We start from the raw sequence: 265,000 nt of genomic DNA, 5'->3' as shown, positions 1-265,000 counted from the left end.
AGCTGGCCAAACCCTAACTCAGAGACAGATGGGCAATATTGTGTGGTAGCTCCTTATTTTCCCTATCGTCCAATTTCTCTTCTCCCCTTTTCCTCCTCACCATTATTCCATCCTCTCCCCTACCTCTATATCATCTTCACCCTCTTTAGCACTCGCCTCTTCTCAACGCGTCCTCCTCTCCTTACCTCTTTTCTCCTCTCCTCTTCTTCTCTCCTTACATATGTTTTCCTCTTCTCCTTCTCCTCATCTGTTCCTGTCCTCTCCTCAAACATCTCCCGTACCCTGTTTTCCTCTCTACTTGCTCTCCCTTCCTCCCTCTCTCTCTCCTCTCACTTTACCCCCTTGCCACCTGCTCTGCTTCTACTTTCTCTTCGGTCATGTGTTGTGTGTAGGCCTCTGAGCACAGTTCGGTATAAGACAGGCTAGGATCATTTCTCTGAGTGACTGCTGACTGCCATTGCCCTGTCACTCACTGCAGCTAAATCCAGGGAGTCAGTCCTTGAACTAGGCAATAAGCTTCCTCTTAAATTCAATATTTATATCATGACATTTATTCAGGCAATGTTATGATGTAAAAATGTATATGTTTTGTGTGAATCTTGATGGTTTCATAGTTTTTTGACTATACAAATTATTTTTAAACTTCTTTTGACCCATACGTGTAAATGTATTATGCACACAAAGCGTAAAAAAATTATTGAACGGTTTACTGAAAAAACATCTGAAACCCTCAGCACGTCACACGTTTCACAAGTTTGCAAATCATTTTAGATAAGGCAGAAGCTGGCCATAACTTTCTAAAGTACACGATCTCATTAAAACGTGTATACTGAACGGAATCTTGAACAGAGAGGGCCGACCCCCGCTTACGCGAGCCCGCTAACATGGATCGAACCTTTCGATTGAAACTGAAACAATTTGCATACTGATTCCCTTTCCGTCCAAGCAAGATCCATAACAACACGGGCAGCTATTCAAATGCAAGAGCATATCGAAAAGGACGGAGAGACCGGGGACTGAGAGCTGCAGGAGCACACGGAACGGAAAGAATCGGGAGGTTTTTCCCTAAAGAGAGATTTGGTGGCTGAAATGGACGTAGCCTACACGGTTATCTTTACCTTGGATTGAAGAGCGCGTTGAAAGCTTGGTCTACCGGAGAACAGGGCGGGACATGGGATCGGGACATGCAGGCTTTTCGTTCGTCTTGAAACTCGAATGGAACTAAATAGTTGTATGTTGATTGAGGCTCTGTTGTTTTATTTAACTGTGGTGTTTTGTAATGTGTTTGACAAGGGCTTGTCTGGGCAGCCGTACAGGCTAAAAGATGCATAAGAAAGTCTCGGATTCTGCGGTAAAGCGCGCGCGCGTGTAGGCTATGTGTGTGTGTTGGCTTCCTTGCTCACGCACGTGCATGTGAACGGAACTCGACTGACTTTTTAACCGGGCTACAGTTATTGCACTCTTACACCTTGTTGAGGTTGGTCATATCAAACACGTTTTGTCACACAAATGTGACAGATTAGGTGGTGGCTCTTACTACATAGGTTAGTTTATTTAGCCTATCTGTTCTCAACATGATGTTATTATGCACCAGCTAATTGAAGTAGGCTATGCTTACATTACATAGTCTGGACAGACCATCAATTTAGTCACCACAATAATCTTTAGGCCTAAGTCATCATCTAAAATGTAAGGTTTGACGTAGAACTAAAGCAATGTAGGCCAATGTAAACAAACATTGCTTCTCCCTAATGTAATTTGTTTTCTAGGAATCATCCTGATTCTATTGTGCTGCTGCATATGTTGTTATTTCATGTGTTGATCAAATTAAATCTATGTAGATAACTGCTAATTGACACCAATACGTATCCACCAAAAAGACAGAGGATTTCGTATTTCTACGAGTCAGTAGGCATATTACTACTCGTTTTTTGCATATCAAGGTTTACATTTTACATATACATTGTATTCATATAGCAGACGCTTTTTATTCAAAGCGGTATACACATGCTCGTATAGTAAGGTCTACCGTAGATAATCAAGGACTAGAAAGGCAGTTCTAATAGTGGCTTATTTCAGTGGTTAGTGCCATGGAACAGTCTGTATTGGGGGTTTTTACCAAACACAGTGCAACAATGACAGCATCTCAACTATAATATTACATAATTATGGTGATTTGACAGTGTAACAATAACAACAACATCATATCTCAAGTGCAACATATGGCCGATTTGGCATGCATCTGAGAAATGCCCCTGTGAATACGCCACATACACTCAAACACCTTCATACAAGCTAACCTGCAGACGTAACCTCTATCTGTACTCTTAATAGGTCTATATAAGGAAGAATTATATCTTCCGTTTAAAAATTAAAAGGCCTGTACACGGAGATTATACAACTATTTTAAAAAGACTCTTGAAATATAACCTGAAAACTTTCAAATGAATGTAAAAAGGCTGTAACTGTGTGACTGTAATTTCTCAATTGTGCTACACAGCATGTGAGCATACAATAAATAGGTAGGCTTATTTTATAGACTGTTGCATAGCCAAGACATAATAGCTGTTATGAATAATGAATGCATCTTCAACTGTTAAATCATGCAATTTAACTAAGCCTATCAGCAGACACATTTTCAATTAAATTGTTAACTTAATCTAAACCAACTAATCGATGTCATCTAAAAATGATTATTGCTCTGAAACAAAGATGTTTGCTTTTGATATAAGAGGATGAACATCATATAAGAGCATTATGTGCCCATATCTCAGTTAAATACTTCTTTGAAACGAGCTGCAGCAAGCTGATAGGCTGTTGTCACCTATAAGCCTATGTCTTCTTTGTGTTGTGTGTAGCCTATAGGCTAGTTAAACAAAGCAAAGAATAAGTCAGCATTAAAATGTAAAAGTAGGCTATTTAATATTATGTAAAACGGACACTAGATATCTGTCTATGTGTACAAGTTCATGCATTATTACGTCAGTTTTGGCTTTTCAAGTGGTAGGCTACATTTAGCGAATCTAAAATACAGGTTTGTCAGTATACATACAATTATTTTATTTGTAGCTATTTACAATTATATGAATGTATTTCTTATTACCATGGTATGATGGTGAAGGTAATAATATCAGATCTAATGCTCCTTTGCCCACGAACTGTGGTCACTGGGCCTAAACATATAGCCTACTTGTTGGTGAGTTTTGTATAAGTCATATTCCATGTCATTTTAACTTAGGTAGTAGGGTATGCAATAATGCAGCGATCTTGGAAAGTGTATCTGCAACTTTTAAATATTATTGTATCCTAACATGAATCTGCAGTTACTGTGAAGTACAATAGACCAAGTGTGGCCCCACCATAGTTGCCGAGTAATTACATGACATATGGACATGTGGACATATAATGTAACGCGATGCCAAATTATTTTCACATGAATGCACGATTTACAACAAGTGACGCGGAAAACAACTCGTGAAGAGGCAGTTACTTGATTTCATCCAAAGTTGTGCAATAAGCAGATGTTTATTAAAGCCTCATGATGGCATTTTGGTTTCGTGGTTCGGTGGTCTTAAATTCCTCACTGGGTTAAATTAAATATTCATTTTCAAGTTGTCAACGGCCAATAGTTTATATCGTAAATGTATTCTGCTAAATGACTATATCTATTCATTAAGTTCGTTATATTTCACGAGCTTGGGTAGGCTACCACAGGCGCCTTTGAGTCTAAAACCTGTAGAAACGAAAAAAGATTATCGCCCTTTGGAGACATAAAAGATACTCTGAAATCTTATTATTTACATGGTCATTTAAATGTTTCGATAAAGAGACGAATGAACTGTGGATTAAACTTTAAATAAAGTGAATAATATGCAACTACGGAAAATGAAGCTGGAACACATGACAACACGTTTGCCTATCAAATTCAATCAAATAAAGTCATGGCTTATTGAAACACTGTCCTCGATATAGTTAGGCTATGTTCTTATTAAATATAGTGTGATATATGCCACAATTTGTAAGATAATGTTCAAACTAAATGAAAAGGACTATTTTAACAATTTAAAAGACCTTCATATTATATTCATATTAAACGACTGCACGTTTACACTTTGGACAGTAAAGTAACAGTGTGAGGTCATATGCGCACTCATGCAGTTTATTCAAATGTCGTTCAAAACTGATCCAAGGAAACTTAAAACATTTGGCCTAACGTTTGGATTTAGATCATAATATAAAGGGTACTTTTAAGATTTTCGTCTCAGCTTCCTCAGCATAGGTTTTACAGTGAGTGATTGGTTGAATTTTATTTGGGGCCTAAATGTAAGCCTATATTGTTAAATGTGCATTATTTAGCCTGTGGTTATGTCACTGGGTGCAGAGTATTGATCCATTCCTCCTCCACAACAGGCATTGCATCATTGCCCATTCCACACCGGATCTTCCAAAAATATTTGTCTTAACAGGACTGAGATCCGTATAGTCCATAAACCAGAGGCGTCTGATTAATAATCAGTGTGAAAAGTCGAACTGCAGCATGTTAATAATTAATAGGCCTACTGCGACTCTCTTTGGGAGCCGCCCCATTGGCCCAAGGACGGAGGGCATTTCCTTAATGACATATTGTGTCAGTTAACTTTGCTTTCTTCATATCTGCATTTACAGTAGTTATGATGGTCATTTATCGGTATCATTTGCTTCAAAGGTTCCCTAGAGTAACTATTTTGAAATGTGGAAAAATAGTCCTGTTGCAGCCAGAAACCCTGCATTTCAAGGAGCATATTGTCTGCGTACGAGCTCATTTAGCCAGCCCAATCCAGGTCCAAATACTATTTTTTTTATGAATTGCAGCCTGTCTGGCGTTATACGGTCGACACATCTTCTTATCTTTCAACGCAGTTTGAAAGGATGATTGTCTGGTGCCTATTATCTTCTCACATTTCCGACGTGTCCTGAACTGTGTTGAAGGAATATAAAATAGGTGTTATAGCCTATACAACGCGGTTTTCATGTTGATGTATGTGGCCTAAATTAATGTAGGTATAACAGAGACAACAATGTAAGCAGGCACGCACAAGAATAGTCTACTCAACGCCCTTCAAAGTGAGGCGGCAGTGCGAATGAAAATTATCGATCTGTATGAGAATGTGTGCAGATGAGGATAGATGGCACATTTCCTCCATCCGCCTTTAAAATCTCTCTTTGGAGCATATTGCCTACTTGAGTTCACCTGTATCATTATTTTCCTCACAGAAACCTATACCTTTTTTATTACTTGAGTTATTTATGATTGAATATTCAATGTGTCTAATAATTGTCGATGCATATTGACACATTCATTGTTTAGCATATATTAATCTTTAATTAAGGATACACCTTAAGTCGTGTAAATTGACGTGCTTTAGCTATACTCCATCCTTTATACCGTTGGAAAGCCACACGTTTTTAATTAGTTTGCTTTGTCATGGACACACGTCAAGTCACCACGCGCCATTGGCATTGACTTCACATCAGAGACAGTTTAACTTTTTCAGGCTTTTTTCCTTTAACTCGTTCAACCGAACAGCATTGTTGGTGACCCTGACAGATGCGGACCCGTGTCGTGGCGCTAGCAGGTCCGAACAGGGAAAAGTCTGAAAGGTTAATCTGTCCCCCGCAGCTGTTAGCTTTGGGAGTCTTGAAGCGTCACCTTTGACATGTCCCCTATTCAGCAGGGGAGTCCGGAGCAGGCCACTGACCGCTGCAAGCTGTCACCACGGCAGGGTGAAAAGGACGCCTGGCCCGGGCCCTAACTGTCCCCAAGATGTCATCTGAAGTTTGTCAGTCGTGCATGCATGCATTTCACAATTTTTGCAATTATGTATTTTGAGTGAAATAACAAAATATTTGATTGTAGCTTGTTGAATCTTTTACCATCGCTGCTGACTCACATAATCCAAAATTGTTTTTTAAATGTTATATGTGCTTCGGTACAGTAAATAATGAATACTATCAAAATGATATCAAAAGAATAAATCTGATTCTAACATTTAAAAACAGTTGGTTCGTTTTTTTGACATATTCAAATTTTAATCTGATAAATGTAACTGTTACTGTTACTGTTATTATTTCTTTTAAACACACACACACACTCTCAAACACACACACACACACAGGGACACAATTGTGCCACCCCAGCGTGTGGACGTACACTCGAATACACACGTACACACACACACGCGCACTGGCATACACACTCTGTTGAGCCTGGTTCGTTAAGCATAATGACTGAACAATAGTCACATCTGTCCATCCTTTATCAAAAGAGAAGGTGGCCTACAGTCTAAAGTCTCTTGTATGCTAAACTAACGCATTCTGCTGAGGTTGGTATTTCATAATTATTAATACTGCATTGTGCAAACTCATGCTGCAAAGACATGTTATGGCATATTCAATGTTAACGGCAAGTGTATGATTTTGAGGTTTAATGCCAATCCCCCCTGCAGATCAAAGTATTCCTCCCGGAAGTTCACTTCATTTGGACTTCACGATTTAAGGAGGCTCAGAAACATGCTTTTCAAGATGAATATACAGGCTACATTGCAAATGCACCTCGCTGTTCAAATCTTCTATTCGCACCTGTTTAATACCAAAATGTCTGTACCTTATCAAACTTGTGAGTAGGCTGCTGGACACACAATTACAGTCTAGTTTACAGCGGTAACTTCCTTAATATTTGACGTCAGAATCAAGAGCGTTGAGCGTTTGTGTGTGTTTGTGTGTATGTTTGGTGGGAGGGGACGGATGACTGCTATTGCGCATGTGTGGTTCGTGGGAGCTGCAGCGGTTGAGCACTGGTCTGGGGAAACCGAGTTGCTAGAGCCACGGCTAGAGAGATGGCGCGGGACCCGACCGGAGAGCGAGGACTGTTTATAGGCGGCGGGGGGGCTTGACTTGAAATCGAAAAAATAGAAAAATAGAAAACAAAAGAAAAGAAGAAAGGAAAATATAAATAAAAAACGTACTAAACGACATCGAGGTTATGAAAGAAGACCAAGCGGAGGGACAGAAAACGACGAATTTTAAGACATTTTGCAACCAAATAACACAACAAAAGGAAATTGAACTTTTCTTGACGTGCGGACTTCTCAACTCCAGTCAACCGCGCTAGGTAAGATAGATGGTTTGGTCACAGCAGTGCCCGGATCATGAACGCCCAGCTGTCGATGGAGCATATTGGGGACCTGCACGGAGTGAGTCATGAGTCAGTGACCGGTAATGGAGAGCTGCTGAGCGGCCACAGCCCGCATACCCGCCCGGGCCCCCGAGGCCTGTCCCATCGCCCTATGGGCATGGCGACACTGCTGGATGGCGGAGACTATCACCCCGGCCATCCCGGTCATCCCGGTCATCCCGGCCATCCCGGCCATCCCGGCCATCCCGGCCACCTGCACCCTGCCATTAGCATGTGCGAAGCCCCTCCTGGCATGAGCGCCAGCAGCACCTATACCACCCTAACCCCACTGCAGCCCTTGCCACCCATCTCCACCGTCTCTGACAAGTTCCCTCACCATCATCACCACCACCACCATCATCATCCACACCCGCATCCCCATCAACGAATTCCGGGCAACGTCAGCGGCAGCTTCACGTTGATGAGGGAGGACAGGGGTCTGGCACCCATGAACAGTCTGTATCCATCTTACCATCACAAGGATCCTTGCATGGGGCAGAGCCTCTCCCCACTGTCCGGCTCCGGCCTAGCCAGCATACACACTTCCCAGGCTGGTCTACCCCCCTACGCTCATCCCGGTGCTGCCATGCCCGGAGAGAAGATGCTCACACCCAGTGGGTTCGAGGCTCACCACCCAGCCATGCTCGGTAGACACACCGAGCAGCACATGAACTCCTCGGTGGGTATGGTCCAGCTCAATGGCCTCCACCACCACCCGCATGCCCACATTAGCGTACAAGTTAATGGCCAAGGCCTAGGCAACAATCGAGAGCAGAGTCAGGCCCCAGGGCAGCAAGGTGTCAACGGGGATAGTTCGGGGAACCAGATGGAGGAGGTGAATACCAAAGAGGTGGCGCAAAGGATCACCACTGAGCTAAAGCGCTACAGCATTCCCCAGGCCATCTTTGCGCAGCGCGTTTTGTGTCGTTCTCAAGGCACCCTCTCCGACCTCTTGAGAAACCCGAAGCCATGGTCCAAACTCAAGTCCGGCCGCGAGACTTTCCGAAGGATGTGGAAGTGGCTGCAGGAGCCTGAGTTCCAACGCATGAGCGCGCTCAGGCTCGCAGGTGAGCGAACCCTCGGTAATACCGTTTCCCTTTATTTATCTTTCGAGTCATTTTCTTGCTATTTGTCTAAAATTTGATATTTGCAAATGTAGATTAACTGTAACTGTGGAAACAGTGATGAGATAATCGAAAGAAAATGTGCCCCCCAAAACAGCAGAAGGCCACTTCATCTTCCTGGTGTTCCTTTTTACAGACTTGTAGGGTTATGTCAAACCAGAGCCTATGTTATTTTACCTCAAAATATCGACCGAGAGAATGTGTGCGTAAACTGATCCCTCGCCCAAAAATCGTTATGAATTTGTTTATTTTGGTGTAGATGCATCTGATCAGCTTTTGGTGTCGTTTTGGCTACAAACAGAGCGCGCGCGCGTGTGTATGAGTTTGACATGATGGCTGCATATGTTTATGTTATGCAGGGATTTCGACTTTTAGGCTTTTAGGTTTTGAAAAAAGACTCCACACAGTTATTAAAGGAAGAGTCACTCCTACCGGCCCGCGTGCCTATCGTGGCTTTAACTAACTTACAAATATTTAGTAAGACAAAGGTAACTGCGTTGTCTTGCTGACTGTGCCATGAGGTAATTTGTTTTTTTGGCGCTGAGCTCGTTTGGAGCTGTGACGTATGTGGGTATGGTCTGGGTTTGCCTAATTAACTGATAGGTCTCTATTAATTTGTCCCTGGAGAACCCGAGTCTATCCGCGCGCGAATGAGGGGCACAGACAAGGAGCCACGTTCCCGCGAGCGTACAAAGGATTTGTTGGTTTTTTCTTCTAATCAATGACGCGCACATGGGCTTTTTGGCTTTTGAAAAGTGAGGCCAGGCCGTATACTGTGTGGAAAGTGTGCTTAATCTCAATTGATCATTTTCAGTTGTTTCCAATTTCCCATCTGTTATACAGTGTGTAAGGGTGCGCTGTCCAATATGTGTGTGTGTGTGTGTGTGTGTGTGTGTGTGTGTGTGTGTGTGTGTGTGCGCGCGCGTGTGTATATGGACCTTTATCTTATTATTAGACAACTACGTTCACCTTATTATTTCTCATTTCATAGGCTTTATTTTCAAAATCAAGAAAACGATTGCCACTCGTTGCCGTTACCCCTAAAGCTTTTTGGTTCATAAAGCCTTATACATTTCTTGACCAACCAAATGAAACAGCCTACTTTTGCAAGGACTGAATAGTAATATGTCCCTGTCAGATAAAATCACATATTTTCTAACTAAGCGGTAAAGAATTAATTTAAATTTGTAGAGGCCAATTTGCAAGCAATTCAACAAAGAGAATGCAGAAAATTAAAATGTGACTGAAGCTTGGGATATTATTGATCCGTTTTTGGGTGAAGTGGATGTGTAATGACCAATATAGGCAGAAATGTAAATTTGATATTGATTATTGAAATGAATCCTGCTCAGATCCTAACCCTTTTATTAAAGGCCTACTGTCAGAAATTCGCTGAATAATGCATTTCACGTAACTAATATTGCTTGGCCAATAGTTAGGCACATAATTTAATTTTTGAAAAAACTCTAAGTAATATGACATTTTTGGGGGGGATTCAACCATTTGACCACTGGTTTTAGCTATTTAAAGGGATGGTTTGCAGATTTAGCTCAGCTACTTTTGTTCACGGGATTTATTTTCCGTTTTTATTCATTTGATCGTCTGGGACCTGCTCACTGCCTTCAAATAATATAGGAAGGCTAATACAAAGGACATACAAGTATAGGTGAGACTAGCCACTCTGTTTCAATGTTTATAGATTTACATATTTTCCATCTGGCCCGTATGTGTGTCTCTCTGTGTGTTTGTATGTTAGTGGTGTAATGGAAGTTCTGTAAAGATAAGTTGTGAAAATTAGTAGCCTATAGTTGCGCTATCAGTTGTTAGGATAACACAGTGTATAGTTATCTGTGTGAAATTATTAGCCGGGAGCAGAGTCGAGTGATCGGCCGCAACAAGGCCGTTGTTGTTTTACCTTATCCTGGGAAACCTCCCTACCTGGCTGGAGGTGCGGTGGTTCCTGCTGTCGGGTGGCCTTCAACTCGATGATTTATAACCTGAGATACATGTGGAACCGCAGTGGTCTGTTAATATTTACCAGCACTGGAGACATCCGTGCTTGCTCTCTCTACAACTGCTCTCATAGAGAATGTCTAGGACGCTGACGCAAGCCTGGCGGGCCTTGCTATATGCCGCCTGGATAATTTGGGGAAGCAAAGGCTATCCTACTCATGCGGAGATTCAGTTATTGTTATTAACTGATTCAGCTAACCATTCAGTTCATTCAGAGCATTCAGAGCCATATATTCAAGTATCGTATACAACGTTCTGATTTGTCTTTGCAATAGCTTAATTATCATTTCTTTGTGCCAATATAGTGTTTGAATGTTGGCTTTATACCTTGTATAGACAGTAGATAAGTAGACAACGTTTTCTTTTACTATATGTTTGGTCTATACGTATACGTGTTATTGTAAGAAGCAAATGGAGTGTTCTAGGTTTATTAGGAACAGATCAAAGCCAAATAAGTTAAATCATTTGAATGGCTCACTTTGTAGGCAATGTAAGAGTTCAACAACCCTCTGCTGCCGCCTCGCGGTTGTCGCTTGTCATGGCGGACGAAGTGATGTTTTCAGAACCATGGACAGCGGTTTCTTTAAACGGTTTGTTTTGTGGTAGCACTCACTTTTAATTCCGTTCATGCTTGTGGTGTGATGTTGATAATCTATCTAATGCTGATATTCTCCCTTTTTCTTTCCTTCTTTGTCTTTCTGTCTCTGTCTCTCTTTCTCTCCCCGTCTTTTCGTCCCTCCCAGCATGCAAGCGTAAGGAGCAGGATCATGGCAGGGCCGAGCACGGCAGTGGGTCTAAGAAGCCGCGGCTTGTGTTTACTGATGTGCAAAGACGGACGCTACATGCCATCTTCAAGGAGAACAAGCGTCCGTCCAAAGAGCTTCAGATCACCATTTCTCAGCAGCTGGGTCTCGAGCTGACCACAGTCAGCAACTTCTTCATGAATGCACGCCGCCGGAGCCTCGACAAGTGGCTGGACGACGGCTCAGGTCACTCTGCCAACTCTGGCCCTAATTCCTGCACCAAAGCCTGAAGACGGACGGAATGACTCGGTGGAAAAGCTTTACTACTAGGAAACAAGGACAACTAGACCTTGAAACAACGTTTTGCCCTTAAACCTGTACTATACTGATATTTATAGTATCCAAAGATGAAAAAAAACCAAAGACTTCGTTAACCTGCTTTAAAGTTTGTTCTGCAACACATTTTAGTCTAGCATTCTGCAAAAAAAAAAACAATTACTCCCTTATCACCGGTCTTACAGCTTTATACCCCCAATTCCAACCTGCCATCCACCGTCCTTATCTTTGATCTTATTGGTAGGTTTGGTCATCGGTGTCTGAATGGAGGTTTAATCAGCCTATCAGCAGTCTTTATTCTGCGGATGTCACAGGGGGCACTCCAGGTGCAAATACCAAAAAAGAGGACCTTCAGTGGGACTAGCCAATCAGCTTTGAGCAGGAACCCCACAGGAGTAACTGGAATGTTTGTGCAGTGGTATGGATTTATGGAAGTCTCTGTGTGTCAGGAACTGTAGGTGGATGTCTTGACCAACAAAAAGACAGAGACTGTCCACAAAACCTGCCCCAAACCCTAACTGTGGCCCTCTCTGTGGTGCTTTCTCCCTACATGCTGAAACATCGAACATGCAAACCAAAGCTTTCTACACTTTACAGCCACCCATGTGCGATTCAAGCATAGAATCTTAGGCTATCAAATGCCATGATATAACCAAAGAGAATATATATTTTGTTGTTAATCATCCAAAGAGTATTTTTACTGTACCCCTGGACTGTTAAACACATAGGTATATAAACATAGATTCAGACTAAAGACCAATATTATCTATGATAATATCTATGATGTCATCCTACAAAAACAACAATCTGATGGGTCAATGTAATGGGAATTCAGATTGAGGGACATATGTTATTCAATGGAGACAGTTGCCTTATGGAGGCTGGCCTGGACTGAACAGTCAACTGATGTGGTTTGCAATCATCTTTAACAATATAGATGGAAGATTGTGCATTATATTTCAAGCATCTTCTGTTGAAATGCATTCATGTTGCTGATAGGTATTTGATCATGTTTTCAGGGATAGCTTGTGGCTCTATAGTTCTAGCAAATACTTTGAAATGCCAGCAGCTACTAACCAAAGATAAATCCTTCAGTAGAAGCATTTCTCTGTGACTGCGCTCTATAGTCGAGCTGTGAACATTTTCTTTACCACCCATGCCCGTTTCAGATTCCAATGTCAGTTTTGTCAACGTATTGCCATTACTTTTCTGGGAGCCCTTACGGACACTCTGTTAAGAACAAGGACTGCGACCTTGAGCCATCTCTTAGAGGACAAAGCGCAGCTCCATTCTGTATAAGCCCTAAATCAGTCCCGGTCTCACTTACCAGCCAAGGTGTTTATCTTCAAGTGCTTTGCTTAAAAACAGTTCTGTATAGCTCAAACAGCGACTCAGATATTCATCTTCAAACAAATCTCCCCTCCGGTCTGTTTTTGTAACCCTCCGCTAGCCTCTAAACGTATAGAGAAATGGGTGAATTCAATGCATTTCAGTGCTTGGGAGAAAGCACTACACTGGGCTGGCCAAGGGCGTAGGAGCACTCAATCTATCAGCTGGCCTCCCACCCCCATCCGCCTCTGGGCGGGGTTAACGTCTTGATACATGGACAGCAGAGACAACAAGGTAGTTTGAGACAGAAGAACCAAAAGAAAAAGAATGGAGGAAAAAATCATATGTGTTAAGACCTACTGATGTTTTATAGTGTGAACCAAAGATGCTACCTCACTCAATTTCCATTTGTGATCTCTATCACTTTGTTGATACCAAAGATAACCAAAGATTTTCTTAATGCACGGCCTCGACGAGTGATGCGTATTGTTTATGATGTACACCCCCCCCTCCCTCCCCGCCCCCACCCCCTCCTCTCCTGACCCCACCTCCACTCTTCATTCCTGCTATGTGTGCTCTCACTTCATCTGTGCTCTGATACAACTCTGTTTGGCAGACATGCTGACTCAATTCTAGGTGGATATGCTGTTGTAACTAGAGAATAGGCAGACATCATAGCTGTAGGTAAACATGATACGGCCTTGGTCTTGACCAGTTGTATGTATCTATAGGCAGACATGACCCTGAAAACTAAAGGTAGATATGTTGCAATCTTTCTAAAACTCCCAGGACGAGTGCCTTGCTTGAACCAAAGTGTTAAACCACTGTTGACCTCTCACCTTTGACTCTGTGAATACCTCAGCCCGTAGAAGGGCCACTACTGAAGAAACAACGATGAATTCTCTCTCTCCTTCTCACCGTGGTGCTTTTGCCAGTGCAACCATGCAATGAAAACATACCAAAGGAATTTCTGTTGTCCACTTCTGCTGATAAACCAAAGCTCTTTTCTCTCCTCTCTTGCCTGCCCCCACCTTCACTCGCCCACACCTTCCCTTCCTCTCCCCTCCCCTCTCTCTCTGTGTCGTGTAGGGAGGCCCAGCACTCTGGCCGTGCATGTCTTTACCAGTGTCTCTGAATACCTCATAGTAATAATTCCTTTGGGTTCTGCATTTAAGAGTCTACTGTATGCGAGTAAGGCAGAACTGAACTAGTTTGCTAATCGTTATTGTTACTTCACACTGCTGAATGATTATTTATTTAGAAGTTTGTTTGTTTTGTGGAAGTGCTTTGTTTCAGTCATGGAAGTTTCAGGGTTGTAGTAGGAAACTTGCAGAAGGAACAGATAAACTTTTTTTATCAGACATTGACTTATGCCAATATTATAATGAAGGTAGACTATTGTTTTTACAGGGTAAAACCAATTGCTGTGATAATGTGTTTATATTTTCTCTTTTATCTACTTCTGTGTTGTGATTTGTTTTAATTTAATTGCATTTTGTATTGTTTAACCACTGCTTTAATTTATGCATTTGTAGTAAATCTAGATTTGTATATAGTAGAAAAAACTAAAAGACAGTCAGTTTTATGTTATAGCCTTATTTCCCATGCTTAGATAATGAAGGAGCTGTTTTTATTCTTCTTCACGTAAATCTTAGCCGGCACTTCAAAATGTGTTCTGAACACTGCCAGAAACCAAGACAGTTGATTTGCCAACAAAGACAAAGTTATACAGGAGTTACATTGTTTATTAGTTGGCAAAAAGCAGTGTGCGTGTTTTCTATTCTTTAAAAAAATTATTTTATGGGTATCACTGCACATCCAAAGATTTTTAAAACAAACCAAAAAGAGAAAAAAATGAGAAAATACGTATAATGTTAAAAAAGCACTGGCATTCGTGAGATAGACCTGTTGAGTTTTGATTTGCCATTCGCACGGGTATAGAATGTAGAAGGCGTAGGATTCTGTAGGCGAACTTACTCTACCATGTGGGGAATCTCCTGTTTTAATGTACAATCTGAAGCATTTGAAACGAGGGCTGCAAGTCCTGCTCACTTTGCCGTCTCATGCACAGAGTGGGGTGGAGTGTAGGCAGGGCAGCCGGTCTGCCAGGGGTGGTGCCACGGAGCTGAGTCTGTTTTTATTCCCGTGGCAACGCAGCCTAGCTCCATCAAGTATCTGTTCTTTTGGTACGTACTCGTGTAATGACAATGAGCAAAGTCTAATAAATCTGCAAAGAACCTTACTAAGGAATCAGCGTTCGAGTGTGTGCGAAGTCTCATCACCTGAACAGCTCTTCTCTGTTATGGTTTCTGTGTCTGTGTGTGTGAGTGTGTGTGAGTGTGAGTGTGTGTGTCGAGGTTTATTTTAATTTTTAAATAACTAATTAATGCAGGGTTGTCACAGGCATGAGGTTAAGAAAAGTAGTTCTGATTCTCAGTGGAACAGAGGATTGAAGAAGTGTTAGCGAAAAACACGAAGACTCAGTCATATGCCTCCCTTCTGGTTTGAGATGGTTTCGTTTGTGTATCTTCTTGTGTTTTTTCTGATGAGCGAATGTGATCAGTGAATGATTGCGGTCTTATCATTTTCCTATTATGTGACTGGTTGTTTATTGTATAGAAGGAGTTCCCATATGATTAGTAGCTTGGCTACAGGTCTCAGTACAATATGGCGGCGCCAAAGACAATCATCACACCTCTAATATGAAGGGGCACTTAGTTTCTCACCAGGGGGTATCTTCCAGTGATATTCATACAAAGAGGTTTGGAGGGTTTTGATAAACTGAATACATTTTAGAATCAGAGTACACTAGTTGATTGTGCATTTGTAACAGGATCACATGGTTGTAGTTCATCCTATTTATTCTCGTTTCTTTCTTCTTCTTTCTTTCTATTCCACTGTCCTACCATTCTTACGGCTTCTTCAGTTGTGTGTGTGAGTGTGTGTGTGTGTGTGTGCGTGTGTGTGTGTGCCTGTGTGTGTGGGTGTATTGGTGCTGGAGAGGTGATACATTAGGTGTTCCTCTCAGGTCAGTAATTCTATGTCTCAAAGGTTGATTTGTGGTGATTTATTTCTTCCTGGTTTCTGCGGCTTTGCTAACGCTCTCTCAGTGCTGTGCAATATCATCTGTTGTGTTTGCTAAGCAAAAAAAGAAAAAAAAAAAAGAAAGAAAAAACGAGAAGCAAGTGATGTTATCATCCAGCTTTTTCAGTGTTCAAATATTTCAGCATTTCTGTAGTCACTCAAAAAAGTAGATAATAAAATCTTGGTATTTCCATCACCTGAATCTTGTCTCTTGTTTTTTGGTGCTGTTTTTTGTATCAGATATATATTTAGAAGCAACCTAACACAATGGAATAATATCACAAAGACACCTGTAGATATGGTATTAAGAAAAAAGCACTTATATTGAATAAATACAAATATCTCTGATGGCATATTCAATTATATTTTTTTCCTTTACATCCTTTCCTAGTTTTATTTTATTATTTTTATCAAATGTTGGCAAAAGAAAAAAGCTAAAATAAACTTGTATCATAGTACATTTGGTCACAACAATGTGGATTTCGACTTTTACGCCAAAAGGTGGCACTGTGTTTCTTCTCTAAAATTTGCAGGAGACAAAAGTGCTGAAAGTGTTGTTGCTTTTGCTTCATCGACCATCTCGCCCTTTTATCTCCCATATGATCTCCAATATGATTAGATGAAAACACAGGCATGTTCTAGAAAATATCAATTAATCTTTCATCCCGTAAACGTGAACATTAATTATGTCTGAATAACGTATAATGACAAGAATACAAAAAATTGAATGGCTTTGCTGTTTACAATGTAAATGTAATAATGCCAACATCTGTAATACACCAATAACCAATGCTTGGAGCTACGAACAATAAACAACATATCGACGATAGTATTAGCGACGTACTGTCAGTAAGCTAAAGGTAGCAGCTGTATCACAGCCTTTAACACCACGCCATGCATAGCCACACTGACGAGAACAAAATGTTCACGTAAACTAAATCTCACGTGCCACGTGCACACTAGAGAACGCCGTCAACCCCACCATCCAATCCTGGCTCAGGCCGTTTTCCCTACGGATGTCCGACTGTATCCTCACCAACTTGCTGTGGGTGCATGTGCCAAGTCAGTAATGGGATGTGTCAGTAATGTTTTGAGGGTTTATCATTGACAAACATGTTGCCAAAAAGTTTAGATATGTTGATAATGTATGGTTGTCATGGCAGCACGTTCACTTGAGGGCTGTTGAGATAGGAAGTGACCAAGAGCTGTTGTTGGGACACGTGACTTGGAGGCTGCACACTGATCTGTTTTGACAAGCAGCGGGGAGGTGAGAGGGGGACAGACTTGAGAGTAGGCTGTAAGAGTTGGTGGCAAAAGCTTTGTGAGCAGTGATGACGAGAATACTCAGCATTACTTTATCGCCGAATTTACATTGGATTGAGTTGGCAAGCTAGTTAACAGTGACTTTGTAGAGTAAACAAGACATCTTTTAGCAAGCTAGCGAGCACTACTAGCTATGCAGGCTGCTGCGGCCAAGTATCGAAGATAGCCAGCTAACTAGTTAGCTAGCATGTTTCTGTAAAAGTTGTGATGGTATGAAGCGGACCAAAAGTGGGGGAGAGGTGGCAACCCAACCTAGCTAGCCTACAGTCATTACTGAATGAAAACCCGGACGATATGTTTTTCATCAACGTCATGCGTTGACATTGTCATTCCAACAGAATGATTCGTTGAACAAGACTCGTCCGTCGTCGTGCAGCGGAGAGTAGGACATTCTGTACCTGCGTGGGGGTTGGGGGGTTTTGACACAAGGTCGTCGTCAACAGATGCCTAGCAAGCTAACTTGGTAGTTATGTTAGCTAGCTAATCATTGTTGAGGAGGCTTGCCACACAGGACGAAGTAGCTAGTTTACAGTCGCTAACATTGCGAGCAATACAATACTGAGAGAGTGATGCTTCGCGAGGTGACTGCCGTGTTTCTTGTGCTAATGCTCGATTTTGAAGTGTATAGTCAGGGTAGCTAGTTTGCTAGTCAGTTTAACTCGTTTTGGCATATTGATTAACAACCCAATTGCGATAGTTAACTGTTCGGTGCAAGCTAGTCTTCGTCCACCAGTTTACAGTACAACCCGATGGACGTGTACAGTGGCGTGCAAACAAAGCAATGCTTTGTTGGATAGGGAGCAATTGGCAGCATAACGGCTTTTCAGCTGGCATTGTTGCTTAATATATTAAGTCAGCAAAATATTTTCTAGGCTTGGGGTCCATACAGAATTGCTGTCAAGGTTGTGTTTGTCGTGTGTCAGCCTTCAAGAAGAAATAACAGACGAAAGACAGAAGTCCCAGCGAGAGACGAGGAAGGCATCCCGATGACACTGGAAAACATGAAACCTGAACGAGGTAAAAGTTTAATTCAACATTAGCTTGCGACATCCTATGTTGTGGTCAGTCTCAATATTTCTGCGTGGAATTGCATTATTGACACCATCACCCTTGGCTCATACTGGTTCAACCATTGGAATCTGATCATTCCCCTGGGAGAGGAATCGGGGACAGCAATGGAGTGATGTAACAGCTGGTTAACTTCATCGCAGCTTTGTCAATAACAAAGCCTAACCCTGAGAGTACAAATTGCCCTGTCAAACATATGAGAAACTTACTATCTTTACAAGTACTTTATATATCATGCTCCAGTATGTCTATGGCATAATATGATTTGAAACAAATCCCCTCAGCTCCAGGAAAGCACAACAGCAGCGACAAACCTGAACAGCTGACTTGCATGCTATGGTCTGAGACAGTGTTCCATTGTGCAATTCTGCTCAGTGTTGTTTAGTGCATCTCTGGCAGGAACTGTCACCAAAACCTGTGAAGCTAAAATTGTAAACACGCAAATAACAGTTTGGGCTGAATATAGGCCTGGACAATTCGCATAAAGGTTTTCCTACACACTATTTCTATTGTCAGCCATTGTACACAATGTACTGGTTTGTTATTGATAGTTAAAAGCTTCCAAACTATGTAAACACTACCTTAGAGCAACAATCATGTACCTTATTGACTTCTGCAATGTCATCAAATCAATCATTTTCAGATGGATTTCTCATGTTTATCAGTCAGTGATTGAACAATAACCCATAGGCACCAGTCTACATGGCAGACCTTTATCCTGTCGATCATACTTAGGGGTCAGGTTTTTTGTGATGAGATTATTTTAATCACCTAGAGGGGGTGGATTAAGGTCATAGCTGTGTTAAAATATGTCTTAAAGTTTGTTCTCAAAGTGTGTCCTGTACAAATTGCACTCGTGCTGTGATCCTGGTAACACGACTCCCTAGCACTGAGAGTAAACATGTACACAGGCTGGGATTTAACCCCTGCCTTGCCTGTGTTTGCACGCACTGCCTTTATATGGAAAGCCATGCTCAGACATCTGGGCTATGTGGCTGGCTGTGCTAAAGGGCACACTGACACTGAACACAGTAATTAAAGCTAGGTAGCATTCTGGGGCCAGTAGTAAACAGTACTGCTTTTTGTTTTAGTATTAGATTGGTGTTGCTTAGTGGCATTTCCCAGCCTTTCCTTCAGCCGATAGAAGCACTTGCGACCGTGGCACCTTGACAAGATCCTGCGAATAAAAGATCATCTGGAGCAGATCCCATTATGACAGCTTGGTGCTCTGTGCTATTGTTATTTGAAAATTTGAACACACTGTTCCTCTCGTGGAAATAGCAGACCGCTCTGTCCAAGACACTCACGCCTTGCCCAGGACTCAAAGAGGGACTTCTACTGGAGCTGCAGCATTGAGGGGATATATTTATGTCGATACGCCAGCCCTGGTGCACAGAGCAGCAGCCGTCTGAGGGCCACATGCTGGACAGTGGAATGAAGACTTGGAAGTGGTGGTGCAGACAAGCCCAGGCATGCGCTGTGTTATGATGCTGCTGTGGCATACTTCAAAGGGAAGATTTGGGTAAGGTAGGTGTCCTATCTGTAATGTTAAATAAAATTGGACATCTTGCCAGAGTTTAGCAGAGGACAGACAGTGGGGTCAGCTAAAGTTGGACCCGTATATGCAAGGCCTCTTTTGTAACCATCATTGCTTAGAACTAACTGAAGTCATCTGACCGGTTTGTTTTTCTGTAGGTTGAAGTGATCAGTGTCTCTTGCAAGTGGAACAAAATGCTCAATCTAGATTAGGACTGTTTTCCTTTTAACCATAAAGCTTAACCAACAGCTTTCACAGTTCTCATAAAGGGTATGGAACTCTCACAGGGTGACGTAAAGGAGTCAAAACCCCAACAGATGAGCTCAGAGTTAGTCAGTCGTACTGGAGTGGAGCCTGTTGGGGAGGCAGGGCTGCCTTGGTTTGCAACAGCAGCCTTGGTGCGCTGGCTTCCGCAGCCTGCTGTTAGTCTGTTTGTTTGGAGGTGGAGGTTTCCTGCCGCAGTCCTATGTGGGAGTATGAGGGGAGATCCACCCCCCCGCATGGTCAAAGTAGACTGTTTAGCTGCCTGCTCAGCCAACAGGGCGAGTAGTAGATCACAGAGTGGACTTTCACTGATCCAACAGGCCAGATTAAATGAACAGACTCTTGCCCTGGCCCCATATGGCACCTGTCCCCACTCTGTCTAAAGAAGTGATTCATACTAAGAGGCACAACAGGTGTTCTCTGTCACACCCCGTTTGTTGTAGCTACGACAACCATGTGTCATCGTCTGCTACGGTCATGTAAGGGTATTTAGTATCGGCCTGATTATTCATGGACTTTTCTGTTGTTCTTTTTAAGCTGTAGCAGACAGTGAAATTATTTAAATTAAATCACATTCTGCTGTAGTTTGAACTTTGCCTTCACCTAGCAAAGATGGCAAAAACATCCCACTCTCCATTGTATGGGTGTTCAGTGAGACCTCAGAGAGCTATTCTAAGGGCGGTATTCCCTGAAATATTTAACACGTTGGTGAAATCCATTATGGGAACTCAGTACAGTCTACACTGGGCCTTGGGAGGTCAATCAACCCTCATCAAATGCTGTGGTAACAGCTTTCACTGTAAATAAACCTAGTGGTTGCACGTGACTCTGCTCCAGTTCACCCCTCTTACCTAACAATGGGGTCTTGGGCAACACACACACATACACAGAGGATGGCTGTCTGATACGTGTTTTGGCTATGGAGGGACATCAACCTGTCCCTGTTTGTCGTCATCTCCTTGACCCCTGTGGTTCCTCACAGCCAATCAGCATCCAGCACCACAGGAACAGGATGAACCATCTGGACCTGTTGGGTTTTTGCTGGTAGGAGGAAGAATTGTCAGGGAGTTCTCCTCTAATTCTGCCCTACATGCAGCTACAGGACTGGCTTGAACTAGAAAAGTGTCCTGCGAACCTTGAATGAATGGGCCCTGAAAGTGACAGGCTAGATTTGTGTGAGCCGTAATGGAGTAGGAGATGAGAACGTCCGCTAAACATTTCAAAAACCGTCACGTTGGTCTCCTAGCTTCGTCTCCCTCCCTTCTCTTACCTTCTTTTCCTCCTCTCCTCCTTCCTTCTCTTCGTGTCAGCTCGGCTGCCAGTGCTCCGTCGGCACGGGGACCGCTCGATCTGTCCTTGGGACTGCGGTCACGGAGTTCAGAGTTCCTAAGAGTCACATCTCATTTGCCTCGCGTTACTGTACTACCTCAGCAGTAACGCCATAGCTACCCCTCTTAGCTGATGCTATCAGGGATAAAGGGAGGAAACGCTTCACATGTAATAGCCTCACCACGCCAGACAGATGTATAGAGAGACGGTGAGCGACTGATTTCTTTTCAAACAAAGGAATCTACGCAACCAGTAGCAGTGTGCGGCCGCCAGTCTGGAATGGCTTGAGGTTGTTTTCACCAGACTCCATGTATCTCTGTCTGCTTAGTTATATAAGCTGAGGACTGGGATCTGGTTTACAAACACACACACCCCTTAGCTTGATTTGTACCTCAAGCCACTACTGCTCTGTCAACTGATACCATCTGAGTAGCAACTCATTAGAAGATGGGTTTTTCACTGTACGAGTATGTCACGGTTGTTTTCATGTTTCCATGATCCCTTTTGAACACGCTGTCCGGTGGTGACCAGCCGTGTTCTCCTCTTGCAGATGAAGCCGCTCAGCGTGGCTGGGAGAACGGCCACCAGACATGGGCCCTGGGCTGTTTGTGTCTGTCTTTTTTTAGCCAAGAGCCAAACTGGTCTGTGGCAAACAGCAAGACGACTGACACACTTGTCAATGCCCTTTTGAGCCATGTTGAGGTTGCTCTGTGTGTGTGTGCGCAGATTTTCAGGGGGAAAAGCTTTGTTTGACTCCATTGTACAACTCACCCCTTGTCCTTCTCCCTCGCTGTGTGTGTATGTACTCAGCGGAGTGGTTATGCATGCACTAAGGAACTAGCCTGTGCTGTTCTCCCAAGCACCCGGTTACGCAATCAGCATTAGTGGGACAATGAGTGTACTTCAGCTCTGACGGCATCCCCATGCCCCATGCCTCAGGCACAACCAGGACCAGTGAAACGCACTGGGGCTCAGAGCTGACAGGACCTGGTCAGGGCCAAGAGGCCTGGTCACGCTAACCCAGGGAGAGGTGGGGGACTGGAGTAGACGGCAAGGCCATATCGTTACGGTACACCATCCCCTTTCCACCGTTCCCTTTCCCTTCAATCGGCTCGTTGCAGCTGATGTGGACTGACTGCATTAGCACCCAATGGCAGCCAACCATGGGTGCTACACTTGAGTTGTGGCTGAGGTATGCATTTATGCAGTGTTGAGCCAATATGTATTTGGCCCTGTGCTAAGAGAAGGGTAAATTGTTGCCTTATTTATAGAACTGTCATATAGCTATAGTAAACATTATGGCGTCTCTCTCAGACTCATAACAAAACATGCTGTTCCTAAACATCCAACAGAATGCATCATAGCTGAGTTGAGAACTTGACCTTGAGCACCACGACTGCCTAAGCCCAAACTTCTGGCCCCAGCGATGAGAACCTATAGTGTAAGAACAATGAAGCGCTGCTTCCCAGAGGAACAGTGTGAACGTTGGGAGCCTAGCTGCTGTGTGTATTATTATTATACAAAAGGGTATTACAGATAAGCTTTTGCACCCTCTGAGACGGCTGTACTTTTTGTCAGCAGTTTGTGTGTGTGTGTGTGTGTGTGTGTGTGTGTGCGATGACTCTAATGTACAGGCTAGGCTACAGGCTGTGAAGGTTCAGTTGCTAATGAGTTTACGATGCCAGGTTTTTGCGTCCGTTGGTCGGTTGTGTGCGTGTTTGTGTCTGATCAAGACAATACAAAGTTCACAGGAGCAGAAGGAGAGTTATTTTCTGCTGGAACAGTACCCATCCTCTCAGCCAATCAGCTACCAGTTCCTGTTGCTATGTGTGCTGTGAATCTGCCCCTTTGTGTGAAGAGAGCAGAGAGGGAAAGAGAGAGAGAGAGAGAGAGAGAGAGAGAGGGGTGGTGCAGTGTGGAAGTTAGGCTCACTCAAACAGGCCTGTGGAGTCTGGATAAATGCTAACAAGTGGGATTGAGAGGAAATGGGAAACGTTGAACATGGGTTGACTTCATATTCCCTCAGTGGCATTTGCTCCAGGCAGCCGAACATAACATCGGAAATTGTTCCTCCCTTTTTGTGTCAACAATATTCTCGCTCTAAAGAGAGGACTTCATATTTAAAAAAAAAGCCATTTTGTTTAAGTTCTTTGGTTCGTAAAAGCAGGGTGATTTACATTCTGTTGCGAGCTTAGAGATGGCTCGTTTGTCTGCCTGTCCATCCATTGTGTCTCGTGTGTTGACTGAGATGCTGGCCGAGCAGGACAGGTGAGCAAATGAACACTGGAGTGATTCACAGGCTGGAAACCAATCCTATCCTATCATTACACTGAAAGGGTTACACTGCTGTTGTGGACAACAAAGCCTCTGCATGATGCACACACACACACAAACACGTCACAGGACATTGACTAATACAGTGGATCATGCAATCCATCAGAGCCTCTTTGCGTTTGAGAAACATTAGCCTCAATTTACTCCACACACACACACACACACATCCCTAGCTCATTCCCACACACACACACACACACACACACACACACACACACACACACACACACACACACACACACACACACACACTGAATGTCCGTGACGGGGACATTAACGTGATATCTGTGTTGCCTTGGCAACCCTTTGTCCCCATGCAAAATGAATGTACTCCTATGTCCAGACACTTAGGTCTGCTTCTCAGAGCTGAAGTGTCTTTGCTGATGTGTTGTATGTCTTTGATTGAGTCCTTGTCTGTTAGGGGATCATCTCAGGAGGCAGCCCATGAGAAAGGTTTGCTGATTCGATAGAGGACATTTGTTTCATAGAACTCACCTTAAACTCTCTCTCTGTTTTCTCTCTCACGCTCTTTCTGCCTCTCTTATTTTCTCTTGCTCAATCTCTCTCTCCCCCCCCCCCCCTCTCTGCAGCAGCTGGGTCGTTGTTTTTGCATCTCATCTCGGTTTTCTGTAGTTGACAGTACTAAGACTATGACCACAGGGCCAGAGTGATGGCTCCAACCAGTGAGTTCTATTCACAAAGGATTTTCACTCAGAGAGAGAAAGAGGGAGGGATTAAAAAGGGAGCCTGTGAAGATGGACAGAGCTGAGAGGCACGGTATACCCTCACCATTGTTGTTCCCCCTTCCTGTGTTCTCTGGGGGCTCTGCTCTGGGCATCACACGGCCTTACAGGCTGCACCATGGGCCTTACAGGCTGCACCACAGGGCCTTACAGGCTGCATCACACAGCCTTACAGGCTGCACCACAGGGCCTTACAGGCTGCATCACAGGGCCTTACAGGCTGCACCACAGGGCCTTACAGGCTGCATCACAGGGCCTTACAGGCTGCATCACAGGGCCTTACAGGCTGCACCACAGGGCCTTACAGGCTGCATCACAGGGCCTTACAGGCTGCACCACAGGGCCTTACAGGCTGCACCACAGGGCCTTACAGGCTGCACCACAGGGCCTTACAGGCTGCATCACAGGGCCTTACAGGCTGCACCACAGGGCCTTACAGGCTGCATCACAGGGCCTTACAGGCTGCACCACAGGGCCTTACAGGCTGCACCACAGGGCCTTACAGGCTGCACCACAGGGCCTTACAGGCTGCATCACAGGGCCTTACAGGCTGCACCACAGGGCCTTACAGGCTGCATCACAGGGCCTTACAGGCTGCACCACAGGGCCTTACAGGCTGCATCACAGGGCCTTACAGGCTGCATCACAGGGCCTTACAGGCTGCACCACAGGGCCTTACAGGCTGCATCACAGGGCCTTACAGGCTGCACCACAGGGCCTTACAGGCTGCACCACAGGGCCTTACAGGCTGCATCACAGGGCCTTACGAGCACCACAGGGCCTTACAGGCTGCATCACAGGGCCTTACGAGCACCACAGGGCCTTACAGGCTGCATCACAGGGCCTTACAGGCTGCATCACAGGGCCTTACAGGCTGCATCACAGGGCCTTACAGGCTGCATCACAGGGCCTTACAGACAGGATCCCAGGGCCTCCTAGCCAGCCATGGTCCTCCTGTGTCCATGTATGATGGTCTGTTGTGGCCTTGTATAAGAGGGGAGTAGGGAGGAGTCAGACAGACATGGTTACCATGCTGTGGCTGGGCTATATTTATCTCGCTGGGGGCTGTAGTAAGGAGATTTAGCATAGAGGAGCTGCTTATTTAATCTTCCTTTCTGCAACTGTGTGTTCATGATTGTGCTAAACCAACATTTCTATGTGACTCTGTTTCACTGTCCCCAGCATGGTGCTGCGCTTAACCTTTCAGTGAGCAGACTGAACAAGATGTACTCTGCCTCTAAACACAGCACGACTGGGTGGGATTTCAATGTTTTGGGTTCCTTGGAAGAGTTAGTGAAATTGAAATGTGTTGTAGACGAGAGAGGGCACCCGTCAGCTGGTTAAGCGTGTCAGACTGGATCCAGGTTGTGTCGTGGGCCTGGCTGATACAGGCGCAGGTCGGACCTGCTTGGCTCCTGTGACCAGTCCCATCTCTGTCTCTCTGGTATCTGGGGAGGAAAACGCACGCATCGCTGTCGTCACCGACCTGGAAGAACGGTGTTGTCAGTAGGGTACATTTTAAGTGCTTTTGTGTAGGTCGCATAAACAAGTCTCCCTCATGACCTGTGTGGTGTTTTGTAACAACCCAAGCTGCCCGGTGGACTCTACTCTGTGTGGAAACCTGATTGTGTTGGAGAAACACTCCAGAGTGCGATCGCGGGGCCAAAGAGGCCAGATTACTGTGCCAGCTTATCTTGTCGCCGTGGGACGCGAAACCACCAGCACAGCGGCTGCGTTTCCTGTCGCAAATCTGATGAGAACATCTATCACTGATTTACATGCAACGCTCTCAAACATGTTGAACGAGTTGTCCTCATTGAATGTCAGGGCCTGGGGGAGAAACCTTGCTTGACTTGTCGTTTGAGCTGCTGTGGATCTGGTTCTACCACAGGTCAGGTAGAGAGCAGCGTGTTTACGCTCGTCTTTGTGATGAAACACCTCTCTCTGCTCTCTCTCTGCGTTTTCCAAAGCACATAACACGACACCAGGTTGGCATGCAAAACCTTGAGGTTACAAGGAGGAGACAGCTGATGAGAGAAGTGTGTCTTTGTGTTTGTCTGTGTGTGTGTGTGTGTGTGTGTGTGTGTGTGTCTGTGTCTGTGTGTGTGTGAGAGAGAACACCAGCTGATATGTGGGCTCATCGCCAGCGCTACTCAATTGCTGCAGCACTATTAATACTTTAGAAGTGCTTGCCCATCTCTACTCTAAATCTGACCTGTTACATAACAACACACAGACGCTGAACAGAGGGCTTGGCAAGAGGGATAGCAGAACACGGACAGTAACATGAGGCAGGGGGTCAGCAGAGGGAGAAGGTGAAGAGAGTCTCTGGGAGGACTCGAGGCACGTCAAGTCTGGTCCTAATGTCCGGGTCACCCCAAAGGTTACTGCCGTCTTTTCAAATGATCGGAGGATAACGAGGTCAGAGGGGAAGGGAGGTCACATTAAACACGGTGCATGGAGACTGAGGCTCCACGTGAAGGAATGTTCCGTTGAGACCCACCGCCCTAGAGAACAGCAGATACCATCAACGTAAACACGGGGCCTCTCAGCCAATCCCATGCAGGGACCCTGACTGGCTCTTTTGTTCTTCCTGCGTGCACGTGTGTCACTTTCCCTTATGGAAAACGGGCCAATCCGACCCCCTGAAACGTATTGCTGCTGTACCCTCTGTCTAAGAAACTCCTTTCTTCTTCTCAGCTCCCTCCGTCATCTTCATGCGGGGCTCCTTTGTGTGTCTTCCTCCACCTCAAACCCTCCCTCTCTCCGCTCAGTCTCTCTCTCAGTCTCTCTCTCTCAGTCTCTCTCTCTCTCTCTCTGTCTCTCTTTGTCTCCCTCCTTACTCCCTCTCCTCCTCCGGAATCTGTTCCCTCCCTCGGGCTGCTCTTCTTCGCCCATCCTCCCGTCCGTCCAGAGTGTTACCTTTAGCCCACATCCCTGGGAGCTTGTAGTCCACAACCAACTAACAGTAAACCCTAATCCTAGCCAGGGCTGTGCTAGGCCAGTGAGCTAGCCAGTCAGAACAGGCAGGGTTTGCACCCCTCCCTCCCCCTCTCCCTTAGCTACAGCTGGCAGCTCCCCCCCGCCCTCCCCTCTCTCTCCCAGCTCTATGTTGTGCTGTTCTCTTTCCACGTGCAGCACACAGCTCAAAGCATGTGGGAGGAGTTCCCTGGAAGAATGTGTGCGTGACTGCCTCAGACACACACACACACAGTCACACACACACACACTGCCTGAAACTGACACAAAGCACTCCCAGTGCACTCACACCCTCAGAGCCAGCTGAGAAAGGCTCTGTTCGGTCTGGGCTAACTGTAACAAGACTGTTTCTATAGTGTGTGTGTGTGTGTGTGTGTGAACAGGCAGCTGGGGGGACTGGGAGTCGTCGTGCATCAGCTGACCTCCTCAGGGTATTCTAAAGCTGTGTCTTAAGGAGGAGCTGTAGTGCAGCCAGGCTTTTTAGCTCCGACACATTTGGTCCTGCTTATACAGCACACTCCATACCATAGGCAAGACATGAATACCCCTCAAAGAAATCAACCTAATTGGCAGTGAATGTGGTTTATAAAACATATGTTGTGCTATTTTTGGCACGTAAGGTTATCGCAAACACTTGGGCATCCGTGTTTGCAGTGACTGGGTCACCCTGTCTCTCCTGCATTGTGCTAACAGACTGACAGATTCCGTGCGCCAAGCTAATTACTCCTCTCTCTGATCCAGTCTGAGGTATTCCTGGGAGGATAGCTCGGCATGTAGAAGAGAATAAGGCTCTATTCTCTCTTGCTGGTGCTGGGTTGCCAGGTTTGCCCCACCCTAACCCCAAAGGCAAACCCTGCCTCAGCTGACCGGATGGTGAAGAACCAGAGCAGTGTTATTTCTGTCCTAAACTGCGGTGGAGGGGGGGCTGGGGCTGTGTGTGAGTGAGTGAGAAAGAGAGAAGTTAGTCTTGCAGTGTGTTACACCACGCCTGAGCTCAGCTGACGTATCAGCGCTAAATTTATCTCCTAACGAGCACAACTGGAAAGGTTTTTCCTCCTCACCCACAAACACAGGCCCATTTTAAAAACCAAACGCACGCGCACACACACACACGCAGGCCTGAAACCCTATATCCAGGCGATGGTCGTGTTTCGTCAGACCATAGCAGAGATGCTGGAAATCTGAGCTTTGCCAGATGGGTAACTTATTTGTGTCCACTGTAGCTTCTCCACTGTAAACGTGTCGGGCCCGAGTGTCCGGTTCTTCGCTCTTCTGTGCTGGCTCCGGTCTGAAAGGTTCCCCTGTGGTTCTAAGCGGTTCTCGTGGGTTCTCCTTTATGCAGACGCGGCCGAGGAGTTCTTCGAGTATGACGCCGAGGAGTTCCTCGTGTTCCTGACTCTGCTCATCACAGAGGGGCGGACTCCAGAATGTTCCGTGAAGGGTAGGACCGAGGGCCTCCACTGCCCCCCCGCCCAGTCCACCCTGCCCCCCCTCCACAAGCATGAGTGCAGCGACAAACTGCCCCAGGTAATACACACACACATCTCATTTACACACGGTCTCCATGCAAACCAGCACCTAGTGGTTTCCAAGCTTACATAAATACACAGACACACACACATACAGACACACAGACAGACACACGTTGATCGTCCTTGTGTGTGTGTGTGTGTGTGTGTGTGTGTGTTTGCCTTGCCCAGTGTCGACAGGCCAGGCGGACCCGCTCAGAGTTGATGTTGCTGTGGAGGAACAGTATTCCCATCATGATTGAGGTCATGCTACTGCCAGACTGCTGCTATGGAGATGAGTGCCCCCCCAGCGACCCCATCAGTGACCCGGCCATCAAACAGGACGCTCTGCTGCTCGAGAGATGGACCCTGCAGCCAGTACCCCGACAGTACGTTCTCTCTCTCTCTCTCTCTCTCTCTCTCTCTCTCTCTCTCTCTCTCTCTCTCTCTCTCTCTCTCTCTCTCTCTCTCTCTCTCTCTTTCTCTCTCTCTCTCTCTCTCTCTCTCTCTCTCTCTCTCTCTCTCTCTCTCTCTCTGTCTCTCTCTGTCTCTCTGTCTATGTCTCTCTGTCTATGTCTCTCTCTCTATGTCTCTCTCTCTTTCTTCTGTATCGCAAACGCTTTTCTTATTAGTTTTTTTTAAGAAGCCAGAATAGCTAAAAGATTTGAGCCAGGATCACTCACGTCGCCGCCTCTTCTTTCTCTCATTTTGTCTCTGATAAATCTCTCTCTCTTTTTGTCCTTGATCTCTCTCTCTCTCTGTGTCTCTCTATCTCTGTAGGAGTGGTGAACGTTTCATCGAGGAGAAGACGTTGCTGCTGGCCGTGCGCTCCTACGTGTTCTTCTCCCAGCTCAGCGCCTGGCTCAGCGCCTCCCACGGTGTCGTCCCCAGGAATGTCCTCTACAGGTAAAACCCACCCTCTCAACACTTCCCTCTTCACTGTCACCCTCTCCACCCTCATGTCCGTCAGTAGCTGGGGTTCCCCCCTGACCCGTCCCCTGTCCCTGTGTCATCTGCAGGGTCAGCGCAGCGGACGAGGAGCTGGTCTGGAAGTTCTCCCAGCCGCCCTCGGAGCATCTCTTCCCCGTCCCTAACGTCTCCCAGAGCGTCGCCCTGCGAGTCCGCGTCCAGTCCCTCCCCCGCCAGACCACCTACCCCACCCTGGCCTGCAGCATCCACACTGCCCTGCCCCCCCTTTACAGCAAGACCCCCACCCTCCACCCCAGCCAGGGCCTGCCCTCACACTTCAGGAGGGGCCAGGACTCCAAAGAGAGTCTGCTTCACAATGCTCATTTCCCCCTTTATAGCAAGAGCTCCAACGCCCTAGGTCTCCCCATCGCTGGGCTCCCCATCGCAAGTTTCCCCATCACCAGTCTCCCCCTCTCTGGTCTCCCTCTCTCTGGTCTCCCCCTCCACAACAAGAGGAGCCAGGAGTCTTCAGACAGCCATGGTCACATGTTTCAGAATGGAGAACTCCCCCAGGTCAACGCCCCGCATCGTCAGGGCTCCCCCCTGTTCTCCCGGCCCTCCCGCTCGCACTCCCCCCTCCCCCCAGGGGGGAAGGCCGTCAGGTGGCTGTACTCTGCCCTCAATGGCCCCTCCGACCCCCCCCACACCGAGGACTACGGTCTGTCGAACGGGGCGGAGACCTCTCGGGGCGGGGGCTCGGAACCGCTGCGGGCCTTCAAGACCCTGTCCTTGACCGACCCACCACGCTGCCCCTCCCCCAGGCCCATCACCACAGAGACCAACCCCCTGATTGGCTCTCTGCTGCAGGAGAGACAGGAAGTGATCGCCCGCATTGCACAGCGCCTCAACTTCTGCGACCCGACTGCGCCGCCCCTGCCGTCTGCCCTCTTTACGCCGGACGCCCCTCCCAAAGCCTTCTGGGGCAGTAGCCATGACGACGCCACTCTCCGAAAGACCAAAGAGGCGGAGGCCCCGCCCCCTGAGCCCGCCGGCCCCGCTCGCCCCTCCCCGCACGACACGCCCGTTCACGACACGCCCCCGGGGAAGCGAGAGACGTCGTCCCCTCGGCCCGCGGCCTGCAGGAGACTGAGGCTGAGTGAGCCCGGGGAGGGGGAGAAGGAGAGAGAGCGCGAGAGAGACCGGGAGAGAGAGAACTCCCTCATCTCCCAGGCCGTGCACGACATCGCCAGGCTCATCCAGGACAGGCTGGGCGTTCCCTCTCTGTCCCCGACGCACAGAGACGGGCGCGGCGGCAGCAGCCCTCTGCGCCACACACACACCCAGACCCTCACGGTCCGCACGTACACACACACCACGCGCACCACTCACAGGACGCCAGACGTCAGCTGTCATCAGAGCAATGGCTTTGCCAATGGCCACGCCCCCGGCCACGCCCCCGGCCACGCCCCCGGCCACGCCCCTGGCCACAGGGACCCAGACGCCACAACCCATGCACCTGTTTGCACAGATAAAGCCAGAACTAACCCGGAGGTAGACCTCTCTGTCCGATCTCAGAACGGCACCTCTGTTACACTTGAAGACCCTCCGATTAGACCCCAGCCCCACTGTTTACAGACCTTCCCCCCAGAGGTGCCCAGAGCCCAGGGCCTCGACCCCTCCGACGCCCCCCGCACCCTCAGAGAGAACGGCCTGAGGACCAGACAGACTTGCACAGACGCCTCCCCGGCCCACACCCAGAACCCCATCAAGCTCCAGGCCCAGAGCCAGTCCACCCCCCTACAGGATGAGAACCAGGCCCCCCCAGGCTCTGGAGCCTCCGGCCCCACCACCCCCACGACCAAAGGCCCCAGCACACCCACTGTCCTGGTGAGTGACACGACACACAGCCCCTCTGTGGCACCCGACTACTGCAGGCAGTGAAGAAATCTAATATCCTAGAGACAGGGTTTTTTTTCCCCCCACACATTGCAAAAGATCAGTCCTTATCATAAAGCAAAGGGTGGACTAGGAGAGGTTAAGTCTAACGATAATCTGTTGAAAACAAATGGGTATCACATGTCGCAGCTTCATCTTTCCTTGACTCTTATCTTTGAATCTGTCTTCCTCTTTGTCAGCGGGCCCACAGCCCCCCCCCCCTGCGGCCGTGCAACAGCTGGAGGAAGCAAAACCGCCACTCACTAGACGCCACGGCAACCAAGGCCTTCCACCCTTGCACTGGCCTACCTCTCCTCTCCAGCCCAGTAAGATACACACCAACACCTCATCTCTTTCTTTGTCCTGTTTCTTTCCATCTACTGTATCTTAATATCCCCCTCTAGCATCCCACTAAGAACCATGACTCACAGTATGTTACTGCGCCATACAGTATGTGCGAGCAGGCTTTATGACTCGTGTCTGTTTACACACACACACACACACACACACACACACACACACACACACACACACACACACACACGCTCTTCAGACAGACCGTCAGGTTTAAAAGCCATGTGACTCATCTGAACCACAACAGCCACAGATCTCTGACTAACTTCCTGTTTCCTGCCTGATGAACCGGCACTGTTAGAGAGCCCTTGGCTCCCAGGCCAAGCCTGTTTTCTGCTTCCCCCCCCTCGCCCCCCTCCACACACACACACACACACACACACACACACACACACACAGACAGAATGTAAACACATGCATTATGACATTATCCATAATATGTCATACAGCAAATACATTGACATTTAGAAATATGACTTTGCATGAAGCAATCAGTTTCCCCTGAATTCCTCCAGTTGTGGTGTGGCTTACGACATGACATGTTTTGTAATGAAGTCGAGTTTGTCTCCGTCAGGTTCCCCAAAGGAGAACCCAGACTGGCTTCTTTGACCTGGATTCTTCTGTGTTCGGCTGTAAAGGTCTGCCCTGGACACATGGAAAAAGGTACGCATGTCAACATATTGGAACATGACCCCCTCTTAGACCCATCACCACCTGAATAGAAACACCCTTAATTAAATATATTCAAATAATGTTCCATGTACCCGACAACGTTTTGGATTAGTCATGGGATTAGATGTTAAGCCTAAAAACAGTAAACACAAATAGGTCAGAGATCACAATGATGTTTACTCATGGATGAGAGGTCAGATATAAGTCCTATAGCAGTCGAGAGAAATGGGCCAGTCCTGTGGTGCTCTGCAGTGGGTTCCCTTCACACTGCCCCCTGCTGGGCTAAAGGTGGTACTGCTATCACCCAAAGACACTGCTCAAAATGGCAGCCTGGACCTGCATCATAAAGAATCAGGGCCAGCCCTTCTATAACAACAAGGTCAAGTTTTCGTTGTGTACAAACGAATTATACGATTACGTATTTGCATTAAACAAAAGCAGTTATGTTAAATGAGGTATGGTGAATGAAGATGACCTTTTGTAGGGGTCGTATGTTATCCCTGATCCAGATGCACTTGTGTTGCCCCCTCAGGGTGTCTCTGAAGAGGGAGGAGGACTCAGAGCAGCATCAGCAGGTCCTCAGTGCCAGCGCTCCACCTGCCAGCCTCAGCCTCCTGGGCAACTTTGAGGTACATGGGACGCACGCCATACGTCTCTAATGCCTCCAGTTGTGGAGCGAAATCAAGTCAATCAAGTGTGTGTGTGTGTGCGTCTCCAGGAGTGTGTGTTGAACCACCGCCTGGAGCCTCTGGGGATGATCGAGGGCTTCACGGCGGAAGTTGGCGCCAGTGGGACCTTCTGCCCCAGTCACATGACCTTTCCTGTGGACGTGTCGTTCTACAGCGTGTCGGAAGACAACGCCCCCTCGCCGTACATGGTGAGACCTTGTCGACCTTTTGTCGGTTTTCCCTTCGATCGGGTCAGAGGGTGCATTTGTGAAGGCGAGCGCGCTTCTGCTCGCTCCGACGACTGGACGTCGTTTCCTGTTTGTGTGACGTTGTTTGCTGTTTGTGTTGTGTTTCTCCCAGGGCGAAATCACCCTGGAGTCCCTGGGTAAAAGGGGCTACCGTGTACCTCCATCAGGAACCATTCAAGTGGTGAGGAAACACCTTATTTGGTTGCTGTACATACGCTTTTGTGCAGGATGCTTTTATGTTCTGAGGAAGACAACAAAGGGCCGGCCGGGCCGTGGGGTCATGCGGTGCATCAGAGTCACCAGCGGGTTGGAGAACAAAGGGACGTGGCTGGGGACGAACACAGGGCAGGGAGACACCTAGTGGGAGAAGGGAGAGATGCAGAGAGACGAGGAATTGAGTGATGTGGAGTTCCAACGGAACCGTTTTGTGTCCTAGTGAAGATTATTAATGTAAATGATAACATTACATTTACATTTAGTCATTTAGCAGACACTCTTATCCAGAGCGACTTACAGTAAGTACAGGGACATTCTCCTCGAGACAAGTAGGCTGAAGTGCCTTGCCCAAGGACACAACGTTATATGCATGACCGGGAATCGAACCGGCAACCTTCTGATTAATAGCCCGATTCCCTAACCGCTCAGCCATCTGACCCCCCATAATCTTTGCTTTCTTTCCCCCCCATTAGACCTTATTTAACCCCAACAAAACCGTGGTGAAGATGTTTGTGGTGGTGTATGACTTGAGGGCCATGCCAGCTGGACACCAGACCTTCCTACGCCAGAGGACTTTCTCCGTTCCCGTCCGCCGTGACGGCTCGCACGCACACGCCAGCAGGAAGCCCCTCCCTCTGGGCCAGGGACGCACGCTGCGCTACCTCGTTCACCTGAGGTGAGACGCTCCACGTAGCTGTCAGCCAAACAGGGCAGCTGTCGGTCGAGACCAAACAGGCTAGAGCAGTTGGGGAGTCGTCGCAACTCAACAAACTTTAAAATCTCCCTATCTCTCTCTCTCCGTCTCTGTCTCTCCTTCTCTCTCTCCTTCTCTGTCTCTCCTTCTCTGTCTCTCCTTCTCTGTCTGTCTCTCTCTCTCCTTCTCTTTCTCTGTCTCTTTCTCTGTCTCTCTCTCTCTCTCTCTGTCTCTCTCTCTGTCTCTCTGTCTCTGTCTTTCTTCCTTTTTTCTGTCTCTCTCTCAGGTTCCAGAGCTCAAAGTCTGGGAAGATCTACCTCCACAGAGACATCCGTCTGCTGTTCTCCAGGAAGTCCATGGAGGTGGACAGTGGTGCTGCCTACGAGCTCCAGTCTTTCACCGAGTCCCCAGCCAACCCGCCCTTCTCCCCCCGCTGCTGAGCCGGGTCCTCCCCTACCAGCACAGGACTACTGAGGCCTAACAACCCACAGGGCCCTGGAGCTAGTGGGAGGTGGCACTGGTACCCACTGAAATGACAACCTGTTCTATAGTGTGCTGCTGTGGGTCAAAGTTGTGAACCCCAGCCCACACATGTTCCCAGTTAGAAGGGGTGAACAGGGTGACATTTTGAGAGCCATCATTAGTTTACTTGCTCTACTATAGGTATACTGGGATATGTGGTTGTATGACTTGTTACAGTTGTTCTTCCCAGGGTCTGTCAAGAGAGGACTGGGAAAGTCTCTGGAGGTGGGACCCCCTTATCCTGTCCAGTCAGACAGCTGTGATAAGAGCAAGGGGGGGGGGGGGGTGGGGGGGGGGGATGCAACAGGAAATGGGGGGAGATTTGGTGCACCTCTGTCCCAGAGAAGTGCTGCTGTTTAACAAGCCCCAAATACAAACATCCTTGGACCACTGAAGAAGACTAGCAAGCAATCAAGCCAGAGAAAATACCAAGTTGACATCAGAAGCGCACTGTGTATTTCCACGATAACTGGAAATGAAAAAATAGTAATATTCTAATACTTTGTTTTTGTACTGTTAAAGAACCACTTTATCGGAAGTGTTGCAATAGAAAGAGAGTAACCTTAGCTTAGTGTTTGTTTATTTACTTTCAACATACCATCAGTTATTTAATATTTAAATTAATATTTCAGTTCTGGCTCATGTGACGTTTGTCATGCTAAGCATTATGATGTAGTGCAAACTCTGTAAATCATAGTATGTATTTTTGACATTAATAATAAGATCTGGAAATATAAATATATCTATATATCTTATAAAGCAATCTTAAAATCTACGTTGTGTTTTTGTGTTTTTATTATAAGCCAGACCCACCATAGTACTCTAATGACACAAAACACCCAACAAGTCCTTGTGCAAGTGACAGACCAGTTTTGAAACATGTAGATATGTCTAAAAAAATTAATAAGCTAAAACTAAAAAGCTAAAACGATTTATGGCATTATAAATATTTATGTTAACCTTCTGATTCGTCAACTATTGATATAGCATGCCATACCCAAAGCGTTAGAGCTCAAATAATGGTGCCTCGTCTTGACGAAATATCAGGAGTAGCAATAAACGATATCAAATAAAGTATGCTTCACATTTATCATTTTGCTTTGGATAGATTTCTTGGAAGTTTCATTTTTTTGCAACAGTAGTGACGTAATATCTCATGACAGCCATATTTGTGCGGGAGTCAGTGTGGTCGGTGAGGATTTGTACTGTATGGGGACAGAACACCGAGGCAGAGATTTTTGATTGCCTTCAGAATTTGCGCATTTTTTGCGTTTTCTTGGGGGTTAAGGTTAACCAAAGATGTCTGAAGAAATTGAAGGAACACGGACGGGTGAGGAGGGACTGGTTGAAGATAACAAAGTAAGTTTTAAACGCTTGTGCTACTTAGCTAGCCCATGTAAGCGAGCTAGCTAGGCTACCTAGCTAATAGCTTGCTATAGCGGAGCTACTCCGATTGGTTTGCTAGAATAGCCATAAGCTATTCAGTACGCTAGCATAGGTTAGCAAGGTAGCTAACTACCTAGAACGCTATGTCCAGAATGTCACAGCAACATTCAAACCTGGCATTGGCATTGTAGGGTGTTGGCTCGTAATTTAGCTTGCTATGAATTTACTAGAAGAGGCAGATTGGGACATGAATAAAAATGCTCGTAATATTTTTAGTCGTTGTCTTTGTATCTGGAAACGGAATCCAGCTATGCTAGCTAGATAGCTCTAGCTAGCTGACAGAATTCGCCCCAGCAAAAAGAAGCAAGGCTGGTTTGAACTAGTAATTGTTCTCAATTATTGTTAGCAAAGTGGTTACTTGATCAACAACAACCTAGCTGCTACAACATATGAACACAGTTTATACTTGTCAGTTTACGCGTTAGCCAGTCAACAAACGTCCTGTTGATCTACTAGCAAGCGTCCGTTATAAATACCTACAAGTTGTAGCTAGTTTGGCATGTAGCTAGCTATTATGAGACCGCTAGATACCTATCTAAACAAGAGGTAAGTGACGTTTACTATCGTGTTTCTTGTTTGTTTTGGTGTGGTAGGAAGCTGCTGCTTTTTGATAAACATATGGCGGTATATTTCAATATTCAAGATTGATCTGATTAACCCTTCGGGCGTTGGATACTTGGATAGTAACATTGTGTCATCTCATGCTAACAAATAGGCTTGGTCATTACTACCAGATTACTGCCGTTGTAGCTGTCAAATCCTCCAGTATTGCCACATTTTCAGCCTGTACTCTAAGCCCATTAACTTATGTTGTTGTGTAAAGTCTCTACGGATCACATGAGAACTGTTACTCCCTAGGCAGTCGCAGTGCTAAGACATCGGTAGGACGGAATGCGACTGCTCGCTATGCCTTGGAAATAGCGCAGAAGTGTGAATCTAGGCCTCATCATAGACCACTGTGACGAGGCTGTTCAAGCTACCTAGTTCACAAAGGTCTTATTTATAGTTAAACATTTACATTGTATTGCCGTGCTCCTTTTCACCTGTAATTATGAGGCATGTGATATGTTATGTATGTGTTTTTTCAGGACATGGAGGATATGGTGATCCACCCTGAAAAGGCAGAGGAGGCCAAACTGAAGGCTCGCTACCCTAATCTGGGGCACAAACCTGGGGGCTCTGACCTGCTTCGTAAACGCTTACAGAAGGGGGTTAGTCAACTCACTACCGCGTTATTGCAATCTTAGTATTTCAATCCTGTTTTATAGAACGCACACCGATTTCCCATGAATGACACTACATCCGCACATCAACCTCTTTCTCTTTGCAGCAAAAGTATTTTGACTCCGGTGACTACAACATGGCCAAAGCCAAGATAAAGAATAAGCAGCTGCCTGCCGCCACGACAGAGAAGGCCGAGATCACAGGGGACCACATTCCCACCCCCCAGGACCTGCCCCAGAGGAAACCCTCCCTGGTGGCCAGTAAACTCGCTGGCTGATACAAACACACAGCCACTGTCCCAGATCCCCTAAGTCTATATACATACTACCCTTCTCAGCCCCACCCCTACACTACTCCCTAGCACCAAGCCTTCCCTCCACTTTTAGCCCTGACCTTGCCCAAGAGGGAGCTCCCCATAATGGCTACTGAACTGGCTGCCATTTTACCCCTAGCCCTGTCCCTGGCACTGTACCTGACCCCCCCCTCTCCTTTTCCTGTATTGCTCTCACAGACTATTCTTCATCATAGCCCCCACTCTTCATCCATCCATTTCTCTGTTCCTTCTTTTGTTTGTTTTTACTCCCGTGTATAAATACACTGAAAGAAAGAACAAGTGTGTGTTGGAAGTGAACCGACTATCATGACCTTGCTCTTCTGTCGCAGAGCGCCGTGTTGTAACGCTGTTGTCAGTGGCTTTGGTGCGTTGATTGGCACAAGCTGCACCATCTCAGAAAGGTTTTCAGTGTCATCTACGGTCCTGTTGTTGGAAGTGTACATATTTACTAGTGTTTTGAGTGGAGGCAGATATCAGAGTTTTAGAATGTTTTACATTAGAATCATTGTATTATTCACTGTATGTCCTCATCGAAATTATGCTGGAATGTGCTTGAGTGATTGAGTTTAACCCTTGATTATGACAATGACCAGACTGTTGGTTCTGTTGGTGTGTTCACATGAAAGTGTTGAGAGACACTGGTGGACCACATGGTGAGGGCAAGAGTGGTGTATGAAAGCGCATGTGTGACTTAGGGCCCCTAAAGGCATTTATTGCCCCAAGCTAACCTGGGACGTCATTCATTTTATCTGCCCACTCATTCATCCATCCATTTATCCATTCATTCACACACACACACTCAGGTGAGATATGAGTCCACCAGGTGGCAGGTGATGACTGGCTGAGGGAGAGGTCGTAGTGCAGGTGTGGTTGATGGTCTGAAGCACTACATCGTCTGTCGAAGCTGTGCATGTACATGACTGCTCTGCTGTCACTTTGTGCCGTTTTGTTTTGTAAATAAAATAGTTTTGCACAAACGTCTTCTTTGTTGTGTTCCTGTGTATTGACTATGGTATCTAGTTATCAGAATATGTATACATTTTACACCTTTAAGTGTATGTTATTCCCCGTTTAATGTATAACGTATATGTAAATTCGACATCCCTTCAATTCAGTTTGATATTATTGTCAACACTTTCTTGCACGCAGAAACAACAATGTCAAATGCAGACAGATTCTCACTGGCATGTAGAAATGCAGGAGTACAAATAACTCAAACCATCAGAAAACCTATTTGGCATCCTATTGATTCAATCCAACATTGGGGACTCAAACTGCAATGACCTGCAAGTGAAAACTGGAATAATACAGATGAGCGCACCAATGCCCTGATTATAATCTAGCTGTGCCACAGTAGTGGCGTTCCGCGGCCACTGAGTGGCGCAATTTTCTATGTTTTCCAGACCAATAAAACTGCCGTGTTTTACTGAGTAATTTTACCCATCTCATACCCAGAATGCACAGAGGGATTCCAAAATATTGAGCTTCTCAGGTATGATGCCGATAGGGGCTTCGCACTAAGAACTAACGTTGTCTGAAACGATTTTATATCCTGCATGTAAGCACAACTTTCATGCTTTGTGGTGTCCTGATATTCTAGTCGAGATTTCAGAGGACACAGCGACCATCATGGCAGCGTCGGAGCTGTACACAAAGGTAAAATCGAGTTGATTAAATCTATAGGCTACGTGGTAACAGATTCTGTAATATCGCTTCATTGCAGCACAGTTGAATGTCAATACTTGCAATTTCGTTCTGTCGAAACAAGAATTTATTTTTTTTACCAAGCAAGGAAATTGTCAGTCAAATCCTCGCCCACGGCAGTCTGTAGTTTGCTGGTGAATGGTAAAGGATCTTTGAATGAATGAAATGCATTTAAAACAGCAATCCTGCAGAAGATATGTTGGTTGCCAAGTATGTGTGTGTGCAATGTCTAAATATAGCCTTCGGTTTAATGTTAAAATGGGTGCAGCTGACAAAGCGGCGAAGGCGCGGCGGTCGCCAAGGGGCCTTTCTTTCATATTCAGTATCATAAAAGATTACTTTTATCTAACATGGACCTTATAAGAAACTACCAGTAATCGTTACCATTTCAGTGTATATAAATGAGTGGTTGTAGATATAGACTCGAGAAATATCTTTCTGTAGCCTATAGGAAAAATCTAAGATGATGCAAAATGAATGCTGCGTGGTGTGGGTAGGATTTGAATATTTATTGTTACGATGAATAAAACATTTTGAGACATCGATGGCTGATATGAAAGCAATTAGGCCCATATCTTGTTTCCCTGATGATGCCAGTACATATTAGACTTTAATCCGAGCTCGGTTCGTTCGTATGTTAGCTAGTCGTTTGGGTACCGCTGATGCAGAGTGAGATGCTGCGACCAATGGTGACGTCAGAGCTTCGCTGACGACACTGCTGGTTGTTTTGAGTTTGCGGTTTGATTCTGAAGCTCTTAACCGATGGAATGGTGTGAGCGAAGGAATATCGGTTGGTTGCGCAAATCATTCAGCCCTAAATGGGGTATGGCATTAATTTTCAGAGTTCCATAGACCTATTAAACTGTCAACAATGAATAATATGGGTACATATCGTTCCACAAAGAAGAATGCATCGTTGTTGGATTTTTTTCTTCTTCTTATCTTCAGCGGCATTTTTAAATGGAAGGAGAAATTTGAAAGGTTGTGTGTGAGAGAGTGAGAGAGTGTGAGATAGAGAGACGTAACACCCATCCCCCACGTTGCCAGCTGGTGTATTCAGCATGAATAGAGTTCATATAGAGATGCAGTGTGTGTGGACGAGGGAGAATATGTGTGTGTACATGCATAGGTCTCCTATATATAAGCTACATACAGTATATTGTATGGCTTTGACTGAGCTGCTCTGATATAAGAGCCTTCATCTGCAAGCTTTCATCTCTCAGTCTATCTCACTGGACTTATGATGTCTTTGGAAGAGTGACGGGGTCATTGTGGCCTCGGTCACCTCTCTGATGTCGTGTCACATGTTGGGAACGTGGAAGCAGGTTATTCGTTAAGGTCATGTTCTGATGTCAGTCCACTATTTGTGATTTTGCCTTCCGTGCATAAGGCCTCGGAGAACACTCTGTTCTTTGTGTGTCTGGCTCTGCCTAATAAAACTCTTCAGAGGGTCTCTCAGTCTGAATACTCAATACACAGCAAACATACACATGCTAACATCAACATGAATGCACTCAGTTACCACACACATATGGCTTGGTATCTTTTACGAGCTAGGTTTGACTCCTGTCTGCCTTCAACCCCCGGGAGAAAAAGCACTATCGTGAGGGAGATAGAGAGGAAGACTAAGATTGTTGCTGCTCACAATAGTGCACCTATATAGGCCATACATTATGCTTTAGAAAATGACAATACATAGTAGGAAACTAAGTATTTTCCTTTTCGAAAAAAGGAACGTTCTTTAAATGTCCCCCAATCTGACTGGATAGATGAGAAAGCCTATTAGTTGTCTACAAATCTGTCATTCCAGCAGGTGTTCAGTTGTTTTGTTGTCAGTTGGAAACACTCCATGCTTGACATGGGTTTACTATCCACTAGCTGTAACTGGCCCTGGTTGTCCTCTAAGGAAGTCATGTTTGGGCCCAACATAGCCTGTCAGCTGTGTCATTCAGTGAATCAACAATTGGCCCTAAACAGCACTGGCTCCACACACAACTACGCAATCCCCTTTACTAAGTGTGGGTCTGTGTGAACATGCGTTATCACGTAACTGTGTATGTGTGTGTGTGTGTGTGTGTGTGTTGTTTTTTTCCCCTCTGGCACTGATGGAGAGCATGTGCATTCGATTACCACGGTAACCTGGTTATGGTAATTGTGCCGCCATACTGCGTTTGTGTCCACCCTGGTATCTGTCTGTCACCCTCGCCTGCCCTCCCCTGTTGCAGGACCGCCACTGGCGTGTGTTTGTGCAACTAACTTGAGCATCTGAGGTGAAGAGCTGCATCTGTTTGTGGGAAGCCACGACAATTTAAAGTCTGTGTTGCCTCAGGACTCATGTGACTGAGTGCTGTAGCAGGCTTAGGAGAACTGAGTTTTGATTGACTTCAGGATTGTCCAATGCCAGCGAAAGGCCATTCCAGAGGGGTTGGACTGATGAGAGCAGCAGGGAATGCTAGGCGCTCAGCAGACACAATGGGAATGCCTCATCGGTCTGGAACTGAAGAACTTAGGCTGCTCAACAAGACCACCGGTTCTGTGGGGTGTGGTAGGAGGTGTTGAGGTGGGCAGGGAGTATGAGATAGAGGCTGACCGCCAGCAAAGATGAACCAGGAGCTGGATTTTATGTTTGTCAAGGTAAGCCTTTGGTTTGCGTCTTTTTAAAACTCTTTAAACTTCACAAACAACTTTTGAGGGTGATGAAGAAAGTTAGTGTTGAAGTAGCCAACCGGAAAGAGAGAATACGTTTGTGTGCTAGAGGGGCCTTTATGTTGGTGTCGAAATGGGTCTCTCTGTCAGAGAGAACATGGATCTCCAGATGCGACACACCCTACAGCTCGACGGGGGATGTGGAGGCACACGCTGGGATGACACGGCTCATTAGACTCCCCTACAGGGAGAGGAGCTGTTTTGTGAGCAAGAATAAATGTAATAATGTCTTTCTTTAAACTCCCAACTGGTGGCAGAGACGAGGGGGAAGACATTAGCTGAGTGGAGAACAGTTTGCGAGGAACTCCTGTAGGTAGATTAGGTAGTTAGAGGAAAGAGAGGTTGTATGCAGCTGCCAATACATTTGTGACCATGGAACCCTGATTGAAGTCTAAATAGAAGGGGTCTGTGGCAGCAATTAGCAAGACTTTCGGTCTTTGTGTGGGAGAACTGTTTCTGACATTCAGGTTGGATCTGGAAGACCTCCATTGAGAACTGTCTTTCAAGACTCAGATATGCTGTACTGGACTGGGCTGAACTTGACTTGCTGAGTCGTGGTGCCAGCTGCCAACTGGCTATTTGCTAATGTAATTAGTGCCACTGTAGCATCCAAGGTCTTAGTAAGAGACTCTGCTCTGGTTTGGCACCTGGGCCACTGGGATGGTTTAGTCATGTAGTAGGAAACTGAACGACTCTCAAACCTTGATATCAAACCTTCTCATCCTCCCACAGATCCCTAAGCCTCTGTGTTCAGCAGCAGAAGTGAACGAGCGCTTGGGAGACAAACAGCCGATTCTCACGAGTCCCGAGTCATGTGATGACCTCTGGTCATGTGATGAGGGGCCTGGCTTCGATGGGAAAGCTGACCAACATGCTGTCTGGGTTCCTCACCGTTCAATCAGACCAGGACACATCCAAGGTCTTCAGCCATAAGCGGAGATCTGACAAGGATGGATGATTTGCAAAAGGAATGACTCCTTGCCTTCTGACAGCCTATAGATGAACTAGGATCTAGATGACTACCTGGAGTCCCATGTTCTCACCTGTTTGCAGGCATGTTGAGTGTTAGGGTTGAGGTAAAGACAATAGTCAGTGTGAGTAGGAGAGTCTTTAAACACCATACAGAGGATAGCAGAGGTCTTGCCTCTGCCACAAGTGAAAGCCCCCCGCTTGGTGTCAGAAGGTTAAGTCTCTCTAATCTCCAGTGGGCTGTGAGCACTTCTGATTGCTGCCGCCTCGCTCCTTTCCCCCCTCCTCGTCCTGTCATTGGTTCTTCTGTTCTGTTCTGTTGAACACTCTCCTTACCTCACATTCTCTCCTACATCATCAATCTGTTGCTGTGGCCCTGTTCTAAACTAACTCAACACCCCCCCCCCCCCCCCCCCCCCCCCAACTAACAATAGTAGCTCCACCTAGCCTTTGATCCCCCTGATCCTTTCAGATCTGCCCAAGAGCCTGGAAGGGCCACAGCTACGATTTGGAATTGGGTATATCGACATGCACTTCTGAGGTGTACAGGGGTGTGGCTTTTGCGGCGGTTTATTCATGGTAGCTATGCTGACAGGAGCATGTCACAGTGACAAGATCATTCCCCTGCTGGAGGGTTAGTGTCGTAGTGTTTACCATGCTGGTGTGGTGTGTAACAAAGTAGAGCTGTAGATCACTGCAACAGGATTAGCCAGAGCCACTAGTAATCCTGTCTCTGATCCTTAGTCTCTTTAGTTTGGATTGCTTGTCACAACCTGAATGAATGCCCAGATTTGCAGTTTAGGCTCTTAGGAAGTTTGGAATTGCAGTTGGTAAGACATGAATATTGTCAGAAATATATAGCTAGTCTGCATAAATCTCACTGTCATCGGTCCTCTTGGGTACTCCGGCAGATGGAGGTCACAGAAGTGGTGTGTGTGTGTGTGTGTGTGTGTGAGAGAGATGATTGAGATACTGAGGCCTGATGGCCTGAGGCCATGAGGCTTGATGTCACAAGGAGGATAATCCCCCCTTTTCTCTCCTTCCTCCATCTCTCCTCCTCCTCCCGTCTTATGTGAACCACTCGGCCATGTGGCAGACAGGGCGGGTCCCTCTGACTCATCACAATTTCTCTCTCTCCTCTGAGTGTCTTTCACTGGTGCTTGCTTTTGACCGTGTGTGTGTGTGTGATGGCAGCTTGAATGTTACCCTTCAAGTCTCCTCTGTTCTCTGACCCAGGAGATACACTGGTCTATAAATATGACTCAATCCCACCGCGGCTCTACCCAATCTCTCTCTCACACACTACACAGTCACACACACACACTCACACACTACACACACACACTACACACTCACACACTACACACACACACACTTACGTTCCACTCTTCATTTCTAGTTCTTTCCCTTTCCCCCTCAGCACGGTAAGGGAGGAAGGAAAGGGAGAAGGTTGTGACTACTTGAGGGGCAGCATATGTAGCTCAGCCAACAAACACATTCTTATCCTCTCCTCCTCTCTGGTGTCTCTTCTCCTCTTCACACACTCCAGTGTGTGAAGTGGATCGTGTGTGTGTGTGTGTGTGTGTGTGTGTGTGTGTGTGTGTGTGTGGAGGATCAGGAAGTGTGCTCAGCAGTGTTGTGATGCCTCAGTGGGTGTGATGTTACTCAGTGCAAGCTGTGCTATTTTTACAGCACCTCTCTCTCTCTCTCTCTCTCTCTGTGGCTAGGAGCCTGTGCTCAGGCCTCTCTCCGTGAGGAACAGGTGATGCGTGTCTGTGTAGGGGCGTAGGAAAGAGAAGGATAGGCTGCATGACCAGATGGAGGAAAGCAGGATGGGTATCATTCTGAGAGCACACCCAGGCTGGGCATCGTGCTCCTGTACCCAGCTGAGCACGTCTGGTCCTGACCTGCACATGGAGCCAGTCAGCTGGGCGGCAGGTGCTCGGCCTCCTATAACCTCTGGTTCGAGTCTCCACCTGTTCCCCCGACCCCCTCCCTGAGCGCACCCTCCCTCCCTCGCTTTAGCGCTCCTCCTCTGGGAAACGGGTAAATAAAGGGGGAGAAGGAGATGCTGCAGTGCTGCAGCTGGCTCAGCTAGGAGAGACCAGACCAGTGTTCAGGCTCCTGGAACCGAGTAAGAGTTTGGCCAGTTGCTGCTCTCTCTTTTCACCTCAGTGTTAGTGTCCAGCCTACACACACACACACACCACTAACAAGCCTTTTTCTTGAACCTCCCCTACACACACACACACACACACACACACACACACAAATGGTTGATTATGTTTGTGAGAACTAAGAACTTGTATCTGAAATGTGGCTCCTGGGCTGATATAATATGACGCAACCCGTCAAACTCTGCTGTACATTTTACAATGAAGTCTTTCTGTGCTCCGTCTGAACTCTGTAGCATTTACGCAACAGGATCACCGCCAGACTTTTCCACAGAGTATTGCTGTAAATGTTCATGGAGGGCAATCTGGATGTTCTTGGAAGGTCAGCTGTGCTTTGCTATTGACCTGTGTTTGTCTCGAGTCATGGGTGAGTTTAGCGCTCTGAGAACTCTGGCTAACAAACACAATCTGACATAATTCCAAACAAGCTCTCCATGTCAAACCCAGTTGTTAACGGTCAGATTATAACACTTCAGGAATGGCTTTCCTACTTTAGGAACTTGTTTAGCGTAAATCCAGACTAACACTTTAACCGTCTGTGTGAATTTCCCAGGGCAGCTTCTATAAACCGGGCCCCTGGCAGCCATCTTAACACATCCTACCAATCAGGAGACAGCTTGTTTTCCTTAGCCAATGCTGTCCCAGCGTTTACACTATGCTTGTGTGATGACAACCATGGCTACATTTCATTCTACAGTCATTCATAAGTAGCACACGTAGCATCATTACACTGTGGCAAGACGTTGTAAAAGGAATAACTACCACAACACAGGATTAGCGATGCTTGCGATGAACATTTGCACCGTAAAATATTAGTAGTCTGTCTCTTCACATGATTTTGCTTTCAGATTTCCCATTAATACATAGATCAGTTATCAATTTTAAATAAGGAAGTAATCAGAAATTAAACATTGATTTTGAATGCTGCGGCATTCAGTGCCTTGTTTTGTGTTCTGTTGGGATTGATCACAGACTAGCCCCTATGGCTGGCTCCATTCATAGGGGCCTACATTTGATCCTGGGCTCAGTCCCAGATCGGTGTGTCGCTTTGGAAAAAAGCTAAATAAATACATGAAGGGGTTCTTAATGACACACAACTCCCCAGCACTTTGGCACCCAGAGACTAGCCCAGGCTGATTGTGTGTCTGACTCCAGCCCCAGACCCATACTGTATGGGTGACTCCAGCCCCACACTGTATGGGTGACTCCAGCCCCAGCCCCACACTGTATGGGTGACTCCAGCCCCAGCCCCACACTGTATGGGTGACTCCAGCCCCAGCCCCACACTGTATGGGTGACTCCAGCCCCATACCCACACTGTATGGCTGAAGCTGTTTGTGGGTATGGCCAGTGCTGGAGGTTAATGGAGCAGTTTGTAATGCAGATCATCAAACTGTAAACAGAATAGGGTGATGCTGATTGGTTATTCAGCTGGGTGAGACGATCTTCTGGTTGCTTAAATCCAGTAGTATTGTGTGTGTGTGTGTGTGTGTGTGGAGGTTCAGACGGCTCACACTCACAGACACTCTTCTACACCATGTTGAGTGGAGCTGCTGTGTGTGTGTGTGTGTGTGTGTATGGTTGAAAGTTCAAACTGCTTCCACATACACCATGTTGAGTGAGGCTGCCATGTGTGTGTGTGTGTGTCTGGGCTGTTAGCTGGATTCCTCAACCATGTGACTGAGTCTGTTCTCATCAGTGTGTTTCACAAGTCTCCGGTCAGCTGACTGGGTCTGGCCACGGGGCCTGCTGACCCAGAACCAGGAGGCGGCAGGGGCGTGGCCTATCGCTCCACATGGGAGTGCTGGGCCTATGTTTGGGATTGTCCACCTAAAGTCTGGGGTTGATTTCTTTTAATGTTTTAACAATGTTGCCTGTAATTTAACGAGCAAAGTTGGCCAGTACTTAAAATTTCCAGTACTTGAAATTCCTTAGGTTTGTTAATTTGTCACATTAGCAATGATGTTTGTATGTTGTTGGATCTCTGTGTTGTTTTCATGAATGATAGGTTCAGACCACCACCTGAGATAATTAACTAAGGCCCAGTTTCCCAGACATGGATTAAGCCTAGTCCTAAAGTAAGAGAACATTTCAATTAAGATCTCCATTGAAAGTTTTTAATCTAGGACTAGGCTTAATCCATGTCTGGGAAACTGGGCCTGAAGGTTCTCCTAATGCAGGCGTAAGCTTTAAGACATGTTTACTAAAGATTCCCAAGTATTACCATTTATTGCGATGGTAATAGGTTTGTCTGCTGTTTGCTGATCCAGTGACCGGTCCGCTGTTCTATCCAATTACACGTTCGTATCTTTTAATGCCGATTTTACATTAGTTAATATTAGCTGTCACTCAGACACTCGTCTCAGGGAAAGTCAGAAGGTTTCCCAGAACATTAAACTGGTAGAAGTTAAGACTGTATCAAGGAGCTGGGGGTGGTGGAGGGTGGCAGCAAATGCACAATAATATGCAGTTACTTTCCAATGCATGTGTGTCTGGGTCTGTGATCGCATGCAGAATTTAAGTCCCTTGTGGGGAAGGCCAAGGCCAACACCAGCAGTGATGGTGTGTCGTTAGCTGCCTGAACTAGCCAATATATCAGAGAAAAGTTGGCTTGCTTTCTCGAAGTTGTGGAATTGGGTTTGGCAAGCAAGTCTCTTGTAATGTTGTGTAAGTGGAGTCGCTGTCGCCATGTTTAATGTGGGTTTTGAGTATTAACGTTGACTGGACAGGAATGTTTTGCAATGTGAATGTGTTTTTCCTGCTAAGTGGAATTGCTCTGGCCGTTCTAACGTCACTCTCTCTATATTCTTTGTAGTTTGCTCGGGTGTGGGTACCTGACGCAGAGGAGGTGTGGAAGTCCGCTGAACTGACGAAGAACTACAACAATGGCGACAGCTCCCTGCAGCTCATGCTGGAGGATGGAACGGTGAGAGGGAGGGGGGGGGGCTCTGGGTCTGGGGCTGGACAGCGGGAGGGAGGGAGGGAAGGAGGGAAAGAGGGCCTTCCTCTTCTGATACAGGCAAAGGTTGAGATGCACACCCATACTCAAGCCAATCTCATTACTGCTTATTGGTTTCACCATTAGCACGCTCCACAGATTAAACAGGCCCTTTGTGAGGGGATACCCCAGAGAGTAGTAAACAATAAACATGGTCGGGGGGGGGGGTGTCGAAACCCCCCTCCATGGAGACATCTTCTGTTCCCCTACTAAACTGTTCAATGCTCACGTTCTCCTCCAGAATATTGAGCACAAGTTGGACCCCAAGACTAAGAACCTCCCCCACCTGCGGAACCCGGACATCCTGGTGGGAGAGAATGACCTGACGGCGCTCAGCTACCTCCACGAGCCGGCTGTGCTGCATAACCTCAAAGTCCGCTTTATAGACTCTAAACTCATCTACACCTACTGTGGTACGCCTCAATGCAACAGCCTCCACACACACACACACACACACACAACATAATACACCCAAGTTTGCTGTGGTACGCCAGCATGCACACAATGACACATGATCATGCAAAATGTTGCTTAGAAAAGTGTGCGGACAGCAGACTCAAACACATTTTGTGTCTCAAACCCTAGTTGGTTGGATCAGTCTGGCTGTGTATGGTGCGTCTCTCTCATCCCTGCTGTGTTGACCCGCAGGGATCGTGCTGGTGGCTATCAACCCTTATGAGAGCCTGCCCATCTACGGCTCTGACATCATCAACGCTTACAGCGGACAGAACATGGGAGATATGGACCCACACATCTTCGCTGTGGCAGAGGAGGCCTACAAACAGATGGCCAGGTGTGTGTGTGTGTGTGTTGTGTTATACAAGTACAAGCTGTCGTGTCTCTCTTCCTGTTGCAGGACTCTCCTCCATCTCTCAGGTTTGTAGGTCAGAGCTGAGCTAGGATGGATCTAGAAATACACTTGTGGTCTCTCTCTCTCCGCCCATCTCTTTCTCTGTCTCTCTCTGTCTCTCTTTCTCTCTCTCCTCCTTGTAACAACTCTCCTTGGAGTCCTTTAAGCACACAAGCATTCACACATCACTCGCTTGAGGTCTGTGGGGTCTTTCGTTTTGACCTCTCACTGACTTCTCTCCCCAGCTGGGCTCTACGATATGCATTACATCTGCTACACTGGAGAGATAACCTGATAACACACACACACACACAGTCCTCTCACTCTGTGTGTGTTCCTCTGCGCCCCGTCAGGGATGAGAGGAATCAGTCCATCATCGTGAGCGGCGAGTCGGGGGCGGGGAAGACGGTGTCGGCCAAGTATGCCATGAGGTACTTTGCCACCGTCAGCGGTTCAGCCAGCGAGACCAACGTGGAGGAGAAGGTGCTGGCCTCCAACCCCATCATGGAGGTAAAGACCGTGTGTGTGTGTTGGTGTGTATGTGTGTTGGTGTGTGTGTGTTGGTGTGTATGTGTGTTTTAGGTGCTTGTGTGTTTACACATGGCGTGCCAAGCGCCAATGCAGGCCTTGAAGCTCAAGAGAGCCCCTCGCACAGGCCCAGCGAGCAAATTGCTGTGATGAGGAGGAACCCGGGGAACAGGACAAAAGACATCGCTCCTCCTGCTCCTTGTCTCCTCCTCTCCTCCCCCCCGTCCCTCCTTTTGCTGTTCCCCTGCCGCAGGCTGCCCTCTGCTGTGTCAGTTGAGAGCATTCCCTGCAGTGTGTGTGTGTGTCTGTGTGTGTCTGTGTGTGTCTGTGTGTGTCTGTGTGTGTCTGTGTGTGCGCTCATACAGTCATTTGGGACGGGAAAAGATCTCCCCTGTGCCCATATGCCACCCCCTCCTATTTGTGTCAATGACGTCACTTTTTCTCCCAGCACTTCCAGCAGGATCAGCCAATCAGAGCACAGCTCACATGATGAATAGGCATCATTCTTCCTCGTGTTGCAAAGACGGGATGTCAAATCAGAATAGAAAATGAATTAGTATGTGTGCCTGTATGTGATTCAGGATTGCATCAGCTGGTCGTGACACAGTGGTGCACACTGTGCTCCTCTATAGGAGTGTGAGAGAGAGACTGTGTTGCCTGTGTAAGGAGAGACTGGAATACCTGCCGGCTATGCTGAAAGCCTCCTTGTCTGCAGTGAACAGTGAAAGTGTGTTTGCCCTTAGCTCAGCAAGCGCACTGTGTCCTTACACACTCTCTAACCCTCTTGCCAGAACGTGTGTGTGTGTGTTTGGTAAGAATCCCCCTGCAGTAAGGCAGTGTTTCTTGCGTTTCAATTTCTAGCCAGACGTGTGTGTGTGTGTGTGCGTGTGTTGAACCCTGGAAGCTGACAACGTTCCTGCTGTCTCTGCCAACCTAGCAGGACTCCATCCCCCACAATGCTTAGCCTTGCATCAAAGCCCACTTACCCACCACCCCCTTGGAAAACATTTGATAAAACCTCAGATTGCTAAATGCTTGATATTTAGTTTAAAAAGACCCCTGATTCTCTGTGTCCTCACAGGCGATAGGGAATGCCAAGACTACCCGGAACGACAACAGCAGTCGTTTTGGGAAGTACATCGAGATTGGCTTTGACAAACGCTATCGCATCATCGGAGCCAACATGAGGACATACCTGTTGGAGAAATCTCGAGTGGTGTTTCAGGTGAGCAACAACACACAAACACAGAGATATAACCCACCATCTGGGGAGTCAGGTGGCTGAGCGGTTAGGGAATTGGGCTTGTAATGGGCAAGGCACTTCACCCTACTTGCCTCGGGGGAATGTCCCTGTACTTACTGTAAGTCGCTCTGGATAAGAGCGTCTGCTATATGACTTCATGTAAACCACTGTGTCCAGGTTTGCATGTGGCCATGCAGAGAGAGAAGCAGGCTTTTTTGGAGGACAAAAGGTCAAAAAGGTTAACCTTTTCCGGAGGGAGACCAAAGGAGACTTTCACACGTCACACTCTGATGTTCTATCTGGTCCTTCTCTAGTCTGGTGTTTCTCTGGCTATAGAGAGACTTAATCAGGGCTCGCAACTAACTTTTTCCTCAAATTAACCGTCCCAAACTGAACTTAACCTGTCCCAAAATGTAAATTCCTGTGTGTTTGCATTTTGACATGGGTGTAGGTTATTTGCAACACTATTTAAGTAATCCATACAGTCGTGGGGTTCAAATCAATGTCTGAATTTCAATGTGAATACATACACAATAGAATACACACTTTTCTTGGTTGTGTCATGGAAGGGCTAACACAATTCTTGGTTAAAAAAAAAAGAGTTTGGGGAAACGTTTTCAAAAAAAGTTTCTGAATGTTTGAAAAATATTTTCTACAAAAAGTTATGAAAGGTTGAAAATATTATATTTTTCAAAAATATTTTTGCTTTTCTTTACTCTGTTTTAGGCTTCTCTGGTCTCCTCTCCCCTCTCCTCCTCTCTCCTCTCCTTTCACTGTGTGTGGAAAAAAAGTTTTAAAAAAAAGTTTAGAAAGGGTGAAAAAATGATTAAAAAAAAAGTTTCTAAAGGTTTGAAAAATATTTTCAACAAAAAAATATACGCTGTTAATTTCGAGCCCTTGACTCAGAAATGCTGCTTTTACTGGCAAATTGCTTTTCAAATATCTTCATCTAGAGCAGAGACAATAGCTGTTCAAACAATCTGACCCAAACAAACACTCCTTGTCTTTCTCTTAACGCGACAACTACCAAAGAGGATTTGTAGTGAAGGTGTCACATTCTAGATTAGAATGGTATTGAGTGTTAACTCAGGGCTGGTAGACCTACAGTACAATTTGCTTACTCACTTACACTCAAAGCTATGTGGTCTGACCGGGTACATTCTGAGGTATCTTTTACGGTACACCAGACAAGTGAGCTGCACTAACTTCCTTCTTCCAGACACCCAGGTTTCTCTCTTTCCTATGTTGGCCCTGTCTCTGTGTTGGCCCTGTGACAATCCTTCAATGGCTTGATTCTCCCCTGGCCCCCCCAGCCTGCTATGTTATCTCCCTGTCTCTTTACTCAGTGTCCTGCTAGTGCGGTTTCTATTGAGGTGGAACAGGAGCTGGGAAACTCCTCTAGATCAGTCGAGTTAAATGTGACACCTGCACACACACACACACACACCTTGAAAATCCACAGATGAGGAATGTGAAGAGGGTTTGCCTCTGTCACATTCCTCCCCGTGTTTGTGTGTGTGTGTGTGTGTGTGTGTGTGTGCATGTGTTCCTGCATGCTGCCAGGGTAGTGTGGGGATTTGTCATAGCTGAACTGTACAAACAAATAACTCACTGATATGACAGTGAGTTATTTGATAAATGGATATGACAGGTATTGTTCTGTAATCATTACTGATTGTTCACTGTGTGTGTCCTTCCAGGCGGACGAGGAGAGGAACTATCACATCTTCTACCAGCTGTGTGCGTCTGCCCACCTGCCCGAGCTAAAGGCGTTAAAACTCAGTAAGTCGTCTTGACAAAGCCTGGCATTTGGTAACATGAGCCTGGGATTAAAACGCGCTTAGTGTCTGGGTTTTTTGTGTCTGTTTTGTGTGATTGTTCAGTGGTTTCCTGGTTCTGGTGGCTGGATGTTGCATTCCTGGCCTGTCTCTGTGTCTCTTTGTCATCGAGCTGATCTGGCTTTTCCTTATCAGAAAACTCCCACTGAGAAGACACACCTGCTCATCCTGCTCCTCAAGAGACACACACACACACACACACACACAGACTGCCAGTCTGTGTCTTCTTTCAGCTGGCTGCACTGATTAAGTGAGGCTTGGTAAATGGAAGGGTTGTCACGGTAATATTAGGCCCCCTGTTGCCAGGCAACAGGCTATGGTTGCTTAAATTTGGGCTAAGGCTGTGTGTGTGTGTGTGTGTGTGTGTGTGAATGTTTTCAAGTGAGTGTTTTGAATAAGTGTGTTTCGTGTCTCCATTAATCAAACATGTCATTATCTGAGCCGGTCACCACTGTGACAGGTGTGTCGGCCAGTCAGCAGACTGTGTGACTGTCCCCGTCTCCTAGACATGGTGACCCGTTTCTGTCCTCAAGCTCTGTCTCTTTGCAATCCCCCCTCCGCCCTCCCCCTCCCCCCTCCAGGCAGTGCGGATGACTTCCTGTTCACCAAGCAAGGACGCAACCCTGTCATCGATGGAGTGGACGACGCCAAGGAGTTGAGCAACACCCGCAATGCCTTTACTCTGCTAGGTATGGCACACACACACACACAGACCACGAACACACACACGCACACCAAGATGGTCACTACTGAAGATCCTTCACCTCAACTGCAAGGAAATGTCCCCTGCCTCCCAGACAGATACACACAGACAGTCTGCTCTTTACGCCCGTGTGGAGCAGAAAGGTCACCAAAGAGAACCCAGCAGTGATATGTCACTTGATTGCCTCATGCTCAGCCAACAACAATCTGAGATCTGTTTGCCTGTTGCTGCGTGTGTCTAGGAGACAGGATGTGTTTTCGTCATTCAATTTCCCACAGTTCCAGACAATTATCCAGGGACTGAGAAGTGTGTGTGTGTGCGTGTGGCTCACCTCCCTCCCTCCCTGCAGGCATTAATGAGTCCTACCAGATGGGGCTGTTCCAGGTGCTGGCAGCCATCTTGCATCTGGGCAACGTGGAGGTGAAGGACCGAGACTCGGACAGCAGCGTCATACCTGTGAGGAGACATGCGTTACCCCTGTACACCCCCCTGTACACCCCCCTGCACCCCACACATCGTTTCATTCAGCGGACGCTTTTTTATTTTTTTACCGAGCTTCAAACTGTCTGTTACCCTCCGTCCTTCCCACAGCCCAGTAACCAACACCTGATGGCTTTCTGCGATCTGGTGGGCGTGACCTACCAGGACATGTCCCATTGGCTGTGCCACAAGAAGCTGAAGACGGCCACGGAGACCTACATCAAGACCATCCCCCGGCTGCAGGCCACCAACGCCCGCGACGCCCTGGCCAAGCACATCTATGCCAAGCTCTTCAACTGGATAGTAGAGCATGTCAATAAGTCCCTGCATGCCACCCAGAAGCAACACTCCTTCATAGGGGTTCTGGACATCTACGGGTAGGCGTCTGGGTTCCTGGGTGGACGGGGACAGCTTCTTCTGAGGGGTGTTTTATCAGAGTGTTTTTAACTGCCTGTTCTCTTGTCTCGCACTCAGTTTCGAGACGTTTGAGATCAACAGCTTCGAGCAGTTCTGTATCAACTATGCCAATGAGAAGCTCCAGCAGCAGTTCAACATGGTGAGCTGTGGGGGGATAGATTTTGTGTTGTGGTTTTGGAGGAGCAGTCCAAATGCAACTGATCCCTGTGCGTGCGTGTCTGTGTGTGCGTGTGTGAACAGCATGTGTTTAAGCTGGAGCAGGAGGAGTACATGAGGGAGCAGATCCCCTGGACTCTGATCGACTTCTATGATAACCAGCCGTGCATCAACCTCATCGAGTCCAAGATGGGGATCCTGGACCTGCTGGATGAGGAGTGCAAGGTAACACACTCAGACACAAGCACACAGGAAGCGCTCTTATTTTTTGACCATCTGCTCACCTGACTCTGTGTCTTGCCCGGTCCAGATGCCCAAGGGTTCTGACGACTCGTGGGCCCAGAAGCTGTACAACACTCACCTGAAGACCTGCAGCCTGTTTGAGAAGCCCCGCATGTCCAACAAGGCCTTCATCATCCAGCACTTTGCTGACAAGGTACCTTTACGATACCTTTTGGGTACAGCCCTGCCTCCTGTAGCCTCCTGGGCCTGTAGACACAGTTCCTCTGTGGTTGTTGGGGAAGGGTTTGTCTGGGGTGAGAGACACAACTTGACTTCAGAGGACAGGGTTCATCATGCACTAGAGAAGGGGTGAGACTTCTCTGTCAGAATGTCACCTCTCGTAACCAAATATACTGAGGGTGTACGAAACGTGTGTGTGTGTGTGTGTGTAATGCTGTATGATTTGTGTGAGTGTGATGTATGTTGATTGCAAACCTGCTGACCCAGGATTGCTCTGGCTGGTTTTAGACTAGATCAAGTTCCTAAAGGGGGACTGGGCGTCCTTCTCCAAGCTCTCTCCTAACCTCCCTCTTGTTTTCAAGAGGCCTTGAAGCCTTTTCTGATTATTGGCTCAAACACATGTTTTCATTTCATTTTGATTAGATCATTTCATTTTGATTTGATTTGATTTGATTTGATTCATCATATCTTAATTTAAAAGTATTAACGACAGGGAGATGACAAATATGTATGTATGTAGAATACTCAGTGTGTGTGTGTGTGTGTGTGTGTGTCAGGTGGAGTACCAGTGTGATGGCTTCCTGGCGAAGAACAAAGACACAGTGAACGAGGAGCAGATCAACGTTTTAAAGGCCAGCAAGGTGGGTCACACACACACACGACTCCGCCAACCTGTCATCGTCTCATCCACCCAGTCCAGCAGTGATGTCATCTGACAGGAAGCAAGGTGGAACACATTCTCTTGGGGGGGGGGAAGAGGTGGAGGAGAAACAGCGCCCTCTGCAGTTCAGGAGGAATATGGTGGTGCTCTCTCCTGTCCCCGTTGAGAGGGCAGATAAGAGAGAGAAAGGGGTTGTGTTAGGGTGTCTTAGGCAGGACTGTGTATGGTGACTCAGCAGGGTGAGCACCGCATGCCCACGCTGTGTAAATTAGGGGATTTGTGGTCATGTCATTCAATTAAGTTATTGGCTTAAACTGCAGCATTAAATCCTTTTGTGGCATCGTGAGCACATCCAGTCATGTGTCTCCCCCCCCCCCCCCCAACACACACATACTGATGCTGCTCGTACATATTTTGGACATCTGATTCTGCAACAAAAAAACATGCTGTGTGCGTTTTGTTCCTGGGGATGATAAACGTTGTACAACCACTTGAGAAATGGCCTGAGCCTTTAAATCCTGATCCTCTGATAAGCATGTACACATACAGTACACTTACCTACACACACACTCACTCACTCACACACACATACACGTTATAGTGACACACAGGTCATCATCAGTGCTGCATGCGGGTCCAGATGTTCACTATGCCCTCTGACTGTTCTGTTATAGACTCCTGCAGGAGCAGAGTGGGGTAAGGGTTCAAACATGGTCTAATCTAACCACTAACAGTCTGCTAAACACACACTTACACACACACACTACCTTTCACTCACACATACACATTCAAGCGAGCACACACAAACACACACACACACATCCACTGAAACACATGTAAACATGTGTCCAACTCTACTGTAAGAATCTCCCATGGCAGCATTAGCCTGTCGTCATGGACACCGGTCTGACTAACCATTAATGGTCTAGAAGTGATGATGACTCCTGGGCATCTAATGAAGCTCTAGAAACATAGCTAGCCAAGCTCAACACATCATCTCTCATGTGGTGTGTGTGTTATTTATTTTCCCATCATACACCCCTCGTCCATCAGATCTTCCTAATTAAGCACGGGTAGCGTGTTTGCCTTTTGATATGGGTTGAATCCCTTTTTTCGTATTTCAGTTTGGGAATGTAATTAAAACTTTTGGTTGTGGTTAATCTTTGCTTTTCTCATTGTGCTGTCTGTCCCACCTGTTGTCCATGTATGTTTTGGTTTTTGTTCCATCATGACAACCCCTCTCCCCTGAGCAGAAGGTAAATGCAGGCATTCTTACAATGCTGACCAACATCTCCCTCAATCCTCTCTCCTCTTCCGTCTCTCTTTCTCTACTTCCTGCTCACACTTCCTGTCACAAGGGCTCATGGTAGTTTAACCACCTAGGGTGAGGGTGAAAGGGCCGTCAGCAGTCTAACCACCCAGGGTGAGGGTGAAAGGGCCGTCAGCAGTCTAACCACCTAGGGTGAGGGTGAAAGGGCCGTCAGCAGTCTAACCACCCAGGGTGAGGGTGAAAGGGCCGTCAGCAGTCTAACCACCCAGGGTGAGGGTGGGACGGAGTCGGATGAAGGGATGCATGCGGGGCACTAAACAACCACAAAAAGGAGAAAGAAATTTGGGTTAAGAGGATCACAGATTGATTAAACCTGTATAAGGGAGGATAAAAAAGGAGGCAGAGTTTTCCCATTTTCCAGCATGAGGCGGTGTGGCTGTGCTAGGGGCGCCATCGAGACGACCAGCATGGTGGCGGTTTGATCTGGAGGACAGAGGCCCTGCAGGACTGCACCATAATATAACCCCCTGGTTATATTCACATATACTGCTGTCTGTGCTGCAGGAATATGAGCTATGATGGGATATATACATGATGTATGCCATTAGAGGAGAAGCACTTAATTACACTGGATGAAATCATTGGATAAATGATATATGGAAGAGTGGCATACATTATTATATATGTGAAGCTGTGTAACCATTTTAACCTCCTCAGATTAACCTTGCAGTCGGTTGTGAAAGATGTTAACCATTCTACCATGTACATATCGCTCTAAACCTTTTTAACTCCTGTTCTTGTCCAACCGTATCATCAACACTGTGTATTTGTCATCTTTAACATTTTATTCCAATTCTGCAAGAGTTGAAAACAAATTATTTCACTTCTGTAAGTACTTGACAAATTGCCTATTGTTTTAGATTTTGAAATCTTAGTTATTGCTCCATTGCCAGAACTGCTGTAACCTTTTCACACTTGTCATGTTGACCTGGCCTGTATTGTGCTGAAACAAACCATGTCAACGTCACTTCAAGTCTGGTTTCACATCCAGTATCTTGATCAGTTCAGTACAACTCAGTTCAGCTTGTTTCAGTCCGCAGTTAATCCCCAAACCCCACACATTTCCTCACTGCCTTATTCTGCTCATAGTCTGACTTGCGGCTTCAGCCTTGGCTAGCAAATACATATTTACAGCACATCATATAGACCACAATTCTAAGAAATAGTCCAAAAGAAAAGTATATATTTTCCCCCAAGACGGTCTCAAGTTGGCAGTGTAGTCTACAATCCCCAGGTTCTCTTTCTAGCTAGCTGGCTTCATTGACCAGGCCTTGGGCCTCAGCCCCATGCCAGGTCCCTGAGTGACTGTGTTGTGGCTACCGCCCCCAGTTTGACCTCCTGATCGAGCTGTTCCAGGGCGAGGAGAAGGCCACCAGTCCCTCGGGGGCTGTCCCCGGTGGTCGCACGCGCCTCAGCATCAAACCCGAAAAGACCCGGGCTGCACATTCCAGCAAGGAGCACAAGAAGACTGTGGGCTGCCAGGTATGACACTGAAGCCCCTGGAATCTCTGCAAGACGCCCTGCTTCCTTGTTCCGGATGGAACAGCTGTGCTGTCACTGTGCACTGGCAGATAAAAGCTATTCTAACCCACTCCCCCCCCCATATGTGTCCTGTTCTTTCGACAGTTCCGGAACTCTCTACAGCTTTTGATGGAGACTCTGAACGCCACCACTCCTCACTATGTTCGCTGCATCAAACCCAACGACCTCAAGTTCCCTTTCACGTGAGTCTGCATGGCTTCTTCTCTAGGAAAACCCGTTGTATTGACAGTGGAGGGTTGTGGTTAGCTGTTGTATGGGTGCATTGATGATGGAGGGATGGTGTGTGCAGATTTGACCCCAAGCGAGCGGTGCAGCAACTCCGAGCCTGCGGAGTATTGGAGACCATCCGCATTTCCGCCGCAGGATTCCCCTCCAGGTACACACACACACACACTGTGCATTAAATAGCACACACACACAATATGCTGTCTGTATAAATGAGACGCACCTAACCCTAACCCTCCTCTGGGGGTGTGTCTGGGGGTGTGTCTCAGATGGACCTATCAGGAGTTCTTCAGTCGTTACCGGGTGCTGATGAAGCAGAAAGACGTTCTCGCAGACAGGAAGATGACCTGCAGGAACGTCCTGGAGAAGCTGGTAGAGGTAAGGAGCAGGTGTCCGAGGTTGGGATGTAGGGGGAGTACGAGGGTGAACATGGGATGTAGGAGGGTGAGGTTGGGATGTAGGGGGGAGTACGAGGGTGAACATGGGATGTACGAGGGTGAGGTTGGGATGTAGGGGGGAGTACGAGGGTGAGGATGGGATGTAGGAGGGTGAGGTTGGGATGTAGGGGGGAGTACGAGGGTGAACATGGGATGTAGGAGGGTGAGGTTGGGATGTAGGGGGGAGTACGAGGGTGAACATGGGATGTAGGAGGGTGAGGTTGGGATGTAGGGGGGAGTACGAGGGTGAACATGGGATGTAGGAGGGTGAGGTTGGGATGTAGGGGGGAGTACGAGGGTGAGGATGGGATGTAGGAGGGTGAGGTTGGGATGTAGGGGGGAGTACGAGGGTGAACATGGGATGTAGGAGGGTGAGGTTGGGATGTAGGGGGGAGTATGAGGGTGAACATGGGATGTAGGAGGGTGAGGTTGGGATGTAGGGGGGAGTACGAGGGTGAACATGGGATGTAGGAGGGTGAGGTTGGGATGTAGGGGGGAGTACGAGGGTGAACATGGGATGTAGGAGGGTGAGGTTGGGATGTAGGGGGGAGTACGAGGGTGAGGATGGGATGTAGGGGAGTGAGAGGGTGAGGAAACAATAGCCCCAGGCCAATGAGGCTTCTCAGTTGAAATGAAAAGAGCCATCTCGCAGACCTCCACATTCTTCTCCTTCAGGACCAGGACAAGTATCAGTTTGGTAAGACCAAGATCTTCTTCCGAGCTGGCCAGGTGGCCTATCTAGAGAAGCTGAGAGCGGACAAGCTCCGTGTGGCCTGTATACGCATCCAGAAGACCATCCGCTGCTGGCTGGCTCGCAAGAAGTACCTCCGCAAGAAGAACGCCGCCATCACCCTCCAGAGATTCACCCGCGGATACCAGGCCCGCTGGTGAGTGGACCGCGCACCTGTCAGTCATTTCCCCCTTAGCCAATCACATCGAGTAAGAAGAGAATAGGTTGAATCTATCATGTCTGTTAGTGAGCTGAAAGATGATGTAGTCCTAAATTGGATGAATCTGAACGGTGGGATATCAATATCGGCCTTAAAAATCCTTATGGGTCGGACTCTACTTTTAAAGTATTCTACTGTTTCCTCTCTTCCACCCTCCTCTCCTCCCCCAGCCTGGCCAAGTTCATGCGCCGGACCCAGGCTGCCACAACCATCCAGAAGTTCCAGAGGATGTACATGGAGAGGAAACGCTACAGACAGAAGCAGGCAGCTGCCCTGGCCATGCAGACCATCCTCAGAGCATACATGGCCCGCCAAAAGTACCGCAGGGTAGGAGGAGCCCCTCCACACACACACACACACACACACACTCTTTAACAGACAGACGTAAACACACACTTGCTAGACTTGGCCAGCTCTGCTCAGTGAGCCTGTCAGTCAGTCGTTGAGTCTTAAAATAAACCCTGGCATAATGCAGAGTCATCCCAGATATGAAGGAGAGCCGGGGTGAGTGTCTCACACACACACACACGTGACTGGGTGAGGGTTAGAGTAACCTGTGGATGTCCAGCGTGAGGACTGCGGATGTGGTGTTGTCAGAAGTAGGACCCCTCTGATGTGGACAGCTGACCTTTAAACACTGCTAGTGCTGTGTCTCTCTCTCTTTCCCCTCGTCTCTCTCTCTATCTAGATCTATCTGTCTCTCTCACTGCTTTGATTGAGTCCTTGTCTGTTAGAGGATAGTCTCAGGATGCAGCCCAAGAGAAAGGTTTGCTGATTCGATAGAGGACATTTGTCCTCATAGAACTCACCTTAAAATCTCGATTTTCTCTCTCTCTTTCTGCCTCTCTCTTATTTTCTATTGCTCCATCTGTCTCTCTCTCTTTCTCTCTGTCTGTGTCTGTCTCTGCAGTTACTGCGGGAGCACAAGGCGCTGTTGATCCAGAAGCATGTGCGAGGCTGGCTGGCCAGACAGTGGTACAAGCGCTCGCTGCATGCCATCGTGTACCTGCAGTGCTGCACCAGGAGGATGGGGGCCAGGCGACAGCTCAAGAAGCTCAAGATCGAGGCGCGCTCCGTGGAGCACTTCAAGAAGCTCAACATCGGCATGGAGAACAAGATCATGCAGCTTCAGAGGAAGATCGACGAGCAGGTGAAGTCCCTCACTGTCATCCGTGTGTGTGTGTGTCCCTTCTTTGGAACCGGAGTCTCTTTTGTATCGTTTGGGCTTTATACCTTCTCAACTCCTGTCTTTCGGGGTTTAGAACAAAGATAGCCGTGTGGTCAGCGAGAGGCTGAACAGTCTGGAGAGTTCCCACGCGGTGGAGAGCGAGCGCATGCGTACCGAGTTGACCCGTCTGCGCGGCGCCGAGGAGGAGGCCAAGAACAACGCCAACCGCGTGAACACCCTGCTGGAGGAGCTGGAGAGGCTGAAGAAGGAGCTGCACACCACCCAGAAGGAGAAGAAGACCATCGAGGACTGGGCCCAGAAATACAGGGACGAGATGGAGAAGGTGGGTCCTCTGCTCCTTCTCTCCCTCCTCGCCTCCTACCCGTGTCTCTCCTTACTGCTCTTCTCCTCGTTTCCTCCCCTCTTTTTCTCTCTCTCTTCTTCTCCCGTGGCCTGTCATCTTTTCTGCTTTTCTCTCCAATGCTCCTCCTTGCCGCTCCTCTCTCCTCTCCTCTGCCTCCCATTCCATCTAGATATTAAAATACAGGCGAGGGATTTCTAGTAAGTCTGATAAGACACCTTTTCCGCTCCCGAATGAAAAAGTTTCCCATAGTGTCCCTCAGAGAGAGAATTTCATTGGAGGTTTGCTCCTGTGGAAACGCTGTATGTCATGATTTAGGGCTCTGGGGAGTCTGCTGAAGGAGGGGTGCATGACGGGCTGAGTGGTCATGGCCCTGGCCCAGGTGAGCGCAGGTAGACTAGAGCTGTGTGTCTGTCTGAGAAAAACCTAGATGTCAGGTAGAATAGAGGCAGTAGTGTGCAGGACAGTCATTTAGTAGTTCTGTTAAATAAATGATGACTTCTTGATGGTAAGCAAAACGTGTGGGTGTGTGTGTGTGTGTGTGTGTAGATGGTAGCAGAGCTGAAGGAGCAGAACGGACTCCTGAAGAACGAGAAGAACGATTTGAACCGAATGTTAAAGGAGCAGAGCCAGCAGTTGACAGGTACAATGTCCTAAAGACCAATCGCATTGACTGTTTCTTTCATAACGTCCAATCACATCAACCTTAAGTGTCTTTGCAGGTGCACATCTGTTATAATGTGCCAGCTAGCTTAAGGATATTAAATGTATACAATATATGATATTTCTAAACGTACCTGCTCCCTTTTCCACCCCCACTCTCACTTTCTGTCGCTTTCTCTCTCTTTCTCTCGCTTCCCTCTATTTCTCTCTCTTTCGCTCTCTTTTAGAGAAAATGACTCGCGCTCTAGCAGAGGAGACTCAGCAATTGGAGAGCGATCTGAACGAGGAACGCTCGCGCTACCAGAACCTTCTGACAGAACACTTACGCCTGGAAGAGAAATACGACGACCTGAAGGAGGAGATCACACTCTCCGTGGTAAGACACACACACACAGCTGCTCAGGTACGGAGGGAGCAGGGCCTGTTCAGTTTGTTTACAGCCTGTTTTCCTTCTAGAATGTCTTATTTACAGCCTGTTTTTCTTCTAGAATGTCTTATTTACAGCCTGTTCTCCTTCTAGAATGTCTTATTTACAGCCTGTTTTCCTTCTAGAATGTCCCCAAGCCTGGCCACAGGAGAACAGACTCCACTCACAGCAGCAACGAATCAGAGTGCACATACAACTCAGAGTTCGCCGAATCAGAAGAAAGCTCCCGCGCTACAGAGGTAAGAGGCAGGCCGGCTAAAGTTTGACATGAAACGTCTTTGTGATATCCAAATTCTTATGACTGGTATCTTTTTTTTTTCTTTTTCTTTATCACTTCCTGTTCTGGCAGGATGTGACCCGTGGCATGGACACGTCTCTGACTCTGAAGCTGCAGAAGCGCGTGACGGAGTTGGAGCAGGAGAAACAGTCGCTTCGCAACGAGCTGGAAAACAAGGAGGACCAGTTCCAGCGGGCTAGAGCCAGGGTACTGCTAAACTACGACTGTACCACTGCAATACTACCACAGTACTAATACACCACTGCGTTACTATACATGTCCTCTACTATAACAGCTCACCTGTCTTTATGGCAGGATGACGTGGAGCATAAGAAGGCTCGTGGAGCAGAGCTGGAGTACGAGTCTCTTAAGGTAAAGCCATTTGAATTAAGGATCACACGTGCTAATAGTGTGGGTGAGATCTGGTCTACCTGGTGTGTGAGAGGTAGGATGCATAGTGTGGGTAAGAGGAATGAAGTACCTCTTTCATGAGGGTACCAATGTTCCCATTTCTCTTCCCCCCCTCAGCGCCAGGAGCTTGAGTCTGAGAACAAGAAGCTGAAGCACAACCTGGCAGAGATGAGGCAGAGCCTTCTTGGTAATGCAGGCGCAGGGACGGGGGCCCCGGGTTCCCCGGCCTACAAAGTGCTCCTGGACCAGTTGAACTCCTCCTGCGAGGAGCTGGACGTGCGCAAGGAGGAGGTGCTGATTCTCCGCTCCCAGCTGGTCAGCCAGAAGGAGGCCATGCAGCACAAGGTAGGGGCCTGTCTCGGTCCTCCCTCCCCTGGGTCATCCCTCCCTGGGTCCTCCCTCCCTGGGTCCTCCCTCCCTGGGTCCTCCCTCCCTGGGTCATCCCTCCCTGGGTCATCCCTCCCTGGGTCCTCCCTCCCTGGGTCCTCCCTCCCCTGGGTCATCCCTCCCTGGGTCATCCCTCCCTGGGTCCTCCCTCCCTGGGTCCTCCCTCCCTGGGTCCTCCCTCCCCTGGGTCCTCCCTCCCTGGGTCATCCCTCCCTGGGTCATCCCTCCCCTGGGTCCTCCCTCCCTGGGTCCTCCCTCCCTGGGTCCTCCCTCCCTGGGTCATCCCTCCCTGGGTCCTCCCTCCCCTGGGTCCTCCCTCCCTGGGTCATCCCTCCCTGGGTCATCCCTCCCCTGGGTCCTCCCTCCCTGGGTCCTCCCTCCCTGGGTCCTCCCTCCCTGGGTCATCCCTCCCTGGGTCCTCCCTCCCTGGGTCATCCCTCCCTGGGTCATCCCTCCCTGGGTCCTCCCTCCCTGGGTCATCCCTCCCTGGGTCCTCCCTCCCTGGGTCATCCCTCCCTGGGTCATCCCTCCCTGGGTCCTCCCTCCCTGGGTCCTCCCTCCCTGGGTCCTCCCTCCCTGGGTCATCCCTCCCTGGGTCATCCCTCCCTGGGTCCTCCCTCCCTGGGTCCTCCCTCCCCTGGGTCATCCCTCCCTGGGTCATCCCTCCCTGGGTCCTCCCTCCCTGGGTCCTCCCTCCCTGGGTCCTCCCTCCCCTGGGTCCTCCCTCCCTGGGTCATCCCTCCCTGGGTCATCCCTCCCCTGGGTCCTCCCTCCCTGGGTCCTCCCTCCCTGGGTCCTCCCTCCCTGGGTCATCCCTCCCTGGGTCCTCCCTCCCCTGGGTCCTCCCTCCCTGGGTCATCCCTCCCTGGGTCATTCCTCCCTCCCTGGGTCCTCCCTCCCTGGGTCATCCCTCCCTGGGTCATCCCTCCCTGGGTCCTCCCTCCCTGGGTCCTCCCTCCCTGGGTCATCCCTCCCTGGGTCCTCCCTCCCCTGGGTCGACCCTCCTTGGGTCCTCCCTCCCTGGGTCCTCCCTCCCTGGGTCATCCCTCCATGGGTCCTCCCTCCCTGGGGCACAGGAGGGTCTCATATGGGGGTCACTTCTGTCCAGTTCTTGTGTGTATATTAACATAAAGTACCGTTCTTGGATCTGTCTACTGTGCTAACTGTGTTTCTAACTCTCCTGCCCTCTCCCACCTCACACATGCCCTCCCCCTCAGGATGAGAAGGTACTGAGAATGACTATCTGAAAGCTTTGGAAATGATAGTTTATTCATTTTAGATCTCTCTTCATTTGTATATCTATGCCTCGCCATCTTACCAGTAAAATGAAAGACCCCACTAACCAGTCTAGTGTTGCATGTAGTACAACCAGTGTGGCCGTAAGCCTGTTCTAACACATGATCTGTACCAATTGGTGCTGATGAGGTGCATTGAACAGTAGAGGGCAGTGTCACGGTAATAATCACTGGCCACATCATTACCAGTGGCGAGGGGCAACCTGCAATAGCCGTGATGTTGTTGACCTTTACGGCTGTGTGTGTAACTGCCCGTGGTTGTGGTGATGGGGCACTGTTATGTAACATTAGCCTTCATGCCAGAGTGTGACATTCTGACATGAGATTAGATTCAACTTTATTGTCATTGTGCACATTAGTGCCAATAAAAAGCAGTTAGCCAAACCAGAAGTGCAAATCGTAATGGCTTATAAACAGAAGTGCAAACAATGGCAATAGGATGTCCTGAAGTACAGAGTAAATACTTAAAGTACTCTGCCCTTATCATTGCTCATTACAAACGTATACATGTATTTACGTGTGTGTGTGTGCGCCTCAGGAGACCATGACAGACCCTGTACACCATGTCGAGGATGTTTCCAAGTTGAAGGACTCTGGTGAAATCAAACAGGCTTACATAGGCCTCAAGGACACCAACAGGTACTCCCCACTGTTTCTTCACATCTTCCTCTGTCTAAACCTCTCTCCTCCTCTCTCCTCTCTATCCACAACTCCACTGGTACTTGTGTGTGTGTGTGTGGGGGGGGGGGGTGTCTGGGAGGTGTGTGTGTAGTTGTGAACCCCTCTGTTTGTTCTGTGCAGATCACCCAGGTTCTTGCGTATGCCGCTGGAAGCCAATGAGCTCCTGAGTAAGCTCAGGTAACCAATCAGGTGTGGCCTATGCATCGTGGGGCAGAGCATGCATGGCCACACTGACCTATTGTAAGAGGGATACCAGAGGCACATTTGTCTTCCATAGAGAAGGCTGATATAGGTGTTTAAGCTAAGCTAGGCCAGCCTATGTAGTGACATTCATCTAACTAGCATGGTAAAGAAGCTAAGCTGTAACCCAAGCTAGTTTGCTCTAACAGCATGAGGAATGATCTGCCAAGTATTATGTGCATTTGTAGGGACTCAGTAGGTTACCTAGAGTCCAGTGAGTGATGCTAAAATGAATAGTTTACCTCAAGAACACGATGTCTTTAGATGTGTGTCATGAATTAAATAATGTAATTTCAAAGAAATGGGAGCCAGTCTAGCAGGTGGTTGTGACTGCTGTTTGGGTTATTTGGGTGGGCATGCTTGTGTTTAAGAGCTGAGTCAAGTGCTGGTCTCTGAGCTGTGGAAGGGTTAAACAGCCTCGCTGCATGGCAGCAGCATGGAACCACAATGTCAGCGGTACAGGAAGTGATGTCACGATACGGGAAGGGTGCAGCCAATCAGCCTTATGGAATGACTTGGCATGAATCCTGCATGCATCATTTGTGCTCCTTCTTGTGTTCCTTTCCTCCTAGTGACTTGGATGTTCCCCGCTATTATGTCAACTTTTGCTTTGAATATCTGTGTTGTCCAATCATCCACGTGTCGTCCATCCACACCTTGACACTAAGCTGTGCACATTAGAATCAATACGGAATCCATACAGGTGCTTCATACAGGTACACAGTGGCCTGCATAGCAGCTGCACAGGCTCAAACACACAGCAGCACATCGAAGCAGCACTGGGCTGCTCTTTACCCAGTGAGCTCAGTCTGAACAGCACTCACATTGTCAGCACCTGTTCTTCACACACACACACACACACACCTCTGTACACACGCCATCTTGTGTGTGTGTCCCCCATCCCCCTCTTTATGTTGCCTGTTTTTCTTTTTCTTTTGTTCTTTGTTTTGTTCCTGTGTGTGGCTCAGATCCCCCACTCCAGACTTCCATAGGCTGAATGAGGACGGAGAGCTGTGGCTGGTTTATGAAGGGTTAAAGGAGACCAACAGGTTATCCGTGTTTTCCGAAAGGCCTCTGTGCGAGCATGTGTATGCCAGGTCGCAGGGGTGACTTAGGTCTCTGTGACTACCTCTCCCTCTTTCTCCCCAGAGTCCTTCCCCCTCCCTCTCCCACTAACCTCCTCCTCCTTCTTCTCTCCCTCTGTCCAGACAGTGCAACCGTTATACACATAGTCTTAGTAGTAGACACTTGTCTACTAACGTGCTCCAGGTAGTTGGTGTGTGTGTGTGTAGGAATATATGGACGTCCTAGGCGGTGATCTGCTTGACTCCCATACTGTATGTGAAGTCTACAGGTCACTGTATCTCTGCTTGCTCTCCTCTCTGCCTCCGTCACCCACTAAAACAGCTGAAAGTGTGTCAACAACATGCAGCATGTATACGCACATGTCCTGGTGGGGGAGGCCTGGAGCCCCTGTGGACCTGAGGAGGCACAGAGGAGAGAGGGAGGCCGGTGACTCGCAGCCCAGGGGGAGGCAGTGCTGGGGAGGCAGTGCTGGGGAGGCAGTGCTGGGGAGGCAGTGCTGGGGAGGCAGTGCTGGGGAGGCAGTGCTGGGGAGGCAGTGCTGGGGAGGCAGTGCTGGGGAGGCAGTGCTGTTGTCTGCTGGAACTGGGCTGTGTGTCACCGGCTGACAGCATGCCGCTGAGAACAGACGACCTGCGGTCGTGAGAGTCCTTGCCTGCTGTGCCCCTGGGACCACCTCACCCCCGGTGCTGATTTGTCTCCTTCTGTCTCTCTCTCTCTCTCTCCTTTTTCATCTCGCGTTCCCTCAACAACCCTTTTCACCATCATTTATTCACACACATCTGTCCCCTTGCACACTCGCAACCTCACCCTCACCCCCTCCCCCAGGTTGCTGGAGTCCCAGCTGCAGTCGCAGCGGCGTAGCTATGACAACGAGGTGGAGGTGTTGCGCGGTGAGCTGCAGAGCGTGAAGGAGGAGAACAACCGGCAGCAGCAGCTCCTGGCCCAGAACCTCCAGCTGCCCCCGGAGGCCCGCATCGAGGCCAGCCTCCAGCACGAGATCACGCGCCTCACCAACGAGAACCTGGTACGTCTCTATCTCACCCGAGCCTACAGAGGGTCGCTCTCCCCACAGGAAGGCTCACACTTGAACAGCCAGTTGAACAGCACATGATCGCGGGGCCTCCCCCCCCCCTCACACTTGGAATCACACGCTCACAAACACTCGCACACTCGCAGCGTGAGATCACTCTGATACACCAATGACAATTTGGCTCGCCTGGAAGACATCCTGCCAAAGAAATGATAGGCACACCATTTGAGTGTGTTTTGGTTCTCTACAGTGTGTGTATGTACGAGTGTGTGTGTGTGTGTATCCATCCTGTGTCACACACTCACCCGTGTGGCTGTCACCTGTCAGGACGTGCTGAAGACAGACGACCCCACAGAGTACCGCGAGGCCCGGGTCATCATTTTACGGCGGATGGTTGTATGTAGACAAGGCACTGCCTGTGTGTGTGTGTCAAAGATAGATATGTTATGTCCTTGCACACGTGTGTGACCACTAACACAGGCTGGTGTGTGTGTGTGTCTGTGCGCTTCACAGAGCAGTGTTTAATGTGATCTCTTAACTCCCCACAGCAGTGTGTCCTGTTCTAACCCACAGTGGATGAACACCCTTTCCCTAAGCCCCAGCTGACCAACTGCACCCCTCACTTCCGTCTAATAAACAAGCAGCCAATCAGCACCCTTCTTCTTTCAATCAGACTCCTTCTTTCTGAAGGCACCGAATGATGGAGACACAGTTTATAGAAGAATCCACATTTACTCAGAAAAATATAAATAAATACATCAATTAATAGCTAAGAATTAAGAAAGTGCTTAGCTGACTACTTATAATGACTTCTAAAAAATATTAAACAATATTTACAGTACTCTATAGACCCAAGCAGGCCACATGCCCAAAATGGATTCTCCTGAGGATGTGAGGGTAGCGTTGGGACCTCCCCCAGAGCAGGAGAGGCTGCCTGGACCATTGAGGCAGTACTGGGACCAGAAGCAGGGAAAATACTTTGTCTCCATCACCAAATCTTTTCTGGCTTTCACAAGCTGTATCAGATGATGTAGTTGTGTTGTTCTCTGCCACTGGGGGGTGTCAGTCCTCTATGATCTGAGCTTTCTGTCTGCTTCCAAAAGCACAGTGTTTGGAAAACCAGGATCCACTGCTTCCCTCACCTCTTTCTACTTCCTGTCTGTCTCTCATCCTCTATCCCCATCAGGATCTGATGGAACAGCTGGAGAAGCAGGATAAAACCATCCGCAAACTCAAGAAACAGCTCAAGGTCTTCTCCAAGAAGATTGGGGAGATGGGCGGTAAGACTTTAAGTGTGTGATGCTGGTGTGTTCGTGCGGGCTGATGTGATTGAGAGTGGAGCCCAGGGAAGTGTGTGTGTGTGTGTGCGCGCTGGCGGGCATTGTGTCTTGGCACCGTCTTGGAGTGCAACCTGTTACAGCAGGGGTGACCCAAATGTCCCCATCAGGGGATGAATCAAATCTTAATCACAAATGTGTGTGTGTGTGTGTGTGTGTGTGTGTCCACAGCGGGTCAGATAGAGGGCCAGGTGTCCCCAGGTCAGATGGTGGACGAGCCGATCCACCCGGTGAACATCCCTCGCAGGGAGAAGGACTTCCAGGGCATGCTGGAGTACAAGAAGGAGGACGAGCTCAAACTGGTCAAGAACCTCATACTGGGTCAGTAACCCATCCTGCTTCCCCCCAGCCCAGACCCCCTCCTCCCCCAGCCCAGGGCTGTTCCCAGGCTGACTCCCCCTCTCTCTCCCTCCTCTCTCCGCTGAGCAGAGCTCAAGCCCCGTGGCGTGGCCGTGAACCTGATCCCGGGCCTGCCGGCCTACATCCTGTTCATGTGTCTGAGGCACGCCGACTACGTCAACGACGACCAGAAGGTCCGAACACTGCTCACCTCCACCATCAACAGCATCAAGAAGATCCTCAAGGTGCGGCCCCTACACCAAGGGGAGTGTGTGTGGGTGTGTGTGTGTGTGTGGGTGGGTGTGTGAGTGTGAGGGAGACAAAGTGTGGTTAAGGTCAGTGACGCTCCATTGATATAATGAAGAGTCACTCGTAGGTCTTTTATTGAAATAGGTATTGTTTGGAAACTCAACCCATTTCTCTTTCCTTCCAGAAACGGGGGGATGACTTTGAGACCGTCTCTTTCTGGTTGTCCAACACCTGCCGCTTCCTCCACTGTCTCAAACAGTACAGCGGGGACGATGTGAGACACACTACAAACGCACGGAGAATTTCCCTCTCACCTCGCCTCTGTTGTAACCTGCCTCTGTTGTAACCTGCCTCTGCTGTAACCTGCCTCTGCTGTAACCTGCCTCTGTTGTAACCTGCCTCTGCTGTAACCTGCCTCGTGTCTCTGTCTTGTGTGTTTCTCCAGTCATTTATGAAGCACAACTCCCCGAAGCAGAACGAGCACTGTCTGTCCAACTTTGACCTGGCAGAGTACCGGCAGGTCCTCAGTGACCTGGCCATCCAGATCTACCAGCAGCTCATCAAGTGCATGGAGAACATCCTCCAGCCCATGATCGGTGTGTGTGTGTGTGTTGTAGCTTTATTACACAACCTAGTGTGTGTATGTTGATTTCTCTGTACTTCCTAGTTAGTAGAGAGAAGTGAAATCATTTCTCTATACTTCCGAGTGTGTGTGTGTGGTTTTTTTAGCACTTGTTCTGATGTTGTGCGTGCGTTTGACCCCCCCCCCCCCCCCCACCGACCCAACAGTCTCTGGCATGCTGGAACACGAGACCATCCAGGGCGTGTCGGGGGTTAAGCCCACAGGCCTCCGCAAGCGCACGTCCAGCATCGCGGACGAGGGCACCTACACCCTGGACTCCATCCTGCGGCAGCTCAGCGCCTTCCACTCCATCATGTGTCAGCACGGCACTGACCCGGAGCTCATCAAGCAGGTGGTCAAGCAGCAGTTCTACATCATAGGAGCCGTCACCCTCAACAACCTGCTGCTGCGCAAGGACATGTGTTCCTGGAGCAAGGGCATGCAGATCAGGTGGGTGTGGATGGGGATGGGTGGGTGTGGATGGGTTAGGTAGGTGTGGATGGGTTAGGTAGGTGTGGATGGGTTAGGTAGGTGTGGATGGGTTAGGTAGGTGTGGATGGGTTAGGTAGGTGTGGATGGGATAGGTAGGTGTGGATGGGTTAGGTAGGTGTGGATGGGTTAGGTAGGTATGGATGGGATAGGTAGGGGTTAATGGGATAGGTAGGTGTGGATGGGTTAGGTGGGTGTGGATGGGATGGGTGGACGTAGGTGGGTGGGTGTGGATATGGATGGATGGGGTGGTTGTGGAAGGGTTAGGTAGGTGTGGGTGCGTGTAGTTGGGTTGGCTGGGCGTAGGTGGCTAGATGTCGGGGTGGTTGAGGTGGGTGGTTATTGTAAGAATGGGTTCTTACGGGCGTACATAACATTGAACACGAGGAGTCGGGTGGTTGAGCGGTTAGGGAATCGGGCTAGTAATCAGAAGGTTGCCGGTTCGATTCCCCGCCGTGCAAAATCACGTGTCCTTGGGCAAGGCACTTCACCCTACTTGCCTCGGGGGAATGTCCCTATACTTACTGTAAATCGCTCTGGATAAGAGCGACTGCTAAATGACTAAGTGTGTGTGTGTGTGTGTGTGTGTGTGCGTGGTGGGTGTGTCTGTGTGTGCGTGTGTGTGTGTGTGTGTCCAGGTACAACGTGAGCCAGCTGGAGGAGTGGCTGAGAGACAAGTCCCTGATGGTGTGCGGGGCCAAGGAGACCCTGGAGCCTCTGATCCAGGCGGCTCAGCTGCTGCAGGTCAAGAAGAAGACCGACGAGGACGCCGAGGCCATCTGCTCCATGTGCCTCGCCCTTTCCACCGCCCAGGTGAGGCCGCGGCCAATCGGTCGCCAGGCACCAGACAGGGGGGGGTGTCTCCCTAGAGGAGTTCGAACCCTGACCTTTTTTTGTGTCTGTGTTTCTCTCAGATTGTGAAGGTCCTGAACTTGTACACTCCGGTCAACGAGTTTGAGGAGAGGGTGTCGGTTACATTCATACGCACCATCCAGGTACCCTGTACTGCCCTGACTTGGTTTGATATGTCTGTGAATATGTACATGTGTGCATAATGTGATATCTATACAGTCTATACTCTCCTCCAACCGTAATGTCTCATAAATGCTGTCCTCCATCTCCTCTTACTAGACTGTGTCATAAATGCTGTCCTCCATCTCCTCTTACTAGACGCGTTTGCGGGACCGGTGTGAGACGCCCCAGCTGTTGATGGACACGAAGATGATCTACCCTGTCACCTTCCCCTTCAACCCTTCTTCTCTGGCGCTGGAGACCATCCAGATCCCCAGCTCGCTCAACCTCAGCTTTCTCACTCGCGTCTAGACCCTGGCACACACACACACACACAGTCACACCTGCGTTCATGTTCAAACCTTCACACACACACACACACACTGCCGTGAGTCCTCTCGTCACACGCTGACACGTCATCCATCATCCGCGTGTAAAAAGAGCCCACAGTCCTCAGAGAGAATGCAGAAACTATCTAACATGTCCTGTACAGTACATCCCCCAGTGCCCTCCCCCCCCCCCACACTCCTCACAGTTATCCCACATTCCCTTTCCTTCAGCACAGACGCCCTGGGCCTGGGCCTGTCCCCTCAGTTCTCGGTAGTTGTGAGTGTTCTAGCAGTCCGGTTCTCCAATAGGAATGTAACTCGCTGAAGTCAAGTCTCTGCCCATAGGGTTAGCTTCAGTTCTCCTCTATTGTCATGTTCTCTTCTCTCACTCTGAACAGTCAAGCCAAGACAGAACTCCCTTGTCTGTACCATACTACTTATACATATATAAATACATATAAATATGAATATATATATCACGCTATTATATTTTATTTATTGCATCTTTTCTTCCCCTCCTTTAAGGAAAACTTGAGTTTCTTTGCAGAAGACATGGATGTCTAAAATGAGTGAAGATGAGCTCATATTAGGGATTTTATTTTAACTGGCAAGTCAAGTAAGAACCTGTTCTTATTTTCAAGAAGGTCTGGCAAGAGACAAAAACCCTCTCATGGGGAACGTGATTGAGAATTCAAATGAAACAAAGGAAATCACATTATAGACAGAACTATATAGACGCACCAAATCACAACAACAAACCAGCACATCACAACAAGAGTAATCACAATTGGGGAGACAGGTACAGCAACACCACTGTTATTGAAATCAAATTCAGTGGGACAGAAAGGATGTATAGACAATTAGACTAGTGCTGTTATATAAAACTTCTGTCAATACCAGATGTACGCTACCGTAGTTTTTTGAAAGTAGATGTTTATTTGTGAATGTGTCGTGCTTTTACTCAAGTAGCTTTGTCATGTATAACCTGCCTCGCCTGCAGAGCTCCAAATCTAGCCCAGGTAGAACTGCTAGTCTGTTTTCTAGCACAGATTTCATCGTCGGACTAGCTTCCAAGTGCAGGTATAACCTAACTTTTAGCTTTTCGGGACTAGACAGACTTTTATAGTGGGCTCGTCCTGCAACCCCCCCCCCCTCCCCTCCCAGTCACCTACTCCCTCTTTAGAGCCTCTCATTCAAACTCTGCTGTCACACACTGACACACACACACATACAAACACACACACTCAGCCTACTGCTGTGTTAAACCTGCTGTATCATAGGGGTCTAACTGCACAGAAGAACACTGGATACATCCTGTTCTTTCCACAATATACGTATCCTCCTTGCTGAACTCTGGTCAAGTTTACGATAAGCGTGTAATTATTTATTTCAGTATTAAGATTTTTTGTGAAGCGGAGGATACAAGTACTGCTGATTCATGTTTCACTGAGCAGCGCTGCCCTTGGTCCTGCCAAGCTGTAGAATATCACTTTCATTTCTCCTTTAGAAGCGTAATCCCATTTGATGGACCAAAGCCCTGGTCTAACTACGCTCACCCCTGTAGTAGTAAAGAGGTGGCAACATTGGGCCGTTTTATTATCCCCGACCATATCACAGGAAAAAACTCTAAACGAGAATTATTTGAACTAGCATGTAGTGCTGTCAAATCAAATCAAATCAAATTTATTTGTATAGCCCTTTTTACACGCAAGCATGTCACAGAGGGCTTCACATGCGCCCATAGAACTGCCCCTCAACCAACCTAAACCCTCAAGGAAGACAAGGAAAAACTCCCAGAAAAACTCCCACCGGGAGAAAAAATGGAAGAAACCTTGGGAGGAGCAATTCAGAGAGGGATCCCCTCCTCCAGAGACGGTTGGTATTCTCTCCCATGCATGGGTTCAGCTTTACTGCTACATGGCTTAATAGGGCTGTCAGCCAAATGTGTGGGTTGTCGGCTGTGAACGGGAACAGTTTTTAAAGATGCATCAGTTTAGTAAGATGTGATAACAAGTATACTGAGGACGTTAACCAGTACCTTGGGTCTCCCGTAACAAAGTGCAAAAACCTGATCAAGTCAAATATTTTTGCGTTAAGTTGCCTCTTCGTTCCATTGGCTTGCTCCTCCTGTGCCATCAAAATGAACCCTGGAATCTTACTACTAAAAATTGAACCTTATTTGCCTGTCAACCTTAACCAGTGTCAACCTTTGACCATGACTAAATCATTCTCTCATGGAGGTACACTCTAATGACAATGTATCATCAGTGATGTAGAAATAAAGTCCTTTTCTTGAATTATTTTGTGGTGCAATCATGATCTGTAATCATATCATTATCTTTGGGTCCACATGAGGGTATCTGGGAATTTGCCTTTTTGTTCGATTTAGCATCATAAGGATGATAAGTATTGACTGTATAGAGATATACTGAAGGTCATACATTAACTGAGAAAACAACTGGATAACAATGCAATACTGAAGCTTACCCATATGAATGTTTAAAAGACATTAGATTTTATTGTCAGTTATCTTTTTAGACAAAGCCTTATCTGTTTGACATTCGCACAGTTAGATATCTGACATTGTTTCTGTTTACAGTGTATGTGCAGTATATATGTTGAAACCACTTTTTTTCTCTTTTTTTTTTTACTAATTTGTGTTTTGATAAGTTGTCAAGAGTTGAATTCATTGTTTATCCGCCGTCTGTCAAAAAAAACACTTTTTAAATAACACAGAAGTCAAATAAATGCCAATCAGCCATATTGAATATCCAGTTCTTCAGCTTAACTCTTGAGTCCTGTAACCCTAGCTTTGGGATCTTCCACTGCTCCACATAACACTACAACTCCCAGCATCCTGTTGTGTTTGAGCTCTTGACAGAATCTTGTCTTTCAATTCACTCAGTAACTTGTCTTAATTAGGCACATTCTTGGAGACTGTCATATTGTCCATCACCAGCACCACCATTCATCCAATCAGTTCTGTGTTCCAGCATCTCATTCATGGTCTGACTGCTCATGGCCTATTTTTAGTCGGATAATTATATTTGCGCGATTTCCTCTTTTAAGAGTTGGTGTATGATACTCAGAAGTTGTCACTTAAGTGTCAAGCTGTAGATTTGGGTGGCTTTGAAAACGCAAACATTTATCACGCCGTACTGAAATGTTGGAATTAGTCTGACAAAGACATCATCTAACCTGACACATTTTCCCCTCCTCTTTTCTGACCCCATGTGACATGAATAACTGGACTGTTTGTAGTTCCTGGTAGCTGTGCTTAGTGAATGTGTTCACCCCTTAAGAAACTTGGAATAAGTTGAAATTGTAATATCTGTAAACGACAAATAAAGGAATTCAGCACTCTCGCTTTGGGTCAAATTTGGTTTTGTATCGTGAGTGGGGATGGAGACATGAGAATAAGATCATTTCCCAACAATAGGGGGCCCAGTTTGGTATCTAAATGTCTGCGCACATCTAAAGAGTATGTTTACATCCAGGTTCCATGCTGTCACCCCATGGGTGATATGTAACCTTTCAGTGTTTGTTTAAGATTACTGTAGGACCATTAAGTATTAGTTATTGCCTACCTGCAGTAGCTAATGCCTTTAGGGGATTATTTTAGTATGAACTGGTTCTGCACCACACCAGTGGACATTAATGGAATCTAAATAAACCAATGATTGATTTATGTGTAGTTATTTATTTTACCGACTTCACAATGGCACCTTCATGAGAACCAGCCTGAGCTACATGTGCTGTATGAGATACAATCTTTCAACGCACAATATCAGAGCAGCCATCTAGCTCAGGCTTCCTGTCTCTATGATCCGAGGCCTTGTCTCTCCAGTTCTGCATGTCCGAATGGACCAAGATGTAATCGTAACATATCGGAGAGATCAAAAAACCTTTTTGTAATGACATAGTCAAATGGACAACTTAATAATGTCTCCAGGCCTCTTTTGTGTGTCTGTCACATCCATAAAATCAATTCAACCAAATTCAGCAGTGCCTAGATTCTTAGAACATTGACAGAGGGAGGATGAGAGGACGTACGACTGACAAAGTTGAAGCCAGTTCTGTCACCACACATGAACCCACCCAAATCTATAACCTGTCAGTTCAGACTGACATGTTTACATGCCGTTGGTTGTTGTTTCATCTTGGGGTTTTGGGAGTTTACATACATTTGAACCCTTCTGACCCCTATCCCTCATCCTCTTGTGAAAGGGTGTTGCCGGGCAGGTTTCAGGTGACAAAGTCAAAACAAGCTCAGCTAGATGGGCAGGGGATTGGAATTATTGGCCTCAAAAAACAAACTGGATCAGAGGTGATGTCACAGAGGCTCTGGCTTTACCCCTCCCAATACCACCATCCATCTCCACGCTCTGGTCCGCTCTGCCACTGCCCGTCTAGAACTAAAGTTCATGTCATAATGTCATAAACAAGCTTATTCGGAACGTATCTATCATATCTTTTGGTATTGTAGCTCCAGCTGTTACGCTTGAGCCCCTTGAGCTTTCCTGTCTGATTGGAGGAAGCTGGAATCCAGAGTGCACTTCGCGGGATTCGTAAGCTCCATAATCCTAAAAAAAAACAGACGAAACCAATAACTAGGATTTGAGTGCTGGTCTGTTTTTGAAGTGGCACATTGGTTCTACTGGGTAGAAAACACATCAACAGGAACCACTCGGATGTGTCATTACACAGACAGTCATGGTACTGTCCCTTCCAACAATGTCAGCTCTCATCTCCTCCTGCTGTGCGAGGGCTTCTCTGGCCATGTAAAAGGATGACACATGGGCTCCTATATGGGAGTCAGGGTAACAGTGTTCTGATATACAAAAGGCTTATTACAGTGACCCTTGACTGCCTCGCCTTTTTCACTACCCAAAGACCAGTGGTGTCCTGACTCATGACAGAACCACTCTCTCTCAGACCTCCACACTGAATGGGATGGCATCACAGTAGAAATATCAAAGTTAAAGATAATACCCAATACAACTTAATTATTGGTGTTATGGTGATATTGTGAATGGAGCTTTGTACAACATGAAGGCTAACTGGGTTCAGATTCCAAAGCTTTTTCTGTGAGGCCCATATAACTGGGTTTCCTTTTCCTCGCTCCAGCGGAATTATTTGTATTGTTAGCGCCATATAAAGAGTTGTGTGTGTGTGAAACTGTGTTTCTAAAGCCCAGGGGCTGTTGAGTAGTCTCCGATTTGAGACCATAAGAAATGTTTTCACTGCTTACATCATGTCTTCTATTCGTATGAGAGCTTTAGTATGGGAGTGGGAGTCAGATGGCTGAGCGGTGAGGGAGTTGGGCTAGAAATCAGAAGGTTGCCGGATCGATTCCCAGCTGTGCCAAATGACGTTGTGTCCTTGGGCAAGGCACTTCACCCTACTTGCCTCGGGGGTAATGTCCCTGTACTTACTGTAAGTCGCTCTGGATAAGAGCGTCTGCTAAATGACTAAATGTAAATGTAGTATATATTTGTGATGGCCAACCATCACAGGTGACATTGTTGACGTGGACTTAAGGTGAGTGGGTCTGAAGCGAGTCTGTGGGTCTGAAGGGAGTCTGCATGTCTGTCAGGGCCCTGGAAAAGATGTATCTATTAACTCATGTCCCTATCAACAATGTAGAAATCCAAATAAATACATAAAAAAAAACAAATAAATCAGTCAAAAGCATATTTAATATTTGCAGTTGATCTGCTTGTGTTGGCCAAAAGGAGGGCAAATTTGTTAGCCAGTTATGATAATCTCAGGATTGTGTGATATTTGAAATATAAACCTAGGTCTGAATAATACATTTTCAAATCTTCTAACCAAGTGGATTAAGTGGAAAAATGGTGTGCCTTGCCAATCCCTGGAGGATAGCTGCATTGTTAAGTATATGTTGGTTCTGCATACAAGAGATCTAATAGTCAGTTTGTAGTGTCCCAGACAGACAGTGGATTTCCCACTCTCATCTTCCACTTTCATCATTCATCTTGTCATAATCTCGTTCATTATCTTTGCAATGTTTCACAAAGAAACTGATCACGTGGGATACGTGGAAAGTGTGTTCTGAGAGCAGCATGTCATCATTTACAAATACAGACAACTGCACTTAAGAAGTGTAACAGGATACAAGTCAGCGCTTTAAATTTCAGCAATTCTGAGAAACCAGCCGAGTACGAGGATGTGGAGAGAGGCCTGCAGAGGCAGGCCTGTGATATGGGAAAGAGACAGCCGCAAAGGCCACACCAAGCTTACGACATCAGTCGGAAACAAATAGAACAGCTTGTCTACAGTCACAACAAAAGACAGTAACTATGAATACAGTTGTTGTTTTGTTTGGGTTTTTTTTATTAAGAAATTGATAAATAAATAAAACCATGTAAAAATATTGTGCCAAAAAGTCATTTATAGGGGCATGGCCATAGGAATCATTTTTTTCAAATATGGTCATAAAAAAAGGTTGTCAAATTGGTCCCTTTGTAACAGACAGCTTGATAACACATAGCACCACTGTCCAGTCACCCACGCACCCACACAGCCACAATGCTCATGTAAACAAACAGAAGGCATAGGACAAAACAATGCAGATAAACTAACTAATTCATTTGGGTAAACCCAAGAATGGAAATTGTCAACATTTTCTTATAAATATAATATATTAATTTATGTGTATTTCACAACCCAGGTCAGCATATGAAGTTTAAAGGCAGAGAAAACAAATTAAACAATGTCACATCGGGGCCTGCACAATAACACAGTTCAGATCAACCCTGTTCACTTCAGGACAGATTTTACACCTACACGTCATCTCTAAAGGCATTAGATTCGTTCTTACAATCTCCTTGATTATGTGTCATAATTAATAATATGTGCAAACATTGTGGATGACCGGAAAACAATCCATTGACACACAAATTAATAAACCGACAAGTTAGTTTCAAGACAAATGGCATAAACTAAAAATTAAAATTAAAAAAACTTCTATGCGTGATATGAAAGATGGTGGCTAAGAGGTGATTGAGGCTGGCTAGCGCCCCAGGAGAAAGGTTAACCCTGCAATACCCACGCCAGCAACAGCAAACAGGGCCGTCTTCATGGACGAGTCTTGGTTCATCCCTCTGGCACAATCTGAAAACTTACAAAGCCCTTCCTGCAAAACAGACAACACAGGAAGAGTTACAACCTGAACAGGAAAATATATTAATCTGATGAACATTAAGATATTAAGAACCTGTTCAAGATTTTGCTATAAATGTGTTCTCAGACAACGTCATTCTGAATTATGGTAGACCAGACCAAACAGAGTAGACTATGCTTCTAATGATGGATATAACTTGTCTCAAACACATCCATAGTAGTCAATTTCCTTCTCGTATTTTTTGCATTTCATTTCTTTTGCATTTTATTTATTTTTAACACAAGTGTCAGTCTAAAGCACAGTAACACATTCATACTATCAATTGTTACCCCTACAGACTACTTATCAACCAAAATGAGGAAGTGCTCAAAAAAAAATATATAATATAAATACTGCCTATTTCCTCCACACTGTATTTACATTGAAACCATGGTGTGGGGACAGCACCTGTTGCCAAAGCACAGGCGGTTCTCACCCCTTGTTTTTCTAGTGAACTACCAACTTATGGGGGTTGGGGAATCCTTTGAGGTCACTAGAGTGTTGCAATGAAGTCCATTTGGCACAGTGGCATGAGTTACATCAGTCTGTGAGGACCAACTCACAGTGAAGGAGAGATGGTATAGTGTGTGTGTGTGCGAGTAGGGAAGGTATCCATTCACAGAAGTAGAATCGTTTTTCCAGTTGAAACAGTGCTACTGTAGGCTTGCAAAGCTTTATCTTCCCTGAGTCTAAAACATTTCTGTGTCTAAGTGTTTAGGCTTTCCATAGTCATATTTCAGCATTTGATCTCTGAGGCCTGTATAAAGTCCATTCATAGTCACCATTTAAGCCTAACCACATCACAAGATTGCAGCGTAGGTGGAATGAACTGGTTTCGTTATCAAACAAGGTTTCATTATCAAACAAAATTTCCCCCCCTGTGAAGTTTTGGGGGGTTTCTAGGGGGAACGTTTAGAAAACAAGGCTTCACTTGTATCCAGGTACCCTGAATAACAGTACGACTGACATACTTTAAGTTTAGTCTACAAAATTGCTAACCTACAATCCACCATATAAGACAGCTTTTCTTTATGAAATCCTTGTGTGTAGGCCTCAGTGCTGGTTTGAGCCTACAGACATCAGTTGTTAACTTGGAACATTAGTCTACATTCCACAGATTCTTGGCAATAGCCATTCTAATTCCCATAATCAGACACACTGGGGAGAGTACATAAAGGCTTTGAGCTACACCTGAAGAGAGTCATAGTGTCTAACCAGACATGATTCACAATGACCACACACACACAGACACACATACTTGGCTCTCGGTCTAAGAGAAGGAGATAATTCTTACCCAGCCTCCATTCTCCTGTATCCAGTCTTTCTTCTCTTCTCCCAGGAAGTCAGCAATGGCCTCAGCCAAGCCCCTGCATTTGTCAGGCCCTTGCCCAATGTCCTGCCCCTTTGACTTCTGCTCTTGTAGCTGTCTGGCCAGCACACCCGTAAAGGTGAAGATGCAAACTACCCTTCCCCAGTTCAGTTTTCCATCTACAACTATCTCTTTCAGCACTGTCCTCAGGCTGGCACAGGGGTCCTGTTCAGAGTGGCACAGGAGGTTCTTGGAAAGGGCATTGAAGGAGACGATGTTCAGGGTCTCCATGTCTTGTGCCAGACGTCTCATGGCAGCCGCCGGCTCGCTGGGAGGGGGAGGGGCTAGCCTTGGGCTCGCACAGCAGAAAGCCAGGTAGTCCTCTGCCAGAGCCAGTGTCTCCTTCCACAGCCTACACGACATATTCTAGAACAATCAAACCCAAACAAGACATACTTTAGTTACTTCCTGCTGAAAGGTCTTCAGACTATGCCGATTCATTCATGACAATGATTCATGAGTGAGCGCCATCATGTCATACGTAAGCATTCAGGCCTAACATATCCACAGTAGAAACCAATTGGTTCTCAACCGAAATACCATTTTATAAGAATGGACCCAGTTCAGAATTGTATCGTAAGCGGCAAACGTTAGCAAGCGTGCTCTATTAGCTAAATAACAAGTGTGGCTACACTGAATTGTGGCGAACTCTTGTAGTTGAAGCTGTAACGTTAATAGCTAGCCTAGTAGTAGCGTAGTCTACCAGTAGAGAATGAAAGACAATACTAAATGAGACGCTGATGATCTTTCAATAAAAGCCAACTTGTAAACCACAATCAAACGCCTTAATACTGGGAGATTGTTAAGATTCTATATGTAGCCTAGCCGTAGGATGACCACTTGCGAGCCATTTAGTTAGTTAGACCAACCTTAGCTAGCTAACTGCTGTCTACTACGAGCATCTGTCAAATCTAGCAACACACAAAGAACCCGTTGTGCACCGAGAAACCGAAGCAACAAAGCATACATTGAGATATTTGTCAGACAAAACACATCCGTCATTTTTAACGGTAAGACTTTGAGCTTACCTAACATGAGCCCGCGTACAAATAATTCCAATTATTTACACATTTCACGATAGAAATTAAACAAAATCTTACCGTCCCCGCTATGTCAGCTTACGTACAGACAACTGAAGGACTGCACGTCGCTGCTACGGCTAGTTCCGACTATACACCCAACAGTTGACGATTTCGTTACGTCATTACACCGGTAGTCCCCCCCACCGTCGTTTTCTTAAAACATTTGATCCACCATACAATGTGTAACAAAAAAAGAAAAAACTTTCCATATGGTACTTCACTTTTGCTCCATCATCAAATGTCGCAGTTAATATGGTGAACTAATGACAAAATACAACACCGACAATAATATTTAGGAATTCTTTAAACAACATTTATTTTTTGTCATTACTCAATTGTCTGTGTACATAAGGAACCGATAAATCTTACAAAAAGAAGAAAGCCTAGACAACAATACTGCAAGTGGTCCAACTCAGTCTCTGTAACCAGTACATTGATTATAAACAGTATTGTACATGTATCTGAGAAGGAGCTAAGTTTCACTCAGGGAATACCTGACTTTTAAACTGCCTATCTATCACAGATAACAGTTTACAAGGGGTAACAGAACAGTCAAAAGTGGTAGAGTAAATTTACAAGACAATCTGTAATACTGTACATGGCTATGGCCTAAAGGCCAGTATGCATGCTGCTGGGTCTGAAGAAGCATCAGAGCTCTAAGGGTCTGACATGGGCCTTTAGAATGGCTTCCACTTCATAGAATATACTAAATAACAGCAACGCAAACAGTATTATTACTAGCACAAAATCTGTAATAATCAATCTAAAAACAACTACATGATTAGGAATATAAATTAATACGTGGTTGTCCAATCAAATAGCATTCTGTTGCGTTTGACAAACCTTGATTGCTTGGATTGCTGAATTTATTGTCTGACATTGTAAGATTAATAAAAGCAACAATAACATACCCTTGTGTGCATGAATGTGTGTGTTTGATGTGACTGTTATTGTATGTGGATTGCATTTGGATAGATGTTGGATATCCACACTCTGTAATTAGACAAGGGAAGCTGTATGAATCCCTTTGTGGTTGATAGCAGAATTTTGGAGAACTCCGACCCCTAATTCCGATGATGTCAGAGGCTCTAGGCCCAAATCTGTAGGAAAGAGAAAAGTATCAATGAGAGGAAGAAGAATCCAGGAGGAAGTGAGACCAGCAGAGTACGTCGTTTTTTCCACAACATACCGAAAGCAGAACACTGCCTAAGAGTCATGCGATCTGAAAGTCTACAATTGTCTCTCTTAGTGGCTGTGTTTGCAATAACCGGATTTCCATATACCATAAACCGTGCTTTCTATACCTTTTTCTCACTTACCTCTCCTCCAATCTCATCTCTATGGTGGACACCAACCCTTTAGGCCCACCCCCACTCACCCGCAGGGTACTGTCCCAGGAGCCGGAGCAGAAGGAGGTACCGTCGGGTGAGACCCGGACGGAACTGACACGGTTGTCGTGGCCAAACAGGACAGAGACTCGCGTTCCCTTCAGCACATCCCACACGTTGATGGTGTAATCGTTGTAGCCAGCTAAAAGCAGGCGACCTGAAGGGTGATAAGCACAGATGAGGTTCATCTGAATATTATTGCTATTCCCATGGAATTCCCCTAGAAGCTTCAATCTTTACACAGTCATCTAATAATTATATTGTACTTCTTAGTCAGGTGTCTGAGCGGTGGGGAATTGGGCCAGTAATCTGAAGGTCGCCAGTTTGATTCCCGGCTGAGCCAAATGATGTTGTGTCCTTGGGCGAGGCACTTCACCCTACTTGCCTCGGGGGGAATATCCCTCTACTTACTGTAAGTCGCTCTGGATAAGAGCGTCTGCTAAATGACTACATGTAACTTCTTGTTTTGAGGACAACAAACACTTGGAGTAAATTGTCTTTAATTGTGATGACTTCTTATTTAGACAATCAGTGTAAAGTAAAACAAAATAGATTTGAAGCGAGAGCTTGATTAATTACCTTGGTACTCAAACACCACTCCTTAGAAATACTAATAGTTTCAGCAAGAGGCCAAAGCATTCACAACACAGTCTGTCTTAAAAATGCATGTTCATTGATTGATTGATTGATTGATTGATTAGATTACGTTTAACTGTCCAGCCTGCTTTGGGGTTAGAGTAGAAGCCACCATTACCACATCATCCCACAAGTTCCAGTTTGAGGAAAAGCATCCGTAAGCACTAACACAATCAACAAGCTGGCATCCCTACATTACAGTTTTTCTCAATTGGTTTGGCTCATTTCACGAAACAGAAATGACATTCTCAAAACAACACGTGCAAACCTCCAAACCGCTGGGCACTTGTTCACAACAGATTGGAATTGTTCATTCCTTTAATCAAATTGCAATTGTATTAGCACATCCTTGTAAATGACAAGTGCAATTGCCTACAGTTTGCACACGTTTCAAATGATTTAACACATCTTTGAAATGGTTAGGTATAATTGCCTTCAATTAGGCCAACTATCAATTGAAAATATCTTGCTGGTCTAAACTGACTGTTGTTTCTCAGTCAAGTGGTTGTTCTCTGCAAAACATATTGGCATAATTTCCTTGTGTACATCATCACCTGCACAATAGTTTACTCCACTGTCAAAATCTTTCAGGCACATAATATCATGAAAAACATAATGGTATATACTGTAATATGGATCTCTTGGATCATCTGCTTACAGTCATTGTCAGGTGCAACTAGAACTTTACAAAACAAGGGGACACATCCGATCACCAATCACACAGTAAGTTTAGTTAGCTGACAGGAGCAATGCAGCAGTATAAATGCTTCCATCAAATATATAGAGCTTGTCCCAGGCCAGCTCGGGAGAAACATCACTGTTTGTGCTGCCATTTCAGAGAATGGTGTAGTCACCCACATTCCCAGTCTTGGCCCATACAATACCCAGACACTCCTGGTGTCCTTGGACCGCCTGCACTCCGATCTTATCCCTCTACATGAGAGGGGTTTGGTAGGGCCTCACTTTCTTACATTTGTCGAGGATGAGCAGGAGAGTGAGGACAACAACTAGTGAAACTCCAGCTTTGCTTTACTTTCTTACTGTATGTGTTTCCTTCTTGCCATGAAATGCACCCTCTGCAACTCTGACTAGGAAGGGGTCACATGCCTGAAAAGTACCGTGGTTACTCATACTAGTCCCTTCAGTGTACAATAGGAATCATTTGATGCTGGGATATACAAAACAGACAATAGAGGAGTTGCATTTCATGCCAGGTTTACTGTAATGCAGCCCCTGCTAACTCTGACTAGGAAAGAGTCACTTGCCTGAAACTTACTGTGGTTACTCATACTACTAGTGTAGGTTATACATAATGTTAATTTTGATGTGCTTATTGTATGACAGTATATTGTGCTGTACACATTTCCTGTTACAGTAACCATGATGTATGGCAATTACAGTAACAATTTCCATGCTAGTGTAAGTGCAATATGTGATGTGTCACCTTGTAGGCTACTTTTGAATTACTGTAATCTTTTTTCTGTTTGATACACATTTACATTTTACATGTATTCATTTAGCTTTTATCCAAAGCGACTTCCAAGAGACAGCTTTACAAAAGTGCATAGGTCAATGATCCTAAACAACGAGATAGCCCCCAAAACATTGTGGTTAGCCAAAACATGAAGCATACATTACAGTATTGTTGCTTGCTTTTCTACAGGTACACTCTTGCACTTTTGAGGTTCATGTTGTTTAGTTGTAACTTGTTTGGCTACATGCTCTTTTGGTTCTTCTCTTTGGCACTTACTGTATTTGGGTTTTTCACAATGTATGCTTCATGTTTTGGCTACCCGAAATGTTTGGGGCTTTCGCGTTGTTATGATCAGTGACCTATGCACTCTTGTAAAGCTCTCTTGGAAGTCGCTTTGGATAAAAGCATCTGCTAAATGAATAAATGTAAATGTAGATTGAGACACATTGTAATCTGGAAAGAAAACATCTACTACAGTAACTGTAGCACAGTGCACAATAGGGAATATATCTAAGGTTCACTGCCATACTGACAAAACATCAACATTCTGACCTGCAGTGTTTACACAATGCCAAAGGGACTTTTCATTTTGGGGGCATTGACTATTTGTATGAGAAAAGGATTTAGTTTTGACTGATAAGTTGTCTGTTTTAGGAAATAGATTACCCTTTGCAGGTGTTCTATGGTGTTTTGCTGAACCATCTGGGTTATTTTGGCAAATGTATTTAAAGTTTTGAAAAAATGTTCTCTTTTTTCTCGAGAAATGAGCCAAAGCAATCGAGAAGGAACTATTCATTTTGGGGGCACTGACTATTTATATGAAAAAATGATTTGGTTTTGAAGCATGAGTTAACTGTTTTGGGTGAGATATGACCTTTTGAAGGTGATCTATGTAGTTGTGCTGAACCAAATAGGCTATTTCGCTAAATGCACGTGGAGCTTTGAGAATGTAATTTCTGTTTCAAGAATTGAGCCGAACCAATTGAGAAAAACTGTAACATTTTGTTGATCGTCATCTGTTAGCTCACACCAACAACACATGGTGGATGGAAGTGACAACAGAAGTAGCGATGACATCATGTTTCTAAACTAGAAAGAAAGTGAATGGTCACGTGACAGATGGAATAGCATTGCGCAGGGCGTGTCTCTACTGAGTCTCACCGCTTAGAGAGAAGTCCACACTGGAGGCTCCGAATATTATGCTGTCCTTCTGGTAGATAGACACCTCGCGGTCCGCACGCAAGTCAAACAGACGACACTGACAAAACCAAAGGTAAATCTGTTAGTGATGTGACACCCACTTGATGGGCAGAATAGACAGTTACTTGTATCATATTCTTCTGAGGGTCTGGTTAGGCCACTGGCAAGATACACAGGTGGAGGCAGAGAGGTTCATTAACAAGGGGGGACAAGCAGTGGCAAAAATCTGCTATCAATTTTTTTTGGGGGGACGATTATATGACATTTTCTCAAGAGCAATTCCTGTGGGAGAAACCAAAATTACTGCTGTAACACATAGCCTACATTATAAGAAGTTAAATAGATATTTTTTATATTATTTACATTTCCTTATGTTTACAGCGATTTGTTTGGGGGGGCAAATCATATTTTCCAGGATGGGGGGGTCGTGTCCCCCCTGTCCCCCCCATGATTTCTGCCTATGGACAAGTCAAATTGGCAAAACGCACAAGGTCGATATCGGAATGTGTGCATGTGTGGGTTATTGTTGCCTGGAAGGCCGGCAAGGCGCACGGCTATGCAAAAGTCGCAGCCTAGCATACATGAAGCAGTCACATTATTCAATGGTAGGATAGCCCAGGTGTAATGAATGATCTTTGAACAGTGTCATCATCGAAAGATAACAAAGTCAATAAAGTCAGTGTTATTCTGGGACAAGTTTCAGAGCGGCAACACAGATCAATGAGCTCTGTTGATTAGTCAACAGACAAATATCAGACAGGACACGTCATCACATGCAGATTAAATGAGTTCACTTTGTATTTGATTGCTTGATTAACGATGTCATCATGTGTTAACTCACTGTAGCATCGTCAGAGCCAGAGGCAAAGGCATCGCCACTGGGATAGTACCTGGAGGAAGACGGAAAGGAGGGGAGGAGAAGAAGGGAAAAAACACAGAGGAAAGGGAAATGAAAGAATACTATGACTGAGCTGTATAGCTTGGCCAACATTTGTGGTGGGAAAAAAATGCTTTTCAGTAATAATAACAAACCATGATCTCTTAAATTCTGCATGGCCCATGACCCATCAACTGATAGAGATTTCCCACAGACATGGAATGAGGGAGAAGGAAGAAAAGTCACTGAGGGGAGCGTAACTTACTTGACACTGTTGATGTCAGAATCGTGAGTCTCAAAGGACTGGATGTTCTGGCCAGAGCGCATGTCCCATACATTAGCCTTCTTATCACATCCCTGGAACACAGACGCACACACACACACACACACACACACACACAAGTTAGGGTGAGATACAGAGATGGAGGAGAGGGGGGGTCTACTGGGGGGATTTTTGTGTCACACTCTCACCCCAGAGACGAAGGTGTTTCCTGTTTCGGAGGGAGCTAGATCAAGGGTGAGGACGTCAGCTGTGTGACCATGGAAACTCTGGAGCAGCTGGCCGCTTTCCACGTCCCACAGGGCACATGTACCGTCCCCACTGGCAGTAAGGATCTAACACACACACAAACATATTCATATTAAACAACTGATATGAATGTGTGGATGAGACATCCCATGTTGCACTGGGTCTTCTATGTATTCACAATACTGCCCTCTTGTGGTCAACTGAAGCAGGTACAGGTCATATCAGAACACTACCAAAGGTATTTAGCCTTTTTATCCCATTAGTATTCGTCCACACAGACTTTGATTGTCCATCATTTTGCTTTTGTGGGGCAGTCTGAGATTAAAACTAAATTATTTAACCAAGTGAATCACAGCTGACTGTCGGTACTAAACCAAGGAAATGTAAGACATACACAGTCTCTGCCTCCTTCCTGTATTGACCTTTTAGGACTGTCTGTCTTCCTACACTTCCCCTTCCATCCCATCTGATGTTCCCTTTAGAGTATTAATGGGGCAATGACACACACACGCACACATTGATGCACACACACACACACACACCATAAAAGGCGGTCACAAGGCACTTTCAGTGACACAAACACATAAAGGGCACTTACACATGCATCCCCACAGCTGTGTGCTAACCACTACCCCAGCTCTGGTGCATTAGTGAGCAGGTCTCTGGCCTATGGCTCTTTCCATGTGGTGATTGGTCAATCTCTAGCATTATTAGTTTAACACATAGACACAGAGATTGGCCTGTTCTAATAAAATGGGACAGCATGTGTAAAATGTATGTGAGTGCGTGTGTGTGTGTGTGTTAAATGCTGGGCCCTTAGGTCAGAAAGCTCAGCTCTTTGGTAGATAAAGTCCACTCAGAGTCTATAAATACACGACAATGGATGCCCATCACTTTCTATTCTCCCCTCCGCTCTCACTCTCCTCGCCCTCTCTCCCTCTTCCATCTTGCTTTCAGTCTCACCTCTCTCTCTAGATTAGAACGACTGAATAGGGCCCGGCTGAAATGAATTATTAAAAGAGCCTAATATCTCCAACCATCCTGCAGTCCTCAACTCCTTCTGCACACCAGGGTACTCAAATCCAGCATTGAGTCACCCTGATGGCTAATCCACCATCTAAACGAATCAATACTATTCCACAGAGTAGACAGTTGGTTCTCTTGTAGTTTCAAGTTTTCATGGTCATGGAGGCCCAGATCAAGAGAAAAATAAGAGGAAGATGATCTTAATGTCTGACCTGCATGTCGGAGTTTGTGAAGCTGCATGCGGACAAGTAGTTGGTGTGCATGGCAACCGACTTCTTCTTGGAAGCCAGGTTCTCGTTTTTGTCCAATGACAGAGGGTACACGGAACACTTGTTATCCAATCCACTGGTAGGGTCAGAGGTCATGTAAAACAAAGATATGGGGGGGGGGGGGGAATGGCTCCGTTTATGCTCATTTCTGTCAGTAAAATACGTGTTTTTACACACATGTAACAAGATTTCTCCAGAACTTACCCACAGGCCACAGCACATCCAGAGGGGGCATAAGCGCATGCCATCACCCAGGTACATGGCATGGTCACTGCATGCTCCTGAAACACACAGGAACATCATCAGTACAATCACACACATGTATGACCCAATGTGTACATCCATACACAGACAGATAAGACAGACACACACGCACACACACACACACACACACACACACATTAGTAATCTGACAGGAATGCTCTTAGATGAAACTACTTAAAACACAGGATTAACAAGGCAGTGAAACCAGGCACCCATTAGAGTGCGCACACACACACACACAAACACACAACCAATATTATATTCTGTCCACTCTTTTACACCTTCTCTCCAGAGAGCACTAGATGATAACTAAAGGAGCAGTGACACAACCCAGTGTTTGATGTAGTTTGTTCTTACCTTATTGGTGGTGAAACCATCCCAAACAATCACCTTCCCATCCTGGAGGACAAGGACAAAAAATAATTTAAAAAACAACAACATCTATATAAAATGCAAAACAGCGAGGAACTAAATGTGCCTACTGTTGAATAAAATGTACTTCCTTTGAGTATTGGTTAACGGGACCTTTACAACAGAATGAGGAACAGAGGAGGAGGTTAGACTAAAGGGAGATGGAGTGATGGAGAACTGAGAGGGTGGAGTGTGAAGCATGGGAGTGAAGACGAGCGGAGTGATCAAACAGCTGTCTGACACATCAGCACCATGGACAGCGGAAATAATTAGCAGACCCTCACAACTGCACAGCTGGGGAGGGCTCTTAAAGGGATGAACGCACAGAGATATACAATATAGATACAAACCAAGGCCCGTGTGTGGGTGTGTACACACCTGTGAGGAGCTGACCAGGCGACGTTTGTCTTTGCACCAGTCCATACATAACACCTTGTTTCCATGTCCCTTTAATATGCGACGGGTCTTCATGTTAAATGCACCAAGCACCTCAACCTTCTCAGCCACCTGGTTGACTGACACACACACAGACACACACACTTAAGAATTTACAGTGCAAAGTCAACTAGTAGAGGTTTAAAACTTTACTGAGAGACTGTTTCTTTCAAGATAAAATATCAGACCGATGAGATTACTCTAATTTGGACACAAATTTTCTATTTGACCGGTTATAGCACCGCAGCGAGGACACATGAGGACAGCGTACCTCCCGTAGCCTCCACTACTCGCGCATCCATCCTTGTTTACTATCACAAATGATCATAGTTTGCTTAAGTAGTTCAGCTAATAGTCCCATGGACATGTTAATGATTCCACGTAGTTTGGGTACAAACCGTACAAAACAATCTAATTGTCCCGTTATCTTATAAATGTATGAATCATTTCGTAATCCAAGAAGAAATGTGAAAAGCCATATCAATGCTCACAATTGTCTTACAATAAACCTCAAGCAAACTATAAGGGCAAAACATTTAAACATTATTTAAGTCTCTAAAATTAACATTCCTTTCTATACTTTCCAGACCCTGGTGGTTCCGTTGGCTCACAGCATTATTATAATCATAATACAGTACCGCGAGGCCCCTCTCCAATCCCCAACACTCACGCTCCACATCATGCAGCTTTGCCCGCTCCTCCTCGAGCTTCTTCTTCAGGGCATCGCTCTCAGTCTTCAGCGATACCAAGCTCTCGCCCGACTGAAGTCCCTGACACGCCATCTTTAGAGGAAGAAGAAGGGAACGGGAAAAGGGGCGGTGGGTCTCAGATGTTAGTCGCGCGCTACGCCTGCTGCCCGGGCTATCTGCCTTGCTACAGCTGATGCTGCTCCTGTGACGTCACGGAGAAGCTGCTGACCCCCATCGTAAACATGAAAATCGGTTTCGTAGGTTTCAGTTACAATGTTATAATAGGAAGTTGAGAGTGCTTGTTAGCTGAGAGATGAAAATATTTTGCCTGTCAGTGATGAGTCGCCTGCTTCTTCCGAGAAGGACAGGTCTGAAGAGGTTTCTGGGTTGTGCTGGCATGTGACTTCCATTATCTTTGTCTAAAAAATACCTTTGTGTGTGTGTGATAGAGAGAGAGACAGAGAGTGAGAGAGAGAGAGAGAGAGAGAGAGAGAGAGAGAGAGAGAGAGAGAGAGAGTGTCTGTGTTTGCATGTGTGTGCTGTCAAGGACATCTCTTGGGACACCTCTCACTGGTGATATGTGGCATGTCTCCTGTCTGCATGTGCATGTATCTAGAGGGGCTCAGTGCTTTATCAGACAAGGGAGAGAGAAGGCCTGTATTCCACCTCATGTCATTCTCATTCATTTTGATATAAACACTTAGGCATTGGGGTTCTAAGGGTAAATTCCTCTGTAGCATGTAGTGTGTATTGGGTAGGGTGTGAGGTCAAAGGTCATACCGTCTCCACACATAGTGAGCAGTAGTTAATGGGGTCCGTCTTGATGTAGAGGTTCATGAGAGGTTTGTTTTCGGTGCAGTTTTCGCAGGGCCCAAAGGTGATGGCCAGGAAGGTCTGGTCACACATGACTGCAGCAGGTCGAGCACACAATCTGAGGGACACGTGGAACCAAACACAGATGAATGTCATCAGCCATCTCGCTGGAGCGCTAGGGTGTGTGTCGACTCTACCTCGCGGCTGGTTGAAGGAGGTTCTACTGATGTAATTGACAGTTGGAGTTTGGAACTCGTTGGTGATGCTCTGGAACAGGCCTATAGGTTGTAATATGTAAGCAATAGGCTGTGTGTGTATGTGTGTGGATGGACAGCTGTATAGGGGATAAGTAGTAGGTAATCTCCCTACTGCCTGATCCTTCTCAACGCAGAGGAGAGCAGTAGGACTATTCTGGGAGCCACTGATGCACACTTACTGGACGAGAAACACTTTACATACACTGTATAGATATGCCATACTGATACAGGTTAACTGTCTCTCTAGTACAGATGTGTATTCATCGTATACCTTGGGAACAATAATCCATATTGGGAGGGAAACATTACACATTAAGTGATTATAACTGACTATTATTTAAGAAGATAGCACTAGTATAGCAATGTTATACTCTTATGAAGATACATTGCCATCAGACCTACAGTATGTTGTCTTACAATCTGCAGTAAAAACCTGGTATATACATTTACATTTAGTCATTTAGCAGACGCTCTTATCCAGAGCGACTTACAGTAAGTACAGGGACATTCCCCCTGAGGCAAGGACGGTGAAGTGCCTTGCCCAAGGACACAACGTCATTTGGCACGGCCGGAACCAGCGACCTTCTGATTACTAGCCCGATTCCCTAACCGCTCAGCCATCTGACTCTTATGACTATAGACTCTTATAAATATAGTTTTTTTCTACTTTTTATATTTTGAAAATCAGGATAAGTCACAAATACGTTTGTCACAGACAGTGTTTTGCCATCTGAAGGTACTCAAGTTCTTAGATATAGACATTTTAGCCTTCTCTAGTTCACATCTCCCTCATGATAAGCAAAGTGCTCTCACATTGCAGCAGAATGTGAGAGTGTAAATCCAAGAGCATCATTAGCCATTAGCTAAAGTACAGTCTCTAGCTAAAAATAGCTCTTCAATTAGATTTACTAGAGTTTGTGTGCTTTACGTTATGTATTTGAACAATAAGATAAACTCCTAAGCTGCTACATTTAACACCACATTACAAATACATTTTGATCAACCATTGCTACATTGTGAAACTACTCAAAAGGGCCTGCTTTTGCAGTCATCTTATAACAGTAAAACATAACTACAAATAAAAACAGATCATAATAGTCCTTACCTAGGGAGAGAAGTTCTTTATGTAGGTGTTCTGTCCACCGGGACTGAGTAGTGTGTCAGCCGGTGAACAGGATTGGAACTGAGACGCTTGGTAAGCTCCTTACAGAAGCATTAGAGTTCTGACACTGTTGCAGTATTACCTGCAGGCCACTGTATTACCTGGGGAGGATACTGGTACCTCACCAAAATAGTAATCAGCCCCAGGAAAGGCCAGACACACAGAAATAGATGTAATATACTCACCTTCATGAATTGCGATATTACAAATGAGATGGATAACTAGTTGTGACTCAATAAATTAGTATTTTTCAAGAATAACAGTTAACATTAAGACTAACATCATAATGATAGTGTATTGACAGGAGGAACTTGTGAGCCAATTAAGTCAATAGATCCAAGAAGGAGAATAGGAAGCCTGTATTGGTTCTATCCTAACTAAATATACAACAGACATAACTGTATATCAGACATTATACACAACTGTATACAACTGTAGTGTTTTAATCACCCTGCTTTCTCCAGGTCAGACAGATTACCTCAACTCAGAACAGGGAGGAAGGACTCAGATAAGCACCCAAGTGAGCTTACTTCACTATCAGTCTCTCCTCTGGGTCTAACTACTGTGCACCTTCACCACCAGTCTCTCCTCTGGGTCTGACTACTGTGCACCTTCACCACCAGTCTCTCCTTTGGGTCTGACTACTGTGCACCTTCACTACCAGTCTCTCCTCTGGGTCTGACTACTGTGCACCTTCACTACCAGTCTCTCCTCTGGGTCTGACTACTGTGCACCTTCACTACCAGTCTCATCACAAGTCTTTATCTGCTGGGCCATCCAAGAGACCTCTGGATGTGTGTGTAGAATGTGCGCGTCTCCAAAACTCCAGTATGATTATTCACACTACATGCAAGGCAGGTGTAAATGCATGTCATCACTACAGTATCCAAGCAACATAAGTTGTTTGAGTTTGAAAAGGGGTGTGTGTAGATTCATATAAAGGATTGTATTTTTTTTATTTTTACTTTTTATTAGTTTAAATTGATATACAGTAAAAAAAGAAAAAAAATGTATACAGTAATATACCCATAAGTTTCTCACTTCCCCTGCATAAAATATCATTATTTCATCAGTTCAACTCGTGCCAGATAATAGTATCTATAAGATACACTAGATTGTAATTTGCTCATACAATACTTGATGACAAAGAAATGAGAATAGTACCTTTGTAACATTAAAAACTCTATCAGCAATTTTTGGTGGACACACAAAAGTTCAACACATAAAAATGACATATATTGTACTGTACAAGTTGCATTGCAATTTGCCCATATTTTACAAGATTTTCAAATCCAGGTTTTTTTTTTTTCTCATTAAGTTTGAACCACAAATGCCATAATACAATGACACTTACATAAAATAAAATAAAGAAATCTGATGACATTCTGCGTTAAGTCTTGCAGACTGCCCATCAGCAGGAAGTCCCTTTCAAAACTGCTGCAACTGACAATGCACTTAAAATTGCTGAAGTTCTTTACAAGGCAACACCTTATTGTTCATAATAAATACTATGCCCTCTCTATTCAGTGATATTGTACCTGTTGATAGCTATTTATATATACTCATTAACATACAAACTTGTAAAAAACATTTGTAAAAGTCACCCCCCCCCCACCCCTCATTTACATATCTTAAAAATAGAATCATGTTTTATGATTTGCGCGCGTCTGGTGGGACAAACAAAAACGTAACACAGTCTGCATGCATCGGTGTCCATGGAAACACAGGCGTGACTTCTTCCAGTTGAGGTGTGCGTACTTAGCACCTCTGTGGCCCTCCACCGTGGGGACAAACACTGGCCGTTTGGGGTGGATCCAGGTCACCTACAGCATCAGCCTCATGGACTGACGGGACTCCCTGAGTCCACCCCCGGGGTCTTGAGAGTCGTCCTGTTGTAGGGTCAGTTTGTCCGGTGTGTAATCATTTCTCTTCAGATCTAACCACAGGAGAAATGGAGGAGAGGTGGTTTGCGTGTATATATACAACCAGTTAGGGTTAGGCCTGGTGGATTGTTGGAGCCAGTCAAGAGGGGAAGGAAAACACTGGGAACACTTACCTGGAAGTTTGAGTTTCCGGCAGCAGGAATTGCAGTGGTGCTTTGCTCGAAAATTTCGAATCGCGTCATCCCCTAGATTGGCAGGTCCAAATATCATATCATAGGATCTGTCGGGGACAGAAGCCAACATTACTTTAAATGACGCCCAAAGAGGTACAGAACGGACAGATGATTTCCTTTCATACAGTATACAGTAGCATGAAGCTTTCAGTTGTAAGAAAAAAGACACTCACCCTTTCTCGCCACTCTTTATAACAGACGGATCAGTCAAAATCTCCCCGACTCCTACGGATACACAGCAAGCCACTCACAAGTCAAGTCTGCAGGTTATCACTGAATGTATTCCTGTATAACTGGTAGCTCCAGGTATGGGGGGAGGGGGCGGGGTCTGAATGAGTGCTTACCTTGCAGGTCCAGCACTAGCAGTTCTCCTCTTGTGTACTCATAGGTCCAGTGGCTGAAGGCCAGCATGGTCTCCTCCAGCAGGTTGGTAGGGACGATCTCATCTCCATTGTTGTTGTTGAACTTCCGGAACTCTCCTGTGATGCATTCCTCTATAGCGAACCACTGGCCAGCAGAGTGACAGTACAGCAGGAAAACTTCCAGAAACCTGTAAGAGTGGTGAAAGTGTTTATAGGTGCAGATGTGACTTCTCACATAGGCCCATGGTGTACAATGTACTACGGACACAAAACCTGAATTGGATGTTTAACATATAGGCCTATTATTTAAAAGAACACAGCATGAAAGTGGCCAATATTACATTTACATTACATTATTATTATGCATTTAGCAGACACTCTTATCCACAACGACTTACAGTAAGTACAGGGACATTCCCCCGAGGCCAGTAGGGTGAGGTGACTTGCCCAAGGACGCAACGTCATTTTTGCATGGCCGGGAATCGAACCAACAACCTTCTGATTACTAGCCCGATTCCCTAACCGCTCAGCCACCTGACTCCCTACATTAACACCTTCTTGCGTTTTACTTGTATTAGTAGCTCAAGAAAGCAGCATGCAGTTCAGTTTAGGTTTGTGTGTGTGTGTACCTGGGGGAATATGGGATTGTCTTTGGCCTCATTTGGTTAAAGGCAAACGTCAGCTTCTGAGCTGCTCTCTGCTGCTGGATTTCCTGGGAAGAGATAAGGAAGATCAAACGTGATGTTTCCATTTCACTATCAAACGATGGTGACGCTGCCATTTCCATTCACAAGCCTGTTTCCCCAGTCAAGAGATCAGACGTCCGAGACGAACAACGACCGAGGAACCTCCCAGCACTTCCATTTCCTGTACAACACAAGTGTGTGTGTGTGTGCGTGCGCGTATGTGTGTGTTTTTTTACCCTGAGACATAGGTGCAGCACGGTGTCCTCCTTGTAAATGCTCTGCCAGGTTTGGATGACCTCCGGCAGGAAGGACTTGACGATGTACAGGTGTCCTGGCTTCAGCATGTCGTACTCTGACCAGGTACAGAGCACCTTGAGGGCCCGTCGCAGTCCACCGCCCATCTCCTCCTTGCTCAGGAACTCGATCTTGGCACAGAGACCCCGCTGAGCCCAAGAGGACATGCTGTTGTTGATGGTGTTGGGAGAACTCTCTTCCAGGCGGTACACTGTCACAGGCTCACCTGCAGGGGCAGCACAGCAGGGGGTGAACTGATAACCCTAACCCTGGACTGAAAGATACTTGCCCCGAGAGTTGCTTCTCTGGCTTTTATGCAACAGACAGCTATCAGCCTAGTGCCAGCTATCATCTCTCCTTCTAATTCAGAGATTATACCAACCCATGAAAATAACAAATTATGTAATATTGTAGTAGTTCATTGTTTTGCTGGTATAGACCGTTCCTTGGTAAAAATCACTAAAAATACTATTGGACTAACAGTATACTGACAGTTCAGATGTACCAGCAGTTGCCAGGTGTAATACTGTGTCTCACCTCTAGGGGGAACCGGGGTGAAAGGAATGCTCTGGGACAGCCTCATCAGGTTATTACGCTCTACAGCTGCAGGGGGGGGGGGGGTGATTAACATCCTCAAACACTATAGTAAAGTCACATCACACACCAACGGAGGTAACGCAACTACCTACACAACTAGTCGTACGATTTCAGTGTACTCCATGTGTAATCTACAAACACCCAAAACCTACCTGAATACTGGTAGCTTTCCATTGGCTTGAAGGGGGATCCAATGGCTGTGTGGTAAACAAACAACAGGAAGTCAATCATTTCTTCCTCTGTGATACTTCGCAGAAACGGTTAACGGTTGAATGCATTCGTTAAAAAAAAAAAAAAACATCACAGAATGTAAGTCCCGCCCTGCAGATGCAGGTGGAAGCTTCCTTCTGGCTGTGGAGGTGGGACTCACAGTCTTTCCGTGGTCCGAGGTGAGCATGTCTGGATGTGTAGAGACACGCAGCAGCTGCAACCAAGTGAGAACACCAGGGCATGAACACACTATCAACAGAGCCCTGAGGGACACACAACGTGCAGGAAATGTCTCAAAAGCTCCTACCATTCAGAGTGTCTTCCCCTGGGGCCCTGCTAAACACACAAGAGAAGAGACGAGTTAACTTGGTATTGTTATGAACCTTTTGGGTGTTACCAAAGACCTGAGGACATATCCTGCCTCCCACTTCAGGTTCCTCAAATACAGGCACACACAGAAAACAAAAGGTCCATTTAGAAGCCAAGCTGTCACCATGGTGATGCTAAGCCAGGTTTGGCACAGTGTACCACAGCGCGGGGGGGGGGGGGGGAAGACTTTGATACAGGATAAAGAGAGGGGAGGGGGGCGTGGGGAAACGAAGGGCAGGGAGGGTAAGGAGTTAGTGTAGGTTGAGAATGTGAAACCTGGACAAACGCCAGGCATTAGGATCCTATTACACCCAACCAGTTTTTGCTACAGAAAGTTTGACGTGAATGTGTGTGGTGTAGGTGATGAGAGAGAACAAGTCGGTGAGGTGATCTGAGAAATGGGCAGGAATGTAACATTGCCACACAAATGATATGGCAACGGCATGACACGTGAGCGTGTCTTCATGCCTCAACATCGTGAGAAAGACACTTACAGACTGCTGGCTTGTGCTGACTTGACCTGCACTCTTTCCTGGAAAGACAAGGAAACAGATGAGTTAACAACAAAGGCAGGTGTACTCCGTAGTCTAAGATGATTGACTTTCCTACTATGACTAATATTTACGTTGGACATTAATTTGTTAGTTAAGCAGATGATTTATGCAAAGCGACATACAAATACTGCTTACACCAAGCACAGATATTCAAGGACCAGTAGTGCAAAGTTCCAACAGTATTTCAGACGTTACTGCCAGTAACGACCTGTGTTCTTTTTGATCAGATAGTGCCACAATAACATCACGGCATATTACCCAGTCCTGACGATAGGGCAGTGGGACAAGACTAAACACGCGAGGGGAGGGAGGGACGGACAACAGCCTCTCACCAGCAGCAGCGCAGCCCTGTGGTCCTCGTGGATCCTGATGTCCTCGGCCGATACTCTGTTCCTCTCTCTCTTAGTCAGAGCTGCTGAGAGAAGCAAGCCAGGGACTACACTCACTATCTTACAGTTCATTTCAAAGGTTTGTTTTGTATTTATTTATATATATATATATATTTGAATATTTATTTATATTTATATTATATATATTATATTATATTATATATTATATTAATTAATTAATTATATTATATATTATTATATATATTATATTATATATATATATATTTATATATATTTATATATTTATTTATATATATATATATATATATATATATGTGGAGTCTGGCATTTGAAGTCAAATACGGTTTCCCTAGTAACACCGTAACTGTGCCAGACTCAGCCAGAAGGTGCACAGGACTGACATGGAGGATGTCACTGAGAACCAGTTCTAGTCTTTTATCAGTAACGGCCCCCTCTGATAAATCCAGGACTGGTGGACGCAGAAGAGGAGGGCTCGCTGGTGTGTTTGGTGTGTCTAGGAGTCTTACAGGCTTCTGAATGGAGCAAGGCCGGGCTCCTGTCGAACTCGGTGAAGCCGGCATAGGAGTTGACTGTCCTCATGGGACCGTGACCTTCCAGCTGTGACTGAGGGGACACACAGACGAGACACTGAGAAGCAGCCAACGTTTTTTACATTCTAGAAGTTTAATGTCACCTCCCAAGGGTTGGTCAAAGGACCATCCGCCCAGGCCAGATTGAAACAGCAGTGTTGAGGGCAGATAACCATGAATCTCAGACCCTCTACATCAGAGCTGCAAAAAACCCTCTTCCTGGACAACCACAATCCTGCGCGTTTTCTAATAATAATAAGCCGGATCTTAAGCCATTTCAGGTTAGTGAAAACGTACAGGATGATGGCTTTCCAGGAACATGATTGGTCAACCTTGCTGTTTCCACCAAGAGTTGGGAGATGAGTCTGAAACAGCAGGCATGGGCAGGTCTATTATAGAACAGAGCCATGGTGGAGGTCTGGTTTGCCCTGGAGGGGTTTTATGCAAATGCCAGAAACACGCAGAGAGACGGCCTTTGTTTCCTGTCCTTTCATTTTAAAAACAGGAATACAACAACAGCCAGCCAACTTTCCAATAAAGAACCATCTATATGGTGTGAACAACTGCATCAGTCTTTAGATGAGGGTGAAGGGAAACGCACACACAGACACACACCTGTTCTCTGATGAGCGTGGCTGGGCTGAGCTGTCGGCTAGGAGACGGTGTCTCTTTGGGGAAAGAGCACTGCAGCTCCAGGTTGTCTTTATGACCTACGTGACAAAGGAGCAAAATGAGTCAATCCCAGACAGGGTCAGGGGTTGGCTGGCTTTAATAGCCACCACAACCTCACTAATACCAGGATCCAGTCAACATCCTTTCATGAGACAATTTAGAAACAATCAAAAAAACAGTGTGGCACCACAGTCAACCAGGTGGCCTGACTCGGGCCTGTTACTGATGAAGACAGAAAAACACCTCCACCTTTCACCTCCGACTAACAAATCCTGAGCCCAACAAAGTGATGGTGTTAACACCCTGTCAATCATTCGGACAGTCATACATTGTCTTGATGCAAAAAAGTTGTAACCATAGAAGAAGAAAACTTTCTGACATATCAGGTAGAATTGGAGTATGCTTTACAATTATTTTTTCAATAAATAAAACTAAATGGTAAAGGTGGTACATTAGAACAAGCAGTCAGTATAAGACAGTTAAAATTGTTAATTGAACTCCCAACACAGTCCTAAAAAAAATAATATATATATTAGTTTCTAACCAAAGAGAGGGGGAGAGAACTCCATTAGTCATTTCGGATGTCTTCACAAAGAGAGAGAGAGCGAGAGAGATGGAAAGATGCCCAAGCACCCTGCAGCCACAATCCCTGTTCCTAGACTCAGACTGACTCAAACCTCTGGGACTGCTTGGATTTGTGGTTGTGTTCCATCTGTACAGCGGGCCTCCATGCCAGCTCTGCCCCAACGAGGAAGCCCTTCGAGGGGCCACAGGTCCCGACACACTCCCCTCACTGCTCCTCCGGTGGTGGGGTCTCCTGGGCACCACAGCAGGGGCCAGGGCACAGCCAGGTAGGGGGCTGTTTCTATGCCCGTCGTCCGGCTGTGTAGGGGCCGGCTTACATGCCGCCTGAGAGCCCAACGCACTTGTGTTCTGCCGCGCTCGATGGGATCGACCTTCGTCGTCGCAAAACGCTTCGTTCACGTAACCCTCCCTGCCACCCGTCAAACACCTCTCTACCCTGTCGCCTATTCTAACCCTCTTTGAAGGAGCGGGCAAGCAAATAGGGGCAGCTGCAGCAGTAGACAGAATGACAACAGTAGGATAAACACATGCCGGGCACTCCTCCTCCTCCTCCTCCTGCCGCTTCTTATCATCTCCGTGCTCACACTTACCCACAAACGCCCCAAACTCTACAGTGACACTATCTGGCTGGATGGGGTCGGCATGGGCCCCTCCCCCCAGGGTGAGTTCAGGGTGGCTGGAGCCGCTTGGCTGAGACGGGGTGCTGACGTAGAAGTGGGCGTCGGGCGATGGCACGCTAGGCAGGCTGGAGGGGGAGTCGGAGAGGCCAGGCTCCTGCGGACGGGTGAGCTGCCTCTGGGTGAAGGAGCGGCCCCTGTGACGTAGGCCTGGCGGGGACGTGGTCACGGCACTGAGGGTGAAGGCACTGGCACTGGGGCTGCCCGAGGAGCCAGCCTCTGCAGCCAGGTGGCCCAGCCCAGTCAGACCCATCCTCTCTGGGCTCAGAGCTGGGCTAGGGGAAGGGTCCAGCGCCGGTCCAGGCCCTGCCCTCCGGCCGAGACCCAACCCATCGAATCCATCCACGCCACTCCCGAAGAGAGAGTCAGCCATGTTGGCAGGCGGCTGGGCGAAGGAGGAGCTGAAGTAGGCGCCGACGCTGCGCTTGCCCAGGACGGATGACTTGGAGAGGGGGCCAGCGTCACCCTGCGTGGGGCCCAGGCTCGGGCCCACGTTCTTGGAGAGGCTGAGCTCGCGGGTGATCTGGTTGTGGACCTTGCTGGCCTCGGAGGCCCGCTGGGCAGTCAAGGCCTTCAGGGTGTCCACCGTCAGGGCCGAGAGGTCCTGCAGGTGGCCAATCTGAGAGTCCAGAGTGTGCAAAGAGCGCTTGATAAAGTTAACCCTGTTCCCGACCTCTTTCAACTGGACGCACATGGTCTCAACCCTGTCAGAAGAGAGACAAGCACGTTAGTTTACAAAACGACAGTGCGGCACAATCAGGAAGGCGGCTGGCGTCTGGTCACGAGACAGCGAGCCCACCTGTCTGAGGTAATTCGAATCCGCTCCTCACTCCCAGAGTGAAACTGATCATCCTTCTCGTGGAAGTACGTCTCGACACACTGCTCCTCAAAGTCGTGGAGCTTCTTCTGGTCCTCCTCAGTCAAAAACAACTCTGAAAAGAAGGAGTACCCGATTAGCTGAATGGGGTCGATTCTAGTCGATTCCAGAGGGATCTTTTCAGGCCCGAGAAACAGAGGGGATTTCTTGCTGTCTCATACTTGGTCCATGTGTGCGGTTCTCCCTCTTCCTCCTGCACATGCAGGAGAAGAGAGTCACCAGGTGGCTGAGGAAGATGAGGGGGGGCGGGAGGACTGGCTTCTCATGGTAAGCCATGATGAAGTGGTAGCGTTGATATTTCCACACCAGGCTTGAGATGGACATTACTTGCAGATACACATTACTGGGGGGGGGACAAAGAGAAATACCCCATATCAATGTGCTGTCACACAAGACCGTGTAGAGCTGTGCACATTATCTGTACATGACTTTGAATAAAATTGTCCGCTGAAGGAATATTTCTTTAAAAGTATTGTATTTTTGTATATCTGAAAATAGGCTAATTAGACTAAGGGTGCAAAGGTGGTCGTACTTGAAGAAGGCGATGAGAAGGTTGACCATGAGTATATACTGTACAAAGAGGTAGACTGCTTGTAGGAGGGGTGTTAACCACACTCCGGCTGCACACAGGGGCTTCATCTGGTTCTCAGAGCTATTGGAACACACTGCGGAGAAAAGGTTCCACAATGAGACACACACACACACCGCACTAATGTGCCCCAACACCACCACGAGACAAACATCCTGACTGTGGTCTGTCACAAACCGTAAAAATATGACACTGATACTGACTGTTCTTCCGTTTTTTATTCTTATAATTAAAAACTTAATTGAGCACAGTTTGAACAGGTTTTTGACTCTGGTGGCGTCTGCTACACAATATGAATTAGAAAACGAGTGAAGGACATGTAGCCAGCTCTGATCCTGGTCAGGGCAAGGGCAGGCTGTTTGGTTCCACTCCAGCATCAACACACCTACTAACAGGCCGCTAAGCCCAGAACCAGGTGAGTTACAGCACTGGGGGGAAACAAAATGCCTGCAACAAGGCCTTTAGCCCCACAGGTCCAGAGCTGATCAACCCTGGTGCTAATTGTGAGTTGTGTGAGTGCGTGTGTGCGTGTAGACGGGGGGGGGGGTGAGGGGGCGCGATGATTAGGCCAACGTGGGTTTTGATTTCCAGTGCTTTTCCGGTGACAAAATCAGCCTCCATGCTGGTGGTGAGAAGCTGTAGGAAAACTGTCCTTACCATCATAGTCTTCCTTACCATCGATTTCGTACGCGTACACCTCCCCGTACATCATCCAGTAGGGCTGAAACACCACGTCTTTGGCCAGGCTCCAGCTGGGCTCCTCGTTGGGGTAGAGGATGGCCTTCCTGGGCACGCCGTAGCTCAGCAGGACCACAGCCATGATCACCACGATGTAGAACATGTTGGCCACCTGGAACGTGCGACACACGCAACCGCTTTATACAACGTCAACTCCTCTGAGTATCTCAAAGTGTGCTGAAGCATTGTACTATATACTGTATTTTGGATATTCTGTACCCAAAGTCTAATTTTGATCCATTTTCCTGTGGCACCAATTTTTGACTTTGGGTATAGTACTTAATGGTCTGTTCATGACGGTTTAAGCATTGCCCAAATTATAGTTAACCTCTTCAGGTAAAAGGTTTCTCTGCGATAATCATTTTAAAAACTTTTTTTTTTTTAATTGAAAGTGTTTTTTCTTTATCATCATTTAAGGCCACTGCCAAGTGCTTAAGAGACCACTCACCATTTTCCCTATCATCATCACGTAGGGTCCTGCTTGCTGGTTGACCGCCAAAATATCCAACAGCCGCACGTACCAGAAGATGATGTTGAGGCAGTAGACGATCCTGCCTGGGATGAACACGTCGTCTCCTCCCAGCCTCAGCCCAAAGCCCACGAAGAAGGTGACGATAGCCAAAAAGTCAGAGAGGTTAAAACAATCACCAAACCACACTTTGATCTTCTGACTGATCTTCCCTGCTTCGGACATGAACATCTGGGAAGAAAAACAACAAAACAAAACCCAGAGAACAGTGAGTGGTGAGGAGAGCCTTGGGAGATGAATGTGACAGGACATCCTTTCGGGGAAGGGACTGGCATTCGTGACATGATAAACATGGCTCCCTTACGGAAGCGGGTCAAGGCCCGAACGCAGACAGATTGGTAGAGCAGTACTAGTACCTCTCGGATCTTCTCGATGGCGGAGGTGAAGATGTAGAGGATGACGACCCATTCCTGAGGTGAGGGCCACTCTGGCATCTTCACCAGGACCACGTAGGAGTAGATCATGAGGAAACCCAGGTACGCCATCTGACCAGGAACAGCACAACCCAGCACAGTCAGACACAAGCTTGCATACAGAACAGTTAGTTCTGTTAACCGGTCATTTCAAAAACGGTCCACCCCTCACCTCCTCACTCTCTAAGCTGGGGAAACATTGCTACGACTTGTCGCGGCACATTTGGAAGCACACAGCATACTACAAGGCATGACGTGGGGCTCCCCTTCTCCGGGGTATTTTTAGGAGAGGTCAACAGCGCCTCCTCCTCAGAGACTGGACGTTCTGACATCCTGAGTCCCGGAGCAAATAGGCCTCTGGCTCTGTCCAGCCTGAGAGCGGAGCGCTGGGTTCTCAGAGGAAGAGGGGTTGGGGGGGGTGGGGTGACTTACAGATGCACCCGTCACCCAGCTCCAGTGCTCCCTCTCCTTCTGCCTGACTGAGCCAACTGGCCCTTGGTGAAAAAGGACCTACTTTACTGAAAGAACCCCATGTAAGTATATCTTTAAAAAATCTCTGTGTTTGAGAGTGTGTTTATTGATTATTGGCATGTTGCTGTCGCACGTCAGCAGGTGTCTTGATCAGGACCCAAGGACGTGCAGTTGTTGTGCGGACGAGCCGTTTGTGAAAAATCGACAGGTCTAAAAGTTTACAAGCGCTGCGTCACGGGTACTTCATGTAAAGACTCTGCTACCAAACACATCTCTTTTATGAGAATGGGCGCACACACTTCAATTAAGTTGGAATCAACTAACCAACGTTCCTCTCCAACTGCATCATGGGCATTGCACCTGTCCTCGTGCAATCTGAAGCTGTGAGTTAACCAGCTAGCAGGAATGTCAATGAGCCAGGTGAGAAACAAACACTGACTCAACACATCAATCCAATCTGTCCATCTGAGTTCAGATCCATGCAAGCGTTAGGGCTTGACACATTAACTGCTGGAAACTAACATAATGAAAACACCACCCTCCCGATCGTTACTCATTCTAAGTGTTTCCCTGGGGGCCTGGGTGATGACTGGGCTGAGACTGAGGCCCCATCAGGGCTGAGATCAGGGCTGAGGCAGGAAAAGCAGGTATGGTAACAGGGCTGATAAGCAGTGGAGCAGAGGTAATTATATGGTCCAGCATTTCACTGATGGTATCAGCTCCTACTAAGTTGGACCAGGCCAAGGACTAACCACACAATTCCCTCCTAGGAGATGCAAATGAGGCCCGGGGCCCTGGAAACCAACCTGAGGGCAAACGTGGTTCGTTTTGGGGCAGTGGCTCACAAGGGTTAGAGCAGGGGTGGGCAAACTCGCGGGACACAATTGGTTCAAAAAAATTGACAGAGGGGCGAGGCCAAGAGCAGATGGATGTTTGTGTGAACTAATGTAAAATGACATGTAAAAGCCATTACATAAAAGGTTTTTGGTTACAGGTAGCAAAGCATGAAAATGCAAGGCTTATTGTGCGAATTATTTTCCAAGTGCATTTTTCTTCATAACAGTAGAGAAACTCACATTCAATTTTTGTGGGAACAGTGTGGTTGGTCTCCCTTTTTTGCCAGTGCATCAAAGTCTGGAGTTAGTTTTGTTGTGGCAATTCTCAGGATAGATCTGAGGTGTTGGTCAGTTAACTTGGATCTGTGACGGGCTTTGTTGATGTTCATGACGCTGAACGTCTGCTCACATACGTAGGTCGAGCCAAACAACGGCAGCATCTTTTGTGCCATCCTTCGGAGGTTTGGAAACGTGGTTTCGTTAAGTGAAGCATAAAAGTTATTCCGTTTAAGAGAGCTGAACTTCTCTTTTAGGACAGAGTCAGACTGAAGATCAGTCTGTAAATTAGCCACCAACCCCCTGAGCAGTAGCAGCCCATTCTTGGGTTGCTAGGTTGTCTGCTTGCTAGCGTATTTAGCATGCTTCGTGGCAAAGTGACAGCTGATATTGTATTCTTTGAAAGCTGCAACAGTTTCTTGGCTTTTACTATAATTTGGACGTGTTTGGCGGGCCGGATTAAAAAGCCTAACGGGCCAGATGCCTGGGTTAGAGCGTATGCCATGAGCAGGAACCTGCGTTCCAATCCGGCTCAGGCCATTACCTGCACGTCTTCCCTTCTCTCTCCCTGCTTTCCTGTCTCACTGCAACTGTCCTATCGACAAATAAAGCTGACACAAAAAAGGCAAACACACACACAAAAGAAAACGTTTGTGTGTGTATATATCTTTTATATTGTTTTCAGAGGGAGGGATTCATACCGTGTTGAACCAGAACTTGACGATGGGCGCGTGGTAGAAGGCGTAGAACTTCCGGGTGAGGGGTAGTCTCCTGGAGCGGACGTGAGTCTCCGCCTCGGTCTTCACCTCCACATTGTCGTCCCCTCTCGCCTCCTTGAACACGTCCTGTCAGCAGAGAGTTCAGGACAGACGTGAGCGGGCAGCACAGCGCTCGGCCACGCGGGGGGTACAACCGCACAAACAGATCAGGGTCAGATGGCTGAGCGGTTAGGGAGTCGGGCTGTTAATCAGAAGGTTGCCGGTTCGATGCCCGGATGTGCAAAATGAAGTTGTGTCCTTGGGCAAGGCACTTCACCCTACTTGCCTCGGGGATAATGTCCCTGTACTTACTGTAAGTCGCTCTGGATAAGAGCGTCTGCTAAATGACTAAATGTAAACAGAAATGGGCAAAAGTGTTTGGGGCGTGTTCAGACCATCTGGATGTCGTCAGACGTGTGCTGGAAGTTGTGCTCGCTGTCCTCCATCTGGTGAGCGTCCTGGCTCTGGGGGATGTGGGACATCTCAGCCTTGGACTTGTACTCCAGCAGCAGGATGGCAGGAGGAACCAGGATGCTCAGGATCACCTGGAGAACACACACACGCGCGCGTGCGCGTTACAAAACGGAGAGCTCGGGGTGAGCTCGCACCCAACTGTAGCAGTGTCCGTGTGACATGACCGGTGAGGTGGGTCACCTTGTACCAGGAGTTTTTGCGCATGTTGAGGCGTCCCATCCACATGTCAGACAGCAGCATCTGCGTGCAGGTGTGGGCGATGAAGGGGCGCAGGCGCGACGACACGGCCAGCTTCAGACAGGTGGAGTTGCTCCAGTTCTTCAGCTCGTAGGTCAGCAGCTTCATGGCCATGGTCTCGTCCTGCCTGAACGACTGCTCCAGGAGGTCCACGGCCAGGGTTCCAAACTCACTGCAAACATCATCATCATACTCGTCATCATCACCATCACAAAAACAGGCAACTCTCCAGCACTGATCCTGAGTTTTAAGCAGGCTTGCTCCTCTTCAGGGCATGAGGGACGTGTGCATGTCTCACTTGGAGTAGTCCTGGAGTTCCTCCGACGTGTCGTCCACCACGTCGCTCTTCTTGGCCTCGTAGCTCATGGAGCGGCAGAGCTTGCAGGCCACTAGGGCTTTGGCCATGTTCTCCTCGCCATGCTGCCAGAAGAACAGGGACATCTTCTGCCTCTTCATCAGCACGGCCCACACCAGCAGCTCGTTGAAAGGGTAGGGGAACCTCCTCGTCTCCGGGTCGTCGATGTCCACGATCTCCTCCTTGCTCTTCTTCTTGGACTGTTCATTGGTCGACTCCAACTTGGGGAAAAAAGTGATGATGTACGAAGGTAGTTAGTGAGGTAGTGAGTAGAACTACATTTGTCCCTCATTTGGGCCAATTGGGTGTGTGCAGGGGGAGGATATAGCTCAGTGGTTAAGAGGACTTGACAGCAGATCAAGAGGGCGCAGGTTCAACCCCCCCCCCCCCCCCCGTACTTTGTCACGCTGGATAAAGGCGTCTAGATGAATCCACACTGGGGGGCTTTACCTTGGGTTTGTAGGGCTGCGCTGTGGTGATGAAGTGATTGTGTCGGGTCTTCTCCTTCTTGTCGGCCTGGATGCTGAAGGCCTCGTGGTTCTTCCTCAGGTGACCGCCTGACCCTGCAGCGTGGCGGCCAGACCGCTGCACCCCCGGCCCCCCCAGAGATGTTAGACACGACAGCTCAAAACACTCTCACGCTAGAGCAGCCGTACAGGTGGAAGCTAACCTCGCTCAGGAATGTTCTGACCTCAATCTCGGAGAAGAACCACCATTGGTTTGGAAAAAGGGTCAACAGAAAATGGATTGAGGGATGTAAAATGTCCCCTTCGATCTTACCCTGTTGTTGCCGTGGAGATTGTTGTAGATGATCCTGAAGCGCTTCCTGGTGTAGTTGCACCTGTAAGTCCCGCCCATCAGGTACTCGATGACCAGGCCCACGTCGATCAGGGTGATCTTGTAGTTTGGGGGGAGGTTACCCTGGGTCGAGCCACAAACAGAGCCGTGAGCCATGTGAACGACATTACGGGCTGGATGTCAGCGTGCAGTGTGTGGCTCTACGTGTCTACCTGTTTGACATCCCTCACGAGGTGGAAGAGAGTAGGATTGGTTGGAGATTGTTTCTAGAACAGAGAGAAAAGGGGTTTGAGATTAGATGTTACCCGCTAACGGAAACGTCCCAAACCTCGTCTAGGGCGGAGAGGAAGCCATGTGACCTACCGTGTTGTACAGGCAGTCATGTGACCTACAGGCAGCCATGTGACCTACCGTGTTGTACAGGCAGTCATGTGACCTACCGTGTTGTACAGGCAGTCATGTGACCTACCGTGTTGTACAGCTCCTCCAGTCATGTGACCTACCGTGTTGTACAGGCAGTCATGTGACCTACCGTGTTGTACAGGCAGTCATGTGACCTACCGTGTTGTACAGGCAGTCATGTGACCTACCGTGTTGTACAGGCAGTCATGTGACCTACCGTGTTGTACAGGCAGTCATGTGACCTACCGTGTTGTACAGGCAGTCATGTGACCTACCGTGTTGTACAGGCAGTCATGTGACCTACCGTGTTGTACAGGCAGTCATGTGACCTACCGTGTTGTACAGGCAGTCATGTGACCTACCGTGTTGTACAGGCAGTCATGTGACCTACCGTGTTGTACAGGCAGTCATGTGACCTACCGTGTTGTACAGGCAGTCATGTGACCTACCGTGTTGTACAGCTCCTCCAGCCTGGTGATGGTGAGGAAGCGGTGCATGCTCACACCGTTCTCTATCAGCAGCTTGACAAACTCCACCCGGTCCATCACCAGGGCATCCAGCATGGCCTGCTCCAGGGAACCCACCTACACACACACACACACACACACACACACACACACACACACACACACACACACACACACACACACACACACACACACACACACACACACACACACACACACACACGAGAAGGGAGATACACACGAGAAGGGAGATACAGTGTACTTGTTCACTAAAGCTCATTTGCTGAACACCACTCTACTTCTCTTACATCCATTCAGAGAAAGGATCTGACATTTATAAATGATTACATTATTAAGTGGAATTTAAAATGGATAATCGACTAATAAAAGGATGTCCAAAGTCAAGTTGTGCAGGCATGCCAACAGCTGGCCTGCACACACGTACCAATAGCTGCTGTCCATAGACAAACACATGATTCTTGGCAATGTCCACCCTGTCCCAGGCCAGAGTCAGAACCAGCTGATCGAACGCAGATGCATCAGTTCCTGGGGAAGACAGAAGAACACACACACACAGTTAACCAGCAGGACTAGAACCTTTTTCTATCGCTATAGAACCGGACAATAAGAGATATTCATTAATATCCATAGGCCCATCACAGATTATCTTGTTACATGGTCCAATCCCAACTTGGATTTGAAGTTCACTCCCATTTTAAACTGGCTGTGAGTGGATTCGTCAGCATCCTGAAAGACTAAGGCCCGATGAGGAGGTCTTTTTTCTGTTCAACAACTTTGAGACCTTAGCAGGAGCTGAGTTTAAGACAGCCAGATTAATGCGGGAGATTAGCATTGCACATTTACACAAAACGGTCAAAAACAACACTACCATCACACCCGGGGAAGTAAGGTTCATGGATTGATCTATTCTATTCCGTTTACTTGAGTGGAAACACTAGCAAATTATGGTAACTTCAAAGTATCAAATGCATTTTTTTGTAGTCTTACAGGATCCTAAAGAATGTGCCAGTGCATTACTGGTTCACCAAGATGATTGCTGGGTTACCAGCCAAGTATGTGCCTGGGGAAGACTCTTGTCTTAGGGCCAGATCTCAAACTGACTCAACCCATTTTTTCCCAGAATCCAACAGCTAGGAGGGGTTTTCAACAGGGTGGGTGGACCACGAACACATTCCTGTCTGAGAGGAGCAGAGACTGTACAGGACTACGGCACTCAGACACAAGGAGGGAGGTGAGCACGATTGCTTCACACGAGTGAATACCTAGAAGCCTCTCCCCTCAGAGATCTCTCCCTCTCTCTGACAAGACTGCAGAAGAAGAAGAAAGGCTAGGAGAAAGGCTTGAGATGAGAGGGGGGGGGGGGGGGTGGGGCGTTGGAAGAATAGCGCTCTGTGAACGCCGGTAACGTGATCTCTCAAGAAAGCACGAGAGCAGAGACAAGAGGACGACTGACGCTTCTCAAAACACATCTTAGGTTGACGTAGACACGGAAAAAAAAAGAAAAGAAAGAAAATATTTTACTCGACAAAGGAGGCCTGACCCTCTCTCTCTGGAGAACGTTCTGTCCTCAACCTGACATCTGGAGGACAGACAGAGATGCATGCATTGGAAGACAGATTTGACAGAGAACAATAATGGGAGAAAAGATGGAGACAGACGCATGGGAGGTTTACCTTTTAGCAATGCTTTCAGGATGGCAACATCAATGTCCTGGTAGTCTTCCGAGCCAATGTGGAACACAGTGATCTGTCGTTCAAAGAGCAACGGCCCATAACATCAGATACGTAAACAGATCAGACATGTCTTCATGTCTCGTAGGTGTCCTGGTTGGCTGGTTGTGTCTAAGGGGATCCTGACGGTGAGAATTTACCAGTTCTTTGCTCTTCATGCACTCCACGAGTGTCTGGAAAAGATGGATGGCCTCGCTGTGGCTGAAGTTAAAGGTTTTCTTTATAGTAGCGATGATTTCAGTCTCCACACCGTCAGGTAGTCCACTACAGGGTTGAAGGAAGCCGCAGTTAGTCCCGTTTGGATGGGGGTTTCGGCACAGAGGCTTTGTGTGCATTCAGAGATGTGTGTGTGTGTGTGTGTGTGTCTCACCCTCCTTCCTCAGTCTGCTTGTGGACGTAGGCCAGTATGTCGGCAGCACGGCCGGTCCCCTCACACACCACGATGGGGACAGGGGGGCTCTCCTGGAGGTACTCCAGCACAGACAGGATGACGTTGGGACCCCCCTCCAAGATCAGAGCCACCACCGGGACGCCCTGGCCAATTCCTAGAAGACATCAAAATGCATAAGTGACAAATGCACAGGTTTTGCCGACAGGTGTCTATGAGGAAAATCATGACATCACAAGTTCGACGCCTTCTATTTTCGAGGTTAGGGGCCTCTCAGAGACTCCAACGGCCACACCCTAATAACTGTGGAGTTACGCTTCAGATGATAATAGCTTGCATGTTGTTATCTTCTTCTGACAGACTGCACTGAAGACCAGAGGAAAAGACAAAGTCCCCAATTCAACTCTGTGGTACAACATGACCTGAATCCTCCCAAATCTCAGCCTAAACCCATCTCTCCTGCTTGCTTTGATCTACAGCGCTACGCCGACCCACAGCAACGCCCCTCGGTGAGGGCTTTCTGAAGACGTGTGTTTTGCAGTCGCCACATTGCCGCCTCTCAGGAGGGCTGAGCATCCTGGTGTGTGAGGGCTGAGCAGGGCTCATTTACATGTCATTTAGCAGACGCTCTTATCCAGAGCGACTTACAGTAAGTACAGGGACTTTCTCCCCGAGGGGGGCAGGGTGAAGTGCCTTGCCCAAGGACACAACGTCATGTGCACCGGCCGGGAATCGAACTGACAACCTTCAGATTACTAGCCCGATGCTCTACCCGCTCAGCCACCTGACTCTTACGTGCGTGTATCCTCTGGAGGTTGATGTGTTTCTCCAGCTCCCTCCTCAGCTGCACCTCGGGGCCATACTTCCCCACCGTGCCGTCATCCACCAGCAGGAAGTGGGAGTGCAGGTTGTTGAGGACGTTCAGCTTGCTGAGGGGGTTCAGCAGGGTCTGGTAGGGAGCTATCACCTGGAACCGTGGGAAGGAGAGAAGACAAAACGGGAGAAAGAAAATGAAATAGGAGAGGGGGGGGGAGAAACACCCCCCAAAAAAACAACATCAGGGCTTGAGTCAACAGCACTGGTAATGCAGGAGGATAGCAATTAGGAACACATGGTATAACTCAAATATGAAAATCCACTCAAAATGAATGAGCAGGGATGAGATGTGAAGCAGGGATGAAGGTGTGAAGCAGGGATGAAGGTGTGAAGCAGGGATGAGGACATGTGAAGCAGGGATGAAGGCGTGAAGCAGGGATGAGGACAAGAAGGGATGAGGACATGTGAAGCAGGGATGAGGACATGTGAAGCAGGGATGAGAACATATGAAGCACAGATGGCGACATGTGAAGCAGGGATGAGAACATGCGAGGCAGGGATGAAAACATGTGAAGCAGGGATGAGGACATGTGAAGCAGAAAGGAGGACATGTGAAGCAGGGATGAGGACATGAAGGGATGAGAACATGTGAAGCAGAGATGAGGACATGTGAAGCAGGGATGAAGACGTGAAGCAGGGATGAAAACATATGAAGCAGAAAGGAGGACATGTGAAGCAGGGATGAGGACAAGAAGGGATGAGGACATGTGAAGCAGGGATGAAGACGTGAAGCAGGGATGAAAACATATGAAGCAGAAAGGAGGACATGTGAAGCAGGGATGAGAACATGTGAAGCAGGGATGAGGACATATAATCCGTGTCTCACGTCTCTCCCGATGAGGTCGTTCCTGTTCTCGATGACCCCCCAGGGAGCAATCCCGATAGTGCAAATTTTCCGTGAGGATCTGGAAGAGTGTTCTTTTAGTGCATCACCTACGTGTTTCGCCACACCTAGGATGCAACGACATCCACCAATCAGTATGGATAGCAATAACCAGGAAAAATAACTGCATTGATGGCCCACCAACAAGAGTGTCAAGAGTGCAGGTTTGTCCAACTCTGCAGGTAAGTCTGTAGGGGGGGGGGGGTCACTTAATGGAGTAAAGACCACTCTGGTTAATTGACCCACTGAGCAATGACTTAAACACTATAATTGGAGTTGCACGCCACACCTACGCTATGACACAAAATACAAATCACCCCCTTTAACCTGACATTAAGTCACTTCTGCCAAATCAGCACACTGAGGGAAGAAGTGAGTGTGTGTGTGTGTGTGTGTGTGTGTGTGTGTACCTGTGTTCACCCCTCCAGTGAGTATCCACGCCCCGGTGGTGACAGCTGCTTTGATCAGCCCTTTGCCCACCACTTGTTTGATCCGAGGGTGCAGATCAAAGTTCTGGATTCCTCCGTGGACAGAGATGAGGATCTTGGGCAGCTCCATCTGCCACTCTTTCATCATCAGCCGCAGGATGCTCTCCGGCCGCGAGTCATAGGACAGCCGCACATACTGCACGCACACACATGGCAGAACAGTGAAGTGAGGAAGCAGGCAAAGTCCATTCTACTGTTAACATGAAACAAATGTTGTTGTAGCCCTTCAGGTAGCAGGGTTAGCTGAGCCCAACAATAGGAAGGGGGGGTTCCTCATATTCTTATAGAACAGAGACATTAGCTCTCATAACGCAACGTGAATGTTACTCAGTCTCGGATCTCCTCCGAGGAACACTAGGTTCCAGTTTATGAAAGAGGAAGTTTCCCCATACGAACCAGACCTAACTTGTCCTTTGTTGACAGTAAAACCAGCCCAGTTTGAAGTGTGTGTGTGTGCGTGTGTTTTCCACCTTGGCTCTGTAGGAGTGGGACCCTCCCTGGAAGTTGACGATGCCGTAGGCGTCAGTGGGGCTCTCCTCCGTGTGTTTGTCCACGGACCACTCCTCCAGCTCCGGCAGCGAGGCGTTGGGGTTTTCAGCCAGCTTCACGTCCGAGTACTTCATGGCCAGGCTGGCCGTGAAGCCAGCGTGCTGCCTCACCAGGCGTCCACAGCAGCACCTGAGGGGGAGACGAGAGACGGGGTTGGACGGGGACAGGAGGACAGACACACGGGCCGGTGGAGTCACACCCTTCCGGTGTGGGAGCCAGCCAATGGCCGGGCCTACCCCCCAAGCTCCCTTTCCCTATCCCAGCCACCTTAGGCGTAGATGTGTATCCTGTCCCACAAAGCCTGGAAGCTAATTATTTCCTGAGAAGGGGTGGTATAGGATGGATATAAAACACTTCCTCATTCCAGGATATCATTTCAAGGTTAATTTCACTCGAGTCAACAGCGTCTACAGCTATCGTTTCTTCAAAGGACGATAGCCTTGAGACGATATCGCTAATAACAGATCAATATTTGAGATGATATACTATAGTGCCTAAAAATAGCACATCGGTTTTTAGTACATCCTGTACTTATGTTAGCCTTTTCGACTTTGAACATCCAACATAGTGTCTTGCTGTATTTAATTCCTGTTTTGTTTTTTTTTGTTTTTTATATTTCAAACAGTAAGCTTGAACCAGGAGAGCACAGTTCAGTTGTAATTCAGTGGTTGGTGCCAAGGAGTGGTCTGTATTTTGACCATACAGAATGTAACAATAAAAATCTCAACTGTAATCTATTTTATGCTGGGACTGTGTTCCAATAATGACACTTACCTGACCAACTGCTGACAGATCTGGCATCCTGGAAGACATCTGCAAAAGATCAAATTACCCCATTTCATGAAATCTGTTTAAATAAATCTGTTTAATGAAAAGAGCAAACTAGGAGTTGTCATTCAGATATATACTAACTTATTTCAGGTTGAATCTGAAATGGGTCGTCAGGAGAATCTGCTGGGAATCAAGTGAGCTTGGTGAGGTTTGGCCTTTAAAAGTCTGTGGTTACTAAACAGGCCTATAACCCTCTTCTCCCTCTCAACAAAATCACCTCAACGAATTTCAAACGGGGACTGGCTTAACAGACTTGCACTGTGACAAGTGAATACAAACGGAAAATAATCGGTGCAAAAATACATACAGGACAAAGTAACTCAGTAACTGCGAGAGATGGCAGGAAAGAGGACAGGAAGCTTCGGCCAATAAAAGTGTAACTAAGAACAACAGAGACATGGCTAAACATCTAAAGAACAGGGAACATTGAATGACAGTTTGACAGTAACAGAGGTCTATAGGAGAACTATATGATTATACAGATCTTAGCGACCTACGCTACATTGTCTACTAGTAAGCATGTTACTACCAATGTGCTTTCGCAAGAGCTGGCAATTTTGGAGCGTAGCTGTAAAGCAAATGTAGTGTTTGTCCCTAAACTGTGTCCTGCTCATCCTCTTCAGGCAGGCGCCATAGAATTCTAGCCCTGTCTTGTCAAATTCCAGAAGTTTAGCACTAAGAAAGTACTCACAAGACATTCAAAAGACACAGACAGGAACAGGAAATGGATCTCCCCCGCCCCCCCCACCATGTGCAGCAGACACGGTGCAACCTTTCATAGCGGGCACAGCCTCTCACTTAAAGCCAAAATTATAGTAGTAGACATAAACAATATGATCATGTGGGAACTGGCTTACTGACTGTTGGAGAATGTAATTAGGTTATACCATGACACACTATACAATTAGACCGTAGTCCCCTTAGCATGCAGGCCATCTCCAGACGGCCATGACACAAACACATACCTGTGGGGATCTTTTGACACTGGAAGTATGTACACACATTCCCTCTTGGTGAAAGTGCTTTCTATCCAGGATTTCTGGGACTGCGGAGACAGAAACCAGAAAACAAATGTTAATAACAGAACTTAGCATTTATCAGTAGTGTCAACGGTTAATTCGAAATAACCTGAGAACAGCATAGCCCATGTAGATTGGTGAACCATCTGTGGTAGTATTGAACAGCAGTCACTTCAACAAGTCAAATACAATATCAGTAGGATCCTGGTCTCTTTTTGAAGCCATTAATTATACAAACCTTCAGTTTAACCAATGGGGATTTTAACCAATTATATATAATAAACTTCCTAAATGTTAGTGGGAACTTCAGCGTGTTAGCTAGTACTTTTGCGCAAACAGCATCGGCATGGCAACAACAAGGATTTATGTCACAAGAATTTCCAAATTAAAATTTTCTATAACGATAATACCTTTTAGTTCCTCCTCAGCTAGTGCTCCCAGGGCCCCGTGAACGATTAGCTACAATAATCCCCTTCTTCACAGGGAACAAACCCTGAGAGTTCCCCCCCAGAACGAGGCTCACCCACCGACGAGGCCATGGACCCAAAGACCACAAAGACATCAGGCTACCGACTGAGGGATTACGCAATTCCGCACACCAAAACCTCCGGCCTCTTCACTGAGGTCAACCACAATGATATCATACTCGACGCATCATCACCACACACACACACACACAAACTGGTATGAAAATGAAAAACATGGGAGAAGATGCAGAAGATAGCGCAGGTGTGGAAAGGCAGGGTCGGTACCTGCACATCCTCCTCGTCGTCTCTGTGTTTAAGGGCTTTGTACAGGAACATTCCAGAGCTCCTTGGTGCATCTCTTGTTACCAACCACACAACCACCAGCAGCCCCCTTCTAGATCTCTGGATCAGCAGCGAGATCCCCCCCCCCTTCTGAGTCTCACTTCGGTCACATCCGATTTCCACACACACACTCGCTGAAATCTCAAAGTTAATGGCGGTGATGTTTGGAAGCAGGTCTCTGTTAAAGGCTGAGTGATCAGTGTGGGGCTGTGTCCTAACTCTGGGCACTGTTAATCTGTAAGAAGCCACAGAGAGGCCTGATGAATGTGTCTGAGAGACACCTAGATATTACAGTGGGTGGGGTGCAGGGAGGGAGGGAGGGAGGGGGGGGGGGGAGGGGAGGGGAGAGAGAGAGACAAAAGAGAGAGAGAGAGAGAGAGAGAGAGAGAGAAAGAGAGAGAGAGAGAGAGAGAGAGGGTATGAGCCATATGGAGAGAGGCAGATAAAGGGCAGGAGAGTGGTAGAGAGGCCTCGGCAATTTATGTCCACACCACCTGATGTGATTAAAACACTCATAGTCTTCCAAGCCAAAACCTCAGTTCAGTTTAGCTGAACAAGATCTCTCAGTGTGCTCCAGGGACTCCTAGACTGTTGAGAGTTAACTCCAACCACAGAGAGACATAAGTATGTCATATAAGCCGCTAGGCCTATATGGTGCCTAAACCATGTCGTTTCTACAAGCCGTCTGCATGGCTGATCATTACATTGTTGCTTTGCATTGGAATGTTAGTGGGCTAATTTTCTTCATTTGTTGTGATATACCTCATAATGGGAGATTGTATGACTCTGAATGGATGCATTTGATCATGGTTCTATTGATATAAATAGAGAGGGTTGTTAGGGCACGCTTGGTCTCTGCTAACCTGTGACCATGGTACCTGAGAATGTCAGGCAACAAAAGAATGCAGTGCTTCAACTAAAGCCCTTGTAAGAAAAACATGCACACAAACACACACTCTCTCTCTCTCTCTCTTTCTCACCCACTCTCTCCCTTACTCTCTGAACTGTTTCTCAGTTCCTGTGTAGGAAAGGAACCAGGCCACAATTTCCATCAGACAAATTAACTATTTTCCTTCCAACAGAATTCTGCTGGAAGTGTAGTGTATACAAGCCACTAAATGTCGAAGCCATCTCCAGCACTGACTGAATAGGCATCTTCCCCAACAGCATTTAAAACTTCTCCCACAATCTTTGTACTCTGGTGTCAACAACACATTAAAACAGTACCCGTAAAATGTGCAGTACCAGTACATTAACCTCAAGTTATCCTGTAAGATTTACGTTCTTCTCAGAATTCACACCCAAACCAGATTTACAGCATCTGTAAAACAGAAATTGTCTGAGAGGGTGAAGGCCAGTTAGAGAAAGTTACGGAGATCAGGCCAGACAGTCAAATCGATTTCCTAGAATTTCTGAGTTTAAAAGCCTGCACATGCCTACAGTACCAGTAGTACCAAAAGCAGAATACAGTCGCAAGAAGTTATAGCCCTGAACTTTGATACTTTGAGCCTGTAATTCTCAATATGAGAAAGTTATAATACTTTACAGGGTTGACCTGTTAATGTCATTGTGTTGATTTAGTATACTGTAAATGTGTTCTATCACTCATTATATGACTCAATAGTCACTGGCGCTATCTGAGGACGGATGCCTGAAGCTGACTGGAGTGTGGGGGCTCATGTGAAATGTCACAGGATCACAGTCTGATGATGTAGAAGAAAAACTGGATGCAGAACTCCCAGTTCTACCCTCAGGATACGGACTAGATCTGCACGCTTCCGCTGGCACGCTAGCCTGAGTAAGTTCAACCAGGCTAGCATCTGTCGTATTCTGCTTTTTCTCTTCACATCTGGTACTCCTAGTTACACGAGCCTACGCAAACACCAGGCGGGGCAGGGCAGGAATCGCAGGGGGTTCCCCCCCCCCCCCCCCCCAGGTAATGACTGACCTCTACGGCTGCAACTGAAACGAAAGGATGAGGAGCTGAGAAATCATAAACCATTTAAAGGATTTTTCTGTGACATTCATGCAAACCCTGGCTGCTAATCGTCTCAGCATACCAAATAACTGCCAAAATGTCTCTTACATGAGTAACACAGTGGCCGTCCTGTTCCTTGAGCCCAGAGATCTGCTCCTGAGCGGGAGCCGGCACTCCGGAGCGGGAGCCGGCACTCCGGAGCGGGAGCCGGCACTCCGGAGCGGGAGCCGGCACTCCGGAGCGGGAGCCGGCACTCCGGAGCGGGAGCCGGCACTCCGGAGCGTGAGCCGGCACTCCGGAGCGGGAGCCGGCACTCCGGAGCGGGAGCCGGCACTCCGGAACAGGAGCCGGCACTCCGGAGCAGGAGCCGGCACTCCGGAGCAGGAGCCGGCACTCCAGGGAGGCCACCAGATGAGAACTACGTGCCAAAACAATAAACTAAAACTCTTCTCATTCTCTTCTCGTTTTCCTAGCCCAGCCATTGGAAAACCCTTATCTCACATCTTCCACTGAGCCTGTGTGTGCTCAAAGTTGATGTGTTTGGCAGATAACGGGGTGCAGGGAGGCATGGCACAGACTGCGGAGCACACACTAGACCATGGAGCGGTGCTGGCATATTATTTCCGGACCCCGTGACATTTTACTTTGGAACACAAAGCAGAGGTCAACCGACAATCACTAAATAGACAACCGCTTCACCATCCATGACACAAACCACACGACACTGCAGATAGACTACCTCAATCTCAATGTAAGGGGATACGGTGTTACTGATAGCAATGGTATTAGGCCAGTTATATAACCAGTATGAGCATTGTTCCAAACCCTCTTCAGCTCTCTCCCTGTCCAGTCCAGGGGCTGCTTGAAGCAACAGCAGCAATGTCCCTTCGCAGCAGGGGTAAGCTTGGGCATGTGACTGGCTCAGACTAGTACTGTGGGAAATAAGACCATTTTGCAATGAAGCCTGAGAGAGGGGGCCAGGGCCCCTGACCAAGTGAGAACACAAATAGACTCACCACCCCAGCCTTATTTACTGAAGCCTGCATACAGACATAGCTGCCGTAACATGGGCTTAGCTTCTCTGACTTCGTCGAGAGGAATAACCATGTGAGTTGACTGGTTGAGACTCTTTTTCGAAATCAATGAGAGAAAAAAAGATCTTCACCAAGTCTGGCACAATATCTGGAGTTTTAATACAACACTGTGTGGTATTATCTGCAATGCAGGACATGCCAATCCAGATACGTTCACTTTAAATGGCGGGCAGGTCACTGAGACAAGTGAGGAGTACACACTATTGACTGGAAATCACAATCAAACAATTTGAGAGGCCACATCATTTTAACAAGTAACCTACTCACAAGACACCTCACATTTTAGTTCAGTTGTTTTTGTTTCAATGGATCTATTGGTGTACAATTATATGGTTAAAAGTATGTCTAATCGTGCGGCCAGGCTACAAAGAGAGATGGTTAGTAAGTGATCTCGCTAACGTCACCTGTCCGATAAGTTATCAATGAAAGCTTTACCACACTGACTCACAATCAACCATCACGAGAGAAACGCTGTCAGCCCAACTATGAAAACATTAAGGGCTTCTCCTACAGGATATCCGTCTCTAGCTAATAAATTCAGAATTGCTACTGTGATGTAGACCTTTACAAAAGTTAGCTGACGTGGGCTATAGCCTTTTCTAGAAAACGAACGCACTAGTATTGACTTGTATGTAGCAAAGCGTCGCCAGTCACTGGCTATACTGGCTAGCAAGCTAGCCTAAATTAAATATGATAGCTTGACTATTTAACATAACACCTACCCTTGCTAAAGTTGTTGACTGGTCTTATTAGCACCAAATAACCATGTACGAGTTGGCAATGTTGTGGATACGCCTTGACATCTGCCTTTTCTGTGTCAATGTCGCATAGTTGTCCAGTCAAGATAGCTTGCAATTACCACTGACCACAGCACAGGCTGACAAATACCCGATCTTGGCTTGCGTTAGCTATGCTAGCTGCGTGCCCATTTAGCTCGCTGTTAAGCTAGTGATCCAGCTGCAGGGTTAGCCCTGTTAACTGGCTAGCTAGCTAGGCTAGCTAACGCATTATGCCTTTGCTAGCAGTGAATCGGCTGGAAGATTCGGCGAATATTAGATTGCTAGGTACAGTAGCCAGCTAGCCAGCCTAGATTATATGCACTTCTGATGCCGTTGTCAAGCTACTGCACAATGTTTTTTATGATGTTGACAGTAGTTAGTCAAGTGGCAATCAGGCGTCTCACATAAATCACGGTCATCTGCTTTTTGACAGGCAGCAGCATGCAACGACTTGCCTCGACTCATAGCGAGACTACTACCTTCGTCTCGGCACTGTCACGAGTCAAAAAAATCCTTTCACCTATATAAATAAATTAAGAAACGTAATTTTGCTAAGTCCCTCTCACCATTCTCTTCACCGTTGAGATTCAGGAAGAGCTTCGCCGTGGCTTTTATCCATCTATCGGCGGTGTTCTCGGTGTGCCTTGAAAGGAAAGCCCAGTTGACGTTGGAGAAATTTGCCTCGGCTGCAGCTCCAGCGGAAGGTTGCTTTTTCATAATTGTGCGACTCTGAACTGACTGGGCATGACGAACCAGCTGAGTCAGCCAGCACACAACCACATGATAGGGCGGAGCGAAAAAGCTTACGGCTGAAAAGCGTCAAAGATTGATACTTTTGCATCAATATGATAGCCCTTTAGTTCAAATAATGTCATTTGCCAACTTAAAAATTGGATTTCCATGGTAGCCTACATCTTACACGAAATGTCTTCCTATTAATATGGATTTTGCTTTTACGGATTTGGTGTCAATAGGGAGCTAAGACATGTTATGGTAATATCAGCTTTCAAATAGACAAATACACACGCTCAGCTGAAAGTTTTAATGTAAGGCAAAAAAAGGCAATCAAGTAGATCATTGTGTTCAAAATCAAGTGCCAAAAAAACGGCATAACAAGTTATCAAAAGCATATCTTTCATTCGTATTTTTCTGATTTCAACGCCCTAACCCCAAATAACTGTCAAGATTAGAACTAAAGTGCTATTTATCTAGGTTGTACCCATCACCAAGGTAATATAAAAGCATTATTGTGTCCTCAAAGTTTCAACCATACAGAGAGTAAACGTTTTAACATTTTATTTTCCAAGTAAAAGCAAGCCTTCCAAACCAAGTATCTGGATTAGGATCAACCGACAACCAAGCATTCCCACTTATCTCCCCCATTATATTCACACACTGATGTATAAATGTTTTCTGATCCATTCATTAATATTTCCCTTACATTGATGTCAGCCGATACTCAATTTCAATGACAAAAATAACTCCAGTGGTTGGTTTCTTGTTTATCAGCTGCAGTCAACATTTCCGTTCTCCTGTGGAATAGTCAGTTGCTCCCTCTAGAAGACAAAAAAATGAGAAAATGATACATCAGTTCGACAATCGTAGATGGATTTAAAGCACACGAATTGCACAAATGAACAAGCGTGTCATATTTGCTGCAACAGCCTGACTAAACTATAGCAAAGACCCAGTATGTGAAGAGCCCAATGCGATCTTCCACACACACCGCCAACAAGCAAATGCATGCAAATGCTAAACTAACATCTTGCACAGCAACCCCTCTGTCTGATGAGGGAAAAGAAAATCCCATTAAAAGGGGTTATCATCGGGTTTACTCTGGGTTAGGAGAGATGGATGACTGGTGAAAAAAACTGCGCAACACACAATACTGGAAGCAGACAACGATGAATGGCCAAGCTGACAAACACTGACTGCGGAAAGAAACAAAAGAGGTTCATGGAGAACACTGAGTAACACTTCTAAACAAGGTCAGGACATGAACATGTCAAGTTCTGAGCTTAGCTGTGCAAAGCAATTGGAATCGGAGAGAAAGGATCAGTGGTTCGTCTCGCAAAGAAACATTTAAAGACCTCTTATGACATCTAGTGGTCAATTGAGACATTATTAATAGGGTTTGTCAGAAGGACCCTGCTGAATTTTTCTAAAAGTAATTTGGTTAGGGTTGAGATGTACTTTTAAGATGAAAGTTAGACATTTATTGAAGGTCACAAATGCTACACTGTTAATGCAAGAAAATGATCAACTGAAAGCTGTGTCAAAGGAAAACATAATTCTGCAGAGGACAGATGACATGATGAGAGGTGCAGGGACGTGTGGAGGTGGCTAGTCATGTCAGGCTCAGGAGAAAGAGCACACCTGTCAGTAAAGGCTCCCTGGAAGAGTCCAACACCTGATGGAGATAAAGTCATGTCACCATTTCATCACACTGTGTTGTCTTCACATGCTACACCCCCCCCATCCCCCCCCAAAAAAACAACAACAACAAGGCTTTAACTAAGGCTTACGCCTAGTCACTTTTGTAGAACGTTCTTTCCAATTGATAGGGGCTTTCTAATTGAAGTGACTGAATGCTCCGACAGACTTCAAGGACATATTGTTTATTGTCCGTGGCTGCTGTCGAGGGCCATGCAGAGAGTGAGTTCTATCACACAAGTGTTCACAGGTGTTCCTGACACAGCACAGACAGACGGGATGACATAGCTTCTCAAATGTAGGTTCCTTTCATGACATCTTTCCTTGGAATTCCGAATGCATATGCATGCACCCTATCCTTCAGGTGTCAATCAGTGAATATAAGGTCAATAAGGAAATATGGTGAATTCAAGTAAACTAACAGCGACTACTCAGAGACAGACACTTTTACACATAATTTAAAAAAAAAATGCAGAAAACCACACCAAAGCTAATAATGAAAACGTATGAAAATCATTTTCTCTACTGACTGAAAATGTATTTTAGCACATCTCTGACCCTGTCCCCAGCCCCTTTACCTCGTAAGTGGTCCCAGACCAGAAATGTCGGAACTCTCCCCTCCGCCATGCCAGTAGGGCAGAGGACGCCAGGGTGAAAGGCACCAGGTACAGCAGAGCGGGCTGGCCCATCTTGGTCGTCAGCATCACTGCAAATGTCACCACCATGCCACACAGGTAGGCTTCAAGGGGTGAGGGTGGGAGAGGGGGGAAAAAGATGATAGAGGGAGAGGGACGGGAAAAAAAACGGGAGAGAAACCAAATCAGGAGATTATAATTCAGACTATGAAATACCAAAAGGCCTATGTTTCGTAGTGTGGCTACTTCAGCAATAATATCTAAGGCTGCTATCTCTTACCGACACAGCAGGAGACAAAGTAGATCTTCTTAGGGCTATTGGTCCACACATCAAACCTGCTGCAATAGGCCACCAGTAGACCTGCCGGACCAAAGGGCACAAAGAACATTTGAGCACTGTGGATACAAAATCCCTTTACCCATGATGAGGTAAATATGAGGTTTTATCTGACCTGGAACAATGATGTCTCCGTAGCCCAGGATAGAGAACTGCATCCCACACATGTTCTGAGCCCAGGACGAGATCCGTGGCACGCGCATGACCACTGGAAGCTGAGGATGGTTGAGGAAACAGTGAACAAACGGTAAACCTACAAGAGTCATTGATCAAGGATGTCTTAAAATATAATCTAGACAAAAAAGAGCTAAATTAAGCCATGGACATTGTTATTCCCAAGAGACACAGTACACACAAGGCCGACTGATTAAAATCCAATTTAGATCTTACCATAAAAATAGATGTCAATCAAATAATTAAAATGAGTAATTACAGTAGCATTTGATTAAATACATGAATGCTAGCCTTGTGACTGGTGGTGTGTGAAATAAGTTTAGCTTCCTTATGCTAGTCATGTGAGCGCCCCTACGGGTAATTCCCTTACTCTCTTAAATGGCTTCCTCTCCTTAATTCTACATCTCTACCTCTGAATACTGAGTGTATTAAATATGGAGCCATACAGAAATACTGTATATATATATATATATAATGTACATTAGCAGTCGTTAATATACAGGAAATGACATAGTTTCGTTGGCTCTGTCCCTATGTCCCTCCCCCCACCTAACCCCAAAGTGAAGCCCAATATGGAGGGTGGGCAGATGGATCTTACTTTCTCAGAGGAAGTGTTGGGATCAGCAGGGACCTCGACAATGTTACTCTGTGTCAATAACAGACCCACGCCCCCCCCACCACACATACACACAGTCAGTAAGAAATCAACAGCAATGCTCCACAGCAGTCAGATCAGCCTTATTGTTAATAGAGCAAGCACACCTCAGCATTAATGCATGCATGCAAACAGACAGACAGAATGACAAAGTGGTTACCTTCTCCCCAGCTGCGTCTGGGCCAAGGGCTACTTGCACCATGATGCTCTCTCCATTCTGTACCGGGGAAAACACTCATGCTTTGAACATCTACTTGAACACACTTTATTTTAAGCAACAAAGTACAGTACTTCAAAGTGTGAGGACTATGCAGTATGATTGGATTGTGACGTACCGGAGTGAAGAAAGGTGTGATGAAGACAAAGAACACATCATAGACCAGTAGGAGGCCCAGCAGAATCACACAGATCTGAGGAAAAGTACAATAACATTCCGGTGGGAGACATGTCTTTAGAAGGATTGTTTTTCTAACCAGGGACAGTCCAGGATCAGTGGTGACAGTACCTTGAAGTTTGACAAAGTAATGGTCTTCATGAAGTTCAAACAGAATACGATGCCCAGGAGATCTTGCAGGATCCAAATCCATCTGAAAGTCCACAAAAATATTCATAATCAGACTTGGAAACAGGTAAAATAAAAAAATAAAAAATTTATATTTGTAATGTCTATTCTGTCCATATTCCTTTAACTTCAACCCAAAACACAAGAGAAGCATAAATCAACATTTTACAAAATCCCTGCAAAGTAAAGCAAATATGAAGTTGAACACATAATACGCAGTATGTTATACCAATGTTGTTTTGACCCAAAGATGCAATGAACCTGTAATACAATATCAAGCAAGTTCTGCACCTGTGGGAGGAGAGGGAAGTGCAACAATAGGCAGAACAATAGTCACTAATATCCACTGTGCTTTGAAAATGGAAATATTTATATTTCAGCTGTCGGTAAAGTCCTGCTATATAAACTTTCTCTGTTTTAACTTTAGAAGTCTGGACCAATGATAATAGTTTGACTGTATGAATACACATACCCACTACAATTGTTCACAAAGTTTCGGCACTACATTTCATAAACCTAGACAAGTAGTCTATGACTAGTCTAGTAGCCTAGACATAGTCAATGAGGCGGTCAGTAATACAGAAGTGGTCTGAACTGACAGCAGTACCTGCCCCTGCTGATGACACCCATGTTTATGAAAGGCTCCAGACAGTTTTGCTCATGGCCACTTCCTGTTGTACCGCCCTAAACATTCCCCAGGACAAGACAGAAGTGTGTGTGTTTGTGCAGACAGTACCTGTCCTCATTCCTGTACACGCCCCAGACCACAGCTACAGTGATGCACACGGCTGCCAGGACCACAGACCTCAGAGACAGACTTTGACCCTTGACTGAGAAACTAGAGGAAAACAAAACACACACAAAGGGGAGTTCAAAGTTACAAGAGAGTGCCCGTGAAAGGGGTAGCAGACAAGAGAAGAAGAAGACGACCAGACGACCACAGAGAGGCCAGCTGAAGTCTGTTCCAGTGTAACTACCACAGAGACACACAAGTTAAAGGTCAAAACCCGAAACACAAGAACGGCGTGGGTGTGATTCACTTTTAAAAAGTATTACTCACTAGAAATTCCAGCCGTAGCAGAAGCAAGGGATGCAGACGTATGGAACAGAGGAAATACTGAGGTTTTGTGGTCGAGACGTCAGAGCAGAACATACCTCAGAGTGCCACATCCTATTCTGTCCATCACGGCATCAAGACAGCTGAACAGGGCGGTGGCAGAGGCCAGGCAGAATATGGCGATGATGAGGTACACTGGAAAACAAGCACGAGACAAACACGTCACAGCGACTCATCTGGATGGGGTTTTATGTGGAGCGCTTCAAAGAAAGCAGCATTTGGACCGGTACTCACCAAGCCACTTGTAGAAGAAGTACATGAGGACGAGCATCACACACATCAGTGCCACGAAAATGACCACTTTGACAGGAGAGTACAGACTCAGGTCTCCACTGTCAGCCTTGTCCTCATCTCCGCCACCGAGGGAAGGACCTCGACTCACTCGTTCTCTGTCGAGAACACAGGTCTTTTTCAGATTCCGACGCGTAAATATGCCTTTCACAGAAGTCATGCACTGATCCGGTGTTTCCCTACCGTTATATTATATATATATATATACAGTGCCCTCCAAAAGTATTGGAACAGTGAGGCGAATTCCTTTATTTTTGCTGTAGACTGAAAACATTTGGGCTTGACATCAAATAATGAACGTGAGACCAGAGATCAACGTTTCAGCTTTTATTTCCAGGTATTGACATCAGGATCTGATGCACAACTAAGAAAATATCACATTTTGTTTGAATCCACCCATTTGTCATGTGATCAAAAGTATTGGAACAGATATACTTATAACATATTTAAGTGAATAAGACTTAATATTTAGTTGCAAATCCTTTGCTTTCAATAACTGCAGCAAGTCTGTGACCCATTGACGTCACCAAACTTTTGCATTCTTCCTTTTTGATGCTTTCCCAGGCTTTCACTGCAGCCTCTTTCAGTTGTTGTTTGTTTTGTGGGGTTCCTCCCTTCAGTCTCCTCTTAAGCAGGTAAAATGCATGCTCTATAGGGTTTAAGTCTGGAGATTGACTTGGCCAGTCTAATACCTTCCATTTCTTGCCCCTGATGAACTCCTTTGTTGTTTTGGCAGTGTGTTTTGGGTCGTTATCTTGCTGCATGATGAAGGCTCTGCCAATCAGTTTGGTTGCATCTTTCCTTAAATTGGCAGACAAAATGTTTCTGTAGACTTCCGAGTTCATTTTGCTGCTGCCATCATGTGTTACATCCTCAATGAAGATTAATGAGCCCGTCCCAGAAGAAGCCATGCAAGCCCAAGCCATGACATTACCTCCACCGTGTTTCACAGATGAGCTTGTGTGTTTGGGATCATGAGCAGTTCCTTTCTTTCTCCAAACTTTAGCCTTTCCATCACTTTGGTAAAAGTTAATCTTTGTCTCATCAGTCCATAAAACTTTGTCCCAGAATTTTTGAGGTTCATCTCTGTACTTTTTGGCAAATTCCAGCCTGGCCTTCCTATTCTTCTTGCTAATGAGTGGTTTGCATCTTCTGGTGTAGCCCTTGTACTTTTGTTCATAAAGTCTTCTGCGAACAGTAGATAGTGATACCTTCACTCCTGCCATCTGGAGGTTGTTGCTGATCTCACTAACAGTTGTTTTAGGGTCTTTCTTTACAGCTCTCACAATGTTTCTGTCATCAACTGCTGATGTTTTCCTTGGTCTACCTGTTCGACGTCTGTTACTTAGTACACCAGTAGTTTTCTTCTTCTTCAGGACATTCCAAATGGTTGTACTGGCTATGGCCAATGTTTCTGCAATGGCTCTGATTGATTTTCCATCTTCTCTAAGACTCACAATTGCTTGTTTTTCACCCAAAGACAGCGCTCTGGTTTTCATGTTGTTTTCACCTCTGAATACAGTCTGCATAGCCAAAACCTATCTTACCCAATCTGAACCTGAGTGTAGACATTCAGTGGTATTTATTGATTGAATAATGTATGTAATAGGACACACCTGGGCAACAAAACACACCTGTCAGTCACATGTTCCAATACTTTTGCTCACGTGACAAATGGGTGGGTTCGAACAAAAAGGTGATATTTTCTAATTTGTGCATCAGATCCTGATGTAAATACCTGGAAATAAAAGCTGAAACGTTGATCTCTGGTTTCACATTCATCGTTTGATGTCAAGCCCAAATGTTTTCAGTCTACAGCAAAAATAAAGGAATTGGCCTCACTGTTCCAATACTTTTGGAGGGCACTGTATATAGGTAATATATAAGTCATTTAAGGTTACCTTTCCTATAAAACAGGTCTATAGCTTGCTCTTTTATTAAACAAACTAAATAGCCTTATGTTATAAATCCCCCCCCCCCCCCAAAGCTGTAACCCTAGGGGAAACACTGACTGATGACAACTGGAAATAAGTTGTTCAATTCTATTTACAAGGATGTGGGGGTGGGGTATGTTTATATTGTATGCTGTATTCTTTTTCATATCTAACTGGTTACTCAATATATACAAATTTGGCCTATACACACAAGACTGTGTCAAACAGGAAGAATGGTCATGTCATGTGGTCATGTGACTGGATGATGTGTTTCACCTCTCAGAAGCTCCACTCCAATAACCTCCCATGGCGACTGTGAAAACAGCAATTGCCAGCATCACTATGATACTGACATCCAATATGGCAGCCTGTGGGGCATACATCTTCACCTGCATCCTATCACCAAACACCTGAGGACACACAGGCATGATACACTCAGCGGACAGTGAAAAAACAACTGCAGCAATCAATAACCCTTGAAACATGCTGCATCTACATCAGGAACAGGTGGGATGGGGAAGCTGACCTTGTGTGCGTCCAGGAAGTCCCTGTATCTCATGAGCGCCACAGGAATATGGACCCTCTCATACTCAGAATCATTGGAACCTGGGGGATACTGAAATACAAGACAGTGGTCGTTGTGTTGGACAAAACTATTTGATGGGCCTATTCTAAACAAGGCAACACTGGGTACAAAAGTCAAATATTCAAACTGTTGAAACACAGCACATAGTAATGGTGAATAGAACAGTAGTTCTGTTCCAAAGACATGTTTATTATTGTAGTCTTGGTACCCATATATTTCCTACCATATTTTCAGTGCTGGCAATGAGCAGACCAGCAGCTCCTAAATCCTGGGCAATCAGAGCTTTCTGGGTGAAGACACACTCCCCTCTCATCACCACCAGCACCTTGCCCTTCATCTCTACTGGATTGAGCCCTGCGCCATTGCACAGCAGGCTGGATGTCAGATTCACCAGGGGGTACTGCATCTGATGGTGAATAAGATAGTAACAGTGTGCTCACCTCAGCACCAGACAATCATATATTTTATATAATCTTAAAGTTCATCCACCTCAACAAAGAGCTCGATCTTGACCCCAAACTGTGAAAGTTAAACGCCTTATAACAGGTGGACTTACAGCAGTGCTGAGATCCACTGACAAATTACTCCAGGTGGAATTGTAAACAAGGCAGTATTCTTTATCTGTAGATCCATCTGAAACGTGCAAAACTGCCTCCTGGCAGTGTATCTGGGGGAGAAATGATATATGATCAATAAAAGCTAAGTGTTCATACAACATGAAGTCACTAGTTAATCAAAAGTTTTTTTTCATCAGATTTGTTTTAACTGTTCAGTTATTTAGACACACTACTACAGATAATACATATGCTGTTGTTATCGTTGACGAACATTGACCTAACAACAGCTGACGGCTACACTAGGATATATTTTAGGTACTTACCCCAGCTGAGCAAGCAAGCGTCGCTTGCTAATGATCTTTACCGGAATAGCTAGCTAGAAAACAATAGCTAACATTCTAGAAACAACCTAAGAATAAACCCATAGACTAGCTGCATGGTCACACAATTCCTCTTAACGATGGGTGAATTAACTAAGTAGCAACTAGCTACTGGTGGGTTAGGATAGCTCGGCTACCTAGCTAGTAGCCTAACCTAATTACATCTTGCCTGTCATGACATGCAACGCTGGCTAACTGGTCGGCTACAGTAGTTTGTTTACTTACCTCCAGAGCCAAGAAAATGATGGAAAAAAGAGTGACCACAACAGTGTTGGCCATACTGGCAACGTCCGGTATTTATACAATTATGAATGTATCGTCAACCTCATATTTGCCACGCCACAAATGTAAAAATTCTGAGTTACGCTCGCCGACTCATTGTATCAAAGGGAAAGTATTTCTACCACGCTACTCTTTGTACTTCCTGTTACATTGTCTCATGACTCACTTTGGCCACACGTTGAACACATTAAATTCAGTTTGCACTGTAAAATAACACTAGGCTACTTAATTTAAATAAATAATTTAGATGACTAATTAAACTAAGTAATCCAACTAATCAAAAAGCTAATAATTACGATTTTGTCCACTTTAACCATGAATAGGTGTAGAGGAGTGTCAAATTAACCACATTCTCACAACACATATTTAAAAGTTCAAAGAATGAGAGATTTGAGGTGTTGAGCAACCAAATAAAACCAGAATTATCCACTACAGCAACACAGATCATATAAAGATAAACATTTATAAATATTAAAGAACAACTTAAAAACGTTCATTAAGTATTTTATTAAGATTCTAACAAGGAAAAAACGGTATAAAAATACATATTGAAATCAAAGCAAAGGTATGCTTCAGGAGTGTAAAAGAATCAATGGTCCAGTGTGCCCTACACGTTTCAAGTTCATTTAGAAAACAGCATTATTTACTTAAAAATAGTCTCCTGAATCAGAGTTGATTTTAGAACGAAACATAGAACATTGACTTGTTGCCTAAATACTTTAAATCATTTTATGAGCCTTTGAGATTTGGGTAAGAACCAGATATTTCTCTACTATGACTCATATCTTGAGATCTCCAGTGTGGCCCAGCCACACGGTCATGTTTCCACAAATCACATAATAAATACAGGCATCCACGAGGTCTAAAAAACAGCAAACACGCCTGAACATTTTTCATCATACGCACAAGCATTCAATGACTAAGAAATTGATCTACTAACCCATCCCAATCTACTCTTGCAGTGCAACAGCATGGCAGACAATGAATAGCAGTGCTTTAATAACAATTAAATTATATACAATTTCCTGGAAGAGCAGTGGTATCATACTTAGGTCCTGTGTCCGTTTCAGGTGAAACTGCATTATAAAACGCCTCTTCAAATTGACATCAGTAGTTGGATTTCCAAATTGTTCTGTGTGGGAAAGAGAACATATTGTGTTCAGTCTCATCATTACAATGTTCTTTTTAGCTGCGACTAGCAGCTCTATAGCTCGCTGTCGGTTGGTTGGTTTACATAAATTCCAAGGGTGTAGGTGGTTGTAGCTATTACAAATTTGCACTTGTTTATTTAGGTAATACCTATAAAATGTCAAAAGAAAATATTACCTTGTTATAATTGAGAGCCTTCAGAACCCCCATGTCCATAGCCACCCTTAGATTTCATCTGGGCCTGAACAGTATCCACCTTCAAACAGTTGCAGACACATCCAATCAAAATTATGAAATCTTAACAGGGGATTTTTTTATCTGTATGCATTTGTTATAAATCAAGTCAGTCAGTCTGCATATTCCTAAGAAAATTATTAAGAAATACCACATACCGATGACACTCCCAACCCCATCTCCCCTGAGCCTACATGTGTGGTGTGAACAAAGTTTGTCGGCTCCCCAATCATGGAGCGATCTATTCGTCGCCGTCTCTTCTGAAAGACAAAAAAATATATACAAATCACTGGGCTTTAGTGACTGCATACTGTCAGTAAACACGGATAAATGGACGCCATTTTTGTTTGTCTGAAAAGGGGCTCTTACTGGCTGTGGCTGCTCTGCGATGCAGCAGCTGAAACAGACCCAGAACTCAGTCATGCTGAGGCAGACGCAGAGGCCCCACGGCAGCTTCCTCCCTCAGCTCAGTCCTCTGTCTTCCTGTTCACCTCGTCAGGGATGCCACAAACATACGTCGGAAGACGATTACAGACATGCAGCTACCACAGATCTTGTTGTTACAAAACCTGGTGTGACTGTCATCCAGGGCTTGGACCACCAAAACCTGTGGACATATCAAGAGGTATTTGGATAACAATTCAACAAAGGCCTGTTGATGATTATAGGAATATTGTCAAATAATAAACTTTATTATTACAGGCTCAAGCCCCCCCCCCCCCCCCAAAAAAAAAGACTAAACAAAAACAAACAAACAATACATACAAACAATTAATTACACAGAAATATACAAGGAAAGAAGGGCTAAAAAAGGCACTCATGCCAGTGTTCCCAGATCTTAGATGTGCACTTGACAAAACTGCAAATATTGTTTTAACAGACCACATCAGTTCATGCCTATCAAGTCAACACTTCATACGTCTATAGTTGCCTTTGTGTGTTATATAACAGCTTCTGTGATCTAAATTAGTTCATTTTAAAACTGCTACTAATTAATAGGATGTCTGTAGGCGGTTCTCCTGTGAGAGATGTGGTAAAAGACATATGACTGACCTACTTAAAGAAGCAAACCACTTCTCACAAGCACCAAGACACTGCTCTCCAACCAACAGAAATAGACTTAATGCTGTATGAAGATTCGTTTCACCCTATTCTAGAAGAGCAAGTTGTGTCACAAGTATTTGTGACAAGGATAGCCACAAATGTACTCTTTGACATTATTTTTCTATCATAATAAGATAGTATTTAGTTTAACATGGGACAAATGATGTGATCAAAATGATGAATAACCCAACGAGGATTAATACTATTCATCTGAGATTAAGACATCAGGCGTGTATTCGGTCATTATAAGTATCATGTATGGTTGTTTAATGTTTACTATTTATTGTACAAGGCAGGGCTGAGCCAGGCGTTAAGAATTTACGGTTTTCTTATGAATCCATAACGTTACCATAACTTAAATTCCGATTCCGTCTAATCAAGTATAGAACACATATTTCTATTTGCATCATTGTAATCAGTAAATTCAAGGCCCCAGACGATGTCAGAAGCAGGAAGGAGGCAAGCTACTTGTGGTTTTACACTGACAGCTAGCTAGCTTGCAATATAGCCAACAACAACGATTAACAAACCAAACCATAAAATTACTTACAAAGAAAAGAAATATCGATGTTAAGTTGAAGTAAAATCGTTTTCTATTGTTTATATGTGAAACCCAGTCTACGAGTGTTTGATATCCTAAAAGACCTACCTGGTGGCTAATTTCCCCGAATCTGCAAGAGAAAGCACTTCCTGCTTTTTGGCGCAATGATTGCTGGGATATAGTGTACATACAGTATACATAAGCAGGGTGTGGGGTGTGGTAGTGGTCAGTAGGTCTAATTAGCAATACACTTAAGTAATGATGTTTATATTTATAACCATTACATAGAACAATTACATATAGATTTTGAATGGTTTAAAAGATAATGCTAACAATCTGTTTCTAATTTTGGGTTGAGTGCTCAATTTATCACTCGTGTTTCGGGCCCTGACCACCCATGGTTGTGATCACAAATATATTGGTAAAGCCTTCAGATGTCTGCAGATTCTAAACTGTCAACATGATGATCACCCCAAGGACTCCTCAGTGCTGGACTGGATTTTAATTGAGTCTACATGTGAATGATATTACATAATCCCTCATGACTAATCTGACAACGGATCTATATTCATTTTAAAACTACTTTTACTGAGTTGATCAAATGGATTCCCCTTTAGGAACCATTTCTATGCCACTTTCACTTTACTTGTAACGTCTTCACAGCTGCCAGCAGGTGGCAGACCAACAACCTAAATCAGCAGAGTGAAATTGAACAAAATGTACAATCCTTTGAATTTTAGTCTTAGATTTGTGCAATCTGGATTCAATGTCTTGTTCAAATCCAATTAATTCAATGTCTTGTTCAAATCCAATTAATCCAAAAACAACCTTTTCCGTAATAGTTATAGAACATTGTACATATACTGTATAAACATTAGAATAACCAACCGGCATTCATTCATTTACATAGTTTAAGTAATTTGAACATTTGAAATATCATTATTTTGTCATCCATACATTTGCAGTGGGTGATTGGTCGGCAGATACTCGCTTATTGTGTTTGCATGTATTGGTAGCAACAAACAGATGGCTAAATCGGAATAAATTCAATACAATTTTAAGTTAAACTGATACAAATCTGATCATTCAAAAAAGTATGAATACAAAGAACTGGAACATATGCCTTTCTGGTTTGGCAGTAGGCAAATAACTTGTCTAAGAGGGATATTTTAGACGGACACTGCATTCCAAACCTGTGCACAGCCCCAATATATCTAGCATTTTCATGTCACAATTATCACAGTGGTAAAACAAATGGCAACTGAATCAACTTCACATGTACTGGAAGCTTGACCAAGTACGGTTCTAATGATATACTGAATGTGTTCCCCTTTGACAACCAGCCATCAGCAATTCTCACCACCACTTACTGTATGCTGCATACGGTGGAGAGCATTGCATAGCATTGCACACCATTTACAAGTGAGAAATTTGCTGTCTGCTGTTTGCTGTCTGCTCTTGCCACCAAAGAGGCGTAGTCTACTTTGTTCTTAATGTCGTTAAGTTTATGTGAATACATGTTTTCTATAAACCATTTCATGTTCTGAGTGTAGAAAGTGTTCAACACCATATTTTACACGTTTCACGGAAGTAAAATTAATTTAAACATGATGATTATCATTTATAATCTGAAAACACAAGAAAAGCATCAAAGTGAAAATGACTGTGAGAGACAGGATTCAAATTTGTTTTAACGATGAGGTTAACACTCATGCATGGATTACATAGGATAAACCTTTGATGCACATGCATTCAAAAGCAATTTTAGGTTACAACCATAGCTTACAACACACGCAATTTGCATTGAGATTTATACATTATATTAAGAGTAATAATTGAGGCATACACAATATATGTTTATTTTATTATTAAAAAGCACAACAAAGACAGGTATGGTCTACATTTGCCATCTGCTTGGTACTGTACGCATTGTCCGAAGAAATGCTTGGAAAAACTATCTGCACGCAATTAACATACTGGTGTTACTTCTGTTACACAAACTGATAACTCCACCATTCCAGTTAATGTGATTGTGAAAGCAGTGGTCAGTGACACTAAGTTAAGATAATAGCATGTGCTGAATTTTGAACAAACCAGAAGAAGGGAATAAACAACAAACGCACTTTGTCATAAAATGTTTTTTTTTCATATGATGAAGTGGGAGGTAAATGCGTGGGCTGGTCGATTTAGCGCTCTCTGATTGGCCGTCTGGATTTGTTTCCGCTAGACTGAAGTGTTTATATAGCCAATCACCTTGTAGCAGGGAGTATGTGTAGAACTGAGCCTTGCCGTCCGGTTCTCTCTTGGTGGAAGACTGCATCCGAGTGACATCGCACAACTTTCACCCAATTCTACAATGGAGGAATCAAGTAGTTGACGTTTCCTGTAACCTTCTCTTTTTAAGCTTTCTTCCGTCTGATCACTGAGTTCTTAAGTGAGCTGACCGGTCCTGGTTTTACGACGTTTCTTGCGAATTTCCGAATTTTCACAGTCCAAACATGAAGTACATTATTGGCATCGGCGGGTGAGTGTAATGAATGGTTAGAGGAGAAAATGTTCGTCCTAGGCCTCGGCCTGGCACGTGGAAGGCGCGTTTTACGTGCTTTTAGATATGTCATCTCGTCAGCATAACCGGGCATTAATTTTCAAGATACATTAATATTGGTGAATATTTTAAACAATGTGTTAGTGTTGTTATGATTTAGCTGTGTACATTGCTTTAGTTTAAACAATGTTGCAATATTTGCCGAAAGACAACCAGTGATAGTGATACAGAAGCGTCCAGGATGTTTTCTTTTAACGTTACATTAGTGTCTTTGTCATAACAAAGAGCTACAATACAAGGACAGTGTGTTAAGTGTACGTCTTACCGCCGTGGTTTTCTCTTACGGACCGTCTTTGTGTCTCAGGGTAACCAATGGAGGGAAGACCACCCTCACGAATAAACTGATCAAGAACTTGCCCAATTGCTGTGTTGTACATCAGGATGACTTCTTCAAGGTGAGTTTCATTGTTGCTATTTCTTTCCAATGAGATAAACACCCTAGAAATGTCTAAAGATTACATTAACCTTAGTTTTGATACAGGTAGAATATCATTTGTTGGGTCACCGACAGAATGATTGTTTTCCACATAGACTGAAGTTAGATTGCTAGTCTGTGGAGTGGAGAAAACAAGGGGAGCCAAGCCCTATCAGAGACTTCCTAAGGGCAGTTTGTAGAATGTACCTGGGTACATCTCATCCATGTATGTTTCAGCCCCAAGATCAGATTGAAGTTGGTGAAGATGGCTTTAAGCAGTATGATGGTAAGCCTGGGTCTTTAAGGAAGGGTTCAATGTGTCAACTGTTAACCAGTGTGTGTGTTTGTGTTTAACATGGGCGCCTTATTTAATGCAATCTGCATGCTTCTTAACTAAGACGCCTGAAGTAGTTTATCTCTCAAAAGTTTCTCACCTGTTTCTCTGTTTATGTGCATCTTCCTCTTTGGTATTTCTCCCTTATAGTCATCACTGCTTTGGACATGGACGCCATGATGAGCACAATCTACGCCTGGCTGGAGAACCCTGGAAAGTTTGAGAGGTCGCATGGAGTCAACAACACCCTGGATACCGAGATTCTTCCAGAGTCCGAGCTTAAGGATGAGGAAACCCACATCCTTATTGTGGAGGGCTTTCTGCTCTACACCTATGGGTGAGGACTCTTGGTATTCACTGTTTGTTTAGTGATGCGTCACTGTTTCTCTCCTTTGCTGAGCGGGTTTCAGCCAGACGTGCTAAACTTCTTTTTTTTTTTAAATCCTCTTCCAGACCTTTGATCGACGTACTGAACCAACGCTATTTTATTTCCATTCCATACGAAGAATGCAAAAAGAGGAGGTGGTGAGTGTGGCATCTTTATTATAAATATTTTTTCCCCCATCTGTATATTAATGCTTTCACACTGCATCTTCCAGCGGCTATCTTCATAGCTGAGTGTTTCTCTGTTGTCATCCGGCAGCTCAAGGAACTACGCAGTGCCAGACCCCCCAGGTCTGTTCGATGGCCATGTTTGGCCCATGTACGTCAAACATAAGAATATCATGGAAGAGTCTGGAGTTGATGTCTGTAAGTGATCTTACAACGACCTTCCCTAAGTGTGTGGTTGTTCTTGTGCATTTTATGATTGGTTATACAACAAAGTGTAGTTTGTGGCAATGTTGAAGTAGAGCATAAACCTTTTAATGTTAGTCTGACAGTTGAGTTGTGTGTGTGCGTACTTCTTTACAGTGCAACTAGATGGAACTAAGTCCAAGGAACAACTGTACAACTTTGTCTTTGGAGACGTCCTGAACGGCATCCAAATGTGTGTCTAATCAACAAAGGTGGGTTTCTTTAAAAAAAAAAATGTGTCACTCCTTTCTGTCTGACCAGTTACATAGTTGTAAGAACGTCTTGGCTTAAATGAATGATTGTTGATACCTCGAGGGCACCTGTATCATTGAACTTGTGCTGAGTGAGGTGCTAATTGGAAGTTGTGTGTTGCAGGTCAACTGATCGGCTTGAAACAAGAGTGTACATCATGCCAGCTGGATGAAGACCACCTTGCCTTAACAGTTTCTACCTGGCAGTTTTTTCTAATTGACTGCTGAGACTTTTGTAGTATAAATTATTCCTCACCTGACAGCATTGTATGCTGGCATGATTTTATATCCAACATATTTATTGCTTTGTTACCAGCAAACACTCAACAGAGTTGACAAAAGTTTTGAAGGTGGTTGCAGCTAGTTGCACACATTAATAAATGCTCTTCCTGCCAAACATTCTCTCCTGTGATCAATGTTGATTTTTTTGCTTTTCAGTTCAGTTGTTCAAATGAAATGTAAAACAACAAGTTGAGGTTTGCCATACCAACTAAATTTTTTCTTGTTGTGAGACTTAGTTTCCACTTCCATCCCACCCATCCACTGACACTTTGGGTATGTGTGCAGGCGTGTAGCAGAGACACTGCATTGTCGTATTCTGCCAGACCAAGGCTAACCTCTAATTATAGTTTTTCTTCTTGTCACTTTTTTACTTTGACCATGCTGGAGAGAGGCGAGTCACCACTAATACGTTACTGGGTCTCCGTAGCAACACTATCTATCCTTCAAGTGACAGTTGGTATTGGTGATAGTAGTGTCAATGACAGACTCAACCCCGTGACCTAGTGACTGCCTGGGAAATTAGTGTTAACTGGATCATGAGTTGCATAACTAACGCATTCAAAGCCATAAATAAGAAGTGCAAAAATATCACCCGACTTTAAAATGCATGCTATATTAGAGTAACTGAATACTGCTAGGAAAGGACTGAATGTGTCATCTTTTTATTGATTAGGTCTCCTAAACTAATGATGGTTTCCCATACATATTCCCATCTTATAAATGAAGACTGGTCACTGAGTGACCAAGTGCCCTGTCTGTTCAGATACTTTATATCAGCTGCCCCAGTCAGCAGGGTCAGACAACTTGCGTCTTCTCACGGAGCAGCATGTTGTTGTCTTACCAGTTACCAGTGATGATGTAACCTGACTGCTGGAATCTGCTTCCAGTTCAGGTTGTGTGCTGCCACACTGCAGTGGATATCATCTGCTCCCTGAGTTAGCTCCCAGGCCAGTCAGGGGTTACCGTGGGGACGATTAGGAGGGAAGGGAGCTGAACACTGTCAACACTGCATTGGGGAAAACTATTATTCAGTCTAGAGAGTGATAAATAAGCCAGATAAAATAAATAATGTGATTTAGTGTTTAAAATACATGTACTTTTTGTTTTTACCTTTGCTTGGATTGTGATTAATTTCTCTGAACAGTAGTTATATTTTAAAAACAGAAATGTTATTCTGTTGACAGCTGAAGATACAAAATATAAGGCCCAGTAGATCCCATCTGACAATTTGGAACTTTCAATTCAAACTATACCCTGTCTAACGGACATAAAGCTTGTGCCATTAGCTCACAAAAGCTCGAGACAAAATGGAACGTCCTGAATGAAGGGCATGAGTCAGACCTATGGAAGGGGTGGGAGAAACAACTTTTTTTTCATTCCTACAAGAACATTATGTAACACGGAAGGAAAGGAGGTGGGACTTGGCTGAGGCGGGACATGATTTTAGCACCTGGTCGACATAGGAAATTTACAGAATACAAGTGTGTTGTCTCCATGTCATAAGGCATGTCGCCATGTGCATTTGTCAATCCAAATGATATCTGTATCCATATATGAAATGTTTTAAAGGATATCAAATATATTCAATGTCCACATTGTATTGAGTGTAAGCCAACAGACAGCAGCTCAAGACAACACCTGGGTCCATGTGTTATTTAAGCCTACAAAGCAGCTTCTGTGGATCCACTGCATGCTGCCAGTTGGAGCAGTTTCTCTGTCGATTAGATAAGCATTAGTGTCTCTCCTCACAACAGACACCAAGTGTCTCTCTCTCTATTTCTCTCTCACACACACACACACACACACTGCCTGACTGCTGGCCTCTTACACATATTGGACAGTGTGCCCTGCAGTTTTACTACCTGAAACGGTCAGTCAAAGAGCTATTAAAAACTCGCTGTACACAGCCTGTTGTCTAACTGAACGGGCCACGATTCTAATGACTCTCCTGCACACTAGCTTTAGTGAGATTTGTCCTCAGCTCACAGGCTGAGCCCCATCAGTAAGTTGAAATGTGTGTGTGTGTTTGTGTGTGTGCAAGTGTGTGTGCAAGTGTGAGTATGAGTATGAGTATGAGTGAGCGCTGGATATCCTATCCATGCTGGGAATTTCCAACAACCTATTTTAGTTGCTCTTTGGACAAGCATGATGACATTTTACAGATTGTCCCTTGAAGATGAGAATGTACATGTTACTTTTATATGAAGAAATTATTTTATGCTGTTAAAACATGACAGTACTTTATGTTATTTATTTTTAATAACATGATGTAAAATGTTGCTATTATAATGCTATTATATTAAATATGTTGCTTTGTCAAACTCAAAACAATATGTTCACTTAATTCTTGGTTTCATTATTTTAATTAACTTGACACTGACATCTGAATTACCTGGAATGTCGTTGACATGCTAATTGGGCTGATTGTCAAGTCTGCACCCCTACACAACAAAATGGGCGCTACACTTCCCACGCCACTAACTACCACTGAAGTTGTTGAAAAACTTTTCTGCTAGTTCACAATGTTCAATATCTATGTTCCGAAGAACTAAACATGAATGTGTGAGATAAGCAGTTATGTAACTTTACGCGCCAGCGAGCTCTCCTCTAACAGGTCTGGATCTGCACTCAAGGTCTTGGCTTCCTGCCCAACACTGGCCTCTACAGGGCGGGCTCTGCCTGCTTGCCTGCCCCAGGATCAGACACTTCTGGTCAATGCACTCCAGACACAGACACTAAATGCACACACAGAGCAGTGAAGTGATGGATGGTTTTGTCTTCAGAACTCTGGACCGGTTTTTAGGGTCTGGAGTTATCTAGACCACACTAACCATCATGAGGCATGCTATACCGGATCCGACTGGATCTGGGTGTGTTAGTGTGAATGTGTACGCATGTACAGTATATTTGTGCACGCATGCGCGTGTGTGTGTTTATCTGTGTTTGGGTGCGGATTTCTACATCTCTCACCACCTCTGTCTCTCCCTCTATCCCTCTCTCTCCTTCTCTATCCCTCTCTCACCTCATCTGTCTGCCCTGAGAGCATGATAATCAGCACTCTCTCTGCTGTGGTTCCCTTAGATAGAGGACATAAACAAAACCATAAATCTTCATTCATTTTGTTGAACTCCTATACAGTTAACATTTAGATGGCTGTGCAATCTAATTGGCACAGCCATCTACCCAATTCAGACACCACACACACACACACGTGAAGGCAAATGCTTGCTTGCATCTATTTCAATACTGAGGTAACAGAGGATCTGAGGACAACAGACAGCATTTCTCCTGGGGATACTACATGACTGTAACTCCCACAGCTTTTCATGGCAAGGAATCGAACCGGCAACCTTCTGATTAATAGCCCGATTCCCTAAACGCTCAGCCATCTTCTCCTCCTTTTAGCCAAAATAGGGCAATAACAAGGGCAGGGCACACTGGTTTAATCAAATCATCCTTTTCACTCCACCACAACTACCCCGTGCTTCAAAGCATCTTTACATGCGTAGGACTTGTTTCTATATTTACTGATTTACTGCAGCCTGAAAGGAGCCCACGGAAACCAGCCTTCTATAAAATCTTTTGTTTCTAATATAATTTCTTGTTGTTTTGAAAATGCAACTCTTTCTGGCAGTGAGGTACAGAGTGTTAAACTAGCGCCTAGGGGCAGTAATAAAGTCTTCCACCTTTTATGGTTCACCAAGACTGTCTGTGTTTACACTCACAGATGTAATAGGCAGGGGTAGAAATTATACAGTAAGGGGAACAACAAGACAACATTGTTTATCTTCAAACTGGCCACAGGGACATACATCTGGAGTTAGGACCTTACCTTCTCTCTTAGTCAAAAGATGCCAATTGCTGGGACACTACATTTCTGTGACGTTCTGTTCCCAGAGTTCAAGGTTGGGTTGCACACTTGGGTTATTTTGTTTTAAACCATATTTTCGACCATCTGTTGAGTCACAGAAACATAAATACCCATGTTCCTTGAGCTCGTCTTCCCTCAGCAGCATCCAAAGTTATATAACAACCAACTGGTTGGAAAACTAACCTCATTCAAACCCACTACGGATACAGATCCACTAATCCAATCCTTCATATGGCCAATGATGTGCATGGAATATTACCAACCATATGGCAAAGTCTGAGGGAAATAATAACATGATGCAGCAATGAGGAGTGTGGGATAGGGAACCATATCCTGTTATGGTGGACCATGGAGAAGTCTAGTGTTGTTTCTCCCTGAGCGGACAGGCCACAGCCTCCCACTCCTCACCATCTGAAACACTGTTTACTTAGACGGGAAGGCTGCCTGCTACGACACCAGCTGCTGCCGCATGTCTGTGGAGTCGGTTGTGGCTTCGGCAAGGAGGGGTTTGTTTTTGTCCCCGACGGCCAAGTTTCTAAAAGCAGAGGCAAGTCTCGACCAGAGCCGGGGCCTGAGAGGAGAAGGGTCCAGCCTCGGAAACCACTTCTGCCTCTGGGTCGTCTGGCCCCTCACGAACACCCACTCAGTTATCCTTTGGATCCTCAGCGCCTTGCCCAATCAAGAACACATACCCCCTCTCCTGGACAGTATGGAATATTCAGCCTCACCAGGCCCCTGATTAATCGTGTCATAAAAAAAACAGCAAAAAAAGCTTGACCAAACTGTTTAAACATATAAGACAAAAAACACCAGACTTGTCTGGTTTTGATTGTGTAAGGCTCTGGGTCTGGGCCTCTCAGTGGTACACACACTGTGGTGGCTGCTGGAAATAGCAGTGGGAAGGGGGCGGAGAACACTGTGTTGACTTGGGATGCGTTTCCTGCCGTAGTAGTAAGAGTAAAATTAGAGTTTTATGTAAAGTCACGTAGGAGGTGGAGCAGACAGTCTTAAGGTGGTGAGGAATTTCACTTACTTTTTGTCAACAAGCTCTCTTGTTTGACGAGTTGATGTGACCCATAAAACTGTGTTGACATGTTTATTATAATGACCATAAAGGATAAATCCCTCTAAATAAATATGCAAATAGTAGTCCAGAAATTATTTCTCAGAGTACACATTCATGTATTAAAAATTGAATTTGTCATAATAAGCAGGTAGATACTGAGGTTGCCAACAGCAGGTGGCCTATTAAATGTCGGCAGAAACACATTTACAATGCTTTAAACAGCTTTTAGCCTACATTTTTTCTTTTTTCTGAGATGTCCGCCATGACCCTGCCTCAATGTTCCAGTGTGAAAGACCATGTTACAGAAATGTCATGTTTATGTGCACTGGTAACTCCATATCAGTGAGGTTATGATGTTTATAGAATGTATTTGCCAGAGCAGAAACAAAATTTAGAAGAGCTAGTATGATTCTCTCCTGACATCTAGTGGACAATATTCAGAGAACGACTACGTTATTCACAGGTCAAAGGGGAATAGAGTAAACGCATGGGCTTCAACACAAGTACAAAGAAATGTTTGCGATTTATTTAAACGTCTATAATCTCACAGCTTTTCTGTATCTTTTCAATAGAAAGATACAAAAGCGGCAGTGGTCGATTCACACGGGTTCTCTAAAGTTAGTTGTCGTTTTCAAAAAAAGAGATCTAATAGGAAGATACAGACCTACATGTGATCGGAATGAACAAAACATGTCAATCCTAGTCCTTACGACATTAAAATCTTTGGTACTTCTCAAATAGTTCTCAATAACCTATTGACAATTACCAGATACACAAGGGCAATATAACCTTGACAGCCCAAGCACATGACTGTTAAAGACCAAATCATTAAGACAGTTTGACATGAAAAGCACTCTGCTGGTCTACAATACTGCACAAAATTCCAGACTTAATAAAAAAAATGGACACCATATAACTCTGACTACAACTATGCCAACACTGATGCACTTTCTGAACACATTCCATACTTTATAGACAGCAATGTTCTCTTCGGCGTTGCCAAGTAGGTCTCAATGGAGTATTGTGACCTAGTGGTCATCAGAGGTCAGTGTTAAATGTGAACCGCCTGAAGTTGCAGTCTATTTATTTGGTCTATAGGGCTCTTAGCAATTACAAACTAGATCCAGTTATTTGTTAGTAGTACTGCTACAATCTTTTAGCAGGCTTTGCGATGAGTTGTCTTTCTCTCTCAAGTTCCTTTTCTCGTTGTTGCTCTTTCTCCAATGCCTCCTTCTGTCTCTGCTGCTGCAGCTTTAGTGCCCTCTTCTGTTCACAGAGAGGAATCACACAAAATTCATACAAAATCTCAGCTCAATGGTGTCCAAATGTTCTGCTTGAGAAAAGATTGTCCAAATTGTGTCTTAATACGAGCTAAAACATCTTTACACCATACTGCACTGTTCAGAAATTCCTAACTGGTTATGACGTTTGGGTTGTTTTGTACTCACCTTTAATTTTGTTGTCTTCTCGTGGAGCATAATCATCTCTTTCCGGATGTTTATCAGCTTACCGTGGTAAATCTTTGCCTCTGTAAACTGAAATAGACATTCCACAGTGATGTATCAAGTGAGGTGTTTCTTGTGCCCCCAGCAGTCTGTTTTAGACGTGCCCAAACAACATTAACATGCTGGTAAGGAGATACTATCCCACTAAAAACAAAAGGGACAGGACATTAAGGTAAAATACTGAGATGATGAGCTCTGATGCTACAGGTGGAGACAAACTCAGACACCAAAAGCAAACCTACTGTATGTACTGTTCATACCCTCAAAGCCATCATCACTTACCAAGGACAAAATGAGTATTTAGATGCATCACTCACATCTAACAATGTGATGGCAACCCATGTAACTCTATAAGTATTATATGATTATATATTATATGAAATCACAATGTACTGGTATTCTTTAAAACCCAAGTATTCAAATCTATTTTTTTCACCAGCATAAAGGCTTACCAGTGAATTCAGATCCAGCAGACCATTGCACTCTCTGAACTTGGTTACTTCCTGGTCCAGTGTTTCAAGTAAGATGACTTGGTTTTGCCTGGTCAAAAAAAAAGAAGTTTGTTGAAACAAGTATTAAAACCAAAAGGCTTTAGCAATCAGAGACCAAACGTAATCTGTCAAGGGAATACTAACGTGAGTTCTTGAAGAGTTTGTTTAGAGTTTTGTAAATCCGGCAGGTAGTGGGAGAGAAGTCCTTCTGTGAGGTTTTCTATCGCTTGCCTGTCCACCAACACAGCCTCCTCTTCAGGTACAGGCAATGAGTTTACAGGTGGCAGAGATTCTTGAGACATCAAACTGTGATCTATGGAGGAAAAGAGTTGAACACGGCTTTGAGTACACAAATTCCAGTTCCATCAAGCTAAACATCAGCACTATAAGACCACAAAGGAGAGTCATCTTAAGCCATATTGTTCTTCTTTTATTTTACATAGAAGAGTTGGCGGTAAGTGTAATTGGTCTTAACCAGAAACGAATCTGGCTGAGCATACAGTTGTCCCATAGAGGTATACACACAGTTCTTGAAAGTGCCGATGGCGATGCTAGTAATACGGTTTACTTTAATGCGGTAAATTCATAATACCTATGTTTTGAGGAAGATTATTTTGAGAAGAGGAACCTTCCTCGGCTTCCCTTCTCTCTGCCTCCATGTATGACTCCACTTTCTTTAACCGACGAGAATAGGAGCAAGGGATCTCACAAGACTCCACTATCAGCAAGTCATCTGCAACCAGAAAACCAAACTTAGTGGGTATAGGGATGAATAAGAATTGCTGCAACGAGCAAGAATAAGTTTCGTACAATCTGGTGCGAGTAGGGTACACATTGCCTAGCACACAGTCATTCGTTAGCAAATGGCTAGCTGTAGTTAAGTCCAGCTATGACATATTTCGATGCTGATCAACCCCATGTGAGGTAGAACAAGCGTGTATAAATTGCGACCGTGTAATGTTACTGTAAAATGACTGATTACCAGATTGCATTTACCTTTTGACTATGACAGTCCATCAAGAATTGTTGGAGCGTCTGGACATCATGTGACTCTTTCTGGCACTCACTCAATCATGTGAATGTATATATCTCCGGCACTAGCTGTAGTACCCCAGTATCCCACACGCCCTGAATCAGGCTTTTGCGGTGACTAAACACTTAAATAAATAAAATAATGTATTTTAGATTTGGGGAGCTATAATATTTGATAAGGTCGCTGCTAGTCCGTCTATCAAAAGATAGCAATGTACGCAACAACTACAGTGGCGGTTCTGTGATGCCGATGCAACCAAACTTGCTACCAGCTCTCAAGGTAGGTAGCTCTAGCTGTCATGTCAAACCAGCTAGAGCTAGCTGTTGTGGTTAAGACAATGTTATTACTTCCTGTAAGAGGAAAATAGCTGGCTGGTCTCGCAAACTAGTTACACAGTAGGCTACACTGTGTTTTGAAAATATGCTAGGTAGCTAGGTTAATAACGGACTGTCTGGACTGGGTGGACACTATTGGTAAGTATCTAAGCTAAAGCTAATTTTAGGTCGTACAAAATAGTTAGACAGAAGGTAGCAAAAGGTCGCCAAAAACTAGGTAGCTTGTTACACCCTGCCTTGTAATTTCTGTTCTCAGAGTCTGCTAGGAGTGACTCATTGAGTGCTACGAAAATCATTGGGACGACTCAACTAGACTAGTTTAGAACAGCGTTGATGTATGACTAGATACTAGTTAGTAGCAGGGCAATCCACCTGGCTACGCTAGTCTACGTACTGTACTTCGTTTGTAAAGTTATTTGGACAGTCAAGACTAGCTACTATTATTTGCCGTTTATTCGATCTCTCACAAATAATTATTTCTGCTTATATCTACAGGTGTCTGAAGAGGACTGCGTTTACTGACAGCACGATGTCCTCTTGCCTGATGCGATGTATATGACGTCCACATGCTAACATCAAATTCAGGTTTAGTTAGCTATACTCCTCCCAGAATTAATAATGTCAGGTGCGAGGATAATGACCAAGTTGCGGTCAGCCTTCAAGAAGGAGCGTGACGATTGGGACCTGAGTGACACGGCACCCTTCGACTTTTCCGACGAGCTGGTAGACGACGAAATCCCCAAATTCAACAAGCTGAAAGTGGTTGTTTCGGGGGACATGGAGGATTATTCCGCCGGAGCCTCGTCCAATGGAGTAGTTGTCAACACGCTGGTGGCAGACGATGACGACTCCTTGCTGGGTTCTTCTTCAAGTCTTGGTAGTCCTGGGCTCAACATGGACCCATGTGAGAGTTGCATCAAGAAGAAAGAACAGATCAAAAGGAGGAGAGTGATGAAGAAACTGGGCTGCGCTGCTCTGCTGTATTTCCTTTTCATGATAGGGGAACTCATAGGTAAGAAGGGGAAATGCAGGCCATGATATCACCACCTAGGTCTGGCTCAGTGATTTATAGCTCAGGTCATTGAGAGTCTAAAATGTGAACACTAAGCTTGTTAATAATATCTTTAGTCACCCGAAACATTACAGAAATTGTACTGTCTTATCTGCACATGCTGTAGTATGCTCTCGTGAATTTGATATATTCCACCATGTGTCATACTGTCCACATCTTGCCCTATGTAGCCTATCTCAAACTTTATGCTCACATGAAAAGTTCAGATTTGTAGGCTCTATGATGCTTTTTCAAGGTTCCAGAATTTTAACAACTAATTGTATTTGTCTGTAGGTGGGTATTTTGCTAACAGCTTAGCCATAATGACTGATGCCCTGCACATGCTTACGGACCTGGTGGGCATTGTTGTGTCTTTGCTGGCCCTGTGGCTCTCTGCAAAACCTCCCACCAAGACGTACACCTTCGGACTGCATCGGCTGGGTAGGCCGGCCTTTTGTTCCTTACCAACACTCTGTCCCTCTCCTCTTTCACTCATTTACATTTGACATTTTATTCATTTAGCAGACGCCTTTAATCCGAAGCGACATACAAATGGTGCATAAACAAAAGCACAGCAGAAGTCCTGCTTTCACCTCCGGACCTGGAGTTGTCGCAGGCAGATGTATTATTATCTATCTAGAGGATGTGTCCAATCAGCAGGCAGTGTTCTTACATGTAACTGTAGCGGACAGTATCAAATTACTGCAATGTTTTATAGCTGACTTGGGAGAAAATTGGGTTTCGTATTACGACCACCTGTAGAATTGATATGGTATACCCAACAGCACTAGATCCAGATGTCCAGTAAATGTTTTTATTCAATGTAATTTGGTATATTTAAGCAATAAGGTACAAGAGGCAGTCCTTTATCGTCAATAAAGTACGTGTTCCAGGGTGTTGTTAGGCCCGACGCTGAGCGTACTTAATGTAAACAGGCGTACAGTACTTTATCGCTCAATAAAGCACACCCCGGAACTACCTCTCAACCAATCAGAATGCTTGATTTAATCTACCCGTAGTATAATTACTTGTAATGGAAAAGGTGTTAGATCTTTTGATGTTCACAACGGATGCTAAAAGTGTTTATCTCTTTTTGATAAGATATGGTTTGAAAAACAAGCTGCTCGGTGGAGGCGTGTGGGTTTAGTACACTATTAGCCGCAGAGTTTTGACATGTTGCCGTTTCCCATGTCCTCATCACAGAGGTGGTGTCTGCCGGCATCAGTGTGCTGCTCATCTACATCCTGACGGGAGTGTTACTGAACGAGGCGGTGCAGAGAACTGTACACCAAGACTTCTCCATAAACGGAGACGTCATGCTCATCACTGCAGCCGTAGGAGTGGCTGTCAACCTGATGTGAGTGAAACTCGCCAACGCAGGCAAATGCAAAGGCGTGTTTGTTTCAAAAGGTTCAAAATGTTGTAAATATGTAACCATTCAGTTCAAAGTTATTTTATTGTCCATCAAGTGACTTGGTGAGTTAGCTTGGCCTCCCTCTGCAAGTTAATCATAGTACAGGTGAGGTGAATTGACAGAATCTGTTACAACCCAAGTTGTACTACAACCTAATTCTTCATAACAAATGGGAACAAAACTTCACACAACAATAACAACCCATACGGCTGTGCTAACCGTCAAGTAAAATCACAAGTTGTGTAACTGTCAGATGGCTAACTGGTTAGGGAATCGGGCTATTAATCAGAAGGTTGCTGGTCCGATTCCTGGCCGTGTCAAATGACGTTGTGTCCTTGGGCAAGGCAGTTCACCCTACTTTCTGTGGGGGAATGTCCCTGTACTTACTGTAAGTCGCTCTGGATAAGAGCGTCTGCTAAATGGCTAAATGTAACTGTGTGTTCATGTTCTCTACTGTAGAATGGGCTTTTTGCTGAATCAGAACGGCCACCTCCACTCCCACGGGCACGGGCACGGGCATGGACATGGACACTCCCATGGTCCCCCCTCTTCCTCCGGCCCCCAGTCCTCAGGCCAAGGTCAGCAGAGGAGCCATGGGAGCCTGGCTGTCCGGGCTGCCTTCATCCACGCCCTTGGAGACCTGGTACAGAGTGTAGGGGTACTCATAGCAGCCTACATTGTCCGCTTCAAGGTAGACTACATTTTTTCACAAGAATATCATTGTTTACGTTGTGATCTCATGTCATGATTGGAGCCTGTGTCTTCTACATTATAAATGACCAGAACACAACACATAGTCATTTGCAACAAATAGTCCTCCCTGAGCACATATGTGGATGAGAAAAGCTGTTCCTACTCATGTCACTGAGATGAAGACAGTCTCCCGTCAGGAGCAGTGATACCATTGAGTTTGATATGTTTGACCCCTCAGCCAGAGTACAAACTGGCGGACCCTATCTGTACCTATGTGTTCTCCGTCCTGGTGCTTTTTACCACCTTCCGTATTATACGAGACACAGGAGTCATCATACTGGAAGGTACGTATCACATGATACAGCACAGTAGTTAATAGTCATGATTTCCCTTCTGTCACGGCTGAACCCGTTTGACTTGTGGCCGCCTCTTCTGGTCCTGAATGTTGCATCAGTTGATCCCGTATCTCTGAATCAGTCCGTGTCGAAATAGATGTGTGTTGCTGTGCTGTAAGTATATGACATCTGAAGGAGGTGTCTGTTTTTCTGCCATGCTTAGGAGCCCCCAGGCATTTGGACATTCAGCGAATCAAAGAAGACCTTTTGAAGATTGAAGACGTCCAATCAGTGGATGAGCTGAACGTGTGGGCGCTGACTTCAGATAAGATCGTTGCGCTGGTACACCTACAGCTCTGTGAGTTAGCCTGACTTTAGACAAACTCCTCCTACTTACCAGCAGACATGCAGTTGGAGCGGCACGCATCTTGCATCAGTTACGTGGCAACATGTTTGTAGCCATTGATGCAGTGTTTATAGTTTCACTTGAAGTTGTTTCACTTGCATATTTTCAGAGACACTTTGAAAAGCCTAGCCTAGCCTTTCGGCGAAAATTCAGCTTAACATTGTATGATGATTCATATCGAACGTTTCCAAAACCATGTGTTTGTGTGTTGATAGTGCCCTCTAGTGCCAGTGCGTGGGAGGACGTCCAGGCCAAGTCTCGCCACCTGTTGCTCCACACCTACGGTCTGGCCAGGTGCACCGTGCAGGTCCAGACATACAGACAGAGGCCCGTAAACACCTGTGGACACTGCCAGCTGCCCAGCACCTGAGGCCTGACACACAGGCCTCGCCTCACATACCTGCTTCCAGGTGAACGAGTCCAAGACAGGCACAACAGCATTCAATGCAACCAGTTCATCACAGGTCAGTGTTGCAGGATATGCAAGTAGACTGACACTTAGGTTTGTGCCAAAGGACAGTAAACTGAACTGACGGTCAGCGGATGCAAATGTCTTACTTAAGGGTGGCTACTTCCTCCAGAGACTTTAACCTATGCCTGCGAAGCTCAAGCTTAATCTTTAATCACCATTAAAGCCTATGTTTAACTTTGTTCCTCTTTTTGTATTCATTTATTCAGTTGTTAGTGTTGTACTAAGCAAATGATTGTCAGATGTAATTTTATTGTTTCTCTTCCTCTTCAAACAAACTGTATTTCTTTTTAATTTTTGCTATTGAAATGCACAGGTGCCTCTGTCATGATATCATGTCATATGGTCTACAATGCATCCTGGGGCTTGTACCATACAACGAGATTACTGAATAAACCGGGCTTATGTCAGGGAAAGTAACTAACATAAGCCTGGCTTATTCGGTAAACACGTTTTATAGAACAGGCCCCAGGATGCATTGTAGACCATATGACATGATATCACACATTTCCATTGACTTGGATGCAGCAAGTAGTATACTCTTGTTTGACTCGTTCTTGTTATGTATCCGATTCCTATCATATCCACATGCTTTTGTTGATGTGTCTGAAAAGGGCTGACACTCATTCTAAGCTTTGCATGCACCAATTTTAGAGAGGGGAGTCTTTTTTTGCCTCAGTAACCACATTAAAACAAAATTAATGTACATGTTTATTTACCAGCAGCTCAGTATGATTGAAAACCAGGAGACAATCAAAATTTGGCAGTATTTGATTTGTGTTTGACACAAAAGTTAAAGAGGATCATGCCTGGTCCTAATCTGTGCATAGGAGATGACATGAGTACGTTCTTTGAATGTCTCGTTTTAACGTAATCTCTTTTCAGCAGACAAGTGAAAAGATGTTGTCACCATGTCAGAGATGTAGTATTTTCCAAAGCAACTGTACTGAATTGAAAGGTGTAGAATGTGCCAAGTCATGTTATGGCCTACAAAAGGCTTGTTTGGTTTCTTAAAGGATCAACAACCTTGCCTGAGATCATTGATATCAAGAGGAATTTAATACTGAATTTGAGGAGAAACTTTTGAGAGAAACTATTTTCCATATGTTTCCCTTACTAGAGTAAAATCAGCTCATGCCTTTTTTGTGTTATTTAGTGATTTGCACATTCCTCCAACTTGAAACTTTTATTTTGCAGTATTTTTACAATACTAAAATGACAGTTTAATATTCTGTATCTATTTTGAACTAACATCAGATAATAAGGCACTAAACTGCCTATTGTCATGCTTCATTTTACTAACGGCACGAATATCACAGTCTCTCAACTGGAATACTGATTGACACCAAGATGTGAATGAATAAACTGTTGTTACATGCAGAATAAACCCTTTTGAACACTCAAATTGATTGGCCATTTTTGCTCATGTTTTTGTGTTATCCAGACACACCAATGGGTGGTGTTGCTGTCAGCAGAGTTTAATGTCTGGGCATTGCCAATTTACAACCTGGTCAAGTTATTACAATAAGTACAAGTACTTACAAGTACTTAGTAGATTTTTCTGGTGTCAGTACCTGACAATTGTTCTTACAACTTTACATTCACTCCCTAAATTTTTACACAAATATCTGTGCTTTCTACTTAAATGTTAAGGCTCATTGCATTAGTTTGAATCTGTATTCGGTGGCATCAATATCATTTATTGTTATTGCGCATATTTCAAAAAAGAAATCCCCCCCCCCAAAAAAAATTTAAGGTTGAAAAAAAATGTTGAATGGTTGAACAAATATTTTCGAAAAAGAAAAGTTTTGAAATGGTTGAAAAAATGTAGACAAAGTTTCAAAAGGTTTACAATATATTTCGAAAAATAACATTAAAATGTTGAAAACATAAAGTTAGTTTTCAAATGGTTCAAAACATATTTTGGAGGAAATAAAGTTTCCAAAAAAGATTTGCATCATTGATATTTTGAGTCATCACTATTTATGTCAAATAACGGATTGTTATGATGACAAAGTGTGAGGCTGTTATTTTGCTTTTCAAAACTTCTCTTACACACAGGTCCTACTCTTCCTTCCTGCCTTTATATAGATGCTATAATAATAATAATAATATAGATATGTATCACAATTACATACCACCATTTTTCTCTGTCTTTGTCACTGCTCCTTGGTAATGTAAACCATGTAATCAATCACTTCATCACATATTGTTATGTTAATGTTGATGACACACTAGTAGTTCTATTCTCATTATGGCAACTGTGACCTGGAGCGTGAAGAATTTGCTTAGCCAAATACCCTACAGGCTGATCCTTTTGTCAGGCAGTGTGATCTATGTAACTGCGGTCTCATCTGCACAGCCAGATAATACACTCAATAACAGTGTGCAATAGCAATCAACTAAACTTGATGCCTTTAGTGCCTATTGATTACTTATAATGGATAATTTATTGATTACTCATTGAATTTAGTTTCAACATGATTTCTTAACCCACAACTTGGGAATTGGTCCCCCATTTATACAAAACCTCATTTATTTCTGGATATCCACCTAAAATAGTACTTCTTTGTCGAAATAACTCAAATACTCAACATGTTGTATTATTCTTCCTTGAGTAAAACAGTATTATTAAGCAATATTGCTTCTCTTTGTAATCACTCTGTCTAATCAATCCGGATCCTAAGTGGTTCATGTAATTTTAACAAACCATGTCATTATCATAATGGAGGATTAGTGTTTGCTGACCAACATTTTAAACAGTCCTGTATTTCTTCAAAATGAACTATTGACTATGTGACCCAATCCCACAGCAAAGAATAACAGGAAGCTAATCGAGGCGGCGCTCAGACTAGTCCATTACGGCTGTCGCTGTGAGTGGAACACTTTGAGGATGAAAGGAAGGAGGAATAAGGAAAGTCACAAAATAAAATTAAAAGGATATTCAAACACTCGATTAGACAAAAAGTTGAAATTTTGGGGGGGGTTTGGTATAGCTATGGTACACAATTTATTGTTGAAAGGTGTAAATGTATACAGTATATTTCACACATTTTTAAATACAGTGCATGTACATCTACGGCAAGAACAGCTTGGTGATATTGAGCACTACCGAACGGGAAACGTCCTTGAAGACGTCATTGATTAGAAGCAGGACAAAGCAGATTAAAAACCACATCGGTATACCCGAAGCATTTCAGTAAATGTCAAAGCTTCTAGTCTGTGCAAAAAGGATTCTGTTAGACTGATGGGGTGTCCAGGAAAGGTGATTGATGGAAGGTCAGTTTTAGGGCAGGGTAGGGAAGGGTGGTTCTGGCCGGTTGGGTCTCTTGATGAAACCTCACTTGGTCATACTCTTCACCAATTCTAACGCCTCTATTGGTTTCCATTGCTGGTTTAAAGTGATTAGCTGCAAGATAAAAAAAAAAAAAAGGTACACTGTCTGTCTTCCCATCTATCATACCATTAGTAAACAGTCATGTAGAATCATCAACAGTGGGCTACATCATTTAGAGTTTCAGAAATATACTTTATATTAGATGCACTAAGTAATTGCAAGAAGGTTGGGTGAAGGTTTGGTTGAATCTTGACAATGGTGCTCCTCTTATGACTCATGTAAGAACAGTATGTACTGTTCTGGCAGGTCAACAACATCCCTGTATCATAACTTGTTTTAACTATCATATCTGATTGGAACTTTTCAACAACAATTACCTTTTGGGGTTTTGATGGATCGAGTCCTTCCCAAGGCTCTGGGTTGTAGGTCTTATTCAAACTGAATATTAAAAAGATAAAGTCAGCTAAAATAGGATGGGATTTGACAAGCTTTCTGATCAAATGTGTCTGTCGAGGACATATAGATAAACTCCTAGTTAGAGTTAGAAAACATGCAGACTTGAAATAGAATGTTGATTAATTCATCAAATCATAAAGTCTCACATGACATCGGGTTTGGTGAGTAGAAAGTAAATTGCCGCAGAGGTTGCTCCTGTTGCAGCAAACGCCATAAAGCCAATCAGAGGGATCAACTAAGGACACACGAACGACATATGAAAGTTATATGGCCCCCAGAACTGAATTTTCTACCATCACTATTCGCCTTCTAACAGAAATTAACCTTGGTCCAGACTTGGCCGCTATATTTAAGTGATAGTTGAAATAATAAAATACATTAAAAAAATAAACGCATCACCTAATTCACATTGGCACCATTTTCGAGTCACTCACCTCTTTCCTCTTCCTCAGCATTTGGATAAAACTTGACATTTTGTCCAAATTCACTTTAGGAATCTATAGAAAACAGTTTTAAAATGAAATAAAATGAATGTTGAATCGATGTTATTCATCAATGATGAGCATCAAGTAATTGGAACATTCCATGTCACCTGTTACTCTCAGAATCCGAGATACTTTTGGATGGGAGCCTTCTGACGGCAGGTCTTTTGCGGAAGAGGTGATACGACTTGTAAAGCACGTACACAAACCGTCGTCACTTCTCACAATGACATCACCCTGTATTGACAGCTATCGAAGGAGAGTCCCATTAAGGGAAACTAAAAGTACCACGCACTCTTTTGTATGCAACGCCCCCATGTGTTTGCTGAACACAGTGCGTACATCATAAAAAGCTTGACAACCTACGATTTTTCGCAGTCATGTTAGGACTTTGATAAAACAGTGAAAGATGCCATCATGGAGAAGTGTTCTTTTATAGGCTACGTATTTGTTCAGGCAAGTATAGGACCAGGATCATTTAGTCTCCAGTTCTATTCGTTTCCACTGCTGGTTTATATTGATTAGCAGCAGGGCCACAGGAGATAAACAAGTCAGACGTCGGGGCATCGTAAAGGGGGTATAAAGGGGTGAAGAATCAGAGGCCCCAGCTTGGACACATGGTCACCACTGATGTTCAGTAATAGTAGATCTTATATTTGGTTTCAAAGGTCCTGGCAATGCCATGGCTTCAGTAGAAGATCTAGCATTCTGTCAGAAGACTTGTCACGTAGTACCATCTAGTAGTAATTCATTCTTAGATGGCTGTTGACATTACTGTTCCTTATGTCACTCATATTGAACATAATTCACACAAAAAGCTCTTTCACTTGGACAAAAACGAAGTCATTCCCGTTTTATCTTCCTCTCGCATTTATATTTCAAATATTATTTTTTTATAGCAGCACAGATTAAATGAACATAATCACTATTACATTTTTTGTGAGAATGTAAAAACATTCTGAAAGGCATTTGAAACAGCAAATAGACACACCCATGCATGGCAAGATACTATTTTATGTCAAAACCAAAGTTACAGAGTGACTGTAAAGATTTAGAGACATATACATACATAAAACGTCTGAACTAGGCTACCAAGTGACAGTTTTCATCTGAGCGGGAATTGATAACTCTGAATCTGCTGGGTGGTGAGAGAGGGAGTCATCCGGTGAAGAGACTTGAGGAAGTGTTCGCGTTTGATGGTGGAGGCCTCCATACCCTCCTCCTGGAGGGTCAACAAAGCAGCCTGGAACAGAAAGGAAATCCCACTGGATCAGAACTAGTCACGTTAGTCAGGGGCAGATCAAGACGAAGGTCTGGTCAGGGCCTGTGTGGTCGATCGTACCTCCTTGCAGAGCATCTCTATATCAGCTCCAGAGAAGAGCTCCGTCTGAGAAGCAAGCTCCTCCAGACACACGTCAGGGTCTAGAGGCATTCGCTCACTGCACACTTTTAGGATGGCCAGACGGGCCTAAATAAAACACACACGCGTCAGAGAGAGAACGCTGATCACGATTAGTTTACTGATGGTTAGCATGTCAAAAGTTGTTTCACATTAGACAGAGTTGAGTGTTAATTGGGGTAAATTCCTGTGGTACCGGTGGATCAGGTGGAGGGACGTAGATGATGTGGTCCAGTCTGCCAGGCCTGAGGAGGGCGCTGTCTATGGAATCTGGTCGGTTAGTCGCTGCTACTATCATCACCTCTTTGTTACACACTTCCTGACAGTCTACCTGACAGGAGCATTGGATAACATGTAGATATTAAGAGAGCACTGTACATTCACATCCAGCCACAAGACAGTCGTGTACATTACCCCAAAGTGAGAGTGTTTATTATCAAACCAACTTGCTGCTGTGGCTGGCTTTCCTCCACCCCCTCTGCCTGAAGGACCTTCCCTGCTCCCCTCCTCTCCAGGGTCTTAAAGCCCACCCCATCCAGTTCATTGAGCAGCACTGAGAGAAGGCGTGTCTGAACACTCTGGGGTGTGTCGCTACCAGACCGTGAGCCAATCAGAGTGTCTATCTCATCCAGGAAGAGGATGGAAGGAGAGCAAGCCCGTGCCTGGCGGAATAGCTGCAAGTAAAACAAACTCAATCAATCAATCAAGTCTAAAACGTCTATAAAAATGTCCCTTTTATTAAATCACACTATGAGGGATATGAATATAGATATATACAGTATTTAACTAACCTTACCAAACAAATATGAAACCACAGACTACTCATGTAGGATCTGGCCTATGTAAAACTTAAGGATAACTGTTTATCCTTAAAGAATAACTGTTTTAAATGTGTTCATATTAGAGTTAAAGCAGCCAAGTTCACCTGGGCCAGAGCCTTCTCTGAGTCCCCTACGTAGGGAGAGTAGAGGTCGGCTCCACTGACGGACAGGAAGGAGCAGTGAGAGGAGGCGGCAGCAGCCCTGGCCAGGGTAGTCTTAGCACAGCCCGGGGGTCCGTACAGCAGCACCCCCCGAGGCCGACTCAGACCAAGACGCACAAACGCCTCAGGGAACCTCATCGGCCACTCTATACTCTACGAGGCAAAGAGAGGGATGAAGTTAGGCAGGGACAACCTAATGTCTATCCTGAAGAGTGTCTGTGCTACTCATGTTACTGAATGAATCGTTTTGAATGCTGCAACTACACCTGTTGGAGTTTGAGTTTGACGTCTTCCAGGCCTCCTATTTGCTCCCAGGAGAGAGGGGACAGCTCTGTCCTGCCCAGACTTCCTCTCAGGCAGGAAGGTCCAACGGCCTTCAGGGCCTCCAGGAAGTGCTCCATAAACACAGCCTGCTCTCCTGAATCCTGAATGACCCAAACCAGGAAACACAAGTGTTCCTTTGAAATACCAGTTGAGTTGTGTGTCCGGCCCTGGGGTGGTTTGAGAGGAATCGTTCCCAACCTGGGTGTTGTGGCGTATGGCCTGCATGGCTGCCTCCCTGCAGAGGGCGCTGAGGTCTGCTCCCACGTACCCTGTGGTTCTCCTGGCCAGCTCTGCCATGTCCACACTGGGACACACTGGCATCTTCTCGCACAGAACCGATAAGATGGCAGCCCTCTGCTCCACGGTAGGAGCTCCTATGATGACCTGTGAGGGACACATGAGAACAGTTACACAAAAAGGCAAATGGTAATAGGGCAATGATGCATTATTTGGACATCGCTTAGGATAAAATTCTGCTACAAGAATAAAATGTAAATATATAGTGCTCACCAGACATATATTATTAGTATTAATAGTTAGTTTTTTTACACAAACGCTCTCACCTCCCTGTCGAACCTGCCAGGCCTCCGTAGAGCCGGGTCCAGGTTGTCCGGCTGATTGGTGGCTCCCACAATGAGGAAGTGATCTGATTGGCCGATCCCGTCCATGAGGGTGAGCAACTGAGCTACCAATCGATTCTCCGGGGCGGAAGAACCTGTTCGTCTGGGACAGAGGGAGTCCAGCTCATCTAAGAACAGCACACATGGGCCCTCGTCCGCGGCAGCCCTGGCCCGGTCGAACACTCCCCGTAACCTCTCCTCACTCTCCCCTGGCCGAGAACCCACCACCTGGAGACCAATCGGTGAAGGCCACAAATCTTACTACAGATGAACCGTATGCAGAAACCTTGCTGATACGGACAGACACTGAACAAAAACAACAGGATTGTAGTCATTAACTGAAGTAGTTTTTTTTACCTCTGGTCCTCGGACCACCACCAGGCTGGCCCCCACCTGCGCCACCACACTGCGGACCAGCAGGGTCTTCCCTACCCCTGGAGGCCCCACCAGAAGCACCCCTCTGGGGCAGGAGATACCCAGAGACCCCAGGGTGGCAGGGTAGAGCAGTGGAAGATGGAGCATCTCCCTGAGAGAGGCACTCACCTGAAATAAGAAAGAAAAGACTGAGCAAATGATGCTTCTTTCAGTTAAGAGGTCCATGTGCCTTTCTTACTGTTGCCATCAGATTAATTCAGGGGTGGGCAATCCTGGTCCACAGGTGCCACTGTCCTGCATCTTTTACATGTTTCCCTGCTCCAGCACACCTGTTTCAAATGAATGAGTTGTTATCCAGCTCTGTGGAAGCACCATGGGTAATGACCATTCATTTGAAACAGGTGTGCTGGAGCAGGGAAACATCTAAAACATGCAGGACAGTGGCACCTGAGGACCAGGATTGCCCACCCCTGGATTAAACTCTACCTAGATTCTTCCTTCATTCACCCTACACTCACCTCCTCCAGGCCCCCGAGAGGAACTCTTGGCTGGTCCTGTAGCTGTGCTTTATAATGCCTGAGGCTGTGGGTGCCACTGATCTGCACACTGGTCTTAGAGGTGACCACACCAGCCTCCGCAGAATCCAGGTTGACACTCTCGATGACAATCATTTTAAGCTCAGTCTCGAAATCTTCAACGTTAATCACATGCTTCTCATGGACATAAACACCTCTCAGCATGTCTTTCACCAGTTCCTGAATGAGCAGTTGAGGCGAGTTCTTTTTAAAGTCTGCATTCTGGATGACAGCAGTTACTTTGATGCTTCTCAGTTTGGGACAGGTGACAGGCCTGAGATGGCTAAGGGTCAAGCTCAGGTGAGAGGGAGGCTGGTTGATTAGGCTAGGAGAGGAACATTTGGAGTCTATTTGTATGAAGTTCTCCGCCAGGTCAGCTCTGGGCCAGGCTGAGCACAGGCAGGTTCCCCTGGGTAGAGACACCAGGACGGGGGACCCTAGCCCCAGCCCTAGGGTTGTCATCAAGCCTGGTCCCAGTCTGCATCTCTGTGTACCGCGGTCTGCGGGGTCCACCGGCAGCACTTTCAGAGACATTGTGCTTCTCTCACGTCCTATTGTAAAAAAGATAACCGGTTTTATTTTCACTTTTATTAGTACGACACACAGTTCAAGTTGCATGCTAGAGTGGACAGACCTTGGAATTTATAAATGTTCTTTTTGTTTCTTTTTTAATCCAGGCTTGTAGCATGCTGGCCTCATTCAATAGCCTACGTAGGTACGTACGTAAAACACAAACACTACAATAACACCCAAAGAGCACCACTAGCTACTTAGCCAGGTAATGTACTTACCAGTTAATGTGTTTTGATATTTCGGAAATTGTTAGACGTATTAAATACATTTATCCGGATTAAAACTTCAGGCTGTCAAGATCTGTGTTTACCGTAGCCATGTGAGCCAGATATACATTGGCCAACCAAAAACGTTTCCGTAGTTTGGTGGACGCATGAACATTTTACGTTTTTTAAAGTTTATGATCTCAGTTTTGTTCCTATGGTCACATAGACCTACATATCCATATTATTTGTCAGATGACGAGGTAAAAATATTAAATTGTTATAGTCTTAGTGGTCGTAATTGTAAAAAACATCATTTTAGTTTCTTCCTGCATAAAAAGTAATCAAAGTTGAACATGGTTTAATTTTAGTCGGACAGCTTTTGTGTGTTTTTTTTATTTATTGAATACAATGCAAAAGGTACAAAGTATGCATCTGCAGCTCAGACATTATTGTAGTTTATTAAAAAAACATGATATAAACATACATATAGGTAATTTGTACAATTAAATATGCAGACCCTCTCTTGAAATTCTCCTTAAGAAATGTTTCCCATTGACAGTTCTGTTTTATTCGTCATCATCCCTAAAGTTACATACTTCTAAAGAAGCGCAACATGTGACACGTTTAATTGTCGTTGTGAGTGGGATCACATGGTATACTATTATAACTGAGATAAAAGTGCGATTTCGAAACTTCACTTTCTCTTCCTGTTTCTAACGTGAAGGTTGCCGTGCTGTCCTGGCCGAACACTGATAGACTAATTTAGGTCAGGTGCAGCTCAAGAGCAACAGCTCTAGGGCCGTACAGGTGGTGAGAAAAAAAACGTTAGAGGCATACAAGGTTAGTGCGAGTAATCTTATGGCTATTGTCGTGGCAGTCTATGATATCATGAAAAGTTTGTAAGTCCATTGGACAGCAATGCCACTTGTGTACTCAGACAATGAATGAAATGCTATGAATGAAACCGTTAAGTTTTTGCAGATATGAATCAGGTATAATACACCATGTATGCATGTTATGCTAATTGTTTTTTGGACAGCAACAGAAGACAAGCGTTTGTGCGTGCGTGCGTGTCAGTGGAATTACTTTGTCCCTGTGCTCCTGTCCTGCCTGTGCTTATAACATACCGTGTGTATAATCTCTCTGCTTGTGCAGCTGTGCCCTGGGCAGCAGGAGGGTCTTGGCACATTCCCACTTCACCGTCATATTTCCAGATCTCGCGAACTTGTCCTGCATGTGTAACCAACCCTGGGCCCGTATCTGCTTGTCCTGGAGAGCTGAAATGTCACACTGCTGTCTCTAGGCCTTGCCACAGAGTGTGTGTGTTAGGGCTCAGGATTTTGGGGGGGAAAGTGAAATGTGCTTTGTGATCTGAAAGCCGAAGTTGAGTGGATCTTATCTGTGTGTTTGTGTAGTGAAAAGTTGGCTAGGGGCAGCTCCCACAGAAGCCATGTCGACCCTGCTGCGCTGTGTCTCCGGATCCTCTGTCACCTTGTTCCAGCAGGGCGTCCGGAAGAAGGTTCACCAGACAGGGAGGAGATGTTTCAGGACATACCCTGTGCTGTGGGACCAGCAGGCTACTAAAGGCAAGTTACAGCCTCTTATCTTTAAGTCTGCAGTGGTTTGTTTAGCCTGGAGTAGTTAGGTTTCTCCTTCTGTATCATTGTTGAGCGACGATGAAACACTCTTTACAGCTGAATTAAGACTGGAAATGTTTGCACAAGGCTGTAGGAGAACTTACCAAAATAGCTAGGCACTTACACAAACATGTCTAGTTTATACTCAGCTCTATATCCCGTGTAAACGCGAGAGGTCAGTTAAAGGTGAAACGTAGGTCTTGATTCTTTGTGTGTGTTTCTGCATATAAACACTTTCCCCGCGGGTCAGAGTCGGCGGTAGTGCACGAAGCGGTGTGTCTTGTGTGTTTGTAAGTTTTGGGAGTTTCTCTTGAGCTTCAAGGGTAGTTTAACGCTTGCCTGGAGAGGCAATGCAGGCCTCTCCATGGAAACTGGCTCAGAGCCAATCAGCTGCTAATAATGTCTCTGCACTAGCGAGGTCATCAAGCCATGTATGGAGAACTATTTGAAACTGGACTCCACCAAGCCTGTACCCTAGCACTCTCAGTTGTACATGCTGCCCTGTTATGAGGAGTAGCATAAAACAGGGAAAGCTCAACCAGACCTTCTTGTCACTGAACGTATGCAATGCTTCCAACCAGAGTGAATCCTTCTAATCTGCCCAAGATGGCGCTGAACAAATGAAAGATTCCGAAGGGTTTATATGACTCATGTATACCCCGTTGCAACCAAGCTGTATGTACACATCGGCATGCAATGTGAATCTGAGGCTGCAGGTGTGTTTCCCCAGGTGTGTTGTACAAGGACCTGGTGGTTGGTGTCCCTAAGGAGACTTTTCTAAATGAGCGGCGTGTGGCGCTATCGCCCGTGGGCGTTCAGGCTCTGGTCAAACAGGGCTTCAGCGTGCAGGTGGAGAGTGGAGCAGGAGATGAGGCAAAGTTCTCCGACCAGCAGTACATAGAGGCTGGGGCCACAATCACAGACACCAAGGGGGCGTTTGGCTCAGACCTGGTCCTCAAGGTCAGTATCTCAACCTATTCAAACTGGCAGCAGATCTGACAAAGCGAAGCTCTGTCTTACCACTCAGATTATGTTGAGAGAGAGAGAAACGTGTATTTCTATCGATGATCAAAGTGCCGCTCTAAATTCTTTGAATTGTTTTTACGCAGGTTCGGGCCCCTGTCTTAAATGAGGCACTGGGGACTCACGAGGCAGATCTCCTGAAGCCCAAGTCCACCTTGGTTAGCTTCATCTACCCTGCTCAGAACCCTGAGCTGATGGCTAAACTGGCAGAGAGGGAGAGCAACGTGCTGGCCATGGACCAGGTGCCCCGAGTCACCATCGCACAGGGCTTTGATGCCCTCAGCTCCATGGCCAACATCGCAGGGTAAAGGACGCACCCTTGCATGCACTCACTCACGAGCACATGGGGACTTGGGCACGTGACAGTTTGTCCTTTTGTTGTGCAGGTACAAATCTGTGGTTCTGGCTGCAAACCACTTTGGCAGATTCTTCACTGGTCAGATCACTGCGGCAGGAAAAGTACCCCCAGCTAAGGTAACCACCGTACAATTGGAAAACAAAACCTAAACATAGTTGGTAGAAAGTGGGTTGTCATGTGGCGTGTTACTGCCGGCAGGTCTTGGTTATTGGTGGTGGAGTGGCTGGTTTGGCAGCAGCAGGAGCCGCCAAGTCTATGGGAGCCATCGTCAGAGGGTTCGACACCAGGTACAGTACACTCTCTCTGTCTGACTGGTCTTGAGCTATGATGAGCGTTAGTTTGAACCTTTTTAGTCTGCGCGTTGAGCATTAGCTTGACCATGTTAGCTGTATGCTACTTCTGAAATATATTTTTTGACACGCATCTCAGGCCGGCAGCCCTGGAGCAATTTAAGTCGTTTGGGGCGGAACCTCTGGAGGTGAACGTGGCAGAGTCTGGAGATGGTGTTGGTGGCTATGCAAAGGAGATGTCTAAGGAGTTCATTGAGGCTGAAATGGCTCTATTCGCCAAACAGTGCAAAGATGTGGATATCGTCATCAGCACTGCTCTTATTCCAGGTCACTAAGCCCTTCCTTCTCTGTCCTTCATTTTTCTAATCTCCTTCCTCCCTCCCCGTCTCCATCCATTCATCCCCATCTTTGTTACCTTCTCCGTCTGTCCCCAGGCATGCGAGCTCCCATCCTGATCAAGAAGGAGATGGTAGAGTCGATGAAGGACGGCTCTGTGGTTGTGGACCTGGCTTCAGAGGCTGGGGGTAACATTGAGACCACCAAGCCGGGGGAACTGCACGTTTACAACGTGAGGTCCTAGCGATGCTGTCGCATTGGAATAACGGGAGTATACCCAGAGTAGACAGTTTTTTAAAAAAAGATTTTTACTTTTTTGGTTTCCAGGGCGTCACACACATTGGATACACCGACCTGCCCAGCCGCATGCCCACCCAGGCCAGCACCCTGTACTCCAACAACGTGCTGAAGCTGCTCAAGGCCATCAGCCCTGATAAGGACTACTTCCATTACGAGCCCACTGATGAGTTTGACTACGGGACAGTTGCCCATGTGATCCGAGGAACACTGGTCATGCAGGTAGTGTTTACATGGAACACGCCCCTCCCTCCCTCCCTCAGAGGAAATGTGTTTTATTCCGCTGTGCCAGGGAGACCAGCCAAACTGGCACCAGATAACTCCCTCATAGTTGGAACTGTAACAAGGATTGGGAATGTTATGAATTATTTTTAAATGTAGTTTTGTACAATTTCTGACCTTGACACATTATTGAGAGCAGAAAGAGCAGGTATGTAACATATCTGCTTACCCTGTACTAAACTCAGCATTATTCCTGAAAGATGTGAAAATTATTCTTTGAAAGAATTGGTCTCCAAATGGTTCAATTATTGTTATTAAAAACAAGAATAGAACGTTACCCAATTTGACTATTGACCATCACTTCGGGATTTAAATTTAGCATGGCACAGTTCCACAACACAACCGCTTGTTTTAACCTCTGTTCCTTGTTCTGTGTTTACAGGAGGGCAAGAACCTGTTTCCATCTCCTCTCCCTAAGACAGCGCCCCCTGCAGCCCCTGTCAAACACAAGACCATCGCAGAACTGAATGCAGAGAAGGCAGCTGAGGTCTCCCCCTTCAGTCGCACTCTGAGCTCTGCTGGTGTCTACACTACAGGTCAGACACACACACAACACAACACACACACACCAGTCGCATACACACGTGCAGAAACGCTAACTGTGTACTTTTGGACTTTTGCAGGGCTGTCGACGTGCTTAGCACTGGGTATCGTTGCTCCTAACGCGGCCTTCAGTCAGATGGTGACGACGTTTGGCTTAGCTGGGATCGTTGGATACCACACCGTGTGGGGCGTGACCCCTGCGTTGCACTCTCCACTTATGTCAGTCACCAATGCCATCTCAGGTCAGAGGGCGGAAACGGAATCCAAACCATAGATTCGGAATGCGTTTTTATTGGCCGGTAGGCATTCCGCTCAGACAGATTTGTGGTAATTGTGTCTTTCAGGTCTGACAGCGGTGGGAGGTCTGGTTCTGATGGGGGGTGGCCTCACCCCCTCTTCTCTCCCTCAGAGCTTGGCTCTGGCAGCTTGTTTCGTGTCTTCCATCAACATAGCCGGTCTGACTCCACTCATGCAAACACATGAAATGACTGTGATGTAAACAGTTGCAAAAAAACCCAATATTATTCTACCAAAGAAAACAAGAATCAGCTTCTTCTCTATTATTTATCTTTTGCCGTTTTCCAATTGACTGTGTGTGTAGGTGGTTTCCAGATCACACAGAGGATGCTGGACATGTTTAAGCGGCCTACAGACCCTCCAGAGTATAACTACCTGTATGCACTGCCAGGAGCTGCCTTCATAGGAGGCTATGGAGCTTCAGTTGCAGCTGGGTACAGCATCGAGCAGGTGCTGCAACATTTCCACTGGGCTTGAGACATCTTACAAAATTCATATTTGCTATGCTGTGGTGGTGGTGGTGGGGGGTAATATTCAGAGAGAGGAAGGTTACAAATAGTTTCTCCGTTCTTTCGCAGAACGTGTTTAGAACCTGATCGTGTTCTTGCTGGCTTGTTTTCTAGATGATGTATTTGGGCTCGGGAATGTGCTGTGTGGGTGCGCTGGCCGGTCTTTCGGCCCAACGCACGAGCCGCTTGGGCAACACCCTGGGCATGATGGGAGTGGCTGGGGGCATCGCCGCCACCCTAGGTGCCCTGAAGCCCTCCCCTGAGCTCCTGTCCCAGATGTCCCTGGCCATGGCCTCTGGAGGAACCCTGGGTAGGTTGCCACCCTTCTGCCCCTCCCTTCTGCCCCACAGCATCACTGATAGAGAGAAGACAATAAAGGAATACCATATGAAAAGGTCCGATGTTTTCCCTGTAACCCAGAACCACTGTTTACAACTGGAGGGAAAGCCGTGATAAATCAGTTAACGTGCTAGCACGCAATTGCGTTTGTTTTACTATGATTATGGAATGGGTTTCGCAGTGTACGATTGAACATCAATCACCCTGTCAAGATGGAGATGATATTGTTGATATCTTCATTATGTCTGTAAAGCTCTGTATCAGGGATGTTTGATAGAAATGTGATGAATTATGTTATTCTCTGTCTGGACACACACACCAAAGCAAGTGTGTTTACGGTAACCATATCCTCCTGAGAAGTGCAAAATAAGAGTTATTTTTTTGGTGCTTTTTGACAACACGTTTTGAGCGTGACTCCAGACAATTTGGCTGTCTTTGAACTTAATACCCAGTATGGATACAAAGGGAATTGAAAACAGGTGATATATTTTCACCCAATCTATATAAATATATTTTACTTTGTGTTGGTTGGTTGGGTAAAATGTGTGATAGATGGGTAAACTCCTCAAACTGTGGGGGGGGAGGGGGAAAAGAACAGAGGTTTTAATGTGTGTGTCGGTCCCTAGGTCTGACCATTGCCAAGCGTATCGAGATCACAGACCTGCCTCAGCTGGTGGCAGCCTTCCACAGCCTTGTGGGGCTGGCGGCCGTGCTCACCTGCGTAGCAGAGTACATGATCGAGTTCCCCCACCTGGACACGCACCCGGCAGCCAACATGGTCAAGACCGTGGCCTACCTGGGGACCTACATCGGAGGGGTCACCTTCAGCGGCTCACTGATAGCCTACGGCAAGCTGCAAGGTATTGGGACTCTCTGGAAAACGATGACATTAAATCACGTCTGTGTATTTTTTTTTATTATTGAACATTGGCATCATTGGGTACATTCATCATTCCATTCAATCCCGCATTCATATTGTTAACTGTTTGCTCCCAGAAAGTTTCTGAATTCAGTGAATGCTGTACTATGCGGACAAGCACACACATTCACACACACTTAGTACGCTCTCTGTCCTCTGGTGCTGATTACATCCTTTGATATTGCTAAAGATCCCTCTGCTAAATCCTGGCTTGGTTATTGTCATTGTGTGTGTGTGGTTCTCTGTGGGCTGGTCTTGAGAGAATGACTGGCTGTTCTTTGCGGAGGGCTGCTGTCTGAGCTCTGGATGTAAGACAGTGAACCCCATTAGTGGGGTTGGACTGAGAAGGACATTCCTGTGAGCTCAGAGACCCTGCAGAAAGCCTGAGAAGTGAAGCTGGGCCACCTCTTCTCTCAGTCCAGGAAAGACTGGATAGAATCTGGTGCGCTCTCTTTAGCATTGTACTGTTCTAATTCACGTTGGGACGTTCCCTGGTTTCAGGCGTTCTGAACTCCGCCCCCCTGCTGTTGCCGGGGCGCCACATGATGAATGCTGGTTTGATGGCGGCGTCCATGGGTGGCATGGTGCCTTTCATGCTCAGCACCAGCTACACCACAGGCATGGGCTGCCTCGTGGGAGTGTCTGGCCTCTCCACCATCATGGTAAGAGCTGCAGGCCTCAGAGGAGGACTTCTGGGGGCTCACTGGTGCTTCACTCGTAGAGTGCATACCACATGGGCTAAGGCCTTGCTGCACAGGCCTGGGTTTGATTCCTGCCCGGGCCGCTTACTGCATGTCATTGTCTCTCTCTCTCTGTGTAAATAAATAAATAAACTTAACAACTCTCTCATGGCATTAACATGTGATTGTGTCGCTGCAGGGTGTGACACTGACCGCGGCCATAGGGGGCGCTGACATGCCCGTGGTCATCACTGTGTTGAACAGCTACTCTGGCTGGGCCCTCTGTGCAGAGGGATTCCTGTTGGACAACAACCTCATGACCATTGTTGGAGCTCTGATTGGTTCCTCGGGTGCCATTCTTTCCTACATTATGTGTGTGGTGAGTGTACACACACACACACACACGTTGTGTTCAAATATATAGTTTTAATTCTTCCTCATTATTTGTTTCCCCCTCTTCCCAGGCCATGAACCGATCTCTGCCCAATGTGATCTTGGGAGGCTATGGAACCACCACCACAGCAGGGGGTAAACCCATGGAGATTGTTGGCACCCACACTGAGGTCAACGTGGACCAGTCCATCGAGTTGATCAGAGAGGCCAGCAGCATTATTATCACACCAGGTACACACACACACACACACATGCGCATGCGGGTCAGTAAAGAGTCTTTCCAGGAATGGGGTCAGTCATCCCTGTGACACACATTATATACACTGGCCATCAAGGAGGAGATGGAAGTTTGGATCGAGATCAAAGAGATTGTAATCTTACACATGTGTTCTATCAGACTGTATTACTGCAGGGCAGTGTGTTTTTTACTCTGCAGTCCAGATGAAGGTGCTATACCAGTTCTCCAGTGTTTTATCAGGCTTGACTTACGAACCGGATTTTAGTTGTCTTTACGATTGGTAAATAACTAACGATTGTAGGCGAATGGGAAAGTCGTTATTAGGGTTAGTATTTTGATTGGTAATTGTGAGGTAATTGTGTGGCTTCGGAATGAATATCAATCTACTTATTACCCTTGTTAGTGGTTAACCCTGACCAGAGGCATATGTTCACCACAAGAGGGAGCTGTTTGTCTAAGTATGACCTTCGACACACACAAACACACTGTCCCAGCCAATATCCAGCCCTACACTCGCATCGTTCCCTTCAGCCAAACAGTCCCAACTTCCATGGCAGTGTTTACACTTAGAGATACAAAGCATGTCCTGCCAATCGAACTCCTTACAAACTGCCAAATACGGACAAATAGTTTTGTATGTTAGGGTTAAAGTTTGGCAATGGGGTTGATATGATGCAAAAAGAGAGCAAGACTTGGCAGCAGCACGCCTCAATTGATATACTGATTTAGAGGATGGATTTTTATTAGTTTTACAACCAAAAAAGGACGTTCATCAAAAGAAGTCAGTGAGTCAAAAATGACTCAGTCATCAAGGACTGCTGTTCAAACCCCACAGCTTGCCTTGTTTCCCTAGAATTAGTTTGGAACACCAGTAAAGGACAAAACAGTCAGGTTAAACACATTGATGTGATTACTGCATCCAGGGGGAGAGTGAACCATGATGATACACTGAGCCAGACTATAACAGTGTGTCCCAGGAACAGGATGGAGCAGAAGGCTGTAAATGCCCTGTGTGGGTCAGGGTGTACCGGTTATGGGATTGAACTCTTCCAAAGGGACATGATTATAGCTGCGCTCTACTACTGTTGCAGCAGGGAGTGCTCACCTCTGACCTCCACCCAGGTACCTGACCACCAGGGTCAGGCTGGGTTTACACAGACGCTGCACGCTTGGCGACACACACTGACAAGAGGTATTGGCTCTGTCTGAATAAAGACAAACGGAACCAGGAGACGGAAATGTTAGGATCTTGGGGTCTCTTGCCCTCCCTAAAGTGATTCCCAGGCTGTGTTTTGGTTGTGGTTTTGTCCAGGTTGGGGTCTGTGTGCAGCAAAGGCCCAGTATCCCATTGCAGACATGGTGAAGATGCTGACAGAACAGGGCAAGACAGTCAGGTGGGTCTGCTACACCTATACACTCCTGGTTCACCTCCCTGCCATCATTCACTGCCTAGCTCGTGTTGTTTACATGTGCAGGGCATGGCACATCCTCCCCACACTACGCTATGAGATAAAGACTGAAACAATCCGTGTTCCTGATCAATCTTTCATTGACTTTCACAATTGCTTCAACTAACAGACCCTTTCCTGGTTTTGAACAGTCATAGAAAGGAAGACCAAATGCATCTGGGCCTGATGTATTACACTGGGAAACATCTACAGTGCCCTCCAAAAGTATTGGAACAGTGAGGCCAATTCCTTTATTTTTGCTGTAGACTGAAAACATTTGGGCTTGACATCAAACGATGAATGTGAAACCAGAGATCAACGTTTCAGCTTTTATTTCCAGGTATTTACATCAGGATCTGATGCACAAATTAGAAAATATCACCTTTTTGTTCGAACCCACCCATTTGTCACGTGAGCAAAAGTATTGGAACATGTGACTGACAGGTGTGTTTTGTTGCCCAGGTGTGTCCTATTACATACATTATTCAATCAATAAATACCACTGAATGTCTACACTCAGGTTCAGATTGGGTAAGATAGGTTTTGTCTATGCAGACTGTATTCAGAGGTGAAAACAACATGAAAACCAGAGCGCTGTCTTTGGGTGAAAAACAAGCAATTGTGAGTCTTAGAGAAGATGGAAAATCAATCAGAGCCATTGCAGAAACATTGGCCATAGCCAGTACAACCATTTGGAATGTCCTGAAGAAGAAGAAAACTACTGGTGTACTAAGTAACAGACGTCGAACAGGTAGACCAAGGAAAACATCAGCAGTTGATGACAGAAACATTGTGAGAGCTGTAAAGAAAGACCCTAAAACAACTGTTAGTGAGATCAGCAACAACCTCCAGATGGCAGGAGTGAAGGTATCACTATCTACTGTTCGCAGAAGACTTCATGAACAAAAGTACAAGGGCTACACCAGAAGATGCAAACCACTCATTAGCAAGAAGAATAGGAAGGCCAGGCTGGAAATTGCCAAAAAGTACAGAGATGAACCTCAAAAATTCTGGGACAAAGTTTTATGGACTGATGAGACAAAGATTAACTTTTACCAAAGTGATGGAAAGGCTAAAGTTTGGAGAAAGAAAGGAACTGCTCATGATCCCAAACACACAAGCTCATCTGTGAAACACGGTGGAGGTAATGTCATGGCTTGGGCTTGCATGGCTTCTTCTGGGACGGGCTCATTAATCTTCATTGAGGATGTAACACATGATGGCAGCAGCAAAATGACCTCGGAAGTCTACAGAAACATTTTGTCTGCCAATTTAAGGAAAGATGCAACCAAACTGATTGGCAGAGCCTTCATCATGCAGCAAGATAACGACCCAAAACACACTGCCAAAACAACAAAGGAGTTCATCAGGGGCAAGAAATGGAAGGTATTAGACTGGCCAAGTCAATCTCCAGACTTAAACCCTATAGAGCATGCATTTTACCTGCTTAAGAGGAGACTGAAGGGAGGAACCCCACAAAACAAACAACAACTGAAAGAGGCTGCAGTGAAAGCCTGGGAAAGCATCAAAAAGGAAGAATGCAAAAGTTTGGTGACGTCAATGGGTCACAGACTTGCTGCAGTTATTGAAAGCAAAGGATTTGCAACTAAATATTAAGTCTTATTCACTTAAATATGTTTTAAGAATATCTGTTCCAATACTTTTGCTCACATGACAAATGGGTGGATTCAAACAAAATGTGATATTTTCTTAGTTGTGCATCAGATCCTGATGTAAATACCTGGAAATAAAAGCTGAAACGTTGATCTCTGGTCTCACGTTCATTATTTGATGTCAAGCCCAAATGTTTTCAGTCTACAGCAAAAATAAAGGAATTCGCCTCACTGTTCCAATACTTTTGGAGGGCACTGTATCTAAATTAAGTGCAAAGCTGTGAAGCTCTATCGGAGTAGTTCCAGACAGTATTTATGAGGGCAGGGGAAGACTGAGAAGAGACCAGACGTGTTCTGGATCTGATCCTGTGGACCAGAGAATCAGGGGTTTACTGATCTAAAGAAAATCACTCAACAAAATCATTTTTAATATCATCTGGCTTGCTAATGAAGGGAATACACACATTTTATCGTGTTCTTCTCTTTAGCGTTTAAGTGAACAGAATGTTAACCTATAACTTGTGTTGCTGGATAGGCACATATTGTAATTCTACTCACCAATGTTTTTTTGATTTAACTACAGAATAACCTGTGATTTTGTGTGGGCAGGTTTGGTATCCACCCTGTAGCAGGTCGTATGCCTGGCCAGTTGAATGTGCTGCTGGCCGAGGCTGGTGTTCCCTACGATGTAGTCCTGGAGATGGATGAGATCAATAATGACTTCCCAGGTAACCCCAGACATACTCGGACTTATTGACTGGAAAGCTTGTTAGTTTGCCTGTAGGGAAAATAGATCTTTCATATCTATATCAGTCACGAGACAGGGTGGGGGTTCCACTCAATCAGAACATGTAATAAATACAGACCCTTTCATCTTAGTACAGAGCCAGTAATGTTCATTGCGTAATGATGTTTAGACATGCCATGTATCGGGGCAACCGGCTGTTTTCATAGCAACCAGGCAGCCAGTTGAAGACACATGGTTCTGTTTATGAGAGGGAGATATGCGGGGGAAACCCGATCATGCTGCTTGTGTAGGCCTGATCAGTTCGCCTATGAGTGTCAAATAGAACCAAATAGTTATTTATCTGACTGTGTTTGACGGGCAGAGACGGATCTGACGCTGGTTATCGGTGCCAACGACACCGTGAACTCGGCAGCACAGGAGGATCCTAACTCCATCATCGCCGGCATGCCCGTGCTCGAGGTGTGGAAGTCCAAGCAGGTGGGGCTCTTCCTTTCACACGGTCCCAGTTCTCATTCCACACAGCTTCCACGTCATTCAGCCCTTCCTACTCCCTCGACTCTCACAACCCCTTGAATAGGATGGACCCGCATGATTCGAAGGTTTAGACTGATATGGAATTTGGAAAGATATGTCCTGACTGGTGCCAATTGTCACAACTGCATGCGTTTGGGCTGTGCTACGTATGGTATATTGAGCGGAACGCCCTGTCCTTCTTCCAGGTGATTGTGATGAAGCGTACCCTGGGCGTGGGGTACGCCGCCGTGGACAACCCCATCTTCTACAAGCCAAACACTTCTATGCTGCTGGGAGATGCCAAGAAGACATGTGACAACCTACAGGCCAAGATCAGAGAGGCCTACTACTAGGACTAATACAAACTCCCCATAGGCTTACCCTCTTGTATTTATTTCTCTTGAATCCAGATGCCGGAATAATTGTTCACTTTAGAAAACATGTAGAATATCTAGTAGTTTATTTGGGTTCTCCAGTAAATGTGATGACAATAGTGGTAAAGGAATATTGAGAGTGGTAAAGAAATATTGACAGTGACAATGTTTTACCTGAAGTGCCAAACACTCCAAAATCATTGATTTGAGGAAAAACTACCCAGTTGCATGTACTGCCTAATTTGTAAATAAAAATGTTTAGAGTTTACTCAATTTGGAAATCTTTTGAATACACACAACACATCAATCTGAAGATTTAGCAATTCGGCAGTTTCAGACATTATAAGATGTCTCAGGAAAGTATTTGGCCAAATATAGAACTGTCTTTGCACCTCAAGTGCTCAACTGAAGTTTTGAAATAAGTGTTACCATACTATTTAGAAAGGGAACATTGTTGAGGCCCCTTTTTTGAGCTGTGAACCCATTATGGTTTCAATGAGGTTAGATTTTAAGTTGAACTTCGACATTCTATTTCATAGATTTCTTATAAAAAGTGTCAGAGTTTTCCAGCAGAAGTCTTGGCCTTCGTGATGAGGGTGTGCAGGTAGGAATAGAAGAACAGCAGGTTGTCATATTCTCCTCTGTACTCCTGAGACAAGCACTGCTCGTGATATTCCTTCAGGAAATAGTAAATGGCTTCAATGGTTGCCAGGTAAGTGTCAGGTGATCCCTTCTGATGGCGCCAAAAACACGTCTTCCTGGTCTTGAGCTCTACCTGTAACAGGGCTGCACAGTGGAGAACCTCCAAGAGACTTAATGCAGCAGTAAAGCCCACACAGGTGGCAAAGCACTGCTATGACTGACGTAACACTGGTATGAGGTAAGTTTCCATTAAACACTGTACAACGCTGAAAGCCTTTTGAGAAACATTCTTTATGTAAAAGCAATTTGTCACAATTACCCTGAAGTCTCTCATCTGTGATGATTCTGTTGGTCTGGTTCCATGTGCTGTCGATGAAGACCACCCTCAGCAGAGGGCCGGCCCCTGACCCAGGGCCTTCAGCCACATGTGGGGCCCCTAACCGTGGATCCTCAGCTGGTGTCTTCTCACATCTCAGCCTCTTTGGGTGTGGTTCCTCAGGGGAATCAGCTGACCTCCTGTCAGCCATGTGCCTTAAACGCTGCTTCATGTCCTCCATGGAAACTGATCCAGGACCAGGGAACACCAGCACCACCTGTGAAGAGCATCCGAGCAGAGAGAGGTTGGATGATAAGGTCACACTCGTCTCATCCCAACACAGTGTTGGTGATGACGACTGTGACTTGCACTCAGAATTTAAAAAATCAAGGAAACGCAAACTAACTTTGTGCCTTTCACCTTCAAATTCAGGTATGCAGGGGTATGTGTATATGGTCACATCATCAGGAGCAAGGATTTTGGCGTGGATTGCAGTGCTCTTGCCATCTACTTCACTGGGGTGCTTGATGATGTCAATCTTCACCGGCAGCTGAAATTACATGTATAAGAGTTTTGTTAACATACAGAGCTGGGTGAAAGATGAGTTGTTCATCTGTTCCAAGGTGGGCTGCCTGCACTAAGCGGTTATGTCCAACCCCCACGCATGCAATGTTAACAATCAGGTTGAATCCCAACCTTTCACTGACCTTGACCGAGGGGATTTCTATGTGGCTGACACCCACTAATGAGCAGCATGTGTAGCAAAAGAACATCCTTGATCCCCTACATTTAGAGCACTTTACCCTGCCCCTCTGCTGCGCTCTCTCCAGCACTGCATGGGAAGCAAGACTCAGTCCATCAAGAGGCTGATCAGGATGCGCGTGTCTGACAGATGGATTACTGGAGACTGTTTTGAGGTTGTCAGAACAGCCCTGACTCTGAGCTTCATCCAGGATTGTGTCTTGTTTTGGTGGTTCTGACAAATCCGTGCGGGTCAAAATCCCCGGACCCGACATACTGATCCAAGTCCTGTCTGGAAGTCAATGACAACAAACAGACATTACTGGCTAGTTTTAGGGGTTAGTCTAAACAACGTATACCACGAATTTATGAGAGATAGTTCTGAAAGGTAGATAGCTAACTTGAAGTATGAGAGCTCAAATGAGATTATCTAGCTGTTAGATATCAACGGCTGAATATCGCAGCTGAAATGACTGGGACTCGAGTTGCACCGTATGAAGAAGCTAGCGAGCCAGCTAGCTTAGCCTGGCTAACTATCAATGTGTCGCACCCCTTACCACAGAATTTCGATCCAAGCACACTGTTCCTTATCCTCAAAACCTATTGCCCAAGTAACTTGACACCGTTGATAATTTAGCTATCTGACAACCAAAAGCATATTTTGCAAGATGTAGAGCTATCTGCATGAATTGGGACAGCATGCGTTGGTTCTTCTTCTACGCCGGATGTTCTTTCGACTACTCTAAACAGGTCGGTGTTGCGCCCCGAGATGACCCCGCCTGGAAAAGCCCGGCACAAACCACTCGAATCAAAAAATTAACAATTTTGTCTTGATATCGCCCCCAAACGAAGGGGAGACAGCTTCTCACATTCACATTTTTTGTTTAAAGAATAGAAGAAAAGTTATGTTCTATTATGTTCTTCTCAACACAAAATCCTTAAAACTCGTCATTCCAAACGAACACAAACCAATACCTTTCTCGCTTCACGACATTGTATTCTGAGGAAATAAACCCCAGCCATGATTACCAAAGGAAATTTATTTAGTTTAGCTGAGGTTCAAAGTATTTCACATGGCTCTTCTTAGTACCAATGTAGGCTGTAGGTTCAAAGGCATGCGCTTTAAATGCAGTTAACCTGCGCGTAGGGTTTTGGGTGAGATATCAAGACGAAATCTTAAACTTTTTGATTTGAGTGGTTTGTGCGCCCGCTTCTGCGAGGGGATTCTTTTCCAGGTGGGGGAGCATCCGGGGACACAACATCCTGTTCAGCTCGTTCGGCTGTTGCTCAGCAACCAAACACGTGTAAGGTGTTGACAAAAACAGAAAGGGTAGTTAGCATTGCGGGTTGTCTTTTATGTGTTTGAAAAATGGATAAAGATGTAGAAGACGACGAGGAACTTATCAACAGCCTTGAAAAATATATGCGACATCAAAGATTGGTGAGACAAAATACTCGATATTGGCTAAATGGAGTGTTTGTCTAACAGTTGGAGCTAGTTTGCCTCTAGAATAGATGGACTCAAATGGACGCAGTTTTGATTGGTTGCTTACAATTAAAATACTTTTTTACAGGTTGACTGGCCTGTGACTTTTGAGGAAAACATCGAATTATCAAGCTTCATTAGTTACAGTTCATCAGAGGATATATATATATTTTTTAAAGAGAATGTGCCTTTCCCAGATAATATTCACACTTCATTTTCCAATGACATTGAAGAGCTTTGGTCAAAAATCAAACAGCATGAGTCCACAATGTCACAAGTACAAAGGAAAGAGGCCAAACTGTTGGTTTACAGCAACAAGTGTAAGCACCGTATCGCTTGACACTGCATTCAGTAATTATAGCTTGACTTACGTTTTAATAAAAGAGTATATTATTATTATTATTTCCATGTATTTCAGATCATGAATATGTTGAAAGAGCACGTAGAATACTGAACGAAAAGGTACAGGATGCTAATTTTCTCACAAAAAATGAATTCACCAATAGTAGGTTAACAAATTTGTCCTTACATATGTAGGATTTCAGTGGTTAAAACTACTAATTCAAAATACCATTGTGTTTGTTATTTGAAGAGTAAGATAGTGTCACGAAGTCTGGAAATTAGGGTGAGTTATTTATTTATTTTGCAACAGTAGCATTCTATTCGTATCAGCCCTTGTTTTTTATCCACTGTTAACTTAAAACTGTATGTGTTAAATTTAATGTGGAACTAGACAGATACATATGTATGGGGAGGTAAATATACATTGATGTATTTAAGATTGACAGGATTTATTATAATGATTTTTTCAGGACTATGACTATCCAGGATTTGATGAAGTAGAAGTCACTGGTATCCCTGGCCACCCTGACGCCCTTCTACATTTAGACTTTGTCTCAGAAGCCCAAGGCTTTAATGTAGGTGTGTTATTTGTACAACCTCAATGTTAATGCATAGATGGAGACTAATTTATGGTACCATGCTTTATCTCAAATGAACCTGAAATAGATTGCTGCACAACTTTTGAACAAAGTTAAATTGTTGCAAACAACTGGAAATTAAATATCCCAAAAACTTGCTTTTAGTGAATTATCTACCTATGCCCTGTTTATACTCTATCCACTTTTTAATGAGTAAAACCGCCTGAGTTTGAAGGTTGTTGTCAGTGTCTAACAGCAGTCTTTCAAAGCAGACCAGCCATAGTATGGTTAGTGTTTTCCTCCCTCCAATCACATGGGAATTCCTCTGGCAGGCTCTGCAATTAATCATCCTAACCTGAGAAACATACTTCTATTAACGTCCTGTTTTATTAACAAAGTCCAAGTTTCACAGATGACCTTTCTCAAATATTGGCTCTTTAACAACAACAACAACAAAAAAGAAAATTCAGGCCAAACCAGTTGAAGGTTTATTTATCACTGCATATACTAATATTCAGTCGTCATTCCAAGAGCCAGATGTGGTCAGTGTGATATGAAACAGACTTGTTATGTTATGTGAAGTTTGGGAGATACCTGAGCTGTCACACTTTTTTTATGAAAGAGAAAAGATCGCATGAAGGCTTGCATGTGAAGAACATGTGGACAGAATGTGGCCTTTTCAGTGCATGCTATCCTACATTCTTGACACACATGATGAATCCACATGTATGGTGGGATGCCAATCTCCAAGATTCTTAAGTTGTACTAAGATGAGTTATTAATGAGACCTAGCAAACGGACTCTCCAATTTGTTGATGCCTGAACTTGTCTGAACATGTGAAGGGATGAAGTTTGATACTTTGATGATGTGTGTATTAATCTCGCTTTCCACGACTGTCCTCCCCACAGCCAGGCTTCCTGAAGATCTGGAGGCCGTTCTTTTTATCGGGCCTCTCTGTGGCAGTGCTCAGAGACACCTTCTGGTGGTTTTTTCTTCATCGGTTTAAGGTGATTCTGACCTCCTGAAACATTCCTCCTTGTCAGCTGTGTTGCTCTGCTTTCTGCAGCGTGCCTGTCTGCAGCATTCCTGCACTGCAGAATATCCTGCAGTTCCAAGGGAGTCAGTCATTAGATTTTCCCTTCAGTCGTTCCTGGCATATTCTCTCTGAAATAAATACCACCTATTCCCATACTAAAATGGTGTTCTGTTACTCTTTCTAAGCCCAGTGCTGAGGAGGAGAACAAACTGTTTGACCGCATTGCGAAGGCTTTCGTCTCTCTTTTCAATACAGTCCAGAGGGACCTGAAGGATAAGTTATTTATGGTTGGTGGGCAATGCTTCAACAAGTAAAAGGCATGTAGTGCATCTCAATATCCCAACTGAAAACCATGTCATAAATACAGTAAATTTGTCTGTATGTGTGCGTGCGTCTGCCAGGTGTATGCAGACTGCTTGGCCCAGGCAGTTTACACAGCATTTTATGGAGCTTTTCCGGAGTCAATGCAACAACTAAACAGTGACTTCAAGAGACACCTGGCTGACTGTATCTCTTTCTGGGTATCAGGTAACTAACCAGTGTGTTATTGTGAGGTACATAGTAGGTCTCCTCGGTGCGATTTACTTGAAAGATCTGTGTGTGTTTCAGGTGTGAAGCCCAACCTGTTGTCATGGCAAAACTGGAACCTGGACTGGCTAAGTTCACAAGGAACTGGAGAAATCAAGGGCGAGTCTACATGGGGTGAGTCCCGGTACTCTGAATGTGTTTGTGTGCATGTGTGTTTGTACTCCACAGTGTATGTACACATCCCACTGAATCCATTGATTCCGTGGACGCATTCCCGTGTGTGTGTGTGTGTGGGGGGGGGGGGGGTCATCTCCAGATACTCAGTGTTAAGCTTTGCATGATTTTTTATGTATGTAACTGATTATCTCCCAGTGTGGTTTTGATTTGTCATCAAAGAAAGTGTGAAATCGTAGTGAGCTGCTGGAGGTCTGGCTCTCCTGTCTCGCTGTTGGAATGTTCTAGTGTTCTTGGGGTTCCGTGCTAAGGCTGCAAACACAAGAGTTCCCCAGGTTGCACAACTGCAGGGCTCCTCTGGGGGAAAGAAAGGTTAACGGCCTTGAAATGTATCAAGTTCAGCTGCCTGGGCCTCCCAGGGCCTCCCCGGTTCTCCCACAGACGCCCCCCTTGCCTCCCCCCGCAAGTCTGCCTCTCCCCCGGGCCCCTGATACTGTTTTCACCTGCCCCTAGCCCCCTATTTCACTGCCTTCTCCACTTGCCCCATGTCGCTACACATTCACCCCTGCCTATCATTCTCTGTCTCCTGCCTCACTCCCCCACCTCCATCAGACTCTGCACATGCTGTTGGTATTAAAGGACACATGTGGTCCTGTGTGTTCGTGCTATGTCCGCGGGCGCAAACTCGGGCCCACCACCGCTGCACTTAAACTGTTGCACTGGATTGCTGTAAATCGTCCCTCACTTGACTTTTACAAGCGCAGCATCGACTGTGCTACATCGACGTATGCCGCCTCCAGTCACCGCTGCCCAAGTTCCCGCCGCCATCTGGGTTACGCGACCACTTCTTACAATCAAAGTGGTGTTAAACACAGCATTTGCGATACAATATTTAGTGGCCTGTTCAGTGTTCTGCCAGATCAAGGGACCTCTAATGCGTTGCCTGACTCAGCATTTTTATCTGGCGACTTTCTGGGCTCTGCGGCTTTGGACCCCAGAAAGTAATGCAGTCCAGACTTAAAGGCGAGGGATTTTATTCGATTTGATGATTTGAGACTTGAGAGATCGTATCGATAACCGTTTAATGAAAAATACTCAAAGCTCAGTATCGCCTTTTTCAGTCAAATGACATTGTAAGCAATAGTCTACTCCAAGGTTTTCATTTGTCCAATACAAAGCTAACAAGCTCCTGTTGACTTCAGCCTTCCTCCAGTCCTTTGAGAATACAAAGCCTTGAGTCAAAAATGTGTTTACATTTTGAGCATGTTACAAATTATCTGCTAAGACTAACTTTGCGTGACTTGGCAGAAGCCTTCACCTTGCTTAGACTTTGTTTGGGTCAAACTTATTCAGGGGTTTGGTCTCTCAATTTGACTGTCTTTATCTGACATGAGTTCTCTTAGCCAGATGTGAACCCAAACAGAAGGTAAAGCTCTCATCTCTCTGCCTCTCGCTCTCTCTCGATCTGGCTCTCTCTTTTTTCCTCTCTCTCTCTCTGTGTATGTGTGTGTCAGCCATCCGGCATGTCTGCTGAACTTCACTCTGACAGGAATCAAGTTTCACTCAATAAATTATAAACTTATGAGGGAATTATTACAACATTCGGCGGTGTTGACATATTTTTATCATTCCCCGCATCAGATGAATAGATCCAGGACTTTTATTATCATCTTGGCTTTTCTTATCAGATTGAAACTTGTTATGCATATGTCTTAATACATCTTGGATAGTACAAGAACACTTATCTAAATGAATGTTTTCCCAAACTTTACTTCAAAATGTGTGTTTAATCTTTTTCAAAGATAAAGGCTCCGAATTTCATTATCTTGTCAGTTAGTCATATCAGCCAGGAAATGGGCTGGTTAATAACTCTTGGGTTTCTCTACACAAATCTTTTTTCAGGAACATCAACAGTTACACAGAAATCTTTGAACTCTTTTTAAGTTAAAGGTTTTGCTTCCAAATCTTCGTAGAGGTCAGATGAAGATCCTTGTTCTGTAAGGGTTCTCCAAGGGGTTCTTATAAGGACTCTAAATACAAGCTTGTTTCCAATTCAAAAAATATTACTAATTACTAAATAAGAACCGGGTAATACCGGAGCAATGATGTAGTAGCAGTCATAGTATGATGTACTGATGTCTTTAGTATGAAAGTAGGCCTAATAATTTGTTACAGAGAATGGATTATTATTGAAACATGATAGATTTCCATTTCTGCCTGATGTCATCTGTAATTAAGCACATGATATTTGATCCTCTAGACACTCATAGTCTTATTATGTAAGGGACAATGTATAGAACGCTGGTCATTATCGGGAAAATAAGCCCCTTCAGAGCAAAGCTACACTGTTCGCCCTGTCGGGATTATTTTCCCGATAATGACCGGCGTTCTATACATTGTCCCTTACACATTATCTGTTCATTTCAACTGTGTTCTTGATAATGCATTGTATTAGGTTTGAATTCCTCTGTAGGAAAGAGGTTAGTAAGCCTGCCAGTGTCAGTCTGCAGATAATGAAAAACAGTTCAGTCATCCAATTCAGTTTATTTTCCGTATGACAGCAGCACAGAGCATACCTCAAGAATTTATGTTATTCTTAAAATGTGTTGGCTGCGAATGGCTACATTGTTCTTTTAAGATTAGCTATACCCTGTGCGTAGCCTTGTTCGAGAGGCTCATGGTTAGTGGCAGAATGGGAACACAGAGCACTGAGAAACAACTGACTTTAAACCACTGCTGAAAGCACATCAGAACACATTGTTAGGAAATGAGGCACGCTCCAAATAAACAGAACTCGTCCTTGGCTTTTATATAAATAACACAAATAACTTACAACAATGAATTATAACACAAACTATTATACCAATATGGAGATATTGTAGACGTATTGAATGAAAGTTGAGAGTGGTTTAAACATGTTTTGTTGAGAATGAGATGAGTATGTGAGTATTACTTTCATTTTTTTTTTTAAGAAATACAACTAAATTGAATAAATGAGTCCTTTTGTATGTTCTGCTGAAATGATTTGGTGAGCCATAATTATAACTGGGTGAACAATGGAATGTCTTAAAATGAATTGTAGAAAAAAATCCTCATATAAATACTTGATTAACACATAAAGGATAGAATGAAGTTCAACAATAACAATTTATATAATCATGATTTATACAAAATAAAAAATCAATCCATAACATAAACATTAAAATTGGGTTTCACACTGTATTTTAATCCGGATATTTTCCCATCAGCAGTAGCAGCGGTATATTCTTGCATTGTTAGATCACACCTTAAAATGGATATGGAGTCAGTGAGCAGCTTTAACACAAAGGACTAAGCACAGCCTTTCACAAATATATTTGTTGTACAAATCTCTTATCTGCTGTTTGTGGCTTTACTGTAGTGTGTGCTTTAAGAATCTGCGCAGTGACAAGACAAGGCCAGCTTGCTTCCTTTACGTTGGTCAAGCCAACTCACTTTCAGATCACTTCTGCTTTGAACCTTCTTTATCTATAATGTGTGAGTATAACTACAGGGCTGTCTCCATATTAACAATAATTATAACAATTATTTGAATATTTTTATGTGTATTCTGCATGTTAAAATAACCCATTTTGGCATTATAGATGTTTTTTCTTTGTTCATTGAGCTGGAGATCATTTAATTCTAAAATATGAATCTACCTAGCTACTTTTTCTGCAAACAATTTAAACATGCCGAAATTTGTGCCGTAAGAACAATGACTCCATCATTCAAAGGTGGCACGTTAACTGTGTTTTTGTTCACAAACAAGGTTACAGTTGACTTTTAACGGTGTACAAATCCTTCGAATAGTGGGTGTAAATTGCGCACTGTCACTGCGATTTTAGAACCTCCAAAGAAACCATTTCTATTTACAACATGGAGGAGGGTGACGTTTGTAAATCATTTCTAGTTTTCTCTTTGACTTTCCCTAGTGTTCTTGGTCAGCTTATTTAATATGATGAAATGGTTAATGGATCCATCACTCATTCACCTTGATGTCATTTAATCCCAGCAGGGGATTCCCTCATCCTCCTCCCCCTCCTTCTCCTCCCCCTCCTCCTCCTCTTCCTCCTCCTCTTTCTCTTTCGTCTTCCTCGTCCTCGTCCTCCTCCTCGTCCTCCTCCTCCTCCCCCTCCTTCTCCTCCCCCTCCTCCTCCTCTTCCTCCTCCTCTTTCTCTTTCCTCGTCCTCCTCCTCCTCCTCGTCCTCCTCCTCCCCCTCCTTCTCCTCCCCCTCCTCCTCTTCCTCCTCCTCTTTCTCTTTCGTCTTCCTCCTCCTCCTCCTCGTCCTCCTCCTCAGTGCGTGTTCTCCTGTCAGTCTACTCTGTGCTCCTCCGCTTTGCACATCCTGGGGATAAAGTGAGATGCTATGTGCTCCCTCCTGGTCCTCTTCCCTTTCAGTGACCTTCCCTTCTGAGACAGGGCTATGAACATCTCTTTGCCATTTTTTGTCCACTTTGCTGAGGCGTAAGCATTGAAGTAGTTTTCTAAGAAAACCTCCTTGAAGTTGCAGTTTTCGTTGTAGATTTTCTGTGCAGGGGGAACAAAAATAAGGCTTAATGCAAATATGTTTTTTATTTGATTGTACTACAAAAACAAACAAAAAATAAATGAATGTCTGCTTAAAAGAGATATTACCTTGCCTTGCAGCAGTCCAGTCCGGTTCATAGAGATATAGTACTGACTTTTCACACCTTTAATGGCAAGCACACCGCCCTCTGACACAGTCCTGATCTCCAAAATAGCTGGGAGACAATCACAAAGACGAGAGTAAAACACAGAAGGAAAAACATCACAAGTTTGGGGTTGGGGAAGAGAACAGTAGACTGAGGGGGTTAGGGTCACAGGATAAAACAGAACACTGGAGGCCTGTCTTAGCTACCAATGCAGCGTGGGCCTGTGCATCTCAGTAGTATTCATCTTCATTAGCCAACAGGATGGAGGTTTCTGTGGCTAATCAGTCTGCGGTCCTCCTGGCTTCTCCCTAGCCCTGTTAACTGGTCTGGGTGGCCATTACACAAACCACAGCTCATGCCATGGCCCATATGGGAGGCAGATTAGCCCTCCTCTCCTGGGAGTAAGGAAACTACCTCCTTGCATGTGCTTTGCACGCTACACTTTAGCCCTGCGACTCAACCCTCTTTTGTGGTTGTTTTTATGACGCATGTTAAAACTACAGTTTGTAGGATTTTCATGAAAAGTGATTTTTTGAAAGTTGATGTCTGGCAGGTTATGACAAGGTAAATTCTCTTTTTATACCATAAAAGAACACAATCAACGATCATAATTAACATGATTTTGCACACTCTGTGTACAAAGGATGCATTATTTGTCTGGTCACTCCCTGTAGTAAGTCTTTTAGATTAATAATTATCATAATGAATGCAGGAATTTGTTTAAATATGTTTTATTTACTGGTGTAAAGAGCTACAGTATACTTTGCTATACAGTATGCTTTCTTTTGAAAACGTTAAACAATTAATTTTCTAATTTACTGGATCGTTAAACATTGAGTGAGTCAGATGGTGTCCATTATATTGACAAAAACAAAAGCTGTAAACTCCTAACCAAAGGCTAATATGCTAATAAAACACAGTTGTAAATATATGGCAAAGATTTAGGGCGAACATGTGCATCTTCCACACAGCATACTATACTTTTTAAGTGATGCTGTGTTGATCAAAGCCTGTCTGCCATTTCAATGTGTCTGTCTGTAGCTTTGCCAGCTCACAAAGGACGTTGTGTTTTTCAAGGCTTTGTCTGAAAGCAAAACTAGCTTCTCGTAAAGCTGTCTTTAATAATAACACAATAATTGAGTACAAATGACGGTGGAGGAGTTTTGTAAATTCTGTCCGTGGTGGCATCATAGGCAAACCTCTGGCTTGACAATGAAGCCTACATTTAAAATACTCTGTGTGTGTGTGTGCACGCATGCTCGGATCTGCATGTGTCTATTGGCAGTGTTGCGTCTCATGTTTTTTTGCTGTGGCGCAGACAGACAGATACAGACATAGAGTTTCAGACAGACAGGTACAGACATAGAGTTTCAGACAGACAGATACAGACATAGAGTTTCAGACAGACAGATACAGACATACAGTTTCAGACAGACAGATACAGACAGAGTTTCAGACAGACAGATACAGACATAGAGTTTCAGACAGACAGATACAGACATAGTTTCAGACAGACAGTTACAGACATAGTTTCAGACAGACAGATACCGACACAGAGTTTCAGACAGACAGAAACAGACAGAGTTTAAGACAGACAGAAACAGACACAGAGTTTCAGACAGACAGAAACAGACACAGAGTTTCAGACAGACAGAAACAGACAGAGTTTCAGACAGACAGAAACAGACATAGAGTTTCAGACAGACAGATACAGACACAGAGTTTCAGACAGACAGAAAGAAACAGACATAGAATTTCAGACAGACAGATACAGACACAGAGTTTCAGACAGACAGATATTCAAACTCAAAGCAGACGAAGGAACCTCATCAAAGCTGGAATCTAGATTCATGTTGAGCTCTTTAAGCCTCAGCTTTTTAGATTGAGCAAATGACAACAGTGTCAGAGGCTGAAGTGGACCTACTATTAAAGCATTGCATGTTAGTGCTCCAACAGCACTCAATAATTATTTGATACCACAGAATTCTATGTAAATATTTACACTTACAAAACTCCCCCAGAGCCTTGATATGATTTGTTAACCTGAATCCCCAGTGTAAAATGCCTGGGTCCCCAGTGTAAAATGCCTGTGTCCCCAGTGTAAAATGCCTGGCTCCCCAGTGTAAAATGCCTGGGTCCCCAGTGTAAAATGCCTGGGTCCCCAGTGTAAAATGCCTGGCTCCCCAGTGTAAAATGCCGGGGTCCCCAGTGTAAAATGCCTGGGTCTCCAGTGTAAAATGCCTGGCTCCCCAGTGTAAAATGCCTGGGTCCCCAGTGTAAAATGCCTGGCTACCAGGACTAATTTGAGAAAAGCTCTCAAGCCCCATTTTTTGGTTTCCTATAAATCAAGGCCTACACTGATGACAAGCTAGATTTGCGTGAAAGCTGAAGCTCCATGCGTGCTCGTCAGGGTCACGGTCAGCCTTGAGTGAATGGCTTCCAGGAGGGAGCATGAATAACGCAGGCTGTTATTCATGTGGCTGTTGTACCTGTGAACGTGATGTTGCGTGCTCCGACAGCTTGACTGATGTGTCTAAGGGAAGGCAGACAGAACTGCTGTCCCTCGCAGCAACAAAACAAAACACACTTGCTTTATTATTGCCGAGCATTGTAACAACTGCAACTGTTTAGTGGACATAGGAAGACTGGTCCTCACTCACATGCACACATGTGGCCCTCACATGTCAGGGCTATAGCACATAGGAAGCCTGCCAGGCTTCTCCCAGCTTGAACAGATTTGCCTACCTCTATTGGGCCCTGCCCCTGGCTAGTAAACTAATTTGTGGGTGATCCTAATTCCATCCACCCAGGGTTGAGACTGCATCCACCTTGCTTTGATTTGCTCCTTGTTAAGAATGGATCTCTGGACCAGCCAATACTTGTCAAACACACACACAGAAGAGACAACAGACAGACAGTGATACTTTTTCAGTTTTTGTGCAGTCTAAAATAAAAAACAATTGTGACAGCACACAACTACCATACCGTACTTCCTGATTCATTATCATTGTGAGTAAGTAGTGTCAATAAAATTGACTTTTATCACCCTATAGTTATTAGGTTATTGAAACAGACTTGGGTTCATCTGAGGTTTAAGCCAACTGAACAAATTTATCTTACCCCCCTTTCTTCTGTGGTTCATTTGATCCACATTTTGCAGTGAATTGTGAATGAATAAGAACGCAACAAAGGTCATAGTTCCCTGTTTTCCTGGTATTCAACCCGCGACACCCAAAGCACATGTGTTACATTAAATGTCTGACTTGTCGAAGATTAATCTGATGTGTTTTATGATGTCAGGAGCAAGGGTTTGAGTCAGGTCCTGTAAGGTCAACCAGACGGAGACACACACAAACTTACCCCAGATTATTCTATGCCACGGTCATAGACATAACATAGCTGGGACCACCGGAGAGAGAAGTTAATATCATATTCCCTCAGTTTGGCCTGTGCTGTGTGTAACACACACCTCAAGCCGTGAAGCTCTCTCCTTTGTGTCCACTCGGCTATTTCAGGCCTGCATGTGTTAGTGATTCCCAGCATAGATTACAACTGGCTGTGTGGTTGGGGGATTAGTGGTGCCATTTGCCTATATAGGACGTGTGTGTGTTTGTCAGGTTGTGTCAATGCACTGAGAGGCCGAGTGCCAACCTTGGAGAGAGGGAGAGAGAGATATAGAGAGAGAGAGAGACAGAGAGAGACAGAGAGAGAGAGAGACAGAGAGAGAGACAGAGAGAGAGAGAGACAGCAAGAGAGACAGCGAGAGAGACAGCGAGAGAGACAGCGAGAGAGACAGCGAGAGAGACAGAGAGAGAGACAGAGAGAGAGAGAGAGACAGAGAGGAGAAGCTTTGTCTACATGAATTAGACAGTGAATTAGACAGTGCACTTAGATACATTTCAGCATGAGTCATTCCTTATAAAGTTATTTCACTAATGCCTTAGTCACTGTTTAGTTTTGAGAAAGTGTTGAGAGTCACTTCCAGTCCAAAGTGCACGCTGCAGGGAAAAACCTAAGACTGCTGTCTGTGCTCAGACAAGTGTCTCTCTTGAAATAGGACAATTTATTGTTGTTCTCAGAGAGCAGACACTGTGGGATCCAACAGTCATGCTGCTTCCAGTTTGTCTTTTTTCTCTCCTGAAAGCCTCTGACTACGTGCCGTGGGCTTTTCAAGGTTAGTCTGCACAGTCTAGAGAAACAGGAATCGGAGATTTATTCAATGTTATTTATGCACCACACTGGTGTCTTCAGGGGAGAGCCTCTGTCTTGCCGTGTGCTTTCTACGTGCTACTGCCAGCCACATCTGGGTGGATACATTTTTCATCTTTTCATCGCCAATTGTTACGCAAGCATCTTTTCCATCCACACTGAGGCATCCTCTGCCACGCCAGCATTCCAGTCCCAGGCGCACGATCAGATAGGAGATGATAGCTACCTCGAAGCCCCTCACCGACACGCACTTGTCTTCTTCTGACCGATCTGTAATGGTGCCTGTTGAATAATGCCACTCTATATTCTCCCGTTCTAACGTTTGCTTACTTTCTTGTCGAAAAGTCATCATCGGGGTAATGATGTCCAGACGTCAGACTGGTTCCGTGTATTTGATCTCACTCTGACACTGTTTAAAAACAGTCCCCCTCGTCATCCCCCTCGTCATCCCCCTCGTCATCCCACTCTGAGTCACACGGGCTGGGCTGAGTCAGCCAGCGAACGCGGCAGAGTGCTGGTCGTCCCGGCGCCCACCGGCCCCCTCAGTTTACTCGATTCCCACCAAGGCCCGCACCTGCTTTACTTTAGCTCCGTCACACGTTGGCTTCGTCAGCGGACACTCATAACCCATTAACACTTGTGATTACGCTGAGGGGAATGCTGGACAGTAACACAGCAGGCAGGGCCCAGGGGGGTGGGGGGGTGGGGACACACACACACACGTCTGACCCTCTCTGACGTCCCCAAGACTCATTACTGTCCCTCTACGCCCAGAGCTCATCAATAAGAGCAGTCAAGCTAGAAGTCTGCCAACTCTCTTTCTCTCTGTGTAACTAAACATAGGCTAAGCCAATTGAGCCCAGAATCACATTTTTCTTTTCAGCTCGGGGAACCTTTCTAATCCAGTAAACGTTTTTCAAAGTTTCCGAGCTTTATTTATTTTATTATTTTAAACCATGAAACTAAAATGTATCTTGTGCTAACTGTCTATGTCAATCTATAGAGTCCAGACAGAGACCTGAGTGATCGGGTGACTTACCCGGGTAAATAAACCAGCAAGACACCAGCCTTATTGTATGCTGCATTCATAAGAAACAAGTCTAATTCCTTATTTTTTCCAAATTATACGGAGAAGACAAAAGCAGTCTTACTGTAACAGTTGGTGGAGTCTTGTGTCCCATTGATGTTGCCGTACTCGTCGATGGTGAGGAACCACTGCGTGCGGCTGAACAGCTGACGTATGCGCACGTCTCCACCCTCCATGTAGTCGTAGTTCCTGGTGTGACGCTCGTGCTTGGAGCAGTTCATGATGGCAGCCAGTTGCTCCGGAGTGCGGTCACTGCAGGCCACACACACGCTGCCCACCAGGAACATCATTTGCACGTACAGTCCCGAGAGCACATTTGGCAGGTTCCATGTAAGCATCCATTTGCGCATTATAATGCACTGCAGTGGGACTTCATGAACAACATACTGAAATGTGAAATAGAGATCCGTGCGCTGTTGCTCGGCACCCCGTGACCCCTGACCCCGGAGCCCTCACCCCTGACCCTGCGCGTCCCTCTCCCAGCAGCAGGGCCCCCTGGTGGGATGGTGGAGGGAGCTGGAGTGGCTGGAACCTGGCAGGGCCTGGAGGGTGACTGCTGACTGGTCTGTGGAGCGCTCTGTAATCCTCACTCTGTGTTTGTGTCTGGCGTAGAGGACCATAGTCCAACAGCGGACATTATGTTGTCTGTTTCAGGACCTGGAGATGGAAAGGGAAGCCGCAATGTTAAGAAAGGTTACATTTTGTATCTTGAATATAAATATTAACAATTTTACACCAACGTTTGAGAAATCTAATTTAGTGAATGAGGAAACAGCTTATGTGGATTAATGTGTGACTTTCCTGACGGATAATTGATTCAGCTGCGAGGTTGAAATGTTAAGCCATAGTAATGAGGAAACATATGTTTGATTTTACTTTGACTTGAAAAGAGCCTTTCTTTTAGCTCCTCACTAAACTCTGCCAAGAACCAGCCATAATGCTTTCCTCTCAAGACGGTGTTAAATATCCTAAGGTTGGTATCTCCCAACTGTCAACTCCTCATGTCTGTGGAGTTTTGCCTGAATCAACAGCTATCTTACAACAAGCCTCTCCTAATCCAGACATCCACACCGTTTCTAACAAGCTCCATAACTCAAAAAGAGACTCTTCTAAAATGCTGTATGCCAAAGTAGAACATTTGTATCAGAATCGAACAACTTACTTTAGCTGTGAGTGACCAGAGATGTAAATAGCGGTATTTAGTTTCCCTAATGGTCTGCGGTGTAAGACTGCAGTGATCCCAATGCTTCTGGGTAGCTAGGCACGAGCTCTCTGTGTCTGTCTCTTCCCATGGACGTCTCACTGACTCCAGCAGGCTGGTCCTCTGCATCTTCCCCTGTTGTTGTGCGCTGTGCCTAGATAAATGCCTCTTGCTGACCTCACTTCAGAGCAATTAAGTCCCAGCCAGTCAGCTGTCCCTGGGTGAGATGCATGGGAAGAAACACCCTATGCCTCTCTCTCTCTCTCTCTCTCTCTCTCTCTCTCTCTCTCTCTCTCTCTCTCTCTCTCTCTATCTCTCTCTCTCTCTCTCTCTGTCTCTCTCTGTCTATCTTTCTCTGTCTCCCTCTCTCTATCTCTCTCACCCTCTCCCTCTCTCTCTCTCTCTCTCTCTCTCTCTCTCTCTCTCTCTCTCTCTCTCTCTCTCTCTCACTCTCTCTGTCAGGCACTCCCTGGACATAAGAGGGAGCCATAAACTTGAGAAATAGCTGCTTGGATGGTATGCACCCAGAATAACAGTGTAACATCTGCATGCGCACTGCCCTTACAACAACGGCATTTTCTTGATCTAAAATATTTCTGGTGTGCGTGCTCTGACTCTTTCGGTAAAACTTCAAGTGAAGTTTCTTTACACTTTACACTAAACACACCTTCAAAGAATTCCACCCTTTTATTTTGAATTCTAACTCAGTGGGTGTTGTTACTTTGGGAATGGTTGTCAGAAGTTCAAACGCAGAAAACCAAACATCAAAGAATTGCCTCAATTCACACGCTGATTGAGAATGATGGGGGGGGAGCCAGTAAGTTACGGCTGGCAGGTAACCATTGAAGGAGAGCAAAACAGAAGACAGTGACAGTGCGTAGGTAGTCATCTCTGTCAGGGGTCGAGAACTCTTTCACTTTTAGTGTTTGTATTTAAGCTCCTAATTTATCACCCGGCATACCTGGCCCTCTGTTAGACTCGCCACTTCAAAAGTGTATATGGTGTCCTAATGACGCTCCCCCTCTGGGAAAGAGAGGCCTGTAACTGAGAGAGGCTCTGCAGCCGGGCTCCCTCTCATCTACTAAACCGGTGGTCGTAAAGCCCTGGCCAATGAGGTGTCACTGGGGCCAGTTCATCCGTCTGCCCTCTCCATCACCTCAGACACAGTTCACACACCAGGGGAGTGGGCCGCGCGCCACGTCACCCCCGCAACATCCGCAACACACACAACGCACACAACACACGCAACACACGCAACACACACAACACACGCAACACATGCAACTCACACAACACACGCCACATACACAACACACACAACGCACACAACGCAGGCAACACACGCAACACACACAACACACACAACGCACGCAACACACACAACACACACACAGCACACACCCAGCACCCGAAGAAACGCTTGGGAACACACCGAGCTCTACATCTCCTCCCGTGTCTGACAGCCAGACTCTACATCCCTCAAACGAAGAAGCGTTTAACTCACTCCTCACGTCCCAAACTAAACCACAATTCATCAAAGTGGGATTCCAGGGAGGGATTAGTTTTCGTGTCTTAGTTTGAATCTGTTGAGAATCCCGGTGGTTTGACAGTTAGGCGTTCAGGGTTGCCATGCCGCCTGTGGCTTGTGCCACTTCTGAGGGTTTTTTTCTCCAACTAGCGAGCCAGATCAGAGGTTAAGGGGCAGGCCTTTGCTCGCACACGATCATGGCACAGTTCATTTCCTTTGAAAAACAGAAGGGGGTGAGGAGGAGGGGGGGCAGACTGGATAGCTCTGCCTGGCAGGGGGAAACCTCCATGCTTCAGTAAAGCAACCGTTTATGAGCCACAATATAGAAAACACAAAACCAGAACGTTAACTGATAATAACCGTAATGGTTTATGTCATGGTTTATGCCAGTCGTGCCAGCTTTGTTCACGTGCTCTCAGCAGTAATGTTTTAAGTAACTCACAGTTCCCCAAAAGAACGTTTCATCTCAACAAAATCGACAATGATTCAACTTTGCACCTCTAAGTCCTCAAGATGTTATAAATCTGTTGTGGCCTCTACTGTAGCCAGCTATTACACAATAACATTGCGTTTTTATCTAACTCTGAGCATTTCAGTGATCATTTTCCCATGCAGGGCTGCTATTGGGTCAACATGGCTGTGTTGTTGATCTGTGTACAGGTAGTTGTCTTTAAGGGCTGAAAGGCTGCCTGCTGCAGAGGATCAAATAGCCAGAGCCGTCTGGCGTTTACAGTAGCACAGGAAGTAGTGGAGCCGTCTGGCGTTTACAGTAGCACAGGAAGTAGTGGAGCCGTCTGGCGTTTACAGTAGCACAGGAAGTAGTGGAGCCGTCTGGCGTTTACAGTAGCACAGGAAGTAGTGGAGCCGTCGGCAGGTGGGACATGCGTGAGGAAGCCTCTTTAGTCGTTAGGGGACTGTCTCCCCTCCCTCTTCACATCTGCTACCTTGCTCTCTGGCTCTCTATCTCTTTCTGTCTGACTCTATCTTGAACTCTGTCTCTGCCTGTCTCTCTCTCTGTCTGTCTGTTTGTCTGTCTGTCTGTCTGTCTGTCTGTCTGTCTGTCTGTCTCTCTCATACTGTCGTCTCTCTTCATCCCTCTCTTCCTCTCTTCTCAGAATTATCAGCTGATAAAATCCAGGGTTCAATCTTTAAAGGCTCACCTCTCCTTTCTATTGACTCCCATTGTTGGAGCTGCCACAGCCAATAGACCCTGAGAGAGTTCAGATGATTGCGATGTGACACGCGAACACGTGAGCTCACAGTGAACTCTAAGCTCCCTCTCCAGCTCCACTCTCTGTCTGTTCTTATCACACTGACTTCGCACTTCCCTCCAAAAAAAACATGCACGAGGCATTTATTTGTATCTGAGTCACCTAACTATATATTGTCTCTTGTATAACCTATTGGCATTCTACTTTAGTCTTTTCTTCAATAGATAGTTTACTTTCACCTCAATTTAAAACGCATATTTTGTACAATGTTTGCTTTTTTACGAATCTGGCGAAGAGTTTACACAGTGTTTATAGAGAGTGATAAGATATTAAGCTGTTTTTGTTAGTGGACTTGTCAAGCTGAGGGTGTGTTGCTTTCAGAAGTGCGTAGCTCTGGTCTTCTATTTGCATACAGTAGAACGGAGTGGCATGCTTTTATAGGGTCTTATCAGTTCAGACGGGGTGCGTCTGGAGATGAAGGAGAAATATAAATCACAGAAGACATTTCTCAGAACTTTTTTTCCCCGTCTAATCATATAGATCAAACCGCTGTGGCGTGGAGCCCCTCAGCCAGTCCCCATTGTCTCTGACTCGGAGTCTAAAGCGGCTATTAGATATAGATGTTTGTGCTTTCTAATCCCTCCTGGTAGGATTATCACCCTCTGGTTTACCTCGGGGGCTGTTTGCGGGAACCACTAGCTCTGTTGGCACACAGCGTTAGATCTTGAATTTATGATAGTTTCCACTATTAGTCCAGTGACATCTGCCTTCTCACAGTCTCTGTTCAGCAAGCTCTAAAAGCATTCCTGGAAGGAGGAACGTGTGTGTGTGTGTAGGTCTGTGTGTGTGTGTGTGTAGGTCTGTGTGTGTGTAGGTCTGTGTGTGTGTGTGTGTGCAGGTCTGTGTGTGTAGGTCTGTGTGTGTGTGTGTAGGTCTGTGTCTGTGTGTGTTATATTCTGCTGGCTCACTCTGTCTTGCAGTGATAAGACTGAGTTTATGCTGGCAGAATGGATTATGTTTAAGGTCAGGTTATTCCTAGCGCTGGGTTTAGACTGTTTGGGTTCAGCTTTTGCTTTCTAAATTCCATCATAATTGGGGAGCTCTAGGGATGGAGCCTGCCAACATTAGCTCAAGTTATAAATAACCACAACATGGGCTTGTATATACACATACACACACACACACACACACACAATGTCTGGCCAACACCACATGCCCATACGCATACAAGCATACATGCGCACTATCAGGACAGCCCCCTAAGGACTACGCTAGGTCACAGTTTGTTTTTAACCAAGAAAACAAAGCATGATTCCGACTTCAACACGTTTAACCTGTACAGGGACCGTTTGAGTTTTCTGAGAAAACGGAGCTTATTAAAAATGTTGCAGAACTTCGCTCCGGTAACTTCTACAGTTACCAGATCAACCAACCTGTTAGTAGATAGATCAGTAGATATAGCCTACCATACACACCCTTTCTCTCTCTCATACACACACACACACACACTCTATCCTGAGATAAATGATGATAAATATCTACTCAAACAAAGTCCTGAATCTGTTCGTAAACTATTCACCAGTCACGGTTCCTTGTCTCACAGTCATCCTGTGTAAAGTCCCTACTTGATCCAAATAACAGCATTTACAGGATAGAAAAAAAGGATAATAAATACAAATCTCAGTCACACATATATACTAGAAGTCAATCTAAATCTAATCTGAAATGTTGACATTAATTTTATACGATTTGAACAACAGTTTGGTACAGGTGTAGAATTCAGTATTTAGCTTCAAATTCTTCACATGAGATATGTGGTATTGTGTAAAAAGCGGAGCTTGTTATGTGAGAAGAGAAGATGACGCTGCTCACCATAAGAGGTCCAGTCAGGAAGAATGAAGAAGCTCTGTCTGGGAGAGCATGCTCTGTTCTCTCCTTATGGCTGTGACACACACACACACACACACACACCCTCGACAGCACACACACACACCAACACACACTGGCAGCAGTACACACTCGCACACACACACACACACACACACACCCTCGACAGCACACACACACACCAACACACACTGGCAGCAGTACACACTCACACACACACACACACACACTGACACTCACACACACACACGCAGACTTACAAACTCCGGGGCGAAAGCACCTCCCTGCCCACTGGTGGGGGCTGTCTTTGAAGCGTCTCTTCCTGGCCTCTGACAGGGGGGGTGTCACTGCAGTAAAAGGTGACACATGTTCTCAGCTCGGGTCACTGCTCCGAGGCAGACTGACCCGAGGTGTGAGATGGACACAGCTCAGGGACACAGCTCACGGACACAGCTCAGGGACACAGCTCACGGACACAGCTCATGGCCCCTCCCTGCACCAGTCCTCTGTCCTCCCCTTCCCTCCATCCGTATTGTTATCGATGTCGCTTTACGGATTCCTTCTTACTCAGTATGCTTCATCTGACTTTTGCTGACTAATTGTATGTATTAGACAGTCACATTATTATGATAAATGTTGAGTTTCCACTGGGGAGATTACACACTCCAGTAGGGAATATAGGCTTGGTAACGAACATCATATCGATAATGGTTTTGTTAAAGTGACGATATTCAGCCATCAAGTTGGAATAGAATTCTACACGACTTCCCCTCAGAATGGACCTACATGCTTGTAAATTGACATGATCATGTGTGCGCGTTTCAGCCTGCATTAGAGCCGGTGTAATAGGCCTTGTTAGAGAATGTGAACAGGCGTAGTGTCCAGGGAATCTACTGATCCCCGTCTAATGCAGGAACAGCTGTTAGGGATCTCAGTCTTAGCTGCTCGCTCCGCAGTATCATATCTGAGCACGGATCAGGAAAGAAAGCAGCGCCTTGCTTGTACAAACACACGCTGCTTTGTGGCTTTAAGGCAGGCAGGCAGGCAGGCAGGCAGGCAGGCAGGCAGGCAGGCAGGCAGGCAGGCAGGCAAGCAGGCAGGGAGGGAGGGAGGGAGGGTCGAAAATAGCTAGTACAGGTCCAGGTCAGGACGATGGTGTAGGGGTTAAAGTCCTCACTTTTAGCCCACTGTGGTTATGCTTGAAACTGAACTGAACAAATAGTGAAAACCCCTATAAAAAGCTAGTGTTACTGCCTCTGCACCTGTCTCTGTAGTTTTGTGTGTGTCTTAAGAGTGTGTACTGGTCTTAAAGTGTGCGTGTATTCAATTGTGTGAGTGTGTGTATGAAGCGGCTCGTAAAAGAAAACGAAGTGAACTCTTGTGTGTTGGATTGACCTTGGCAGACTGTCTTTGCAGTGGCGTCACTCGGATTTCTTCAGGCACAGTCGGGCTGTCACAGATATACTTATTGTCTCCAGTACTCAAGCACTACAGGACACTTGTTCCCTCTCTCAAAGCCTGAATGTATCCAGAGTGACTGTGTTGTAGTCAGTAAGAGTGATCTGGCTGTTCGCAGATCTGCAGGAGGTGTTTGACGAGGTTGTGTCAAACATCAGGAAACTGAACGTGGCCACACCCCTCTCCTCCTCCGCCCGGGGGGGCAGAATGGCCACACCCCTCCCCTCCTCCACCAGGGGAGGCAGCGTGGAGGAAGCCGACGTCAAGAAGAAAGAGGTAGATGAGCTCTCCTCTGGAGTCTTAATCCTCAAAAGGCTCAGGTCTGAAGACCTTGTTAGTAACACTGAGATCCAGCCTCTCTCCCTCAGGGGAACCCTGGACCCTGTGTGTTTACTGGATGGTTTTCAAGCGTGTTTTAAGTCTGAGGTGTTCTGTGTTTTCCCAGTCCAACTTTGTAGGCCCAGGTCCAGAGTTCCAGCATGTTCCTTTTAAGCTGTGTGGTCCAAGTCCTCTGATGATGCGCTACCTCCAGCTCCACAGCATCCCTGTGCCCCCGGCCTGCGACACACGCAGGATCCAACGCACCGAGATCTCCTCCCTGCCATATCCTTCCACACCCTGACAACCCTCAGAGTGACCGACCGAACTCAAGACCGTGTCTGATCGAAAAGATACTCTGTTTCCAACCTTCTGTGAGGTTAACGACTCCGTATGTGGGCGAGGAGGCATCGTGGGTAGCCTAGAATATGACCAGGTTTGGATTGAATGGTCCTGGACATGACAGGCTAACCTCAGTATGAAGAGCAGCCAGTTCTGCTGGTAGTTGTAGCCTTCCTCCGCTGCATGCTGCTCCCAGCAGCCTGGAAGCAGGGGGAGGGTTATCTCCTGCTGACCTCTGCCAGATAAGACCCTCTCTTTTCTCAGAGACTTCCTCCTAGCGGAGATCATCACGGCTTCTTCCAAAACCACAAAACAATTCCAGATGTGTCTCCCCTCCCACCATACCTCTCCCTCTATTACTTCCTCACTCTGCCTGTCTCTCTCTCTTTCTCCCTCTCTATTACGTTCTCTCTGTGTCTCTCTCTCCCTCTCTCCTCACAAGTCTCTCTACCTTCAGTGGTGTTGTGGTTGCTATGCTGACATGTTCAGTCTGTGAACAACATGCTTATAAAAACATGCTGATGAATAACATGCTAATAAAATAGTAAGGCTGGTGTTGCAGTGGGCCTCTCAGGCTACAGTATGTGGGATTAGGAACAGCAGGGTTGGATGATATAACATGAAGGTAGTTCAGCCACACCAAGCCCATTAACTTCATGAAAGGAGACTTGCGTGGGACTGTGCTGAGGTAAATGGGCCACTTAATGATCTTGGCACAAGAACTTGTTTGGAGTGCGAAGGGGGTAAGCATAAAACCTGGCAGTATGGGATTGCTGGGGGGGGGGGGGGGGGGGGGGGGGGGGGGGGGTTGGTGGGGGTCTGAGAAGGGTAGAGAGAGTGCTGGGGGCGTGAGAGAGATCACAGCCAGTGTGTTGGGGTTAGGGAGCCAGTTTTTTCCTCCTGTGCTTCTCCTTGACTTGCGTTACTCCGTCGCACCCCACCTACCTGGAGGTGGTGAAGGAGGTGGAGGACAGGAGCCACAGACTCCACCAGGAGTACAAGATGTAAGGCCTTAGTTTGAATGGAACCTTTTCTTTTTTAAGATACATGTTTGGACATACTGCTTTATTGTAAAGGGATGGGTAGAGATAGACATGAATATTAGGGAGAAAAAGGGGGTGACATACAGGAAATGACCCAGGCCAGAATCGACCCCGGGTGCTTACGGTAAGGCCTCAGCCCTTATAGTAGGCAGTCTACCCAGTGACCCACCGGTAGGTAGTTTATTCATACAGCAGGTTTCCATCCCAAACGACATACAAATAGTGCCCGTAGAAAATACAGCAGAATCCCTACTATCACTACCATGGCCGCTGTCCTGTGTCGACAGCCTGACCTAGTTCCTCCTTCACCTGTTCTTCAGGAACTTCAAGAAGACCAAACGTGAACTAGCTGACATTCAGAAGGAAAGAACCCTCCACACCCAGGAGGCTAAGTGGTGAGTTTTGGCCCCCAGGTGTTGATACTTTGTGCGTACTCTTTTGAGTATCGAATATCACGCCTCCTCTTGTCCTGTGACCAGGTTCATGAAGGAGGTCCTTAGCAACCCTGTTGAGGTGAAGATTGCCAGCGAGGGCATCATGAGTAAATGGGTAACGAGTCATTTTCTGCTCTAACATGAACCCGCATTTTACCACCTCATTCCACCATCCTCACACACAGATCTTTAAATGACAAGACTAAGAACTCAAATAAAAAAATAGCTAAAAGTTAAATTGTTCCCTGGACGTCACCTGGACGTCACCTGGACGTCACCTGGACGTCACCTGGACATCACCTGGACGTCCAGGTGACGTCCAGGTGACGTGTGGGTTCCTCTGTGGGTTCCTCTGTGTTCAGGACCGCCCCCCGTACAAACAGCGTCTGCGGAAGGGGGAGGGGGCTGGAGGGAGGACAGAGGAGGACAGGAACCAGGAGGACAGGAACCAGGAGGACAGGAACCAGGAGGACAGGAACCAGGAGGACAGCGAGTCGGCCGGCCAGTAGAACCACAGCACCCAGCAAGCACGCTCTCTCTCTCCTGTCCTCGTTAGTATTGGGTGTCGCTCTCACTGTCACGATGTCTATTTCACCCAAGCAGAATGATTTCAAAGCGTGCATTTTGATTTGGACGAAAACTTTTATCGTTTGTGAGTCGGTGTTGTTATATCAATTACCATATGAACAGATTAGCTGGTTCTAAAATAATACAATAAATATTTTTTTTTAAGTAAATCATGAGTTGTAGAAGTGCTCTAATTTTCACACTGATGCTAACGCACTCTGCTAAACTGTTGGGCTGGTGGCATCTCTCACAGTCCTCCAACGTAAAATAAGACAGTTTATCAAAGTCTGGAGCAAAACGAGTAGTTTACGTAGTTTTGTTTTCAGCTTTGAAGACAAAATTCCAGCGGCATTTCAATGTTTATTTGATTGTATAAACAAATCCTCTCTCACATCTGTTTGTTAGTATTTACCTTCGCAGGATGAAATGAGGCTACATGTTGGATAGTGTCTGCGGCATGTTGTTTGTGCTTGAGTGGATGTTGTGTGTGGTTTGTACAGTAGACAGAGAGAAGCTGTGGACTTCTCTCTGTTCCCCAACATGCTCTCCATCTAAATCTCAGGGAGCAACTCCTAGCCTCTCGCCCAAGACTGTGCTCACCCAAGACTGTGCTCACCCAAGACTGTGCTCTAACCTCTCACTTCCTTTATATATTATTTTACTATTTTACACCCTAGACCCTTATCTTCACATTTTGTAGGACTCCCTGTATCTTGTATCTCGTATATTTTATATTTTCTATATTTAAATTGTTACTCTGAGTGCTCTACCGTACCCTGCTGCTGTTGCAAACTGCAATTTCACTACTGTTGGACAAATAAAGGATTATCTTATTTTATACTGTATCTCTGTCTCTCTTATTTCTCTCTCTCTCTTCTTCGTCAGTTTTACATAAGAAACTAAAGTCATTTCATCCATCTCACCGCCTCTCCTTTACTCATCTGTTTCCTCCAACAGCAGCGTCAGCTGGAAGCTAGCAGGGTCAGAGGTGAGACTCTCTGAAGTGTTTCAATAAACCCTTTCACAGCTAGAGACCTGAGAGTGAGCTGCTCTCAGAGGACCCTATTCCTGCCAGCAGCAGGTGGTAGCAAGAAGACATAGTGTGTGTGCGTGTGGGTGACCAGGTGTGCAGGAAGCCAGCGAGAGGAGATATATTTTGTAATCAATGACCTTTTAATCTGTACATTGGTCATCTGCTTTCTAGAAGATGTCACGACGGATAAACAGACTTGTTAATGATGTGCCAACAAAAAACACATGCTATATAGTGCTGTGTTTTAAGAGCCTCAGGAAATCAAAGAGTAGATCGTTTTTGGAATAATATATTTAAATTTCTTTTTTTAAGAAGATATTTTTCTTTTTATAAGATATCCTGTTTCAAATTTTTGAAGGTTTGACCATTTCTCAGATGCAAAATTTCAGACAGACTCACGCCAAAGGTTGGGACAAACAAAAATTACAAAGAAAATTAAGACCAACTTGTATTGTCTGCATGCTTTTCCCATTTGCCAAAGAAGATGCTGTTCCCCACAAGAGAAGATGACACGCTTGAGGATGAAAACATTGAGTAAACAGCTCTGGCCAAATGGAGGGATAGCATGCGTTTACAGATTAGGCCTTCCCACAGGGCGTAGGGGCATGTTGCACAATGTGCTTTCACTCAGTCCATATCTGAAGTTGCGTGAGAGATTTCCATATCTCACACACTCTTGTAAATCACAATTGAACAGTAGTAACTCAAAGAATGAACTCCAAAAACGTCTGTTTTCAATTTGAAGCCGCAGGACTTGCCAGAGCTGGGGCGGGCTGGGAGACCACCCCTCGGAGCAACTTTACTGGCCGCATCACCTCACAGGACTGAAGACTGCCTGCTCTCCTCACGTCAGTCTCTCTCTCACACTCATTTACATTTAGTCATTTAGCAGACGCTCTTATCCAGAGCGACTTACAGTAAGTACAGGGACATTCCCCCGAGGCAAATAGGGTGAAATGCCTTGCCCAAGGACACAACGTCATTTAGCACAGCCAGGAATCGAACCGGCAACCTTCAGATTACTACCCCAATTTCCTAACCGCTCAGCCACTTGACTCCCTCGCACGTATCACCTCATACCCTCACACCTTTTTCACTTTGGAGTTCCGTTTAATTATAGAAAGACAAATGCATTGCACACGCACAAACACACAGGGACATTAATTACTAAATGACATAGCAGAGAAAATATTTGCTCGTACATTTTTCTTTCATTCTGGGAGAGCAATAGCTGCCACTACATCATAATAAACTGCTGGAAACTGAATGAGACAGAGTACAATACAGAACACATATTACATTTAGTCATTTAGCAGACGCTCTTATCCAGAGCGACTTACAGTAAGTACAGGGACATTCCCCCCAGACAAGTAGGGAGAAGAGCCTTGCCCAAGGACACAACCTCATTTGGCACAGCCGGGAATCAAACTGGCAACCTTCAGATTACTAGCCCAATTGCCTAACCGCTCAGCCACCTGACTCCCACATATGCTTATCAACACTCATGACTGTCCACGGTCATGTTCTGTCACAAAATAGATTCTTATCAACGTTGCTGAGTGAATCTGGAATATTCTACAACCACGCCTGCTGCATCTCATGGCTGAAACGGACTTTGTTCCTCCCATTCTTTAAAATCACACAAATCACACAGGGTAACGATTTACAACCTGTCCTGCATAGATCCTGGCCTCTCAGTAACATGACACCCTAGTTCTTATTGTGAGCATGGACTTACTGCCTCATTCATCAACCTCTGGTCTTCCCCCCCCTGTGCTCCTCCAGTTGTTCATTTTTTTCAGTCCTAATCGTAGTAGTCATTCTTTATTTCAGTCCTTAAAAGTCAGAGTTAAGACACTGTACGCTGCTAAATTGTGCACATTACCATATTTTCAGTTCTCCTCAAGCTCCACACATCCCAACCGTCTGATTGGATAGAGTGGACAGGGCTGACAGACTCATTGCTTTTATCCAGTCACATACCAACAGGACATATATTACAGTGAGTGCAGCAGATAATAAAGGACCAGAAGTACACAGTTGGATTTCAGAGCTTAGTATGAAGGAACTGTGTGTTATTTTACCAGACACCAGCAACATTTCTAGTGGTTCTGAAGCAGAAAGCACACTCTGTTAGTTTACTGCTTCTGTGTTTAGATATGTGTTTAGTTTCCGAAGGTGACTGTGCTGCAAATAGTCTTTCAGTGGTTAGTGCCAAGGAACACTCTGTAGTTTTTACCAGATAAAGGGCAACATTAAACACAGTGTAGCTGTATTTTAGTGGCTGTGAAGCAGTGACTAGGTCAGGAGATGTTCCTAAAGGTGACTAGTGCAGCGGTGTGCGTGCCAGCCTCCCAGCCTGTTATTGGACATTCTTCAGCTGGCTGGTGTTGGGGAGGTCTGATGGAGGAGGAGCACTCCCAGGCTGTGAGGAAACAGCCCTCTGCAGAGAGGCACACTGGGAAAGAAAAGAGGCTGTCACTCATCGTCACGTAGTTCTGAACATACACTACATTGGCTGTGTTGAAATCACCAACATGAACAAAATGCTGTTCCTGTCTTGTTGAGGATCAGACTGGGTTACTGTGAGGGTTGGGAGTTGTTTCCAAACATAAGTCAGTAGGAGTTAGTCGATTTTGCTCATTCGAATAGTAATATCCTGAGTCATGTCCTGTCTTACTGCCTGGTTTCTAGTCGTCGGAACTTCTGCCTCAGAGTTGAAACAAACGGTCTGATATGGTGTTCGGTCTGGCACGTGCTGCAGGTCCTCCCAGCAGCACCACCAGACCTCAGGCTGGCTCCACAAACACCACTCCAGTCTCCCCCACACCACAGACCAGTCAAGGAGCTCATCTGCTTCCACAATGTTACCGCAGTAAAAATGGAATTGCAATGCACAGTTATTGCTCTGTAGTTACATGGTGATTAATGTAAAGTGCATGTGATTCAGGCCAGGCTTCAGAGAACAGGATGTTAAATGTTTAGCCAATCAAAGTATTCCATGAATTCCAGTTGATCTCTGCTCAATGTTATGATATTTAATCTCACTTTGTCCATTTTCCAGAGTGCTAATGATGAGGTTTTGCACACTTTTGTCTAGAAGTGTGTGTGTCCGAAAGCAACACTAGAGATGTTCCAAAACCACAGAAACCGAGAGGAGGGTGATAATTGAGTTGGTTTGAGTAAACAAGGCTGTGTGGTTGGCACACCAGGGCTGTGTCTGACATGGAGGGGCTACCTCCTTCAACCGCCTAGCAACACTTTGGTGCGTGTGAGACTGTGAACAACAGCCCATTAACAGATGTAAATACAGGGTTTCAACCCCTTGTGTCGCAAAAAGCGTCCGTCCTGTGCACTTCCTGACAGGATGGCAGTGGATCATCTCACATGCAAGGATCCATGCAGCTCTCGGACATTCCTACTTTCCTATAAAACTTGAAGGATTTCTACTTAGCTGCGTTACACAAAGAGAGGCTGTATCAAAACAAGCTCCTGCTCTTTCAGCCCACTCTCCCAGTCTATCATATCAAAGCGTGACAAAAAAAACCCCGAAAGAACATGAAAAATAAGCTTACATCTGAGCTAAGTAGGAACAGAGGGTGGTGAATGTGTGTTTTGCTTTCCATTTTCAGCTCTGGCAGAGATTCAGGCCACCTTGTAGAATCTGAAAACCATTACCCAGGGCTGTTGGTCAAAAGTGCAGACTGTATAGGATATCACAGCAGCACGCCTCACTGAGAGACATGTCGATGGAGGGAGGAAGAGAGGAGTAGGGGGATGAGGGGGACAGGGGAGAGGTAAAGGATCTCGTGCGAGAGGGGGAAAGGAGAGACGAGCAGACCTTCAGCGTGCCTGGCTTCCGCTTAGATGTCTCAATTACAACCAGGCCCGTTGTCATTCACGGAGACATGTTTGGTTCCACAGAAACAAAAGGGCATCCTCGCACGATGACGTGATCCGAGCAGACACACATGTACATGTTTCGCGTTGCTGCCTGTGTTTGTGTGCGTGTGTTTGTGTGTAGACAGCACACCTTCAAGGTTATCAGACACGCCACCTCTTGCGTGCTATCTCAGACTAGGCCCAGACAGGCCTTGCGCTCTTTTTCTTTCTTTCATATACACACACGCACATGTACACACGCTACAGCATAGCGATTGGCAGTCACGCACATGAACACATACTATCCTTCTCTCCTGTGTGAATGAGCCGACTACTGATGGATGCCTCTTAAAGGCCAGACAGTGTTGAAGTCCATTCCAAAGACTCGCTAAGTTCTTTTCTTCAATCATGGCAGGTGTGTCTGTGTGTGTTTTTGGCTTTACATTGGCGTTAATACACATGAGGGTTGTCTGTGTGCGTGTACAGGAGGAGAGTCCAAGTCCAGTGTCCAACTGACCCACCAAACATCCTACATCTATCAAACTTGTAAATGTGAGTTTAAAGTGTTCTCACAGGGGGAGACAGGCTGTCCATTGTAGAGCAGATTTAACTGTCCATTTATCCTCCTTTAATGAAAGGAAAATGGAACAATATCTTTTGAAAAATTAGATCATCATATGAGATCATCCTAAAGTAATCATCCTAGGATAGTGGTCATGACAGATCTCCAGCCGTCTACCTTAAGCTCTCACGCTAAAGCTCTCCTGTCAGCACACCCTCCCTCTATGTGCAGCTCGAGCTCACAAGTGTATGTCTTGAGCCAAAGATGTACATCCATATAATCACAGGCTTTTGCAATTAATAATCTCACATAAAAAAAAGAAGGAACCAAAGGAACTGGTACCGCTTAATCAAATGCGTCGATGCTTTACACATAAAACTGTAGATCAGATCTGACAAGTGATGATATTTGCCATCAAAATCAAGTGTGGAGCAATAAGGTTTTGCAAACAGAAAGCGATTCTTTTTTTTTTTTTTTTTCACTGACCACCTGCATCCTCCAAATGTCATACTGGTGCCAGTTAAGACATAAAGTAAATGAAAGCCAGACCTGAGTCTCGGGGTCTAGTAAAGAGCAGTAAGGGGGGACATGTAATGGGAAAGCAGTACACTCCCTCTCCACTGTACACAACAGTCATTAGCCAACCCATCTGCTTAACGCTCGCATGCTAAGCTGTAATTTGCAGACTCTGGCATGTGTGTATGTGTGTGTGTTTGCGAGAGAGAGGGCAGCGGTGCTGGGCTCGGAGCAGACGAGATGTGTGTGTGTGTGTCTGCTATTATCTGGATGTCATCATAACCACAGAAATCAGGCCCTGATGGTATCTCCCCCACCCCTCGCTCCCATCCTGAGCCACAAGTCACGAGAGCCGAGGGTCTCCTTCGACCACACACACACACACACACACACACACAGCATGACAGTTCTCATTGGTAGGTAAACATGTCCAGATTGGTGAACTGCGTTGGAAGTACCCGTGGTGGGAAATGTGGCCAGAACCATTTGTAGGACTTTTTCTCAGTCGCTTCTTAACTCTTTACAGATTTTAAAATGTTTAATTTATTTCGTAGGTTACTCCACTTGCTTAGTCAACTATTATTTTTCTCTAATGAGAAAATAATTTAATTCTGTCCCACAGGACTGAAAAAGCTATTTTAAATTACAACACTGTAAATTAATATCTTAATATTGAGGCCAAAATACTGTAAATTGGAGGACATACACATGGGAGTATGACATTTTTCCATTTGATTGGTATTTATGTGGTTCAAGGAATCCCAAAAATTCCAGATAATTTGATGACGACACAGTTGCTACTTATTACATCATATTATATGGCAACGACAGTACGAGCATTCTGATTGGCTAATGGGTAGTCATCATATTTTCTCACATGAATTCTACACATCTATCTTTATTCTTACCAGGACACCGGAAATCAAGTCATTTTTTAATTCTTTATTATAAATGTCAAGAAAAGACTGCCAACACATGGTACTGCTGGCAGCCAGCCAGATAACACTTTACTCTGGCCAAGGGTAAACCTAAGCCATATGCCTCATCTGAATTACTAATAGTTTGTAATTTGTGTAATAACATTTGTTTTATTATACTTAGCACAAATCTTGCCCTCATAAATATGAAATGTTTGGCAACTGGAAGGGGTGCATAAAAATGTCTGCACGCAAATAGTTATTCAAACGAAAGCCTCAGTTTCCTCCAGCCTCTGCACCTACAGTATCCAGCCTCAGCCTCTGCACCTACAGTATCCAGCCTCAGCCTCTGCACCTACAGTATCCAGCCCCAGCCTCTACACCTACAGTATCCAGCCTCAGCCTCTACACCTACAGTATCCAGCCTCTACACCTACAGTATCGCGCCCCAGCCTCTGCACCTACAGTGTCCAGCCTCAGCCTCTACACCTACAGTATCCAGCCTCTACACCTACAGTATTCAGCCTCAGCTTTATCCACACGTCCAACCTTGACATTTACATTTTTTGTCATTTAGCAGACGCTCTTATCCAGAGCGACTTACAGTAAGTACAGGAACATTCCCCCCGAGGCAAGTAGGGTAACCGGCAATCTTCTGATTACTTGCCTAATTCCCTAACTGTTCAGCCACCTGACTCCCTTGAACCCAGCCTCTAGACCCAAATCAAACTCAGTCCCTGTCTCATCCTAAAATGGAACCACAGGAGTAAAGTGATTGGTTACAGTACCGCAGTCCAACTCTGAGTTTTCCTAACTGTGATGGTGGAAATGCTGTGAACAACAACATCTAGTGAGGACCCAGCCAAGGATATCCTCTCCCTGTGTAAACACCCTGTGCTTCTCAGTATGCAACTAAACGTTGATGGCAGATAAGGTCAATCAAAGCACTGTCCCTGTGAAGACCTCCGCTTCAATGCGATGGAAAGTTGCTATTTGTAACCGACCCCTCAGTGGAAAATCCTCCAGGCCTCCCTAGGAGTCGACCTCCGGGCAGAGTATCCAAAGGAGTGCCTCAAGGCGAGCTCCAAACAGGCCGGAATAGACCGGTGTTAAGACTACATGGTCCAGGAGACAAACAGCCACAAACAGGGGCTGTTTGTTACTGCGGGCTTGAGATAAGGTCAGTATTGGATTAGGGTGTTGATGGCTTGTGGGATGAAGGAAGGTCTTGACCCTTTCTTCACATCCAACCCTAATCATTCGTATTTCCTTTTGGGTAATGGATAACAGGAGCACATTGCGCATGAAGACTGTTAAAAGATAGCAAGCGATAGCGAGAGAGGGAGAGAGAGAGGGAGGGAGGAAAAGAAAGAGAGAGACCCTAGGGGGGATCCAGTGCTGCACACATGATAAACGTTCTGAGGAACTTCCAGAAAGGGATATCTGATCTGCGTTTACAGTACGCGGAAGCTGCAAAGACACGCGAAGCTTTCAACATGTGAAGAGTTACGTGCGGGCTGCAGTTTTATACCTCTATGTCTAACTGTGCTTTCAGGGATATGGCTCTTCTGAGTACAGCTATCTGCTGGAGACATAAATCATTGTACTTACTCTGACTCAGTACTGGAGCCACAGTCAGTTCACCCACAGCAACAGCCAACACAACACACTGTGGGAACAGTATAATGACCGAATGCGATACTTATGAAACTTTCCCATCTAAAACCATATTCCTTCTTCTCCTGGGAGAAGGTTGGTCCAGCAGTGCCCATGGTTTTAAATGGTCTTAAAGTGTAATGTTGAAAACCACTGCTCCCATAGTCTCAAACTTGGCATGTGAAATATGTAAGCGCATCTATATATACCCTGTCTCCTGGTCTGATCTCTAAGCCACACTGACAGGGATGACAGGCTGAGGAGGGGCATTGGAGAGGAGGAGAGGAGAAGGGAGGAGGAGAGGGGGTGAGGGGAGGAGACTGGAGGGGGAGAGGAGAGGAGGAGAGGAGAGGGGGACAGGAGAGGAGAGGAGAAGAGAGGGGAGGGGGAGAGGAGAGGGGAGAGGGGGACAGGAGAGGAGAGGAGAAGAGAGGGGAGGGGGAGAGGAGAGGGGGACATGAGAGGAGAGGAGAAGGGAGGGGGAGAGGGGAGAGGGGGACAGGAGAGGAGAGGAGAAGAGAGGGGAGGGGGAGAGGAGAGGGGAGAGGGGGACAGGAGAAGGGAGGAGGAGAGGGGGTGAGGGGAGGAGACTGGAGGGGGAGAGGAGAGGAGGAGAGGAGAAGGGAGGGGGAGGGGGGAGGAGAGGAGAGGAGAGGGGAAAAGAAAATGGAAAGGGGGAAGCATGCAGAGCGGTGGAGAGAGGAGACATCCCTTCATCCGAACTCTGACCAGAGAGAGAGACCAGAGAGAGAGAGACCAGAGAGAGAGACCAAAGAGAGAGACCAGTTACACTGAAGCCTTTACACCACATCTGCTTTGATTTGCAATGGTGAAAAGGGGGGGAATAGCAACACTCAAGTGAAAGTGCAGCCTGAAAGAAATCAAACTCAAGGCAGCCTGATATTGTAAGCCAGCCATCTCAAAGTTATAGGGAAGTGGCATCATCAGGCAGGGGATGGGTTATTATGATGTTCTGTGATGCAGGGTTAGTTTTGGCAGGCTTAACGCATCCCAATGGTGATGTGTTTACAGCGATGCCGTCTGAAGACCCCTGGGACTGAACTGTGGGAGCAAAAACAACAACAAGCCACTCCACGGTCGAAGGGTCTTCATCCCCAGCCAAAGAAATATTATAGTTTTTCATGATTGCTAAAACACATTTCTTGAAACAGTCAACCATTTTATCAAAACTGTAAACACAAAACCAAATATTCAAACTCAATTACCAAAACCTCTGACTCTGAAAATCAAACACTTCTTCCTAAACCATGTAACCTGTGCTCAAAATCAAACAATGCTTTCAGATCATAAACACAACCAATCAATATATAAACACTATGGTGCTATCATTAGACACAGCACAAAAAATGGAGAACACAGCATCCAGGGCATGTAGTTACATGTAAAGAAGAATTTGTTTACTATGTTTACACAGTAAATCAATTTACTGTAACAATAAAGAAAATTATTTTGGGATTTTGAAACACTGGATTTTGGTGTTTCAACACCCATTGACACTTTTCTGATGTATGACTATGTTTAGCCTGTGTTCTGCACCTCTCTTTCACCAACCGTCTCTGGAGGAGGGGATCCCTCACTGAATTGCTCATCCCAAGGTTTCTTATTTTTTTCCTCCTCAAGTGAGTTTTTCCTTGTCTTCCTTGAAGCTTGAGGTTGGCTGAGGGGCAATTCTTTGGACATCTGTGAAGCCCTCTATGACGTTGCTTGTAAGGGCTATACAAATACTGTCCATTTGATTTGAAAATATTACAGTAACCATCCTAACTTACTGTAGTACTGTCAACAAAGACAAAACCCTCTGGTGTGCTGGATCCAGCCTTGAAAACACTCCACACCTATGTCACCACAGGCCAATTCAATTGCCTGTAGGAAATGTACCCTGGTATATGGGTTTTGGTCACAGTCCTTCCACCGCCACACAGAGAAAAACTCTTCAATTGGATTGAGAAAAGAGCTGTATGGTGGAAGGCAAACATTTACAGTAAAAAATGCTGGTTGATGTTGAACTATTCTTGTATTTGGACACCACGGTGAAAGCTAACATTGTTCCAAACCAGCATTAGAAACAAGTGTGAACAACTTTGAGTCATTGTGTTTTACAGATGACAACTGTGTTGTAGTTGTGTTTACTGTTTGCCCCCTTTGTTTACCATTTTGCAGCACAAGTGCATCACAGTGCAAAATGTGTTTAGTGAATGAGAATGTGTTTAGAGTTTTGCCAAAAGAGTGTCTGATTTGACAAATTGGTTTAGTTCACTGTACATTTTATTCAGAGAATGGGGTTTGGTGTTTTAGCAATTGTGAAAAACTAAGTAAAGAAGGAGGAAGAGAATTGAAGGTAAAAGATTACGCTGCTTTTAATACTTGATGACAAAATCAGCTGTAATTGAGGTGAAGGGATCACTCTAAACTAAACTTCACTCACTTGAGACCAGCCGTATACCTTCTTCATCGTAGTCCATTCTGATGAACTCTTATCTAATCAATTACAGTCACCCTAATCCAGGAGGGCAAACACACTGATCTTACCTCCCCACACATCTACACCTACACTTATACACACACTTCACAACAACCACAAACCCCAACCCACACACTGCACACCAGGCACATACCACACAATGCTAGCGTGCGATGCAGAGAGGGTGCGTGTGGACTTGGCTGAAGTGTGTTTCTACTTTTGGAACGAGGGCTCGCAACAACAGCCTCATCGGACCAGAATTGTTGTATAAAAGTGAGACACGCTTCTACCTTGTAAAAATGAAAGAAAAAAAAAAAACAGGATCACAGAATGTCTAGTCACGCAGCTTGGGTAGGCTGATGAGTGAGCACAGCCACGATGACCTAGGGGAAAGTTGGCTCTAGAGCCATGTGTGTAAGTGTAAGTGTGTGTGTGTGTATGTGTGTGTATTAGTGTGTGTGTATTAGTGTGTGTGCTTGTGTGTGTGTGTGCTTGTGTGTGTAATGATCTAGTGGAGAGCTGGCACTGGTCGAAATAGAGTTAGTGCTCTTCCGTGAGCTCTTACAGGAGAAACCCATTTAGGGAGAGTGTAAAAGCAGACAGCCTGCTGGGAGAGGTACACATGCCGGGGCTGCCAGCTGCCAATGCTGGAGACACTATAAAGACTGCTAATGTTTAAGGAACTGTCAAAAACAAGATTACATTAACTCTATTATGGTTATTAGGTTCTGCATAAAACAGTTTTTGGCAACCTAAAATTAAACGGCTGATAAAGCCTAGTGTATACATTAACGCCAGGGGAATAATATCCCTGTTATAGTTTTTATTAAATGGATCACCGCTGAACAGAGGCCACTCTAAGATGTTTATAATTGTGAACATCATCCTTTAAGACTCTATATGGGTTAGTATAGGGGGTTTGTGGGTTTATATGAATAGGTTGAATGACTGTTAAATGAAAGGACTATGTTTGTCAGACTCAATCAAGACCTCAATGCCCTGGGTCAGTGACGCCTCGGCTCAGGCCAGACTGAAGGCTGGTCTGGGCTGATGTGTCTTCCCCTAAACTTGAATCCCTGCTCTTTCTCCAGAGCTCAACTGGTATCCATGCAAATGCCTGCTTCAAAAGTGTCTGTTTCCATCAATCACTTCAATAGAGTTGAAAGTATAATTTAGGTTTTGACCACAGATCTACCACTTTGTAGATTGTGCTGTACAATATCAGTGTAATTGGTATTGGTATGACACCAGCTGTATACTGCAGAGGAGGAGAGGTGGGTCTGTTCTGTTTGACACAAACAGCACTCCATAGTTCCCACATGTACTTCTTCACTCATACCTATTCCTGTTGACAGAACCACAACACGATTAGTGAGCATCTGACAGACGACACACACACACTATTGCTGACGGGATGATGAATCACACACTCGCAAACACGTAGCTGCACACACACAGACTCAGAGATGCACACACCAACGCGGACCTGCTGAATGACAATTATTTCAGCGTGATTCATTGTGAGAACAGCAGGCACCGGCAGCCATTTTATTACGTATTATTATCCTTCTGATGTGTGAACTGTGTAAGCATAGAGAAAGATTATCACAGTCAAGTAATTTCCCTCCTGACTCAATTTGTTCTACTACAGTATCCCCCATTTCGATATCTCAGTTCACACGGACAAACACGCACATATCGTGACAAAGGAGACCTTTTTCAGATTACTAGTCGGCTGACACCTCCTTCCTTGGTGTTGGAGTCACTGAAGGATACTGTAAATATTATTGTGCAACTGGCTACACAGGACTGGAAATTTGAAGTCCAACTCACAGTCTCCTCTGTCTTCCACAATAAAGTTATGAAACATGTCTCAGACTTCTAAGTAGGTTTGAAATCACTCTTACAATAAGAATTCTCTTTATAAGAATACTCTGATAATAAAATATTTAACTGAGTCTGATGTGAAATGACCCCCTCAGTGAAGGAGAAAGATTATAGAGTTAATTTATGCTGCCAATGCCCCCTCTGTGTGTGGCAGCCAACACTGTTTAAAAACATTCATGAAATATATTTAACACAAACCTGATCCACAGGGTTGAGTCAAGTATGAAATTCACTCCCACTGTTATCACGCAATGTTTGTTCAAACTTATATAGGGTTCATACTCTTGTCAGTCACAGAAGGAAAACATCTACCTTGTCAAAGATTCTTGCGTCTCAAAGGACGGCTTGTTAAAATTCTTCCAAACAAATTATTCCACCCCATCTAAACGTTTAAAACTCTCGTCACGGTACCGATTGCTTGCAGTCCATGATGGGGTCATGGAGGATGTGCGTGACTGCGTGAGTGAGTGTTTGCGTGCGTGTATGCGTGTGTGTGTGTGAGAGAGAGAGAGACAGAGAGAGAGCAAGAGAAAGAGAGAGAGAGAGAGAGAGAGGGGGGGGGGGGGGGGGGGGGGGGGGGGGGGGGGGGGGAGAGCGAGAGTAGACGACCCAAGCTGACCCAAACCTTCTCTTCAGCTTTCACACTAATTACGTTTTCGTTAGTGTAAGGTTAATCTCTGAATGAAAATGTACCTATTAATATATCACTACTATAGAGCGGTATTATATTGGTTTTACCAAGTAAAGACTGACAGTTTGATGTCTACTGGTAAAGTTGATGTGATGGTGCCATCTACGGATAGAGAAAAGAACTACCATTCTGATTTCCTGCACAAACAGGGCAGAACGTGCCTCAGTGCTGTGCGACGCGGTTGGATTTGCTCCTGTTATCCTGTCAAGATGTCTGACATGGAAGATGATTTCATGTGCGACGATGAAGAGGATTATGATCTGGTAGAAACAATATTCATTACATATGTGGCTTTACTATGTTAAGATGTAGATATGGTTTGCTTTCAGACATTCAGCATGCAGTGCACTGGGTGTTGTCATTTAGCAGAGGGGGTGTAAAAAAGCCAAGGCCAACACGGCTGCTAGGCTAGCTAGCTCGCTAACAGAATACTCGTTTCCATCTCGGAACTCTTTGCATGATATATCATAGTTACTATGATAATTGACAGTATAGCAGAATACGATGTATTCATATTTCTCTGTAAGTGTGCATAAGTGATTGCTAGTTGTTGGGTTCATGTAGTCACATCTGCTATTCTAACTCGTTAGTTAGCTTAACTATTTCCAATGTGCTAGCTAGCTAGCTAGCACTAGCTATACCGGTAGCTAGCAAACACGTTAGTGCTTAATATAGCCAGTGTGCTAGTGTGTTATTGTTTACAGCTAGCTAGCTAACGACGTTGCTACTATGGGCACGGACCATATCGGCAAAATATTTATATCTAGTTTGGATTAAATATTTTGTATGTATCATATATCACTATTCAGGAATATTCAGAGGACAGCAACTCAGAGCCCAATGTGGACTTGGAAAATCAATACTACAACTCTAAAGCCTTAAAGGAGGATGATCCCAAAGCAGCCCTCAGCAGCTTTCAGAAGGTGGAGTAAAACATTCTCACGGTTACAGCAATTTCTTTACAGTTTGAAGTTACACAAAACTGAAACTTTCTCAACAAAACACCACTTTAAAACTGGTCTGCAATTTTTTCTGCAATATTAATCATTTTTAACTCATCTAAATGGTCATGGGTTTTTCAGGTGTTGGAGCTGGAGGGGGAAAAGGGAGAATGGGGATTCAAAGCGCTGAAACAGATGATCAAAATCAACTTTAAGTTGGTTAGTAAGGAAAACTATAAATACATAATACATCGGAAATACATACTTGATTAATGCATCTTGACAAAGACTTTTGATGAACAGTTTCTTGTATGTTTCAACTCTGCAGACTAACTTTCCAGAGATGATGAACAGATACAAGCAGTTATTGATGTACATACGGAGTGCTGTTACCAGGAACTACTCTGAGAAATCTATCAACTCTATTCTTGACTACATCTCCACCTCCAAACAGGTATGGGTCTCAGGAAAGGCAGCTTTCCTAAGAAAGTTATGCTTCTGAAATCACATACGGTATCCAGTGCAAAAGAGTAATTCACAAGAATTGAGTCTGAAAGAAACAGTTGATTTGTCGTCTCGCTCTTCCATGTGTTTCAGATGGATCTACTACAGGAGTTCTATGAAACAACTCTCGATGCTTTGAAAGATGCCAAAAATGACAGACTATGGTTTAAAACAAATACAAAGGTAAAGAATTGAGAAAAGTCATCTCGGTGTGTCTGGTGTTTGTGATATCTAGACCCCACATGCATGTATCTGTCAAGTCCTGAATGTAGACCATAAAGGCCAAGGGAGTCAGATGGCTGAGCGGTTAGGGAACCAAGCTATTAATCAGAAGGTTGCCGGTTCAATTTTGGCCGTGCAAAATGATGTTGTGTCTTTGGGCAAGGCACTTCACCCTACTTGCTTCTGAGAATTGTCCCTGTACTTACTGTAAGTCGCTCTGGATAAGAGCGTCTGCTAAATGACTAAATGTAAATGTAATCAAGTTCTGCTGTTCACTTCCAGCTGGGAAAGCTGTACCTGGAGCGGGAAGAGTTTGGAAAGCTACAGAAAATCCTCAGACAGCTGCACCAGTCATGCCAAGTATGAATCTGTAGTAGTATCTGTGGGCCCTGCAGACCTGATTCTCTACACTACAGAGCTTAATACACACATTAGAAGACTATATCAAGACTGGTCTGATCTGGTGAGTTGGTTGTTTTTGGTGTCCATACAGACAGATGACGGGGAAGATGACCTCAAGAAAGGCACCCAGCTGTTAGAGATCTATGCCCTGGAAATCCAGATGTACACGGCTCAGAAGAACAACAAGAAGCTGAAGGCCCTTTACGAGCAGTCCCTCCACATAAAGTCTGCCATCCCTCATCCTCTCATCATGGGCGTCATCAGAGGTAAAGCTGCCCAGAGCGAACGGAACTGGTCGCCAACAGATACATGTTATGGGTCACGCCGACAGCTAGCGGAGCATGCCGGTGTGACCTTCGCTGTCTCTTGACCTGTGGTTCCGTTGTTCTGTGCAGAGTGTGGAGGGAAGATGCACCTGAGAGAGGGGGAGTTTGAGAAGGCTCACACAGACTTCTTCGAGTCCTTTAAGAACTACGACGAGTCAGGCAGTCCCAGGCGGACCACGTGTTTGAAATACCTGGTTTTAGCAAACATGCTGATGAAGTCGGGCATTAATCCGTTCGACTCTCAGGAGGTCAGCAACCACAGCGGAAATTACAGACAGTGAAAGAGAGAAATTGTGTTTATATTTGTTTTACTGACCGTGCGTTTTGGATTTAGGCCAAACCATACAAAAACGATCCAGAAATCCTTGCCATGACAAACTTAGTAAGGTAAGCTGATCTGAGGGTGTTCACTGCAGTGGTTCAGCTCTACAATGTGTTGTTCTTAAGACCTGTCACTCTTTGTCTTGGGCTTCCATGTCTGTCCAAATCAGCCATTGTTCATTAAAGATGTCTCATTTCCTTGCATGCATTGGAGATTACATTTTGAGTAAACATGTGACCTAAACCCACACCCTTTAATTGTGGAGTGGAGGGCTTGTTGACGTTAAAAAGTTTAATATTTAGAAATTGGGTTGGAAAAGGACTGAAGTTGTATTGTTTGTGGATTGTAACAGCACAATGTATGGATTGTAACAACACGACTGTTTGCCCTTACAGCGCCTACCAGAATAATGACATCACTGAATTTGAGAAGATTCTGAAAACCAATCACAGTAGCATCATGGATGACCCTTTCATCAGAGAGCACATAGAGGGTCAGTGGAGGACGTGATTGGATGGTTACACACCCTCTTACCCAGCATCTAAGTTGGTCTGTCTCATCAATCTTTGCTTTGCTTTCCAGAGCTCCTGCGTAACATTAGAACTCAAGTGCTTATTAAGCTCATTAAGCCTTATACCAGAATACACATCCCATTCATCTCCAAGGTAGGCACATCTAATTGCTCGCTTCATGTTAGAGCATTGAGTTCACCCATTTTATGCAACACACAATAACTTTCTGTCTTGTCTCTGTTTCAGGAGTTAAATATTGACGTGTGTGATGTGGAGAGTTTGCTGGTGCAATGCATTTTGGATAAGTAAGTTTTCCATGTGTCATCCATGTATCATCATACAATCAAATGATACAATTGTGGTCAAACCAGTTGTTTTCATGTAAATGTTTCACCGATACTTAAGTTCCTCATAACTTTTTCCAAATAGTTTCCACTCATGATCACTCCATGCTCTGTGCTGCATTTCACAGTTTAATCCTGCTAGACAACTACTTTTTGTCAAAACTATTCCTATTTCTTGATCATGTTGAAGGAAAACAAAATAGATTTATTTATCATTAGCTATTGGGTTATCCAATACTGTATGAATGTACATGTAGTGTTTTAATGTGTGATTTTGGTTGTACCATTTATTATCTAATATTATTTTATGTTCTCCAGCACAATTCATGGACGTATTGACCAAGTCAACCAGCTACTGGAGTTGGATTACCAGAAACGAGGAGGGGTGCGCTACACTGCCTTAGACAAATGGACAAACCAGCTTAACTCACTCAACCAAGCCATTGTTAGCAAACTCACATGATTTATATGTTCAAGTAAAAAAAAAAAAAAAACTGAAAAGAACTTCAACAAAGAATGGCATGTTTTAATGCGTCTTTCTATGAAACATTGAATGCAACTTGATGGTTTGAGAGGAGCAGCACATAAGTTTTGTGAGTTGCTACTGCGTGTTCCTCAAGCCCGTTGGTTAGTTTTTCACAGGGCTATGTTCATTTTGTATTGCCTAAATCGGATTTATGTACCTGTAGGAGCTGGTGATGCACACAGTATTTCAAGGGATGCACAAAACTGTCAGTGTGTATAAATTCATTATGTGTCTCATACAGCACTTGTGGTACTTGCAGCACTAAAAACACATTAAATGCTACTTGCCTCAACATTTGATGACAGTTTTAATAAGTCAATGAATGCAGATATCGTCCTCACGTTTGAATGTACGGATTCCTAAATGCAGAAACTTTCGACTGGTACTGACATATATATTATCAGTACCAGTGGAAAGTTTGGACACACCTTTTCATTCAATGGTTTTTCTTTATTTTAATGTTTTCTACATTCCATATTAATATTTTAGACATCCAAACTATGAAGGAACACATGGAATGATGGAGATGAAAAATGCTTATCAAACCAGAATGTTTTATATTTTACATTCTTCAAAGTAGCCACCTTTTGCTTTGATGACAGCTTTGCACACTCTTGGCATTCTTTCAATCAGCTTCATGGGGTAGTCACCTGGAATGGTTTTCCAACTGTCTTGAAGGGGTTTCCAGAAGTGCTGAGCACTTGTTTGCTGCTTTGCCTTCACTCTGCGGTCCAACTCATCCCAGACCATCTCAATTGGGTTTAGGTCAGGTGATTGTGGAGGCCAGGTCATCTGACGCAGCACTTGATCACTCCTTCTTGGTCAAATAGCCCTTCCATAGCCTGGAGGTGTGTTTGGGGTTATTGTCTTGTTGAAATACAAATGCAGGTCCCACTAAGCCAGTGGCGATTCTAGACAAATGTTACTGGGGGGCCAGTGTTTAATCAGGGGGGCACACTAAAAAACAAACAAATGACATTTAAACATTAAAAACTTTCATTTTGCTTTACATTAAAATCATACGAACGGCTCTGGCTCTCCCTCTTCCAGCTCCTCAGCTCACTCAATACCTTGATATGTTTCTCTCGCTTTTTTATTTACTGGGGCAAAAAAGGCTGCAATGTCCCTTCCTCGTTTAATGATGGTTAGGCTACTAGAAGAAAAACGTGTAAAAATAAATATATATATATATTCAGTCAGCTCAGGGGGGGGGGGGGGGGGGGGGCAGGGACATTTTTACAGGGGCACTGGCCCCTGTAGACCCCCGTGTAGAACCGCCCGTGCACTAAGTGCAAACCAGATGGGATGGCATGTCGCTGCAGAATGCTGTGGTAGCCATGCTGGTTACGTATGCCTTGAATTTTGAATAAATCACCAACAGTGTCACCAGCAAATCACCCCCAAATCATCACACCTCCTCCATGCTTCAAAGTGGGAACCACAACCATCCGCTCACCTTTTCTGCGTCTTACAAAGACACGGCGGGTGGAACCAAAAATCTCAAATTTGGACTCATCAGACCAAAGTACAAATTTTCACTGGTTTAATGTCCATTCCTGTGTTTCTTAGCCCAAACAAGTCTCTTCTTGTTGTTCTTCCTCAGTAGTGGCTTCTTTGCAGCAATTCGACCATGAAGGCCTGATTCACGTAGTCTCCTCTTAACAGTAGATGTTGAGATGTGTCTGCTACTTGAACTTTGCGAAGCATTTATGTGGCTTTTAATCTGAGGTGCTGTTAATTTGCGGTTTCCTTTGCTGGTAACTCTAATTAATTTATCCTCTGCATCAGAAGTAACTCTTGGTCTTCCTGTCCTGGGGCGGTCCTCGTAAGAGCCGGTTTCATCATAGGGTTTGATGGTTTTCGTGACTGCACTTGAGGATACATTCAAAATTCTTGAAATCTTCCGGATTGACTGACCTTCCTGTCTTAAAGTAATGATGGACTGTCGTTTCTCTTTACTTAATTGAATGGTTCTTGCCATAACATTAGTTATATTGCACTCGAAGCCGTGCTCACGATGCGGTGTCGACCCATACACTTATATATCAAGACACATCTAGATTTTTCTTCCAAGATGGCACCCCCATTCATTTCTGTGAAAAGTGCTCAGTGGCGCTGTGAGGCAAGCGAGAGCGCAACATGGACTGCGCCATCTTTCCAGACCGACTCGGATCTTGCGCAGAAGCTTGTTCCTCGCTCAGAAAACTCGTGCATGTTTGCAACCAGAGCCATAGAAATGGCTAATGGCTTTCTATGGCTCTGATTGCAACTAGCTGTACACGACACGTCATACCACCTTTGCGACAACCAGTCTTGAGCTTGTGAGCTGGAGCTAAGTGTAACGGAGCGAAAACCGTGAAATCCACTCCTCAGGTACGTTACATACCACGGGATACGAACGCTCGGCCCCCGACTTGCCAATGGCCACCACTGCCAACTACGCAAAAAAAACTAGCTAAAAACGACCGGACCAGTCGGCTAGCAAATCGGAAATGCAATACCATCTACATCCACCGGGGCCGTTGCCAATGGTCTGTATCAGAGCCATAGAAAAAGAGGGGGAAGCCATAGAAAAACTCTTTTTCTATGGCTCTGGTCTGTATCGTCCTTTCCAAGCAATGGGTACCGATACAAAAGTGTCTAGCATGGCTTCAAATTGACAAAAAACACGTGATCACCCGTCGATGCTTCGGACCAGAGCCATACAAATCTTTTGTCTCTGGCCATACCATGAACAGACCAGCAGATATCCCTATGGAGATGTATCAAACACTTCGAAAAAGCGATACAATTTGACACAATTGTTTAAAATAGCTTGTTGCTTTGGAAAGCTTCTTTTCCCCCATCATTCACTACATAATATGGATTAGAACTGTAGTCGAATAGGCCTATTCACTGTACAGAACTGTGCACTAGGCCAGCCTCTGCACAACCTCAAAAGTGCTAGAGTGTACCTGTGGGAAAAGCAAGCAACAATAATATATTTCACAGCCAGTACAATTATTTTAAGACGGTAACAAACCAACAAGAGCAACAAGTCGCTCAAGAGTCATTGCGATCCTGGAGGAAACTAACATCAGGTCCAGCCATGATGTCTTCAATATTAATCTGCAATGTAGAAAGAAAGAAAAAAAGATATATATATAGTGCTATATATTTTATTTTTATTCTCTCAAAATCCTCAGGTATCTGCGTGCAAGTCAAACGGGTAATTGTGGTTTACTTTTGACCCTCTTTGGCTTCCGTTCCAGATGACTCCCCTTTCTACGTTGACAGCAGTACGCGTCAGGCAGCTGCAACCACAAGCGAAGCTTCAACAGCAACAGTTTGGACTTGGGTGCAATACAACCTGGGTGTGTATGATACAAATGGTTTAAGACTTACAATGAAGAAAATTAAATCACCCACATCTTGACGTCCACATCGTGGTCAATGAGGGTCTGTCGTGGTATCAGTGACTGACATGGACGCTAGTGACAACAAGGTAAAAAGGCTTTTCTTTGAAAGCTTGCGATCATTTTCTTGGTATTGATTATGAGCAAGCTAACCTAGCTAGCACGACCCTAGATAGCTAAGCTAATGTAATAGTAGTAATGGGGAGGCCCAAAACAGAAGTATATTCGTGAGCTAACGTTTATTTTTTATATTACGGTAGTAGAAAACCAGTATTTACATGCAGTACTCTTCGAGTGTATATGAACTGATTGATTTAGCTGTCAGTTAATGAACACATTCCATCGTATCTTGGTGCCTGGATAGCTATATATGTAGCCTGATGCCGCTAGCTAGTTAGCTAGCTTCTACTAAGCCAGAGAGGTAGCTAGCTAGTTAGCAGACAAATACATTTAGTTCGGAAACTACGCTAGTGCTACATATACTCGCCCGTTTCTTGGCTTTGTGCAGTTTAGCACGTATAACTTAATGTAGTACATCACCAATCGCCCGGCTGACAATGAGAACGTGATTTAGCTAGTGCTGGATTGCAAGTTACATTCAAAACATGAGCTGATGTTAGGACTGTCAACACATTTGACAACTCAGCTTTCAACTTCGAATTGTAAGTAATTACGATTGACGTAGTCTGCACAAGCTGTGGCGTTTACTGTGTGACACTTGCAAGTCCGTATTTTACCACTGTCTCCCTGGAAGCAATTTGACCTAAAGTTAACTCAGACCATACTAGTTTGACAGTCAATGTAATGCGTATGTAGTTGTAGTAGATGAGGCACGTTTCGTCTGCTGTGCTGCAGAGGAATGTCCGGTTCTTCTGCATTTGTCACATTCCAGTGTTGAGCAAGTGTTGAGCAATGTAATTCACTGAAATGCAGATTAGCTCCAAGATCGTGTTACTGTTTATTGTAAACGCTACTGATAACCTATGGACTCGGGTAATTGCATGCATTTAGGGTGTCAGTTTTTGAGCACTACATGACCTATGTTAAGCAGTTTATTCACACTTCAACTCCAACTGACCATGACATGGTATATAGGATAGTCCAATCTTTCTTTTCTCACCCCACAATATTTTCAAAGAATGTGAGGGTGAAAGACAAGACATTGATTAGACCAGTTTTCACCCCCCCCCCCCCCCCCCCCCCCCCCCCCCCAGTGTCAGCCGCGCAGCCCACTCAACATCTGGGCCTGACCTCAGTGCCCTTTCCACAATCACTGCTATTGACACACACACACACACACACACACACACACACACAATGCCCTTGCTGCTCAGCAATCAGTAACTTTAGCTACAATGTCTGAATTATGAATCAAAGTAGTCCAAAACCGTACGTCTTTCTTTGTCACCTCTGAGGATACATCTTGGTGTTCTAAACAGACATTTCGCTGCTAAGACATGTTGCCCAGAATGTAAGTCCTGAGCATAGTCCCATTACTTTCTGTGTAATTAGCTTATGCTGTGGTACTCTCCTCATCTCATCCTCTCAGCTGTAACCCTCTTAACAACCTCCCCTATCATCATTTGCTACACCAAACAAATATTATGAATTAAATGTCGATTATTTGATCAGATATGCCACTGTAGTGTACAGTTAGCCATTGTGCTGGATGCGCTCTGTCTCCCCAGCTCTTTGTGGGACAGTCAGGGACCATAGATTAGTCAGAGAGTGCAGCCCCCAGACAGTAGGGGAAACAATTGCTGTCTGTGTGACCAACCGCTGCACTGATGCTCAATTCATGCATTCCGACCTCTGCATCAGAGAATGGAAGTACATGCTCTTTGTGTTCTGAACTCCGAACTCTCCACGCTCATCGCTGAATGACAGAAGAGGTGGATGCTGCACACAGCTGCAGCTCAGGGCATGAGCCTGTGGGCTAACGGGCCTGGCTGTGGGCTAACGGGCCTGGCTGTGGGCTAACAGGCCTGGCTGTGGGCTAACGGGCCTGGCTGTGGGCTAACGGGCCTGGCTGTGGGCCTGTGGGCTAATGGGCCTGGCTGTGGGCTAACAGGCCTGGCTGTGGGCTAACGGGCCTGGCTGTGGGCTAACGGGCCTGGCTGTGGGCTAACAGGCCTGGCTGTGGGCTAACGGGCCTGGCTGTGGGCCTGTGGGCTAACGGGCCTGGCTGTGGGCTAACAGGCCTGGCTGTGGGCTAATGGGCCTGGCTGTGGGCTAACGGGCCTGGCTGTGGGCTAACGGGCCTGGCTGTGGGCCTGTGGGCTAACGGGCCTGGCTGTGGGCTAACAGGCCTGGCTGTGGGCTAACGGGCCTGGCTGTGGGCTAACAGGCCTGGCTGTGGGCTAACGGGCCTGGCTGTGGGCTAACGGGCCTGGCTGTGGGCTAACGGGCCTGGCTGTGGGCCTGTGGGCTAACGGGCCTGGCTGTGGGCTAACAGGCCTGGCTGTGGGCTAATGGGCCTGGCTGTGGGCTAACGGGCCTGGCTGTGGGCTAACGGGCCTGGCTGTGGGCTAACGGGCCTGGCTGTGGGCTAACAAGCCAGGAAGGTGGTGCCATCGACAGAAAGTTAAAGACGTTTTGAAGTCAGGTTGGATTAACCAGCTCAAATCTGTGTTTCTTTTTGAACAATTGTTGAGATGATGCTCAATATTACCTTTTGACTAGGAACTGGAAACACCAAATTGAGACTGAGATAAGATAGACAATGCAACAGGAGGTTAAGAAGGGAGATAAAGTGGGTCTGATTCTTCCTCTTTGATTCCAGTGGGGTTATTGGTTTCGCTCCACCCACCCACCTACCCACCCAACCACCCACCTTCCCACTCCCTCACTGACCAACAGCTTTTGGTACGACCTTAGACAATTAGACTACACAGGACTAGAGCCTCGTTAGTAATCCCCTCTGTGGGCTTTAACAATAAGCCTAACCAGGGATTTAGACTACTAAAACACAAGGTGCTCCTGAAAACAAGCCCTTCTAGACTTGTGAGTAAGCCATACCTTTTTTTAAATCTTGATAAGTGACAGTAATCACACTGGAAGCCTTTCAAAAATGTGTGGATTGTTTCTGAAGGACTTGTAGTGTCCATAAGAGCTTTCATTTACTAGTTTAAACTGTAATTTCAAGCTTGATGGCGATTCTGTGTCTGCATGAGGTGCCGTATGTTATGAGTAGTGCCCTCAGTCCAGTTCTGTGTGTATGTGAGAGGATGGTGTGATTCTTTGCTCTGATCGCTGTCAGGTTGGCCTAAACAAGGAAGCCTGAGGGCAAGGGGTTAACACTTTTAATCTATGTCTTATAGACTTGCATGGCATGTTTTTTGGAATGTAAAAGATTAAGGCATAATCAGTGACCAAGTGACCAATTTATTGTAATATCCAATGTACATATACAACCATGTGTACTTTGTAAATGTCAAAACTGTCAACAGTGGCAAATCCAATCTCAGAGGAACCGAAAGAGACATGAAGTGGTGTCAAAGTAACAAACAACCCAAATGTAGTTTTGGCAAGGGTAATGTTGACATACTGTTGGGCTTAGCCATCAGGTATGTCAGTTATTACCTGTACTGATAATCTGGTTTGGTAACATGTCAATTATGACAAGTTGTGTAAGGCCACAGGACATCTGTCTTTCCAATAATAGTAGGGACTGATTTAAAATGCTGTTTGGTTCCTCCTTGTTTGTGCCATTTTTTTAGTTCAAATGGGGGCCAATAGTCCCCCCCCCCCCCCCCCCCCCCCCCCCCCCGCCAAACCAGTTGTTACTCAAACTTAAGCAGAGTCACATCCTCACTAATAAAACCCTCTGTGGCTCTCATTTCCTCCACGCAGTCATCTTGTGATCTTGTGGTCGGCTGTCTGAAGCATGTCTGTCTGTCTTGTCTGCGTCTCCCCACAGGATGTGAAGCTTTCAGCCGAGGTGGAACCGTTCATCCCACAGAAGAAAGGTCCAGAAGGAACACTGATCAGCATGAGGCTGTCTGGAGAGACGGGAGGACAAGGAGGCGGAGCGGGAGGAGGAGGAGGGGGAGAGCCCACCCCCATCCCCAGCTACCTCATCACCTGTTACCCCTTTGTCCAGGAGAACCAGCCCAACAGGTACAGGTACAGCCACAACTACAGCACCCTACTTCCACGGAGCGCAGAAGGCCGGAGATTGGGAGTCTGAAAAGTTGTGTGTAGGATGATGCAGTTCGCTCCGGGTTAGGAGGGTTTCTGTAGGTCTGCTCAAATACAGATAAGTGATGGTAGTAGTTTTACTTCTGTCCACTGACGCTGTCGTTGATCTTAATCATTGGTCTTAACTCAGACACCGCTGAGGTGTATTTTCAGAGAGGAACACAGTCAGACTCTGGAACCACCTCCTTCTCACCCACACAGGAACATTTCTAGCACTCGATAACATTCCCCCTCCAGCTGCCGTGACCTGGGTCAGTGGGAGAGCAGCTCGTGTCCCTGAGGGAAAACGCCTTCCTCTCCCAGGCTCCTCCCACCCCTCTCTGGCCCTCAGCTCTACCGAGCACTGCCTTTTCTACCCATGTGAACGTATTCACGCCACTGTTTACTACACCGGGCTGAATAGTACTGAATAGCATGGAGGTGAGCTTGTATTCTTCACACGAGAGGTCAACACATCAGATCCAACAACTTATTGGACCCAAACCACCTTCCTTTTTTTCTTCCCCCACCCCCCCCCCCCACCCCCCCACCCCCACCCCTGTGCTGTAAATGGCCTGTTTTTTAATGGTCCCTCTCCCTCCATGATTTAAGAGAAGGCCTCCATCGTTTTTTCCATTGGCGTTCTCTTTGTCTGGGGTGATCTGCAGCATCGGGCTCACGTCCGCTCTTTTGTTCCGTTCCTGTCCGTTTTGAATACCAGGAAATACCCGCTATACAACGCTGGCTGCCAAAATGTCAGCTGGATCCTTATCTGCTCAGGGCCAGTGGATCTACACACAGCCTGTCCTAACATACTCCACACACCAAGTCACACCAGTCAAGCAGTTCAAATCTGTTCCCGTTTTGTTTACTGATGTACTAAAGGATAAAAACTAAAATGAGGATATATATATTCTAACCTGTCTCCCCTCCCTTCCAGGCAGCACCCTATGTATAATGGAGGAGAACTACGCTGGCAGCAGCCCAACCACAGCCCTGGTGGCCCGTACCTAGCCTACCCCATCCTGTCCTCCCCGCAGCCCCCCGTCTCCAACGACTACACCTACTACCAGATCATGCCCGCTCCCTGCCCCCCTATGATGGGCTTCTACCAGCCCTTCCCTGGAGCGTACCCCGGCCCCGTTCAGGCTGGGGGGCTGAGTCCCGTATCAGCCGATGGCAGCGACAGACAGCCCCCTCTGGGACAGGCGTTTGGCCTGGCCAATCAGAGAGGGAGGGGCATGATCAGACCGGCTGCGCTGCCTAAGGTGAGTGACGTCGCTGCTCCTTGTGCCACATGTCCGTTATTTTCAGCACCGTACGCCCCTCTACCTCCTCGGACATCTAACCTCTCCCCACCCTCGCAGCAGCAGCAGCAGCAACAACAACAGCAGCAGCAACAGCTAGGGGTGTGCCAGCCCCCCAGGTCCCGCCGCCCCCCTCCCACCAGGAGTGTGGCGGTGCAGAAAGAGGTTTGTGCCTCGGGGCCCGACGGCAGGACCAAGACTGTCCTCCTCGTGGACGCTGCTCAGCAGACCGGTATGCACACCAGTGCCCCCCCCAGTACGGTACCATGCACTCCAGTCCAATCTCTACTCTGTTTATCACCGGCCTGATGTTGAAAATAGTCCGTTTTCTCTATAATGCCTTGAAATGAGTCTGTATTTGACAGTCTTTGTTAAACTGTAGGCTTTCTCCCACCATGAAACATGAAAGAAAATTTTGAATTTTATTGTGTATGTATTCACATTGAAATTCAGACATTGATTTGAGCCCCACGACCTTATGGATTACTTAAATAGTTGCAATTAACCCCTAGACCCATGACAGAATGCAAAACACAAGATTGTACATTTTGGGACAGGTCAACTTCAGTATGGGACGGTTAATTATGCACTTTGGGACGGTGAGGAAAAGGTTAGTTGCGAGCCCTAAAGCCAGGCCTTTGTGGTGTATTAGGATCTATACTCTCAGAGCCCCTTGTGAGCAGGGCCTGGACTACAAGTGCAGGAATGCCTGTTGCATACCTGTATAATGTGAGGGCAGTGTTGGGCTTAATGAATGGACACGCACAGGGGAAGTCTAACCGTAGGTGAAGCCCTACATCACCTGAAGTAGGTGAAGCCCTACATCACCTGACGTAGGTGAAGCCCTACATCACCTGTCATGTGTATTCAGAGTAGCCTCTTGACATGACTAAGCAGTTGAGATTTTGAGTCGTGGTGACCTTGAGGTTTTCATTCCAATGAATGTTGACTTGGGGGTAAAAATATCTCGACATGTCATAAATCATCTCCCTAAACTATACCGGTTTGGACAGTCTTGTTGTTGGCCAACTACAATGCCCACCACACAAACACAGACTTGATTGTAAGTGATGCAGGTGAGGTCTGTTTCCAGAATGTTTCCTGTCACTCAAACAGGTCTGAAGAAGGAAGCGTCCGGCCTTGTCGGTAAGAGCATGTTGACAGCAGGTGTACGGGGGGGGGGGGGGGGGGGGGACTCAGCGACATCCTTCCTGTTCCCAGCGCAGGAGGAATGCAGACAATCCAGTTGTACCAACAAACGATGAATTATGTCTGCCCGTTTCGGATTCCATACTGTAGCACGTCACTTCTGGCCAGTCTAGTTGAGCTCCTCAGAAACCCGAGGTCTGTCTCTGCTCCCGTCAGACTTCCTCGGCGAGGCGTCGGGGCTCTGTGCGTCCGAGCGCTGTGCGTCCGAGCGGGCCAGCCCCCTGCTCTGGAAGAACCGGCCCCGGAGGAGACGGGCGTCTCACCCCACAGAGAGCTCCAGCGAGCAGGGGGCCAGCGAGGCCGACATCGACAGCGACAGCGGCTACTGCAGCCCCAAACACAACCAGGCCGCCAGCGCTACGCAGCGCGCCGCCGAGCCCTCCACCGCCTCCACGGTACGCCAACCCACACCCGGCCTTAACCCTGAGAACCAGCCTCTCTGCAACTGCTCGAGTAGTCAGTGACACTTATATTAACCTCTCTCTCTCCCTCTCTGCCTCTCCTCTCAAGGGCGTGGAATCTGGCGTAATGACGGGTAAGCTGTGCTTGATGGTAGATGGAGACCTAAGACTGATAATGTGTTAATGTATGTGTGTGATCATGTGTTGTTTGTGTGTGTGTGTGTGCAGCAGTGAGCTGTGTGAACGTGGCCTCCCAGGCTACCCAGAAGCCCTGGGGAGACAGGAACCCAGCCTTCCACAGAGCAGGGAAGATCCCCGAGCAGAGGCACTTCCAACAGGTACACAGACACTCCAACGCTGGGTCACAGTGAGCGAGGCTCTGTCACGATGGCCCGGCTCCATTACACAGCCTGTGTACACAGTCTGACCCAGCAGCAGTCTACATCCACATGACAAGCCCAGGCAGCTGAAAGCTGAGCCCCTCACCTGTTCAGACTCACCTCCCCTTGACCCTGGCCTACTTGTGCCTCCCTCCTCCAGGACTTCCAGGGAGGCTACCCCGGTCGCCCCAGCCCGGCCCTGGCAGAGAGGAGGCTGCAGGCAGGAGGCATCCCTGGGTCTGAGCTTACTCCTGAGCCCCTCTACTTTGAGGTGAGACCGGTCTATGTGAGACAGGCCTTTAAGATGGGTTGTGAAGGGCTGCATGTTTATGTTCTCTCTCCCTCCCTCCCTCCCTCCCTGCCTCCCTCCCTCCCTCCCTCCCTCCCTCCCTCCCTCCCTCCCTCCCTCCCTCCCTCCCTCTCCCTCTCTCTCTCTCTCTCTCTCTCTGTCTCTGTCTCTGTCTCTGTCTCTCTGTCTCTGTCTCTGTCTCTCTGTCTCTCTGTCTCTGGCTCTCGCTCTCTGGCTCTCGCTCTCTGTTTGTCAGGATGAGGATGAGTTCCCAGAGCTTGTAACAGGAGCGGCAGCACTCCGTAACAACAAGCCAGACCCGGCCCAGTCCCAGGCCAAACTCCCCAAGAACCTGGTGAGAGACATGATGACTAACCATCCCCCTCCCAGTTTAACTGTTCTTCTACGGCTACGACCATCATCCCCAACCAATCCTGCAGCCCACTGATCTGTGTCGTCCCCCCCCCCCCTCCCCGCAGCTGGACAATCTGCCAGAAAACTCCCCCATCAACATCGTCCAGACCCCCATCCCCATCACCACCTCTGTCCCCAAGAGGGCCAAGAGCCAGAGGAAGAAGGCCCTGGCTGCTGCCCTGGCAACAGCACAGGAGTACTCTGAGATCAGCATGGAGCAGAGAAAACTCCAGGTACCAGCATGCAGTTGGAGCTAGCTTTTTATTTAATTTTTCTGTAAATTGTATTTAATTCTAATTCCACTTAGGGTACATAAACTAGCAGTACTATGTACCCTTAGTATAGATAGTCCACATATTAAAATGTTTGGTTCCTATATGTTTATTGTATACACCTTCCTGCCAAAGTAAATTCCTTGTCTGTGCAAACTTTCGTGATGAATAAATCCCATTCTGATTCTGAGAGCTACAGATCTGTCTAGAGTAGTGCCTCATTAGTTTGTGGTGTTAATTCTGTTATAAAAGATGAAAGCCTGACATACGTTCCTGTTACAAATCTAGTGACTTCAGATCTGTAATGCTGTGTTCACACTGAACACAAAGAGAATTGTTCTCGCCGCCAGATAAAGTCAATGCAAACATTGACTTGATCTCTAAATGGTATTCGCGTTTATCGCGTATTTCGCTTCAGGTGACCCTGTGTCGAAAAAGTTTGTCAATGATGAGATGTCATTGACGTTTTAGAAGAAAACAGCTGACAACGGAAAAAAAACTTTGGGTCCTAGCGATTCGCGCAAATAATTTGCTTTGCGTGTGAACACAGCATAAAAGGGAGGTTGCTCTTTTTCGAGAATCTAAAACTGCTGTTCCTTTTCTGGCCTGCAGGAGGCGCTCACTAAGGCTGCAGGGAAGAAGAGTAAGACTCCAGTCCAGCTGGACCTGGGAGACATGCTGGCTGCTCTGGAGAAACAACAGCAGGCCTTGAAGGCCAAGCAGCTCACCAACACAAAGCCACTGTCCTTTACAGGTACACACACACACTGACACACACACACACACATACACACATACACACACACATACACACACACACACACACTGTCCTTGTGCCCTTACACACCTGTCCTGAGTGGAGAGACACGTCGTCACCAGGTTCTCCGCTGTGTGTGTTTTCTTCCAGTGGGTACGGCGCCTCCGTTTCACGGCTCGGCCTCCACCAACGTGGCTGCCATGTTGAAGCAGCCTTACTCCGCCCCCCACAACTCCCTGGACTCCACCGCCCCCCGTCTGAAGAGGGGGAAGGAGAGGGAGGTCCCCAAGGTCAAACGACCCACCGCCCTGAAGAAGGTGAGGGGAAGCGGGACTCATCTCTCCTTATCACTGTCCTGAAGGGGGTCGAGAAGGACGCCAAACCTCGGACGGAGTTGAGATGATTACGGAGAAAGCCTCGACACAGCTCCACGTTGAACCCTTCATATATATCCCTTCTCCCTGTGTTTGTGGCGGGTCTAGATCATTCTGAAGGAGCGTGAAGGGAAGAAAGGGAAGAGCTGTGTGGAGCAGGGTTCCTCAGGACAAGAGGAGCAGGGAGACGAGGAGCTGTACTTTACAGACGACCTCTCGCGAGAGCCCGCCTCCCAGGAGGGTGAGAGCCCAGGGGTCAGGGGTCAGGGACGTCGCCTGACGGAAGACTCCCAAGTGTCATGTTTTACCACTGTCCTATCACAGATCCGTCCCTCCCCTGACATTCTGTTTCCTGTCTCCTACAGAGAACGGTCTGAGCATGCCCAGTGATGCATCCCTGTCGCCGGCCAGTCAGAACTCTCCTTACAGCATCACTCCAGTTTCCCAGGGTTCCCCTGCCAGCAGTGGCATCGGTAGCCCCATGGCCGCCAACGCCATCACCAAGATACACAGCCGTCGCTTTAGAGAGTGAGTAACCAGAGTGTCCGAGGGGAAGGAAGGGAATGTTCTAGAAAGACGTTTAGTGGGTTGCACAACGCAAAACTATGAGGGATGCAAGCTCCGAACATCACAGAGAAAAACTTTTTCATTTTTTTAAAGCTCTTGCAGAAGTTAACGGGTTCCTTTTAAGGGAGGGATCATACAATAGATGGTTGTCCAGAGTTTAGCACAGATGCCTGGCTAACTTCTCTCTTGTCAGCACGATGTATGCCGAGGCGACAAGCAGTCCATTGTCCTCCGCTGTCCTCTGCAGTAGGCCCTTTGTCCCAGCCCACTCTGATCTAACGCATCCTGCTGTTGGAGCTTCTGACCAACCTCCATACAGCAGAAGCCCCTCCCCTCACCCCATACTGCACTGTACCATGTGACCCATCAGATCGGTCCATGGAGCACAAGTCAATGGTTGAAATCAATGATTTCTGGTTTTGTTCACCTCGCTGTATTGATGATTACGTTTCGGGAAACGCACCGGTCCGTCTGTCATGCGTATGTGTGTGTTGTAACAGAAGTATTATGGATTTATATTTCTCTGACCCTGAAAGATGTGCCACATTGCTGCACAGTGTGTTCATGTGTGGCTCAGAGTCCTTCAGAGCTTCATGTGCGTTTGCTGAGTGCCTCCGTGTGGCTGCTCCCCTGCAGGTACTGTAACCAGGTGCTGAACAAGGAGATCGACGAGAGCGTGACCCTGCTGCTGCAGGAGCTGGTGCGCTTCCAGGAGCGCGTTTACCAGAAGGACCCGTCCAAGGCCAAGGCCAAGCGCAGGCTGGTCATGGGACTGCGGGAGGTCACCAAACACATGAAGCTGCACAAGATCAAGTGTGTCCTCATCTCCCCCAACTGTGAGAAGATCCAGGCCAAAGGTCAGAGCGCCATGTTCTCCTCTGCTGTCGTCACACACAGATTAGGCAATCAACAAACACATAAGACTTTTCTTTGGGGATTGATCACAAAGTCAAGATTGCTTCTTTAATTATTAACCTAAAGACCCTCCACAAGAGGGCACTAGGCCACTGTAGCAAATTAAGCTATTTGTACAGACCAGCTCTACACAGCCAAACAGAGGGCTAAAGACAACCACTTTTTGAGCCACTCGATGTGGTGGAAGTGATAACTGCACACTCTACTGCACTGTAGATTCAGTACGCATCACTTCCTGTGTTGTGTGCTGGTGCAGGGGGTCTGGACGAAGCTCTGTACAACGTCATCGCCATGGCGAGAGAGCAGGAGATCCCGTTTGTGTTCGCCCTGGGCAGGAAGGCCCTGGGGCGCTGCGTCAACAAGCTGGTGCCTGTCAGCGTGGTGGGCATCTTCAACTACTCTGGAGCAGAGGTACGTACAGACCCACAGAGCCCGCTGGGTTTAACCTGAAGTCAAACCCTCATCTAGGACAGCTAGTCAAACCCTCATCTAGGACAGCTAGTCAAACCCTCATCTAGGACAGCTAGTCAAACCCTCATCTAGGACAGCTAGCCAAACCCTCATCTAGGACAGCTAGTCAAACCCTCATCTAGGACAGCTAGTCAAACCCTCATCTAGGACAGCTAGTCAAACCCTCATCTAGGACAGCTAGTCAAACCCTCATCTAGGACAGCTAGTCAAACCCTCATCTAGTTGAAGATTGTACTGCAAAGAGGAACTTCAATGACAAGTAAAAAGTCTGAAGATGCAATTATATTACCCCCCCCCCCCCCCCCCCATCTCACTTTCTTGTATTATCCCTCCCTCCTTTCTCTTGTTCCCTCGTTCCCGCTCTCGTCTCCTCCCCCTCCGCCCCGCCCAGAGCTTGTTTAACCGCCTGGTGTCTCTGACGGAGGAGGCCAGGAAGGCCTATAAGGACATGGTGTCTGCTCTGGAGCAGGAGCAGGCGGAGGAGGCCCTGAAGCACGACAAGAAGGTCCCCCATCACATGGGCCACTCTCGCAACCCCTCCGCAGCCTCCGCCATCTCCTTCTGCTCCGTCATCTCTGAGCCCATCTCTGAGGTCAACGAGAAGGAGTACGGTAAGAAACGCTGAATCTATCTCTCCTCTCTCCCCGTCTCTCTCTCTCTCCCCGTTTCTCTCTCTCTCTTTTTGTTGTTTTTTTTCCGCCTGAAAACAGTCTCCTCACGAGGGTCTGGCTTATCTGAAATACGGAGAGAGGCCTCTTTCAGAAACAACGAGCTTTGCACTGCGCTTGTCGCCGCTGAATAGATGTTCGGGTGAAGTTAGAAAAGCCCTCGTGGCGTGTGCCATAGTGAGCTTAGCCTGAAATAGTGAGTTTCAGAGTGCAGTGGTGCCGTCGTAGAGATGCGTTTGAAAGACTCCACCTCGATGTGAACCCGACACTTAATCTCCATCTTTGGGTCGTCTTTCCCCTCAGAGACCAACTGGAGGAGCATGGTGGAGTCGTCCGACGCCCTGGAGCCTGTGGAGCCCGAGCCTAGCCGCCCTGCTCCCTCCTCCAGCTCCCACAGGGACGGAGAAGCCCTGTCCTCCTCCACCAACCACCCCACCCAGGCCCCCAGTCTGCCCCCGGGCCCTGCCACCCTCCAGCCCCGGGCAGGGCCCTCGACCCTGGGCTCAGGGGACAGGGAGGAGGGCCGGGCCGACGACCGCCTGGAGCTGGCCTCCCAGCAGAGCACCGAGACGGGCTCTCTGGACGGGAGCTGCCGTGACCAGCTCAACTCCTCCATCACCTCCACCACCTCCACCCTGGTCCCGGGCATGCTGGAGGAGGCCGAGGAGGAGGACGAGGAGGAGGAAGATTACACCCCGGAGCCCATCTCGGTGGAGGTTCCTCCCCTGAGCAGCCGCATCGAGTCCTGGGTGTCCACCACGCTGGAGAACTTCCAGCTGGGGAAGAGCCAGGACAGCACCGAGGAGGACGACGACGAGGAGGAGGAGGAGGAAGAAGGGCAGAGCGAGGAAGAGGATGAGTTGGATTCAGCCGACCTGGCGCTGAGCGGCCCGGGGAGCAAGGAGCAGATGGAGGCCAAGAAGATCACTGGTTGATGTGACCTCCAACATCTTCTCACTTTCTGACCCTGTTCGTTTCCCTCATCCCTCTTCTCGTCCGTCCCCCCCCCCCCCCCCTTCCCCTCACTTGTTAACATCTGAACCAGCAGCTGTCCCCTGTGTGTGACTCCAGACACCAGGTGTAATCTCAGGAATCAGATCGACCCCACACACACAGGCACGCCCATCACTGGCCACACACACACACACTCTCTCACGCACACACAAACACACACACACACACACTGACAGACACACACTCCCAGACAGACACACACACTCACACACATACACACAGCCAACAAACCCATTAACAAAAACAGACCAAGCATCCAAGATTTTGTCAGAACAGAACTTTGGCTCCCTCTGCTGGATAACCCATGTATTAACAGACAAGTGTTCTGCAGCTGTCTAGTCTTGTGAAGGGGGAAGCAGCCATCTTTTCCAGACCCCCCAGGTTTGCACTTGAACTCTGAGGAAAGGCTTTACTCTGTGTGAGACCGAACATTTGGAGAGAGGGATCCAAGGAGGTGATCCAGGGAGGGGTTTAGACTCCCAGGCTGATCATGAAACCTGGTAACACCACTCAACACCCAGAGCCCCCTCCTCTGCTGTTAGCATCATCCTCACAGACAAAACATCCATCGTTTCCTCATACGTTATTACACAACAGAGTTTACAGATGCGTGTGTGTGTGTGTGTGTGTGTGTGTGCGTGCGCTGGTTAGCGTCAGTCACGGGCCCATTATGACACCATCCCTATAGGTGCTCATTAGCTTTATCTGTATTGCGTTTCCCCCCCCCCCATGGAGTGTGTGTATTTGTGTGTTTGGGAGGGAGAGGCGTGTGTGTGTTCCTTGTGTGTCCTTTGCTCACTATCAGTTTCTGTGCAGTATGGTTAGTGTACTCACAGTGAGACCCACCCAACCACTCGTAATCATTAATCATTATTCCTTGACTCTTGTCCATTGTATCCCGTATCTCCGAATTAAAGATAAATAATGAGATTACGTCTTAACATAAACTGAAACTAGAACAAGTCTTCATGTATATAACATGTATAAGTTGTTCTACTGCTCCTGTAATCTGTAATATTGGTTTTGTTGTGTGAACCTGTTTGGGCTGTGTGCTCTGCGCTAGTCTTCAGTGGCTAGCAGCTGTGTAGCGTAGCGTAGCCCTCTAGTTATCGTTTGGTTGTTATCTGGTATAGCGGTGTGTCGGATGGATTGTGTCTCAGTCACGTTCTTGTGTGTCTGTGCGCGTGTGAGTATGTCAATCTTTTTTTATTTGATTGTTCTTTTTTTGTGGGGTTGTGTAAGTAGCTGTGGTCAGAGATGTGCATGACAGCTGTGTGATTCCCAGCTGAGACAGTATCGTTTAAACCTCCAGTCTTCATTCAGACCAGCTCTTTACCGCAGGCTCCGCCCCCCTCACCAGCCCGATGCCCCGCCTACTGCCCCGCCCAACACCCTGCCCCGCCCACCATCCTGACCTAGGGGGAGGAGCCAACACAGGAGAAAACCACACAATATGCATATCAGCAGTAAATTAATAATAAAATTAAAAAAACATGTAAATAAAATTGTACAAAAGACATGTTGGGACTACAGTGTACTAAAGATCTATCTTAAAGCCATTTGATGAAGGAAAAACTACATTGCATTGTATGAATCAAAGTTAATCATGAGGGTATTTTGAAATTGGAGGATAGTGTCGTGAGGTGGATTCTGTACAACCGCCGCTAGTTGGATGGTGTGCAATAAGAAACGAGAGGAGGAGGAGGGATTCTACATGAGCTGGGGTTTTATGAAGGTTTGTCTAGATTGAGAAAAGGTACGCAGTGTGCAGACTTTGTCAAATTTTTACTTTCATCAAAGTGTGATTTGGAGCAGTTATGGCAAGTGTGTTCTTTGCACTATGTAAATACAATACCAGTAAAGATCTTGTAACTAATGTGAAAAAAAATGGTTAAATGAAGTTTAACTTTTTCATCGTGGTCCTTGTCTTTATATAGATATTTAAGAATGGTTCTTTAAAACTGTACAGCACTAGCTATATGTAGAGGCTATTTCTCATACTATAACTATTAACTGACTATCTGGACTGATTATTAATATCATTAAAATGTTGTTTAAATAAATGTGTACTTTTGTTTCTGTGATGTTCATGTGGTGCAAGATGTTATAGCAAGCTTAGTTTGGAGACACATTTTCCTTACGTAGTTCCACTGTACAACCACTAGAGTGAGTCCCAATCAAGTTTTCAGAAATCCTTCAATGCTTATGCATGATTTCTTCAATGGACTACTGATGGTCATGATCATCTGGGAGGATAGCATCAGTAAGCAGGAACTCAGTTAGTTTTAAATGTGTTCTCTTGTGCAGAAATCATTGGAGAGCCCTTGGGTTGTGGGGCTAATTCACCCTATATCATTTACTACTAGTTTTAAGGACACAAGATGCAGTATCAGTTCCCCTCGTATAACTGGGGCTCTCACACACACACACATTCACACGGAAATGCAAATATAGAGCTTTAGCTACTTCCCCCTCCTCCACTTATGTTACGCAGGATATTTACATATCTGATGCCTTAAATATACTTATGAATGTTACTCAATTCTCTTGCTTTGTTCTTTAACAGTAGCAGATTGGGGTCCTGGGTTTTCATGGCTGTTTCTTACTCAAGTCACAACTTAAGAAATGTTGTCCTCCATGTCATTTGGACAGCCATCCTGGTTTTGAAATCAGATTTGACCGCCGTCTTCGCCGAGCGTTGGTTTGTGAAGGGATCAAATCTGGACTGTAGAGCCCTCTCAGTGCTATTCCCAGTATCCATGCTTGGTTAGATGGTGAATCATTTCAATGAGAGGGCACTATAGACAGGTACAGCATTTCATATACTGGTGAGCAGGAGAGGATTCACACTGTATCTGTGTGTGCGTGTGCGTGTGTGTGCTGCATGAGTCACCCTGCCTCGCTGTGATTGGGCAGTAGTTTACGGGGGGAGGGGGGAGCCTGGGGGGCTGTCAGTCAATTCCCCTTCCGCTTCATTCACACATCCCTCAGCATGCGCAGTCGGAGAGAAAGAGGCAGGCAGGGAGGGAGGGAGGGATGCTCATTCATAAAAAAAAGAGAAAGTTCATTCATAAAAGCTGCGCCATCAGAGAGAGAAGAAGAGAGAGCGACAGAGAGACCTGGCCAGCGTGCTACCAACACACAACGACTGAAAGAGTAGCGGACGAAACAGAGGAAGGACTGTGTCTGAGTGTGTGTGTGTAGGAGTGTGTGTTGCGGACAGTAAGATGTTTGGACTTTACTCTGCGTTAGCCAGACGGGTTAGGACTGAGCTTTAGACGACACTGAGGGAGTCAGGCTTCCTGCAGCACCATCAGAGACACACAGGTAAGTTACTACAGATTTAGTTTGTTTAAACAACACCGTTTATTTGGTGAGTTGTGGACATTGAAGCTTACCAGGGCAGATTGTACAAGAAAACTAGCTTTCATTAGACATTCTGTCACAATATTTTGTTTTGTGTTTGTGCTAACTGAGTAAAACTCTGCACTGTATCTCCTGTAGTCGAGCTGCCATCCCTGGTCTCTGACTATGAGAGAGCAGACCTTTCATAGGCTGAAAGGACAGACAGGACTCCTCCCAGGTAACCAGACGGCCAAACAATCTCTAGGTGACATATCTAGACAGAACCCCTCCCCCCCCCCATGCATCTGTCCTCTCGGGCACAGTCGGACAGTAACTACCCTCTTCTCTTGGTGCACCCCAGGCATGCTGCAGCGTTCCAAGTACAGTCGCCTGCGCAACGACTCCCTCACCTCTCTGGAGGAATACCCATCGCAAGGAGCTCTGGCCCTGAAGACGGACCCCTGTCTGACCTCTGACCCCACCCGCTGCCTGGGACCCCTCCCCCCGCAGGTGGGCCCGCGGACCCCCCCGGACCACCAGGGCTCGTCCACACTGAGAGGCTTCATCCCCCGTGTGGCTAACATCAGACTGCACAGCCCCGCATCCCTGCTGGGCCTCAGGGGGCAGACGGACAGGCATGGTGACAGAAGCCTGTCCCAAACAGACTGGGACTCGGGTTCCGCCCGCGGGCTGCTCATCCACAAGCAACCCCCCGAGATAAAGACCCTCGCCCTGCCCCAGACCTCCTGCCTCCCCCTGAATCATACCTCCAGCCAAACTCACTCCTGCCTGCAGCTGACGGAGAGGCCCATCGCCCTGCGTCAGATGGCCAGTCATCACTGGACCCGGGGCCACCTGGTCTCCTGTCTGAAGGGGTCAGCTGGCACAGACGGACACATTCTGGATGGGAGGGGGAACAGGATGGTCCATCCCCACATTAAGGTACTCACCAACCACCCTCTCGTCTGTCAGAACCACCTGCACGCACAGACACACTGGGCTCACTGGCTTTCCGGATATGTGTGGACTAATTTAGAGTAAATTCGTTTTGCTGTGTTGTGAACAGTTATTTTGGATGTTTGGATTTTTTTATGATGACAGATTTTCTTATACAGATTTCTCCAACCGGCAGCATAACTTTGTGCAGGATGCTTTTGAATACCTGAAAAAAAGGAGACAGTCCTAGCAATAAATGCTAGTTGAAAGAGTTTAAAATCGACATTCACACCCACCCACACACATACAATTTCTTTGGACCTACACCCCTACTCTCACACCATCCTATAGGCCCCCTCCCTCTCAGACAGAGCTTCCTGTGTGGGCAGTCGTGACTCATCCTGGCTCTATGCTTCTCCCTGCATCCGCTGTGTGTATGCTTGCTTGTGTGACTGTGTGTGTGTGTGTGTGTGACTGTGTGTGTGTGGAGATCCGGTATCAGTAGAGCCCATGCTGCCTGGGACCGGAGGTGTGTGTGCATGACTGGTCAGCAGAAGCCTGGCCTGTAGGCCACTGAGCTCTAATGAACACAGAGGCTGATTGACTTACTGTCCTCTTTAACCCTTGTCCCATCCCCCCCCACACACACACTCCATCACCCCCCCACACACACACACACACCATCACTCCCCCCCCCCCCCCCCCCCCCCCCCCCCCCCCCCCCCGACACACACACACACACAAGCACACGCTCACTCAATGTGTATTGATCTTTGTATGGCCTCTATCAGGCAGGACTTGCTCATTTTGGCTCCTGCCTATCAGGGTCAGTTGTTATGAGGCTGGGAGCCAATCAGAGTTAAAGAAGGGAGTGTGTTTCTGTGCCCTGAAGCATGGCTGAATGAGTGATGCCTGTAACCTGGACCAGCCTGTCCTTCATAATCTAGTCACAGACGATTTACAGTACAGTCTAACTTCACTAAAAACATCTGAGTATTACGTGTAAAGGGCTTTTCATGTGTTTTACATGATTGTTGTTTAGAATCTTCTGACTCTGACATGATTGTTGTTTACAACTTGTTTGTCTGTTGTTTTGTTTTCCACTCAGTACATGGGCAGTTTGGAAGTGATCCAGTCCATGAGGGCTTTAGACTTCAACACAAGAATGCAAGTCACACGGTAAGTGAGTTACAAGTTACACTGTATGTGTGTGTCCACATGGTTGTCATCGCAGACAAGCATGTTGTTGATTCCGACTTATTAAGAAGAAGGGGAAAATCAAGTTAATATAAAAATGCCCCTGAACAGAATGTGTTTTGATTTTGACATCCTCGTGCTGATGCCTGATCCAGAGGCACACAGCCGACCGTGTCCACGACCACTGCCCCCTGAATGATGGACCAGAAAATTACATTTAAATGAATTTCCCCCTAATGATCTCTGGAGAAATTATAAAGAGAAGGAGAGAGAGAAAGAAAGAGAGAGATGGAGAGCCAAAGAAAGAGTGCAAGGGAGAGAAAGAGAAAAAGACAGAAAGAGAGACAGTGAGACTAACTCTGGTAATTGGCTTTCAAGGAAGAAAATTCTTGGCCCATTGCTTCCTGGATGGAAGGATAATGTTACGTTTGTGTCTCCATGTCTGCTGGCTTGTAGACCTCGGTGACCTGTGTAACAAGGGCTCTGCAAAGACAACCCTGTTAGCGGAGATAAGGAGAGGAAGAAAAGTCCAGACTTATCTATGACAACCGCTATGATGTGGTTTCTAATGCACACAAGGTTCAAGTGCTCTTTGTTTTTCATCTGCCCACTTGAATCACATTACGCTGATTAAAATAATTGGCTTTACGTTCGCTATATTCTGGTACATATGCTTACATTGTCCTGTCGTTTCAACAGTCACATGCTGATGCACGAGTGTGTGGTATCATGCTGATGCACGGTGTGTGGTATCATGGTTGTGAAATAAATACGTGTGTGTGCCTGTGTCTGTGTCTGCAGTGAGGCAATAAGCCGACTTTGTAAAAAGACACCAGGAACCAAGACAGCAACTCCAAAGAGTAAAAGGGTAAGGCCACACACGCACATGTGCGCGCGCACACACACACACACACACACACAAGTCAATAACCTTTTTTTCATTGTTGCCAGCTTCTGTCTAAAAGACTGTCAGCCGTTCTGGGCCAAAGCAACCTCCAGTTCTCTGGGACCAGCATCCTCCTCACCATCTCAACTGACAGTGTGGTTCTGACTACAGCCAACTCCCTGAGGGTAAGGGGGGGATGGAGTACTCAATGAGACTACTGGGGATGGTGGATGATGGATGATGATGAGGGATGAGGATGATGACGTGGTTCAATTGTAAGACAATTATTTTATTTATAGTTATACGGATAGTCATTTTTCCAACTATTCCTGCCTTTTTTTTACTTTCTTTCTTTCTGTCTTTATCTCTCTCTCTCTCTTCAGATGATAGCCCATCATCCCATGCAATCCATCTCGTTTGCCTCTGGAGGAGATCCTGTAAGTTTGACTCTTAGAAACTCTTTGTATGAACGTAACATCGAAACGCATGAGCAAACACAAGCATGCCCCTTCACACACACACACACACACACACACACACACACGGACAGTGAGTAATCTAATTTAGGCTAATTACTGTTCTGTTGGCTGTTATTAATGGGAGGTAGAGTTGCTTCCTGTTGACCAGTTATGCTTCGTACTTTTATTTACTTTGAAGGCAATGTCAGGTGGGTAGTGATCCACCAAACACACAGTGCTTGTCCATGTCGTTGTCTTAATTGAGTTTTCAAACGTTCGCTTCTGCCAAATCACCACAATCTTCAAGCTTTCGCTCAGTCTGTTTGATTTGTCTTTGTAGGACATGGCCGATTATGTTGCTTACGTAGCCAAAGACTCCATCAACCAGAGAGGTAAACGACTTAATTCCAATTCAATTATTTTTCCCTAACCATCTTTCCACCTCCTATGTCATGTTTGTGAGGATAATCGTCCACTTTAAAAGGCCAGATAGAGAACACCAAATACACAACCAACCAACCAACAGACCAACCACCCCTTCTCTCTGACAGCATGCCACATTCTAGAATGTGCCCCAGGCCAGGCCTGTGAGGTCATCAACAGCATCGGCCAGGCATTTGAGACCCGCTTCCAACAACTCCTCAGCCACACCCCTTCTCTGCTCCCCACCAATCACAAGTCAGCACCCTTTCTTCTCATGGTCAAATTCAGTTTGTGTGTTTATGGTTTGTTTGTAGAGTAGTTTGGTATTATGGTGAGAACACGTAAGACTAACTGAGTTTGTGGGTGTGCAGGGCTACCACAGGGGTAGGGCTCTGGAACCAGGAGATGACAGATATCCGTGAAGTCCGACAACTCAGTCAGGACCATGAATACTACAACCAGATTCCTGGCAAAGCGCCCCCTCCTGGAGGAATACAGGACATGCGCACGTCAGAGAACCAGGCTGACGATGCAGGGATAAAGACAGTAGGACTATTCAAATGTATCTCACACACACACACACACAAACACACACACACACATATCTATCAACCTCCTTGGCACACAAACAGGAACCTGAATACACACACATGCACACACAAAATCACAATGACAACAAGCATACTGGTACTGAGAGACACACACACACACACACATATCTTCTGTCTTCCTGTATGACTCATCTTTTCTTGTTGCAGGTCTGTTCCTCCCAGGCTGTGTCTATGTATGAGAACTGCTCTCTCACTCAGGAGCCTCTGGCTCCACCTGCAGGTAGGAAACAGAACACACAACAGAGACTGCTTAGTTTCAAGACTGTAAAAACAACAGGTTTCAACAGGTCGTTCCTTGAGCAGTTCTCTTTCTCCTCCTTCCTGTTGACCACAGATGTTGTGTGGTCTGAGAGCGCGGCCGAGGCACTGACCCAGGACCAGCTCCAGAAGGAGGAGTGGTACCATGGCAGGTACACCAGTCTCTCTCCACAGCAAGTCCAATGATGAGGACGGTTCATGGTGGTGTGAGCGTTTATTTGGCTCATTTGACGGAGACAAATAAAAGTCACTTTCACCCCGAAACTCTCCATCTCTGATGATAATAATAATGGTATCGATCTAAGCGTAATTTCTCGTTCTCTCTCTCCTTCTCTTTCCTGCTCTCCCCTTCTGTCCCCTTCCCTCTCCTTCTCTCCTTCTTTATCCTTCTCTCTCCTTCTCTCTCTCCTTCTCTCTCTCCTTCTCTCTCTCCTTCTCTCCTTCTCTCTGTTCTTCTCTCTTTTTCTCTCTCCTTCTTTCTCCTTCTCTCTCTTCTTCTCTCTCTTCGTCTCTCTGTCCTTCTTCTCTTTCCTTTTTTCTCTCCTTCTCTCTCTCCCTTTCTCTCCTCTCTTCTTCTCTCTCTCCTTCTCTCTCTCCTTCTCTCCTCTTCCTCCCTCGTCCAGGCTGGGGAGGGCTCAGGCGGAGAAGCTGCTGACCTGCAGTGGAGACTTCCTGGTCAGGGAGAGCTGTTCTGCTCCTGGCCAGTATGTTCTCAGTGGCCTGGAGGGGAGGACAGCCAGGCATCTGCTGCTGGTCGACCCGCAGGGACAGGTACAGTTGTGGGGTGTGTGTTCTGCCCTGTGTGTGTGTGTTTTGCCATGTGTCTGTGTGTGTGTGTGTGCATGTGTGTGGGCTGCCACTCGTGTGTATGTATGGCCGTGTGTGTTGCTCTGTGTGTGCATGTGTGTGTGTTGCCCTGTGCGTGTGTATGCGTGTGTGTGTGTACTATATGTGTGGGTGGATGAGACATGATTTGATGACTCCCCCCCCCCCTCCCCTCCCCCCCCCCCCCCCCCCCCCCCCCTCCTCAGGTAAGGACCAGAGACCAGGTGTTCCTGAGCGTTGGCCACCTTGTGGGCTTCCACATGCACAGCCAGACGCCCATCATCTCTGGGAGCAGTGAACTCTCTCTGAGGCAACCTGTCCTGCAGAGACTCTGTACCCCGGACACACACCCCACACATACCCACACAGACAACGGCAGTGACAACATGGCGTAACTGTCAGTTGGCAGTCAAAACGTGTCACATCCGTCAACTCTGTGCGTCAGTGTTTCTGAGTGGTAGGATGAGCTTTAGGTCTTCTGAGGCACTGGAAGATGTGGCTTCGTTCTCTGTAGATTCCATAGATAGACCAGCAGACAAGCTGTGACAGAAAACAAGTTTGTATTTTGTAAAAGAATGTTACTCTCAATATGAAATGTGACATATGTATGAAGATGACAATGACCACTCTCCATGCAAAAGACTTTCAATCAGTATCTAAATCATAGCACAAGAATGCTAACATCAGTGAGGACTGGGATCGACTGGGACCGGTCATACTGGAGAATGCTCTCAGATGTTTCTTTGGATAAACGACAGTGTATTTTGTATAGAAGTATAGAGTTGGTATATGGTGGTGGTGTATGTTTCACCTCTGTCATATGAATTTGTTTCTACACATCCTACTTTCTAGTCTAATGCTGTATGTTAAAGCTCTCCAATTATGCAAGCTGTTCTGCCAATACTTTTTCATAAAGATAATGTGATTTTGGGCACAATGTCAAGTCATTTCCATGTGTGAATCAGAAGGGTTAGGTAATGTAGGGTTGCTAACTGGTCGATGTGACGTTCCATCGACGTACTGTTTCTCACTGCCACAAGATGGTGCCATTTTATTACCATATCATCAAGATGACTCACTCCACCAGTGTGTGTGTTTAAAATGTAATTAAAAAAAACGATTTTGTGCGTCACACAGTACAATATACCGAGTCATAAACACTGTGTACCGTATACACAAGAACCCATACGTAAAACAGAATGGAAAATGTGTTCTTAGCAGATTTCAGACAGCTATCACTCCTACAGTGACTGTGTACTGAAGGGATAGGAGATGACTGTATCCTGAAACTATGTTGTTGACTGTTTGGATTTGCTTTTGGGCCGTAGCCCCAGCATTCATCTTATAAAAAGAGCTTGGAGGGTCTCACCCAAATGAATCACCAGCGGCCAAGCTCCCATGTCAGAGCTGGGTCACGGAGCCACGGAGAGACGCTGAAGGACGAGGGAGATTGGGGAGGAAGAGGACAAGGAGGTCGGGGGAAACCTCACACCTCTGTGAGCCTTTCACCTGTGGTGACACCGTCTGGTTCAAATCTGCCAGAGACGTGTAATTCAATGTTTGTTATCCTCACCCGTTTGTACAGCTAAACCCCCGAACCTGAATGTATGCATGTGTCTCTTTCCATGTCTCTCTCTCTCTCCTCTCTCACTCTCTCTCTCTCTCTCTCTCTCTCTCTCTCTCTCTCTCTCTCCTCTCTCTCTCTCTCCCCTCTCTCTCTCTCTCTCTCTCTCTCTCTCTCTCTCTCTCTCTCTCTCCATCCCTCTTTTTCTCTGATTCAGAATGACCTCGCCCAACACAAGTCACCAAGACCAACAATGAGCTAATCCATGATGTCTTTCTCGGGCAAGATCCCCATGCACGCGTGTGGCATCTCACCATCCCTAGCGACCCGAGTCATGTGAGGTGAGGTTGACCTGTGGAGTCACGCTCAATCACATGATCAAGCCGTGGGCACCCTGGTGGGAGTCACTGTAACACTGTGGTAGAAACTGTCACACACACACACACTCTCACACTCTCACACTCTCACACACACACACATAGACCAGTGTTCAGTGGAGAACTCTTCAGGTCAGAGGGACTGAGAGGACTCCAGAAGCAGCTAAATGCCTGCAGCTGAAAATATACAATTAACCTCGACGAAGCCCTGTGTAAGAGAGAAGATGATCAAGTGATTACATTCTTTTTTAGAAATCTCCCCCCCCCCCCACTCACACAAAGCATTCCCAAGCCCTGCAGGGACTGAGAAGAACAATTCAACTCATAAATAGCCCCCAGGGTACACAAGCGTGAAATTGTTGCTCATTTCAATGTTATCAGAGTCACACAGAGGTCAGCTGAGATGTGGAATGACAGAAAGCTGCTAGAGATCTTACCATGTTCTGGGTTTCACTGGGTTTCCATATCTTCCCTCCAAAGAACCAGAGGAGCAGGTGAGGGTTGTGACTCGCTCACACGGTCGGAGACCCTGCCCTGTCGGCCCTTCTGGACCCAGCAGTAGACTGTGGAGGGGTGGACTACAGTTCTAGCGCTGACCCCTGTCTCCCTTTCTGGCTCCTTCTCTCTCCTTCTCTTCTGTCTCTTTCTCTCTCTCTCTCTCTCTCTCTCTCTCTCTCTCTCTCTCTCTCTTTATCTCTCTCTTTATCTCTCTCTCTTTATCTCTCTCTCTTTATCTCTCTCTCTTTCTCGCTCCCCCTCTTTGACTCTGGCTTTGATTGGCTGATATTTTTACTCACTGCAGGAAACAGAAAATGATGCCCATCCATCTTCCCTTTCTCAGTATGTTCTGCCATCCCACATCCCCACTCATCCCATCTACCTCTCTTTCTTTCCCTGTCTCTCTCTCTGTCCATTAAATGTCCTTATCTCTCATGTAAACCAAAATATTTCTGGTGTTCATCTTCAAACAGAGCAACCATGTCTCTCTCCCTCTCTTTTTGGTCTCAATTCTTCAGCAATTTCCTCATGCTTTGGCCGGCTAGGCTCAATGGATCTCGGTCAAGGACTGACAACAATAGAACGAACGTCACCGTGAATCACTGGCAATCTGGGTTCTTTTGCTGTCCTCACCCATCCTCTTCCTCATCTCGTTCTCACCTCCTCCCTCCATCTCTCCCCTCCTCTTTTCGCTCATCTGCCTGTCTCTTCACTCCTAATCACGGATAAGAGAGTCTCAAAGCCCAACTGGGTTTCTCTCTCATGGCCTTCTGTACGGTACGCAGGGTGGGGATGTTTACAGTTCCCCAGTACAGGCAATAACATTGTGTTACATCTTTGTGTTCTGTTTCACTGCATGTTCATCCATGGGGTTTTTCACGTGTATACAAACACTAGATATATATAGAACATGAGTCTATTTGTTTTTCTGTTTGTGTTTATTTGTGCTACAGATGGTGATGGTAATATTGTGGTGGATGAACTCAACAGGGAACGTTTTACAGCCCCAGCATCGTCTAATGTGTGTGTGGAGAGGAACACACAAACCCTCACGGCTTCAATCAGATGTTGCGATAAGACAGCAGATTAACCAGACAAGTGCAGCCCAAAACCAGACATCCAGCCCAAAACCAGACATTCAGCACAAAACCAGATATCCAGCCTAAAACCAGATATCCAGCCTAAAACCAGACATCCAGCCCAAAACCAGACATCCAGCCCAAACCCAGACATCCAGCCTAAACCCAGACATCCAGCCCAAACCCAGACATCCAGCCCAAACCCAGACATCCAGCCTAAACCCAGACATCCAGTTCAAAGCCAGATGTAAGAGCCAGGAATGATTTCTTTGTAATATTATTTATTATTGTGTGATCCAGGTGTGACGGTGAGACCTCAGCCTCTCAGCGACTTTTAGTTTGTCCCAATGTAGTCATCCAGCCCAAAGCCACCAGAGAGAGGATAACATGAGTTGTTTATTGGAGCGTATGTGTTCAAGTCGATGTCTGAGCCTAACAGCACTGTGCTTGAGCCTAACAGCACTGTGTTGGAGCCTAACAGCACTGTGTTTGAGCCTAACAGCACTGTGTTGGAGCCTAACAGCACTGTGTTGGAGCCTAACAGCACTGTGTTTGAGCCTACAGATTCATAGATGTGATGGATAGCTGTGTGGAATCAACGTTTCCTCTCTCTCTCTCTCTCTCTCTCTCTCTCTCTCTCTCTCTCTCTCTCTCTCTCTGTCTCTGTCTCTGTCTGTCTCTCTCTCTCTGTCTCTCTCTCTCTCTCTCTCTCTCTCTCTCTCTCTCTGAGGTTTCCCATGAGCAGATGGAGTTGTGCGTTGCTGTGGCTTCATGGGGGAGGTTGTGTTCGCAGTGTTAGAAGCCAGCCAGTCTCTGAGCACTGGTCCCTGGATGTTGAAGCAGATGACTCATCCTGTCCATCCTCTGCTTGTATCCTGTTCAGATTTATATCTGTTAGAGGAGGAGTCCAGTGCTGGAACTACATCAGTCGCACTCCCAATGGTAACGTACAATACAGTACTGAAAATATGTTGAAATCACCCCTCAAAATTATGAAACATTATTTCTCGTTGCACTGAAGGAACCCATGCTAACTAAAACAATTCATAGACATGGTTATTACACCAAGAAAAAGTCCCTGGGTTTCTGCTTGGACTCATTTTTGAGAAATATTTCACATGAATATTGGCTGCCGTTCTGCAGGAGAAGACAAAAGGAAATGAACCGCTGCCCGCAGTGCCAAAGACAACACACAGTGTGAGAAAGTCTCGCTACAGTTACTGCTCTAAGAACAGCCAATGCTGATCTCAATCTCTACCATTAAACTGTCTGAAGGAAATATGTGACACAGGCAGCAAGACAGGAGGCTAGCAAAGTTTGGGAATCAAGAAGAAGAGTAATGCTTTTGACAATTCTGGAATGATAGGGAGGAATATATTTGGGTTTATGGCCAAAAAGGATTGGGTGTAGGGAATGTAACCTTTGTCTGGATGCTAGTTTAGAGAGTCGGGTGAATTTATCTTTAGAGAGGAAGACCTGCTTAAGCTTGGGCTGTCCTTAAATGAGAATAAATGATAGCTGAGCAGAATCTGTCTGCAGTACCTCAGGGTCTGTATGTCTCAGACCGTTTCCTGTTGATGGGACAACCTGCATGTTAGCAGCTAACCAGTAGATAAACACGCCACAACAGACCACTCATCTGAAGATCATTCTCACCAATAAACTCAGACTGTACTTTATGTACGCGCATGTGGAAGGGTGTGTGTGTGTGTGTGTTTGGAGTACAGTATCTCCATATGTTTACGGGAAATGTCATTTTCATATTCATATCCATTATGGTTATTCAGTCCAGATGGCTGTGAGTTGGCTGTAAACTCTTAACAGCACTAATGATGTAGAGCAGACACACTATAACAGCAACACAGACACGTACAAACACACCCACTAACACCCACACACATACACACCCACTAACACGCACACACACCCACTTTCTCTCTCTCACACTCACACAAACACACACTGTCTCTCTCTCTCTCTCTCTCTCTCTCTCTCTCTCTCTCTCTCTCTCTCTCTCTCTCTCTCTGTCTCTCTCTCTCTCTGTCTCTCTCTCTCTCTGTCTCTCTCTCTCTCTCTCTCACACACACACACACACACACACACACACACACACACACACACACACACACACACACACACACACACACACCAGGAGAAGCAACAGACAAAATTAGAGTCCTCCCCCTTCACTCATACAGCCTAATGATGCAGTCAGACCCAGGCCAGTTTGACCCCGTCCTGGCTCAGGGTAACAAGAAGTCAGTCTCCTCCAGGCCAGGCCAACATAGCAACCCAGGTCCCTTTGAGCTCAGGCCTTATTGAGCTCTCCAAACTGTGGTCCTCTAACACCTGACACGCTGCAGTTCAGTCTGTACTTCTAACGCCAGGCTCCCAGCTCCTCACACCCAGGCCTGGCCCCGCAGTGCGCTGAGCTCAGCTCCACTCGTCTGAGTGAGCTGGACTGACCCAAGTCGACCTAGGAGGGACTCGCTCCCTGTCCAAACAAACTACTCCCATGGTCAGCTAGTCCAGACTCTCCCCTCTCCTCCTCTCCTCTTTTCTCTTCTCCTCTCCTCTCCTCTCTTCTCTTCTCTTCTCCTCTTCTCTTCTCTCCTCTCCCCACCCAACCCATCCCCTCCCCTCCTTGGAGGATGTAATGGTCAGAGTACTCTCTAGCACAATTTCCCAACATTTGTTAACTTTAAATCTTAGTTTTCTCGTGTTTACTAGACATGATGGTAATAATTCCACGGCAGATTACTGCCTCACTCTTCCCAACAACACTGGAATATGTGACTCCCTCTTAAAGAGCTGTGTGGGCTGGGATGTTTAGATCGCTAAGTGATGTGCTGTCATCTTCTTAGCTGAGGCAGTAATCTTTTAGATGGAGGCTGTCAATGACTTGTGAAGTGCCATGCCTTGTAACTGTCGTTTGATTTACATCCATACGCATTATTAGAAAGTAAAGAAAAAAACAGGTGTCTGTCATCACGTTATACACCAATGATCTCAAGGGAAAATGCCATGGGGAGGACTCGCGTGCAGTTTCATTATGTCTGTTATGATCTCTTGTTTCTGGAAAACATCATCTTGTGCCATCACGTGCTGAGTAAACGCTTACCGCATTTTGTGAGTAAGACTCTCGCTGTTGCTGTATGAGTCTGGGATCCCATTCACTCCTGTTAAACTCACCGCACATAATTTGCGATGGAATTTGTGTATCGCGAGAGCAGGACAAAAAAAAAAGTTTAGGAGAAAGTTTAGGAGGGCAGAGATGAAGAGAGACTAGAGAACTCTCGGTGAAGGAGAGCTGAAGAGAGGGAAGCGTTTTACACATCTCATCCTTTGGAATGCCCCAACGCCTCTAATTAATCCAGGCGAAATCTAGACCGCATAGACTGTGTTGAATGCAACGGTTGTGATGGAGAGAATCAAAATGCTAAACTAAGATTAGACTTCATCGGACATCTTGAGGGTTTTAGTTTTTTTTATCTATCTTTATTATTTTCTTCAAATGGTTCATCTAGTAAAAGTTTGAAGTGTATAGGTGGTTTTCTTCTCTAGCTTGGGTTTCAAGGAATTCCTCCTTGGGAGAGAGGGTGAGTTATTCTTCAGCGTAGCTTAGTGCGCTTTATCCTGTGCGCAATTGCATGTTTTCCTTGGTTTTATGAAATGTACTGTTGCCTAATATTTCCGAACTAAGCTGCTTTACTCGCCTATCTTTATGTGATACTGTATTGTGAGAATATCTTCTGTAACTTTGCACTGCAACATCTAGAATAATGGGTTACATTAAGAAACATTGCGTTACATCCTCTGCACACCCGTTTGCGCCTTTCTGAAAACGAAACGGAAAAAACCCCCATCCTATTGTTTTGCAGCTTTTGACTTGGGACTTCTAAGGGGGCGTTGGAGTTGGGATCTATAAAGGAAGATAAATAATTCCGCAGGAAAGAGGAGTTGTGTAATTGTTGAGGCCAACCAGGGAATAATGGGACAGGGTCGGCTGTTGAAGTTGGTCGTGGGGATTGTGGCAGTGCTGTCGTTGAGTGCCGAGGCAGGAGAGGGGACTGCGACTGGAGACAGCGAGACGGCTAAACCGACGGAGCCCAGAGCAAGCAGAGCGAAGCGGAGAGGAGGAAGTGAAGTCCTCAGGGGGTAACACTTTGTCCTACTGTAAAACTCACCTGGCTCAGATCATTAAAAAAAATCACATAGCCGTGTTAAATTACGATTTTATATAGGTTCAACTTTAAGGGTGTGTACGTTCGTATAAATGTGACCCACCTGTTAGTCCTGAGTGCAGTTCATTTCAATCTGAATATTTTAGGGAAGGTTGCTGCAGATTTGGTAAGCATCCTTTTCAGTCCTATACACACAATGCAAGACTGTATGTTAGCTTTAAAAGCAGCAAATAACTATAATTAGTCCCTTAAACGATTTCCCTCCTAATAACATACACTTTGCCCACTGGTCGTTCATACTGAAGTAACAGGGATAGGGTCACAGGATAGTTCAACTTTTTCTGTTTTTAATTTGTTGAGAATGCAGGTCAACCCCAACAAGTGAGATTCTCAGTGATGGGATGTTTGGAGGAAAGTTTGGTAATTAAATACTGGCAAGACTATCACATTCCTGCTGACTGCAATAATAAATTACATCCAAACAAAGGAGGCTATTGGCCGTGTGTGGCTGTGGGAATGCCTGCTGCACTGAAAGAGAGTCACAGCCTAATCCTTTCTGGCCAGAAACACCACACCCCACTCTGGGATAAATCACATCAGCAGCTGTACACAGTGGGTCACTGGTAGGGAGATGGTGTGTGTGTGTGTGTGTGCCTGCCTGCGTTTGTCAAACTCTAAAAGCAGAGAGCTGATGAAAGTCATTTCCTACGATGACCACATGCTTTTGTTGTTTGAAAGTAAATTCATTTTTAATGCTAACTCATTTTTAAGCCCTTTTTCTGGGGTAGGAAGTGTAAACCATGTGAGAATGACAGATCAGGGTGAACAATTCAGTGATGCAGCTCTAGGTTGTGCTGTTTCCTTGCAGCAACTTTCAAAATACTTTTATCCATGGCACGTGATCACAGAAGTTAACATATAAAAGTAGATTTTGTGTAAGTAGGGAAACAGTTTGCTATTCAAGTGTTTGACGTTCCTTGGTTCCCCCCCCAGACCTAACGTATGTGGATCTCGTACCAATGCTTACTGCTGTCCAGGATGGAAGACTCTCACAGGGGGAAACCAGTGCATCGTCCGTGAGTGTCGCCCTTCATCTGACACCAAGCTAGCACTGCACATCTACCTAGCAATAGCCTTGGATAGCACTGTTTCATCAGATTAAAACCAGTGACCATATTGTCCACTCACTTAAACACCTACGTTTGATCAGTAGCAGTTCACACTGCATGGAATATGGCCTGGTGCATGTCCATAGCTCTCTCCTCCCTCAAGAGCAGGCAGACAGGAAGACCTCAGTCCCAGCAGTGTGTGTGATTGCATTCTGGCTGCTCGCCTGTCGGCCGCTCTGATGACATAGTTTAAGCAGGCGGCAGGGTCAGTGTCTGGACTCCACCTAACTGGTCTGGGTGGGGGGGGGGGACAGACGGACGAGGAGAGGGGGGAACAGTGAACGGCAAAATATGGAGAGAGGGGAAGGGGTGAAGACAGAAGAGGAAGACAGGAGGAGAGAAGGAGAGAGGGAGGAAAGGACAGAAGGAGAGAGGGAGGGAAGGACAGAAGGAGAGAGGGAGAGAGGGAGGGAAGGAGAGAAGGAGAGAGGGAGAGAGGGAGGGAAGGAGGGAAGGAGAGAAGGAGAGAAGGACGGAAAGAGGACAGGGGAGGGGGGGGTGAACTGAGGTGGAGGTCTTGCCAGCACTAGACTGTGGGAACAGAAGCACAGAGTAGTAAGATGAGCCAGACTTGCCTGTACACAAGCTACAGAATGTCTGTACTATAACATGGAGAAGAACTAGCAGGCCAGGGCCTCTGCCATGGGGACTCCAGCTATCAAACCATCATGGGCTTTTGAAAACCATAACGCCCATATTAGGCAAGGGGGTTCGTTTGAGTTTGATCCAACGGTCAAATAGACCTGTTGGTACTTCCAGCCTGTAGTGACAGAAGAGAAAACAGAGGCCTGTTATTCTTTAGGGAGCCAGAAAACTAGCTCTCGAACAGCGTTGAATGTATTGTATTTTTATGTGTGTTTACACTGTACATGGTTATACGCTGTGTCTATCCTGAAGAGGTTGTGTGAGTTGTGCTTTGCTCGTCGTCTGCAGCCATCTGCCGCAGTACGTGTGGAGACGGCTTCTGTTCCAGACCCAACATGTGCACCTGTCCCACTGGGCAGATCTCTCCCTCGTGTGGGTCCAAGTCAGGTACGCTCCACGAACACCCTCACTCTGTACACTGGCTGCTGTTTTAGTGTGTGACACGCGAAGAGAGAAGACCGGTGGTGCAGACTAGGCAGACATACGGTGTATGGATTACCACTGCAGTTACCTTTGGGGAGGAGGGAGACTTGGTAAATTGATTTCTTCACACTGGACTAAACCGCTGCAGAACACACAAGCAAAAACAGAAGTGACACATCGATAAGTAAATGGAAACTAGGTCAAAATATAAATTTATTTAGGTATGAAAATTTGTGTGAAAGGTTACTGAGGCACAGGCATACCCCCCCCCCCCAGAGACACCCTTTTTACTGAACAGTTAGGAGGATCTGCACTGTGAGAATGATCTAAGCTTTCCCTGCCGAACTACAACAATAATGTCAAGCGTTGAGAGATGATTTGAAGCAGAAATAAGAATACGTTTGATTTCATCCCCAAGAGAGAACACTTGAGAGGGGCTCAGATGGTATGTGAGAGCTGTTTTGGCAGAGATCATTCCAGCTGAAATCTCTGTCTGGTTTCTGACCTGACGGCAGTGTGATGTCACATCCTGTCTCAGGGCTTGTGTTGCACTAAATGAGGGACACAGGGTGGCTTGTATGCATGTACTCAGACATGCAGCATAAAATAACAATAGACCAAAACTTACCCCAAACCAATACTTAGACGCCTCACAAAAGCCTGTTTGCACTTCTCTGTACTCTTGATAAAATATGCTTTTTAAGAGAGAAATTGGAATATTGTGTGTCTGAGCTGAATAGGTGGGTGCTTTGGAAGGGGTCCACAGTCAACATCGTAACATGTCGCTGTGGAGCAGCTCACAGCAGACATCATGTGACATCATGTGATCATGTGGTCATCTGAGTAGGATTCATGATAAACATGGTTCACAGGGCATTCAGAAGTGTTTATACTGTAAGGCAATCCCACCGCGTTTTATTTTTTTGCTTAGAAAGTGTAACTTTGATCTTCCAGAGTGTCCAAGCCTCTCATCGTGCCAAAGCCCATCACACCTTTGTGACTGACTTGGTTTCAGCGGGCACTTTTCTCCCTTCTGTCATGCGGGGGTTGAGTGTAGCTAGTGCCTTTACAGTGCCTATGTCATGAATATAGCCAGCATGTGTGTTCACTAACTTCAACTGTAAACCTGACTTGTGTGTGTGTGTGTGTGTCTTCGCCCCTACAGTGCAGCACTGCAACATCCGCTGTATGAACGGAGGATCCTGCGCAGAGGACCACTGCATGTGTCAGAAGGGCTATATAGGAGCTCACTGCGGTCAACGTAAGGAACACGTCACAACAGCTCTGTGACACATTTACATTTGGGTCATTTAGTCATTTACTCATTTAGCAGACGTTCATGTGCTTCACCTGAGGGTCCTGTGTGCTCATGTGCTTCACCTGAGGGTCCTGTGTGCTCATGTGCTTCACCTGATGGTCCTGTGTGCTCATGTGCTTCACCTGAGGGTCCTGTGTGCTCATGTGCTTCACCTGAGGGTCCTGTGTGCTCATGTGCTTCACCTGAGGGTCCTGTGTGCTCATGTGCTTCACCTGAGGGTCCTGTGTGCTCATGTGCTTCACCTGAGGGTCCTGTGTGCTCATGTGCTTCACCTGAGGGTCCTGTGTGCTCATGTGCTTCCAGCGGTGTGTGAGACGGGCTGTCTGAACGGAGGCAGATGTGTGGCTCCCAACCGCTGCGTGTGCACCTACGGCTTCACCGGGGCGCAGTGTGAGAGAGGTAAGACCCTCCGCACCCCTCTCTGTCAGAGAGAAAACACTCTCATCTCCTCTCATCTCCTCTCCTCTCCTTTCATCTCCTCTCATATCCTCTCCTCTCATCTCCTCTCCTCTCATCTCCTCTCCTCTCCTCTCCTCTCCTCTCCTCTCCTCTCCTCTCCTCTCATCTCCTCTCCTCTCCTTTCATCTCCTCTCATATTCTCTCCTCTAATCTCCTCTCCTCTCATGTCCTCTCTGTGTGCCCAAGTTACTTCATACGGCAACTCTTTCTTTACAGAATTGTGGTTCTAACAGTACAACAATATTCCTTTTTTACAATTTATTTTTTACCTAAAATCAACAATGTTTATCGCTTTGGCATGGATACTCTGTCTGTTTTGTAATGGTGCTGGCTGGTGATCTGTGCAGGGTTTGTTGTTGAACGCTGTGTTGTCACGCTTGCTTTCAGAAACAACCATTATTTTCCACATCTGGTCATCCACGACTGTCTGGGGGGATGTAATGAATTATTGAATGTTTTCTGTTTGTAAACGAAAGACCTCCATTCCCCCTGTGGTTTCACCGTGGTGCGTGGAAGCTGCAGAAAGTCATGTACACATGTACACAGAGCACAGCTTATGGCTTTTTAGTCATCTGTGTGCTCGAGTGTGTTTGTGTTTGAGTGTGTGTGTGTGTGTTTGTGTGTGTGTGTGTAACCACAAGGGAGTACTGTATGTTAGACGGATGCAGGCAGCGGTCTCTGGCGGTGATGACCCCTTGAGGGTCGTAGCGTTGACCTTGTAACAATAATATTTCCTTTAGCAGCAGACCCCTAATTCCTGATTGTCCCTGTTAACGAGAGGGGGTTTCCCTGGTAACGAGAGGGGGTTTGTATAGATGTCAGTTTGCCAGATTCTTCCAGTGTGGCTCCGCTGACATGTCTTTGAATGAATCTGTCCGCATGAGTTTTCGACTAGTTTGGCCCCTCAACTCAGTTATCATTATCTGTAGCAAAAACGGTTCAATGAGGCACAGTTCAACAGGCTTGGTTTTGGATTGTATAATAATTTGAATAGGCGTTGTCTTGGCATCAAAACTGCCAAATCAATATTTAAGTTACTGAGTCCCCAAACTCAAATGTTTTCTGAGGGCTATTGTGAGTTGGGTGTTGATAAAAGCGTCTGGTAAATAAAAACATTGCATAATTTGTGTAAATTACTTGTCTTGAAAACTTGGGCCTAACTCTGCACTGGTGTGTGTTCATGTGGGTGGTATCAAAACAGAGTTCATATTTGCTTACTTGTGTGTAAGTGTGATGTGTCTGTGTGTGTGTGTTTTGTAGGTGTGTGTGTATTTGTGTGAGCATGTGTGTGTTTACGACAACAAGAATGCTCTTTGGAAAGCCAACCATCGACCATCTCTCCTGTTAAACAGTCAAGTTACCTCAGCTGTTGAACTTTCCTGGTAATGTGTTCAAACGCACATCCGGATCCTGCTTACGTCCTTTTTTTTCTCTAATCGCATCACAAACCTGGATCAGTTTATACAAAGGGACCTCACACTGATCTGTGAGCTGTGATTGGAGGATGCTTCGCAACAGCAGATTGAGACCCACTGGTGCCTCTTGTCAAAAATCAGGCCAGTGGACATGGTGGCCTTTTGAGTTAAGTTACTTTTCATGTAATTTCCTTGGCCAGATTCCACTCCTTCCCAAGGGAAAGCCATTGTGTGCCCCAACCCCTCTTTGTCTCTGATAAAACACACTGTTCTTCATGCTATTTACAGCACATGGTCCTACATGGACCCAGATCTTATCACGTTAGTAAAGACAGGAGGTTGTCACGTGATCTGGCAAGGGGAGAAAGCACGTATTTGTCTCTCCAGCTGTGGGCCTTAAGATCGGCCTGCGTAGCTAAAAAATAAAAGACTATAAATAAAATATAAAAGTCTTTGCCACACGCAACCTAGTAACCTTGACATTGTGGAGACACACTAGCAGCTTGTGCTGCTTAGGGCTGAGCTGCCCTATAGGGCATTGCAGCTTGTTTCCTCTGGAGAGGTATGAAACAGAACAAAAAATGAGTAGCTAGATTGACGTACTTCCTGCTGGTAGCAAATGCGATTTCGGGAGGAATTTAGGACCAGCCAAAAGTTACAGCGGTCCTGGTCACGTGCGAAGGCTCAGAAATCCCACAGCACCCTCTGCTTCTGGTGAAACAATACAAGCAAACTTAGTCTGAGGATGCCTTCCAATCCCGTTGGGGTATCTTGGTGAAAGACCGGCCTAAGATGGCAACACGGGAGTTGCACGGTCAATCAGTTATCAGTTCAGACAGGATGGAGAAGGCAGTCAACTGTGAAGTCCTTTTGTCTGGGAATGCCCCAGCGACTCTCCTATCAACCTCTGTTGTTATCCCAACCTTTCAGCAAAGTGTGTGTGTGTGTGTTTTGCTTGTAAACTCTTGAGTGGAGAGATAGCTCTGCTGACAGGTCCTGTGTCCACAGGGACGGTCACACCCTGATACTAGGATTTGCACACTGTCAGCTGGGAAACACACACACACTCAGAAAGTGTGACACAAGTGACTTCACATGAATACTTTTTTGATGGTTAGAAAAGCAGAGAGAAAGGAAAAGGAGGGTTTCAGACTGGCAGTGAAGTGTAGGAAACGATGGTCTGGTGTAAACAAAGTTTCTGGAATAAATTTAGGAAACTCACTCAACTTTCATTTATTTGTTGGGGGCTTCTATATTTTACACCAGTTCCATGGTTGTTGTGTCAACATTGGAGTATTTTATTGAAGCCAGCCTTCACGGTATATATTCTGTTTCTGACACTGGAAGTCTTTTGACAGTCAATCCCTAACCCATCCAAATTGAAGACATGTCTCAACATATGTTGGGAAAACAACGTTTTTTTATAACATTTAGTCTGTCCTGGGTTCATCCCTGCTTGGCTTGAGGATGAGGGTTGGAGGGGAATTCGATGTGTGTGTGTGTGAAGGGGGATTTCAGACTATATGTGTGTGTCTATGTATGTGTGAGTGAGATAGAGTGTGAATGTAATGGGTGCGTGTATAAATGTGTGTGTGTGCGTTTGACTTGCGCGATTGTTCCCAGATGTGGAAGACATGGGCGGATCCACCAGCGGAACTAGAAAGACAGATAGATAGAGAGAGACTGAGAGAGACTGAGAGAGAGAGAGACCAGGAGAAAGAGAGAGAGAGAAATGACACCACATGCTCCCCACAGCTCTGAGCCCCTCCCTGTTTCAGACCCGCCCGCCCCCCCCAACCGAGTCCTCTGCTCTTTTGGATGGGTTCATGTTTGTCTTTTCCCTCCTCCTCAGGTGCTGGAGATGGTCTTAATAAGCAGGTATTATGTCAGATGGATCATGTGCGTCAGGCAGACAGTCACAACACATGGACTTTCATCTGATGAAAGGAGAAATCTCACAAGGTCAACTGTCGGTGGTTTTAAGAGGGCACTGTGTGGAAGGTTTCCAGAACGCTTAGGATTCCTCTCTACACAGACAGTGGGTCTGGTTGTAGGTCCAATGTTGCCCCATATAGGTTTTTCAGCCATCCAGCCAGTTAGCTAGACAGCCAGTTAACTAGCCAGCCAGTTAGCTAGCCCGTTAGCTAGCCAGTAAGCTAGCCGGCTAACTAGCTAGTTGGAAGGCAGTCATTTAATCAGTCACTCAGCCAGCCAGCCTGCCAGCCAGTCAGCTTGTCATCCAGCCAGTCAGTCAGTCAGTCAGTCAGTCCAAAGCAACACTTTGCACATTGAGGTTGCACCCGGAGTCCAGCTGGTGGGATTGCGACCAGCTCCTGAGTCTGGTCACCCCTCCTGAGTGGAGAGGAGGGTTCGGTTCCTCCTCAGGGCTGCTAAAGCACTTAAAGCAGCATAGCCTACATACCATACACCAAGGAGAGGAGGGGAGGGAGGGAGAGCGGGTGGGAGGGAGGGAGAGAGAGAGAGAGAGATGACCCAGTTCTGTTTCACACAGCGGTTCTGCCATAGACAGAGAGGCCTGGAGAGGCAGGGCGCACGTGACGGACTTGGGCTGGGCCCCGGTCCACTCAGGAACGGCACAATGTCTCGTTTGTTAGAAATGACTGTAATGCTGGAACAGGGCACCCCTTTTCCTCTCTCTCTGTGTGTCTGTTGTCTGCTGCAAAATGTGGAAATGATTTTTGCCTTTGGACTGTGTCCAGGCCGTATTGAGGGAGATGCGTCTCTCCCTCCCCCTCTCTTTCTCTCTCTGTCCCATTCTCTCTCTCTCTTTCTCCCTCTCTTTCTCTATCTATCTATCCCTCCCTCTCTTTTTCTTTCTCCCTCTCTCTTCTTTTTCGTTCTAAGAAAGTGAGAGGTCTGTGTTTGTGTTTCATTTGCAGGGTGTGTGCTGTATAGAGTGAGGGATATTTGGGGCAAGGGAGGGGTGGGGGTGAGGGGGGGGGCAGCAGGGGAGGGGGGTGTAAGAAGCAAGTAAAACTTTTTGGTGGTTAGAGAATGGAATACGTTCTAAATGAAATGTCCATAGCTGTAGGGTAAACCCACCCTTGTGTGATTGCCAGTGTTGGATAGCCTCTGCTAACACACATGCATCCGTGCATTTCCAGACTACCGGACCGGACCTTGCTTTGCCTCGGTGAGCCAGCAGATGTGTCAGGGCCAGCTGACAGGCATCGTGTGCACCAAGACCCTGTGCTGTGCCACGGTGGGGCGGGCGTGGGGGCACCCCTGTGAGATGTGCCCGGCCCAGCCTCACCCCTGCAGACGAGGCTTCATACCCAACCACCGCACGGGGGCGTGTCAAGGTGGGCAACCCCTCTCTCTGTCTCTCTCTCTCTCTCTCTGTTTCTCTCTCCCTCTCCAGCCTCTCCAGTTCTATCACCCTCTCACCCCCCCCCCCTCCTGCCCATCCAGAGGATTAGTTCTAATTGGGTTAAATTGGGGATGGGTAGCAGGGCTCCCCCCTGAGTGAGGAATGCCTGCAGACACCCACCGCAGTGGGGCTGTCAGAGTGACTGTCACGGGTCAGTGGCAGTGCCACGTGTGGGAGCTCATTTCTGGTAACCCAGCCCTCAGTCCTCCCTGTGTCTCTCTCTCTCTCTCTCTCTCTCTGTCTCTCTCTCTCTCTGTCTCTCTCTCTCTCTCTCTCTCTCTCTCTCTCTCTCTCTCTCTCTCTCTCTCTCTCTCTCTCTCTCTCTCTCTTTCTCTCTCTCTCTCTCTCTCTCTGTCTTTCTCCCCCTCGCTCGCTCTCTCAGTCTGTCTTTTGTTCTTTCCACTGCTGTACTGCATTTGCAGCTGTCTGGACTCTGTTCCTCTATCTACCTGTCTATCTTTCCACCTCTCAATCTTCTTTCTGTTCCCTCTCTTCCTGAACGTCTACTTGGCTTCTCTTCAGCAGGATCACCCTCCCTCTGTCTGTCTGTCACTGTGCAGCATGCCAGAATGTGTGCACTGCCTTGTGTGTGCGTATGGCTGTAAACGTGTGTGTGTACTGTCCTGTTTGCATGTGTTGATGTGTGACCATAGGGCACTGTACATCCTGGTCCTCGCGGGGCAGTTATTTGATCTCTGTTGTCACGTTACTATTGTTTAAAGTACTCTAGGGTTGGTTTGTGTAGTTCTGTTTGTGTGTGTCTGTATCTGTTTGCATGTGTTTGTGTTTGAGTGAGTTCCTCAGGTTTAGTGTCTTGGCCAGGTCTCCGTTGAAAAATAGATTTTTAATCTCAATGGGACTCACCTGGTAAAATAAAGGTAAAATAAATAAATGTAGTGTAGTCCTGGGGCTATATGGGTCTGAGCTCAGACAGTCGTTCATCTAAGTACTTCCCCTCCCTCATCCTCTTCCTCCCTTACCCTTACCCTCCCTCACCCTCTCCCTCCCCACCTCTCACAAACATGGCCATTCTCAGTGGGATACAGCCATTTAGGGCCAGGATCTCTCAGGACCAAGAAAACATTTCAGCCCAAGTCTTTCCAATTAGACTTGACAAACAGGAACTACAGAAAAGCCACAATTACTCTTTTTCAATATATGTTCCGCATATCAAATTGAATCATATGTGTACAGCCCGTTGGAACAAGCAATGTGGCAGAGGGCTTCACATACACCCAAGGAACTACTATATAAGTAACGTTTAATGTTAAATGCAAGTTATAAACTTACGTATATGTGGTAGAAAAATATAGAATCAAACGCATGCAAATAAATGTGTGTCAGTAAGTGTGTTGCTGAGTGTGTGTGTGTGTGTTTCTCCTGGATGTAGATGTGGACGAGTGCCAGGCCATCCCCGGGCTCTGTCAGGGGGGAAACTGCATCAACACAGTGGGATCTTTTGAGTGCAAGTGTCCCGCTGGGCACAAGTTCAACGAGATAACTCAGAAATGTGAAGGTGAGCAACAACAACAAAAACGACACGGGAAAACCCACGACCAACAACCATCCGACCCTTCTAAACTCTTCAGAACGCCAGTGTGTCACTTTCAGCGCCCACATCCCTAATCTCATTCTGCCAAGGGTCCCTCCCCTTGTAATGAAGCAGATTAAAAGAACTTTATTAGTCTGACATTTCCTAACTGATGCAGTTAAACCCTGTTCTAGAAGCCGCGTTTTAGGAGCTGCGGTCAGCGCAGCCTAAGTTACGGTGTCTTAATTCTTCCTGTGCAGTAACAGGCCCCACTCATTACCCCCCATGCTGCTCCTCCATGCCTTTTCAATTAAACCTAATTAAATGAGACCTGGTCTCTACTTTCTCTAAATCATAACATTTAATTCAATTAAACCAGACCCTTTAAATCATCACTTCAGTTTGTTCACCTATTCTTGGTCATGGATGGTGTGTTTTGGTACAGTGTTGTATTTTTTTCCAGACAGTCTCAGTCTATCCATGCTGTATAGAGCCCAACTGTGTCTGTCTAATCTTCTGAATTACGCATTTGAAAAACTCGAGCTGTCAGTGTATTTGAAAGGTATCCTATTGGTTTAGTCGTCTAAGCATTTGTCGCTTGATTGGGTATATTGGTGCAGAGACATTCTGTACTGTGTGACTGTGATTCGGAGAGAGAGGGATTTATTTTAAGATTAAGTATGCATTTCTGTCTCGTAAAAATAACACTTGCTCTAGGCATCACCTCTGTGCTTACAGAGGTCTATTCTAACCAATATTAGACTGTAAAGCATATTGCCTTATTAACAGTCTTATGATGACTTCCAGACGGACAGTAATTCTGCATGATCCTGATTCAGGCTAACAGTCCTAGCAGGGTTGCGGGGCTCATTCTCTGGGTAAAGTATGCACTGGTGAATGCCCAGAAATAATCGCCGGAAAACTTCTGGACTGTGTAAAAGACATTTCAAATTGGGTTGAGTTATTGAGTTATATTTCCGAACAGACATCAATGTGATATACTGTTGGTGGTTAGAAAGACTGTCCTGAAAGTGCACCAGTGAAAAAAAAGGAAAAGGTTTTGGATTTAATATCCTGTGACAAAGTCTTTCTAACTGTCATGGATAACATGTGTTTTAGTCACTCTCTAAACGTCCAAGTGGAGTTTAATGGATTGCTCGATTGAAATGAGACACACAGTTGTCAGTATGTCTGAATATCCCTCTCCTCTCCCCTCCCCTCCGCTCCCCTCCCCTCCCCTCCCCTCCCCTCCCCTCCCCTCCCCTCCCCTCTCCTCTCCTCTCCTCTCCTCTCCTCTCCTCTCCTCTCCTCTCCTCTCCTCTCCTCTCCTCTCCTCTCCTCTCCTCTCCCCTCCCCTCCCCTCCCCTCCCCTCTCCTCTCCTCTCCTCTCCTCTCCTCTCCTCTCCTCTCCTCTCCTCTCCTCTCCTCTCCCTTCCCTTCCCTTCCCTTCCCCTCCCCTCCCCTCCCCTCCCCTTCCCCTCCCCTCCCTCTCCTCTCCTCTCCTCTCCTCTCCTCTCCTCTCCCTTCCCTTCCCTCCCCTCCCCTCCCCTCCCCTCCCCTCCCCTCCCCTCTCCCCTCCCCTCCCCTCCCCTCCCCTCCCCTCCCCTCCCCTCCTCTCCTTACAGATCTTGATGAATGCTCTAATGTTCCTGGGTTGTGTAGTGGAGGAGAGTGCTCCAACACCATCGGAAGTTACTTCTGCAAGTGTCCCCAGGGATACTATACTCCTGTGGACGGCTCCAGGTGCATAGGTAAGCCCACAGCCTCCGGGGGCGGCGACGGGTCGGGACACAAACACTGAAATCAAGCAATATTGACAGTCGTATTCAACGACTACTTTCCAGTAAAGAGCAGTGCGGTGATATGATGTAGGACAAAGGAGAAGAGAGGGGAAGGGGTGGCCTCTCTCCATTTCCCTCCCTCTCCGTGGTTGGCTGTGCAGACAGTCAGACCTGAAACACTTCCAACCTTTCAGCTGCTAGTATTTAGGTCAGCCGTCGCCCGCCTCTTCTTCCACAACAATAAGCTATTTTCTCTCCAAGCAGAGAGGAGAGGAGACAGGGAGGCGATGAGAGGAGAGGAGACGAGGAGGTGATGAGAGGAGAGGGGTGTAACATCACATTGGGCTCACCGCACATACCTGTGTATCTCTGGTGCTGGATCGTTAAAAAGGGCTGGGAAACTAGCTATTAGACTGTGCTCTTAAAAAATACACCCCACAACCCGGGGGGTGATAACAGTCTGTGTTTGGAACATTTGGATACACGAGGAGTCCCCCCCCCCCCCTCCCTCCCTCCCTCCCTCCCTCAAACCACCAACTTCCCTCCAAACATGGACAGAGAGTACTAAATTACCCCAGGTTCAACACAGCCAGACCCGGAACGGACCAGAGAGGAATCTGGGTCAGAGTGGTCCAACTGACACACACACACACATTACCCCCTCAGGAGAGGATGTTTGTGAGGAAGGAATGTCCTCTACGAGTCTTCCGCTCCAGAGAGGCTTCTGGTCCAAACATCGCTCCCTTTCCCATGCAGCCACAGGCCACGATGAGCTTTCTGGTCCCCAGAGCCCTGCACGCAGCTCTGGACGGCTCTGTCTGTTTGTCTTCCACCCCCTGGCCCTCCAACCCTGTTTGACTTGTTGAAGGAGTAAGCAGCCTCCCCCGTTTCCAAGGTCTCATCGCTCCACCAAGACACCTTGTGCGAATTAAGTGTGAAGCGCTGTTGTCAGTAGTGAATGCGATCCAAACTCACAGGATTTGAAAAAGTTGGGGACACGCTTTTACTGTGCATGCCAGTCCTCCGCGCCGCATGGTAAAGCCGTGTGTGTGGAAACATGACCGTCACGCGCTCCCTGTCGCCCCCAGATGGCCGGGGAGGGTACTGCTACGCCAGCCTGCTGAACGGCCGCTGTGCCAACCAGAACTTCCAGACGGTCACCAAGGTGCAGTGCTGCTGTGACAGCGGACGCTGTTGGTCTGACGGCTCTGTCCCCGAGATGTGCCCCATCAGAGGAGCAGGTGAGGCCTGAACACGCCCCACACTGTCACTTGTGGTTCACCGGTCTGAGGCTCTGAGGCTCGGAGCCTGGTGACAGTTTGATTGTAACAGTTGGACTTCTCCCTAATGTTCTGCCTCTGATTTATAATCAGGATTTATTCCTAGTTGTTGTCAAGGGGACCCAAGATGCCGGCCGACTCTTTCTCTCACGCTCTCTTTTTTGTTGCACTTCCTTTCTCTCCCTGCTCCTTCCTGTCTTTGCGCTTGCCTCCTCCCGTCCAGAGGAGTACCAGAAGCTGTGTCTACAGTTGCCAGTAGGAAGTGGGGTTGTTCCTCTCTTCCCTGGTGGGGTCGGAGGAGGAGGAGGACCCGGAGGAGGTGGAGGAAATGGCCATGGTGGTCCCCCTCACATCCTCCCAGGACCGTTCCCTGGTCAGCCCTATCCAGGCCAACCAATCCAGCCCTCACAGCCAGGACAACCCCTCCCTCTACCTGGACCAGGTGGACCAGGTACTTTGTGTTGTGTTTGAGCGTGTCTGTTTGGGTCGATTATTTGTATTAGAGATATCTGTGGTGTTTATCTGTGTGTGTTTGTGTGTGTGTGTCAGATATCATTCAGACCCAGAACATCAGCATCCTGAC

General features: G+C 46.0%; 21 protein-coding genes and 1 long non-coding RNA gene across 47 annotated transcripts in view; 12 read left to right on the top strand and 10 right to left on the bottom strand.

Annotated features, from left to right (window-relative positions):
• The first annotated feature begins 7,187 nt into the window (after positions 1 to 7,187).
• On the top strand, positions 7,188 to 11,386 carry onecut1 (one cut homeobox 1). Its single transcript, XM_047042502.1, has 2 exons — positions 7,188 to 8,280; positions 11,094 to 11,386. The coding sequence occupies exons 1-2, from the start codon at positions 7,188 to 7,190 to the stop codon at positions 11,381 to 11,383; spliced, it is 1,383 nt and encodes a 460-aa protein (XP_046898458.1). The 3' UTR covers positions 11,384 to 11,386.
• A 5,665-nt stretch (positions 11,387 to 17,051) lies between these two features.
• Positions 17,052 to 35,920, top strand: fam214a (family with sequence similarity 214 member A). Its single transcript, XM_047041817.1, has 12 exons — positions 17,052 to 18,182; positions 28,762 to 28,946; positions 29,120 to 29,316; positions 29,708 to 29,833; positions 29,947 to 31,723; positions 31,972 to 32,097; positions 32,700 to 32,788; positions 33,330 to 33,426; positions 33,516 to 33,674; positions 33,826 to 33,894; positions 34,403 to 34,605; positions 34,910 to 35,920. Exons 1-12 carry the CDS (start codon positions 18,152 to 18,154, stop codon positions 35,061 to 35,063), a joined length of 3,213 nt encoding a protein of 1,070 aa, XP_046897773.1. The 5' UTR covers positions 17,052 to 18,151; the 3' UTR covers positions 35,064 to 35,920.
• Positions 35,921 to 36,296: 376 nt separating this feature from the next.
• On the top strand, positions 36,297 to 39,126 carry arpp19a (cAMP-regulated phosphoprotein 19a). The gene is made up of 3 exons (XM_047042762.1): positions 36,297 to 36,504; positions 37,680 to 37,802; positions 37,922 to 39,126. Exons 1-3 carry the CDS (start codon positions 36,445 to 36,447, stop codon positions 38,090 to 38,092), a joined length of 354 nt encoding a protein of 117 aa, XP_046898718.1. The 5' UTR covers positions 36,297 to 36,444; the 3' UTR covers positions 38,093 to 39,126.
• Positions 39,127 to 39,613: 487 nt separating this feature from the next.
• Positions 39,614 to 74,682, top strand: myo5aa (myosin VAa). Of its 5 annotated transcripts, XM_047041807.1 has the most exons (44): positions 42,347 to 42,487; positions 48,518 to 48,628; positions 48,942 to 49,113; positions 49,349 to 49,493; positions 49,904 to 50,060; positions 51,160 to 51,303; positions 53,022 to 53,103; positions 53,741 to 53,848; positions 54,212 to 54,318; positions 54,454 to 54,719; positions 54,817 to 54,898; positions 55,000 to 55,140; positions 55,226 to 55,351; positions 55,935 to 56,018; positions 57,292 to 57,294; positions 58,698 to 58,850; positions 58,995 to 59,092; positions 59,200 to 59,286; positions 59,405 to 59,513; positions 60,248 to 60,459; positions 60,693 to 60,849; positions 61,433 to 61,672; positions 61,785 to 62,033; positions 62,601 to 62,694; positions 62,942 to 63,090; positions 63,267 to 63,380; positions 63,491 to 63,625; positions 63,734 to 63,790; positions 63,947 to 64,174; positions 65,434 to 65,442; positions 66,050 to 66,150; positions 66,313 to 66,369; positions 67,401 to 67,481; positions 68,344 to 68,542; positions 68,876 to 68,944; positions 69,735 to 69,828; positions 70,057 to 70,206; positions 70,315 to 70,469; positions 70,658 to 70,747; positions 70,919 to 71,069; positions 71,263 to 71,545; positions 72,223 to 72,397; positions 72,499 to 72,579; positions 72,755 to 74,682. In XM_047041807.1, the coding sequence occupies exons 1-44, from the start codon at positions 42,455 to 42,457 to the stop codon at positions 72,905 to 72,907; spliced, it is 5,691 nt and encodes a 1,896-aa protein (XP_046897763.1). In that variant the 5' UTR covers positions 42,347 to 42,454; the 3' UTR covers positions 72,908 to 74,682. The 5 variants fall into 5 exon arrangements, with proteins under 5 accessions (XP_046897768.1, XP_046897763.1, XP_046897765.1 ...); XM_047041809.1 differs by lacking the exons at positions 66,313 to 66,369; positions 67,401 to 67,481; XM_047041810.1 differs by lacking the exons at positions 66,313 to 66,369; positions 67,401 to 67,481; positions 68,876 to 68,944.
• A 4,575-nt stretch (positions 74,683 to 79,257) lies between these two features.
• bcl2l10 (BCL2 like 10) lies at positions 79,258 to 82,665 on the bottom strand. Of its 2 annotated transcripts, none has more exons than XM_047041868.1 (3): positions 82,577 to 82,665; positions 81,402 to 81,842; positions 79,258 to 80,080 (listed from the first exon to the last, which is right to left on the bottom strand). In XM_047041868.1, the coding sequence occupies exons 2-3, from the start codon at positions 81,837 to 81,839 to the stop codon at positions 79,958 to 79,960; spliced, it is 561 nt and encodes a 186-aa protein (XP_046897824.1). In that variant the 5' UTR covers positions 81,840 to 81,842; positions 82,577 to 82,665; the 3' UTR covers positions 79,258 to 79,957. The 2 variants fall into 2 exon arrangements, with proteins under 2 accessions (XP_046897824.1, XP_046897826.1); XM_047041870.1 differs by having other exon boundaries at positions 82,505 to 82,580.
• A 184-nt stretch (positions 82,666 to 82,849) lies between these two features.
• On the bottom strand, positions 82,850 to 93,968 carry gnb5b (guanine nucleotide binding protein (G protein), beta 5b). The gene is made up of 13 exons (XM_047042093.1): positions 93,932 to 93,968; positions 92,537 to 92,687; positions 91,738 to 91,849; positions 91,011 to 91,147; positions 90,579 to 90,620; positions 90,162 to 90,238; positions 89,901 to 90,033; positions 88,605 to 88,748; positions 88,399 to 88,490; positions 88,098 to 88,146; positions 87,218 to 87,314; positions 83,937 to 84,103; positions 82,850 to 83,658 (listed from the first exon to the last, which is right to left on the bottom strand). The coding sequence occupies exons 2-13, from the start codon at positions 92,660 to 92,662 to the stop codon at positions 83,647 to 83,649; spliced, it is 1,188 nt and encodes a 395-aa protein (XP_046898049.1). The 5' UTR covers positions 92,663 to 92,687; positions 93,932 to 93,968; the 3' UTR covers positions 82,850 to 83,646.
• Positions 93,969 to 94,950: 982 nt separating this feature from the next.
• trpm7 (transient receptor potential cation channel, subfamily M, member 7) lies at positions 94,951 to 122,445 on the bottom strand. 4 transcript variants are annotated; one of them, XM_047042822.1, is made up of 40 exons: positions 122,282 to 122,445; positions 117,002 to 117,081; positions 115,980 to 116,018; positions 115,127 to 115,334; positions 114,579 to 114,792; positions 114,112 to 114,236; positions 113,205 to 113,376; positions 112,392 to 112,566; positions 112,162 to 112,285; positions 111,965 to 112,037; positions 110,716 to 110,816; positions 110,253 to 110,387; positions 109,614 to 109,667; positions 109,384 to 109,524; positions 109,054 to 109,188; positions 108,547 to 108,824; positions 108,192 to 108,420; positions 107,933 to 108,082; positions 107,481 to 107,624; positions 105,140 to 105,268; positions 104,703 to 104,954; positions 104,192 to 104,366; positions 103,460 to 103,592; positions 103,089 to 103,270; positions 102,850 to 102,982; positions 101,964 to 102,754; positions 100,732 to 100,826; positions 100,054 to 100,150; positions 99,509 to 99,591; positions 99,117 to 99,154; positions 98,561 to 98,589; positions 98,414 to 98,467; positions 98,196 to 98,240; positions 97,984 to 98,049; positions 97,389 to 97,672; positions 97,096 to 97,178; positions 96,449 to 96,654; positions 96,278 to 96,329; positions 96,045 to 96,151; positions 94,951 to 95,924 (listed from the first exon to the last, which is right to left on the bottom strand). In XM_047042822.1, exons 1-40 carry the CDS (start codon positions 122,282 to 122,284, stop codon positions 95,812 to 95,814), a joined length of 5,727 nt encoding a protein of 1,908 aa, XP_046898778.1. In that variant the 5' UTR covers positions 122,285 to 122,445; the 3' UTR covers positions 94,951 to 95,811. The 4 variants fall into 4 exon arrangements, with proteins under 4 accessions (XP_046898778.1, XP_046898780.1, XP_046898779.1 ...); XM_047042824.1 differs by having other exon boundaries at positions 98,561 to 98,586; XM_047042823.1 differs by having other exon boundaries at positions 99,509 to 99,588.
• Positions 122,446 to 122,742: 297 nt separating this feature from the next.
• zgc:123258 (uncharacterized protein LOC641502 homolog) lies at positions 122,743 to 131,817 on the bottom strand. Of its 4 annotated transcripts, XM_047042424.1 has the most exons (17): positions 131,602 to 131,817; positions 130,996 to 131,106; positions 130,663 to 130,845; positions 130,380 to 130,469; positions 130,130 to 130,263; positions 127,863 to 128,017; positions 127,667 to 127,763; positions 127,248 to 127,349; positions 126,455 to 126,536; positions 126,285 to 126,359; positions 126,110 to 126,166; positions 125,893 to 125,940; positions 125,236 to 125,335; positions 125,064 to 125,144; positions 124,727 to 124,887; positions 124,092 to 124,125; positions 122,743 to 123,271 (listed from the first exon to the last, which is right to left on the bottom strand). In XM_047042424.1, exons 1-17 carry the CDS (start codon positions 131,653 to 131,655, stop codon positions 123,231 to 123,233), a joined length of 1,605 nt encoding a protein of 534 aa, XP_046898380.1. In that variant the 5' UTR covers positions 131,656 to 131,817; the 3' UTR covers positions 122,743 to 123,230. The 4 variants fall into 4 exon arrangements, with proteins under 4 accessions (XP_046898380.1, XP_046898381.1, XP_046898382.1 ...); XM_047042425.1 differs by lacking the exon at positions 124,092 to 124,125; XM_047042426.1 differs by lacking the exon at positions 125,893 to 125,940.
• Positions 131,818 to 132,145: 328 nt separating this feature from the next.
• On the bottom strand, positions 132,146 to 134,869 carry LOC124481743. The gene is made up of 5 exons (XR_006957686.1): positions 134,795 to 134,869; positions 133,411 to 133,648; positions 133,200 to 133,301; positions 132,985 to 133,063; positions 132,146 to 132,790 (listed from the first exon to the last, which is right to left on the bottom strand). It is a non-coding gene; the product is annotated as an uncharacterized LOC124481743 (long non-coding RNA).
• Positions 134,870 to 136,965: 2,096 nt separating this feature from the next.
• mibp2 (muscle-specific beta 1 integrin binding protein 2) lies at positions 136,966 to 139,483 on the top strand. Of its 2 annotated transcripts, XM_047042589.1 has the most exons (8): positions 136,966 to 137,210; positions 137,596 to 137,686; positions 137,944 to 137,992; positions 138,191 to 138,377; positions 138,494 to 138,565; positions 138,684 to 138,790; positions 138,953 to 139,047; positions 139,211 to 139,483. In XM_047042589.1, exons 1-7 carry the CDS (start codon positions 137,185 to 137,187, stop codon positions 139,036 to 139,038), a joined length of 618 nt encoding a protein of 205 aa, XP_046898545.1. In that variant the 5' UTR covers positions 136,966 to 137,184; the 3' UTR covers positions 139,039 to 139,047; positions 139,211 to 139,483. The 2 variants fall into 2 exon arrangements, with proteins under 2 accessions (XP_046898545.1, XP_046898546.1); XM_047042590.1 differs by lacking the exon at positions 137,944 to 137,992 and having other exon boundaries at positions 136,968 to 137,210.
• Positions 139,484 to 144,459: 4,976 nt separating this feature from the next.
• Positions 144,460 to 147,389, bottom strand: bloc1s6 (biogenesis of lysosomal organelles complex-1, subunit 6, pallidin). The gene is made up of 6 exons (XM_047042098.1): positions 147,298 to 147,389; positions 146,894 to 147,034; positions 146,446 to 146,614; positions 146,263 to 146,350; positions 145,754 to 145,840; positions 144,460 to 145,571 (listed from the first exon to the last, which is right to left on the bottom strand). Exons 2-6 carry the CDS (start codon positions 146,958 to 146,960, stop codon positions 145,452 to 145,454), a joined length of 531 nt encoding a protein of 176 aa, XP_046898054.1. The 5' UTR covers positions 146,961 to 147,034; positions 147,298 to 147,389; the 3' UTR covers positions 144,460 to 145,451.
• A 139-nt stretch (positions 147,390 to 147,528) lies between these two features.
• slc30a4 (solute carrier family 30 member 4) lies at positions 147,529 to 153,442 on the top strand. 2 transcript variants are annotated; one of them, XM_047042097.1, is made up of 8 exons: positions 147,529 to 147,613; positions 148,165 to 148,681; positions 149,015 to 149,161; positions 149,924 to 150,077; positions 150,594 to 150,825; positions 151,066 to 151,171; positions 151,386 to 151,520; positions 151,784 to 153,442. In XM_047042097.1, exons 2-8 carry the CDS (start codon positions 148,288 to 148,290, stop codon positions 151,936 to 151,938), a joined length of 1,323 nt encoding a protein of 440 aa, XP_046898053.1. In that variant the 5' UTR covers positions 147,529 to 147,613; positions 148,165 to 148,287; the 3' UTR covers positions 151,939 to 153,442. The 2 variants fall into 2 exon arrangements, with proteins under 2 accessions (XP_046898053.1, XP_046898052.1); XM_047042096.1 differs by having other exon boundaries at positions 147,570 to 147,807.
• A 1,581-nt stretch (positions 153,443 to 155,023) lies between these two features.
• c19h15orf48 (chromosome 19 C15orf48 homolog) lies at positions 155,024 to 156,629 on the bottom strand. Its single transcript, XM_047042080.1, has 5 exons — positions 156,423 to 156,629; positions 156,265 to 156,327; positions 155,977 to 156,065; positions 155,752 to 155,812; positions 155,024 to 155,446 (listed from the first exon to the last, which is right to left on the bottom strand). Exons 2-5 carry the CDS (start codon positions 156,301 to 156,303, stop codon positions 155,378 to 155,380), a joined length of 258 nt encoding a protein of 85 aa, XP_046898036.1. The 5' UTR covers positions 156,304 to 156,327; positions 156,423 to 156,629; the 3' UTR covers positions 155,024 to 155,377.
• Positions 156,630 to 157,182: 553 nt separating this feature from the next.
• On the bottom strand, positions 157,183 to 161,484 carry spata5l1 (spermatogenesis associated 5-like 1). 3 transcript variants are annotated; one of them, XM_047041908.1, is made up of 11 exons: positions 161,379 to 161,484; positions 160,531 to 161,138; positions 159,995 to 160,180; positions 159,581 to 159,865; positions 159,216 to 159,401; positions 158,960 to 159,133; positions 158,637 to 158,846; positions 158,158 to 158,385; positions 157,908 to 158,042; positions 157,655 to 157,780; positions 157,183 to 157,555 (listed from the first exon to the last, which is right to left on the bottom strand). In XM_047041908.1, the coding sequence occupies exons 2-11, from the start codon at positions 161,119 to 161,121 to the stop codon at positions 157,418 to 157,420; spliced, it is 2,259 nt and encodes a 752-aa protein (XP_046897864.1). In that variant the 5' UTR covers positions 161,122 to 161,138; positions 161,379 to 161,484; the 3' UTR covers positions 157,183 to 157,417. The 3 variants fall into 3 exon arrangements, with proteins under 3 accessions (XP_046897864.1, XP_046897865.1, XP_046897866.1); XM_047041909.1 differs by having other exon boundaries at positions 158,960 to 159,127; XM_047041910.1 differs by having other exon boundaries at positions 158,960 to 159,118.
• A 1,096-nt stretch (positions 161,485 to 162,580) lies between these two features.
• Positions 162,581 to 174,471, top strand: LOC124481444 (NAD(P) transhydrogenase, mitochondrial-like). Its single transcript, XM_047041334.1, has 21 exons — positions 162,581 to 162,952; positions 163,734 to 163,963; positions 164,113 to 164,330; positions 164,413 to 164,500; positions 164,583 to 164,671; positions 164,814 to 165,001; positions 165,109 to 165,242; positions 165,338 to 165,529; positions 165,972 to 166,125; positions 166,213 to 166,374; positions 166,477 to 166,587; positions 166,734 to 166,879; positions 167,053 to 167,248; positions 167,904 to 168,137; positions 168,698 to 168,858; positions 169,076 to 169,255; positions 169,341 to 169,500; positions 170,820 to 170,901; positions 173,178 to 173,296; positions 173,678 to 173,793; positions 174,036 to 174,471. Exons 1-21 carry the CDS (start codon positions 162,817 to 162,819, stop codon positions 174,180 to 174,182), a joined length of 3,243 nt encoding a protein of 1,080 aa, XP_046897290.1. The 5' UTR covers positions 162,581 to 162,816; the 3' UTR covers positions 174,183 to 174,471.
• dtwd1 (DTW domain containing 1) lies at positions 174,224 to 177,124 on the bottom strand. 4 transcript variants are annotated; one of them, XM_047041338.1, is made up of 5 exons: positions 176,460 to 177,113; positions 175,869 to 176,194; positions 175,568 to 175,711; positions 175,165 to 175,438; positions 174,224 to 174,989 (listed from the first exon to the last, which is right to left on the bottom strand). In XM_047041338.1, exons 2-5 carry the CDS (start codon positions 176,175 to 176,177, stop codon positions 174,760 to 174,762), a joined length of 957 nt encoding a protein of 318 aa, XP_046897294.1. In that variant the 5' UTR covers positions 176,178 to 176,194; positions 176,460 to 177,113; the 3' UTR covers positions 174,224 to 174,759. The 4 variants fall into 4 exon arrangements, 3 of the variants coding, with proteins under 3 accessions (XP_046897294.1, XP_046897295.1, XP_046897293.1); XR_006957645.1 differs by having other exon boundaries at positions 174,224 to 175,438; positions 175,582 to 175,711; positions 176,460 to 177,106; XM_047041339.1 differs by having other exon boundaries at positions 174,224 to 175,438; positions 175,965 to 176,194; positions 176,460 to 177,124.
• A 47-nt stretch (positions 177,125 to 177,171) lies between these two features.
• LOC124481445 (protein FAM227B-like) lies at positions 177,172 to 200,836 on the top strand. Of its 2 annotated transcripts, XM_047041335.1 has the most exons (15): positions 177,172 to 177,343; positions 177,477 to 177,708; positions 177,807 to 177,850; positions 177,981 to 178,013; positions 178,201 to 178,305; positions 179,218 to 179,316; positions 179,531 to 179,632; positions 179,747 to 179,873; positions 179,955 to 180,047; positions 197,442 to 197,599; positions 197,769 to 197,926; positions 198,910 to 198,987; positions 199,347 to 199,421; positions 199,506 to 199,575; positions 199,823 to 200,836. In XM_047041335.1, the coding sequence occupies exons 1-15, from the start codon at positions 177,272 to 177,274 to the stop codon at positions 199,967 to 199,969; spliced, it is 1,593 nt and encodes a 530-aa protein (XP_046897291.1). In that variant the 5' UTR covers positions 177,172 to 177,271; the 3' UTR covers positions 199,970 to 200,836. The 2 variants fall into 2 exon arrangements, with proteins under 2 accessions (XP_046897291.1, XP_046897292.1); XM_047041336.1 differs by lacking the exons at positions 177,477 to 177,708; positions 177,807 to 177,850; positions 177,981 to 178,013.
• On the bottom strand, positions 184,330 to 195,994 carry fgf7 (fibroblast growth factor 7). 2 transcript variants are annotated; one of them, XM_047041341.1, is made up of 4 exons: positions 195,851 to 195,994; positions 190,103 to 190,695; positions 184,705 to 184,811; positions 184,330 to 184,596 (listed from the first exon to the last, which is right to left on the bottom strand). In XM_047041341.1, the coding sequence occupies exons 2-4, from the start codon at positions 190,386 to 190,388 to the stop codon at positions 184,381 to 184,383; spliced, it is 609 nt and encodes a 202-aa protein (XP_046897297.1). In that variant the 5' UTR covers positions 190,389 to 190,695; positions 195,851 to 195,994; the 3' UTR covers positions 184,330 to 184,380. The 2 variants fall into 2 exon arrangements, with proteins under 2 accessions (XP_046897297.1, XP_046897298.1); XM_047041342.1 differs by lacking the exon at positions 195,851 to 195,994 and adding an exon at positions 191,201 to 191,497.
• Positions 200,837 to 213,787: 12,951 nt separating the features above from the next.
• Positions 213,788 to 218,044, top strand: LOC124482262 (COP9 signalosome complex subunit 2). Of its 2 annotated transcripts, none has more exons than XM_047042751.1 (13): positions 213,788 to 213,916; positions 214,463 to 214,576; positions 214,736 to 214,813; positions 214,923 to 215,048; positions 215,195 to 215,281; positions 215,603 to 215,680; positions 215,814 to 215,988; positions 216,118 to 216,296; positions 216,383 to 216,435; positions 216,766 to 216,863; positions 216,953 to 217,035; positions 217,129 to 217,187; positions 217,545 to 218,044. In XM_047042751.1, exons 1-13 carry the CDS (start codon positions 213,863 to 213,865, stop codon positions 217,687 to 217,689), a joined length of 1,329 nt encoding a protein of 442 aa, XP_046898707.1. In that variant the 5' UTR covers positions 213,788 to 213,862; the 3' UTR covers positions 217,690 to 218,044. The 2 variants fall into 2 exon arrangements, with proteins under 2 accessions (XP_046898707.1, XP_046898706.1); XM_047042750.1 differs by having other exon boundaries at positions 215,192 to 215,281.
• A 2,990-nt stretch (positions 218,045 to 221,034) lies between these two features.
• Positions 221,035 to 236,431, top strand: secisbp2l (SECIS binding protein 2-like). 5 transcript variants are annotated; one of them, XM_047041754.1, is made up of 18 exons: positions 221,035 to 221,236; positions 225,067 to 225,266; positions 226,267 to 226,594; positions 226,694 to 226,889; positions 227,999 to 228,237; positions 228,353 to 228,377; positions 228,472 to 228,581; positions 228,784 to 228,894; positions 229,169 to 229,267; positions 229,392 to 229,559; positions 230,211 to 230,352; positions 230,506 to 230,672; positions 230,838 to 230,970; positions 231,095 to 231,257; positions 231,933 to 232,153; positions 232,468 to 232,622; positions 233,074 to 233,293; positions 233,654 to 236,431. In XM_047041754.1, the coding sequence occupies exons 1-18, from the start codon at positions 221,216 to 221,218 to the stop codon at positions 234,283 to 234,285; spliced, it is 3,330 nt and encodes a 1,109-aa protein (XP_046897710.1). In that variant the 5' UTR covers positions 221,035 to 221,215; the 3' UTR covers positions 234,286 to 236,431. The 5 variants fall into 5 exon arrangements, with proteins under 5 accessions (XP_046897710.1, XP_046897709.1, XP_046897711.1 ...); XM_047041753.1 differs by having other exon boundaries at positions 225,067 to 225,272; positions 226,697 to 226,889; XM_047041755.1 differs by having other exon boundaries at positions 225,067 to 225,272; positions 226,694 to 226,865.
• A 1,023-nt stretch (positions 236,432 to 237,454) lies between these two features.
• LOC124481923 (SHC-transforming protein 4-like) lies at positions 237,455 to 244,287 on the top strand. The gene is made up of 14 exons (XM_047042214.1): positions 237,455 to 237,691; positions 237,869 to 237,947; positions 238,071 to 238,651; positions 239,754 to 239,824; positions 240,644 to 240,710; positions 240,794 to 240,913; positions 241,112 to 241,165; positions 241,527 to 241,578; positions 241,738 to 241,864; positions 241,981 to 242,155; positions 242,368 to 242,440; positions 242,555 to 242,630; positions 243,102 to 243,249; positions 243,510 to 244,287. The coding sequence occupies exons 2-14, from the start codon at positions 237,896 to 237,898 to the stop codon at positions 243,696 to 243,698; spliced, it is 1,785 nt and encodes a 594-aa protein (XP_046898170.1). The 5' UTR covers positions 237,455 to 237,691; positions 237,869 to 237,895; the 3' UTR covers positions 243,699 to 244,287.
• Positions 244,288 to 250,084: 5,797 nt separating this feature from the next.
• The window catches only part of fbn1 (fibrillin 1), a 45,486-nt gene continuing 30,570 nt past the window's right edge, over positions 250,085 to 265,000 (top strand). Inside the window, exons 1-12 of the mRNA XM_047042319.1 lie at positions 250,085 to 250,420; positions 250,703 to 250,979; positions 251,999 to 252,081; positions 253,108 to 253,206; positions 254,408 to 254,503; positions 254,864 to 254,959; positions 259,560 to 259,757; positions 261,216 to 261,341; positions 262,982 to 263,107; positions 264,226 to 264,378; positions 264,641 to 264,868; positions 264,967 to 264,999. Coding sequence (XP_046898275.1) covers positions 250,813 to 250,979; positions 251,999 to 252,081; positions 253,108 to 253,206; positions 254,408 to 254,503; positions 254,864 to 254,959; positions 259,560 to 259,757; positions 261,216 to 261,341; positions 262,982 to 263,107; positions 264,226 to 264,378; positions 264,641 to 264,868; positions 264,967 to 264,999 — 1,405 coding nt within the window. The 5' untranslated portion in view covers positions 250,085 to 250,420; positions 250,703 to 250,812. The remainder of the gene's footprint in view (positions 250,421 to 250,702; positions 250,980 to 251,998; positions 252,082 to 253,107; positions 253,207 to 254,407; positions 254,504 to 254,863; positions 254,960 to 259,559; positions 259,758 to 261,215; positions 261,342 to 262,981; positions 263,108 to 264,225; positions 264,379 to 264,640; positions 264,869 to 264,966; position 265,000) is intronic.

This window comes from Hypomesus transpacificus, chromosome 19, assembly GCF_021917145.1.
Source record: "Hypomesus transpacificus isolate Combined female chromosome 19, fHypTra1, whole genome shotgun sequence".
NCBI lineage: Eukaryota > Metazoa > Chordata > Actinopteri > Osmeriformes > Osmeridae > Hypomesus > Hypomesus transpacificus.
This window is presented reverse-complemented; position numbering and strand designations above follow the sequence as displayed.

Bases quoted from the DNA above. Each gene is read 5' to 3' on its own strand.
- onecut1 (XM_047042502.1), top strand. From the start codon at position 7,188: ATGAACGCCCAGCTGTCGATGGAGCATATTGGGGACCTGCACGGAGTG. The intron at 8,281-11,093 runs GTGAGCGAACCC...CGTCCCTCCCAG, and splicing joins GAGCGCGCTCAGGCTCGCAG to CATGCAAGCGTAAGGAGCAG.
- fam214a (XM_047041817.1), top strand. From the start codon at position 18,152: ATGACACTGGAAAACATGAAACCTGAACGAG. The intron at 18,183-28,761 runs GTAAAAGTTTAA...TCCTTTATGCAG, and splicing joins AAACATGAAACCTGAACGAG to ACGCGGCCGAGGAGTTCTTC. The intron at 29,834-29,946 runs GTAAAACCCACC...TGTCATCTGCAG, and splicing joins CCCAGGAATGTCCTCTACAG to GGTCAGCGCAGCGGACGAGG.
- arpp19a (XM_047042762.1), top strand. From the start codon at position 36,445: ATGTCTGAAGAAATTGAAGGAACACGGACGGGTGAGGAGGGACTGGTT. The intron at 36,505-37,679 runs GTAAGTTTTAAA...GTGTTTTTTCAG, and splicing joins GACTGGTTGAAGATAACAAA to GACATGGAGGATATGGTGAT. The intron at 37,803-37,921 runs GTTAGTCAACTC...TTCTCTTTGCAG, and splicing joins GTAAACGCTTACAGAAGGGG to CAAAAGTATTTTGACTCCGG.
- myo5aa (XM_047041807.1), top strand. From the start codon at position 42,455: ATGAACCAGGAGCTGGATTTTATGTTTGTCAAG. The intron at 55,352-55,934 runs GTACCTTTACGA...TGTGTGTGTCAG, and splicing joins TCCAGCACTTTGCTGACAAG to GTGGAGTACCAGTGTGATGG. The intron at 69,829-70,056 runs GTAAGACTTTAA...GTGTGTCCACAG, and splicing joins GAAGATTGGGGAGATGGGCG to CGGGTCAGATAGAGGGCCAG.
- bcl2l10 (XM_047041868.1), bottom strand. From the start codon at position 81,839: ATGTCGTGTAGGCTGTGGAAGGAGACACTGGCTCTGGCAGAGGACTAC. The intron at 80,081-81,401 runs GTAAGAATTATC...TCTGTTTTGCAG, and splicing joins TACAGGAGAATGGAGGCTGG to GAAGGGCTTTGTAAGTTTTC.
- gnb5b (XM_047042093.1), bottom strand. From the start codon at position 92,662: ATGTGTGACCAGACCTTCCTGGCCATCACCTTTGGGCCCTGCGAAAAC. The intron at 91,148-91,737 runs GTGAGTGTTGGG...TGTGTGTGTCAG, and splicing joins AAAGCTGCATGATGTGGAGC to TCAACCAGGTGGCTGAGAAG. The intron at 87,315-88,097 runs GTGAGTTAACAC...TGGTTTTGTCAG, and splicing joins CTGGCTCTGACGATGCTACA to TGTCGTCTGTTTGACTTGCG.
- trpm7 (XM_047042822.1), bottom strand. The intron at 109,668-110,252 runs GTAGGTCACATG...TCTCTGTTCTAG, and splicing joins TGGAGGAGCTGTACAACACG to AAACAATCTCCAACCAATCC. The intron at 97,179-97,388 runs GTAAAAAAACAC...ATCTCTTCCCAG, and splicing joins TGCTGCACCTATGTCTCAGG to GAAATCCAGCAGCAGAGAGC.
- zgc:123258 (XM_047042424.1), bottom strand. From the start codon at position 131,655: ATGGCCAACACTGTTGTGGTCACTCTTTTTTCCATCATTTTCTTGGCT. The intron at 130,264-130,379 runs GTCAGCTTCCCC...GTGTGTCCTCAG, and splicing joins ACTTCCTGGACGCACACAAG to GTGTTTGGTGATAGGATGCA. The intron at 125,336-125,892 runs GTAAGATCCATC...AACCATCCTCAG, and splicing joins CCAACACTTCCTCTGAGAAA to CTTCCAGTGGTCATGCGCGT.
- mibp2 (XM_047042589.1), top strand. From the start codon at position 137,185: ATGAAGTACATTATTGGCATCGGCGG. The intron at 137,687-137,943 runs GTGAGTTTCATT...TGTATGTTTCAG, and splicing joins ATCAGGATGACTTCTTCAAG to CCCCAAGATCAGATTGAAGT. The intron at 138,566-138,683 runs GTGAGTGTGGCA...GTCATCCGGCAG, and splicing joins GAATGCAAAAAGAGGAGGTG to CTCAAGGAACTACGCAGTGC.
- bloc1s6 (XM_047042098.1), bottom strand. From the start codon at position 146,960: ATGGAGGCAGAGAGAAGGGAAGCCGAGGAAGGTTCCTCTTCTCAAAAT. The intron at 145,841-146,262 runs GTAAGCCTTTAT...TGTCTATTTCAG, and splicing joins TGCTGGATCTGAATTCACTG to TTTACAGAGGCAAAGATTTA. The intron at 145,572-145,753 runs GTGAGTACAAAA...CTCTGTGAACAG, and splicing joins AGAAGACAACAAAATTAAAG to AAGAGGGCACTAAAGCTGCA.
- slc30a4 (XM_047042097.1), top strand. From the start codon at position 148,288: ATGTCAGGTGCGAGGATAATGACCAAGTTGCGGTCAGCCTTCAAGAAG. The intron at 150,078-150,593 runs GTGAGTGAAACT...TCTCTACTGTAG, and splicing joins GGAGTGGCTGTCAACCTGAT to AATGGGCTTTTTGCTGAATC. The intron at 151,172-151,385 runs GTACGTATCACA...TGCCATGCTTAG, and splicing joins AGGAGTCATCATACTGGAAG to GAGCCCCCAGGCATTTGGAC.
- c19h15orf48 (XM_047042080.1), bottom strand. From the start codon at position 156,303: ATGTCAAGTTTTATCCAAATGCTGAGGAAGAGGAAAGAG. The intron at 156,066-156,264 runs GTGAGTGACTCG...GTGTGTCCTTAG, and splicing joins TGCTGAGGAAGAGGAAAGAG to TTGATCCCTCTGATTGGCTT. The intron at 155,813-155,976 runs GTGAGACTTTAT...TTTAATATTCAG, and splicing joins CTCACCAAACCCGATGTCAT to TTTGAATAAGACCTACAACC.
- spata5l1 (XM_047041908.1), bottom strand. From the start codon at position 161,121: ATGTCTCTGAAAGTGCTGCCGGTGGACCCCGCAGACCGCGGTACACAG. The intron at 159,402-159,580 runs GTGAGAGCGTTT...TGTCCCTCACAG, and splicing joins CTGGCAGGTTCGACAGGGAG to GTCATCATAGGAGCTCCTAC. The intron at 158,043-158,157 runs GTTGGTTTGATA...TGCTCCTGTCAG, and splicing joins AAAGCCAGCCACAGCAGCAA to GTAGACTGTCAGGAAGTGTG.
- LOC124481444 (XM_047041334.1), top strand. From the start codon at position 162,817: ATGTCGACCCTGCTGCGCTGTGTCTCCGGATCCTCTGTCACCTTGTTC. The intron at 164,672-164,813 runs GTACAGTACACT...CACGCATCTCAG, and splicing joins GTCAGAGGGTTCGACACCAG to GCCGGCAGCCCTGGAGCAAT. The intron at 166,588-166,733 runs GTCTGACTCCAC...CTGTGTGTGTAG, and splicing joins GTCTTCCATCAACATAGCCG to GTGGTTTCCAGATCACACAG.
- dtwd1 (XM_047041337.1), bottom strand. From the start codon at position 176,177: ATGTCGGGTCCGGGGATTTTGACCCGCACGGATTTGTCAGAACCACCA. The intron at 175,712-175,868 runs GTCAGTGAAAGG...ATGTAATTTCAG, and splicing joins TAGAAATCCCCTCGGTCAAG to CTGCCGGTGAAGATTGACAT. The intron at 175,439-175,567 runs GTTAGTTTGCGT...TGCTCTTCACAG, and splicing joins TTGAAGGTGAAAGGCACAAA to GTGGTGCTGGTGTTCCCTGG.
- LOC124481445 (XM_047041335.1), top strand. From the start codon at position 177,272: ATGGATAAAGATGTAGAAGACGACGAGGAACTTATCAACAGCCTTGAA. The intron at 179,874-179,954 runs GTAACTAACCAG...TGTGTGTTTCAG, and splicing joins TATCTCTTTCTGGGTATCAG to GTGTGAAGCCCAACCTGTTG. The intron at 199,576-199,822 runs GTAACGAGTCAT...CTCTGTGTTCAG, and splicing joins AGGGCATCATGAGTAAATGG to GACCGCCCCCCGTACAAACA.
- fgf7 (XM_047041341.1), bottom strand. From the start codon at position 190,388: ATGCGCAAATGGATGCTTACATGGAACCTGCCAAATGTGCTCTCGGGA. The intron at 184,812-190,102 runs GTAAGACTGCTT...ATTGTCTCCCAG, and splicing joins AGACTCCACCAACTGTTACA to CTATTTTGGAGATCAGGACT. The intron at 184,597-184,704 runs GTAATATCTCTT...CCCCCTGCACAG, and splicing joins CTGGACTGCTGCAAGGCAAG to AAAATCTACAACGAAAACTG.
- LOC124482262 (XM_047042750.1), top strand. From the start codon at position 213,863: ATGTCTGACATGGAAGATGATTTCATGTGCGACGATGAAGAGGATTAT. The intron at 213,917-214,462 runs GTAGAAACAATA...ATCACTATTCAG, and splicing joins ATGAAGAGGATTATGATCTG to GAATATTCAGAGGACAGCAA. The intron at 216,864-216,952 runs GTCAGTGGAGGA...TTTGCTTTCCAG, and splicing joins CATCAGAGAGCACATAGAGG to AGCTCCTGCGTAACATTAGA.
- secisbp2l (XM_047041752.1), top strand. From the start codon at position 221,216: ATGGACGCTAGTGACAACAAG. The intron at 226,890-227,998 runs GTACGGTACCAT...TGCTCCCGTCAG, and splicing joins GCACACCAGTGCCCCCCCCA to ACTTCCTCGGCGAGGCGTCG. The intron at 230,971-231,094 runs GTGAGAGCCCAG...TGTCTCCTACAG, and splicing joins AGAGCCCGCCTCCCAGGAGG to AGAACGGTCTGAGCATGCCC.
- LOC124481923 (XM_047042214.1), top strand. From the start codon at position 237,896: ATGAGAGAGCAGACCTTTCATAGGCTGAAAGGACAGACAGGACTCCTC. The intron at 240,914-241,111 runs GTAAGGGGGGGA...CTCTCTCTTCAG, and splicing joins CTACAGCCAACTCCCTGAGG to ATGATAGCCCATCATCCCAT. The intron at 243,250-243,509 runs GTACAGTTGTGG...CCCCCTCCTCAG, and splicing joins TGGTCGACCCGCAGGGACAG to GTAAGGACCAGAGACCAGGT.